At 38.4% G+C, this 208495-nt stretch overlaps 7 protein-coding genes across 9 annotated transcripts; 4 read left to right on the plus strand and 3 right to left on the minus strand.

Annotated features, from left to right (window-relative positions):
• The first annotated feature begins 285 nt into the window (after positions 1-285).
• On the plus strand, positions 286-27606 carry LOC124158633 (peroxisomal acyl-coenzyme A oxidase 3-like). Of its 2 annotated transcripts, XM_046533821.1 has the most exons (15): positions 2547-2822; positions 2926-3063; positions 3193-3351; positions 3879-4025; positions 4215-4362; positions 13359-13545; positions 13625-13740; positions 16196-16371; positions 16642-16767; positions 16861-16981; positions 21595-21834; positions 23147-23301; positions 24438-24576; positions 26441-26595; positions 27151-27606. In XM_046533821.1, exons 2-15 carry the CDS (start codon positions 2947-2949, stop codon positions 27253-27255), a joined length of 2091 nt encoding a protein of 696 aa, XP_046389777.1. In that variant the 5' UTR covers positions 2547-2822; positions 2926-2946; the 3' UTR covers positions 27256-27606. The 2 variants fall into 2 exon arrangements, 1 of the variants encoding a protein (XP_046389777.1); XR_006864848.1 differs by lacking the exons at positions 3193-3351; positions 3879-4025; positions 4215-4362; ... (8 more) ...; positions 26441-26595; positions 27151-27606 and having other exon boundaries at positions 286-2557; positions 2747-2822; positions 2926-2941.
• A 259-nt stretch (positions 27607-27865) lies between these two features.
• On the minus strand, positions 27866-66512 carry LOC124158631 (peroxisomal acyl-coenzyme A oxidase 3-like). The gene is made up of 13 exons (XM_046533820.1): positions 66014-66512; positions 59797-59955; positions 56942-57088; positions 54770-54917; positions 53446-53620; positions 49718-49833; positions 49295-49482; positions 40769-40891; positions 37739-37859; positions 36547-36780; positions 33610-33936; positions 33153-33307; positions 27866-28011 (listed from the first exon to the last, which is right to left on the minus strand). Exons 1-13 carry the CDS (start codon positions 66128-66130, stop codon positions 27913-27915), a joined length of 2109 nt encoding a protein of 702 aa, XP_046389776.1. The 5' UTR covers positions 66131-66512; the 3' UTR covers positions 27866-27912.
• Positions 66513-66630: 118 nt separating this feature from the next.
• LOC124158635 (ubiquitin-like-conjugating enzyme ATG10) lies at positions 66631-68139 on the plus strand. The gene has a single exon (XM_046533823.1). The coding sequence runs from the start codon at positions 66894-66896 to the stop codon at positions 67518-67520; it is 627 nt and encodes a 208-aa protein (XP_046389779.1). The 5' UTR covers positions 66631-66893; the 3' UTR covers positions 67521-68139.
• A 2139-nt stretch (positions 68140-70278) lies between these two features.
• LOC124158634 (mitochondrial DNA helicase) lies at positions 70279-90057 on the minus strand. Its single transcript, XM_046533822.1, has 10 exons — positions 89557-90057; positions 89032-89285; positions 85013-85310; positions 81120-81267; positions 78549-78705; positions 78021-78170; positions 75700-75891; positions 72901-73119; positions 71100-71228; positions 70279-71010 (listed from the first exon to the last, which is right to left on the minus strand). Exons 1-10 carry the CDS (start codon positions 89906-89908, stop codon positions 70843-70845), a joined length of 2067 nt encoding a protein of 688 aa, XP_046389778.1. The 5' UTR covers positions 89909-90057; the 3' UTR covers positions 70279-70842.
• Positions 90058-90131: 74 nt separating this feature from the next.
• On the plus strand, positions 90132-113827 carry LOC124158630. The gene is made up of 13 exons (XM_046533819.1): positions 90132-91871; positions 94312-95692; positions 96564-96786; positions 97421-97601; positions 100375-100541; positions 101284-101393; positions 104377-104651; positions 105775-106174; positions 107300-107529; positions 108557-108832; positions 109587-109761; positions 111947-112132; positions 113529-113827. The coding sequence occupies exons 1-13, from the start codon at positions 90631-90633 to the stop codon at positions 113565-113567; spliced, it is 4884 nt and encodes a 1627-aa protein (XP_046389775.1). The 5' UTR covers positions 90132-90630; the 3' UTR covers positions 113568-113827.
• A 2088-nt stretch (positions 113828-115915) lies between these two features.
• LOC124158636 (INO80 complex subunit B) lies at positions 115916-119099 on the minus strand. 2 transcript variants are annotated; one of them, XM_046533825.1, is made up of 8 exons: positions 119000-119099; positions 118641-118866; positions 118468-118570; positions 118189-118390; positions 117970-118096; positions 117781-117881; positions 117164-117342; positions 115916-116223 (listed from the first exon to the last, which is right to left on the minus strand). In XM_046533825.1, exons 2-8 carry the CDS (start codon positions 118738-118740, stop codon positions 116067-116069), a joined length of 969 nt encoding a protein of 322 aa, XP_046389781.1. In that variant the 5' UTR covers positions 118741-118866; positions 119000-119099; the 3' UTR covers positions 115916-116066. The 2 variants fall into 2 exon arrangements, with proteins under 2 accessions (XP_046389781.1, XP_046389782.1); XM_046533826.1 differs by having other exon boundaries at positions 118641-118863; positions 119000-119071.
• A 1286-nt stretch (positions 119100-120385) lies between these two features.
• On the plus strand, positions 120386-204200 carry LOC124158637 (TLC domain-containing protein 2-like). Its single transcript, XM_046533827.1, has 6 exons — positions 120386-120894; positions 158646-158728; positions 197696-197778; positions 198507-198681; positions 199769-199873; positions 202373-204200. The coding sequence occupies exons 1-6, from the start codon at positions 120692-120694 to the stop codon at positions 202528-202530; spliced, it is 807 nt and encodes a 268-aa protein (XP_046389783.1). The 5' UTR covers positions 120386-120691; the 3' UTR covers positions 202531-204200.
• Positions 204201-208495: the final 4295 nt, after the last annotated feature.

A 208495-nucleotide genomic window follows, 5' to 3' on the forward strand; every position in this document is an offset into this window, starting at 1 on the left:
GGGAGTTAAATACCAAACCATTAAACCATTAAAGTTTACGATGATTTTGGTGTTAAAATAGCATATATTTGCCATTATTTTAAGTTAAATTTTATCTCACAAATAATTTAATCCACTTAATGGAAAAATAAGGCCATGTGTAATTAAATTATTATTTAAATTATCAAAGTAGCCGCGCTCTCTTTGATTACCGCGAACAGCGCCGCTGAGAATGTAAAGCACACTACAAACTTGAGTCATGTGCCATGTGACGTACTATGCTCCTCGATCATGATTATCATTACTCATTTGTCAAAATAGTAACGTTTAGCGAAGTTTATGAATTTTACTGCGAGGTAACGTGAAAATTTATTTTGAGTGCTATCGATGGATATTATTTCCTCAGCAGTTCTAATCAAGAAAACGTAATCATAGTATTCTAGTGAATTTGTGCGAAGACATGCTTCAAAATTTACGTGTGCTTCCCAGCTTAAACGGTTAAAAACCATTGACATCAGTGTTATGTGTTTGTTATCAATTGGTTAGGAAAACATTCTTAACATCAGTTTTACTCCGTTGTTCTGTGATAATTGTTGAAAAGGTATCTAAAATGGAAGTAGAGCCAAATTCTGACAGTTCCTCTCATACTGAAGGTGACTTGAAACATGAGGATGAAGAATCCAGCAAAGCATGGGGTATTAATGGCAGTTCGGCGCCGGTTTCAGAAATGAAGGCTCTAGAGGTTAGCGATAAAATGAAGCAGTTAGTTCAAGTAGTCAAGTGCAACGTTGAATGTGTCGGTCCAACATTTAGGGATTTTTACATGCGTTTGCACAAGATTGAAGATATTAAAACTAAGGAACGTGGGTCTAGTTCGGTAGTAGGTGTCACTAAAACTAATTCTGCCAAGGAAGTAGATTTAAATTACTTGAAAACTTTGGATCCCAAGGAATGGAGAGATCAAGATCACTATGCTGTTTTAGGTTTAGCTCATCTACGGTTCAATGCAACCGAGGATGAAATCAAGAAGGCCTATCGTCAGGTCGTTCTTCTTCACCATCCAGACAAACGGAAAGCAGGTGGAATACAAGCGGACAATGATGACTATTTTTCATGTATAACCAAAGCATGGGAAATTCTAGGTAACCCGCAAAAAAGAAGATCCTACGATTCTGTGGATCCCGAATTTGATGACTCAATTCCAAGTGCAAATGAAATGTCCAAGACTAAGTTTTTCGAGGTTTTTGGTCCTGTGTTTGAAAGAAATGCTCGATGGTCAGAGAAAACCCCTGTCCCACTTCTGGGTGAAATAAACTCTCCCAGAGAAGAAGTAGAACGTTTTTATTCTTTCTGGTATTCCTTTGAGTCATGGAGGGAGTATTCTTATTTGGATGAGGAAGAGAAGGACAAAGGGCAAGAAAGAGATATTCGTAAGTGGATGGATAAACAAAATAAAGCTGCGAGGGCTAAAAGGAAGAAGGAGGAAATGGTGAGACTACGTCTATTAGTTGACACTGCATACAAATGCGATCCTAGGATCCAGAGGTTCGTGCAGGAAGACAAAGAACAGAAAATAGCTCAGAAGAAAGCCAGGCAAGAAGCTTTAAAAGCAAGGCAAGATGAAGAGGAGCGAAAGAGACAAGAAATATTGGAAATGGAACGTAAAAAGAAAGAAGAGCAGGAGGCTGAGGAAAAAGCTAAGCAAGAGGCAGCCAGAAAGGAAAAGGAACTTCTTAACCGCGCATTCAAGAAGCAAAGGAAGAGTTTGCGAAACATATGCAAAGAAAATAACTACTACACTGTTAGTGAAAATGAAATGTTGCATCATATGTCATCAATGGAAAAGATGTGTGAAATCCTCAAATTGGACGAGTTGAAGGAATTAAATGAAAAACTCCAAGGCCAGTCGCTAGAAGATGGACGAGCAGTTTTTCTAAAATGGCTTCAAGAAGTTGATGAAAGAATCGAAAGGGAGAGAGCGGAGGTTATGCAGCAGGCAGAAAGAGCTACTTCGCGTAAAAATCTGCCTCGTGATTCAGCCCAGTGGAGTTTAGATGATCTACAACTACTCATCAAAGCCGTTAATTTTTTTCCTGCCGGAACCAACGAAAGGTGGGAAGTTATTGCAAATTTCATAAATCAACATAAATCCAATAATGAAGTCCTGAAAACTGCTAAAGATGCTCGTACAAAAGCGAAGGATCTTCAAAATTCAGACTATTCCAAAGGAATTTTGAAAGAAATTGCCAACAAGAAAGCTTTCGATGAGTTTGAAAAGGCTAAGAAGGGTAGTGTTTCTGTTGAAGCAGTCGTAACTGAAAGGTTTGAAGGCCCGGGTGACCAGCAGGAAGCTAATGCTGGGAAACCATGGACGGCCGCGGAGCAGCAACTGTTGGAGCAAGCGCTGAAAACGTATCCTGCCAGCTGCGCAACACGTTGGGATGATATTGCGACTTGTATACCATCAAGAACGAAAAAAGAGTGCATGAAGCGTTATAAAGATTTAGTTGAAATGGTGAAAGCGAAGAAGGCTGCTCAGGCTGCTGCTTCTTCGAAAACAAAATCCTAAAGTTAATTTGTATGAAATACTGTTAATTACGAAATTTTAGTTGTGATTTCAGTTTCTTTTTTTTATTTTTTTGCCGGAAAGTCTTATTTAGTTACGTTTAGTTCGTTGAAAAAGTGTGTGTTTGTATTAGTGGGACGCACATAAAGTCTAATCTGCACTCAAGGATATATTTTTATTTCAATGCAAAACATCGAGTAGGTTGTGGAGGTCAAATCATCTGGATATCTTAATCTCTCTAATCAGTCGATAAGATTGCTGTGTCACGGAGGTCTAGGTAAGTGATTCACATGTTAATGTGCATGCATACGTTTAAACTGATTTTTTTGTCATCGGCAGCCGTGTTACGTGAGGTACAATATTCTTGTCTTCTGTTCTAGGATCTTAGTGAAGGAATTTAAATGGCTGTGATAACGGAATTTCCTCCTGGTCCCCTTGATAGATACAGGAAATCTGCTTCTTTTGACTGGCGACATTTAAAATTATTGATAGAAGATGAAAGTATCCTCAATTTCAAGGTATTATTCACGTATTTTGTTCGCTCGTTGCTCAATTACCAGTAGTCGCGACGCATTGACTATGGTCAACGCCATTTGTCTCGAATCTATTATTTCTTTGGTCTCATATCAACATGTTTTCGTTCACAGATGAAGATTTGGAAGACGTTGGAGAAGGATCCATTATTTCACCATCCTCGCACTACTCTTTCCTTGGATGAGTTCCGGAGGTTGACAGTCCATAGGATGTACAAATTAAAAGAATATAACTTGTTACCCCTCGAAGAGATTGTTGAAGATATCCGAAAGGTGTGATTGAAATCCTCCGATGGACAGATTTAAGATATATGTGAATACCACGGTTCTTTCATTTTTTTACAAATCGGGAAAATTTTATTATTTTAGACATTTACGTTGGATTTTACGTGTAGCATTGCGGAAGATTCCCATGTGTGTTGCTCAAAGTGATAAGGTTAAGTTCGCGGATGGCATGCTTTCAAATCTCTGTAATGGAGGTAGCGATGACTTGTAATAATGTGGATTAACTGTTTTCTGATCTAGGTTAATTTCTCTTATTGTGAATATTCACACAAGGCTGTTTTATATGTATATTTTATTACTACTAATGTAAAATTGTTTGCCGCTGTGACAGGTACCAGTAGAATCTCTAGCTATTTTCTGTCTCAAAAATATATTAAATATGAAGTTAAATCTTTCATTTTTATTATTTTTTTGTAAACTTTTTGTAAGATAACATAGATTTTTAACATATACTCTTTTATTTGTTGCATATGGGCTTATGAACTCCAAATTTTGTCCATGAAAATTATAATCAGCTTGCGGCAATGACTGTTGCTCTGACTCACTATGAACCTTCACTAATGGTGAAATACTTCCTTACCTTTGGATATTACGAATCGACAATTCAAGCTATGGGTTCCAAAAGGCATTATCATTTCATTGAAGCATCTCAGAAAGGGGAGGTAAGAAATTTTACAATGATTTATCTTGGTTCCATTTTAAAACACTTTCATTATTAAAACAGTGAAAAGGATATGTTAATTATGTTGTCTTAGAGATTCATTCATAGAAATGCACATTCTGACCTAAGGAAATGTTTAGGAGAACATGATCATTCTCAAAAACTTGAAAAATACTCATATTGGTTTCAGACAGGGGGCTGTTTTGCATTAACTGAAATATCCCACGGGACAAACACCAAAGCTCTGCGGACCACTGCTACTTATGATCCAAGTACTCAGGAATTTATTTTAAATTCGCCAGACTTTGAGGCAGCAAAGTGCTGGGTTGGAAACCTTGGTGAGATAGCCACATTTATGACTTCTATTTCTTATTTGATACTCTATCACTATTGTTGGAAGATCAAAGAGCTGTTGTGCAGTTAAAGTTCTCTAATTTTCCGCATAACTTTTGGGAGCACTTGTTTCAGCACCATATAGCAGCTGGCTGTGGTCAATCAAAAGTTAGAATTTTTACTTTTTTGCGTTGCAATTGTTATTTGATTCTGAGGTTAGGGGTTATCAGGCTTTTAACATTTTGGAACGCAATAAGCCAGCATGGAGTAAGTGCTATTTTCAATAACACAAGCCATGACAATTAACCTGTTTTGCCTACATTGCTGAAAAGTGGTCTGTTGACCATGTTTGTTCCACAATGTTATTCAGGTATTTGTACCATTTCTGCTTTAGTTATTGTTGATTGGCATGGCATATATTTTCCTTGAATCCTATAGACCACTAATTTTTTAATGTCATGAGAGAGAATATGCTGCTTTAGTTCAGCCATTCTGAACTAGCTGCTACAGTAGAATTTGTCAAAATTATTTTTAATATGGTAAATGCAGTAGATGCTGGCCATTCTGGGAACAAGCAAAAGTAAAAAAATAACTTTGGATTTGAGAAAAAAATGCAAAAATTGAGCAAGCAATCAATTGACTGCAGTAGCGGATACAGGAAAAACTCTAGGGGTGGGGAGCACAAAAGATTTCTTGAGTTACCTTTATCCTAATAAAAATAATCGAGTCACATGCAGAGTTTAAGAAAATTTCAGTTAAATTTATTACACACATACAAGACAGTGCCATCTTATGATATGAAAAAGTTACGATTGTGGTTCTGCAATGTTTTGGCAATATGGGCGGGCCCGCAAGGGAGGGGGCACACACCCCCCATGCCCCCCATCACTATCCACCACTGATTGACCGGTTGTGGTTGTATTATTGTATTTAAGTATTTTTTTTAGGTTGTAAGTATTTGGTTTAATGATCAATACCAGCCTTCCTTGTGTTGAAACCTAAAGAAGGAGGAGCTTGTAAACCCAAGAATGAGAATCAGGAAGATAGTGTAGTTATCTGGTGAATTGCCTGTTTGTTAGTATGGAAATAGGCATAGGGTTCAGTTAAGGGTGGTTATTCTGTTATTATTTATATTCCCTCTGATCCTCAAAAATTGTTTGGGCTCTACATAATCTGCACAGCATTGACACTTTCAACCCTATTTAAATCACAATTTTTGGTGCCTTGTTACTTTCATTGTATACTGATAGTAATTTTCCTCAAAGGTTTTCATATGCTGTAGTCCTACTCAATATTTAGTTTGTATCAGACAGGTTTCTCTGTATCCCCAGATTCATGATATGCCACTGGTGTAAGTAGTATAAACGACTGATTGTTAAATTTTGGCTTGGGGTTAAGTCACCAGAAGGTATTTTGGAAGCTTACACTGTTCGTGGTAATAAATTATAGAGCAAAATGTAGGCTTTTTGCTGTCCCTTCTTTCAATCGATTCTCATATATTTGCTTCAAAAAGATTGTAATGTTCCCACTATGAAGTTGCTGGTTAACTTCCTTAAAGATAAGCAGAATTGTCTCAACAGTCATCACCAAGCTTTTTTTGTTAGTAAGCAATACAAGTTATCAATGTGTACACTAAACCCATGGTAAGACATGATGGTTCATCATTTGATAATGGCCTTATAATAATGGCCTTGGTGCAGTGGCAAACATTGATGGTATACAAAAATATCTTGATAAAAACCTATTTTGAAAGTAATCATGTCACTTGCCTCAGTTAAGTGGACTCTTTTAGAAGAGGGTCTAAGGAAAGGCTTGTTAGTTTAAATACAGATCAGTTCTGGAAGTGATGTTTGTTAATGCTGTGTCTTGAGCATTGAACTAGACATACATTTTAAAGTACTGTAAAGCTTATTCAAGGTGGTGAGGTAAGTTGGATACGGATTGATAAGTTGCCAAATGAGATCATTTGGAAAATTGCTGCTAGAAATGGTGCAACTAACAGGTAAGTGTTAATTTGACCTTAAAATGCCTAGAATGATCTTTCAGGCATGGAGAACAAGAGCCACTTGGTGCCTACAAACATATTTGGACCTATCACTTACCTAGTCTTACCCCTGTGCTATGCTACTCTATCATCCCTAACCAGCCCTCTTCTATTCTTTCTTACCTACCCTTCCACGTGTCAAAACAACTTATTTTCCAATTGAATGGATGCAAAAGATTTGGAGGCATGGCGGTATTGAAGCAATGTTAAAGCTTCCAAAGAAAATTATTACGAATTGATTATCCATATCTTCAGATTATTGTTTTGTGCTTCCCCTCCACTAGGATAATAATTATGATTATTATTATAGCTCTACATACCAAAGCATTGCATAGAAGAAGTGTCTTTGTACGCAGTCATACACACAGTACATATGTATACAAAAAGAATGAAATTCATCATGAAAAATTCGTTTGGTATACGTAGTCAGGATTCCAACCCCAGCAATTGGGAGATCCATACAGTCCATCACCACTAACACAGGCAAAAAATACCCATTGTATTTTTTACTAAAAAAACATTTGCATCATGTTTTCACATTGTACTGCACATACAGTGGAACCTCGTTAAAGCGAGTACGGGCTATAGCGACACCTCCGCTATAACGAGACATAGCCGATGCACCGTCAATTGACCCTATAAAAAGCGTGTTAGAAAATTCGTTTTTACGAGACCCTTTAGGTGTTGGCTCTCGCCATAGCGAGGGTTTCACCGCCGGTAGACTTTCATCAAGACTGCTTAACCTCCGTAATTGCTAGCGATCTGTTAGAAATGAAGTTAATGGAGTACTCAGTCTCAAATTTATGTGGTAAACTGTCGTTCGGTAAATAAGTAGTTAATTTTGGTGAAAATATTGTGGCATTAGCATTCGCGAATGCTTCATCTTCATTTATTCCTCGGGCGGCAGAAAGCAGTCGGCAGCATACCCGCACGTCCGTGAGTTGCGTGAGTAGAAAGCATTTGATGGCAGTCACCATGGCCAAAAAACACTAAACACGTCTAAGCGAGAAAATAAAAATAAAGGAGTAATATGAGAGTGTCGAAATTAATTTATCTTCCTATTCGCTCTGCAAAATTAAAAAAAAAAAACAAAAGCGCCCAAGGAATGCAGACGATGAAGAGTTATAAGAAGCTTTGTTCGGGTGGTTTTGCCCACTCAAATACGCGGGAACTTCTGAGAAAGGGGCTACGCCTAAGCCTAAAGCGGAGTATTTCAGGCATAGATTGCGAATCGAGAATTTTAAGAGTGCGGAAGGTTGATTATACTAATGCGAAGCACCAAAGCGTTATCTCCCCTCATAATTGCTGGTGATGCCTGCGGTGTAAACCCGAAGTCGTGGAAGAAAGGACTCCGATCATAAATATCTTTAGAAGTATTCCCCGCGTCATTTAACATAGACCAAACGGAACTTTTTTACATGCAACTCCCCGACAAAACCCTTTCAGTATGAGGTATTTCTTGCAATGATGCCTCTAAAGGTAGGTAGTGCGCCTGAGCAATGATGTAGGATGTACGAAGCAATGATACTCAGCGTGAATTGTCCGGATGGACGTATTTATTCTCCGTTGCGGATTTACAAGGGTGAACTATTCGCGTCAGTGGTCGCAGTGGTACTGGTGCTTTCTTTTGTCACATGGGTAGCCGAGCATCCCCTGGTGGCCGCTGGAAGAACTCACAGAACAACTAACTCTCGTCTGCAGTGCCGTGGTAAACTCGGTGCATTATTTAAAATACGTCACGAGCGTAAGACTCAAAAATAAACTTTTTTTCAACAACGGCAATTTTAATCACATCATTTTTCAAGCTTAGCAAACTTTTTACCGTAGATGATGAAGATATTACGTTATCTGATAGAAAAAGTCTTCCAAGGCGGGAACGTTATACAACCTTCCACCGTTTTCGCCTGTAGAAACAAATGCAATGCGTTATTTCACTTCACTGCCGCGTAACGAACAGAAGCAATAAACATACACCAATAGAAACATTTGAGGCATTAAATAACCACGATACTGTTTTATCAGGAAATTTTTGAATTTTCAGTGGAAAATACCAAAATAATAGAATGATCACGTAAATGAACTAATTAAGTGCATAGAAAAATGGCTTCGTCGGTTGTGCATTGGCATAATGATTGACGAAACAATGCTTTGTATGATTTTTATTCAGTACCGCGCTTATAAATTGTTTGAATAGTTAGTCGTTGTTTGAGTAAAGAAATTTAGTGATGCAAAAAAAACATCGTTTTTCGTCCGGATTTGTGCTTACGTTTATCGGACAGATGTTTATCTGTCGCCGCACCACTCCTGTTCTTGTATATCTGTCCGCAACAGATATATTGGCTATTATTTGCTCCACCTCCGGTAAAGCGACAATTCGCTATAGCGAGTGTTTATTAGTGCACCGTGGGGTGTCGTTATATCGAGGTTGCACTGTAATGGTTATCATAGTGTATTAGAGTCTTTTGGAATAAAATCTCTTGGATAATTGTTGACATCTGTTTACCAAAGCATTTCTTTGATAATAGGCACTTGCATTGACATTCTATTTGATGCTTCACCAAAATCATCATTTAGTTACATTTTCTCTTCGAAGTTGTCAGCTCATTAGTAACCATTAACATTCAGGAATGGTGTTTTCTGTACTTTTTCTCTCGTATTATCCGAATTTATTACTTTCTTTGAAAAATATTGGATACCATTGAACCTCTGGGGGTATTAGCATTATGTTTCCTTGTTTAAAAATTGGGTGATTATGCTCAGTTTCACAGTCCAGTAATCCAGTTTTTGGTAGGGCTTAAAATGTAAGAATGGTGATCTGCTGTGTCTTCCAATGTATCTCTTCTTCTTTCATGAATGAACTTTATGTAATGACCCCCTCCCTCAATGTAATTAGTAATATCATTCACCTGTGGCTCTATCTGAGGTGAGCTCTAACCTCACCTATCCAGTGGTGGATTAAGGGAAGCGGCCACCCCTCACGCTTTAATAATTTCTGGAAATTTTTTTTAAGATGATAATATTTAAGGTGGCTCCCTGATGAAAGTTTTTATTTCACCAGCTTATCAAGCAATCTTTAAAAATGATTAACTGATGAATACCTTAATGCCACTTGTTTACACATATCAGACTTAAGACACAAAATCACTGAGCATTATTGTCTACCACCGATGCACTGTGGAGAGTAATTAAGAGTCTTCCCCCAAAACAACGACCTAAATTCAGCCCTGCCTTCCAAAAGCAACCTCTGCATTGAATCACTGAAGGAGTGAGCTTTTGACCTATCTAACTATGCAGCTATTATTTGGCAGCAAAAGAAAAAATTGCTAGATCTATGCTTATCGTCAAGAATTAAAATATACTATTCTTTCTTATCTTGTCATGGTAATGGACAATCAGCAAAAAATGTAATGATGCAAATGTTAACCCGAGAGTCTGGCTCACCATGTTTTCTTGATAATAGGGTCAATGTATCTAGTAGTATGTTCACAATGAACTCTGAGAAATTTTTTTTTCACAACTGATGTATTTTATTAAGAAATTCATCAGAAATTAAATATGGTTTCATGTTCTCTTTGCTCTGGATGTTAAACAATTACTTTTTAGATAATTCTTGCACAATAGGGTAGTTACCTTCATCAAAGAAAATGAAAGGCATTGATTACGATTCGTTACCCACCATTAGTGTATTCATAATATACAAATTATTTGGTTTTAGAAATAATGGTTTAGATGAATGGCAAGGGTCAATTTTATCCTCATTTGAAAAAGGCCAGAATGGCGCCCATGCGATTCCACTCCACGTGATGTCACACGGACCTATTTTCTATACGAGTAGATGGGAGTTTTACATCGTCTGAGGTTACCAATGCATGCATGAGGCACAGAGCTCAGGGAGATATCTCTTAATAATCACACATTAAAATTACCTAAGCTCGAAAAGTTTCCTTCGTTTGATAAGGGAATAATAATCCTTATTTAAGCCAAGCGCTACCAGCTATCAGGGTACTCAGCTACCTGATAGCAGCCTGCGTCGTATCAGCGCTCAAGCCTCGCCCCACGGCCACCTCATATGCTGACATCTGGAACCAGAAATACGTCACACGTTCTTTTCCCATCATTCCTACTTAGCCGTCGCGTTTTCGCGTGCTTGAAATTTTTCATTTTTCGTTTAATCGCGAAAAATGAATATTGTCATTCGAAAATCTTAGAGCGTGAAATGTGCACTCCAGGAGTAATAATCTTTCGATTTAGGCAATAAAGAAATAATAGGAAACCACCCTATTGACATTATTCTCTAGGAATAAATGGCCATTAATAGAAAAATCAGCTTATCTTTGATCCAAGTAATTGTTGCTTTGTAAATATTCCAGTAAGCATTTTTTGGTGGGTCAATTAAATTTGGAACCTTTTTCTCACGGTGGCTTTAGGCTGCCCAAGGTACGTTATGGAGGAAAGGAAGATAGAAAAGATTTTGAGTATGCTGAACGCAAAATGTGTGCAGGTTTATAAGCTTTCACTAGGTGTTAGTGTTAGTACAAGTTCTTGGTTTACTCGTAGCTTTCCCAATCAATGCCTAATTCAAATACTCCCAAGACATGAAGTTACCCAAGTGGAGAATATCCTTACTACCAACCCAACTGCTGAGGTGAATGCGAATGTAGGTGTGTGTATGAGCTTCTTAAAACATGTACTTGCATCTTTGCCCTCTCTTCCTACCTGCTCTCCGGGCCCCTTCTTTCCTTTATAGTCCAAACCTTTCCTGGAGAGGGACAACTAGCTACCCTCCCTTATTCTTTGGGGGCTGTATTCAGTTGCCATGAGCTACACATCTCCTTTCCTTTCATTGTCTCTGGATTCCAGTTGTTCCACTTGGAGTTGGTGCATCTTTCGATTTCTTCAGAGAGGGGATTTAATAAAGCGTTTTCAAGATATGTCTGACAAAATATTAAAAATCTGTGTGGGTTAAGATGATTTGTGAACGTGAGTTCTGAGCTCAGCAGTGCACTCCAGGAGTGGTCAACCTGCGACTCACTTTTTCCAAATTAGGACAATATATATCAAATTTTCCATATTTTACCTGTACATGTTGTCGCTGATATTTATAAATCCGACACCAATGATGAATATTGTGCTGAATAAATGTAAAATAATACACTTAAAGTTGCTTCTTTAACATTTTCCAGAAGCTTGAACCCAACAGAAACTGTGTTTTTTATCTGGAAATACTATCCAAAATGTAAAATAAAGGATAATTACGATGTTTTTGCATTTCATACACTTAAAAGGCTGTTTTTCAAGCTAATATTCAAGAATGAAGTTAGTGCTGAAGTGGACATTTTTGGCAGTAAACAGTAACAGTAATTTCCACAATAACCATTTTTCCTTCCAAAATTAGACCACCTCATCCAATTATGTATCATTATTCTTATGAAAATATGCTCAGTATGATAATGCCGTACATTTCTAATGCTTTATATTCTTTGAATTCCCTGAAGATATAGAAATTATATATTTATTTATTACTTCAATCTGTATTAATAATCCTTGTGACATTGTATAGCTTGTACTTTTGATGACTTTTGATAATCTCGAATATATTTCATACCCATTTAAATATTTTAATATCATATTCTAAAATATGAAATCTAAATAGTAAAAGTTTTTTAGCCTGGATGATACCACTAATAAATGGCAAAATCTTGTGCAGCTAAAAAAAATTCCTGCTCACACAGCCCTATCCATCTCTGAAAGTATCGTATTTCTCTGAATATAGTTCCCCTCTGAATATAGTCCCCCCTCCCTCCTAATTTTGTGGCTTCAGTTTCGGGAAAAGTTAAAAAAATGTGTTTGAACATAGTCTCCCCCTTTACTTTTGCCACAGGCTTTTTTGGAAAAAAGGGGGACTACATTCAGACATATACGGTATTTGTGGTAGAATGGTCTTGAAGTCAATTTTTGTACTGCCTATGTATTTCTCGGTTTATTAAACCCAAGTGATAAATGCCTAATTATGACTCCACCATGCCTTAAAGATTACTATAAAGTATCTCAATGGTATTAATCCAAAATGGAAGTTCCAATTTAGTTAAGGACTATGCTTGGCAATGAAGGAAAAAAATTGTGTGGTATTTAATGCAAATTAGTCAAAGGAACCCTGTTTTTGTATTCCCAGGTGTTGAATTTCCCTCTTTTTTTGCAATTTTTTTCATCCTGTCAATTATGATTTTTGGAGTTAGATAGCCTTGCGGGTTTAGTGCTGGGTAGCTGATCGAAGGGTCCAGGTTTCAAATCAGTTACCGCATTTCTCCGAGTATAGTCTCCCCCCACTAATTTTGAGGCTTCAGTTTAGGGAAAAATTTTAAAAATGCATTTGAATATAGTCCCCCCTTTACTTTGATCATGGCATTTTTTGGAAAAAAAGGGTGGGCTATATTCAGACGAATACGGTATTAACGATACCTATAAATTTTGGAACAGATCTGGCCTAGTTTTGGCTAGTACCTACTTTGGCAGTACTCACCAGAACCTGATCTAGAATATCATTTCCTCATGGGTAAGCCTTTGGACCCCCACAAATCCTTGAAGTATGAGGTGGCCGAGGGAAAGAAACGCCCCCTACTCTGAAGGTATGATATTCAAATGCCTATGGCTACGTCTGGAGTGAGCTCTACTTTCACTTATCCACACCAGCCTTCTGGCAGAATCACTGAGTGGTTAATAATGATTTACCTTTACTCTAATTACACTTAATTTTTTCCTATAAAAATTCAAAAAGGTGGTTTTATTGTTGGATTGACTTAAAATGTATCACATCACGATTTTTTCCAGCTTTTCCACTGCATGGTTATAATATGAAGGTGCCATAATGTTGTGTCCAATAAAGGAAAACAGCGGGGAACATTTATTTAAAATTTTTGGAAAAGCCTTTAAATTAGTTTTGGTGATTATGATCCACAGGTAAATGCAGCACTCATGCTATAGTGTTTGCTCAGCTGGTAACTGGACAAGGGAATGTGAATCAGGAGAGCCACGGACTACATGCTTTTGTTGTCCCCATCCGCAACCCATCAACTCTTCTGCCATACCCTGGCTTAATTGTTGGTGATATGGGGGAGAAAAATGGCTTGAATGGCGTGGACAATGGGTAATTTAATATGTTGCAAATTGTTGGAGCCAAGTAAAATCAAAACCTACCATTACTCATTACCTCCTTTGAATTTCAGATTTGTGATGTTCCAGAATTACAGAATACCCCGGGAAAACCTTCTGAACAGAACTGGTGATGTTCTTCCTAATGGCAACTATGTCAGTCCCTTTAAGGATGCCAGCAAGCGCTTTGGTAATTCAGTGTTTACAATTGTATGACATCCTTATTGCCTTACTGTGATGGAGTTGTGAAATTCTCTGCAAGGCTGTGGCCAGAAAATCTTCATAGGTTTTTAAATCATGGAGGATAGTTTATCCATCTAGATGCCTGCAAGAAGTTGAAAACCTGGGCATCTCCTAGGCTGTTGGTGCCCAAAGGGAGGGATGGAAACCCTGCACAAAGAGGCCTGCAGTTCAGGCCATATCCTTAGAACCCTCAGAAGCAGTGTGTACCTCAGACCAGGCTCATAGCCAAGAGGGCTGCATTCTCCCCCACTAAGTATTTTCCCTTCAGGTGACTCCTCACCTTGCATACCCTTTGAAGGAATCTAGCCCAGGGGCATTAACCCACCGACTTTCTCTCATCTATTAAAAGTTGTAGACTGAAAATCAAGTCTCAGATCCAAAATTTGCTGAAAATCTGATTTAACATATCAACTATTGCCACTGGAGTGCCCTAAAGTTTAAAATTTTTCGAAAAATCAGGCAGATTTTGGAAATGAATGTCTACGGAGACTAAGCCATAACAGCTACAGTAGTTGTGCTGGGTAATAGTTGTGCTTGATTTAATGATTTAAAATACTTCGAAACTGGTTGCCAAGTTTTGAGCCTGTGTGGAAAGTATAAATGTATGTGTAAATAAGTGCCTTTTATTATTACTATGCATAACTTCCAAAAAGTGAATTCACCTACTATCAACTTCAAAATTTATCAGTATTGGAAGCACACGTTCCACCCAAACCCTCCCCGAAGCAGATTTATGGTCACATGCCTGCCCCAACCCCTTCAGTAGGCACTGCGAGCAAAAGGAGGTGTGGGGATGTGATGAAATTTATGAGCCAATAAGAGACTTAGGTTTTCAATAGGATTGCGAGGGTTTTTTCATCAAAATCCTCTTGAAAACTCATTGAAGGTGATCAAAAACGTATTGGTCAACTTTTTACAACCCTGTTGCAATCTTTATACAGAAAACCTCTGGGATTGCCAAAAAATATTTCATTATTGGCTTTGAAGACCCTCATTGAAATCCTCACTAAATCAAAATCATGGCAAATCCTGTTGAAAACCTTTGTAAAATTTACAAATCGTAATGAACACCTTTTTTTTGGGAGAGACAAAATGAAATGTCCAGCAATTCTTTTAGAAACCTATACAAAACCCCTTTGTTTTGGAAACTACACAATAGTTTTCTTATGAGAATACATATAATAATAATTATTATATATTATTCAAATTGGCTATTTGCCAGGGGGTAATATGTAATGACAATACATCCCCAAAATAAATTTAGATAAGTGAAATTGAAAATTTAAAATTAGCAATGAAATTAGTTTTCCAAGATATATTTTTTTCACCTCTTCTTGTTGCTAGGATATAGGGCTGAAGCAGTTCTGTCTGGGGAGTCTTTTCCAATCATTAGTCATCTTGTTGAGATGTGAGAATTTTTTTACGTTGGTCCAATGTGGCTGGTATTTCATCTTGTATTGGTGATCTTTCCTATCTATATAGTTTGGATTTTCAATCTTATCTCGTAGTTACCCCACGCATTTTCCCCTGCAAGTGTGCAGAAGAGTGAGCAAAGCCTTTTTTTTCTCCATCTTAGTGAGTCTCACACCAGTACTTGCAGCGTTTTAGTGACATTCTCAGTCTTTTTATGTTTCCCCGTTACATGCCTTGCTGCCTTTGAATTGTTGCAACTTCGTTCTTCCCATAACCTCTTCTATTTTAAGTCGGAATAAAAAAAAAATCCCGTGAAATCTACTATGTACTTCTGTCAGGGGAAATAATCTCACTCTCTCTTACACACACCTATGCATCCAACTTTTATATTCAGGTACAGGTCTCCACTGCAAAAGCACAATAGGGGCACAATTTTAAAATTTTTTGTGCAGGTTTTAAGTTAGGTGCTTGGCCACTGAACAATTTTCTCATCAAACTTTTTCAAATAAATATTTATTCTCTCTAATAATCCAAAGTAATATAGTGGATTATTAAAATGTTTCATTTTCTGATCCTCCTGTCAAACTGTTAATATTAATAAAATTAAATTTCTTGCAAATGCGAACCTTAATCTACTGTGACCTTGATTGAAAACCTTCATAAATTTCATTTCAAACCTTTTAAAAATGGATTTTAAATGGCTGAACATAACTTTTAAAAATTAAAGCCAGAATGAAACAAATATTGATGTTAAATAAATACCTTAAAGTCCAAGGTTTAAGAATTTGAGCTCCATTCAGGATGGCCTTGATAATGTATCTCCATTTTTATAATGCTTGAGATAAGTAATTTATTTCTATGGAAACTACTTGAAAATCAGCAGATAATGCCAGGTGAAATGAATTTAATAGGTATTGGGAAAGATATATTTTTTCAACAAAGGTGAGTTTGGTTTGAATTACAAAACTGCATAATATTTTCCTTGATAGGTGCCTCACTTGGCAGCCTTTCATCTGGCCGAGTTGGAATAATCGGAATATGTGTGGCATATTTAGTCAATGCAGTTGTCATAGGTGTTAGATATTCTGCCGTAAGGAAGCAATTCAGCTCCAAGTCTGGTGGTGATTCAAGGGAAGAAAGTCCAGTGATTGAATACCAATTACAGGTAAAGTGTCTTAATTTTACTGAGAAATAAATTGACAGTGTTATTAACAATGCCTCTTGTGATGTATGTACACTAAACTGGGGAGTGAATTTTTTTCAAATATTTGGGTTTTGTACAATTATGCATTATGGACGAACTGATGGACCAACATCAAGAAGCATTGTAAAACAAGCCATGAAACTGATTATACTGTTGGTTTATATATTTCTAAATTTTGTGTCATTAAAACTTCTCTTTCTCCTTGTCCAATTGTTATCTCCACTATTCAAGCGATGGCGATTACTACCATATTTGGCTGCAGCCATTGTTTACAAAGTTTTCACTGATACATTCAGCAAAGATTTGGCAGAATTCACTATGAAAAGGATGATTGGTGACATAGACGCACAAACGATGGTGAGTGTGTAATAAGCTGTTCTGGTAATGCTCATTAAACTTGGAGAGCCACACAATCTGGTTGTGTTTATATTTGTTTTATTCTGTTGACAGGCGGACACAGGTCTGGAGATACATGGCCTCTCATGCGCTGGAAAGCCCATGGCAGGGTGGCAGGCTCGTGATGCAATTCAAGAGTGTAGAGAAGCTTGTGGAGGCCATGGATATTTAAAAGGTATCATTTCTTGAACCATCTGGGATTTCATCGGTGGGTAATAGTCTTCGTAATAGTATTAGTTATGCAAGTATTTATTCTTGCAATGGTACAGGATTTGATCCTCAAATTGTGTTGAAATTTTGAATGTGATACCCAGCCAGCACAAAAGGATACACGTTTTTTGTTACCCTAGGGATCTAGCAGGGATTACTAACAATATTGAGAATACATGTTTAAGTCTTATTCAAATTTTCACATACTGTATTTCTCCGAATGTAATCCCCCCCTTTACTTTTACCATGGGCATTTTTGGAAAAAAAGGGGGGACTATATTCAGACGTATACGGTAATAGCCAAATAGTAATTTTTGGTTTTTACCTTGTTAATATGTACCTATATAGGTTATAAATTTATATGTATTCTATAAGTTTACATTCAAATACCTCAAATATAATGCATGTGATGAAATATAAAGGGTCCTATTCTGCATTATATCATGAATGCAAATTTAACATGAATAAATTTTTGGATAACTAACAGTCTGGACTGGCTGCATGAGAAATGTGGAGTGATGAAAACCACGTTAATTGCTGCACGCGACAATGGATTAACACGTTCCCTGCCACGCGCCGCCATAGGGCGTCTCACATAACTTCAAATTCGAGTTAGTGAGACGCCATATGGCGTCTCGCATAGCTGCTGGACGCTACTAGTGAGACGCCAATGGGCGTCAAAGTAGCGTTTTCGTTGAATCATCAAGCGATGTATAGAACTTGAAATTTAAGCTACATTTCCTTATGCACTGACGAGACAATGTTATCTTCTGTGAAGGGAGGGTATTGGTAACACATTTCAGCTCGAATTTCATTTTTTTATCGCCTTCGGTTTCTCATGTTTTTTTCGAGAGTGCCATTTTTCAATGGCTATATCATTCTATGCTTCAAGTGGAAGCTCGAGGTATTATATCTCCACACAATGTTTCAAATTACATTTGCAGAGCTTTTTTCGTTTTTTTTCCTTCCCTCACTTGTCCCTCGTACCTAACCGAGTTTGGAGCGTATCAGTATACCAAATGTATTCTCTGTGTCTGTGCCTTCGATACGGAAGTGATAACCAGTTTAGTGAATATATCATGTGTACTCCGTCACGCATTATTGGGGGAAAAAGACGTTTTAACGAAGAAGAAATCGAGCATATGTTTCATTCTGACAATTCGGCTTCCACCAACGACCTTGAAGGATTTTCTGAAGGAAACACCGCTAATTCAGGGTGTCTGAGGAGTCGTATGAATCCTCAGAGTCAGGTAATCTTTCTTCTTCTAATACAGGTATGATTCCTTATTCCATTTTTTTATTCACAATCTAATAACTCCTGCTCAGTGGCGCCGACTCCATGGGGCCTGAGGGGGACCGAGCCCCCCCAAAAATTCGTTACAGATGTGAGGAAAAAATGTTCATGCTTGTCAATTTTCCCCGGAGTGTCCAGATATAGCGATTCGAGTGATCAGGGTTCTAATGTCGATCATATGACTATTCTAAAATGCTTAAAAAATATAAAATTCACTACTTATAAAATTTACAGAGACAGGGTCCCCGGTTTGGGCCCCCCCAATATTTTTTGTAAGTCGGCACCCCTACTCCTGCTGTAATGTTTAGATACTTCTAGTGATTTGATTCATCCCACGCTTATGGAAAGAAATGTTGTGAGATAAGTCTCATTTTGTGGGTACCATTAGGAAAAATAGGAAAGGGCTGTTAAGAGAAATAACGACTGCTAACTTAAAGAAAGGCATTTCAGTGCTATGAAAAACTTGTGGAGCAACGGTAAAGAAATGAAAAGATCAGCGTGACGTATTCATGATCTCCACCACCATCAGATAGGAAATAATCCCAACGGGGAAAGAAATCGAAGAGGGCCATGGTTACTAAGCCAAAGATGGTGTTTGAGTACAATAAAATAAAGGGAGGAATTGACATTGCTGAGACCCTTTCGTTGTATCACTGCACCCATCGAAAAAAAGTAAGGTGGTACCACAAGGTGGCCGATGATGCTCTTTTTGGGACTTGCATTGTTAATGCTTTTATACTGTGGAATGAAACACGGAATCCAGGTGCCCACATGATCTCTCTCCAGTAGTTAAGACGATAAATTATAGAAGAATGGCTGCATATTCTTCGGGATTCCGTTGATAGGGTCTAAAAAAATTGACGCATTACCTGGTAAATACAAATAACACTGAAGGAAGCCTTCGAAGTCTGGTAATTTAGAGGATAAAATTATCATAATATAAAATCGAGAATTAGTATTTTTCGCACTATTAGATATTAGCGCTGTTTCTTCATTTTAGAAAAGCCCGTGTTGGCTGTCGTGGATGTTACAAATAATTCTTGCAGACGATGAGTCGCAAAGTTGCCCTCAGTAAAGCCAAACGCGTTTCTACAAAATTTATGATCTCTCCGGATCAGCCGTACCCAAGCCTCCCAAGTATAAATCATTGCACTAATCATCTCCGGATACGATAGCAAATATTATTAAAAGCATAATCAACAATTAAAATTTGTTTTAACAGTATTTTCAACCATAGCTTTTGAGTGTACACTAAAACGTTGGAACGAAGATCCAATGGCCTGAGCCGCCAAATGGCGTCTCATCAAATTTTAGGCATTGTCAAAAGTGGGGAGACGCCCTATGGCGTCGCACGTGACTAAAGTTACAATCGATAGCGCATCACATAATGAGTCCAAATATACCGAGAAATATTAGTAACACCCGGAGATAGGCTCAATATCGTTATTGCCGTTTGGTAATAGGTTCGAAAATATTCGCCTGGCACACGCGGAATGACAGTAGAATTCGGGCCCGGCAGCGAACGTGTTAAGAATCAAACTGCTCAACTTTCAGGGCCTCTGTTTTATCTTGAATCCTTTATTCTCATGTCAATTTGACAAGGTTTATGGTCAGTTTGATGAGCAATTTACAGTGAATTGGAATTAAATTGATTTTATGGCTGTTCAGTGTTCAAGCTATAGTACAATTAAAATATCATTTAAATAATTTTCCAAGTGATTTGCACAAGGCGATGGTATTGTCCCAGATGGAAGAAGAAAGCTATTATAATCATGAAACTTTAAACTAATTGTAAGTAATGGCTGGGAAGCATGAGTATCATCTCACAGGTAGGTGAAGTACTGTCTTCGAAAAACCCAGGGTGTATTGCCAAGCCTTACATTTGTTTCAAAATTATTGCATATTGATGTCAGTTTATGGGTGATGGAACTGCCTGTACCAAAGTGTTGCACAATGAGGAGGAAAAGCTGCCATCAGTGGCGTAGCCAGGAATTTTGTTCAGGAGGGGGGGGGGAAATCAGAGGGGGATATATTTTAAAAACAGGGTACTAAGTAGAGGGTTTTAAACCAATATTAATACTTTTCATAACAGAAAAAAGTTCACTTTGTAAAGAAATCTTCTTTATATTCATTATTTTTTAATATTTTGTCTTCTTTTATGAAGCAAAGCAATTGTTTGCTTTATATTTTGGGGGAGGCGGGGGTCATGACCCCCCTTCTCACTATGCCACTGAATGCAATTCATTAAATTATCTGATGTCCTCCATAAAAACATGCACATGCATTTTAATGTAGAAAACATCAATGGTATCTTAATCTAGAATGCTGATCATTGCATGGGCATACTTATTTAATTGACTCCCTGTGCTTGAATAAAATAATTCAAGTACCGCAGACACCCGGTTATCCGGTGGTGGTATATCCATGTTGCGGATTACCCATGTGTGATTTTCACTCCCGCTCAATATTTTCCACGATCTTTATAAAAAAATTAATCCGATGCAACATCACCGGAATTACTGCATTTGAATGCTAGGATACACAGGGCTTATTATTTCCATTACAATCCCCATCGTAAAATAGAAGCGATCGCATGCTAGCTAAATTCACTCCCTGTCCCTGTTTTCCAAGCCTCGCAGTGCGCGACTGTGCTCCCCAAGCAGTTGCAACCCCGGCAAACTTGTGCAACAACGTGGCGTGGTGCCTGAAAGTTTTTTTTCCGACGTCGCGCAGTGGTTTTGAAGCAATCATGCAAACCACTTTCCAGTATCCGTGATCAGGCAGCCGCGGATGCGTGGTTTTCGTAACCAGTTCTTATATGGAGCCGTAATAATATGAGTAAAACCTTGTTATTGCCGCTAAAAAGATCGCGGTCTGGCAAAGAAAGCTATCAATGAGTCCAGGATGCATTCTAAAATAACATTATGAGTGCGTGAATAATAACACATAGTTTGTTTTACGTAAATTATGAACATTACAAGACATTTAAGCTAAAGTTTGTGTTATCTGTGTTTTCCGATTATTCGTGCCATCTCTCCCCATCGTTACCCCGGATAATCGGGAGTGTGCTGTATTTTGAATGGAAAGAACAACAAAGGAAAGCCTTGAATTAGTCATATACAACATGTTATGCAGTATGTAAAGGAGAAACATGCATGGATATGAAAAGGTTAATTGATAGGAACTACAGTGGGGAGCTGGAACAAATCTAAGTGTATAAAAGAATCAACTGATCTCACAATTTTTGCCTGTGATGATGACTATTTTGAATTCTTTCCTGGCAGTGTCGGGACTTGGATCACTGAGAGACAACAACGATGCCAACTGCACATATGAAGGTGACAACAACGTCCTTCTGCAGCAAACTAGCAACTGGCTCCTAAAGCTCTGGGAGGAGACACAGGGTGGCAGACAGAATATAAAGACACCATTTGGCTCCGCTGATTTCATATCAGAGGCTGCAAACCTTCTCTCCTCTGCCACCTACAACCCTGCTACCCCTGAGGCAGCCACCGAACCAGAAGGTAATATCCTGTATCGCTCTTAGTCTACGGAATACCTATCTGTCTGATAGCCCATAAACCCTTGGGCTGGCTGAATAGATTTTCAAGGCAGCATGAATATGTTTGATGTCTGAAATTTGCTGCTGCTGATGTTTATTGATGGTAGCCTTTCTACATCTACCTTAAACTGATTCTCATGAACTATTAGCTGACTCCAATTTATTTCATATGGTTATTGCCAGTAGCGGATACAGAAAACACTCAAGGGGAGGGCACTAAAGATATCTTGAGTTGCCTTTACTTTTATCGTAATAAAAAATAATCAAGTCACAAGCAGAGTAAAAGAAAATTTTAATCAAAGTGATAATACACATATAAAAGGCGATGCCATCTTATGATGTAAAAAAGTCACAATTGTTTATGCAATGTTTGGCAATATGGGCAGACCCGCAAGGGAGGGGCACGCGCCCCCATCCGTATCCGCCACTGGTTATCGCTGATGATAGGTTGGCATGAGCTGATTCAAGATTTCTGATCTGGATTTGTGAAGACACAAACAACTTCTGGATTTAGCTAATATTAATAAAAACTGTTCATCTTTCTTTACTTTATCCTAGATATGAACTCCTTATATGATCTTTATGATTGTATATGCTTTATTTTGGATTTGTTTGTATTGTGTAATTTTAACACAGCATATGCATAATTAAACTTAACCTATTTTAGGGTAGCCCCTTCATTAAGCCTCTACATAGTCAGTACACTCAGATATAAAGAAAACCAATACATAATAGGAAACTTTTCATGTTTAGTGCATTGTTATAGTAAGAATTTCATGAGAAGTAATACATTTTAATATGTCTAAATGGTATTAATGTTATCATTATTGATTTTTCATTGTGTTATTACCATAGAATTAGATGATTTGTTGCTTGAAAACAAGTTCATGGTGAAGCAAAAACCTAGTACTGTTCCATGAACTTTTTTTTGCTGTAGACTAGTTTTGACAGCTATAGCATCATTCACCATATATCTCATTGTTCAACCAAGTCACGTCAGAATCAATTGATTTCATGGGAAAGAAGTTATTTTTAAACTATAATTTAATAAAATTACTGAAAGCTTGTCTATCAAAATTAAAGCTTCATAATATTTCATTCACAGTAGACTTTTACTACTTAACCTATCCCACTCTCATATGAATTGACCCAAAATTTCAGTTAATGCATTTTACTATTTATAACTCTTTACCGCTAATTTAATGGAGTGCTTCTGATTAGCAGTCTTACTCTACTGAGGAAAAGTTTTAACTACAGCTTTAATGATTTTTTAGAGCTCATCCGGGCGTATAAATGGCTGTGCTGTTGGTTACTCCAGGCAACATCACTACGGCTCAAGCATTTCCAATCAGAGAGGAAAGACCCACTGGAAGCAAAGAATGACTCACAAGCTTACTATGCACGCACTCTTTCAATAGCGTACCTTGAGGTAATATGCACTCCATTTTGTTCCATATCTTCAGTTCACATTTACAGACAAGGATATACATAGAGGAGGCACCAGTCGATCACATTGAAGCTTGAATATTGTTGTCATTTTTGGTGCATTTGAATCGGGTTTCAAAAAGTCCATGGCACTGCAATTAGGATCCATTTATTCTCAAAGTTTACTGTTTTATATTCACATTGTTTGGAATAGCATTGAAAAGTTATTAATTTGATGTGTATGATAGCATCATCACGATTATCAATTTCTTCTTATAGCCCTAATCAGTGGTGTAACTAGGAATATGCTTTGGGGGGGGGGAAGGGAGGAGGATGTGGGGACATGGGGCAACTTACGGAAAACTGACATGCCTGTAAATGCATTTTTCATCATTTTGGCACTGAAAATTTAACTTTATGCAGATGCTGCTATTATATGCCAAAATTAGACAATAGTTTTAATTTTTTAAAATTTTTTTTGGAGGGTTTTGGGGGGGGATCTGTATCCCCTTCCCCCTCATCCCTATCCATAGTTATGCTACTGGCCCTAATTATAGCTTTCTTCTCCATGAAATTCAGATCACTCTGCCTCTCAGCAATGCTTGTGCCGACTTCCATAGACCCAATTCAATGTGAGGTGTGTGACAGCACATAGCTATAGCTATATATTGACAATAGCTATTGTAATACATATTTGTGTTTACAGATATGGTAAATTCTTCCTTTGTCATTTCTTCCTAATGTTAGTTGAGGCTGACAGTTTAGGGGTTGTAAATTCCATACATCAAATTTAACTCTTAAACACTATTTGGTGCAAGAGTTTTAGCTTTGGTAGTTGGGTGGCTATAGTGCTGGGCAATGGTTAGATGGGTCTTGGGTACAAATATGGGTGTGTTATGTTTCTAACCTTTCAAAATTACATGTAGTTCATGTGCTTGAGAGAAACTTTGCCTGTATTTAGTTCAGGTGTCAAAGGAATAGTTGCCAAACTGACTGGCAAACCTTGGAGAATAATCCTCATTGAAACTCCCATTTTACTTCTATTCAATATCTAATTTAAATGGGTAATACTAGTGATAGCATGGTTCTGGTCAATATCAATTACAATCAATATTTATTCAAATTTTTTGGCCTTTGCAGCTCCATGTCTTGCAGAATTTCCTGAATTGGATGCGAGACACAAATGAGCTGGAGGAAAGGGAGAGGAGAGTACTCCGAAAAGTATGCTCGTTGTATGGTGCCTGGAGCCTAGAAAAGCACTTGTCCACTCTCTTCATTGGTAAATCTTTATAGATTTTTCTCAATAATAGGATATTTGAACCAATTTTCAATCTTTGGTGGAGCATTCTTGTTACAGGAAGTCCTCAAGCTACGAAGATCCGACTTATGAACTTTCAGAGGGATGAACATTCATGCCCAATCGAAAAACTCTAGCAAGCCCTAAATTTCTAATTTCGTGCCTTTGGAGAGGCTGATGCGACTGTCAGTGTGGCGTGAAGTATATCACACTTTGGGCCTAACGTACAGTCCGATTCAAAAGTATTGCAACGAATGAAGTAGCACCACTTTCACCACAGTTAGGAAATTTAATTTCGGTATTTTATATGTACCAGTAGGAGGGAAATTTGAACAACATTCCCATTTCCCGCCATATTTTTATTACAACATCATTAAAGGGATATGTATGCGGGATATGTGCAATGCTTAATATCACAAAAATTCTGCAGCTCATGCTAGATAATAAATCCACCACCAGAACGTCAATTTACTTTCTCTCATAAATTGGACGATCCGTCAAAGTATATTTTCTTACAATTCACAATGCGGATGTGACTGAGCTACCAAACCTGGAATCAAACTCCACGAGCAAATGCCCCATTGAAAATAAGGATAACGGAAGGAATGCACTGAGGTAATTCACGTCCCTGCAGACATTGTGGACCGTCGAAGTGTTTTCTTTCGGGCTCTGTAGCGTGGTTATGTTTTATTATTTTTTCAGCTCCAGTCGGGCCACACTGAGAGGGTTGAGATTATGACAAGCGTTAAGTTAACGCAAAATTGTTATGCAGTGCTGCATCCTGCAAGATAAGCACAATTTTCAATGCCTAACCTGTTTCAACGAACTGTTTTTCAACTCATGAACCAGGTCTCGGAGCATATCCTGTTCGTATGTTGAGGACGTACTGTATGTGGTTTTATTAGAGGACCTTGTGACTGCAAAAATAGTAGAGGAGTCGGAAATGAAAATTTTTCATTTAAATTTGTATTATCTCAGGTATCAACAGCTTTCGGGAAAGCTGCGAAAGCCTATGTTTCAATTCGTTGTATTATCACTACATGTTCTCCAAAATGAGCTAGCTGTGCCAGTGTCAAGAGTTTCCTGAAGTTTAGGGAACAACAGTTTTCCCTTCATCTTTGGGATGTCATTTTACGAGAGCACCAGCTAAATTTTCACATCACACTCAAGTTTGAGTAATAATGACTTCCACACTATTGCTGCTAATTTTTTGGTGATAGAGGGTAATGCCTTACAAAATAACTCCTTAATGACACCCAAAGTGAAGCAGAAAATTTGCAAAATTTCCCTGAAAATGTAGTAGTTATTTTGAAGTTGCAAAATATCTCTAGGCAATGGAAATACAGAAAAGCTTATGTTAAGTAATTATGTATTCATTTAAACAGAAAATTCTAAATTTTAATCAAATGAGGCAGTTAGTCCATGTTTTGCCTGAGGTTTCTCAGATTTTAATGTCAAATTTGAGGTGTCTCTACCTAAAAATATGGTCGCTATGGCCACAATACAGTAGTGTTATTTTTGTTGAATTGTCGAGAGAAAAATTCTGATGCAAAGTTTGAAATGTTATGGAAAGTAGTCACATTATAAATATTAATATGCACTGGTTGAATCATACTTGATTTGAGAAAAAAAGTAAAGAAATTGAGAAATTAGTCATCAGATGTAATAAAGCTTAACGATAGGCCCGACTATAACTCTATGTCCATCAGTTTGATATGAGTCCTGATGTGATATAATGAAATTAGAAATAGAAATTCCTAGTTAAAATTTGAATAAAAAGATATGTCTAGATCTGTCACAATGTGAGATATTCTTTTGATATGCTACATTTTGTGTGTCTTTTCAGGAGGCCTGATCAAGAGTCCTGAAGCAGGTTTGAAGCTGAGGGACGGAGTCCTTAAGCTGTGCTCTGATTTGAAAGATGAAGCAGTGAGCTTGGCTGATGTTCTTGCACCTCCAGACTTCGTCCTAAACTCTGCTTTAGGCCACTCCAATGGCAAGGTTAGTGGAGTAAAGATGAAAGGCAAACTTTTTTCATGAAATAATCTGATATTGGGGAGAAGAAATATTCCTTTTGCTAATGACTTTTCATCCCTTGATAAATACACAAAAGCCAGTTTTTATCATTTCTTGAACCTTATTTGATGGTGTGTATTAGAGATTGGTTAATTTTGGTAGTAGGTAAACTCTTCTTGGGATTCCCACAGGGTTAAATTATCCATACTAGCCAACTTTTCTAAATGAAATATTTTCGTTTAGTTTCACTTGCTATCCCTGGTTCTAATATGGAGTTTGGTATAAACTTTGCGGAGTCACCCACAATTTGTGCATGCAGCTCGCAAGAAAACTCCCTTACACAAACCCTCTAATTTACATGTACCAGAAATTTGGGCCCCTTCTACTTCATAAATTAGAGGTTCTGCTGTATTACACCTGTAACCCCCAATCAGCAGTTACCACCTTGAGCCGCCACTTTTCTGCTCAGTGGCTTCTTAAGTCTTAATTAAGACTGGTTCTATGACAGAGTTATTACTTATTATATGATTTTTGTTTCAGGTCTATGAAAATTTACAAGGGGCAATATTTCAAGCACCAAAAGCCCTTGAGAGGCCAGCATGGTGGCAAGATATAAAAGCATCTAATGCTAGAGCCAAGCTTTGAATGAAATTATGAAAATCATGACATTATTTGCCGTTAATTTTCAGAAACTGAGTCAAGTAGCTTAATTATTTTTTTATGGTTGTTGTATTTTAAATACATTAAATATAGATTTGTTAAGCCATTATATTTTGCAAAATGGGATGTTGCTCAATGGATTCCAAATAATTAAGACTTGTTATGAATCACTGTAATGATGTCATATACCGAGGGAAAGGTTGACAAGTTAGGTACATCGTCAATTTATTATTTTGTGTTCACAAAAACCTTGTGTCCATTCTGTCACACAACATAGGACATATATCATATCTATCCACTGGACACCACGTGAAATCAACGGGAAAATATGAAAAATATCAATGAAAAAGAGCCATGATGTACAATTTAAAAATGTGAATTTATTTGATTTATTAGAAGGGTGAATGTGTATATTTTAGAAAATTGTTGTGATGTCAATTTTTTATACCATTGTTAAAATTACAATTATAAAAATATAAATATACATTATGTACACAATTTTTACAAACCACAATTATTTCATAAGGAGAGGTTCCAACGTTAATAATAAATTCCTTTTATCTTTCCCCATCCATTTACCTTTTAAAACGGACAAATATATCAGCTACATTCTTTGAACATCAGCATCACGTGACATTTGAGCTAGAGCTTAGCTTTTGCTGGACGAATGTCTTCCCACCATTGTGGGCGATCCAATCCTCCTGGTGTTTGAAGGAATGCAGACAGAAGATTCTTGTACACCTGAGTAAGGAGAGCACATTTAACATTAGAAAGTTGACCAAAATGATATAAAAATATGATGTTTAGGGATGCACTAATACAGGATTTTTTTCGGACCCGGATTCGGATCGGATCCTTGATTTTCAGAGCCGGATCTGTCAGATCAGATGCTTTTCAATCCAAATGCATTTTCAAATTCCTGCTACTAAAAGAAGTATTTATTCAAGTTTGTTCTGGGTACATACAATCAAAGGAATGCCTTTTAGATTTTCATACACATTTTAATATTTTTATAAACTGAAGACCATTTTTATAGGCTTTCAAGTTGTTTTTTAAAAACATTTTTGCATGCTCAGGACCTAACCTGTTACGCTTGGGTTTGGAAATGAAGATAGGAAAAATCTTTGGATAAACCACTGATTAGTGGCGTAGCAAGAGGGGGAAGTCCGGGGGTCCGGACCTCACGAAATATAGAAACTAGTGATGGGTCGGTTCGATTCCTCGATTCTCGACCAAGAACCGGAATCGAAAACGAGTACTTGCGAAGGTGAAAAATCGATTCCGATTCCAGTAGTACTTCAAACAACAAAATATACGACCGCGTTTCCAACAGTCATTTGAATTTTCGTGCCACGTAATCGTAATAACAAAACACTTATCTTCTAGGGATGTGCGAGTACTCGAAAATTCAAGTCGATCGAGTAGTTGGTACTCGACTCGAGCGTTTCGAGTAGCATTACGAATGTCGAGTCGAGTCGAGTATTTAAGATTGCAGAGCTTTCGAGGCTAGTAGGCCCAGCAATCTGCCGACAGGAAGCGCTATCATGAAACTCATGCAATAATGCTGTTATTAAAGCCGATAAGTCATTCTAATGCCTTGGCCTGGTAGTTGCAGCTTGCTGTATACACTATAGTTGTCGACGTGGGCGCCGAATACCTTTACGCCAGCCGCGGCGGCCGATCGTCTTCCTACCCAGCGCACACTGGTCCTAAATCGGAAAAAGCTGGAATAAAGTCCAAAATGACCTTTTTGGGGATAGAGACTTGAAACTTAGCGTAAATACTCATAAATCATTACCATATATAGATGTATATGACATTTTACATAAAAACGAACCTTTAGTGAGATACAGAGGCCCAAGCATGACCAATTTTTCAATGCCACGCGAGATATCGTTTTTCCTCAAAAAATCTTTGAATTTATCCAAGTGGTTTTGCGTTGGTATGAGTTTTATGGAATAAAAACGCAATATTCCTTTGATCTGGTGCTTTGCCTATACATTCAATGACTTTTGAAGATTTTGGCTCTCAACTGCCTGGTTTTACAACGCAAAATGGCCGACCCGTTTTTCACGTGAAATTTGACAAAGTAGATATTATCTTTCGTTTACGAAAAATATAACTCGGAGAATTTGAACCACAATATAAAGTAAAGATTTATAAAGAGTACTAATTAGGAATCTTGGAAAAAAGTGAGCGACGTAGGAAATAAGAGCGATTTTTCAATCGCGCGTCGAGGCTGAGCTACACGTCGCGGAACTCTAAGGCTCGGTAACTGAGACCGATTTTTCAAGTTTTTTAAAACATTAGTCTTGAAAATCGTCATTTAAAGCATATATAATGGTCTTCATTGACTTAAAACACTAAACTGACGATATTTAAAAGGATTATGTATAGATCGACTTGAACATTTAGTGCATTACTCGAGTGAAAATACTAAGGATTGGATATTTTTCGTAACCATCTCACGCATAAGAAATATGCCTCGGGTATTGAAGTAAAGTGAATAGATTAAGTCAGCATGCTTAAGAGAGAGAAAAATGAACGGTTTCCGTGGAAGTCAACAACCGATACCCTTTTTCCCTTTCCACCTTCGCCGAGGTGAGTCGCGCGGAAGGGGGAGTTTTCACACCACAAGGCTCTTTTAGCCTTTTTCATAACTGCGTCCGTCTGATGTGATATTCATTTGTAGCGTTCAGTTTCTTTCTTCAACTTAAAAAAAGCAAGAGATTTTAAGGTTGATTATATGATGTGAGAAGTATAGAATTTTTTTTGGCTCTACAAAACTAAAGTTTAGTTCTATAGTTCGTTCGCTTCGTCCACATGAATTCCATGAAGATTCAAGATCCAAAAAAATCGTTGATGTAATTTTTAATAAAAATTCCGAAGTCTCCGAAATCTTGTAATTTTGGTAGGAAAGTACTTGCCCAATCACACAAGTGTGTAGCAAAATGCAATTTTCTGCCGGCAGTAATACTGTAGCATGGAGACGTCAAAACCTGCTGGTTGAGCATGTAGAATAATTGGTTTTTCTGCTCGAGAATTTGAAAGGGCCAAATATTACATGATTCATATGCGTAGTATGTAATCTTTATTAAGCTATGAAAATTTCTGTACTCAGGCCTCTCCCTAGTAGTTTGGATACATAGATATGGTCGACATATTATGAGTGCCAATATTCTTAAGTAACTCCTATCATGTAACACCACTATTCAGGTATGTTCTGTTTTGAAATTTAGCTATTATATTTTAATTACATAGTGATGATATGAAAGATGCTTTTGTCAACTGACTCTTTCACAGAGTAATATTTTTTATTGTGGTTTTCTTGTTGCCTGGAATTAAGTGATATTTTTCTTGGAGCCTATGGCATCAGAATCGATGGAATCGGTATCGGTAGATTCGGAATCGAAATGTAAGAATCGGAATCGGGATCGGAATCGATAAAATTTTGGAATCGACCCATCACTAATAGAAACACAATTACTTTCCTTCATAAAAGGAAACAAAACATTGAAAATTCATGATTTTACAATAGATTTCTTTGAAAAATGAAGTTTTTTCTATTATGACAGTGTTAAAATTAGTTTGAAACCCTGTACTTTGTACCCTGTTTTTTTAAAAATTTCCCATCTAGTTTTGGACCCCCCCCTAACAAAATTCCTGGCTACCCCACTGCCATCGACTGAATTCAAATTTTCCACACGCAGGAGCGCACTCCCTCCGCATTTCCAGCAACAAGGATACAAATGAGGGAGTCAAGGACGAACAAGTCAGATCTTGCTTCAGTGATGTCATTGCCTTCAAAGCGAAGCCGGGCGATACATGATATATGCAGTTGGCGTTTCCAATGCGTCTCCACTTGTTTGAGGGATTAATGCTGCACTTGTTTCTTTGAAAATTGTGCTGTTTGGACAATGTTGCATATTAGTATGTATAGTCTAATTGTAAATAGAAAACTTAAAGGCAATCAATTAAAGCTGAAAAATAAACAGAAATATCGTCAGGAATGCGTCACATTTGATCTAATTCTTTTTTAAATCTCGTGCATGTCATCTAATTGTCGAAGCTATTGAGACATCTTTGGGCCCAGAAAGTCACTCACCTAGCATTTGTCATCTTGAAATGGAGAATTGAAGCAGGTAGGCCAAAAAAGGTCAGTTGGTGAGATGGGGTAAGATGAAATACGCTTCAATTGTTCTCGTGTAATTTGATATTCTCCTTAGAGGACAATGATTTATGGTCCGTGTGATTTCAGAAACAAAAAAAAAACAGAGGCATGGGCTGATGGACGGCCTACGGGGGTTTTCTGAAATCTGCGGCAAAGGTACTTTTGACGTGGTTATTATCCTACGACGCTGAGATTCCCCCCGATGATTGTTCAATCTCTTGGGAAGAGTCACTTTATGTGCCAGTTGTATTTTGCTTTTTTTATTTTCCACGGCTGAAATTCTGCTACGTAACCTCTGCGAGAGCTTTCAAACAAAACGGTTCATGAATAGGATAAGAATCGCATGCGGCGGTGCATTCGAAGAGAGAATCTGAACTCTTTCCACCCTTATGGGGCATTGCATTCACTGAAGCTATTAATTAAAATTTCGGATCCAGATCTGACGTCTTCTGCAACTTTGGCTCCGATGTATCTGATGAAGGGCAATATCCACGGATATTTGGATCCAAGCTATCTGATCCGACCACCCCTAATTATGTTACATGCTTTGCTAGGAAATTTAAATCAAATTAAATGCATACAGCTTTGAAAATCATATTGAAGCGAGAGGGCAATCTATCTCATCTTACTTGGGAATTTGGATGGATAGGTGAGATATATATCACACACAAAGGGTACATGTTAGAAGCAGAAAATAAGCTGAGAGGCACCACACACCCAAGACAACTTTAATGATAGGCTACATCATTGGAAGAAGAACTAGAGGGAAATTAAGGAAGTGCCTAAGGATAGGAAGAAATGGAGGACTAGAAAATACTTAGAATTGCTATTTTATAAATTCACCATTTTTCTAGTCCCGTCAAATTTGTTATATGGAGGATTTACTGCACTAGGATACATGGTTTCCACCTTAAATGCATGGCTCAATAATTTACTCTGGACGGAAAAAGGGATCATTAAAAGATGATTTGGGGGATTACATTATTTACCAATTGATGGCATATTAATGAGATAATTTAGATTTATAATTTACTCATTTCTTTCCTGAATTAAAATAATGTTAATCTTTACACCAATATCCTAAAGGGAACAAGTAGGCTAATAGGACAAATGAAGTACCCCTTCTATTTTAAAATGGAATGGGTAAAGAAAGCAGTCAAGAACAATCACACCTAATAGCAGAACAAACTCAGCTCCAGAAGTAACTGTAACTGCTGAGGATTCAACAAACTGTAACCACAGAGATGGTTACAACCTCGAAGCACCTTTACTTCAACCATTTTCATGTTACCACAAGCCATTGCACAATGAAACTTCCTATCAATGAATTCACTGTGACTAGAAAAGTTGCGACCTCCTGACATCAAGGTGGAAAAGAAGTCAGTATTACATGGATTGCTTTGTAGCAGGGGCAGATAAATTTTCATGTAACAGATGAGGAATGGTATAGGGGATATTGCATACAATTTTATATGGAACTAAATACCATAACATCAAAAGACTACAACCCCCTTATATACAGTAAATACGGCTGATGCAGTGTCACTGTAACATCAACAATCATTATAATCAATGTGAAATAACAGAGGTTGAATGCACAATAGAAATTTTGTATTGCGGAGCCATTTTTCCACTCATACAATTACAACTTATAATAAAATCTATAGACACAAGTTTAGTCAAAGACCAAAACAATGAAATACAGGCTTACCTCGCCATTTGAATTTCCAAGTGCAGAGTTAAGGACGAAATCTGGGGGAGAAATGGCATCAGCTAAGGCAACAGCATCTGCCTTGATCTGCGAGGACAAGGTTACAATTCCATGTCTTACGAATTCCACCAAATGAGGCCCAATAGCATAACCCCCTGTGGAATACAGATTTGCATCAGTCTATACAGTAAAATATGTCATGAAATATTTTGGAGTCAAAATTTAACTGAAAAAAGATATTGTACATTATTTCTATTCAGATATATACAGTTAAAGAGGGATGTATTCCATGAAATGAGGCCCAATAGCATAACACCTGGTCAGTACAGATTTACTACAGCCTAGATCTTACAATCCCATGAAGTATTTGGGAGTCCAAATATTACTAAAAATGTTGTGAATTATTTCTTCAGAGAGAGAGAGATTCAATTAAATATGGACGAACAGGATATAATACCTTCATAAAAGGTTGCCAAATGAGATTCCAACTTGCATAGACCAAACAATACGCACAGCTTTAGCAAAACTGAGCGGATTGATGGATCCTGCTGCTCCATGCACTTCTTCCAAAAGGCAGAAATCATGAAGTGCTCCACATAAGCCAGAGACAGAGGGTGAGCAAGATATGCCTGGGTGTTGTTCCTAGCCATAAATGCATTGGCTTTTTCATCCTTCACAAACGATGCCTCACTATCCCCAGAAGGCTTGGACATATATCGGTCATATGCCTTCTTTGTGCATTCCAAAAGATAGCAGATAAGCCATTGGTACATCTCCAAGATTGCTGGAAAAAATTTTTACCCATTAAACATGAAAAATATATTTATAGACAACCTATTACCCACAAAAGTACATACCAGTAATGGTGCAATAAAATCCATTTCAAACTAAATTGTATTTTTTTAACTTGAGTAAGTATACCCAAGGAAAAAATTTGCAGATGTGAACATGGAAAAGATCGTGCAGAGTATTTCACTCCAGAGGGCGCACTTAATTTACTGCTACGTGCTACTAGTGGGCATAGCGCGGCATTTATACTGCATATAGTAATCGCTTATCAAACGTAGAGAAACGTGCAGTTTTGAAGGACAATACCTGGTCAATAATCAACATCTGTCTTGCCGATTAATTTCCATTACCCTAAGGGCCTGATTTTTCAAAAATCATCTTCAGATTCTATTATTGGGTTATTGCAATTGAAAATTATATTGGTGTCAAAACTGCTGATTAAAAAATTCAAATGAGTATGTACATTGTTGGACTAAAGGCGGATAGAAGAAATCGGAAATGCTTATAAGTGAAGAGTGCTAAAGGAGAGGAAGAGGGGAAGGAGCGTGCTCCCTCCGCCTTTCACGCAATGAGACTACGGGCAAAGGAGAAAAGGAAGAACACCTCCGATCTAGCACGTGATGTTGTTGCCTTCAAAGCGAAGGGGCGAAGACGCAGCAATGTGATATACGCAGTTTGAGTTGCCTGAAGATTCCAGTCCATCTTGTCTTGTTTTAATGCGCTCATGCTACGCTTGTTTCTTCCGAAATTGTGCTGTTTGGACTATTTTGAATATTAGCAGCCTTGTTGTAACTATAAATCTTTGTGTCAATAAATTTGAGCTTAAAAAACTAAAATGCTGTCAGATATGCGTCGCATTAGGTCTCATTCTTTTTTGAACATCATGTGTGTCATACAATCATACAATTGCTGAAAGCTATTGAGATATCTTCGAGCTCAGTAGGTGACTCACCTAGCATTTGGGCTTCAGAAACTGGGAGAATTGAAGCAGGGAGACCAAACAAGGTCAGTTGGTGAGACGGGGTTGGGATGAAACAAGTTTCAATTGTTCCCATGTAACTTGATATCTTCCTTTGAGGCAAGTGATTTATGGCCTGTGAGTTCTCGGAAAGGAAAAAAAATCAGAGGCATGGGCTGATGGAGGGCCGGGGGTGATTTTGTGAAATCTACGCCGTGGTTATTATCTTACAGCCGAGAGATTGTTGTTCAATCTCTTGGGAAGATTCATGCTATGTGCCAGTCGTGTTTTGCTTTAAAGTTTTCCATGGCTGTAATTCTATTGCAATACTCCTACGAGAGCTTTTGAAAAAAAATGTTCATGAGTAGGACAAGCATCATAGTGCAACGGTGTATGCGAAGAGAGGATCGGTACTCTTGCTACTCCCTCTTATGGGACGTTGCATTCACGAAAGCATTGATTGAAAATTTCGGATGCATATTCAATTTCTTGGACGAATTTGGATCCGAAGTACTTTAAGGTGAAGGGCATTACTCGTGGATATTTGGATCTGAGATATCCGATCCAATCGTCCCTAGTAAGCATCATAAGGTTAAGACAACAAGTGAATAACTACTCATCTCTGAGCACCATACATATAGTGTAAATTTAGCTGAAAAACGCCGCCGTGAATTAATAGTATTGAAAGTGGAAATTTTGATGACTGTCGAAATTCCAGGCATAAGTCTGCAACACCATGTGATAGGATAAAAAAAATGCCGAAAAGTTGTTTTCTTTAGCTCCGATTCTCAAAGTAGGGGTGCACCTATTACACGCACTTATATGGTACTTTCTTGCCAAAGTTACAATATTTGGGAACCTTGGGAATTTTTATTAATACATAGTTGTATCAACAATTATTATGTGTCTTGAATTCTCATGGAATTTAAATGGACGAAGTGAACGAACAATAGAACTTAGTTTAGAGTTTCATGATAGCACTTCTGTCAGCAGATTGCTGGACCTACTGGCCTCGACAGCTCTGTTACCAAAACTACTCGACTTGACATTCGTAATGCTACTCGAAGCACTCTAGTTGAGTACCAACTACTCAACTCGATTTTTTGAGTACTCGCACATCCCTAGTATTTAGTATTACTTCCACGAAATCATTTACACACTTTGCAATGAAAGTCAAAATTAAGATTCACACTTCCATTCAAAACAAGCTATTTTCTTTCACTGTCAAAAAGGACAAAGATATTCCCTTTCCCGCCAGTTAACACACAATCTCCTCACAATTTCAAAAATAATATGTAACAAAATTTGATTGCATAAGTCATTATTTTCATCATGAACTGTGTAATCTTTGAAGTTCATGTTGGTGAATAGCTAAGTGATGAATATGGACAATGGAACACTTTAGCCCAGCGGTTCCCAAACTTTTTCTTTCCGCGACCCATTTTAGCTCATTCTTTTTAGCCGCGACCCCCTAAAAATGGTCGTCCAAGTTTAAGTACGTTGTTCACCATATTATTAGTATCTCGCGACCCCTTTCCGAACGGCCTACGACCCCCAAGGGGGTCGTGACCCCCACTTTGGGAACCGCTGCTTTAGCCTAATCAATTAGTGTCATAATGTGCATAATTTGAGCACCACAAGTGATACCTTCTGGATTCTCGACTTCCGCAGGTGAATTGAAGTGAAACCTTCTCTTCAGAATGGTTACAAAATTTTTTAGAAAAGAAATTGATCCCAATGGAGAAGATATGGTAGCTTTGGACTTGACTGCAGACCAGAGTTGTAGCAACCAATTACTTGTCTGCTGAAGGAGGACATTGTTGTCGCCTTCATAAGTGCAGTTGGCATCATTATCATTTCGCAGATTCCCAAATCCTGCACCTGCAAGAGGGCATAAAAAATATTTAGTTAAATTAAAAATTTAAGTTTAGGGCATTAAAAATGTTTAGTTAATTCAAAGCCAAGGAAAAGTTACTCCTGACACAAGTAATGTGAGTATGAAACCAATCTGTACTAATTAAAATTCTAAAAACTAAGTTAATGAATATAACATGAACAGCTGATTTTACTTAACCGCCCAGTAGACATATGGGCTGTGAAGCCAATCTCTTGTGTGCACTTTAGCATGCCAGAATGATTTTTTTCCAAGATTCAGTAAGTACAAACAGGCCCTTCCTTTAGGGACAAACCGCATATAAATTGGTGCATTTTTGAAAAACTTTCATCATGGAAACTGGCAATGCCTTGAGCTAAAATGGTAGCCCACATGCCTACGGCAGCACTTAATAGTAATTTAACAATCAAAAATTTATCCAAATGTCAATTATCCAATCTTTGGATTATTTGATTTACTGTTTATGTCTGAATATAGCCCCCTTTTTTTTCCAAAAATGGCCGAGGTAAAAGTAAAGGGGAGGACAATATTCAAACGCATTTTTTTTTACTTTTCCCGAAACTGAAGCCTCAAAATTAGGGGAAGAGACTATATTTAGAGAAATACGGAATTTTACTCTCTTAACACCAATGAAAAATATGTCAGTGTAAGAAACAAATACTTCAAAAGATTAATAATGAAAAAAGTTAATGAGGAATAAATGCCAGCATCAACTATTTGTTGATGTAGTAGAAACATATGATATACGTATTTCCATTCTACAAAGGGATGTCATCCATTACTACCATTACATTAGTATATTTGCCATTTGAGTTTTTTGATCAACCAACCTTAATTGATCAATCATCAGCATAGGCAATTGAGAGTTAGTCACTAAGCATAAAATACCGCATAAAATACCTAAAACCCTTATATTTAATGATCAGCAAACTTAGTGAGTCATACATTTTAAATAGCCATGTCCTCCGCAAGCTTCTCTGCATTCTTGAATTCCTTTCTGAGCAGTCCAACTGCACAGTGGTTTAGCAGATGAAAGCAGCCCATGCAATTCAATTGCAAGGCTTTGCTGTGAGAAAAAAAGTCACAAATGATTATTTTTTATTGTAAGGAGAGAGGAAGATGGAAGTCATTAGATTGCACTTAAGATAAATATTTTAAAATATTTAGTTGTGAGCCATTTTGCCTTTTCCCTAAACATTCAAGGCAAAGAGGCTGTATGCAAGCTGATAAGCATCACATTGAGTAATTGCAATTGAGAGATTGCAATGAGTGAGGTATGAATTAAATCAAAACAATCAAACCTCATAAAAATAACCTAGTAAGAAAACATGAAACAAATGTGGTTGGTCCGCATGGCTCTTAAACATGAGTGTAAGAAGAGTTTATACTACAAGGCACATCTCGTGTAATGGGGGATGCATATGAATAGGATTTCACGGATGTCATTTCATTATAATGAGGATATGTATCCAAGATTAGAACATTATAGTGTATTTTGAGCAACGCACCCAATTCAGTAAACTCATGAACGTCTGAAAATAAAAATGTATATGATAATAAAAAAAATTAATGCTATGTAGCAACATCATTTAATGTGTTTTTACTAGGAATGGACGGTTCTAGGATTTTTTTCCAGATTCGAAAGTTCCTAGATTTTTGGAGCCGGATCTTCGCATATTTTCGGATCCAAATACATCTTTAATTGTCTGCTATAAAACGAAGTAATTATTCAAGTTTCTTCTGGGTATATGCGATCAAAGGAATGCCATTTAGATTTGCATACACATTTTAATATTTTAACTGATTAAAAATAATTTTTATAAGCTTTCAAGTTATTTGACAGTACGTATTCAAATTTTCCTCACGCATTTTTTCCCCGAATTTTGTCATTTTCTCAATCAAAATGTTTCCACACAATGAAATTTTTTACCAATATGTATATCATTGAATTAAATTACAACCTGGAACATAATAGGGTGGTTTCTTACCTTTTTTAAATTGCCTAAATTGAAAGAGTATCACTCCTGGAGTATGTATTTCACGCTTTTACATTTTTGAATGACAATATCTATGTTTCGAAATTAAATGAAAAGTGAAAATTTTCAAGCGTGCGAAAATGTGACGGCTAAGCATGAATGCTGGGAAAAGTCTGTAAGACCTCATTCTGGTTCCGGCTGCCGCCATGTGGGGCCATCTTGGTGCGAGGCTATGAGCGCCAATACGATGCAGGCTGCTAGCAGGGAGCAGAGTATCCTGCTAGCAGGTAGCGCTTGGCTTAAATTAGGATTATTAATACCCTATCAAACGAAAGAAACTTTCGGACCATAGGCAATTTTAACAGGTAATTATTAAAAAATGTTTCCCTGAGCTCTGTGCCACATGCATGCATTAATAATCTCAGACGATGTAAAACTCCTTGACTACTCATATAGAATCTAGGTCCCTGTGACGTCACATGGAGTAGCATCACATGGGTGCCAATCTGACCTTTTTCAAATGAGGTTAAAATTGACCATTAGCATTCGTCTAAACTGGGATTTATAAAACCAAATGATTTGTATATTATGAATACACTAATGTTGGGTAACAAAGCGCAATCAATGCCTTTCATTTTATTTGATGAAGGAAACTACCCTATTGACACTGTCTACAATAACATTGACTTCACGTGCGACAAGGTGCGGGAACATAATGAGACCACAGCTCAGCGATCTCGAGAGGAAGGGGTGGGTAGCAAAGGCGCATAAAGGAGAGATGGAGAGGAAGGAGCACGATCCCTCCACCTAGTCTTTCAAGCAATGAGAGTATCAAGGACAAACATGTCAGATTGTGACGTCGTTGTCTTCAAAGCGAAGCAGGGCGGTCGGGCGAGCTACATGATGTAAGCAGTTGGCGTTTCCAGTACGTCTCTAATTGTTTTGAGGGGGCTATCTATGCTTGTCTCTTTGAAATATAAAATTGAGGATCCAGATCCAATGTCTTCCGCGACTTAGGTTCCGATGAAGGACAATATCTGCAGATATTTGGATCCGAGGTATCTGATCTAACCATCCCTAATTTTAACCTATGTGGTTATTTCAGTCATAATAACATTTTCACGGAATATATGATAGACTTGGAAATATTAAACTCCTTAAACCAATACCAACAGATTCATTGAGGATATGAAGGTGGCTTAAGAGAAACACCACGGATGGATGGAAAATCGGTGTAAATGCACTTTTGAGTTGGCTAATTAGGTTTACTATGCAGTTACTCCAATTATTGTACAAATAAATCACAACATAACACTCCTCAATGAATTGTGGCCACAAAGAAGGTTTGAAGAAGAATAACTGCATTAAAAATGCAAGAATACATAGGTAGGAATCTTTGCTTTGTGCACATCAAAACTAGCACACCCAAAAATTGAAAAAAACTACCAAGAGTTGCCAAAAGAAAGATACAACAAAAGAGATTCACTCATGCCAGAAGTGATGAAGCACACAAGGCTTAATTGGGTGCAGCACTTAACCTTCAAAGCTCTTATAAGATGTTTATTCAATAACGTCAGGTACCTAGTATCAAGATACCCTGTCTAAACACTTGCCATCCCAGAATGAACACCAATAAAAAAATTTCTTTACGACAATTCTCAGAAAGCTTTTTATTTACATTACACCCACAAGTAAATGATCATATTTCCTCTAGAATGGCTCATGTTCCTCTAGAGAAAAAGAAGATCTTCCCAATTAAGTAACGAATGATAACATTCAGGGATGGGTGTGTGCTATGATGATTGCGCACCTTACCAGGGTGATAACATATGGAACCACTAGACACATTTAAGTGATACATAGATTTCTAAGCAATAGCCAAGATAATACCATAAACATTTAAGCAGCAAGGCTGAAAGTAAGAAGCATATTAACTCACTAATGGCAACTAAATTCAAGATACCTGATACACTAACAATAAAATTGAAACATGACATACCAGTTCATGTGAGTCATCCTTCATAGTGCTGGAAATCGCTACCTGAATAAACTTCTCAATGATGATATCGGAAAACACTTTTATCACATAAGATGATGCCAAGTAAGGAATCAATCGCCATTGCTAGAAATGTAAGGGAAACAAGAATTAATTTTTAGAAACTTAACTACAACCACTACTATGAAGCCAAGTAAAATAACATAACGTACGAAAAATCCACAGAGAAAAAATCATTCGCCTTGACCGGGATTCGAACCCGGATCCCTCGATTTCCGGCCGAGTGCTTTAGCCAGTTAAGCTACCGAGGCGTCATTCTTCCCTGTGGAAATTTGTGGACTATACCGGCGCTATTTGTGGACTATACTATGACGCCTCGGTAGCTTAACTGGCTAAAGCACTCGGCCGGAAATCGAGGGATCCGGGTTCGAATCCCGGTCAAGGCGAATGATTTTTTCTCTGTGGATTTTTCGCACAATTGTGCATTGCGGGTGACTCCCGTAAAAGTTATCACCGTGGCTAGTCCCGGTATACTTAAATTCGTCAAGAGAGAACACCTATATGTGTTCAAAGTTCGGACCTTACTCTCCGGCTGTGGCGCCGTGCGCACGATTTGGACTGCTCGTCGCATAATATGCTCAGCAGTCCATACCACCTTGTCCGGTATAGTCCACAAATTTCCACAGGGAAGAATGACGCCTCGGTAGCTTAACTGGCTAAAGCACTCGGCCGGAAATCGAGGGATCCGGGTTCGAATCCCGGTCAAGGCGAATGATTTTTTCTCTGTGGATTTTTCGCACAATTGTGCATTGCGGGTGACTCCCGTAAAAGTTATCACCGTGGCTAGTCCCGGTATACTTAAAAAAACATAACGTAAGTTTTTTTATCAGTGAGATGAAATGGTGTGTAAGTAATCCTATTTTTTTGTTCATTATTTACCATATCAAACAAAAATTCAACAATGTTACTTGACTTACTTTAATCGCTACAACAACTGCACCAATGAGAAATGATATTTCATGAGAATCTATAGCATTACAAAGAGGAAATAATATAATAAAATGGATGTATCCTTCGTCTTTCAGGAATCTATTACAATAACTATGTTCACATATTTATTTTGGGGCTGGTATTTAATTTTCAATCAAGAAAAAATATTGCCTATCTCTTCCTTAGCCAATACTCTCCTCCTCAAATCAGTTTCATTTTGCCACTTGGCATTCTGCTCTGCGAGTGTATTCCTCATCAACACCAGCCATGTAGCCAGGTCAACACATCCATCGTTGTAAGTGTAGGAAGTCTTTGTCATCCTAGAGAATGCTTTAACCTTCAAGGACATTATTGCTTGCAATGTTGGAAAGCGAATCATTGTACTCTTTGAATGAACCTTCTCTCCCTCTCTAAGCTATTTCTAATTGGCTCTTCTCATAATTACTCCTGCATATATTTTAAGAAAGTTTTACCAAGCTAGAGAACCTTCGGAGTTATGTTATAACCGCCCATAACAAAGATTTTTGCGTGATGCCAGAATTCCTTCACCTCACAAACCACCTCTGCTGTACTTTGACCCAGGGTTCTCTTCTGAGTAAGGTGCTTGTATAGCGAGAGCACCTGTTTCCAGGAGGACAGCTTATTCCTTGACGATTGGTGTATCTCAGATCCTAGCAGAAAATATTTTTACTCATGATTTCATTTATTATTATAAGAAAACATATTACCTAGGTTACCCGGAATGAATTATTTCATTCTTGTACCATCTTGTCAGTATGGCAGTGCTACCCTGCACACATGTCACCAATACTCTCACAATCCCTGGTGCTACACCAAAATTTGTCAATTTTGGGGGCCATGAGTGACCTCTAAATACTGTCTGGTTAGGCTGAAATTTTATGTGGGTGATTTTGTAACAGCACAATATGATATTGCAGCACATATTAAAAAAAAAAGGCAGCACCCTAATGCACATTGCTATTAATGCCCTGGAGGGGCTAAGCTTACCTAAAGGCCACTTTACACGGGGTACATATAGCATATGTTAGAATTGCATTGATTTCTCATTATGGTATGCAATTGCACTAATGCACGAACGAAATTAGAACAGGGGCTATTTTGCCATCTTAAGGCCTGGTTACACGGTACATTAATACGTACAAGTTCATGTACTTTTGTGTGAATGATTTTGGTGGACCGGAACGGAACATGTACAAATGCATGAACCAAATTAAGGCCTGTTTACACGATACATTAACACATACGAGTTAATGTACGTTTGCGTGAATGATTTTTGTGGACCGGAACAGAACATGTACGAATGCATGAACCAAATTAGAACAGGTTCTATTTTCTATGCATGCATTCGCACAAGTTGGGTGGTTACACAGTGCATTTTGTCGTTCATTCTCGCGTTCATACATTTAGGCATTAACCCGTACGTGTTAATGTACAGTGTAAACAGGCCTTTAGAAGAGGTGCTATTTTCCGTTCATGTATTCACACAAGTTGGGTGGTTACACGGTGCATTTTCGTGTTCATTCACGCGTTCATACATTTAGACATTAACCCGTACAAGTTAATATATCGTGTAACCAGGCCTTTACGTCCATGCATTCTTGCATGCGTTCTAACAATTCACCACTTTACACAATGCAATTTTGACTGCACGTTGGTACATACATTAGATTGAGCAATTACCTGCCCCCATTCTGCGTAAAATGCCCTGAAGAACCCCAGCAATGCCCATGAACAACAATGACAAAAAATTAATATATATATATTATGGGAATAAAAATTATTACGGTATACCGATGCAAGCCTGACTGGTTCCAAAACTTTTAAGTCATTTTCTGATCACGAAGCATTCTAAAATTGATAGACTGAAAAACAATGATGCTCATTTACACAAGCGTTAAAAAGGAAATGAGGTACTCCCGGATTCCTGAGGAGGATTCATCAACTAGCCCCCATTTTTTAAAATGCCAGTGTACTCTGGGGAATGACACAGTGTCGAAACATGTCAGGTTTGCCATAAATATGCAGTGTGAAATAGAAGATGTTATCATTTTCAATGTACCACCTCACCTAAATTGCAATTTCAAAAGGTATATCACCTGTATCAATTCAAAGAATAAAATTTTTATGACATAGTACATGAATTGATCATGTAACAAAACTGATCAGATTTTCACGGTGGCAGTTATTTAAAATTAACCAACTGTCCCTAATACAAATTCCAACGAGTGTATAGCAAGAGCAGATTAAGTTTGTTGGAAATTTGTAAAAATAAATGGGGTGATCATTAACACCAAAGGATAAATTTACACTTCGGGGTTAAACAACAGGGCAGGAATCTCACCTGACAGGCGGGTATTATGATAGAAGCTGTTCTAAAAAATTGATAAAGAGTTTCTGAAAATCTGACAAGATCAATTTTTAACTTATTCCCGGCTACCTGAGAAATCATCAACCCTAGCTTCCAGCATGCCGCACGTGGGATAGTTGCGACTACTGACGTTGGTACAGATTGAACAACCATTTTGCTTCACTGAGGTCAACCAAACTGAGGTACAGTCGCTTCAAGGGGTGTAATATTCGTGGTCGCTTGCTGAACTTTTACTGCAAAGCTTGTGGCGCCATTTACAAGGGCTTGTAGAATTAAATTACTCAGGTTAGACCCGCTGAGCACTGACTTAATAGAATAGGCCGATAAAGACGATGCCAGAATAGCCTGATAAAGAGGAGGTACTTATCCATTATCTGTTTGAGCAACTTAAAGTGTGTACTCCGGTGTGCTCATTCTCTACATTCTAATCATAGCAATCTAATGAGTATTATGTCCGAATACGTTAAACAATTTTTGTTTTCACTGTATTGCTGAATATGTTCATTCAAGAAATGTTTGTATCGTTCTAATTCGTGCACAACATTTTTGTCAATCGTAAAGGTCGTGAATACGCACGGCACACACACTTTCAAAAGTTTTGATAAAAGCTTGAGGCGCCACTTCCGCTTTTCGTCCGAAAATCATTTTTCCTTCGACGCTTCGACCCACACATGTTGGAAGTGTTCATGCGGTTCATGCCTTCGACATTCTTGGCGATGCTGTGTATGGAAAATATTACGCTTCTGCTTGAGTATATCTTGGGTGTATGGTAGTTGGATACGTCCACTTCAAGGGTGAAATTAGTTCATTATTGTAATTTTTTCAATGTTTCGATTTATGTCGGATGCAATGATAAATTCGTGTGGATTAAGTGCGTACTTGCCCCAGTATCTTGATGTTGGGTTGTGTTTTGTATTATGACTGGCTACCCGGCTAAACAAGCAGATTCGATGGCCTAAATGGAGAACATGTATTGCTGTAAAAGTGATGGTTATTGGACCGGGTGCCCATCGTGGGATACTGTGATACTGTACTCGTTAATGTTTTCAGCTCGTTCACAAGTTTTGTACACGTTTTTGTCTTAAATTCGCAGCAATTACATGATACACTTTATTTATGGCAATGAGTCATATTGCATTCAGAATTTTGGCAGAAGTTGACCTATCATTATAAAAGCCTGCATTTTAAGGGTTTGCATAAGAGGGTATATGGTATAGCCTGGCGGTAAATAGTGGATGACAACACCACGTTGACGCTAACGCATAGTTTAAAGACTTCCTGTTTCCACGGTACATTAACTCGTACAAGTTTAATTTCTAAATGTATGAACGCGAAAATGCACCATGTAACCACCCAAATTGTTCGTATGAATGAACAGATAATATAACTTGATCTAATTTGATTCATGCATTCGTACACGCTCACGCCCACCGAAATTGTTCATGTAATCAGACATTAAATCGTACGTGTTATTCTATCCCGTATAAAGGCCTTTAGAAACTTTTAATTCTATTTTGATTAATGTTGGTTTTAATTATTTGCTTGCATTCATTTACAGCGCACTTGCCTCGGTTTTCTCTGTTGGAACGTAAGCCGTATTTCTGCTTTTGTGCGAAAATTGCCGTATCATTTTATTTACTGGGAGAAAAATTAGAGATGATTATGCATAAGGGTCCTCTATTCTTTGTATTATTTGCGATTTCATTGTGTACAGGACCCTTTCTATGTTCTGTGATAGTAGTCTAGGTGATTAAATAGAGATTTGGTTAGGTGGCTGCCCAAAAGATGCAGACAGAAATAATATACATACATACTGTAATTTGTTGCATACTTTGCCCCTTAGTAGTGGTATTAATGGCACCTTCAGGACATGTTCGTTTCTAACGAGTGTTTATCGGATTATCTTTGATCGTGATTTGGCAAATATCGGTATTTTAACAGTTTGTAAATGTTTCAAGACCAAAGAATGAAGATAGTTTATGTACTAGTCTCCCATTTTCTATTTAGACGGATATAATGAGTGCAAGAAACAGGATGATGGCATCATCACACATATTGAACACTTTCACTCTTGATTTCTTTGTTGCTTACTATGTCTAAGCTTCATTTCCATAGAGAAACATGCTCCATGTGTAGCATTGGCTGAATTGCTTCCTTACTTCTAAGCCTGTATTATCAGATGTAAGAAAATTATTCTTTTTGTAGAAAGCTCTCTTCACAGGTACTATTGTACAACTGTATCTCTTGCTTCATCCAGCATCGGTAATTCTGCTTCCTAGGTAACACAATATTCAATCTCTTCAAGCTTTTGTTTCCCTTGGTTGATGTTTGTCCTAGCCTCCTCTCTTACGCTGCATACTAATATCTTACTCTTCTTTTTGTGGAGTTTCAGCATATATCTGGCCATTGTCCTTTCCATATTTTTCAAAGTCTTTTTTAAATCTTTCTCAGTCTTGGCTATACTCATTCTTTCTCCATGGATATTGACACCCAAAGCCTTGATTTCATTGATGGCTTTCTCGATAAAAACATTAAAAATTACAGGGGACAATGCACACCCTAATCTCACTCCTTTTCCTATTCTTGCTTCTGCACTGTTGGGTCCTCATTTTATCATGGCCATTTGGTTTTTATGCAAACTGTGCCCAATTCTATGATCATTGTAGAGCACTAATTTATTTCATAATTCTATGCATTGAATTCCATTCCATCTCATCAAATGCCTTCCACGAGTCAACAAATGCTATGAATGTTGCATTATTCTTCTCCATTCTCTTCTCTAAGAGCAGCATAAGAGCCGTAATTGCTTCTCTTGTCCCCTTGCTCCGAATTGGTCCTCATCGAAGAATTTTTCCGCTTTTCATTCTATTCTCCTGTAGATGATTTTAGAACTATTAGCCAAATGCACTTCTCTGCTCTCTTCTTTTTGGTTATAGGAATGATGATGTTCTTCTCGAAGTCACTTGGTAAATCTCCTCTTGTTTGCACATTACAGATAATTATACAGTTGAGTTAAAGCCTTCTCCCCAGCATTTACAATAAGCTCTGCTGGAACATTATCTATATCTGGGGTAATCTTTTCATCTCTTGACTTTGCCTTCGTTTTCAATCAAAATATTACCATACTTGTCCCTTATGGCATTACATCTCGTACTGCATTCCTCGAAATGTTTCCTCATTATTCTGTAGGCCGCTTCCACTTCCTCTAGTACGAGTACAAAGTTATTTTGCACATCCTTCCACAGGTAAAATAACATACTGGAGGCATATAGAATAGGTGTGTTATGTGCATGGAACGTCAGCAAATAGTTTAAATTCAACTGATTCAGGCAGAATGTAGTTGAAGTTCAACATATTGAAATAAAAGGTAGTTGCACTTTTCTACACTTATTTTAATACATATGTATTTATTTTTATTTATTTATTTATTTATTTCACACACCACCGAAAACAGCACTATTCGGCCTTTACATCGGGGTTGATAACATTTAACAATCACAAACATCCATGCCTTGGGTAAGGGTAACTTACCCAGGCGGGACTCGAACCCACGACCTTTGGTTTGGCAGGCGAGGACTTTACCCCGCCGCCACCGAGGCCGGCAAAGGGCCATCTCTGGTACAATACACCACAATACATGGTAACATAACATTTAGTATACATTTGAGGAAGAGATGGGGAGGATTTGAAAAGTTTGAGAAACAGAGGGTGGGAATCAGACGTACAGTGAGGAGACAGAGAAAACAGACAACTAAAGAGATACAGTTAAGCTTAAGGTAGAAAGACGGACACTGGGAAAAGAACCACAGCAACAGGAAGCCAGGGTTCCCACTCAATCTAAATTATAAAATTCACGGTTTTTTCCAGGTTCTCACGGTCTAAACTGTGTCAAATTCACGGCCTATTGATGAGCCATCTTAGGAAGAAATATTGATCACATAGCAACACCGGCCGCACGTTAACTAAAAATATATTGCAAACGCAGCAATGAAAGAGCTCTTATGACGTCGCCTATCAATAGCAAAATTTAGGGCTGGCTAAAGGTTGTGAGTGGGAAAATGCAGGGTGGCAGGGAAGTGAAAAGGTGTCTGATTTCTCGCCAGGGTTGATGATCACTTTGGTTAATGGTCCTCCAATCACAGCCTTAAGGTCTGTGTGTCATCATGGCACACGGACCAATAATTGCACTTCAAATACACGTGTGCAAATAAATGCATGGACAGTGTCTGCGAGTGACTGACCTTGAAATATGATCGTCAAATCGATTTTTCTTTTGATCCGTCAATCGTAGATCTACAATCAAGTTTGATAGGTTTTTAAGGTTTTACGAAAAATTTCACGGCTATTTCCCGGTTTTTTCGCGGTAGATGAAATTCACTATTTTAGGGTTTTCACGGTTGAGTGGGAACCCTGGGAAGCCAAAGGGATTGAGAAAAATAGAAAGGGCAGGGTGAAAGAAAGGCCGCATGTCAATAGAAATGGAGAGGTGGGAGTAAGTAGCAAGGCAAAGAAGAGGTGGGAGAGAGAAGTTCTCGAAAGGGTAACTATTAAAGGATTGAGGATAGAAATAGTAGGAGTTCGGGGAAGGGATGAGTACATACACAGTACCATTACTCACCTAACATCAAGCAATAATACTGCCAACTGAAAACAATTTTTTTGCATATTTAATATGAGGCCCTAAGGATGCTTTATTTAAAAAATATGTTGGTCAACCAAGCTTGAGAATCATGTGACCAAACCCTCGAGAACTTAACAAAATATATATGAAAAGAGAAGTGGACAATAAAACTAATATTTTTTTAGCTTGATCAGAAAGAGAATTTTGATTGATTTGTCAGAATGGCTGCTGAGCCAGTCCTGATGAGTATTGGGTAGTCAGTTCATTTCCATTTCTTTAGGAAAAGTAAATATGGTTTCACTATTAGTTTGCTACTATTTCACTATTAGCATGCTAACAATTAATGACAACAAATTTCAAGGATTATGCGCTTTATGTTCCGGATAATGGTATAGAAACTAAAATGATGAGGAATGGGGTAGTTAGAGGAATTGCATATGTAGTAGGATCCTGAAATAGGTCAATATAAGTGAGAGAATTAGATGGGGTCTCCTTGAAATTTCCTCGTAAATATTTAAGAAAAACTTACTTGCAGTTGGTATTCAATCACAGGCAGTTCTGTGGGCAAAGCAGCACTTGAGTTGGATGATACTGGAGGGCCAAACTGTCTGCGCACAGCAGAGTACCGTATGGCTATTACAATAGCTTTTGAGAGATTTGATGAACTCAAAGTTACAATGGCCACTCTTCCAGCAGATAAAGAACCAAGTGAAGCCCCTGGAAGGATGGTTTAATTAAATGTCAACTCTCCTGCACCATGACATCAGCAAAATGTTTCCTTTAGTGAAAATGGTCCTACATAAGGGACCTATACATTGTGCGAACCTCTAAGGATAACCTCCTTACATATTTTATGACAACTATGCATCTTTTAAATAAATATTATTTTCTCACCTGGTGATGGAATAAAATCATTAAATTTAAAGGTGAATAAAATATATCTGACCCTCACCAAATCTTTTCTGGGGATCTCTGTAAGGAGTTCTATAGATCCCCAAATCATCCACTCCACCTGTTTTATCCAAGAGGCAATCTTTTGGAATCCGATAATGGTTAAACATCAGGAATCTGAAACAAATTAAAGACTAATAATAATATCCCAACAAAAATTCTGGATAATTCTTACATTCAGAAATTACTTAGGCACCAGATATTCAACCATTAAGAAAATATTAACTCAGATCAAGACTTATGCCATGTAAATATTAAATCTATGATAATTTATTGACCATAACCCAATGAATGTGCATTATGCAAAAGTCAAAAATATATTGTGTGATAGATTTAATGTTTCGGTTCACAATGAATTTAGTCCTGGAGCTATGAAGTTTATTGAATAAAAATACTGAAATACCTTCTTAATGATAATTTAAGGAATTATATTATTCAATATATGTAATACATAATAACTATTTAGCACATGAAATTATATCCCATTAAGGTGAGCCTATACATGTTTAAAAAAGATGGGGATGATTTTTTCCACATCTAACCAGCAATAGAAGTAATGCAGGGAACCTTTTAGCAGGGTTATAAATATTTACATTTATAATAAGGGGCAGGGGGTAATGACCCATAACCCCATTGCACAGGCTAACTATAACCTCCATGCATTTAGCCCTTTCAAGACAGCCGAGTTTTCGTCTTAGCATGACTGCTGTACTGAGCCCCAAAAGACTTCTGTCTCATGGTATGGAGCATTTTTGGAGGACATTCGTAAAGAAGGGTCTCCCGGATAATCACACGCTTTCAGCTCCAACCTTTTTTGACTCCCCATTATCACCGACTCCGAGGGTAGTTGTGCTCCCTCCTTTCCGGATTTACGGCCATACCTGTGATATTGGTTCGCGGTCAACTTATGGATTCCTTATTTGTATTTGGCATATGGATAATTGTTGTTTGCACGTAAACTGCAGACTATGAATTGAATTCCTCATTTTTTTCTGAGGATTGTCAAATTTTAAACGAAGTTCTAAGGTCAATATTAACGCATTTAATGCAGCAACAATTTCCATATTGGTGTTTATACAGAATTGGAGATATAAGTTAATATTTATCGTAGAATTTCGTTTAAAACTTGTAAATGCTGCTCAAAAGACAAAGAATTCAATTCTTAGTTTATATTTCTTGAGAAATGAACAAATATTTATTTCGAAAACTGACTGGATAAACAATTGTATGACTGCTATCCCTTACCGCTAAGAGGGGTAATAAAACACAAGGGCTCAGGGTACCTGCTCCCGGATTCCGAGGGTAAAACCTAAACCCCGCAGCATTGGGTCCCGAGACAAAGACAACATAAACCCGCAACCGTCATACACGGTGGGGAGCTAGAAAATGTATTTAAATGGCTTTTGTTTTCTTGGTTAGGAAAATCTCGGATGGAAATATACGGATTTCGTCTCCCGAGTCAAGAAATGTCCACACGTATATTTATGTCTTTAGTAGGGAAAAGGTTAAAGAATTGAAGGTAGAAGGTTCTACAGATGTTGCAATTTAGTCAAGAAGCAATTTATCCCATTATGCTCAGGTATAGAGAATACAAACTACATCTCTTTCGAAAGCACCCACACAAAATGGCTCTACCTACAATAAACGTAAATCAAAGGGTTGTTTTCTTTGGAGGAAGGAATCAGACAAATAAAAACAAAATAAGGTAGCCCTTTCCAGCCTAACCTCCAGGCTGTAGTGAGAGGATAGGGGGGTCAAAAGATTCAAAACCCTCTGAAATTTTGGGGAGATCACAGTCTTAGGTGAACCTCCTCTGAGAGAACACACTACATATATGTATACATAGTTTTGTAGAAAAATGAGATGCACGTTGCACATAATTTCATGTATCAAGTCACTAATGTAATAACATAGACACAAAAAAAGAAGAAACACTAACAGGAAAAATAAAACTTGGAGCTTTCGAGGTTGTAACCTCTTCCTCAACTAAAGGGAAAATGGGCAGCAGGAAAGGAGTGCGTTGGAAAAGGGAGAGGGGGGAGGTTTGTGGGAGGAGGGGCTTAGCAGGAAATGTTCAACCCTGGGTGGCTATTGGCTTGCAGATGCCAAATGCAAGCCAATTCGAGGGTGTGGAGATTGATCGTGGAGTCAGTGGGGGGGGGGGGGAGGACGGACAGCAGGAGGCGCGGTGTTTATTTATTCTTAGGTGGTACATTGGCCTGCGTAGAAAGTAGGGCAGAAGTTACAATGAAGGAGGTATGTAAATGATATTGGTGGAGTGGAAAATCAGGAGGCCTTTAAGTTTGGGAAGGAAAGAGGCAGGGGTGGAGAGAATATCTTGCAGGTTTTGCATCTGGACGGTTGCAAGGTGAGGGTGTGGTGGTGATGACTGACTGCGATTTTTGAAGAGGGCGTGTGGCTTTAAAAATGGTACATATTTAGATTAGGTGGTCTCAATATATTCTGTAGAACGTGAGCGCCAGGGAAGTAGGAGGTGAGCAGAGAAGGGGAGCAATATTTGTCCGTGTGGGGTTTATTGGAAATGTGCAGTTTTTTCGGGGTAGCCACGGTGAAGAAGAGAGGTGTGAAGTTTGGAGAGGAACTTCTCAAAGTCTTCAGGGTTGTTACAAATCCTATGTCCGCAGACGGAGAGGGAATAAGGGATAGAATGCTTGGTGTGAGGTGGATGGCAGCTATTATAGTGGAGGTATTGTTGCTTGTTACTGGCTTTGATGTGACCCAATGTCTTGAATTTGTTATTGCTAGAAAGGTGTATGTCCACATCCAAGAAAATTATATTAGTGTTGGAGATAGAAGAAGTGAACGAGACAGAGGCAGCAAAAGAGTTGAGTGAAGAAACAAAGGTGTTGAGAGAGTTGATGTCATGAAGCCAGAGAAGAAAAATGTCATCTAAATATCTAAGCCAAAGAAGAGGTTTAAGAGGGTGATTTGTTAGGAAGTTTTCTTCGAACAGGCTGAGGAAAAGATTGGCAAAAGAAGGGAAGGACCTGCTTCCCTTTGTGCAGCCAGACACTTGCAGATAGTAGTTATTATTAAAAGAGGAGGCATTGTGGGTGAGAAAATGGGAGAGATCAAGAAGAAAGTCAGTGCTAGGGATTTGTGGTGTGGGTCCTAGTGAGAGATAGTGGTGGAGAGCTGCGAGTCCATCAGTATGGGGGATAGAGGTATAAAGTGAGGTTACAACAATGGTAGCCATGATTAAGGACTGATTGGGAGGGAGGGATTTGGAATTGAGTTTAGAGAGGAAGTCATAGGAGTCTTTGAGAAAGGAGACAGTTGATGAAAGTTTCAACTGGGTGTTGTGGTGGAAGGGGTTTTGGCTGGAGGGAGGAAGGGGAGCAGAATTTGAGAAGAGCTTTGTGTATACCCAAGGGTGCCTGGTGTTTTAGTGGGAATTCCAAAAAACCTTCCTAGGAAAGGTTGAACATTTCCTGCAAAGCCCCTCCTCCCATAAACCTCCCCCCTCTCCCTTTTACAATGCACTCCTTTCCCGCTGCCCATTTTCCCTTTAGTTGAGGAAGAGGTTACAACCTCAAAAGCTCCAAGTTTTATTTTTCCTGTGAGTGTTTCTTCTTTTTTTGTGCCCTCTTTGCCCAAGCCTACCCTTCCTTCATTGGTGTAATTAACCTTGGAGTCAATCCCCTCCTTCAAATAACAATTAACCAACCACCCAAAGCCTATATTATTAGCAGAGGAATAGAAACTCACCCATTATCCATGGCATTCAGCCCAAGTTTTTCTCCCATGTCACCTACTAAGACCCCAGGATAGGCAAGCATAGTTTGTGGGCACCTTATAGGCGCTACAAATGCATGCAGCCCATGTCTAACCCCATCAGGGGTGATAAGTTGAGCAAACACTGTAGCATGAGTGGACGAATGACCTTAAAAAAAAGAACTACTATAATACAGAAGGGGTTTTCATCATAAGGAACATTCAGCTAACTAAAAGTCAAAATGAATAAAATAATAATATATAATAGCACCATAAAATTTTATGTAGGAAAGCTGTGTTTTATACTTCTATGAAATCGAAAATATGAAAAGGGAAATGCAGAATATCTAGACTGAGCCACATTTAAACTAAATATAATCATCATGGAAAGTCAAGCAACTGAGATATGCCATGTGAATGAAATCACAATTCTTCATGGAGTCAGTGACCACAAGATGAAAGATTGAGGGAAAGCGGAAATGCTTGAAAAGAGGCAGCCAAGATTATTCCTAACCTTTGGCTGGAAACAAGTGAAGGACTACAACTACGTAAGTGGAAAGTAATTTCCCATTGAATCAAGGGTCAAACAAGTGTGGTGGAGTCTGTCCTGGAATTTCATCCTTCCTTAGATAGAACAAACAAGACTAGTGGGTATACAAGAGAATGACTCTAGTGCACGCACAGACAATAAACCACCTATCATCCAGCTGTAACACTCTCAAGAAATATGTATATGTATGTTATTTGATAACTTGAATGTCACTCTGAATAAAAGTTTTGCTATTTTTCGTCGTATGTCCCTCATTTACTGTGTTCAACATTGCATTCCAAAGTTTCTGAGATCGCATTTGAAATTTTCCACTGAATAATCACTTAAAAATGCCTTCAAGGAATAATTAATTATCCACGAGGAAGTATTTTCTTCATTGGTACATTTAATAGTGCTCGCTACTCCAAAAACCACCTTTTTAATCAAAGATCGTATTGAAAAAGGTTCATTTAAGGATATTAAGCCGTAATTCCTTCATAAAGAGTGCAAAATTATTTCTGTGTAACAAGTGTGAACTTTTTTTTCGTGCAGCTCTGTACCATTCCCACTTGTGCATTAATCCCTCGCAAATTCCTCACTAGATTTTATTTCTGGCTGGGATTGATTCCCTACAACGATTCTCCATAAAGAGCCATTCCCTTTGGGGAAATGGCAAAGAATGATTTCCTGCAGGGAAATTCCCACTCGCCAAATCCCCGCAAGGAATTTCCCCATGAAAAATATCAAACGAGTCTTAGGATGGTGACCTATGGCGATAATTATACTTACCCAAACTTCCAGCCCAACATTTGGCAGCTTCAAAGTCTGGAGAGTGGAGCACAAACTCCCTGGTAGCTGGGTCATAAACAGCTTCCGTTCTTATCCCTTTGGTGTTTGTTCCATGAGCTATCTCGGTAAGAGCGAAGCAACCAGAAATCTGAAGGAATAAAATAAATATGAATGGAACACCTCTAAATAATAACATAATGCATATACTAACTCAATGCATCAACAATACAATATTTTTTGAGACCTTGAAATGAAGTTAGTCCCATGATAATATGAGAATATTTGAAAATTTATTTCCAATGCAAAACATATTTTGTTGGTGAATTTAAGAGCAAAAATAAAATTCTGCTATTCAATCATTTGCTCGATGTTTTGGTGGAATACATACACAGATACCAAAAATTCAAAGATTGGAAAGCCAGAGATTAGGTGTTTTCAGTCAGCTCTGCAGAACTTCAAGGAATTTGCCCTTGAAATTGGGGAGGAAGCATAGGCTTTGATAATGTATGTACATAATGGTAAGAGACACTGATTCAGGACGACGACTGAACAACGTGGAAAAGGTAGACAACAAATAAATAAGCTCTTGGGATTTCAATGGTCATACATCATCCTCTGAACCTCATGCTGAGACCTCAAAAGTTTTTGTGATCAGAAAAAAGGTCCACATTGTGTGTGCAGCATCCAACCATCTGCCACTTGGATTTCATCCGAGAACCTCTGGTGAGAAGCAAAATTTTCTTCCCACTACACCACCTAAGTGAAAGCAATTTCTTGCAGTTTCAATGCCAAATATGTTTGCATAATAACGTGTGAAAGTTCCCAGTTGAAAGAGAACAACAAGCAGACAAGGGTTTGGAAGACAAACATCTTCAAATTGTTCCCAAGCTGGCCACATTCAGATGCCAATGACCTTCATGCTAATTTTTCTCACTAGTGTACAAGTGTAAGTGTAAAATGTTCAAGTAATTGCATACCTATGTAATTCACGATCTTTCAAGTACATATTAACTCTGAACTCCTCTCTGATAGGTCTGATTTGCCTCTCAAGATGTAATGCAGACATAGTGATCACCCAGTAGCACATTTTAGGAACTATAAGCCATAGACAAACTGATTATTCATTTGGACATGGCTTGCTTTATTGAACTTAACATTTCAATTCCTCAAAAACAAACTGTGAGATGTAGAAGGGATATAAAGGAGGAGAAGGGGTTTTACCGTATGTGTATTGAAGTCTTACTCACAACATACTGAAATAAAGTGTATCAAAAGAGCAAGTTGATACATACATAATTTCTTGATCAAATAAAGCCTTTAAAAAGGTGACCCACAAAACCAAACATTAAAATTCAAAATACTGCAGTTTACATAAATGAACATATATTTAACTAAACTAATGAATTCATTTTATCATGAGTAAAATGTAGTTATTAGCTTGGATGCAGGGAGGGGATAAGGAAGCACAATTGGCCTCCTTTCATTTGTTATGTAGGTATGCACGAACGGTAGTCTTGGTTAGTTTTTCATTAAAGCAGAGATCAGATCAATATTACATTGATTGTTTCCTTTGAAAATATTCCTAACTAGGTGGTCCTCCTCGTAAGACAATGTGTTTGATATTTGCGAGTGCACAGCATCTAAAAATTTTCAAACAGCTTTCAGATTTGATTTGCCTTTCATGATGACAATATACATCAGTGAAATGTGCCGAGAGTGTTATGCACACTGGCTGGATAACTGATTTTGAGTAGGCCCCAAGTAATCCAGAATAAATATGTAACCTGGAGAACAAAAGGAGTAAAACTAACTCCATAAAAGGGAAAAAAAAGGACTGGTTGCAAGCAGGTCAACTCTGCATCATCAAAAAACTCATTGGCCATTCAGTAACTTTGAATGTAGGTTGTTAGTATCATAATAATGGACCTCAACTGAAGCCATCCATATAAGAAAAAAAATATATATATACCCAGTACATACTTAACATTATATCTCTGAATAAAAAAATAAAATATGAATTGATGATGTATTATCTTTGGAGACATTTCATTAATGCCAAATACATATTATGCACCTCCTTTTCGTGTGCTACTGAGATAGACTCAATGATCCTATTGACATTGATCAAATGAGGAAACTTTGAACTTACGACTTCATTTTAAATAACCTTACCTCCCTTTTATCAGTAGAGGTCAGATAGTGCTTATGTTTTGGTGTTCCAAGACCCATGATGCTGCTTACAAAAAACTGGAAAGGCACTACATACTTGATCATAGTCCCCGGATCATACTGATTCACAGCATAAAGAAATGTGAAGTACTGAAAAAAGAATATTTGAGCGGATAGAAAACAAGTCGCAGCATAAATCTCTACTCTTGATCCCTAAAAATGTCAAAATAGTTCAGAGAGAGACCCAAAATCATAACTAAAATTTGAAGATTAAAAATTTCTATGGCACTAGAGATCTTAAGAAAGGATGACAGGAGTAAAATTAGATTCTCTTAGGGAATTCAAAATTAGAAAAGCATCAAGAGACGACAAAGTGAGCCTCTTAAATGAATTTTTAATGCCATTGCACTCAAAAATGTTGTCAATAACCTTCCCTCCACTTGATAATCCTGCCCATGAACGTACATATTAATTTCTCCGGCTGCTGGCATTTCCTCAACCTGCCTTTCTTTCACATCTTACCACCAAATATTATCCCTTCAACTTATTGCATAATGGAGCTAGTTGTACCTGAAAAATCCTAACACAGCAGGCAAAACCCAGGTTTGTCTCATGAAAATAATATGGAGATTTATAATGTACACATATCGATGGCCAAGTTCTAGCAGCATGTATCTGAAATTTGACTGGTCTGAGTTAATACTGCTACTAATGTTAATAAATAATAAAATTCAATCAAAAAACAACTATTAGCTTGCAAATCTATGCTTCTTTTTCAGATTTTTGTATTTTTGGTTTTTAATTTCAATTACAATTATATAAAATAAAAAATAAATCAATTGTTGGCTCTCCTAAAATGGTTCCATTTTTGAGATACATGCTGTTAGAACTTAGCCATCAACATGGACAATGAACATTCATCCTTTTTTTCAATTGTCAACTTTGATAAAGTCTGAAAAACAAAGAGACCTGTATCTTCCCATTTTCAGAATCTCCACCTATTTCTCACGCTCTTTGGGGCAAAAATAAATTAAATAATCATGGCCTTCTTTATTATGAAAGGAGGACATTTCAAGCACAACACTCCGACCGTCCAATGGGACGTTAAGGCATGGTCCCCTTGGCATCTTTCATTAAGAGCAGGCTAATGCCGACACCAGGTTTCTCTCCACCCTTCCCTTATGGTGTATATGACCTAATATAATCAACTGATTTGGGCGCTACTTGGTGGAACAATAAAATATTCCTGGTGAAACAAAACACAGTACTATTCCACAAACTTTTATTTTAACAGTCTAGTAGTTTCGACGTTTACACCGTCATTATCAAGACAATGATAATGACGGTGTAAACGTCGGTGTAAGTCTTGATAATGACGGTGTAAACGTCGAAACTAGTAGACTGTTAAAATAAAAGTTTGTGGAATAGTACTGTATTTTGTTTCACCATGAACAAATGACCTAAGTTGTTGGTTGCCTCCTCCAAATACCATATTGACAGTATCTTGTACATGTGCATGCAAAAATACAGCACCATAAGGTTTATTTCCCAGAGCAGTTCTGTTCAAGAAGTACCATGAGGGTAACTTGGTCTTCCAAAAATTTACAATGGATGAACCTTATGTCATAGAAACATCACAATCGCAGGGAAAAATTTAGATACGTTAGTTAAAAGAGAAATATTCATATGTACATTATATATCCTCAAAATATGATGACTCTGTGTTGAACAGTTTAACCCTGATACGGGCAAGGTGAGACTCTTGGACTCACACGTCAATTTTTTTCAATATATTTTGTAATTGAAATGTCAGCATGGGATCAGTGGCGGCTCATGAGTCAAATGCTCGGGGGGGCACACTTCACCGGGGGGTCAAATTTTTTAAATATTTTGAGTATTTTAGTTAGTTTTTAAGGCTATCTAGGTACTCAATTTGTTTAATTTAAAATAATATAATTTAAATATTTATAATAATAAATTTTGAACCAAAACAAGGCATTCTATGACACTGCAGCACCAAGTAGACGCCAGATTATAATGCCGCCAGCCGTAGCGGCGATGTCATCTCACATCGCTCTGCGCATGCTCGGACGGTGTCCCAAGACTTTCATAAGGAACAAGCTTCGACGCGTCATAGCACTAGCAGCCCCCACCTCTACCACTCTTCATATAACTGCATGGCGATGGATTGGGACGTTCTAGCCAGCGCCCCGCGGTCACAAATGCAAACTTCTTGCGCTATTTTTGCGTGTTTTCCAACATTTTTGATGTATGCGATTGAAAAAACACTTTTGTTGATTAGATGTATAATTATAATTGAATGAATATTTAATTTTTTTTTTCTTTTTCAAATCTTTGGGAGGGGCGACGTCCGAGAGTCCTTATGGGCAAGCTGCCACTGCGAGGCGTAAATTTGTGACTTCTCCTTGTTATGCATTTCCAATAAAATACATCCATTCAAACTACTAATAGTACTAAATTAACTTAGAAATAATTTTTTTCTGAATTGTGTCAACTCTGGGCAAGATGAGTCAGTGAGACTCATGATGCTAGTTACTTTCTTCTGCGCTTATATTTCCTTCACCTCTTCTGAGAGGAACCATTTTTTTTACAGCAATGTCGCCAAATCGTGGCAATTATTTTACTATACTTGATTGTTATGTTTACAACACCATAATAAACAATAACTTGTTTAGATGACTAATTTAGATAAATAGTTTAAGTGAAAATAATAACTTATATGAGTCTAATATATACTCACCTTGCCCGATTAACTCAGAAAAATATGTTGCCCGTATTAGGGTTAGTTGTGACCATAATAACCAAACATACTTAAAAGAAATCACTTTTCAACAAACCTTTCTGGGGTCATCAAGGATTTCTTCATTGGATAAAAAGTTGAAGTCCTTCAATCTGTTCATTCGCAGGGTAGCAAGTCGTCTCTGTTCATCCAATGATGGCGTTTCTGGTAGATGGGAGAAAATAGGGTCATTCTCCATTGCTTTCCATATCTGCATCTATAAGTAAGATTGAAAATTATAAAATCTCTTGAGCGTTTGCGAAACTAATTTAGAGACTGTACATTAAAATAATTCAAGCTTCCTTATAGTCGCATTTAGATACATACTATGTATGTACAGTAAAATGGAGAACGGTTCGGTAAACTGTCTTTCATTCAAATATGTATCAAATCTTGGATTTGATAAACGTGACTGTGAACCAGAGTTACTTCATGAAGAAAACAAAGGACAAAAACTGGATGGATTGAAACAGTTGGAAATGGTCAGTTGCTGCGAAAATGTTGTTAGCAAATTTTTGTACACCTCCCACTCCCGACTCCTAGAACTTTCACTCTTACATAAAAAGATATCTCAAAGTAGGATTACCCCCCACTGGGTAACCTTTTCCTTGTTCAGCAAATTCACCACACCAGTCAGTCACTCACTCTATGACCTTGCTTACCCCTCCACATACGACCCACTGATACCTGACCTCCCTTCCCAACCCTTTCCCACAATCATCAGTTTCCTCACTCTTTGTGCCTATTAGTTCCATAAGTAATGTGACCAAATTTTTCCTGACACAACAGTACGCTGCACCGTGTTGTAACTTGCTGGGCTAGGAAGAGAAGGTTGTTAGATTCATAATGCACCCGGTCTCATTTGACTACTGGCTGCTGGAGAGTCAGAATATGCATTCCCGTGAACCCCGTTTTGAATATACCATATTTATATGAATATAGTCCCCCCTTTTTTTCCAAAAATTTCCGTGGTAAAAGTAAAGGGGGGACTATATTCAAGCATATTTTTTAAAAATATTTTCCCGAATCTGAGGCCTCAAAATTAGGGGGTGACTATATTCAGAGGGGGACTACATTCGGAGAAATACAGTAAGTAACATGCTACAATTAATCGTTCTGGGGAGCAACGGTACAGTATTGAATTTTGCATTACACTTGGAAAGTCTGCTACCGAAATGTTTCCCTTAATTCAGCATGCCTTTGGAAGTGATTGCTTGCCAAAACTCAAGTTTTCCAAGGGGGCAAGTCATTTATGGAGGGCCGAGAGGAGCTCAGCAATGAACCTTGCAATGGATGGCCATTAACCTCAAATCTATGGATCCAACCAGGAATACAGCCATGTTCATTGTCTTCTTTAACATCAAAGGCATTGTCCACTATGAATTTGTATCTACCGGGACCACAGTGAGCTCAGCTTTCTACTTGGAAGTGCTCAAAGACTGAAAAGGAGGGTTGCAAGCTGCCCAAATGACATCAAGGCCATGTTGAAATGTCATTAGGACAACGTGCCAAGTTACAGTGCCTTCATTGTCAACAACTTCCCAGCCAGGACCCACACTCCATTGGTTCCCCAGCCTCCCTACAGTCCTGACTTGGCTCCCCCTGGCATTTTTTGTTTCCTCGGTTAAAAGGAGCAATGTAACGAGAACATGGAGACACAATTGAAAGCATCTAGGCACATGTTTTCTCGGCTCTAAAGAACATTCCAGTAAAGGCCTTCCAGGCATGGAAAAAACACCTCCAGAAGTGTGTCAATGAGAGAGGGTGCTATTTAGAAGAATTTTTATTATTTGAACAAATGTACTCAATAACTGATTTTTTATGAGTTTGGTCGAATTACCTATAAGGCCATAATGAGCAGAAGGAATCTTGGCGTACAAACCTCCAAAATAGTCAGGAGATACTTTTAAGCATACTCTCTTCAACTAAATCCCTACGAAATTTACCACCTCCAAGGAAAAAAGGATGGCTGCCCACTCTGGAATCTACCAACAAAGGAACCATAAGCAGCAACATCAGGGGGATTCTAACCTCCTATTGTTATTTGGTGACAGATTCCTCGTTTTGAATTTATGATATCATCTTAAAGTTTTAGGGCACATGTATTTTGACCTTACAATTATTTTTCTAACATATTTTTTTTTTTGGAGGGTATATTAATAAAATGTAGCATCTAAGAAAAATAAACATTATATAGTTAATTTTTTAGATATCTTTAAGCGGTTTTTTTTAATTAATGAGATTTAATTGGACAATAATCACAACATTTTTATACGTTTACTGATATTTAAGTTTTTTTTTCAATGTCCTCAAATTTAACAACAACTACGTAAAAGCCGATATATCGGCGCGCCGCACTAAAAGGGTTAAAGACTAGGAATACAGACAGGGCCTACCCTTTGTTAAGCGGCCTCTGCCCCTAACTTCCTGGTAACCACAGGGTACCAGCACCATGGGATGCACTTCACTTACAGCAGTGACGATCTGTTCCATGCTATGAAGCGGAAACACCACAGAAAAATTGAATAACCAACAGAGTCCAAGAGCCCACTTTTTTCACCTTTGAATCTGCAGAAATATCCCTGAACCGTATCTTACTCATAGGATGGTTCTCTATTTCTCTATGAACAGTAACCTCAATGTTTTGCTAATAGTAACTCAGGCTACTCCAATGATAGCATAAGTCTCTCTTGCAAACCTATTGTAGCTCTAGGGAATACATCGTACTAATTACGCTACAACCTCTATATGCCTAATTACCCCTGAACTCCAGTCACTTCAAAAAGTTGAGAGTGAAAATTCTAGAGTTACATTCTTGCCACTGAAGCATAACGTTGCAGGGTCATCAGACCAAGGGCGTACCCAGGATCAAAACTAGAGGGGGGCAAGCCATGATCCTTCAAATTATTGCACAAAAAAAGTTATGAAACCAAAATTTCAAGAAAATTATAACAGCGATTTATTAGTTTTTTAAATTATTTGCATGGAAAAATATTTTTATTTTAATTGTATGTTTTATGCTAATACCACTTTCCTTGAATTTAAAGAAAACTTGTTCAAAAATTTCGTTTTTAACAACATTTACTTTGCTTCTGGGGGGGTGGCAGCAGTTGCTCCTCCAGCACCCTGCTGGGTACGCCCATTTATCAGACTCTCCTATTCACTTTCCCTTCCCTTTTCCAGGCGAACTCTCCTCACTAACCATCACCTCCTCCCTTGATTTGCCACATGTACTATCCCCTTGCAACCCAGTAATTTCCATAAGCATACTCAAGATATAATTAGGGGCCTGACGATCATGCACTGTAAATGAAATCAGGGTTCGAATAGATGAGTTTAAAATTCTCCTTTTCAACACATTCAGAGAGCTTACAGTGCACTTGTAATGTTACAAATTAATTCTAAACACTTAATTCTCAGCATTTATCCAATTACTGATCGCTAGGCAAATGAAATAAAGGCGCATGCAGTCACCAAATTCCAGCACTAATTTTGAAACGGAAAATACTTAAATGTAGCAATGAAGGAAAAAATCATTGGGCCCAGTCCATATCGATTCAGGCAGGGGGGTTACCTTCATAGTCTCCGATTTCGTTGAATTTAGCATATGTCAAACTTCAGGACAAAGTAAGTAATACGTCATTTTTATTTTTGTCCAAAAAAATTTTTGGCCCGAGATACATCCCTCCGAACATGGACCCGCGGGTGCTATTTTTCACTTGTGATTTTGGACAAAATACTAAAATGCTCATATCTCAGGAATGGTTCAAGATATTTTGCTAATTTCTGTTTTATTTGAAAGATAATAATTTTGTGATTAAATTCATATCTTTGATTTGAAAATTTGTGCCCACATTTTTTTGCTGCAATTTTTTATTTTTTTAAATAAAAAAAATTTTTTTCTCGAAAATGCCAATACTAAAAATTTTTATTTTTTTTTCTGTTCATCAATACCATTGAGCACTACAATCCCTGAAAAGGAGAACTTCCAATTTTCAGTTTAACAGGTTTTATAAACAATTCAAAAAATTTCCATGCATTACGCAAGTTTCCATTTTTACGTATTACTTACTTTGTCCGGAAGTTTGACATATGCTAAATTCAACAAAATCGGAGACTATGAAGGTAAGATTTTTTCTTTGGCTGCCTGAATGGATATGGACTAGGCCATTGCCCAAGTAACATTTTTGGTTGGCCCTCTGTTGGCAGATGGTGGGACACAGCGGTTGGCCCATGGTATGATTTGGCCACCTCGCCAACCGTATCCCAACCAACGATTCCCCAACGATGGGCCAACAGAGCATTACAGTCGGGCCTTCGTATTCCCAACCCAAGGCCAACAAATCTCCAACCGTTGGCCCTTTTAAATTCTGCCATCCGTTTCCCAACAAAAGCTATATTTTACTGGCATTTCTCATTTTTATAGAATGAGAGTTAAATTAATTTACCTTCTCACTTGATACAATACCGGTAGATAGAATCTTTACCTTTAACTCCCTATAAATCAAAATGAAATTAAATACATTAACAATCAATGCTATAGGACAAAGTAAGGTTACAGTGGTTAAAAGTGGAAAACAAAAAATCATTATCAGTTCAGAAGGTCCCCAACTTTTATTTTCGCAAATTAGGACAATTTTTATTAGGACAAAATTAGGAAAATTTCAACAGCACCTTTCCATATTACAATATGGCACACACAAAAACTGTCCATCTTCTTTGTAGGGCAACAAAACACACTTAGATAAAATCTGGGTGGACTGCAATTTGCATCCAGGTACTAATTTTTTCACTACAAATATACCAATGGTACCACTTCGAAGAGGTAAATAAAAGAAATCCTCCTTAATTTCAAACATGTCACACTGCAAGATGTACACCCCTGAGTTATTTATTCCTATTCTCTGGTCTTCGGTAACGAAATCTTTAAGTTTAGTCCATTTTACTCAATTGGATTAATAAGTGCGAGATTTAGGGATATTAATAGGAATCACAGAAACACTGATTGAGTATAATAGTTGATGCATTTTCCATAAAATAATAGTAGTGCAGATGTTATTTAGGTTTACTCATACAAATTCAATCTCATTCTCTTCAAAGGGGACTAAATCACTCACTTTGTCCATTGAAACACTGTTTTCATTAAAACTTCCACGTATACTAGATATGCCACAATCTGAAAAAAATATACATATCGATCTATCTAAATTAATGATGAAAAGTTTAAAATTCCACGAAACTATCTGTTTAAGGTAACATGATTTTAGGAATGCCAGTTTTGTAAGACTTACCAAATGAGGTCAATGACTTATTTTTGTTAGAAGCACTCGACTTATTTTATTTAACTGCTATCACAAAGACATAGTGAATGATTAACATATAAAAGCAATCCCTAACAACCAAAACTTGTTTGGTTGTTAGGTTGCTAGGGAACCATGTGAACCGTATCCTGCAACGTATGCAATCGTAGTATACATCGTGCTTATTTTCGGCCCATATCGAACTTCCATCGGTTAAGTTAGACTCGAAACAGACAGATCTTATAAGTCTACACTTTTTCATGTGTCCTCCGGGATATATATACTAACAAGTTGCATTAAAGAAGCCTCCACTTCTTGGAACCATTTATGTCAAATACGTTGAAGATCTTGTCGGAATTTTGTTTGCAGCGCTCATGGCGGAAATTGAGGAAATGGTATGATGTCCCAACGGTGGCCCAACGATAATCCATTTCGTAGGGCCATTGTTGGGGATTTCCGTTGGGCCAACAGCATAAACCGTTTTGTTGGGCCAACGAACAATATCTGCGTTGGGCCAACAGCGGAATTTGGTTGGCATATCCACCCACAATGAGCCAACCGTGACTACGGTTCCCCAACAGAGGCCCAACGGTCAATGTTACTTGGGTGACAGATTGACTGTTCTTAGATTAATTTACTCCAAGGGTTGAGGGTCGTCAGAGATTACAAATTCAAGATAATTTATAACGATTCACCACAATTTTATGTAAACATTCGATGAAAAACTTCAACAATCTACAAAAAAATGCATTAAAAATCATACTAACTAATTATTATATTGAATGACTCCACGAGAAATTATAGCACGAATTCTATAAATATTTCAAAAATTGGATAATTATTTGAAGTAGAAGACCTGGAAACTCATTACCTCTCTTCAAATTAAGACCCATTTCATCATAGAAGAGTAGATAAACATGAAGTTAGAGAATCAACTTTTAGCCGCGCCATAAACTATGGACATTAGGAACTGACCTTGTACTTTAATAACTTCTCTTCGTCCATTATAAGCTTCATTTTCTTCCAGTCAAACGAGGCTTGTTTCCTGTAAGCATCTAAGGGCCCCGCAACGAAGTCCGGAGGACCTTCCATTTCGGCAACTTATAATTGCTTTATGGGAATGTTTTCTATAGCAGGAACCAGAAACTATTACTCAATTAAGTTACTGCTGAACTTTGTACCGCCTTTGTCACCTAGAACAAATTTCCTCAACGCTACTTATCCGCGACTGCGATTACTTTATCTCCATCTCTATTTTTTTTTTCAAATCACCACAATTCCTAGAGCAATCATGACATAACTGCATGCAACGTCTAAAACACTAGGACAAACAAAAGAGGACACTTCACGCTACCCATGAGCTACTTTACATTATTTTAGCCATAAAAGTAAAAAGCCTATGCCATATTTGACTGAACATGTTTACCAACAAGGGTTGAACGAGTGATCAAGCAGAAGTTGCGAATTGCAAAGTGCGCATTCCGATATGCATTTCCTCCCCATTTCCCCTCCTAGCCTAGGCAATCAGCGGTGCAACGGGCCCCCCACCCACTTGAATGCTCCTTTCAAAGGTTAAAGGCTTCGGTGTATTTTTCGCGTATAAACAGAAGCGCTTTAGAATATCTGATTCGATATTAAGATTTCCGAAAGTCATTGCAATTCATAATTACCGCGTCAGATCCCTTAGTTCTCCATTCACGCAATAGAGTGCATGAAATCTCCATTACTATCAGCTGACCGAGATCCCGAACGTAGTCGAAGGGAAAAGAACTTGTTCTCGGTTGTTGTGTTTTTGGGCGAAGTATCAACCAATCAAACTTTTGATTTGCAATGAGAAAAATCTCCGTTGTTAACGATGCAGGATGGAGAGATGGAATGGAACGAATTTATTGCATTAATGGAAGATTTCCTTGATCTCTCAGAAAGAACTGGTGACATTTGGTCTTTACATGGACGTAAGGAGGAAGTAGGAGGAGCATATTTAGTTCGTAAAGTGAGACAATGCGGTGAACCGTTCTCACCAAATGTCCATTTGGATGCTTATGATTTGGAGGAGTCGTGTATGGAGGATGAAGAGGATAGTAGCTCTAGGGCATCGAAAGATGTCCACTGTAATGAAGCGTCAGATCAATTCTGGGAACATCATGTAGTCTACAGTGCCAGCTACAGGGTGCCTGTCATTTATTTCAACGCATGGAGGAGTTCGGGCGAGTTGCTATCCCTGGAAGAAATTTGGCATGAAGTTCACCGGTCATTCGCCGAAGTGGGGGACTCAATAGGGCCAGACATGTGGGAGTTGGTTAGCCAACAGGAGCACCCCGTCTTAGGGAAGCCATTTTTCGTGCTCCACCCCTGTCGGACAGCCAAGTTTTTGGCCTCCTTGGGTTCATTGTCCTGTGGAAATTTGCTTGTGCCTTGGCTGAGCTCTCTCGGCCCTCTGGTGAAACTAAATCTTTGTCCTTCGTATGCCCGAGAGAAGTGACCTTTTTATACCCAATAAGGATACAAACTACCATGCGTTCGAGTTTCCAACCAAGGGGTTTCGCCTTATACCCGTACCAATTGGCCTTTCCAGAGAGATTGAGAATTTTGATTAAATATAAGTTTTGTGTGATGTAACTTGACTTGAAACACATGATTAAACTTAAATCCATGTCCAATTGACGAATTATTTTGTGGGAGGAGATTCTGTGGGGCACTCTTCACATTATTGCGTTTGTTCATAGTGTAAGTTTCGAAATATTATCTATCTACCTAAAGAAGAAAGGTTGTCGATATAGATTCTAAGTCATACACTCCCTGGTTGTTTGTGAGAATTATTGCTAAATCTAGGACAATCACACGCTTCTTACTAATTACTTGGCATTGATGGAGATACCGCAGTATAACTACTGAATAAAAAGTCCTTTCTCGTGAATGTTCACATTAATTAATAATGTAAAGGAGCCCTGAACTAATTTTAAGCATGTACACATAAGCAGATTTCTAAGTGTGATTCTGAACAACAAACCTATGATCAGTAAGATTTTGCTCAAGTCTTTGGAGAGGAAATCGATATTATTGATTTAAGGCATGAATTTAATAAATAAATTAGACTACTATTTCCTCTGTTGAGTCTCTCTCCTGAACACATGAATATCCAGCAGCTTTCTTAAATAGGGAGGACCCCAAGAGCATTCCCAGGAACAAAACATGATCTTTTAACTTGCAATATTTTAGCCTGGAAAAGGTGAATGAAACCAAAATTTAAAGGAAATTATAACATTGCTTTATTAGTTTTTAACCCTTAACCGGTGACGTGTCCGGTGTCTCTCCGGTGACCGGTGTCTCTCAGACCGCACCCTTGACCGGGTGCGGTCTGAGAGACCGCTAAACATCTATAATTCTCGTTAGCTTCATATTTTAGCATAACAAGGACATCCCACTCTTAAAATTTAACGTTCCTTTTATTAATTTCTGTAAATTTGCAATTGATTTCGATTAGTGGTCTGTGAGGCCGCACATCACTTACTAAGAATGCATCAAGAAAAGGAATAAGCGAGATAAATTTCATGGCTACTTACTACTTAGCCTTCCAACTTTAACATTTAAGGCCTTTTTTGAATCTAGCAAAATTTTGATACATAAATATAATAATTATAACTCAAGTGTTTTTGGCATCAGTTTTTTTATCCTGCTTCAAATCACAATTTTTTAATGACAAATTGGTTCCTATTGGGAGTGTAAACATTTGAATATAAGTTTTAAAATAGTTAAGCATTCAAAGAAAAATTAAAAAAACAATAAAAATGGCGTAGCAGTATTTTATGAATTTTTGATTTATCGCTGTCTCCCAGACCGCACATCACTGGTAGTGTAACAAGAATTGCACGTCACTGGTTAAGGGTTAAAATTACCGTATTTCTCCGAATATAGCCCCCCCCCCTAATTTTGAGGCTTCAGTTTCAAGGAAAAATTTTAAAAATGCGTTTGAATATAGTCCCCCCCCCTTTACTTTTGCCACAGGCATTTTTGGAAAAAAAGGGTGACTAAATTCAGACATGTACCGTATATGCTTGAAAAAAAATATTTGAGTTACACGTCTTATACTAATGCTATTTTTCATGGGTTAAAAGAAGAATTGTTGAAAATTTTCATTTACATCCAGCCCTAATTTTCCTTTTGCTATTTTTAAATTTCCTAAAAGGCTAGCAATTTTTGCTTCTAGGAGGGGGGGGGAGTAGCTACCCCCGGTAGGAACACCCGTGGAGGACCCTCTAATTTTACCTGTCTTGCCTACCTCCAGCCTTCAACAGCAGCATGTGAAGCTGGTCGACATAGCCCTGGTGGCATGGCCAGGACTTTGAAATGGGGGTGGGGGGCTTACCAGAGATTTCAAGGCCCTTCGGGGATTGTTCTCTCATGGCTGTTGGTCTTAATCTCATTGGATTTCAAAAGTGTGCCTGGATGAGGAAGGATGAGTACCTGGACATGAAACAAGAGTTGGAAGGGAAAGAAACTATTCCATCATGAGTGGCAAAGCTGACTTTGGTGTCCCAATATAAATGTAGGCACCATACAATCCACTAATGAACCACCAAATTTTCTCTATTTATCTTCATTCATACTGCATACATTCAACCTTTTTCCGATCAAAGGGTGCATTCCAAACCTTGCAGGGTTCACTTTATAAGCACTCAAACCCATTTCAAATTGACCTTAAAACTGCTTTACAGGGGCCCAAAAGCAGGCAGTTTAGGTACACTCAACCCACAACAATACACAATATATTTCTGATTTCAAATTTTTTTCTTTGACATGCACATTAATCATCACGATCTAGTTCACCGTCATGAACATCCTAAAATTCTGAGGGATGATCTCCAATTTGAGTAAATGCTTCTCGACCTCTCCTTTATAATTATTACAGGATTAAAATGCATGTTATTTTTAGAACTTGCTATTAGTTATGGTTGATTGGTTCAAATGTATCACAAACCAACTAATTGAAAGTCTTTGTGATTGGAGTTTCTGAATGCGGTTCATTTGAGACTTGAGGGTTGCCAGCAACCAGGGTAACTCTGCTATCTGTTCATGGCTGCCATATACACCTGGTCCTGAACCCCAGATTTAGGCAAATAGCATTTCTAGAAGTAGTATTTTTATGAATACCTAGAGCAAGAATAGCAACCTGACCCAATAATCAAAAAGGTGAGTTATTTTCTAGGTTAAGTCATGAAATCAATAACAATATTTTGGAATATATGAAATGATTTCATTAAAAAGCTGCTACAAAAGCGAATTGAAAAAATAAATTCACATTCCTTTCATTCAATAATTTACCAATGGATTCTAGCTTTTGAAAATTTGCCATAAACAACTGTGACATGGTAACTAGAGGATGTAATGATTAAGGTATCTGAAAAAAATGACACCTGCAGTACAAAAAAATGATCAAACATCTCACTGAATTAGAATAATCACTCTCTTATCATACACTCAGGTTGTTACAATAGTAACACACAATTAAAATTTAAATACAGGATATTTGTTGCCTTTATCACACACAATTAAAAAATATGATTCACTTCTTCAGGGAGGCACACAGTCAGAGCCGTCCTTCGATTACTACAAGGCACAAAGTGTTCATGGTATACTGATGCAGCATATGTACACAGGAACTACTTATTAGTGTTATTCCCACAGATCTGTCAAAGTTTGTGCAAAGGTAGCACCTAGTCTCTTACCATAAGCACCACTCACCTCCCAGTCATAAAATTCAACTCAAACCACTCCATGATGCTCATGCAGATGACAACACTTCATCAGTCTATAATAGTCGTCCTAGGGGAGTCATCATCTTCCAGGCCTATGGCAGCATGCCTGACTTCTCCCTCACCTCCTCCTCTCCTCTGTTTCCCATAGCTAAGGGCTTCTTTGTCAAATTCCAAAGTCATCACCCCAAGATCTCCACTATATCTATTCTTTGCCACCTGAATCAACCAAATAGCTTTTTAATCAAGTGTCACTGCAAAAATTAGGTTGTAAAGGTACACAACGATGCTGCATGAATTACTCATACCTGCAAGTACTTCTTCCCTCTAACCGATGACAGCCGCTTGTCCTGAATGATAAGAATGTTGTCTGCCTCTTGTGATGCTTTTACGCCTCCAAATATGGAGCTGGACGTCAGATCGTCACTCTCTCTTTCCTGGAATAGCAGATTCTCTGAGTAAAATTGACAATGTCGCCCAGAAAGTGTTGTTTTTAACCACAGATTTTTAAAATAAAATCTAAATTTGAAAGAAATTAATAAAATATTCATTCACATATTAATAAAATTCCAAGGAAAAAATAGGAAATTTGAAAGAAAATATATATAATAAAATATAATAGAAAAAAATGTATACCAGTCTGTAATAACTATGTATACTGCAGTAGAACCATTACATATTTTAAAAAATGAAAGCATAGCAACAAATTCTTATTCTGTAGAATGTTAAAACTTAGTTCTCTGTTTCCTTCCATACCAAAAAAGAAATCAAAGATAACAAGTACAAATTAGAGGATGCTGCCACATTAAACTAGAGCCCTGTAAAGCGGCTCCAATACTCACTTTTTTTCAGCTGCCAGTAAAATTAATAATTGTTTACTCTAAAGGCCCATATTCAAGCGAGTCTGGCAATACTTAACCTCACACTTACCCTGAGTCAAAGGTCAACCACTGAGCATGAGTACACACAGAACTTACTAGGTTGTCCACCTCGACTAGCCAGAGTCCAGAGACTCAGCTTCACACATTGTCTCTCTATAAAAATACGCAGCCATTATCCTTTTAGTGCCTTTTATTGATACTGCCCAATACACCAAATCTTTGCCATAAATAGATAATGCTTGAAACTACTCCATACTTTTACGCATCTCTTCGGTTTACCATGGTAACATTTTAAACTCTGCATACATACTGATGTGCCAACATCCATGAATATCATAGCACTAGGCTCGAGTATGAGAGGGATCTTTGAAGTTGCAAAAGTGAGGGGAGATTTCTATTTCTCTTGCAGCCTGGAGATAATGAATACCCTCAGCCATACGTCAATGATTACAGCCATTATTCGTCCCCTGTTTTCAAATTACTCCGACAATATGTGGGCCTTCTAGTCGTTTCTCCATCAAAAGGGTAGCATAAGCAATGCCCCATAATCAGCCAATTTCAGTAGAGTACAGAAGAATTTTGCAGGGCTGTATCTTCAAAACATAGCCCAAAATGAAAATGTTATGAAGCCTTTTCCAAAGTTGCTGTATCTCCCTTGACATTGGGTATATTCAGCTACACTAAGCATCCACATTTGCTCACCGAGCAAGTGCGTGCTCTGACGTCATGGGACTGAGCAGAGAGACATCATAGTACTAAGCAGTCACTATTTCAGTGAGTTTAGAACCACTTCCAATCACCAGAGGACAGAAGTGAGGAAAATAAGTGAGAGTCATACTGCATACTGTTGCATTTGGTACACACTCTTTGAGAGAACATAATGTCCTGATCACTGAGCAGTTGATCATGACATTATGAATGGCAGAATGCACCCATTCTTTCAGGATGCTATCCTGAATTGTGTTGTTGTTGAGAGGTGACAATAGTTTCACTACTATTGCAGCTTTCAATTCAGGGAGAAGAGAATACACCAGCTGCAACACTGGTGAAACTGTTTCCGCCATTAAACAAAAATATGACAGCATCACAAAAGAATTTCGAGAGAGGCCAACATGAAGTCAATGTCAGCATAATTAGAGACAGTTACATCTGTAAAAACATTTTTCATAACAATACATAATGCTATGTCCTCAAATTCAAGGAAAAGAAGGAAATCATAAAAAATCACCTTTCGTGGATGAATGACAAGTGTGACGTGGCAGTCAGCAGTTGTAGCAAATTTTCGGAAAGCTGCAATGACAAGATCCTGCCTCCAGAAGCGGTCGGACACTCCACTTCCTCCGTTAGCAGACCAATGACTCTCAGCCTCACCCATTCCCAGCATGAATTGGACGTTGTCAATCACCACATGAGATATGTCATGAACATATGCAGCATGGGAAACAGTCTATATGGGACAGAAAGGACAAGCCGTAAAATTGAAAAACTTACGCATGCAAAATCTTTCGAAAAACCCTCTCCACCCTCATCACATTGCCACATACGAAGGCAAATAAGAAGTACACCTTGTAATACTTAGCTCATACTGTGACAGGGATTTCTACTAGCTGTATCCAATTTTTTTACAGGTTTACCGCAGGCCTTTTATAATAATAATAATAATAATCTTTATTGGTCAATAGTATTCATTAGATACACAGACCTCGTCACAGATGAAATTCAATTGCACATACATATAGAATGTACAAGAAAAGATAGTCGCAGTTCATAGGCAGTGTACAATTAATAAAAATAATAAAAATAAATGAAATATAATAGAAAGTATATGAATATATTAGAATACAATATCACATGTGTTAAGAGTAAAATATTCACTGACAGAATACAATGGCTGTGAGGCTAGCCATGAGTGAATCACACTCTTGAATTTGGTCAAGCTAGCCATTCTGGCTGAGATAGGGAGATGGTTAAATAGCTTGATACCTAAATTATGTATGGAGAATTGGGTTTTGGTTAATCTGCACTGATTTAGTGATAAGGAATTCTTATTTCTTAGGCTATGGTTATGAGTTGTACTTCTTATAGGGAAAAGATCAAGGTTTTCTTTCATATATAGTAAAACTCTGTACACGTACATACTGTAAATAGTTAAAATGTTCAATCTAATAAATAGTGGGCGACAGTGTTCACGAGATGGAGAATTAGTTAGTATTCTAACTGCCTTTTTTTGCAAAAGAAACACTGATTTTATATCAGGGGCACTACCCCATATTTCTAGGCCGTAATCTATGTGGCTGTTAAAAAAAGCATAATATATAGATTGCATATAATCATAAGGGACTATCGGACTTAGCTTTCTTAAAATAAATAGAGCTTTGGAAAGCTTTTTATTAACCTCAGTGGTGTGATAGCTCCAACTGAGTTTAGAGTCCAGATACGGATTTTGACGGTGCACTGCCAATACCTCATTACAATGCCATTCTAGCTATATGCCATTGTCACTAAAACAAGCTTTCACTTCATAATTTTAGATTCCTAACAGTTGAGTAGCCACCATGTTAGTGTGAATAGCAACAACAGAGAAAGGTAGATACCATACTAGGTGGACTTGAAAACAACTTTATTAAATTTCTAAGCTCTACATGCCACACAATCTAGCCTCTCTCACCCAAACAACAGAGGAATATTTTTCTCTCTATTATGTGACCTCAGTATCCCTGAAGTCACCTTAATGGTCAGTAAACCACCTGCACTAGACCATAGGGGGAGATTCTCGACTTCCCCACCAAATTCAAGCCATCCAGAGACAATAGAGATGCAATTGAGAGCATAAAAATACCAGACAAAAATAAGTAAACACATGCCACAGAAAAGCTACTCACGGAAGCATATTCTGGAGCTTCTAACCTCAATAAGCTTTTAAAAACAATCCTCCCATCATCTAATTCTATCAGTGATGCAACATAGATGATTATAGATTAAATCACATGCAAAAACATAAGGGTTATCGAATTTAAACCTTGCGTGCAGTGGAATATAGCCCAAGGGAACCACAGATTTTATTCGCACTCAGGCATGAATGGTCCCCAGATCTCATTTGCAGCTTTCCAGTCAAGGTCAAACGATAGAGGAAGGGAATAGTGCAAATGAAGGCAGTAGGGGAAGTAGAAGCAGGGACAAAGGGAGTAGCAGTAGCATGAGTTATAGCCAGACATTTGCCCTGGTAGACAGCTGGAGTACATGGAGCAGGGGAGATGCAAGTACATTAACATTATCGCCGCTAGAAAGATCTACTGTCAGGTGAAGAAAGATCTCAATGCGTCCTTCATGCAATCTAAAATAACAGACTACATGCAGAAATAATAATACATATAAATTTTGACTGACGTAATTTATGAAGATTATAAGAAATAGAAGCCAAAGTTTGGATTATCCATGTTTTCAAACTGTTCTGCTGCCTCTCCCTTTCATTAGCCTGGATAATCGGAACTTTACTGAATGAAATAAAGTCAAATAGCACCAAGTCAGCACTACCCAATGCTGTTCAACCACGACTATGAAGATTGCAAGAAATAAAAGCCAAAGTTTGGATTATCCATGTTTTCAAACTGTTCGTGCCGCCTCTCCCCTTCATTAGCCTGGATAACCGGAAATTTAATGAATGAAATAAAGTCAAGTATGTAGTATAAATAAAGTCAAATAGCACCAAATGAGCACCATACCATGCCGCCCAACCACTACCGCAACAAAACACCCGCCTCTCCACCCTAATTCAGCAATGCTCTGTGGGTTCAACCACAATTTTAATTTTTTTGCTGCCCCTTGGGAATTTACCCTGGCTATTACTTAATTTCCCTGACATACAGTTCCAATTTTAATTCCTCCAGCATTTTCCTGACCAGTAAATGAGTAGGTATTCTAAGATTGTCTTCTCCTTAATGTTCACATGATTTTTCTCATATTTTTACCAAGACACATAGTTGGTCTAACAGCACAATATACCACTTGAACAACCCATTTCTCTCACCTCCATAACCACTTTGAGGGATTGCTGACCATGGAAAGTCATGAAGTAGAGGGGAAGCTGTGAAAGCTGGGTGGCCCAAGTCTCGAATGACTCCTCTGACATGCCATCCAGGGGGTGTCCACACAGCTGTTGCAGCATTGTACGGGCTAGTCGCGTGTTCCTAATCTCAAAGCTTCCCCACAGTGTACTCACCTGCAAGAGATGAGGCAAATAGAAGGAAGTATTAAAAAGAATACTAGCAGGTCTATAAATACTTGAGACAGAGTAGCTTCCTCACTATGAATCTCTTAAAAAATTAAAAAAAAACTAATAATAGTACTGTGAACACAGAACTTTCCTTAACGATTGGTAGATTAGGAGATATACAAACACACACATATTTGAGAAAATTTAACAACATATGTATTGGGATTCAAATAGTTAAATATTTACATTGATGAGATATTTGCGTAGTAACATAATTAGGTATGTATCAAAAATATAAAACCTTTGATATTTCAGAGCTCCACTTCGAAATTCCTCACATTATTACCACAATTTTCAAATTTCTTTTAACAAATTTTTGCTTTTTATTTATACGTTAATATTTTTTGTTCCATCAGCAGTTTGTAAGGACAAGAAAGGTGATTTTAGCAATTGTGGCTGACAGTTCACATTTTGCACTGCCTTATTCCTTTACTTCTGAAAATACATATAGTAAAACACAAATAATATAATAGCTTACAGTGAATTGCAGAAACATGTTGTTTGTAACCTGACATAAGGTTCTGAAACATCTCACACGTTTTATGCCATTATTCATTCATTAACTTTTCTCAAATAATTACTCAGATCAAGACTTCTTTTGGAAAATGTACAGAGATAAGAAAATAGGCATAATATACCTGCCTTGGTCATGAATGTTGCATTCTCTAACATGGTAATATCATCAAGATTGATACCGCAGATTTAAAATTTTGCATTCATAGCTAAACACGGATACAGAAATAGCAATACATACATCACCAAGGATGTAGGCTTATTGACGGTCATCACTTGCCTTATTTTACCATTCTTGGTGAACAAAAAGGGTATTATAAAGAGAGCTCTGATGTTCTCTGCTGAGATCTGATGCTAAGTTCTGATGTTGAAATGAGAATTAAATACTCTGGCTGGAATAAAGCAGAATGGATCTATATAAGTCAAAGGGGTTATTAGACTGCTTCTCTAAAGCACAATTCATCTCTAAGGGAGGACAATGCAAACCATTCCAAGGAAAAGGTACCACAAAATCCAACATAGATAAAACATTAGATATTGATTCATTGCAATCCCTTTTATTGCCAGCGATAGGGTGTGTGATAATACTGCAGTAGGAATTATCAGCCAAACTTTTTATAGCAATTATAATTAAAACCTCAATTACATTTATATAATATTTTAACCTTTTTCCTTCTCCTTCCTTCACTTCTCGGAATCGCCAAAATAATGCTTACAGTTGTGGCTTATGAGCAGATAGTTTTGATGATGACAATTAAAATGCAATTCATAGTTTATTTAATTATTGCACATGAATACCCAAGCAGAAAGACGAACTCATCTCTCTATTGAAATGCCTGTCCTGAAAATATCTCCGATGCACATTCTTTAAGTACGATGAAAATTTCCCAACAAACACAGGCAAATTTCATTATTGCACGAGTACAAGATGACAAAATTACCCCTTCCGTATTTGCTATCTTCACTGTTGATTGATTGTTGAATTGGTATGTTCATTTGAGCATCTATGAGTAATTCTTTAGAAGTTGATAGCGGGAATGCAGGCTCTGAAACGGAGAAAGTCGGCAGTTTTCTAGGTCGATTTGGATGGGAGCAAATCTTTTTCTATTGGCTTTCAGACTTATTTTTCTTTTCTTTTTTTTTTTGAGGCTACAAAAGTAATTGATTAAATATAATTGCAGTAAGCTTGGTTCGAAGTTAAATTCAAAGTTCACAAGTGTACCCCCACATTTAATGAAGTTCGGTTATAACATATTGAACTTCCATCCCCTCAACTTCCCTGTATACAGGCTCCATAACATGTATGTACTTTAAAAAATTGAAAACTTTAAATCTTACAAACTACCTTTAAACAAACACATCCCACCCAAAATGAATAGGCAGTAAAAGGGTTTAGAGTTAGAAAAATCTGATGCCAATATCACTACCAAATACATTGTGGAATAACTTAATGTGGTGCATGGTAAATTAGGGAAAACAGGTTTGAGGGCTTAAATACCAACATTTGAGTGCCCCAAAAGACCTCCTAACTACTCTAATCAAATGAGGATAATCGTACTCACACCTTGCAGGCAGAGATCCAATGAATACTCGCTCATGAAGGTAGTCTTTCCAGAGCCAGTGGGGCCTGTTAAAATGGTCAGCTCCCCTCGTCGGTGGCCATGCAAGATACGATTCAATGCAGGAAAGCGTTTCCACTTCACTCCCTTGACCTGAAGAAAGTGGTGCTCACATTACACAAATTTGCATACAATAGGAAAAAATGAGTATGGCTAGAAGTGGGGATAAAAAGGCTGATCGATAGACTACTGAGAGACACACTTGGTGCAATAGAATATTAATTGCAAGTACATATCTCCCATAATCATGATTCAATCATTGCTCATGCTTGCATCGTGATTGGGGAGATGCAGAGCACATGTTCATTCTTTCATTCAGTAGAATGATTTCAATTTCGTAAATAGTAATCTCAAATTTGGATGATTATGGTTGTGATGCATACTAACTATGTATAAGGAATGAAATTATGTATTTCTCTTTCAAAATTCATCAAGCAATGCATACATCCATTTAAAGTATGGGCCACCAACCTTCTCCACGTTCTGTATCTCCGCCAGGACATCCTCCTTCAGGGACTCAAAGGTGGTGATGCTGGGGTGAGCGATCAAGCGAGCCTCACTCATGAGCTTGGTAAGACCCACTCCACCCATCATGCCCTCCCACGCAGCAGGCTGGCCCTCTGTTGGCCTAACAAGGGAGAGAGATGACTCAGTTGGTATGGATTGAAAGAGCCTTTAGAAGTCGCTATAAAATCAGTATTTGTCACACAAAGGTGGGTACAGGGGCGGATCCAGGATTTTTTTCTGGGAGGGGCACAAGCAAGGCCGTATCCAGGATTTTGTTCTGGGTGGGGCACAAGGATACCTCGTAATGCAAAACGAACGCAATGATAATGGGACCGTATTAAAAATCTTGCATATTTTTGAGGGTCTGGGGGGGGGGGGCACGTGCCCCCGTGCCCCTCCCCTGGATCCGCCTATGGGTGGGTACATTGACGTGATGGAGTGGCTGAATGTAATTGTTTACAATTATAAATTCAGTCAGGAAAACTAGATATTTGGGAAAGGATAACAAAAGGTTATGTGCCTTTTTCTTTTGCCAAAAGTAATGTTTGTACTGAACCATTAATTGTTGATATGGGCATGAAGGGATTCGGGTTGGTGTGGTGGCTATAGTGTTGGTTTCCCACCCAGTGGGCTCGGGTTCAAATCCTGGTGGTGGCAGAGAATTTTCAGAACCCGATCCCTGCTTGAATGTTGTATGGAGGACATTTCATGCATAACACTCCGTCTTTCGGATGGGGCATTGAGCCGTGGTCCTCTTGGTACCTTTTATTAAGAGTAGATGGATATCGATGCCGGGTTTCTCACCACCCTTCCTTCCATACCCTTCCCTTAAGGTGCAAATGACCTCAGCTGTCGGTTGCATCATACAATACCATACCGTACTGCTTAAAACAAATAGTTCATGACTATGGTTTGCTCATAGAGAAAAATCTACTCGTGAACGGCACAGTCTACGACCGACTCCTCTCCTCCATCTGGATCTACAGGTCTTGTATTGTGCTTTTACCCCATCCCTCTCCATCCTCTCCACCGCACCTCATGGTGCAAATGACCTCAGCTGTTGGTCGCCTCCTCCAAATACCATACGGGCAAGAATATAGTAAAATGAACTATGTTTGAACTCTGTAACATAGCGAAGCCTGATCATGACAAATTAATGCAGAGCACAACAGCACTATATTAGTCCTCACAAAAATTGATACAAATAACTAGGATAAAAGAATCCCCAGCACAAATATTTCAAATCAGAGGACAAATATTTATAACAACAAGTTTGTTTTTTTTTCATGATTTTTTGAAATGGCCATCTTTTAGCAATCATCCACCTCCTTCCCTTTCCCCTTAGTTTTGAAAATAAACAGAATTTTAAACTCTTGTTTAAAAAAAGTTATTCAACCTATTAAAAACAATAAAATGCCAAAAGTGATAAAATAATGGATATAGGCTCAAACTACATAGTACAGCAGACTCCCTATTATCCGGCTGTGGTATATCCATGTTGCGGATTATCCACATATAATTTTCACTCTCACTCAATATTTTCAGCAATCTTTATAAAAAAATAAAATCAGACAAAATTATTGGAATTACTGCATTAATGCTAGGATCGCGCTCTGTGATCACGAATACATGTCCCACAGCAGTTGCAACCCGGGCAACTTGTGCGAGACAGGACTACATGGCGTGGTGCCTGACAGTGTAGTTTCCGACGTCGAGCAGTAGTTTTGAAGCATTCGTGCAAACAAACCACTTTTCTGTATCCGTGATCACACAGCCACGGAAGTGTGGTTTTCAAAACCAGTCCTAAGGTGGAGCATTATTAATGCAAGTACAACCATGTTATCGCTTCTAAAAAGATCACGAACTGGCGAAGAAAGCTCTCAATGAGTCCGGGAAGCACTATAAAATAACAGAATAATTGTAAAAATAGTAATATATATTATTTGTTTTACCTAAACTATGAACATTACAAGACATTTAAGTAAAAGTTTGGGTTATCCCTGTTTTCCGATTATTCGTGCCATCTCTCCCCATCATTAGCCATTAGGATAATCGGGAGTGAACTGTATGTTGTACATATATTGCAGTATGGCACCAAAACTGAGAAATGAAATATTTCAGGTAAAAGCTCCATCCAAGTATTTGATGATTCCAGCTGCCCATCTTTAGCAGTCAGGGATGTACAAGAAGAGACATTAAGGATGAATGATGAGAAGAGAGTTACGTGGTGATTGTGATAGGAAGTTCCACAAAAGAAGTCAGGGATATATCGACTGAAAATTGATAAATACTAATCAGACCTTCATTGAAAACTATCATCTGCCATTTAATCTCTTATTAATGCACACAGAATGGATATGGAGAGGATTTCTTCCATTCATTCTAAGGAGCAGGGCATCAGGTGAGGAGAAAGTTAGTAGTTCAGGAGAAATAAAGAAGCATCGTTTGACCCTTAGGTAGCAATGCCGAGACTGATTTTGAGTCATTTAAACGCTCCACATCACCAAAAAAGTAGAAACAAAACACTTCTCTTACCTAACAAAATAGCATCGCTCTTCCCCCAGTTTTCTTGCATGCAATCTTGGGTCATCCCAAAGGCCATTAGCATTCCGTCCAAACCAAAGAGTTATTTTGGAGAAGGGCTCCAGAGATGGTAACAAGCCCTGCGGTAAATATGAACTACCTATCAAATAAAGATAAAGGTCACACAGAGAAACATGAACATTTCACTAAATATGGCTATAGACTAGAGTAATTACTTAAAAATAGACTAATCATTTGATATCTATCAGCTTAGGAAGAAAAATACTGAACAAGTCACGACTTGGATAGTTGATCATTACTTTTCCCTTACGGTCAAATCGAAAGAAAAAAAATTTCACACGAAAAATTTGGCATTTAATTTCACATGGGTAGACTTTCTCAATCATTGATTCCACAATACAGTCCATACAAAAAATCAACCGCCCTCCTACCATTGTCAATCAGGGCACATGGGATGGAAGGGCAAAGGATGAGCAAGCATATCATAGCTTCTTGTCAACAACAATCAATCAATCAATCGGACTTAAACAACGTTCATTTGTGGAGTCAAGAGTGGGGACTCGAACTTAATCTGAGCAAATGCATGGCGGTACATTTCTTGCGGAATTCGTCAAACACTAACCATGTTTATGCAGTGGATGGTATTAACATAAAGGCAACAGACGAAGTGAAGTACCTGGGAGTTACGATAACCTCGAACCTCACGTGGGGAACACATATAAAGAATATTTGCGGCATAGCCCTGAAGAAATTAGGATTCGTCAAGCGTATTGTGGGAAGATTTTCGGATGAGAAAGTAAAAGAAAGGTGCTATTTCGCTCTCGTCCGACCGCACCTTGAATATGCAGCGAGCGTATGGGATCCAGTGCAGAAAGACTTAATCCGCGAACTGAATAAGATACAAAGGAAGGCTGCGCGCTTCGTCAAAAACCGCTACGGGCGTACAGACAGTGTTACCCAGATGTTAAGCGAATTAGGCTGGGAGCCGTTGGAGACTCGGAGGCTGCGCGCTAGGCTTAGATTGCTTGAACAATTAAGAATGGATATCTTTAAGAGCGACACAGAGAACATAATCTTAGAGCCACACTATATTTCCAGGTCCGACAGAAACGATAAATTAAGAGAGATTTTTTGCCGAACGGATAGATATGGGAATTCGTTTTTCCCCCGAACAATAAAGGACTTTAATAAACGCTTGTCCCAACCTCGTTAGAGCTCTTCTTTCTTTTTTTTTTATAGCTGTAAACGGCTGGTGTCCTAACACCCCCTGCCACACGCCTTTTAGGCGGCTTGCGGGGTATTATGTAGATGTAGATAGATGAATTATTCCAAATAAGTGCCACCTAAATTCAATAGATTGTAAGGAATATGTCATACAACATGTTATGAGACATATTCATTTGCACAAGCATGAAAACAAGATTGTAAGCATGTGCGCAACAGTAAGCACTCCTGTCTGCACCAGTACTGGTTTCAAGCAGGTAATGCAAGTAGCCAGGAGAGGAGTCGAATTTAGAAACAACTCTCCTCTGACACCACAGCACCCTAACTGCAAAACTCAGGGAGTCGGTGGTATGGCCTATGGCTATCTAGTAATTGTTAAATGTATTAAATTAAATCATAAAAACCAAACTTCCTCCTACCTTATTCCCTTGTTGTGTTTTCCCCAAACCCATTCTCATTTACGCATAACACTTACAAGATCAAGCTTCCAGAAAACAGAAAATTGAATGAAGAAAAAAGCAAAGAGGCTAGGTAACTCTAAGAGAGCAAAATTAGATTGTAGGCATGTTTCAAGGCTCCATACTTCTGGGTGTTCTAGAGCATCTTGTATCTTGAGTCAACAGAATCACCATTAGTTATAGAACTTTGGCAACATAACATGCTTGAAAACACAGAAGAATGGAGCATTCATCTTCCCAGCATCATTGAAATAAAGAGAGGACTTCACTTTCTCCTTCGTCTTTTTCCTTGCCATCCTTGATGGACCGCGAGGGCCTAACATCTAGTACTATGGGCCTAGGTACAATTGCCTTGGGAATTCAGGAACCTGGATAGCATAGTGGTCTGCACAGTGGCCCCAAAAGACAATACCATGTCTGGGGAATTTTTTCTGATGGCAATTTATGCAAACTTGTTGAAGATCTTTTACTGGGAGTGCAAATCAGTTAATATTTGATGATGTGAAAGTGCACGACGTGGTGGTGAGTGTGTGTGCATTGTGAAAGAGTTAGGATATCCATTACATAGCCGAAAGTATGATTGGCACAAGGACACAAAGATAACTGGTGAGGGCTGATTCTTCCCGGAAATATTAACTTAGAAATTCAAGAAAATGAACAGCAATTACCTAATAGTATATTATTTGCCATTTCCTGGGGCTCTGTATTCTTTAATTTGAGAGAAAAGTGCTGAAATTGACTTTTTTTTACCACATTGGATTATAAAACTTGGAGGAAAAGCTAGCAGCTAACACCAATGGAATAATTTTCCACCAAAATGCTGTCACCTTCGTAATCCTCAGCCTGGCAAAACATAATTGCTCTCGATTTACATAATATAAAACTTAAATATTTCACCAGCCCCTATGGTGGCAGAGTGAAGTCCTTGCTTCCTTAACCTGGAGTTGGGGGTTTGAGTCCCACCTTGAAGGTTTTTTTCTCCACCTTATGAATGGATATATGTTAAATTCTATTGATTCAGTCCCTGGAAAACCTGATATCATATTGTGATAACATATTGGCCAAAAGTATCATCCAGAAAAATACAACAACCGTAAAAAAAAATATAAGACATAAAAATGTAAACAATGTGAGTAAAATTGCACCTCAGGCACTTTTTATAGACTTATGATAAAAAAGTGTGTTCCTAAATTTTTATTTTATACAATTATTCAAGACCTCAAAAGAAATTAAATTTTATTATTACTGCTCAAAGAAGGTTATTTTTAAAGAAATATTTAAATTTTCGAGATTGACACACTAAATATTTATAAGCATAAATTAATGTGAAAGTCAATAGAATTTATGATCCGAAGTTAACGATTCACACATCAGCCAGTTAAATAAAAAATCATGTCTCTTGAAGAAATGATAATTTTGCCTAAACCCATTAATGCTTAGTGTTCCATTTTTGGAACGGTTTCAATGAATGCAATTGATTTTTTCTGAGGAATTATTTAACACATAATAGTGCATCTTTGTTTCTTTTCTTTATTTCCTGCCAAAAGACATATAAATATGTAGTACGTTTCCCCAGAATGGCTCTGTAAATACCCAATTGTTTTCGTGCACTAGTAATAAAGTTGAAACTTTTAGCCAGAGAGCAAAAGAATAATAAAATTTGGAATGCATGGGGTTTTGGATAATGAAAGGGGTTCCAGTGGTCTCAGTGTCACTCATTGAAAATACCTTAAAATATCCTCTGCAAAAGGATTGGATCCATCATATACCAATGCTACCAACGAGTAGTCATTTTCAAATAGCTCAGGTAATCATAGTAACTTTGTTCAGCCTTATAATTTCTTCAGCCTTATTATAACCTTCCCTTCTCCTAAACCTTTATCCTCAAGCTCCTCTCCATCCCTTTCCACATCCCGCATGACAACTGTGACCTTTGTCTCCACAACCATCGCCTTACTAGCCCAAATATGGATACAACTTGACTGGAGATCCAGAAAACAAAAAACACACCCAAATACCACGAGTCACCACTCCTTACACTTCCCCTATCCTAATTCTCTGTTTCACTTTTGCCATCAGAATTGGGCATGAACCTTGCCCTATTGATTGACTCTCCTAGTTCAATAACTTATAGGTAGGCTTATTTAGAAGGTACTCTATGGTGATAGGGAGCGTAACTGCCATAAATGACAGCAGTATTACCATAGGGCAAGCACAAAGGTTGGACTCCTGGAATAGACGAAGCAACAGCCAGCGTGTCCTTAACAGATGCCACGAGCACAGCCTCCTCCTTGCCTCCTCCACCTTTCGGCCAGCCAAACATTCCCTGGCAACCAGTGGCTGGGATTGTCACCTCCTCTTCACTTCCATCAGGACCACAGGATAGCACCTTTAGGCCACGCAAGACACCGGTACGGTAGGCTCGCAGAGGAAAGAGAAGGGAGGACCCATCACCAGACACCATAACTCCAAGCTGCTTCATCACAGATAATTTCACCTTCTGGAGAGGAATTAATTTACATGAAACAGTTATTTCCTTTCCTCAGACAGCAAAAAGCGTGAAATACAGTAATAGAGGAAGAAAATATATGAAGTGAAAAGTGTAACACAAAAAGTAAACCAATACTAAGAAATCTCCATTTTTAACTGTTGTGGGGACAACCTAAAGACATCAAAACGTCAAGGAAAGTGTAAAATTGAGCAGCCTTGATAATATGAGATATTTGAAAAGACCTAATTCAATGTGGGATAAATGTACAACAGAAGAGACTTAAACAGTTATAGCTGAAACTCATCTCTTGTATATACATTGGAAATATGAAAAATAATTGTGGATAAAGAGGAGGGTAAGACAATATGATATGCTTAGAAATTTGATGACAAGTTATGATCAGAATTATTGCTGAACACAACGAAACTAGGGAATGATCAAAACGTCAGCGTAAATGCAGAAATTATGAAAAAAAATTTGATGGAGCTTAATGGGAGGAACTAATATACGAGGGTTGTACCAAAAGTTCCCATATTTTTACAAAAACTTTTTTAATTGCTAATAATTTTCACATAGTTGAAAAGCTTACACTTCGGCCTATTTTTCAACATAGTCTCCATTTTCTTACACACTTTTAAAGATGGTGCTCCAGCTTTTCTATCCCTAAGTTGAAGAAGTCTTCTGCCAACTCGTTGAGGAAGCGATGACCTCTGCTTGGACTTCATCGTTGCTCTTGAAGCATTTGTCACCTAAGAGTTTCGTTTCCGGGATGTAAATACATAAATACCCACGCTTCATCCTTGACGATAGAGTCCAGCAACTTCTCCTTGTTGCCTCCCCCTAACATTGTTGAAGAACTTTGCAAGCACAGTCAAGGTGTGTCCGTCAGTCAGCATCCGGGGGACCCAGCAAGCACACATCTTGCGATAACCCAACATTTCTGGTAAAGTTCTTTCAATAGTGCTGTGGGAAGCTTCAGGAATGCATTCAACAAGTTCACGGACAGTGACCCACCGATCTTTGAGCAGCCCACTGTTGATCTTATGGACAATCCAAAACCGGCAGTCTTCCACTCCGTTCTTCATCATGAACTTCTGTGCGACCCTCAGCAAAGGCCCTGCACCATTTGCGGACGTGCTGAATGGACATGCACTCTTCATCATAAACTTCAGTCAGCTGCCAATGAATCTCCATGGGCAGTAACTTCCTTGCCTAGAGAAATCAGATTACTGCTTGAGCCTCACACTTGGCGGGAACAGGGATCCACACTTCCATTGTCGATGGTAGCGAAGTGAATATTGAGCGACATAGTGAATCGCGGTAGGACGGACTTGAGAGTAGGGGAGCCACTGCACATGGCACTGTTTTGGGATTTAGCCTTACTTCCCTCAACCTTGTAGCTCATTGGGAACCTTACTTTTGGTATAACCCTTGTACATACCAAAGAAAACAGGATGACAGAGAATAAGAGTGGGCAGTCACAGGTTGTAGGATAAGGGAATGAATGAGCAAAAAAAAGTTCACTGGTTTACCATAAGCAGGCCATGGAAATGATATGGGAGGAATGTGAAGGGCAAAAAGCGAGAGCTACAATTGATGAATGGATAATAAGTTTAGAAATTCACAGGCTAGTGATGGACACTGTAACATAGATGAGGAATAGGAAAAGAAAATTCATTTTGAAAATTCCTTATCGATTATATCACACAAGTCAATGGTGTTGATACCAGTGTAATTATCAAGGACACAAGTGTCAAAACTATGTTCATTATTAAATTTCCAGTGTGGAATGTACAAAGTGAATTTTTTATTCCTATGTAGCATTCCCACAAAGTTAACCCAAAAATCTTAAACTGCAATGGAATCGCCACATTTGATGGCAATTTCTCCACATGGAGCAATAGCTCAGCAGCGGATACAGAAAAAACTCGAGGGGAAGAGGCGCAAAAGACATCTTGAGTGACCTTTCCTTTATCCTAATAAAAAATAATCAAGTCACATGCAGTGGCGGCGCGTGCATGTTAGCAAGTGCACACCCAAAGATGAATAAATTATAAAAGAAAACTATTCCTTTGCAACGCGAAGGATAAAAGTACTGTCTGCATATGCAAGAAACATGAGCCTCCGAACGCTACAGCTATCTCCTTTTCGAATTCACCACTCTACAAGTGTGCGATCCCGTGGCATCATGCCGGGCGCATTTTCGGTCTGTGCGATCGCTTGAGGGAGCTCTGGCGGGACGAGATAAGCGGGGGGGTATGTGCTGTTCAAAGGGGCGATGGGAGCAGACTCAAAACCATGCGAATGCGCACGCGCATGTTTTTGGTGACTGACTAGCAGGTAGTGTAGTGGTGTAGCCGCCACCTACACTACCTGCGCCCAGGATCCTAGTCCGCATACAGAGCCATCTGTATAGCCGTTTTCTACACTACTTCCTCATAGGGTGTAAGGAAAAGAGAATGAATTTCAACTACCGTCACCTGCAAAGGTGTGTGGAGAATAATTATTTTCATACATTCTAATATTATTTCTGTTCATGCAATTTTAAGGGTAGAGTGTACCAGTGATATGTTTTGCTTGCTATGTATTCTATTACGACGAAATATGACGCTCATGGATTAGGATTAACATAATATAATTAAATCATCCTATATCTGCTCTAATGCACACCCTAGATAAATTACCACTAGCCGCCACTGGTCACATGCAGAGTTTAAGAAAATTTTAGTAAAATTTATTTCACGCATATACAAGACAATGCCATCTTATGATATAAAAAAAGTTATAATTGTGGTTCTGCAATGTTTGGCAATACGGGCAGGCCCGCAAGGGAGGGGGGCGTGCCCCCTTCGCCCTCCATCTGTATCCGCCACTGCAACAGCTAAGACGCAAAAATCAACATAAACCATTTTGGATATTTCTTCTTCACCTAGCATTCCCCCATCGGAGGGGGGGGGGAACAATACTACTGGTACTGGAATGAGACTTCATGGGTAGCAGCTGAAATAGCAACACTTACATTTTAAAGGTACCTAGAATCAACTAAAGAATAAACGTCAGAACTCCATTCATAACATCAGAACTCCATTCAGTCAAACATGAAAAATATGAACAGATGCAATAGTTGCTATTAACCAGGGACAGCTGCTCAAGAGGCAATTCTACTAGGCAGCCTAACCAGGAAGATAAACAGATTCCATTGATGGCAAGGGTCATCTTTATATTTATGCATTGATTAATATTTTCCAACTGTCTAAGATATACTGGACCAAAGGCAAAACTTTGACCAATGAAGAAAAACTTTAAAAAGGAAGTATAAAGTATTCCTTATAAAATATTTTATATCCACACTCACTTCCTTACGCCCACCAGTCAAGTGGCTCAATGTGATTACAATATTTTCATACTTAAATAAGTGGACTTTGTCCTAACAGGAATATTAAAATATGTTTTTTACTACTGTGACCATGGATTTACACATAAATCAAGTTCCTATACTTACTATGATTAAAAAATAAACTCTGAATCCATTCAGTCAAAATTATGAACATATTTTTGGGAAATCTGTGTGAACTACTTGTGATAATGAAGCCCCCATGACCCCACCCTGGCAATATGTCAGATCAAGGCATGTAGCTGATATCATACGAAAAAAATATCATTAAAAATACTTGAATTATTAATCTGTAGTCATTGTCCTTAATATAGAAAGAAGAGCTGAAAATTTTACCTCAAGCTCAAGCTTGGCTAAAAGCTGCTGAACGCCAGGGGCCAGAGAGGATGAGTCACTCGTTAGAACTGAAAAAATACTGATTGATCCTTCAAGTTTTTCCTTGACCTTGCTAGGTGTCGCAGAATTGTTTGCAATTCCAAGGTTCTTCAAATCACGCATAGTCAGCTTAGAACTATCTTTCTTTAGATGCAGTAACTGCTCCAATGCGTTCCAAGGTCCAGATGATTCACAGTATGAGCATTCAAAATACCCTGAAAGTTGAGAATGAGGATAGTATCCCATTACCCGTCCCTCAGTATGGGTTCACAAGTGATGGAAAAAGTAATAGGAATTAAAATACTAAAGATTCAGGAAGATGAAGGGGAAACAGAAAGGAGAAGAGGAATATTAAATCACACTAAATTATACAATTTGTTTTCAAGAATACAGTCACGTTTTGAAGAAGCTATAAGGAGGAAAGGTAAATTCAACGAAGGAATTCACGAGGGAGATGAATGTGGTGGAATACACATGGCCACTCACCAGTAACCTTATTCACGAACACGCTGCAATTAGAGGGGTTCTTGCTTCGATGCTGATCCAAACATAATTTTAATCCAGAAGTCTTAAAGCAGGCTTGGCCTTCCTGAATTTGTACACCATGAGATCGCAGAAGTCTCTTCATCTCAGAAATATTTACATGTCGGTTTTCTGTCGCTAAGTCTTTCACTTTAGCTTCGTTCGTCGCAAAGTTTCGAGCTCCCGGGGAAACGCATATTCTACTTCCTGTGGTGAGCTTAACGGAATTCGTCGGCATCCTTGGTAACAATAAAAGTTTATCCGCACCGAGCCTCGAAAACACGGTGCTACCACACATATTTATCGTTGATCTCATTGAATCTTCGCTTTACAGCAATAAAAGTACAGAAATGTAAATAAAATTTGTCAATAAATAGATATTGCCGATTATACACGAAAAACACAGCTTGAATAATAACATGAATGCACGATGCAAAAACCAAATTCCCCCCAAATGCATTTATCTCCCGGTAGGTTGATTTCGTTTCGCTGCTGTTAATTTTCCAATTTTTCAGAAGCGGATATTATTGTGTTTATCGTCTTCGCTTTCGTCTCCGCAAAGTGATCAATGCACTCGGTATTTATATGATTCATCTGTACCTTTCTCTGTGCTCCAACCCATTCTGCAGTGTTAATATTAAGGTTTTATGCTTGAGGAGCTGTAATCTGTCAGTGTATTAGTGTTTTCATGTCACCCGGTAGGTAATGGTTATCTCGACAAGTGGTTCCTATACGTTCGCGTTCTCTCCTTTCGGAAGGTCTTGTGACGAGTGCTTACAATATGATGTATTACTTTCTGACGGTTTTTACGAAGGAATTGGCGCGGTAGCATTGGTTCAGCTTATGATAGCCAGCTCATTTTGAGTTTTAATGAAGCCTCCCTGACTCAGGCTAAGCAAGTGCTCATCTTCATTTTTCCGACTTTGAGGTTGTCGTATAAAGGTATTATGGCCGCATGTCGTTTTCTTAATTTATTGTTATTCAAACTGTTGTAGAAATGCTGAGATTCTATGTAATCAGTTGTCATTGTTTGTCTTTATGCCAGTCATTTTTGTAGTTATGTTGCATTTAAAAATCTGGCTTGCTCGTAAAGAACTCAAGGCTAATATCGAGACTGGCTTTGTGGAAATTTTGAAGTTCTCTTGCTCAAGTGATAACAATCACCTGTTTTTGCTCTCAACTTCCCATGATTTACTTCATGCCAAACTAAACGAAGACAGTGACGAAGTTACCTTTTCCATGTTGTACCATAATGTTTTAGATTTTGACTGCTCTTTCTTAAATTTGTATCTAATATCAACCAATGGTCGTTTATTTAAAAGTGAATACGATGACGTGAAATGTTACTCAGAATTGGAATGTATAGGTGGTGATGACGTTACGTTAAGAGCTATATCTTCTTATAGGTCTTCTGATAAAGATTCACTGTGCTTACTCGATTCTTCGGGTAACCTTTGGTTGAGAGAAAATGGGAAATTGAGTTTGATAGAATTCATCAAAGATGGTGATGTTTCAAATGTATGCCAAATTAAGAATAATAATGAGAGTGATATGATTATAACCAGTGGTAGTGACTTTTGTGCGATGCTTCTAGGGATGTCTAGAGTTCCTTTTGAGCCCGATAACTCGGCTTGTCTTTTTAGAATATCTTCTCCTCGTAAAGGAACTCTATGCTTGCACTCAGAGTCTTGTCCTTGTGATAAACCCATGAACGCTCTATGTGATGAACACACTGGTGATTGTAAAAGTGACCATTCAAGTAATACGATAGATAGAGAGATAATGGAAGACAAGGTATCAGCTAAGGATTTTGGGCAACAAGAAGTTTCAGAGAAGTTGGGATTCCACTCTACTGTGACAGGCAAATCAGCTGTTCATGTTGGGCAAATGCTACTTGATACAGAAGTATGGACATATGGCCACAATCGTCGTGGACAGCTCGGTGTCGGCGACCAGGTTCCCCGAAAAAATGGCGCAGTTTGTATTAGGCAGCTCAGACACAGAGGTGTGAAGCGCTTGGTCTCCGGAAATGGTCATGCCATGGCTTTGGCCATCGACGGTCGAGCGTGGGCCTGGGGTGATGACTCCTCGGGGCAGCTTGGCAGTAAACTCCTTGGAGGTCGTGTTGATGGTGGTGCCTGTGAATGCCGCTCATCACCCAAGGCTGTTGGTTGGCCACCTCCTGCTTGGAAAGCGACTCTACGTGATGTAGCCACTGGAGACCACCACAGCATCCTGCTCAGTGACTGTGGAGCAATGATTGCCCTTGGGAAGTGCGTGTAAGTTGGTCTGTGAGTGATGCAGGGCCACCCAGAGGGGCTGGATGGATGGAAGGGAAGTGTTACTCTTGGTCCCAGACCCCAATTTTAAAGTGCTCTGGAGACGTACCCATAACATTTCTTAGTTATTGTGTTTATTGAACTACAAAACTTGGAATGGAATTTTTTTGTATGGAACATTCAGGGATATTACCTAAACACCTGAAAATTTTTACTTTATCAAGAGACCCAGAAATTAATTATACTGCCTGCCTTACATACTGTAGGGTACCCTAAAACAATAATGTTCATCTTTATTTTTGAAAATATTTTTATTGTTTTCTTATTAGTATTACATCAATTCATTTTGAATTTTATTATGGTAACCATGGAGGTACCCACAATCAAAACTAGGGAGGGGAGGGGGAAACTAGCTGTGGTCGTTCAAGTTGTAACTTTTTTGCACAGAAAACAGGTTAATGAAACCAAAATTTTAACGAAATTATGGCAGCAATTTACTAGTTTTTATAATTATTTGCTTGAAAAAATATTGATTTTTTTTTTGAGTTCCATGTCTTATACTAATATCATTTTTCTTCAAAAGGAAAATTTGTTCATAACTTTTGTTTTGAATTAAATTTATTTTTGCTTCTAGGGGGGCAGCAGGCCTTCCCCCCTGCCCCCTGCTGGGTACATCCATGATGGTAACTAAGAGCTTTATTTAAGCTGACAATGAATATAAATTTTGGGTTTAAAGTCAATGTTTCTTCCCCTCTGCCCTGGAGAGAAGCATTGACCAGAGAGGAAGAAACATTGACTTTTAAGCCACAAGACATGGATTAAACCATAAGTTTTATTCATTGACAACATATGGATCGCAAAAGTTTAACTACTTCATTATTTAAGCTCTAGATTTTTTGTCAATCATGATGAATATCATGGTGAATATGCACTTAAGACTTTGAGTAAAAACCATTTAGAAGCAAATTTACACCTGAACAACTTGTCTAAATGTCATGGAATTCAAAGTAGTATCAAGAGTGGGATACACTGTGTGAACGATCTTAGAAGTGGCAGTGTGGTGAGGAAAAGAGAGCATTACCCCAACCCCTATGTATATCTAAAAAGCCCTATAATATTGCATGAGAATATGGTTTGAGGAAAAGTATTGAATTGCATGAAGAGCTCTCGGGATTGCCATCGGGTCTGGAACTGCTTTATAACAGTGAAGTGGTCCCAACCAGGTGGCGATCCCGAGAACTCTTCATGCAGTCTATTTGCCAACAAAGCACCAAATCTCTCTTCAAGTATTGAATCAAGCATATATTTGCTATGTAAAAATTCTGAATTATAGAATTGTGGGAGTGCTACTTTGGGAGGTTATGGGAGAAATCATTTTTTTCCAAAGATTTTGGAAGAATTCAAATATCAGGGTTCCCACTCAACCGTGAAAAGCTTAAAAACCATGAATAAGCCGTGAATTTCGTCTACCGTGAAAAAACCTGGAAACAGCTGTGAATTTCGTCATTCAACCTTAAAAATCTCTCAAACTTGATTTTAGAACTACGATTGAAAGAGCAATAGAAAAATTGAAATTTCGATCATGTTTCAAGGCTGAGTCACGTGCAGATACTGTCCACGCATTTACCTGCACACCTGTATTCGAAAGCGCAACTATTAATTGGTCCGTGTGCCATGACAGCACATTGACCTTAAGCCTGCGATTGGAAGATGTTAACCCTGGCAAAAAATCAGGCACTTCTTCACTTCCCTGCCACCCTGCTCTTTCCATTTTCCCACTTACACCCTTTAGCTGGGCATGAATTTTGCTAACGATAGGTGACGTCATAAAAGATAGCACTGTCATTGCTGCGTTTCCATTCAAGGCATCTGTTGCGTTTGTTACATTTGTAGTTAACCTGCGGCCGATGATTGTTACGTGATCAATATTTCGGCCCAAAATGCCTAATCTACAAACCGTGAATTTGATGACTTTAGACCGTGAAAACCTGGAAAAAACCGTGAATTTTATAATGTAGTTAGAGTGGGAACCCTGAATATGGAAATTCAGTGTTTGGAAGAATATACTAAGCACTAGCATTTGTGGAATTGATTAAGACTTAAAGGTATCATTGGCCTCAAAAATTTAGGTGGTCTGGTTTGTTTGCATTCAATACTGACTTTCCTTTGACAATATTCATTTTATATGTTTGTGAAGCTGCTATTATTATACATTACTGCTGCTGTGTATCAGTCACTAGTTGCATCAAAGCCTTTTTATTGTAAAATCCATATTTAACCCAATTTGTGCAAAAGGTTTCAGCGTATAATTTGTAAATCTAAGTACATAATTACTAAACCAGGATGGGAGACCAATTTGGTGATTTATATTATGTTAAGCAATGGAAAAATATGATTTTACTACTCTACCATCCAAGTTTGAATTCGATTTATTTTTTAGGAGTAATTCTACTTTGATGACTGCTCCACCTTTGGATGTCTCCAGCAAGATTGATGATAATGAGGAGCCCATCCAGGTTTTTGCATCTGGAAGTTTTAGTGCTTGTGTTTACTCTTCCATTAGTCTGAGAAGATCTTTCCCCAAGCTTCATGCATCAACTAAGACATGGAAGGAGCTGCTATCACGGTGTCTTCTGTTACATACTGAACTCTTCCCTCTTGTTCCAAGCTCTCCTCTGAACAAGGGTGGTGGTACTTCAGGAAGCAGTCATTCCTTTTCTCAAGATGAGTTTGACTTGGCTATGCAGGCAGTCATGGAGGGGAATCGAAGAATCCTTGCTTTGATCACCCTGACGGTAGAGTCACTAAACCAATATGTGCAGTGTATTCAACTTGGAGGAGAATCTATAGTCGATCCAGAGCATATTCCTCCCATCAGCCATTGCAAAGAATTTGTCAAGGTTTACAGGTCATACTTAGAGGCAGTGTGCAATCTCATGGCTGTCGAGGGATTCAGTGACCTGGGTCACTACTCAGTGGCTGGTATCCAGCGAGTCAAGTCCCTCTTCCCTGGCGAGAGTGACCAGAGGATCGTTGCTGCTGCCCTCTTTGCCCCCGTCAGCCACTGGCGGATGTACGTTGATCTTGTTGAGATGCTTTCTCACCTCCCTCTTGAGCAGCAAGCTAGTCCATCATCTCCTTCCTCACAACTGCCAAAGGTTTCGCTCAGTGTCCCTGAGTTAACTACCATATCATCACCCAGTGGGGTTACCCCTCTGCACGTATCCCAGTCAGAGACTGTTTCCTTGTGCTCTGCTGCAGATGCCAGAGGGGTTGTGGGGGGTACTTCAACGTCATCTTCCTCTCAGAGAAGCATCACTTGTGGGGAGGAGGATGAGATTGCATCGGCATTAAAGGCTTGGCGCTCAGTTTCCAAAGGGAGGGAGTGGGAGCAGGCACGGTTGCGGGCGGAGTCGACACGAGGATTTTGGGAAGACTCGGGAAGAGGAGGATTGGTGCTGAGCAAGTGGAAACCTCTGTCCGGGGCGGGACGTAGTGGTGGTGCAGAGCTGTGTTGGAGACCTTGCCAGCCTACCCAGCGCGTCATCCGGGAGTCCTGGGTGTGGGGTGGGCGCTCTCGTGGTGGTGGTAGTTCCCCCATGTTGCACCCTCCGTCCCTGTGGGTGGGACGCCCGGGGACTCTGTTCACAAGTGCAGCCTCTGCATCATCCTCCCCATCCCCGTCAACGCCTTCACTGGTCCTCATGAATGATGCGTTCTTGCAGGTGGCACCGAATGGGGTGACCACATCCCATGCCCTGTCCACCCTCTGGGTCCAACCATTGAGGGATGACTCTTGGGAGCAGGACCAAATCCCACAGGTGCGTCCTTTTTGGAAGCCTTCTTGTCATATCCCTGACAAAAATCCTGTGTCAATGAAAGACTTTGGCTAGGTTTACAAGATGATTGCAGGAGGGGCATTTATTGCAATACTCTTGAAAACTTCATGAAGGTGCCTGTTTAAGTTTTTGTAGGACCGTTGAAAATCATGTCACAAGCTTTCCTGGAAAACCTCTGGGATCTTGAAGTCTTTTATAAATTGACTGTTGAAAATCTCTTCATAGCATTTACAATTTCTAACCAACAGCTTTTGATAGGACACAAAAAAAATCCTCTGGAAAGTCTCTTTAAAATCAGTACCTCATCACTGAGGTATTCAAGACCCTACTTAAAATTCTGTCAAAATGGACTCTTACAAAACTTCTTCTTAGCATTTGAGAATGCATGCACTTTTAGGTTACCCAAAGTACTTGAATGAAATTCTTTAAGGTTTCTCACTGGCTCCCAAAATTTCTTCAAAAATCAAATAATTGTTTCGGCAAAGCAATTATGTAATACCTATTATGTACATACCACCGAAATTTGAAAGCCTTATGATTAAGCCATCATTATAATATATTCCTTTATCATTGAATATCACAAGTACCATATTCCTCCGAATATAGTCCCCCTCTGAATACAGTCCCCCCCTTAATTTTTAGGCTTGAGTTTCGGGAAAAATTTAAAAAATGGGTTTGAATATAGTACCCCCATTAACTTTTATCATGGGCATTTTTGGAAAAAAAGGGGGATTATATTCAGACATACATATACGGTACTTGATTATTGTGCTAGTTGATTATTCCAGTTGCCCATCCTTGTTAGTACATAGTTGTCAATTTTTTGGCTAATCCCTTGATAAACTTTCTACAGAATGCCTTGAAGATGACAATGCCTGAGGATTCGTTGACGGTGGTGGCATCGACGGCTGAGGAGAGAGTGGCCTGGCTCAAAGCTTTTAACCTGGCCATCTCAAACTGTCTCAGGAAGGAGTGTCCAGCCATTGTGAGTGCACCCCTTGAATCCCCTCCAGCCTCAAGAAATGCATCGCACCACTTCCAGAAACATCCTCTGTACAAAAATGCCATTTATACAGGTGAGTGAAGAAATATCAATTTGTATTTGTTGAAATTGAGGTGAATTAGAGCACTTCATGTCTGGTATCAAAATGAAATATTTTCTTCGGATTGCATATGAATTCTGTCTTGTTTCTGAAGTGTCATACGTTTCACAGGCTTGTTATTCTATCACTTTATCATTAGCTTCCCTGTAATCGTCATCACTTACAGAATTCCTTTCTTTTCTGCTTCCATTTTATTCAATATCAAAAATGATTGTCCGCTAGACAGATGAGACATTCTGTTGTACATATTATAATACAATTAGATGCTTAATTTACTGCATTATTGGCAGCATCTAATTCCTGACATCATGATCTGACACCACTTCTCATCTCGGCAGTTCCCCACCTACTGAGAATGGAAATTTTCAACCCAGTTTTGAGATTTGCTTTAAGGCTCTCGATTTAGACCCACTTATCAGTGTCCAAGATGTTTGAAATCTGCTGTAGCTCTAACTTCTTCTTTTCAGTTTCTTTCTTGTAGTTCATACATCTTTTATTCTTACCAATAAGTTCAAAGTATATTCTATCTTTGATGGATGGCATCATTTTCCTTACGCATATTGCAAGGAATGGAAAATATAGATTAATGGCATTAATTTGCTCACAGGTGGCTGGCTCTTGGGAGCTCCTCACGGGAAGGGCTCGCTGGAATGGCCTGATGGTCATAGCATTGAGGGTGTCTTCAAGGATGGAATGGTCAGTGGTCATGCAAAGCATGTGAAACCATCGGTTGGGATGTATGAAGGACAGTGGAAAGGTGGACAGTATCATGGCTATGGGGTCATGAGGTGAGACATCTTCATATTCTCATCCAATTTTAATAATTTTTTTGCCCTTCAATTTTCCTTCTCATCTCATTTTTTATCAGGGGAAAGTTTTTTCCATGGATTCTTCAATAGTTTGGTATCAGTGATATCAATCTCTGCAGTAATTTATCGACATTATCAAACCCCAATTTAGTCATGAATTAATTCTCAGCCTTTGTCAATTGGAGAAGGTAAACGATTGGGTATTGTCATTGTTCCTCAGCCGCAGGTGTTGATGCATTTGATGTCTGAAGTTGGATGGATCGTACGGTTGATTGTACGAGGGTTGTTTTTAAAGTAAGGGCCGTTTTTTTTTTAAAAAGATACAATTTTTTTTGTAAAAAAACTTTTATTTTCTGATTCTATACACTTTTACCTATTTTTCTACATAGTTGCCTTGTTTATTTAAACGCTTGTCATACTGTACAGCTAAGTTTTTAAAACCCTCTTCAAAGAATTCGACCGCCTGCTCTGACAGCCAAGAGTTCACGGCCGCTTTCACTTCATTGTCATCATTGAAGCGCTGCCCGCCAAGATGGTGTTTAAGGTACCGGAAAAGATGGAAATCGCTAGGAGCGAGGTTGGGGCTGTATGGTGCATGGTCCAAAACTTCCCAGCCAAAGGAATCAATCAAGTCCCGAGTCTTTCCAGAGGTGTGAGGCCTAGCGTTATCGTGGAGGAGAAAAACTCCTTTTGTCAGCATGCCGCGCCTTTTGTTTTGAATTGCTCTTAGGAGCTTCTTTAGAGTTGCACAGTAGGCATCTGAATTAATGGTCGTTCCTCGTGGCATAAAGTCCACTAGCAAAACACCGCGCCAGTCCCAGAACACAGTTGCCATAATCTTGCGCTTTGACAGCATCTATTTGGCTTTGACCTTGATGGGTGAGGTTGTGTGTCGCCATTCCATCGATTCTTGCTTGCTTTCGGGAGTGATATGGGATACCCATGTTTCATCTCCGGTAACGATTTAACTCAACATGTCATCCCCTTCTTCATGGTAACGAGTCAAAAAGTCCAATGAAGTGGCAAATCTCTTCCCTTTGTGGTCCTCTGTTAGGAGTCTGGGTACCCTCCGAGAACACAATTTCTTAAAGTTTAGGTTTTCAGACACAATTTTGTACAAAACCGATCTTGAAACTTGGGGAAATTCCAAAGAAAGAGTGGATATTGTGAACCTTCTGTCCTCACGAATCTTTGTTTCGACTGCAGCCACCAAATCATCAGTGATCACAGAGGGCCGGCCTTAGCGTTCTTCGTCATGGACGTTTTCACGGCCATTTTTGAAACTCTCTAACCCATTTGCGCACTTTACCTTCACTCATTGCATTTAAGCCATAAACTTCTGTTAACTGACGATGAATGTCTGCAGCTGATAGGTTTCTCGCAGTTAAAAAAAACGTATCACTGACCGTATCTCACACGCGGCAGGCGATTCGATAATCTTAAACATTTTAAAGGAGTACAGCGATGCATACACGTCAGCTACTGAGCTGCAACGGGCACCAGTGTGTCCGCAAAGGATGCTGGTAAGTGGCGCAGCAGCTTGTTGCGGCATCCACGCGGACTACAGGACTATATGCGCCAACGGCCCTTACTTAAAAAACAACCCTCTTATATTTCTGCCCTTCCCAAGCATCCTCATATATTGTTTAGATGGAAGTATCCCAATGTTTTTCTTGCAGTAGACTCTCGTTATTACGTAGTTCACGGGACCGAAAAACCAGAGGTTCGTAATAACGAAGTTCGTATGAACGAAGTTCGTATGAATGTTTCTTTTAGGAATCAGCAAAAGAAAAAAAAACATGCTTTCATTTTCCTTCAGCTTGCAACGTTACCGGAGCTGAAAAAAATTGCTGTCTGTGGGTAGGAAGAATGGGCGAAACGCTGTACAGTTCCTGACTTCACACCGGATTAAATGATACTTTGATCAGATTATGCCCAAAGTGTGAAGGTCCTCTAAGCCACGTCATGTCGCATCGGCAAACTCCAAAGGACACTTACTGTTGGATCATTTGCCAATGTCATTAGTAGCAAAAATATGTATTTCTAATTTAAATGCTTTCCAATAATTTATCAATTCATGAGAAGCTCCAGGGCCACCATGTGTACATGCATGGCTTTCGTTGTCTTACTATCACCATAACAATTATGTATAACAAGGTCTCTTTATTCCCAGTTTAAGTATATCTTGTCCTAGGTTCATCTTATCCTGGGATAATTTTATCTCATGAGTGTGACCCCAACGGCAAATATGTTGGTATTTCGTGATAAGAGCTTGCACTATGTGGTAGAAATTGTATTTAATGATTCTTCTAGTTGTGCTGCTCTGTAAAATCTGCAGGTGCAGCAATAAATTCAATAAAATATTTAATTCTTTAGATTGTTCTTTTAGCTACAGATATTGATAATAAAAATTTATGGTACAAATAAAAGAATTACACATCATAATTAGTGAAGCCTGAAGTTATTAGTACGTACGTTATATGTAAAATAATTATTTTGAGGGATTTAAAGAACATAAAATATAAATATGCAATTCTCCTCTTCTTTAAGAACGGGTCTTTCCATTTTTCCTTGGGTAGTGGTTCACTCCTTTATGTAGTTAAGGTATTATTTTGGGTGGACTAGAGATCTCAGTGCAAGGATTTTGTGGCAACTTAAATATTTTTTCTTTCATGTGCGCTTACATTTATTGTTACTCTTACATGTTGACCTTAATGTTTAATTTTGACTCTGTTATCTTTTTATATATCAGGTATGCAAATGGTGCAGTGTATGAAGGGGAGTGGAGGAATGGTGTTCCTGAGGGTCATGGGGTCCGTAAGGAGGGGCATTTCCTATCTTCAGTGGCATCTGTGTATGTTGGTGACTGGGTAGCTGGATGTAAACATGGCTATGGAGTGATGGATGATATCCTTGCGGGTAGGTGTAATGCTGAATAGTGGTAAAGGGAACTTTCCTCATAATGGCAATGGTACTTTATGCTTATTGGACTGTAAATAAACAAGGTATAATTGGCTCGTCTTGATAAAAGACTTCCTTGATCAAAATTGCTGTTTGAAAATAATTTAGTTAATGGCAGTCATTGAATGAGAAATATGCACAGAATAGCTTTACTTATTTTTTGTTTGACTTACCATTCATTGGATTTTTATATTCTGCCCCTTCTGTCTTATCGGAAGAGGTGTCTTGAGTGGTTTGTGTGTGCTTTGCTTCTGTGGTGGTTGCTTGATACGTTTTTCTTAGTGTGTGCTCTCAACTATGGAGGCCTATTTTGGGAGGATCAATGAGGATAAGCATCAATCATGTATGAATCCAAAGGTGAGGAAGATTTAAGGAACCTCATGGGTGATGCTTTCAATTTGGTTCGGTAGCACTCTTTATTGGTATTTCTACTTTATGAAATATGGTTGAGGTTTCTTCTATGTTTTTTTTCCTTGAAGCTTACCATTTGGTTTTGGCTCCCAATTGATATTCATGTGTATCATTCAAATGCTATATTCTTGTTGTTGCATCTTGTGTGCATTGCCTTCATCATCAGATTCAATAATTGTATATTTCTGAAGTTTAGGAAAAATCACTATTCATTCGGTTTTTTTTTTGTGGTGGGATTAGATCTTCCCTCTAAAAGCTAACCCTCCAAGTCCTCCTTTTCCATTTGCAGGGCAAAAGTACCTCGGGATGTGGGAGAAGGATGAGAGGAGTGGAAATGGATTGATAGTCTCTCTAGATGGCATTTACCATGAGGGAACTTTTGCCAAAGGATCCATCACAGTGAGTGTTTGGCCTCTTCTTTCAAAGTTCTGATCTTTGTGTGGGTTATATGTGGAAATGGATGTTAATTCATCCCTTTTCGTGTGCATAACATGCTGAAATCTTAGACCTCTCTTTGCATCTACCCTTTTTTTTACTCAATTTGAGTAACGCTGAATGATGAAAATGAATGACGACGAGCAAGAGCAAGCCACCTACGAAAATATCTGTGGTTTTAGGTGCTTGCATCCAAAAGTCTCGCATCCGTGGCATGTTGAGTAATGGGATGATAGTGCATTACTTGTCTTCACAAGAGCTTATGTTTGTTGTTTGCAAGTTTCATGTGTGCTATGAATGTTCTGTATGCTCATGGCTTTGTTTCCTGCTACGGTGGCCACTCGCTCAACCTTGTGTGAAGTGACTTTTGGTTCTTTGTCTGGAAAATAGTTTCTGCTATTGTGCAGTGATTTGCTGCACCTTACCAATCCTGGACAGTCCTAGATCTGGTATCACATCACGTAGCCAGCCATGTGATCACAGATTTGGGATCACGACTCTTAGCTACGGATGCCTAGTTTTTGGAAATGTGCGCAAATAATTGCTTTGCTATATTTCATTTGCCAAATTAAGAATAAATATGCAATTTAAGGCAAACTCAATATTTTTCCTCTGTGAAATACATAGCCCTGATGCAAAAGAAAAGCTTTTGGTAAAAGTGAATATGGGAATTGATGGGCTGCATCCTTAACCTTCGGTTATAATGAGTGCCTGATATAGCAAGCAATTTTCTGGGGATTATGTGCTCCATTGTTTGTTCTTGGCAAATATGTTTTCTTCCTAGTTGTACCCAATCCACCTGGCTCCTATCCATTTCATTGCAAATCGTGTTCGTCCTTTTTCTTGCAATGTATTCTACCCTGTTTAATAGCTACAATCATTTTTGTTTACCAGTTTAATTGATCCAGGATTCATTTCCTAATAAACATATTGATAAAATTTGAACAGCTTGGGTAAATTCATTAAATTTAAAATATAAGCTTCTTAAACATTTTATAAACTGAAGTTGAATATTTTCTAATGTAATGACTAACATTTACATGCCTTGAGTAGTTAGACATTTGTAATAAAATCATTAATGTAAATTGAGGTGATTCTTAAGTTCACTCTTAAAAAACATTTTTTTATTAATGCATTTGACATAAGCTATAGTAATATGAATTTGCTATTGAGTGCTTTTGCTCATACATATTTCATTACACATTTGCTCATCATATTTGAATGATTTTCTGATAAGTTAGGGACAATATTGGATAACTGGCATATGGCCTCATTTTATGGGGCAGTTCCTGCCACAGTGGAAAAATTTTTAAATTGCAAAAGCAGGCCATAAGGACTCTCTTCAACCTATCTTATAGAGAGTCCTGTAGACCTTATTTTAGTAAGGCCAGTATAATGCCCCTACCCTCCTTGTATATTTTTGAACTCATTCTGTTTGTTAAAAATAACATGAATTTATATGAGTTAAACTGCAACATTCACCAGCATCATACCAGGTCAAACCTAGATATTCACATCAAAACTAGATCTACCACACTAAATACTGAGGGTCCATACCACAAAGGAGCAAAACTCCACAATTCACTCCCACAAAATATAAAAAAAATCAACAATTTTTTTAAATTCAAAACTGAGCTAAAAAAATTTTTAATACAAAAACCTTTATATTCTACTGATGAATTTTATGCTGTATGTAAAGAAAAACTTAAATGAGTTATGTTGTATGTAAGGAAAAACTTAAATGTAAATTAATGTATTAAATATTGTCCTGATGTATCTTTAATTGTCATGTGCATACACACTGTGTTCTATTGCCATTGTTTGTTTGTGTTTTATCCTTTATGTAATGTAACTTGACGAAGCTATGCAATTGTATTGCCTTCAGCGAATAAATTATTATTATTATTATTATTATTGTAGGGTGTAACAGTTGGACAACATAATGTTGAACTGGGCAGTGTAGAATGATGACACCCTGTAGTGGTTACATATCTAAAGGAAAATCTGTGGACCATCTGTGGATATTGGGTGGTCTTCTCTATCTTTAGTAACATTAACTTTGATTTTGCTAGTGGTAGCTGGCATTACCTTAGTGATGTCACAAGAGTTCTTCCATCCTCTTCTTTCATCTTATATCTCTACCCTGGAGACATTGCCAGTCTCATCATTGCAGGGATTCTTCTATCAATTTTATCGCCTCGACTCAGACTCCAATTGAGTTAGAATATAGAAAAGTCTCATACTTGTAGACCCGGCTCAAAGGGTGTAACAGCACAAAGTTTTAATGCTTTATTCATCTGTTGAGGTTGTATATTAAAGAAGTTTGGCCACATTTTATGCCACATTGGATGGGCCTGAAAGGGGAATGGTTAATCGTACTTGTTGGAATGAGCAAATATTGTCCTTTTTTGTTGTGTCATTCATTACATTTCTGTCATGTCTTTTGTTTGGTTCTTTGATTTGAGTGTTGGCTGGTGGTGGTTTCTGTTTTTCATTTGTTTTGTTTTTGTGTCCAACCAAGTGTTTATAGGAGCACATCGATGCCTCCACTGCACAAACGCTCAACAATCGCCCACCAAATCAAATCCACTCATCTAGTAGCCCAACAATACGAATCCTCTCAGCTGGCAGTAGCTTGAGCATAAACACTCACCTCCAATTCTCCAAGCTTCGGAGGTGAGCGTATGTGCTTCGGCTACTGCCAGCTGATCAGATTTATACTGTTGGGCTACTGGATGCGCGGATTTGATTCGGTGGGCGATTGCTGAGCATTTGTGCAGTAGAGGAATGGACATTTTTCTTGGCCGATCATTGACAAAATACCTATCGCTATGAGTTGAGTGGGAGCAATAAAAGTTTTTTTTGCAACTAGAGTTCCCATTTTTTATAGCACTCTTCTCTCTCTCTGTCCCCAAATTTTTGTCAATTGTGCTTTCCCTCCTCGCAGGGCCATGGTGTGATGGTCCTTGAGGAGGGTACTCACTATGAGGGCGAGCTTCGTGGCATTGGTGTGTTTGGTGGGCGTGGGTGCTTGACGATTGCACCGGGGGGGCACCGCCTCGAGGGCGTGCTCTCGGGCTCTTGGGATAGCGGAGTGAGGGTGAGTGGCGGCACATTCCACTTCCAGAGGGCACCAACCTCACCGTCTGGGGAGCGACCCCAGCCCATTTCCCAAACCTCCAGCTGGACCTCATCCCGCTCATCATTCTCATCAATCCCTAGGTGAGATGTCTATTGCAGCGTTTCGATCTAACATTCTGTTGCGTAATTTCAAATTTTCTTCTTCTCTGTGTCCAGCTATAGGCACTATTGCTTGTTTTGGTCGCCTCAAGGTAGTTTAATTCTTCAGAAACTTCTCATCATGGAGATGGCCTTTTCACTTTTCTCTGTTTTGGTTGCAACACTCTAAACAGGGAATCTTATGACGACATCCAGGTGTACCATATGAAGGGGCTTGTATTCCATTGCCAGCCTCGGTATTTTGACTGGAAGACATGAGTAGGCAGTGAAACCTCTATTTTGCCCACCCCTATTTTAATTATTGTCTTCAATTTTGCACCAATATTGTTATGTGGACACAATACATCATATGAACAATTTTCCTCTATTTTCCCCTTAATTCTGCACTTTTTATAGGCATCTCTTTGAGGGTTTAAAATGGAGGTTTTACTGGAACATATTATTTTCACTTTTCTTTGTTGTGTGTTGCCATCTCAATTCTCTGAATGCACATTTAGTCTTTTCGTATATATATTTTATTGTATTGTGCGAAGTAATTACTCTATAACAGCTTAGAAGAGGTAGTGAATATAAATTATATGTTGCTTAAGGACCAACTTTGTTATAAGCAGGGCTTCTTTCAGTATACCTTCATTAAAAGTAGGATTTTTCTATGGTGTGAGGGCCACTTTTAACAAGGAACGGCTTTCACTTTGTTAATAGTGGGTCTTTGTTGTGAGTGGGTTTATTATCAGTTGGCTCCACTGTGTTAAGGAAGTAATGCTTCACACATCATTATTCTTAGATTCTATTGATGTTATTACTTCACTATTATTTTAAATAATTGACACGTGTTGTAGCAGTGTTGAATTAATCATGGCCATTTGGTTACATATGTACCTATATTTATTCATCAATGTCTGTGATTTTGTTTACTAGGTTTACCATTGTATTTTGGGAATAATTGTTAAACTGGTTATTATTTTGAATGGTATAAGAATAAATCTTGATTTCTATTTTCAGATGAATTGAAAGTGTAAGAGAGGGAGGCTATATTTTTGATGAATAATTGTATGTATTTAGCTTAATACAAATTTAGACTGTACATTTCTTCTTTCCCCTGTAGTTCCTTTGGAAAACTGTGTGTTCCCCCATCGAAGAAGTGGAAGTCCTTGTTCCAACTCTGTCGGGAGGAGCTGGGGCTCACAGCAGAGGAAGACGAGGAGGACTATGTGGTGATAGGGGATGTGAAGGCAGGAGGGGGGGCATTGGGCGAGGAGGCGTGGCGCAGAGTGTGGGAGAATGTTGCTGTGGCAATAACGCGATCTCAACTGCGACTCAAGCAGAAGCTGCAGCAACGAGGGAAGGAGGACGTTCAGGATGAGGAGGCTGCGTGCGAGACTGGGAATAGCTCTGTGCGAACTGGCCGCAGTGACACTGATGATGACCTCGTCACTATTCCCCGTTTTGGTCGCAATTATCTGGACAGGAAATCTTATGAAGATATTCAAGTGTACCTTATGAAGGTGAGTAACTGATGGTACAAATGTATGACTGTGGAATTATTGGAGTTAACTGTCAGCCTACTTCCATATGCTTTGGAGGGGTTGGTAGATAACCATAATTGCACATTGTAAGTTACACTAAACTTTGATTAGCTTTGATATTTTGTGTTGCAAATGAAAATAAGTAAAAACATATAGTAAATGCCAATGAAAAATGAGTAAATTCTATCATAAATAAATTTGTATGTCCCATCGTTGTAGATTAGTGTAAATATCACCATGAATATTGAAAACTTTCGCAATGCGATGCTGTATGTGTGTGAGTATCAAGAATTAACTTTACATATTTGAATGTATTCATATACTAAAGGAGACATCAATGCAGAGGGGTTAATATTTGTGAGTTACGAGATTATTGATTTTTTAAGCCATCAATTTTATTACTCCATTTCAAAATACATATTCTGTTTTTTTCCAACGTACTTTTCATTCTAACTTAATGTGTTGTAAATTATAATGCATCTATGTATTCTAACCCTCACTACCCATAACTGATGTCATTTTTAATGATGTTCAATTGAGGAACCTGAATCACTGGAATTGAGGTGCAGTGGAATCTTATCTTATAACTGTGACGTTTTTACAATTTTTGTTGAAGCCGGAACAGTAGAAAACCGTCTGTAGCAAAACCGTTAGGATCAAATGATCCAAGGCACCGGGAGTGAACTACTCCCACACCGGGCGTGGGACACGGCCGTAACTCGTCCGGTCTCCTGAACAGCGTATGCCACCAGCAGCACTCCGGTTCCACTTATGATGGCAATCATGCACATCAGCACTTCCCCTAATCTCGCTCCCTTGGTTGTCGTGTCAATCATGCCTTGCGAAGCACACCTTTTTTGGGTTAATATACTCCTCGGGAGGGGAAATATCACTTGTGGAAAGGGGTTTGCGGGGAGAGAGGATGATTTCACTCAGGCTGGGGATAAGTGGGTCCCTAAGCCCTTGTTGACTGGGGCCATCACACCAGCCACCACACGCTTGACTCACACATACGCAAGCATACACACAACATCGCATGACACCATACTCTATTACGTGACCATTCCCTGCTCGAGACATCACAATATTTATACTTTTTTACAGGCAACAGAGAGTAAGCACCATCCATTAGGTTGCCTAGTGTCCTCGCTGGCATCAGCATTCAATGCCACTTATGGAGGAGTGCGAGTTCACCCCTTGTTGCTTCCTCATGCTGTCTCTGAGTTAACCTCCATCACAGCACGCCTGTATGCGGTCTGTCGATTGCTGTTCCCTGCCTTGCCTCCTCTCAACCAAGGGGTCATCCTCGATCTACCATCGCCCAATCTCTTAAGGTGAGTGAGGTTGGTCCCTAATTGCAAGAGAGTGCCTCTCTTCAAAATGGAGACGGAGATAATTATCCTGAAATCAACATGAATATGTTTAATTGAACCTAGAAAATCCTTATGTCATGGTAGATACCTTATAATTGGCTTGTAAATTAGGGAAATGGAACATGAAAATTGGTATGAACCCTGTAAAAGATTGCTGAAGTGTTGAAGAACTTTTGGCCTTGACCAGGGTTTAATGGATTACCATTCATAGCTCAGTCATGAGCTCTTAGTCTTACCTGCAAATGGCATACAGATTTGTCTCTGTGAATGAAGAAAGCTCTTAGCATCAGGGCATGGTGACCCCACCGTCATTAAATATACCATTGAACAAGGGTTAAATTGTAGTGCTTGAGTTGGTGAATTCATGGACTGATAATTATTATTTTGTGAAGCTGCATTATAGTTGATAGGCTTGTGATGTGAAGGTCTAATTGGAGGAGTAGGAAGGCTCAAAATTGTTTCATCCCATCTTACAATGAAGATCTTGGTGAATGTTGTTTCTTCTAAATCACAAAGTTCTTTGGTTAAAAAGGGTTACCTTTTTTATTTATTTTACTCATGAAGCTATCAAATCATGTGGAGTGAAACTTTTGGCAGTGGTGTTTCCAGAGAGGGGCTGGGGTATCCAATTTGCACCAGATGAAATGGTAATTTTATTTTGGACCCCCGCTACTGCTAGAAGGTTACCCCCAGACCTCCACCTAGGTTCACAGATCCCCCTATGCTGGATTCGACACTGATTTCTTGTAAGGTACCTGTGCAGTATTCTCTTGTTGGAAGATATAGTATCCTTAAAATTATTAAAATTTGAAAATTTATATAATGATCTGCCTCAGGAAATCTTCAAAAATATTTTTTTAAACATTTTTTTAACATTTTCATTCACTGCAAGTGGTTCATTTTATTTCTGGGGACATGTACTCAGTCAATTGTAGATGTGTTAATTGAGCTTTTTAAATGCATTGCTTGTGATGTTTTTCTTCTCCAGGGGAGAGAAAGTAGAGAGAGAGGAGTTGGCAGCTGCAGCAGAGGAGGACAATGTTGGATCGATAGAAGCCAGTGATGAAGAGGAGGGCAATGAAGAGGAAATGGTGGTGACCTCTTCGGGTCTTCTCCATCCCATCCTGATGCCTCGAGTGCACTCCTCGCTGTTTGTTCTCTACGCTCTACACAACAAGGCGGAGGACGATGCGTATTGGCAGCGACTGCTCAAGTGGAACAAGCATGACGACCTCTCCCTCCTGGCCTTCCTCGAGGTCCACCGGTGAGTGCCCTTAGGTCTCTCTATCTCTCTCATTGTCCTATACTGACGTAAATATTGTATTCTTCATCAAAGAAGCTTCTCTCTCTTCCTTGAGACATTTTCAGGAAGAGAAATTGCACAACCCCAATACAGAAAAAGAGCCTGTTCAGCATGGGTTGTAAATCACTACTTAAACTTAGTTTACAATTGGCAAGAACTTCTATGATTAGACATGTTTTGAGTTCCAGTTCCACGAGGCAGTTTACAATGGCCATCAATGGAAATAATTCTTGGCAGTTACTGGTCACCTTCTCTAGGCCTTTAGCCAGAAGTTAATCTGGAAGCTGGGGCAGGGTTCATGCACAGCTTAAAAACCTGGAAATGTTAGTAAATTGTTATGTTTCCTGCATATGTGCTTTAAAACTACCTAGCTTCTATACTTTTTTGCAATTAATAAAAGTATGAAACATTTTGAAAACTCTTTTTTCATGAAAATATTTTGATTTGTATGACATAATAGAATCTATATGACAGCAGTGTAAAGCAAAGTTGACAGCTTTACATGTCAAAATTTGTAGATTTTTTCATTATTAGTGTTATCCTCTATATTTGTGCCTTTATTTTTGAGTGCATATTATTTTATACATGTCATCAAGTGTATGGATTATTTAAAGTGGCCAATGGAATTAAGTGCCCACGATTCCTTAAGCTTTGCCATTGATTAGGATTAGTGGATGTGACCCATCTGATTTGACACCATCTTCTATTGCTGCAGGAAATTCTGGGCGTGTGGATCGGAGCTCTCTTCAGTTCCCCCTGTGCACGAACAGTCTCCGCAGCATGGGCACTCCTTTGTAGAGGCTGTGGAAACACTGCAGCAGTTGAAGACAACATTTTGTCCGATTGAAAAACTTCAAGTCATCCGCAAAACCTTTGAGAAAATGGCATGGGTGAGTTTTCCCTATGTATATACATCCAAAGTAGAGGATTGTGCTCTGACAGGATAAGACTATGGTAAGATGGGGTATAAAATTGCTCTTCATTTCACAATTTGCTGGGCTCTTCTAACTGTAATGCGGTTTACATAGCCATGAATCAAAAGGTTTCTAAAATCTGAAGTGCTTCTGGCACATATATGCTACGAGAGACTGATGTATTTTTTCAAATAATACTTGGAAAGCTTGAAAGGAAACTCCTATAAATTTAAAGCTTTCTAATTAGTAACTGATAGAAAGCCCAGTACATTATATTTATTAAGCATTTCAGTGGACTCTCTTTAATACTTACAAAGATATTATGAATTTTTCAATGTTTGAAATTGCAAACCTGACAAGGGAAGTCTCTCAAGTGTCACTCCCCAGATCTCCTTTAAATTTTTCTAACTGGCAGGAAATTTATACCCATAAGGTGTAATTTTTGTTTCAGCTGCCAATGCTCAATACTTTTGGAGATATTAGTGAGGGGAAGTAACAGGAAAACGCCCAAAGTTCTCATAGCACGAAAATACACCATCAGGGCTCTTTGCCCTATGTAGCAAGTGAGTGTAAGGGTCTATTGTTACTCTGCGGGTTGCATACATTTAGGTGTTTTTTTTTTCCTGTTACTTTCTGTCGCTAATGTCTCCAAAAGTATTGAGCATTGGCAATTGAAACAAAAACTACACCTCATGGGTGTACATTATCATATTAAACATGTATATATGTATATTAAATATTTATTATCATTTCCTATCAGCTAGCAAAATTTGAATGAGAAATTACGAAGCATTGCACCATAGAATTACTGTATTTTTCGGGCAAACAATGAATTTTTTGCTAAAGCAGTTAGGCTTGATTGAGGACAGTCTAAGGAATTAGTGGACATTGAAGGGCACTGAAAGTGTCAGACAGCGAATCATTCAACAGAGATAAAATGGATGCTTACTTTTTTCATGAGTTAGAGAAAGGATGAGTGTATTTTTGTTCCCAGAATGACTCATGCTGATGAGCCTCTTTCTGTGAAGGAAATATCAATTTAAGCAGCTAATTCTTGTGGGCGAGGGGTCTTCCACTAAAACCAATTTAGGTTGTAAATTCTTTTAAGTCTAATGGTGCATTGCAGCGTAGTGCATTTGTCATCGTTGTTTTGGTGTGGACTTCTCAGCTAGCAGAATATTCTTTAGGTACCACTAAAATAAGGAGGCATTACTACTGTCTGTGGAATGGAGCAACTATCCTTTAGATACAAATGTGCTAATAATGAGCATTTGGACTGAAAATAATGTAGTGGTTGATTTTCCCTTCGCAAATTGGAATGCTTTTTATGGTCTATGAGTACTAATTGCCAAGCATATCAATGAGTTTTAAATTATTCAGAATTTGTGATTGTAATCCAATTGATGGTACAATATGTGACATTGAAATCATTTAAAAGTATGAAGTGTTTGATGAATTTTATATAAAAAGTACAATATTTTTTCAATTTTTCAGAAAAGAAATGTTAATATGAAATTACAAGCTTCTGAGTTATAGGCATAGTCAACTTTGTAATGAGTCTACTGTACTTTTGTCGTTGTGATTAATTGAAGCAGCTTACAGAATCTAATTGTGGTGATGCCATGTGCATCTTTTCTTTTAATGTCTACATAATTGGTGTGTCTTTTCCAAGAGGTACATGCCATTCCTAGGAATTGGGAATTCTCTGTTAGAGAGGCACACAAATCAATGAGGATTTTGGAGTATGAATATTTAGGTTTTACTGTGTACTATTTAGCATTTGGTGTGCTAATAATTTGATAAGTTTTCCAACAAAACCTGGTTTTTAAAATCCAGTGCGAAAAATCTACAGAGGAAAAATCATTCGCCTTGACCGGGATCCCGGTTAAGGCGAATGATTTTTCCTCTTTGGATTTTTCGCACTATTTGTGCATTGCTGGTGACTCTGTAAAAGTTATCATCGTGGCTAGTCCCGGTATACCTAAATTTTAAAATCCAATATCTTTTTAAATCATGAACTCATGCTGAATGGTTAGTAAACAGTATTTATAGGTGATAATGTGTTTTTGAAAGGCTCTGCAATACACGTATGCTTTCTCTTGAGCCTTTTATTTAAATAGCCTTGGAAAATGTAACCTTTTCATCTTATGCCTTCTAACAGTCTATCCAGGTAAAGCTTGGAGCTGATTTCCAGCAGCTGGGTATGGATGACCTTTTTCCACTCTTCAACTTTATTGTGGTCAAGGCTCAAATCCTCCAGCTTGGCTCTGAGATACATTTTGTCGAGGACTTTATGGATTCACACTTGAAGCATGGGGAGCTGGGTATGATGTTCACCACACTCAAGGTTTGTTATTTTTTTAACTACGCTAGTTATCCAAAAATTTGTTTCTATAGCCCGTTTCAAAATGTAAGCGACTCCAGTTTGGAACCTTGTATCTTAGTAAAAAAAACTGCTCAAAGAATAAAATGTGTTAATGGAAAGCTTATTTTGCTCTATACTTGACAGTTGAAATAAAATAATGCTTTAAATTTATTGGTTGCTTTCATGATATATCTTTTATATCATGATATTATTAACTGCACCAAAGCAATTTTTTTCTATTTTAATGGGGCAGGGAGAAACTTTTCCTTTTCACCTTCAAGTTTACCCCACATTTATGCACTTGTAATTTTAACATTTTGTTATCATTAAGATAAATAATTGTGTCAAGGGGTATTTAAAACATTCACTACGGAACCTATTAATTGTAGTTTGGTGAGCAGTGAAGTTCTGTTTTTGTTAATTATATTTATGCCAATTGGTGTCAGCCAAAGTGAATGTGGTATGTTTATAAAACAATAATATGAAATTCAAAGTAAAGTTTCTCTATCAGGAAAGTAAATCCAGTATTTTTCATGATATGTAGTTTGTCATCATGCACAAGTGAGACTGTTAGAGGTACTTTCTGCCTGTCTTTTTTATTTACAATTGCAGCTTGATTAAGGGAAATATATCATGTCACATAGGATATGAGTCCTAAGACAAGGTTTGGGCTTTTGGAAGGGAATGTGTATCAATAATTGATTATGCATGACAGGTTAATAGCAGGTGATATGTGTGTCTGTTGATGAGGAGGAAGAGGCATGTTATGTATACAGATGGACTGTCTCTATTAAAAGTTTTTTGTTTACAATCAGGGTTTTGCTTAATGCTTCCATATATGAAGAATATCCAGAAATTGAAATTCATGGAAAAAATTCTGGAATTGTTGTGAGCAGATAAAGACTGATATAGATGGTGTGATTGAATATCATAAATGTAGATTTAGTTGAATAGTATTTTAGTCGACTTTTCTTTTATTTAAATTGTGACTTTTAGTCCTGTTTGCGGAATCACAAAAAATACTGATTTACCCTTTATTGCCTTACAATGGTCAACTCATCTCTTTTTTACTTATTTTGGTGACTGTTTGTGGTGAGTGCCACTCTGTTTCATTAATACAGGTATTTTTATTAAATCTTCACTTTTATTTTTATGATTCTAGGAAAATACAGTTTTTTTTTCGAATAGACACCCGCTCCCCAAATTTTAATAATGCAATTTTCACAATTAAATCCTCTTACTACCCTCTGCATCCCTTATCACTTTTAGGTGTGTTTTTACTTCACCTGGCATTTTAAAAATTCATAGCACTTAAATCTGTTGTATTAAAAATTACTGGAAATATGTATGTTATTGTTAGACCAATTTCTTTTTACAGGCATGCTACTATCAAATCCTGCAAGAGAAAGTGGGGTAAATCTGCAATGATCGTCCATTCCAGTGTTTTATTGATGTATACGTATTTTAATGCAATTCAGGTACAAGGTCATGAAAAACTTAAGACTGTGATTGATACAAAGAATATCATGTGAATTAAAATTTATTTTTATCTACCACGTATTGTTTCCCGTAAGTTATATTACCTCAAGAGTATTTTTCTGTGATAATGTCATTATTAGAAAATGTAAATACTGTGTAAATAATAAATACTATCTCTGTTATGTTCTTCTGCACTCATTTTTGTGTGATTTTCAATTTAGAGTTACATCAATCTTCCAAATATAGACCTCAAGTTTTATCTCTCATTACTCTGGATGGTTGAAGTAGGGAATGAAGTCAAGTTCAATATTGTTATTGCACAGTCATGATATGTACCATAAAGTATTGATATGAAATGAAAAATATATCGAACATGGCAAAAAGTAAATTACTGCCGCTGAAACATCAAAGCAATTATGTATGATGCTTGAATCTGCTAGTTTTCGTGCATACATGTAATATTTTCTTTTTTTTGTCTCGCAGTTCATGAGTAGTGTTAGAGTACACAGCTGATTTAAATGGCTAGATTTCACGTTTGAAATTCGTGACTTGGCAGTGAGAACTTAGTCATTGTTACTCAAAATATCGTTTTGACTCAGTGGTTGGTCTCCTCCCCAGATAGCACAAAGTAAGAGATTTATCCGTTTCTCATGGTTTTATTCTGGAAAAAATTGATAAACATCTTCTCGTAAGCTAAGGGACTTATGTAAGGCAAGGGTAAGATTTTAGGGAAGAATAGCTAAGGAATACCCTCAAATATCCTCAGGCAACGTAAATCGCTTCTGTTAGAGCATCAGAGGCGGCTGAACAGTGTACTACACATGCTACTCTGCTCATCCAGATATGAATTTAAAGCCTACCGGTGTAATTCAGTGAGTCTTTATAAAAGATTAACAACTGATAACAGTGCGAAAGATCCACAGAGAAAAAAATCATCCGCCTTGACCGGGATTCGAACCCGGATCCCCCAATTTCCGGTCGAGTGCTTAAGCCAGTTAAGCTACCGAGGCATCATTCTTCCCTGTGGATATTTGTGGACACTACCGGACAAGGTGTTGCTGGACTACTGAGCATATGATGCCACAAGCAGTCCAAATCGTGCACACAGCGACTCAGCCGGAGAGCAGGCCCAGACATAGAACACAAAGAGGTGTTCGCTCTTGACTAGTTTAAAGTATACCGGGACTAGCCACGGTGATAACTTGGCGTTTCTTTCGCACGATTGTGCATTGCGGGTGACTCCTGTAAAAGTTGGGCAAGGCGTTTAATGTCTTCGATTGGCATGTTCCCATGTTTTAATTCCAAATACCACTCTTCCAGTTCAGTTCTTTAAAAGGCGTGTTCTTTATAAGGCGTGTTCTTTACAAGCTGTACACACACAAAAGATTAACCGTGTCCGACTAAATTTTACAGAGCAGTGAACAAATTTTCAACGCTGCACAGTGTTCTCGAATATCAGCCATATCAAAAATCGAAGAGACCATAAAACTCTTCGAATGTAAACTACCTATCACAGGGGCATGCTACAACTGCCTGAAACCATGCCTTTTCGCATGCTGACTCAAAAATGATGAAATAACACCCAGTTAGAGGGAGAAGCCCAAAAGAGCATAAGAGTTACGAGCACAGTGATTTCCGTCCTGTTATTTTTGGGCCCCCCTCGTATGTTTACAGAGGATATATGATGGAAACGAGAGGGAAGAATTAATTGGTAAACACAAAAATTGTACTACATATTTGTATGCATGTTGATATTAATCCTTTCACTTTTATGTCCAACAACCTGAATGAAGATATGTACTTGATATTTCCATGATTAGATTCTTGTTAACGGTGGAGTCGTACATTCCTTCCAACACCTCCGTACCTGCAGATGGAGGTAGGTGGAAGAAGCAAGAGGGCTTCCAAACCAATTTGGAACAACTAACTTTCATCAAGACCGTACATAGCTAACATATCGACAAAAAAAGCAAGGTAATACTACAAGAGAAGTCTTTTTAGAAGTAAATGTACACAGGCCATTATAAAAAAGTAGGCAAGTAGAAAGAAAAAAGAGGCAAATAAGTTCTTTCACTCTTCAGTAATAAATGATGAGCTGAACACCTGCTTCAGACATAATCCAATCATTCCTTTCAGTGAATGCATGGATATAGTGAGGGGTAAGGAAGCATGCAAGCTGGAAATCATGAGGAATAAATACAAAACTCTCTCCCAATTTCCTGTGCCTATCATGATGGTAGGAACTCCTATGACAGAACTTATCAATTGGGAACAGAAAAGTTGGTGTACAATGGTTAACTCAATTATTTTATATGTGGACATACAAATACATAATGCACATTTTCAGAGAATGTACATGGAAAGTTTTTCTTAAATAAATAACGAAAAATCACGCACTATATGTTTTCCTTAACAACTGTCAATATGATTCTGACATCTACTCCTGAAGCACCACATTACTGGCTTTTTCCAAATTCAACAAATTCTTCTTGTAGCATTCAATACTGCACAGAGGCAGTCCAGTTTTTGAGCAATTGTATTTTTTCAAGTTAAAACATCCATCCACAGCACAGGCAACAGGTTTTGGTGGATCCCTGGAAAAATAGAACAGTTAATCCTAAGAAAATAATTTTCTAGCAATAGATACCAGTGAAAATTTGACAAAAAAATGCTAGCTAAATATGTACACAAACACCAAAATTTTCAATCAAACCATACTTTTGAATTTCTAACATAAATTCATGGTAATTATTTAAATCACAGATTGAAAATGAAGAGCAGCAGCCATCAGAAATTCTCAAGAGGTTTTTGTATTCAATGGGCATAGTAGACCACTGCAGCGACTCTGTCATACAAAAGCAGACCAAGAATAAGTAGGTACTGATACAAATATCTCCCTATACATCACAAAGGTTCTTGCTTTCGTTGCTTGTATGTGTAAGCAGTGGCGCAGCAAGGGGGGGGGGGTTTGGGGGATAAAACCCCCCCAGAGCTCACAGAAATTTTTAAGTTAAATCTATTTTACTTAATTGGATTAATATTACTCATAAAATAGTGTAAGAATTGATAAAATATCCCTCAGAAGGCCGTAAAAATCACCATTTTGAATCATTTATCTTAATTTTTTTCCAGCGGAAGGCCTCTGCACCTCCCGCTTACCCTGGCGGGTATGCAATACTCCAAGCCCCTCAGTATTAGTTGCGCCTGAAACCCCCCCTAGCCTTAATACCTGGCTGCGCCCCTGTGTGTAAGAGTGTGTGTACAAGTGTTTATATGTGAATTGGCTATTTGAGTTGAGAGGCTGGGGTTTGGTCCCTGTACTGAAACTCTCCCCTTTCCCACACACCAACATTATTTAATTTTGGCAAGGTGGACAAAGAGTGGAAGATATTATATATATTGAGTTTTCATTCCAAAATGTATCTTTGAGCCTGAAGAGCTCAATTATCCCATTTTCTATTCTTTATCCTTTTGTATAAGACTAAATGAGCTTGGATAGGAGTACCTATATTACAGAGCCCAGCAAATACTCACTCCACTGTCAGAGCTTTGAGAGGAAAATCCATTCCTTGCGGCATTGAAAGTGAGTAACCACTCACTGTCATCAGATAGCGAAGCCTAGGAATGTGCTTCCGAACACTGAAGACTTTTGGCCTTCCTACTTTGGACGTCTTGGAATCTTGCTTTCTAAGTAGCCTGTCCATCGTTTTTTTCTGAAAATATCATTGAAGAGTCAATAAATAAGTGAATATGAAAGGATACAATAATAAATCTCGGTTCTTATCAATAGAAAAAAATTTTAAATACAAGTGAAACTCTGCAAGGTAAGGGAATGAGAGGAAGTTGTGCGACAATCATGCACAGAAATGATACAATAGTGCTCACCATCAAAGGGCTACACAGTGAAAATGAAAAGTCCGGGAAAAGTTTGAAAAATCAGTATGAAAAATTTCTAAGACTGAGAAGGAGGCAGCTCCCATTCTAGCAGTAGAGCATTAGAAAAGGAGGCTGTTGAACAGCCTCCTTTTCTAATGCTCTACAGCTAGAATGTGTAAAAAGTGTAACAAAAGAAAGGGGACAGAACATTACAGTTTGCTAAAAAAATTTCCATTCACCGAATTTGCAAGCGACCCACGAAATTTCTAACTAACCTTGTCCTTCTCACGTTTTTCTTCCATCAATTGCTTCCTTTTTTGTAGCTTAACAGCTCTCTGCCTAAGCATTTCTTCTGTCACCACCACCTCCTTATAACCTAACATGAATATGAAAGATTACACTAGCACATGGAATTTCGCAGGTAAACCATTACCATTCTCTTCACAACATCTCGAGTTTGTTACCTGTGGGTAATGCGAGCAGCTGCTCGCCACCGGGGCTGGGCTCTTTGTCTGTCTTCTTTTCAAACATAGCTCTCTGTCGAGCTGTCATTAACTTGGGATTTTTTATTTTCTTCAGTTCATCATCTACCTTCAGAACAAAACATGTTGACAAGTACATTTTACACAACCTGATGCCACAATAACGATTTGTCAAATTTATTTAAATAGTATTCGCCTAACCTCCTCAAGTTTCCCAGACTCAATAGCGTCAAGCCACCTTTCTTCCTCACTCGAAGTACCACTATCCTTACCCTTCCCTTTTTTCTTCTTAGCCGTATTTTTCGGAGACGGGGTACTCTGCGACTGACTATGGGTTTTATCGACCATTTCCGACGCAGGGCCTCGACTTTTGAACTTTTCATTTGATTCAAACATTTTCCCACTGTTTCAGAAATAATTCATCGTCTAAATAAGCTATTAAATTCAAAAACTAATATTAAATCCATTTCACAAACATACATTGTTTCTGATGGTCCAGCCTCTTCATCTAATGCCTTTCTCTTTTTATGTTTCTTGTGCTTGTGCCTTTTGTGCTTTTTTAATGGAGATATTTCCCCAGCATCTGTAAAATATATTCATCAAAAGAGTCAACAAGACAAGAAGAAACTCAATGAAAAATTAGGTATACTTACCAATATTCAATTCATCGTCTTCACTTGTCTCTTTCTGCTTCAACAAGGGCTTGGATATTATCGTTCTAGGTTTCCTTATCAAGTTATTTGCATTACTCATCCTCAATTATGTCTTGAAAGTCTAGTAGGATTTTCTTCAATCCGCAAGGACGGACCAAAACCGCCGTATTATCATCAAATGAATTTCAAAACATGCAAATCGCAACTGTAACTCTCCACTCATCTGCTACACAAAATTTTTAAAAAACTTTTCACCACCGTGACAACGTATGACCGCTATTAAACTGTCCCACAATTGCCAATATCATTCATTTCACGATTGATATTTCCACGAAAAAACAAAACTCATGGATAATTACCATGGACAGCCCACAATAGACCCAAGACCGGCTAAACCGGATGTTGTTACTCTTGTGTTTACACAGGAAGTACATACAGTCAAATTACAAACTAAGTTTATCAGAGTAAAGCCGTGTCCCAATTGGCCATTTGGCTATGCCAATTCCAGGATTTAGCCATGACGCCATCTTGGAAGGATGTCCCAACTCGTTAGCCAGCATAAGGGAGGGAATTTAGGCAGCTAACGCGGCCGCCAGATTTAGGCATCGAGGAGTGCATCCTTCGCCCCACTTTTCCCATGATTCAAAGCGTGCAAAGCGTCTTCAGGAGAAAGGGCATCATGGCTGTCAACAAGGGATAGTACTTGTTTGCAAGTAGTGTTGATATTTTAAGACTTGTTCGAATAATTATTAATTTTTATTTTGTTTATAATAATGAAATTGCGTTAATGGAAGTGTAAGAATTACGGAGAAATTAGTTAAAGAGAAGGCGGCGTTAATTTTAATGCTAAATAATGTTTATATGCTTCTTGTGTATGATTATGTTATTTTATAACTTTTTATACCGATCACATGTTATCTTTTGCTACCGTTTACTTTTCTAACGTGTTAAATAATGCTTATTGATGTTTATATGCTTCTAATATATTCTTAATTATGTAACACTATGTCTAAATTATTATTTAACACTTTTTGTACATTAGGTTAACACCCGTAAGAATAAACAATTATTATTATATGTTATTGGACTAAGTCCCGAAATTGTAATAATACTCGGAATAAGTAACAAAAATTAAAATGTATGGTGATTAAAAGATGATACCGAAACCTGATTTATGTACGTAAACCATACTTTAAATAAATTTTGAAAATAAATCCCAAATCAGACGGTAACCGTATGAATAGACTAAATAGACATGTTCTAATAATACAAAACTAAAAATTAAATTGCTAAAATATAAGGAATTCAAAAAAGTACTTGGTTGAGAGACGATTTAAATATTACAAACCAATTAAAAGGGATATACGTTAACATTTCGCCACCAACTTAGCTAAAACCTCTTTAACAAAACCATACGGAACTAAAAATACGAATTTGAAAGTATACCCCTACTTTACTATTACAAAAAGGTTGTCTAAGATACTAAAATTATGATTAAATACTCTTCTCCGACATCTAATACTCAAAATCACTTTTTAACAATTTAGGGTGGGTTTTGTTCATCATTTGTTCAAATCATTCCGATTATCTCTTGTTTTGCATTGGCCTAGTGCCCAGTAGATGGCAGCACCTCCGTAAGGATGTCCCAATTCATGCTCCCTTGCGGTTGGCTGCCCAGAATCTGGCTGGCTAAATACATGATGCCTAATGGCTAACGAGTTGGGACACGGCTTAAATTTTTCGGACTTAAATGACTTTAGAATTGCACATTTATCCACATAATTGTTTCGTGAAATGGGAAAATCATCGAATTATTTTTCTTTGGGAAGTTAATAAGCAAATGTGAGATGGAGGCGAGGCTGAATCGCTGGGATTATGTCACGCTTCCAGTACCCCTTTCAAGTGTGCTCAAGTGGCAGAGACGGGCAGAGAGGCAGAGAAGAGAGAGGTTGAGGGGGCTGTGGACGTGAAGCGACACAGCTAGCTGAAAGTATTCATCGTCTGTGTGTTTACCTTTCAACATCAACGAGTGATAGACAATAGTTGGCGTCATGGATGTTGACAAAGTTGTCGGTACCAATTACGGATTTCTCTGGGCTGCAATAAGTACAACCTCTTTTTTTGCTAGCAATCTGTTGCTTCGACGTGTGGTTCCCTCATGTGCCAAGAAAACTAAAAGCCAGGAGTGGAAATGGAGGAACACAGCTAACTCCCTGTTACATTCCTTCATTGCGGGATCCTGGTCATGTTTTTGGTGAGTTGCATTGACTGCTGGTATTCTCGCTTGTTGAATCAGGAGGTTTATCTGTGAATGGAGTTGAAAACAAATAATGGGCCATCTCATTGGTTGTGGGTGGATGATGTCTATTTCAGCGCGAAGTTGTCATATTTTCGAAACTTCCTATGTACTAAGGTTTTGTTGAGTAGGGTGTGTCACTTTCAGGCTTAAACAGTGAAAGCGTACGTCTCATAATATATATTATTGCTATTAATTATGAACACCGTCAATTCTCCGGCTTCAAAGTAGGTAATACAACGAAAGATTATCGTTCTTTACTTCTTCCCTAATTTTTTTTAATTCACGTTTTTTAATGGTATTTTAGGGGGAGTCTGTTGGTCCAAGTGGGGCGATGGGACGTGTTATATAACATTCTCTCTATATATACGATGCGTTTGATACGCTCTAATTGACATTGCACTGCGTGCCATCCAGTTTTCAGGCTACCATAACAAATATTTCGTTAAAATATTGTTTGAATTGGGCTTTACGTGGTTAAAAATAGCTGGAGTAACGTGTAATTTATATGAAATATAAGAATGTCCCAAATTATTCTTATTTGTTCCGTGGAAGGATGGCTGTAGGACTGGCCGAAATAATTGATTCATGTTTGGTTCGAATTTAGAGGGGTAAAAGATGCATGGTGTGGTGTTAATGTATAATCGGTGGCATAAAGTGGTCTTCGATATAATTTTTTGGGGTATTTTTGGGACGGTTGTTATTCTACTAGGGGTGTACGAGTAGTGTTTTAAGATGGTTTTGGGGCAACAGAGAAGGCCAGTCGTGATTTATCGAATGTTTGCTGTGAAGATAATGAGCACGCACGTGAGGTGGCCCAGTTGCATGATATTTTTTAAGCAATAGGTTGTATTTTTGTGCCCCGTAGACTTGGGGAAGTGTTTTGTTTTCCTGTATTTATCATGTTTAAAACTAAAAGGAGAACTTTTTATGTCTGAAAAAATTATATAATCTTTCATTTAAAAGATCCAGCGTCGTTATTATTCTGCCAGGGGTCATTATTGCTCAGTATTGGGGAGAATTCCGATGCAAAGAAGTAGGATATCGTGACGATAATCATGAAGGATAACAGATGTATCCATCATGATTAAATTGCATGCAAATAAATTTTTGTTAAAGAAATCAAGTCCTATAGTTGGTGCAATTTGGTGTCTTTGAACATTAAAGTTGTCTTATAAAATTCCCGTTGATCCGTGGAGGGCGAAGGCTTAAGCCGAAGCGAGTACTGAGGAAAACGTCAATAAAAATGTTTTCGTCATGATTGGGATGTGCGTGAACTATAGCGACAATAAATGTTCGTTTTCATTTCCCAGGAAAAGGATTGATTGGTGAATTTCTTTCTTTTATGTTATATATAGGTTTTGGTGGATAATAAAGAATTTTTGTGCCTTGAGTTTTTTTGGATTAAAGTTATGAGCGGCGATTCCTCTCGTCCTATTGTTTCTTTCCTCGCTCGTGCTCCCGGGAAGCAAAAGTGATCTTGGCAACTCTTAACCCTTGTCACTAGCAGAAATCATCTCGAGGTGGTAAACAAACTTCGATCTGTTGATGTTGTGGGTGTTCCTCATATGACCGTGGCTCCACTGTTTGCATCTGAGGGTTGAAGGGGGAACCAGGCCACTCTCTTTTTCCCTTACGCGCTTATTTCTTTTGATTTCTCTGCCTAGCGAGGGGGCGTGGTTCGACCGCAACGTTGCCAGGTCGTCGTTACGCGAAAAAACTCCGCCTCGCAATTGCTAGGATTTCATCAGACGGTACTTTTACATTCAAATTACGCACGCCTTGTTTGCGTGGGAATGACTTGAATATTTTCCTCCTTGATTAGATTTTAGATTGATGCGAAGTAGGGAGTATGGACTGCAGTTGCTTTTCCTGTGATAATTTTCCATTCATTAGTCAGAATGAAATAAAAAAGTGGTCCTAGATCTTTCAAATAACGCTTCGGAGGATATTTTTATTTGTCATTTTTAACTTGTCTTCGCCAAACTCATTATAAATCAAGGAATGTTAGCACTTACGTTGATCGTCCACAGAGCATGGAGAAATTCGATGTTTGGATGGCTAAATTCATCGGATCATGGCATTGCCTTGGGTAATGAGGTGGATTGACCGTACAACTGTGGCCGTATAATTTTGGTCAATGATGTCATCGGGTTGTCATTTTTGTAATGGCCCCGAATCTTGCCGTGCTGGGGTGACATCGTTGACTTATAGCCTTATTTATCGTTTCCTTTACGTGCTCAGATCCGGGCAGTTCAAAGTCCTATGTGTTGGGCTATTGTTTCTTCTGTTTTTATTTTATTTTGTGTATTGCGAGATTACAATTGGCTTCCGGCTCATTCCATGACCCCGCTCAAACTTAGGTTTTGCTATCGTATTCCGGGTTGGACTGTCCAGGCGGTCGGGCGAAAATCAGGGATGGCAGTCGAAACTAAACGAAAGTCAAAACCAGTAAAATTTCAATAGTTTCGTTCCTGGGAGCGAAATGTAGAAACGAAACGAAGAAGAATTTAACCCGGAGAGCTAAATTCAGGGTCGAAACGAAATCGGAGTCAAAACTACTTTGGGTCGAAACTAAACCAAACCTCTGAAACGAAACACAGATTATGTTTTCGCACTAGAGGGACCACGTACTTCACCACCAAATAGTATAGTTTCGACCCACACACAGTGTACGAAATATGGTATAATGGAGTTGAGGTTCGGCTTACAGCCATTAGATGAATATGGCACTCATATTTTGACCGTAATCCGGAGAACGGTGAACGCAAACTGGCTATTCGATTTTTAAGCTCTCAATACTTTAACATCTCCACATTCTTTCATGAAATGGGTCGAAACTATTCCCTCCACTCAACTTCTGGGATCGAAACTTAACTATGAGCAGGGGAGTTTCTAATTTAGTTTCTCTCCTGGGAGTAGAGTTTCGTTCCGGGTCGAAACTAAAATCCTTGGTGACTTTAATTTCGTGCGGGAACGATACTTATCCCAGGCCTGCCGGGGCTCCGGACGGTCTTGAAGACCTATTTCAACCTCAAAGACATGTCGACTGTAAAAATTGCGCCATAGTTCTATCATACAGACTTTAAACGATCCAAAAATACCCATTCTTTCGATCTACTTTACCGTTACCGTTTGTGCCCCGTTCACCCAAGTATTTTCTAGGCGGCTGTTAACATAATTAATGTCTAGATTGTGAGTTAAAAATAATTAACTACTGAATAACGAACTACAGCTTTAAATTTGAAACTCCAATGTTTTGTGGAAAGCTAAAAAACTTGCTCACTAGTTCCTTTTTGGAGTCTTTGGTCCCGTAGCCGCCTGGGCCCTTGCGTAACCAGTCCCCCTCCTCCCCCCGGGCCCTATAGATGCTGTGGCAATGCTCCTCCTACTCAATGTCCGCCGTCGTCTTCGTTTCCTAAAGGATTCGGAGGGCACGCCTGGTTAGTAGCCTATTAGATCGTCCATTGCCGTCCGTGGCCAAGTTTAAAAGAGAATTTAATGACTATCATGGCATAATGATTGATATATAGAAGTTATAGGCTGTAGTTGCTTTTCCTATGATAATTTTCCCCCATTAGCAGGATGAAATCAAAAATTGTTCTTATGTCTCACAAATAATGCTTCGGAGGATATTTTTATTTGTCATTTCTAGTTTTTCCTTGCCAAAAGCATAATAAATCAAGGAATGTAAGAAATACTTTATGTTGATAGTGCACAGAGCACGGATACATACCATGTAATACCATAAGTATGTCTTCCTATTTAATTTACTTTGCCATTTAAATAGAAATATTTTATGAGTTTCGCATTTGCGTTTAATGTCTATCACTTTTTCGTATGAGGTTCTCGGAAACCCCCGCACTTCTCCGTATTCATCACTCCCGACCAGCATATATTTTGTATTGATCTTTTCATTTTACTTACTGATTTACTTATTTCTTTCTTAATACTTGCGCTAACATCTTGAAAATTTCAGGTATGTAGTAGATCCTTATGAAGAATAAGCTGTTTTCAAATTACGGTAATATTACATGTTATGTAAAACTGTGATAAAATGTTTGTCCTATCCCATGCCAATTTATTTACTTCCATCGATTTGATCTTCCACGTAGCCTCCTTGACCCGCCGAAGGTGCTTATGTCTTAATTGTGCTCCACCGTGCCTTTTCTACTCATTATCTTCTCTGCACCTCCTCGATTTTCATCCAACGGTCATCAGTATCTATTCTTCTACAACGTCACAGCTTTTTTTTCTGATCATTCCATTACTTCCGGCGTAATTATATTACGCATTAGGTGGCTAGCAAGGTATTCCGTTGATGTGTTTACCATTTGGCATATTCCCTGCGTGCCGATGATAATTTTCGGAGTAGGGGAGCTGTTGCTTCCAGTTACGAAGGCTGACTCAGTCATTGCCACCAAGTTTCAATGAGTTTTTTTTCCATCTCATGGCATGGTTACAAAACTATATAATATTATTGTTCGGAAAAATATCTGATTACTTTTTCCAGAATTGTGGTCAATGCACAATTGAAAATAACGTAAAAATGTACATCATTAACAAAATGGAATGTGAAAATATAGTAGTGAGTTCAGTCTTCGTAAAAATAATGCTGCTTCCTGCTGCGTATTTGGCCATGTAATGATATATTTTACATTATTATTATATAATACTTTTTAAAAAACATTTACGATTTGAGGTGTTACCAAGTTTCTAGTATGATGACAATTTAGTCATTTACGAAAATAACGTTAGCAACGATATAATTCCAAAAGAGCTATACTGCTTACATAATTATATCTTCAACATTAATAAATGCAATATACTAATATATCGTGCGAGGAGTTTACATCTTTCAATTCAACCAAATATGTTGTCAATAACTTTTGCATCGCTCGCGTTTCGGGCAATTGGAAAACATTATTGACTACGATCCCTTCATCCGTTTTCAGAGTGGAATGCTTTTAGATTCCCCTTATCTCCTCCTCTGCTCACAACTCCCTTTGAGAGCGCGTTTAATTTGCGCACTCAGCCGAAAGACTGACCGTCACGTCGCGATAATATCATTTCGACATCGACTACAAAAACGCCAACGCCTCAATATAGTGCGTGATCCCACCAAGAGAATTCAACTCATCCAGATGCTTCTTTTCCGCTCCGAAACCTCTCCTGGGACGGGAGGTATTCTCTTGATTTTTCTTCGTTTCTTGGTTGCTTTCACTAAGGAACTTGATGCAGTTAAGTCGCCCACGTCGGATTCGTGATCCTTTTGTCCGTCCTTGGTGATGTTTACAGAAGTCGACTTCTCGGATCCAGTTCCATCGTTAAAATGGCTTAGCTCACACATCTCTGATCTGATAAATTCGCTGCCAACTACTCTGTGTGGTAACGGTGACAGAAATGGCTATATTTGAATTCCATGGAGGTATGGTTAGATTCAACGACGCCGAAATTAGTATTATCCCTATATTCATCCTCTTCGCTTGTTAATTTGCCCTTCAGGCGCGGCCGGCAGATCGCAAATTTTCCTTTTTTTCGTAAAATGTTCGAAGGAGTCAAGAGTCTGAGAGGCAGAGCTATAGAAGACTCTCAAGCTCCAGGGGTGGAGTTCGTTGGGTGAAGGGGGAGTTGTTACTAGTGATGGAAAAATCTATTTCGATTGAAATCGGAAATCGAATGGTAACTGTCAAAGATCTAGGAAATCCAGATCGAGCCATGACTATCGATGTTTCAACTTCGTTTTTGATCTCATTGTCAGCAGCGTCACTATCGGTCTATCATAGCGTCCTCCGTCCCATTTGTTAGACTTCTCTCTAAGCCCAGTAAACTTGGAAGGGCACGCCCTCGATTACCAAGAAAGAACCTTAATTTGTTGATCTGCCTTAAAAATTTTAGTGAAGCGGAATGGTTCCAAGCGGTGATCCCAAAGCTTGGATATGCATGCTTATGTAAATTTTTTACCACTAATATTTCAAGCATTTCTTTTAGTTAATTATTTTCTACCTATACTACCCAAATCTCCAATCAGTCTTTGCAGTGTTTTTCGAACGAATGATAAACATGTTTTTGTGCAAACTGTTTTTTTAAAGAACCGTCGCTTTTTATGGATTAATCGATCTTCCAATTTCGATTTTTTTTAAAGTCGAGCTTTTCATTGATGATCATCATCGATTTCGACCGAAATTTTTCCTTTACTTTTCGTCATTTTCTACGGCGCCCTGGTTGTGTGCTATACATCACATCAAAAATGTTCCCTAGGTCTGGTATACGTTGATGAGTGGCTTTATTCATCGATAATTTTTTCAAACATCGTTAGTTAAGCTAGCGGAATAGAAACTCTCTCAGTAAAGGCACGTTAAAGGTTGAAAATTTTTCAATTTCCCCAGTTACATATTACGTGGGGAATCCTGCCTCTTATGAACCACTGCCCCTCACCAGCGTTTGGTCGAGGTTCGCGAAGAGGGCTGTGTCCATTCTGTGATTGATTTGTGAATCTTCAAATCAATAAATCAGGATTTTTAAGTAGCCATACATCTGTAAAAAGAATTTTTGTATGAAGTTTTTTTCCTTAACTTTGTTTGGTTTAATTTCAAAATCCAAGGAAGTCAGTTAATTACCATCCACTTCAAGTGAGACTGACAGAAATCAAGATATTAATACGAATGGATTATGGAAGAATGTTTGGTGGCTATTGGCGATAGTTTGCCGTCCCCGTAAAGCTGCGGAGGGTCTTGTTTGGGTAAGAAGAGAGGGTAGCCAAATGTTCCTCTAAAGGAAGACGGAGTTTATGGCCGTAAAGATAAGAAGGGCTGATAAGACGGGAGGGTCGGACTTTCAAGTAATTTTTTCTTCGCAGATGCCCGCACACACGTATTTCCAAGGGCGGTCTGGGGTGATTGGGGGCCCCTTTACTAAGGAGTCTTCCTCCGGGAAAAATGTTTACGAAATTGAATTCCCGGAAATGAATTTTGACGCTATTCTGGCACTAAATATCCAGGTAAAAGTTAATAAAAAATATCAATTTCTTTAGAAATAAATGTTATGAAAAGTGAGAATTTTACAGCTTATAAGTTATTTATTTAGTTATGTGTTATGGTTCTATTGTTTAGTGTATATTTTATTTGAAACCGTGCTGAAATCTAAAAAAAACTCTAAAATAGCCTTTTCGAATAACCTTATCAAAAAAGCATAAAGTTCATCTTCTGGCACCTTTATTTTATTTCTTTATTAATCGATAAGAATCACATGCGAAGAAGATACACATGGAAAATGCCATGAGACAAACGAAGATTTCAACTAGACTATATTTTAGTGAAGCAGAGGTTTAGAAACCAGATAAAGGACTGTAAAAGCTACCCGGGGGCAGATATCGACAGTGATCATAATCTAGTGATGATGAAATGCCATCTGAAATTCAAGAAATTGAAGAAATCAGCAAAGAACACCTGGCAATTAGAGAAACTTAAGGAGCCAGAAAATCAACTGGCCTTTCAAGAAGTAGTGGAGCGCAAGATAGGACTAGATCAGTCTGAAAACTCAGTTGAGAATAACTGGACTACCTTAAGAAGTGGATTTCAGGAGGCCGCTAGAGAAGTTCTAGGGATAAGAAAACGTGTTAAGAAAAAGCCATGGATCACGGATGAAATCCTAGACCTCATTGAAGAAAGGAGAAAGTATAAGAATACGAATACTGAGGAAGGACAGGCTTGCTACAAGAGAATAAGGAACGAGATTTGCCGCCAAGCGAGGAAAGCCAGAGAAGCGTGGATGAGGAACATATGGAGGATGTACAAAATAACCTCGTAAAAGGGAAAGTGGAAGCGGCATATAGAATAGTGAGGAACCATTTCAAGGAACGAAACACAAAATGTAATAGCATAAGGGACAGGAATGGAAACATTCTAATTGAAAACGAAGACAAAGCCGAGAGTTGGAAGGAATACCTGGAGAAATTATACAACGGGAGCAAACTTAGCTCAAAAGTTCTCGAAGAGGAAAGTGAAGTTGAAAAGGATGACATTGGAGCAAGCATCTTAAGATCGGAATTTGACGCTGCAGTAAGAGACCTGCGAAAGAATAAGGCCCCAGGAATAGATGACATTCCAGCAGAGTTAATAAAAAATGCAGGAGAAAAGGTCTTAACTCAACTGTATAAAACTATCTGCGATATGTACTCAACAGGAGATTTACCTAGTGACTTCGAGAAGAACGTCATCATTCCCATACCCAAAAAGAAGATAGCTGAGAAGTGCGAAGAATTTAGGACCATAAGCCTGACGACGCATGCGTCGAAGATTCTGACAAGAATCATTTACAGGAGAATTGAACGAAGAGCAGAAGAATTCCTGGGTGAGGACCAATTCGGATTTAGGAAAAGTAGGGGCACAAGGGAAGCAATTTTGGCTCTTAGGTTGATCATAGAGAAGAGAATGGAGAAAAACAAACCAACCTTCATAGCATTTGTCGATTTAGAGAAGGCCTTTGATAACGTGGAATGGAATTCAATGCTTAGAATTTTGAAAGAAATCGGCGTACTCTACAATGATCGTAGAATTATTCATAGTTTGCATAAAAACCAAGTAGCTGTGATCAAATGTGGACCAAAGGGTGCAGAAGCGAGAATAAGAAAAGGGGGGAGACAAGGTTGTGCGCTTTCCCCCTTAATTTTTAATGTTTACATAGAGAAAGCCATCAACGAAATCAAGCAGAAAGCTTCGGGTGTCAATATCCACGGAGAAAAAATTAGTATGCTGCGATTTGCTGACGACATAGCAGTCATAGCCGAGACAGAGAAGGATTTGAAGAAGACGTTGACAAACATGGAAAGGACAATGGCCAGATATCAGCTGAAAATCAACAAAAAGAAGACTAAGATATAAGTTTGCAGTAAAAGAGAGGAGGCTAAAACAAACATCAACCTAGGAAAGCATAAGCTTGAAGAGGTGAACGAGTTCCCTTACCTGGGAAGCCGAATTACCAGCGATGGACGGAGCAAGAAAGAAATACACAGTAGAATAGCGCAGGCGAAGAGGGCTTTCTACAAAAAGAAGAATCTTCCTACAGCTGTAAATACCAGCATAGAAGTAAGGAAACAATTCATCAGATGCTACATATGGAGTATGTTTCTCTATGGAAGCGAGGCTTGGACGTTGACAGCAGCAGAGAAGTCAGAGTGGAAGCATTCGAAATGTGGTGCTACCGAAGAATGATGAAGATAAAATGGATTGACCGTGTGTGTAACCATGAAGTGCTAAGGAGAGTAGGAGAAAAGAGAAGCCTCCTAAAAACATTAAGCAGAAAAGGGACAACTTAGTTGGCCACATTTTGAGGCACGATGGTCTGATGAAGACAATCGTTGAAGGACAAGTGGAAGGGAAAAAGGGCAAGGGACGGCCCCGAATGAGTTATATCGGACAGGTTATAAAGGATGTAAAAGAGAATAAATATGTAGCTATGAAGAGATTAGCGGATAGGAGAGAGAAATGGAGAGCTGCGTCAAACCATTCTTAGGATTGTTGACTAATGATGATGATGATAATCGTATTACACTGAGTATGTCGTAAGTAGTGCATCCAATGAAAACATAGGATTTAATAACGGCGGCAAAAAAAAACTTTGGTTCAAGTACACTTGGGTCTTTTTATTACACTTATCATACAGTGGATTCGGGGGTCCCAGGGCGGGCCCCGCAAAGGATACGCTCTCGAGGACCGGGAACCAAGTCTGAAGGCCGTTTTACACGGTACACGGAATTGCGCAGGTTAGAGGTGCATTAATTTCTAAAATGGCGTGGAATTGCGCGAATGCATGCACGAAATTAGAACAGGGGCTATTTTGCCGTCTCGCATCCACGCATTCTCGCACGTGTTCTAGCAATTCACCGTTTTACACGACGCAATTTTGATTGCGCCTTCACACGTACGTCAGACTGCACAATTCCGTGTAGCGTGTAAAACGGCCTTGAGACATACGCCCGTGCCACTCGAGAGGGGGAGGACAGAGGAAGGAAAAAGGATGGGAGGCATCGCCGCGATGAGGGCCCAACGACACCTCCTGGGTAAGGATAGGGAAGGAAGGGAAGGGACGAGGAATCCCGCACCGTCACAGAGGCGGGCGGGTCCTACTACTAACGAAACCAAGCGAAACGCTATTAATGTTCTAACAATCGTGGAGGATCATTCTATGAGGAAGAATGATCCAACGATCAAATCATTAGATTACACTTATCATACACACTTCACGATAGACGCGGGCGTTGTGGGGGGCCCCTAAGCTCGGGGCCCTCGGCGATCGCCGACTGGCCGACCTGGCCAGACCGCCCCTGGGTATTTCCCCTGCAACCGAAGGGGTATAAACAAAGTTAGCCACCGCTTCGTAAAGTTTGTTACGTCTTCAAGGAATCATTGCCGCTCCACATTTTATCGTTCCAAACCGGGGGAAGGGAATGCTGCATAGGGCCCATCTTGATCGTAAAACATCGGAGAGTGCTTGTATCACAAGATCATTTGTTTCCATCCCTTCCTAGGGATAGCTCCAATGATGGCGGAAACAATGACCAATTCACGCGATCATTTTCCGCGATTACTCGAGGGATTAAAATCCCAGCCCATTTCTCTATCTCTCTGCACGTCGCTTTTTCCGTCGCTGGCGCCGTTCTTCAGCCATCATTCACGCACAGCTGCTAACAACGATTGTAACGCCACGCTTGGCTCTTAATTGAATGGTAGTTGTAAATACGGTAGGTGACAGAGTAAGGGATGGTAATAAGGATGGTGGGAATGACCGTGGTATCCAGAAAATGATGGGTCGAGCGATAACAGTCTTGGTCCCTGAAAACTTATCGCTGGAGCTATCATTCATTGGGACGGAAAAAGTGATAGCGCTATTCAGGGTTTACGTCAGCAACTTTCTGTCTCTTTCTGTGGAGATTTAGAACCTTATTTTGGCGGCGAAGCGTCGCGACGGTGAGGGAAGTAGATAGCATATAAACCTACGGTTAATTACAGGTTTTTTTTTTTAATTTTTCGATCTATCATAACCGACTTACGATGCAGTGGAAAGTTTGCGTACGATCCCATAGAGTGTATTGCTTTCTTTCTTTCCTAATCAACTTGATTTCATTCTTGTGAATACAGTTAAAATTGGCGGTTTCCACGCCATGGTGGTATGTCCGACCGTTTTCAACCCGTGCTTGCAATCATGGATGGGCGGAAGATTTTTTAATGGAAATTTTGTAATCTGCGACCTCATAGAAGGAAATTTGTTATTTTCCCTTGGGAATTGCGCGCAAATGCTGAAAATGGTTGGAAATTTTATTTTACCACACAAACTTCGTGTCCGCTGTTTTCCTTAGCACATTTACTTTCGTTTACTCTCTATGTCATGACCTGCGAAAAAGAGAATTATTTTTCTTTCTAAAAATTCATTAATCAATTTTCACGTTATATCTTGCTGATACGAGCATTACCGGTTTCTACGTGTTTACGCGATTATCAAGAGAACTGTTTGTTGCCAAAACTGGTTGGGCCTGTGTCTACGATAAATTCTATGATAGCCACTAAGGGAACATTCGTCACCAAAGCGTGAACATACCATATTGTCATAAACGCCATCCGTTGAAGTTAGTTGAATTCGGCGTGGAAAATTTGACCTGGAGCCTTCGACGCATTTTGTTACTTACGATTCTCTTAGTTCCTGTGTTTTGTCTTGTCTGGTACCTGCATAACTCTTACTTGGAGAATAAATCGAGAACTTTTTTATTATTTAAACTATACATTTATTTACTTATATTGTACTAGTAATAGTGTATTAATTATGCTTGTCAAAAGTAATTTTAACTCAATTAAGGCAATGAAATTTTCAAAAGTCGTGATTCATTTTGACGTATCTACTTAAAAAAAAAAACTTTTCTGGACTTCCTAATAAAAATTGATTCGTCGATGGAATAGTGGATAACTGTTAGCTTATGTTAAGCGTTTATTTTTTGAGTGTTTTACAATGTTCAAGGATAGTTGTTATTAAATTGAGCTCGTCGGTAAATTAAAAACTATCCTAATCTTTGAATTTGTACAGAAGCTTGTTAATAGAACAATTTTTTATGTTAGAGCTGCCAAGACCTCATGTACTGCTAGTTCTGCTTTTTACACCTTTGGAATCACGTTTCTTTTAAGAAATAATTGACCACAGTTGGTATTTGAATTCGTATTGGTTTGCGGCGTAACTGATCGGACCAAAGTCGTTTTTGTGGGTCTCGCCACTTCTTATTGAGCCTGGAGGTTATGCAAACCCTCAGAATCCATTGAGCATCGGGAGTAACTATTGCAATATATGAGCATCGCGTGTTACCCTGCTGGAATAAAAACTTCCTTGAGAGAATAACGTAAATGGTTATCAGTTTTCTATTTCCCACGGAATTTCTGTCTTTTATTCTCCGTAGGATCTGTTACCGGAGTTAAATGATGGTATTATTTATTTGATGATGTTATCCCTGGGTTTAATTATCAGTACTCATCCCATCCGCTATTGAACCCAAAACCGTGGCCTGACCACGTGGGTAGGAGAGTTGTGTGTACCTCCCTACCCTTTGAACCCCAAAAAAAATATATCGTATCACAGAAATCCTTCTTGTTTGAAATACAGTAATTTAATGCCATCGAAATGTCAAGCCATTAATATGACAACGCAGGCGGAACCCGGAAATGTACCCTACTGCGGAACTCGAACAACTCTAAATAAACCTGTGGAAAAGGGCCATCTCGATTTTCTTTTAATACTTACAGGATGTCATTTCACTATACAGGGTGTCCCATTTATCTTGACCACCCGAAATAACTTTTTGTCCAGATGTAAATTCAAAAATGTGTCAAGAAAATGTCCATTAGCCGTCAGGGGGACATTAATTAGCATGATTGCCTTCCTTGTAGCTTTGTTATTTACAAAGATACGAACAGCGGTATTTCTTTTACAGATGGCACCTAAGTATATTTTTTATTCGGCTATTCATTTCCTCCAATTAAAAAAGACATACCGCTGTTCATATCTTTGTAAATAACAAAGCTACAAGGAAGGCAGTCATGCTGATCAATGTTCCCCTGACGGCTAATGAACAATTGCTTGACACATATTTTTGAATTTGCATCTGGACATAAAGTTCTTTCGGGTGGTCAAGATAAATGAGACACCTTGTATAGCGGAATGACATCCTGTAAGTATTTAAAGAAAATCGAGATGGCCCTTTTCCGCTTGCTTCTGTTACTTATATTGAGTTCTATTATGCCGCAACGACACCCGTCGCGTGGCGAGCCTCGTCTCCGTACGACTGGAACGACGCAAATCGACGCTGTAATGGGTTGGGGTGACTTGCGCGCTCACATCTGCCGTTCTGTGGCGATTATAAGGAATTCGGACCAATTGATTCCTCTTATCACCACTCTCGATGAATGACTGGCAAGCCGACAATGGCTCGGCCGAGTGGTACTCTATGTGATAACGTATTTTCGGAAATGTTGCCGCACCATTGATAACTTGTGTTCGCTGACCTCACTCTTGATTTTTCGTATCGGATTCAATGGAATTGTGAACGGTGGGAGTGTCCAAATCCTGGCGTATGTTTTTTCCGACGAATAGTTATATTCTCTTTTTTTTTTAAATGCGTCGTTCGTGCGTTGAAGTGCGTGCGGTGAAAATAAAACTTACATTATTGATTTGATCGTTTACACTATCTACACCTGATTCTTGTTTGCCTATAAGTGCGCGTTATTTTTTTCTGACGAATATTTTTTTCCTATTGCTTCGTAATATCAGGCTTAAAGATAATGCCAATTATTACAAAGTCTAAAAACAATGTCCATTTGATTGGAAGAATGGTTTGAATCCCTTGATATTTTTTTATTAAGTCACCTTCGGCGGGCCACCTGTTATACTGAGTCATCTGCAATTCAGCTGAAGTACGATAATTCGAGATGGGGAAATCACATTCGCAATGACCTGAATGCCATCTGATGGGAATATATTTTTTGCAAAAAACGTTTTAATGAGTTTGCAACTACCTGTAGTGATCGCTGAGGTGAGAATTGAGAATCGTCTACAGTTGTGCCCATCCCCCCTAAGTGATGATGGCATCTTAACGCCTCAAAACAGCAAACCCAAACCCGACGGTTTATGAAATGAATTTCAAAAATCCAAACCAATTTTTAATCCCCCCTTAAAAGTGTTCTGTAATGTTACTTCAGGGGCGGATTAACCAGGACAGGCGGGAATCCCCTCAGGGCTCCACGGGCGAAGTCCCCGAACGTTAGGGATGGCAATGATTAATAGTTTGGGGGAAATAATCGATTTTTTCTTTCAATTAATCGATTAATGATATGATAATAAGTAACCAATCAATTCAATGATTAATAGAATTTGATGCAATTAGTCGAAATAATCAAGAATCGGGATAAATGAACACACAATGGTCTCGTTCACAAAAAGAAGTAGTTGGACAGCAATGCAAGTACTCATCTTACAGACGAGGGTACGTTCTATCTTAATTCCTCAGTTATAGGACTGAAGCAAAATAAAGGTGAAGCATGGGAAGTATGAATTTCATTTATCACTGGCTTCATGAACTTACTGCCACCTTATATGTACTTCCGCACCAGCTGAACGATTGTTCTCGAAGGCTAGAGTGACGGCCTATGAAAAAAGAAAAAGACTGACCACAAAAATGCAGTCAAAAATATTTTTTCTGAAATCTTGGGTTGGGGGAGGAGTTTTTAATGTGGAGATTTCAAATGACGAAGAATAAAGAATGTTTTGTATTTTTCAATCCTAGTCGTAATATAAATAATTTCATGCAATTTATTTTGTTATTGTTTTTAAAAATATTAAAGTTTTTTATTGTTTTTAAATAAAAAATCGTGCTGATTGAATTATATTATCTACAACCGATTATCAAATAATCGATTAACTGTCCACCAATTAATCGAATAACGTGGAGCACTTTTACGATTAATCAGATGATTGAATAATCGATTAATATAATTTTTTGCCATCCCTACCGATTGTCCTGGTGGGGCCCAGTGCTCTTTCAGCACCATCCATTTTCCTTGGATCCTGCCGGTTCGCGAACTGTAAAGTGAACGAACATGCGAGACCCAGGGCCGGATTTAGGACCGCGAAGCAAGATAGGCAAAGTGGTCCCCAAGCAAACCTTTAGCCCCTCCATCCCGCCTAACTTCACCCCCCACCCCATCATCATGTGTTCCCAGATTACTTTTAGAGAAAATTTGTAATTTTTCCTGACTCATCACCAATCCAAGTTGTGTTTTACGAAATTTGAACGTTCACATTAACAATACATTTTCTTGTTATTTTTAATTGAATTTCGTTTTTCTTTTCTGGAGCCTGCGAGGCCCCAAAGCTGCCGCTTTCCTCGCCTGGTGCGGAACTGGCGAGGCCCCTGTAGTGGTTATCCTTCTTCTCAAGAAAATTTTGGTCTCACAGCTTTAATGGGTGTTGAAAAACACTTAGCTTTTAAGGGAGACAAAAATAAAATTATTGACATATTTTCCCTGACGTCAAAAGAACGAAAAAGACTTGATTTGAGTTTTTTTTGTTAACCTTGTTTGTTTGTTACTTAAATATGATCAGTTAAATGTGGTCTCTCACGTTTTTTGTGGGGGATTTTCCCTTTGGGGCCATTGGGTAGCCAGTCTTCCCCTGCGTAAATTGAGCCATTCATGAGTGCGCCAGTGGGCGGATCTGTGCGTTTCATTTCGTTGAGATTGGTTTGCCGCAAGTACATAATTTCCGTACAAATTTGCATTTTGTTATACCTGTCTTACCACCTAAAATGTTCATATCGCGGCTACAGTCCTATCTGCACGAACCTGTTTCGTTCTTCGCCGTCACGCAGTCACGACTGTATATTCCTCGGAAGAACATTAAATCCGGGCAGTTCCACTGCTTTACTAGTGACCGCGCGCCACGGTGAGCTGGTCATAATCCAAGATATTCCGCCCATGCACTCTTAACGGAATGTTAACTCGAGGTCTCTCTCTCTCACACAGAAATTGTGATTGATTGCGAATAGCATTCAAAAAGTTGTTTCACTTTGCCTTTGCCTTTACACGCAGGTACGCAGTAAATTTACACCAAAGGAAGAGTTCCTTATGGTTGAAAATCTTTGAGACATTAGCATTGAAGTCATTATTTATAGCCACTGACAAGGACCAGTGCGTGAACCTCTGAAAAATGTTGCGCATAGGATTTTTGCGCAGTAACCAATCTCTAGGAGGCCAAGTGTCAATACCGCATCTCTGTATAATATTTGGAGATGGAACCAGTTATGAAATGAAATACTTACAAGAAGATTTTATTATTTTTAATCCTGATGCATCACCTTCGTGATTTTCGGTCCTCTTTAGGAAAATGTTAGGAAATTTCATTCCCGGAAATGGGTTTTGACGCTATTCTGAGTCTTTAAACTGTATAAAAATTAAAACAGAAAAAAAATTTAGTAAGAAAAAATACAATGAAAATTGAAAATTTCACGTAACATAAATTTTAATAATGTTTTATGGTTCTATTTTCTATTTAGTGAATTATTTCCTTGAAACTGATCTGAAATATTTAAAAAAAAACTAAAATAACCTGAATTTGTATACAGTTTAAAGACTCAGAATAGCGTCAAAATCCATTTACGGGTTTGCAATTTCCCAACATTTTCCGAAAGAGCACCGAATCCTTCAGAAAGAAGGGCTCCAATATGAGGCTTCGCCGAGGGCCCCCAATCTCTCCAGACCGCCCCTGGGCAACCTATTTGTGCATTACTACTACCTCAGGCTACTCGAGCAATTCAGAATGGAAGGGCGTGCCAATAAGGTGTGCCAATAAATAGGTAGTGTCGTGGTCGGACTTCATTTTCACGTTGGACTGGTAGGAAACCACTAGGGGGACACAAGGCAAAAAAGATAAATGCATAATTTGTTCCCCCGCGCAATGTAAATAACCATATAATAAAATTGATGAAGTCATTGGTTCGCGAGTTCACTTTGTGGAACGGAGACATGATAGGTTAAAAGGTAAACTTTGCTGTATTCCTTATAGTATTACTGTTGTATTAATCTATAATAAAATTGCGCTCCAAAAAAGCATCAGGTTCTTTTTTTATCTTCTGATAACTTCATTTTATATATTTTTCATTTGATCTTTTTACGCTTACAGCACAGTAATCATTCTTTTTTTATCACACCTTTCATGTACGCTTCACATTAGACGCGAGCGTTGTAGGGGGCGCTTCTAGGGGGGGCGGGCACGGGGGCACCTGCCTCCCCACAGACCCTTAAAAAATATGCAAGGTTTTTGAGACGGTCCCATTATAGTTGCGTTTTGTATTACGAGGTATCCTTGTGCCCCCCATAGCCACCTAGAGAAAGTGGTGGCTGTGGCAAATCTCGGGGCCCTGGGCGATCGCCGACCAGCCGACCTTGACAGAGCGCCCCTGGGGTTGCCAGTCACGGTAGTAGGCCGCTGCATGATGTTGCTGCAACTGTGGCTGATAGTTTGCAATCGCATAGGGCTAATATACGTATTTCCCGTCCGACAACCGCTGCGCCACCGCGCCCAATTAACGCCTCAACGTAACCTCGTGGAAAGCGAAATAGGAAACACAACTCCAGCGGAGAACTCCACATCCATCGGTGTTGCGTAGACAGGATTTATATTGCTCGGAGTTTGTTTGACATTTTGATCCATGATGCCTGTATATAGTAAAACTCCTTTATGAAGTATGATCTGGAAATAGAGAACTAATTGTCTCTCTATTTTGGGGGAAAAGAAAAGATGTAATGGTCTACAAATTCCAATTTTGACTTAATCGTGTCGTAAATAAAATAATAGCAAGTGGTCAAACCTTTTTGTCTCGTTAACAACGTTAAACTTTCAACTCTAAACTTAAGCGATATTTGTAGCAGTGAAGTTTGAAAGCGAAAGTCATTCGAAGTTACTGTCTTTACGATATTGCTCCCCTAAATGTGTATTGCATAATAAATTTTATTGTATTCATACAAAGCGTACCATAGCTGAGGAAAAAGACGAATACACCAAAGCTTACTAACACGCACAATGCTTTGTGTCGACGTTGAAAAAGTTTCGCGATATCGTTATCATAGAAAATAAAAGTAGAAGAGAACTAGGTTAGAGATGTTGAAACACGTGGCTATTTACTCTCAAAAAATATTTTCTTTTTTAATGGTCGAGAATCTACCTTGGATCAATAGGTATGAATTGACTTACATAAGAGCCGATCGCAATTTGGTTGATTGTCAACGATTTCGCTTTGTGGAAATTCACCGCTAGTAATGATACAAACAGCAGTAGTAATTTTCCACACTTTTTGATTTGCTCAACCGGTTTCAATGTTTTCACGTCTTTATCAAGAGCTGTCTCCGACATAATGCTTCGTAGAAGACAGTTCTTGATAATGATGTGAAAACATCAAAACCGGTTGTGCAAATAAAAAAAGTGTGGAAAATGACTACTGCTGATTGTGTCATTAAAATCGCAATTTTCAGATTTGCGAATGCATTTTCCGAATATTCAAACTTTTCTCTTTGATCTTGACCTTTTGCTGTAATCCTAAGTTCGCTTTCCTTCCCGCAGTAGAAGTGACCCCGCTCCTCTTTTACACCCACGAGTGAACAAAGGCTTCTCGATATTACCCTCTTGAAAATGACGTGATAATCATTCGTTGTCTTTCGAGATGAAGAAAGTCAAGTGTGAAAAATCACGAAAAGTTCCTAATCCTTTCGTTTTAAGGTTTTATTTTAGTTTCGTTCATGGTTGTGTGGTTATGGCTCAAGATAAAAATAAATCTTTGGCGCCTCGTCATACTGGTTTTGAGGTATTAGCAAATCATTTATATATTTGATTTTTATCACGTTAGTTACTCGTAAATAATCCTACGAATGGTTCAGAAATTTCTTTAATTTGCTTGGTGTAAAAGAGTATTTCTTGTACGCCAGCATTAATGTGCACCAATAATGTTTACTCTTATTTTTGCTTTTTAACATCGGTGGTTGTTATTTATGTATTTTTTCATACTAACCACGCGTTAAATGTTTGTTTTTGAGCTATTCTTTGGCGACGCGAAGTCCGTGACTCTTGTTAAGTAATACCCCGCTGACAACCGCGGACAATGCGTTCCGCTTAATTCCGCCTACCAGTCATCACTGATCCAGTAATAATTGCTCCCTTCATTATCCACAGCCTGTCTTCTTCCTCTATTATGTTGACAAAAATCACCCCGTCATCTTCCCCTGCGTTTCAGTGCAGGACAGTAGTTCAGAGGTAAAATTGTTTATGATAAAATTTTTAAAAAAAGTCAAAAACTTTGTAAAATCAATAAGACAATTTTCGGTTGGTATGAGCAGTTTCATCTGTAATACAATCTTCAGTAGGAAGAAAATAATTACCATAAGACGAACTAACGAATGAAATCGATCGAATCAATAAAAAATTGTGCCTTGCCTTGTACTAAGGTTTTGACTTGTTTTTATTTTATCGTGACGACAAACTTCCTTAACGTCTGAGATGGTTAATTTTGTAAAATTCTTCACTGATCTCTAAACAGCCAAATTTCCGAGTAAATAATAATGATGCTGATACATGCGATACCCATGACATCTCCCTCACGAAATAATCGCTTCCTTCGAGACGTTCGTTTTATCCTCTCATTTATTCCCCCAATTACAGCAGTTCTTCCCTCCATCGAAATCGTTCTTCAATATCCAATTCCACCTGGCCTCCCTCTTGATAATTGAGGAAAAATGTCATGCCTTCTGGTTCCCTCCCCTTTATTTTTTCTGTCTCAACGCTGCTAGTATTGATCTTGCGTTTCATCCCTCAATAACGGTACAGTTTCCGCTGAAAATCGAAAAACCTAAATCTCCTCTCCAAATAATGCCCTCCACATTTCCTTTTCCTTGTCAACTCCTCGATCGAAAAAAGAAAAATAATTTCCCTACCGTGTAAATCGGCTTCCTGGCCTGTACATCCGTGATAGAAATTTCTGTGGAAAACATTTAAAAAACGTCAGCAATTCTACGGCAAACGTCGTCGGTACGGTGGAACGCGTTTCTATTTTAAGGAACCATAAGGCAATTTGGATCACGTTCCGTTTAGATCTGTTGAATTTATATCTGTAGAATAAAAATGGACGCCCTCGTTGACTGTTTCCGTACTATCTGTTCCGAAGAAAATTGTATTCGGAGTTCCTCTTCTTAGGTTTCTTACAGAGTACGGGTTCATGTGCGTAGAAATAAAATTCTGTAAAGGCCTTGCTGACTGATACTGTACCATGAATGTTAAAATCTTGTACTTTTTTACTTTTTGGCTCTTAATTAGATACATTTTCCTTGCAAGGTTCTCGAGCGAAGAGGAGGCTCCTCGTAAACCAGTAGATTCCGGTTAATTGGGACATATCGGGACTTGTGCACTCTGCCCCAATGAAGCGGCTGCCCCAATTAGGCGAACTATCCTGTATATGGGCATAAACAAACGTTCAAATGATAGAAAGAAGACTAAATAATTTTCATAATGCAACATAAGTTTATTAAACTATTAATTTGATTAATAAATCAGTGAGTTTAGTTAATTTATTATGATTTTTAAGAATTATAACAACATAGTTAAAAAATATTTTTCACAGCCTGGGGCGACGCTGAATGAATGTCTTTTACTAAGTCCTATTAAGGAAAAGTCCTATCCTCTTGCGGATAATATATCAACAAGAGCTTTCAAAATAGGGCAAGAATAGGAACATTTGTGAAAAATAAGAGTAAAGCAAAGGAGGAAAATAAAAAAATAGTATTCAGAAAACAAAAAAAAATAATTTTGTCGCGAGTATAGAGTCTATGTCGCCAACTCATGGCCCAATAAAGCGGCATGCTGTCCCAATTAAGCGGAGAATACTGTGGTATATTCCTCTATTGGGTTCTGTTCTTCAAGATCTGCCCCAATCAAGCGGCTGCCCCAAGTAACCGGTGGACCCATTAAACGGGTTCAACTGTAATTCACGACTCGTCTAATACTTTCCTCACCAAATGCGATTTCTGCGAGACTATAAACTTCTGTAGTTATTAATGCCTTGCTCTAAATTAAGTGAGGTCAAGAGAGACGACTCAGAAGTTCGGCGAAGGCACGCTATGCTAACGCTAATGGTAGTTGTCTCCATTATAGTTCCATCTGTTGCATATGGTCATGTGATGGTGTAGTGGGATGAGCAGATAGTGCTGAATCCATAGGGCATGCGTTTGATTCTCATCGATGTCTTTTTTCCTTCGTTTACTTAAAAAAATATTTATCCTTATACAGCGCTTAATTTCAAACGACATTGTTTACATATCTGTTGAAATCTGTTTTTCAAAACCGTGCAGCTTGAAAATTATGACAAGGAATTTCAACAGAACGAAATTAATTTTGGAGAACACCACAGAAACTGCTGAGAAATTCTGTAGAACTCTACTGAAACTGCTATGGAATTCCGTATAACTACTACAGAACCTGAAAGGAATTCTGTCGAAATTCCTTGAAAAAGTGTTTCAAACTCGTCTTTCAAGGAATTGTGTTCCAAAGTTGAAGTAATTATCGAGAAAAAGTTTTAAGGAATTTCTATTGAATTTTCCGGCAGGGTTTTCGATTGATGTCCAATTAACATGTACCAGGGGAAGTACAATCCAAATTATATAAATAACGCACCCTTACTCTTGACTTTTGTCGAAGGAAAAATAGCCCTTAATGCCTTCAAAAGAAGAAAAATATTTTTTTTTAATGTTTAAAGGCGGCACTTTAAAAATATTATTCTTTGCTTTTTATTTTTATTTCATTCTTACTCGATCTGAACTTACGAGCTTTTATTAACTTGGATGTGCGAAACTCTAGAGTCGCTGCCTTTGTGGAATCGTGTTTCTTCTCCTTGTAATATACTGTGGTACTTTTATTCTTTGTATTATTCTCCAACCAACCAGCCCATCATGTCATCAACAGGATACTTGATCGATGTCAGGGTTCTTCATTTTTCATGTACTTTGAGCATTATTTTTTTCTCCCTAAATTTCTCCTCCAAGGAAATTGCAGCTCACCTCAAACGTTAATTTTAGCCCAAGTCTTGGGGGCAACTGTCTTTTGCCCTCAGTCCCAAACCCTCTGTCGCCACGTCACCATTTCAGCTTTGCCTACACTGTCTCATCCGCCCATCAAGTCGACCGTCTCACCTAATTTATCACTTCATGCTGCACCTAAAAAAGTCTCCACCGCACTATTTTTGGGTATCGGCCAAGTATTCGTCTAGGTTCGCCGAGACGGCATCATCGTCGTAACCTCTTCATGGCAGCGTCTCCCGAAAAAACTTTATATTATTTCTTGACAGTCGCTTCTTTTGTTTCAAGGCTTCATCACTAGCTTCTCTTCGTGCTTTCCTCTTTGTGGACGTTTTCTGTCCTGAGTCCCCTTCTTTTGAATGTATTTATTGAGGACATCCACTCCTCGTGAAAAAATTCCATCCTTATGCCAGCGGCTCAGAAATAGTTACTCTGGGCCGATCGAAATGTCTCCTGAGACCACGTTGATCTAATGTTTCTCATCAACTTTTTTATCCTTCCCTGTTTAGAAATTGAGTAGGAAAGGAAACAAATACGTTCGTTTTTCTACCATTCGCCTACTTTTCGAGCTATTCGCGGCGAATAATGGACGGTCTTAACCCTTAACCGGATAAGTCGATGACGTCACGCGCTCCTTTCTAGCTGGTCATGGCTTCTCAGGCACTCTCAAGCTATTTAGCATCGTTTTCGCGCCTTTCATAGGAGTTAACATTCTTGTGAGCCATGCCATGCCTTCAATTAGCTTGTATCTTTAAAAGTGTTTATGTAACGAAACTAATAACGTCACCAAGTCATGAAATATTGTCGGAAACTTTCGAGTTTCTATTGTTTTAAACTTGCGAGATAATCGTTGATTGAGGAAGATTTATTTCCATCACTAGGCGAAGCATTCTATAAAAGTATGTATTGCGGAACATCGTCCATCTGAAATACGCCCTTGGCACTGAAAGAATAAATGTAATACCTGATATTAGTTTAAAAAAATAGTATATTAGTATGAATATATTCTGTCAAGGCTGAAAATTCTTAGGTGGAGTCTTTGCCAGAGTCCTCCGCCTATTCGTGTTCACACGTGCATTGTTAAATGTTAAAAAAATTGACATTTTGGAATCATTATTTCCACTAACTTAAAATGGTACCAGCGTGTATTGGAAATGTGAAATAAGGGAAATAAAATTCTCTATTTATTGATGCTTCAAAAAATTACCTGTCGATACAAAAATTTCACTTGTAGCCTCATCGATTTTTTTCCAATTTTGGATTATTTTATACTAGTGTATAACGATTTAACAAATGTTCTAGAAATACGTGTCAGCGATTAATTAACGCTGCATTAGATTTATATTCGATCTTCGCAGAGTTGATCATGTTTCTGAGTACTTTGTTGCCTTGAAGTGGCTGCCTCTTGGCTCCCGAAGAAACAATTTCCTGAGGTCTTTTCTGTTTTCCCTCTTTCATAGTCATGCCTCAATATCTCTACAACCTATTCACCTTCAGAACTACTGTTTCAATAAGAGGAACCCGGGCAGACCTTTTCCACATTCCCGAAGCCCGTATTGACCAGTACCTAAATTCCTTCCTGATGTTTAGCATCCAAGTTTTGGAATGCATAATCCCCCTCAATTGTATTTTGAGCGTAATGTTATCCGTACATATGATTTTTGCCCTTATAAGTTTCTCAGAGTATCAATAAATCATTCATTCAGTCGTTCAACTTTGTTCGGTATGAATCTGAAGTTGTTTTTATTCATCCTTAAGAAGTTCTTAATATTTATCAACCACAAGCTGTTCACTTAAATGACTTACAGCGATAGGCCTGTCATGAGAAATCTTTCTTTTCCTATAGATTCTTTTTATTGGTCTTTCGTTGTATGAACTTACTAATTTCTGTATGGCAGCTATTGCCCTGGTTTTAGGTGAAGTTTTGGTCAGAAGTGACTTCTACCTCATTGTTTTACATTACCTTGGTGTGAAACCCCCTTCACTCGTCTTGACCGTCCATTTGACAAAATGTGTCTATTGATGACCAAATCTCGAAAATTTATCTCGAGATTAATCTCAGAACTGTGTCAATAGAAGACTAGTATCAGCCTACGAGAGGTCTCCGCGAATCGAGTCTCTGAGATTGATCTCAACAATGTGTCCACTGAAGGAAAATAACAGAAAATATCACTACTCTGAGATCTTATGGCCTGTTTACACGATACTTTAACACGTGCGAGTTAATGTCTATTTTCATGAACGATATTTGTGGGGTTCGGAACGGAAAATTTACGAATGCATGAACCAAATTATAACATGTTCTATTTTCTGTACAGGCATTCGCACAAGTTGTGTGGTTTCACGGTGCGTTTTCGTGTTCATTCACGTGTTCATACATTTAGACATTAATTCTTTCGAGTTATTGTACCGTGTAAACTAGCGTTTAGAGCAGCGTAGGAAGAAAAAAATTGTTTCGACTTATGTTACTTTGTCTCGAGAGATGGGAAGTATGCATTTTCACCAGTTACAATCGTAGTCTCCGAGACTTATCGCACGTTTTATCCGAAATGGTCTCTCTCCCATTTCCACTCTCAAGTCTCACTCACGAGACTTTTAGTTTCCAATGGACAATTAGCTTAATTCTTTTAATGAATTGCGGTTTCGGGTCCGAGCGGAAGACCCCATTCTGGACAAATGGCGACTCCAAATCAATCTCTCTAATTTCGTGAAATCTTTCCCTTCCGTCATAAAAATCGGCGAGTCCTCACTTATCCTCTTCCTCAGCTCTGTGGCGGAACTTTCCTCGGCTTAACGGCGACCGACTTTCATCTGACCGTCGCCTCGATCTCTTCCTAAGCGAACTTTCTCCTTCTCAGTATTTTCTCCACTAGCATAGTGCAGCAAAAATAACCCTTCTCCGCTAAAGTTCAAACTTTCTCTGTTGTTTTGCATCTTCCTCGTTGAAATTTTGTGTCAAGGTTCTGAGAAGTAATCGAGGGAGAAAAGCTCGTTAGTGGACGAAATCAACTGCAGAGTTCTAGATGTTTTAAGCGCTTCAAGGAGTTAGATTCGAGAATGCCAGTTTGCGACGTTTTCGCTCGTATTATTAGAGAAAATTGTCACCATAGATGATATTCATTTAGACTAAAAAGCAAATAAAGATACGGAGATTATGAATTTTTCAAGGTTTGAATAGGTTAACATTTTTTTCAAATATTTGAGCACACCGTAACGTCCACCGCGTTGACCTATGGATACATCCGGGGTGAGCACTATCTAATACCAAACGAAATAGGTCAATGAAACCTAAGTGGTACCTGTTGTTGTTATAACTTCACTAGTTATATCGTGTGCGTAAAAACTGGAGAAAAATGCGCATGAATGATTGTTTGAAAGCACATAGATCTACAACCTGTTCTCGTTCCTCCTCCCTTTTTGGAATGAGCTGTTTTTTTCTAAATGTTTTTAATCGCCATGTATTTTCGATTCTTTTAATGCGGAATATCGCTATTATTTCCACACGTGGTGGTCTACATTGTGCGCCAATTATTCTTCATTTCCTTGTTCAATCACAATGGGCGCCACTCCACCCTAATTCTCACGGTTGCGAGCTATTGCGTTGCTGGTTCTATCTTTGCGTAAGAAAAAAATTCTCGCAATATTATGCTAATTTGAAAATTTTATTTGACACGACTGCCTAAGTATGGAAATTATCGATGTAACAAAAGCCTTTTCTTCTAACCGTTGGACTGCATATTCATCGGAACAGCAGATTCGGTTTCGCTTGGAAATCCCGACTTCCCATGACAACTGGTGTTTATTCCACTCCCGACTTTTGTTCCACGTATACCCTAAATATAGTGTATCCTCCTCTTCTTTTTATGACAAGGTGGTTAAGTTTCTGATCGAGTTTTAATTGTAAAATTACACCGCGAACTGTGGACTTCGGATAAATGCCTGATTGTTGAGACTGTAATTATTTTACCGAACATCTATTTAAAGATGCAGATGGTTTGAAGATGGAGCTTCATAACCCGAAACTTGGATTCCAATGAAACTCGCTGCGAAAGGCAACGTTTCAAGTTATCCGGCCTCTACGGGAAGGAAATTCGTCTTTGTTTACTTCGTGCAATGAATTTTGGAATTTGTTGTTTTACTTAAAATGTTTACCTAAATGTTACCATTTTTATTAAAAACGGAGTATCATAATGTAATCAAAGATAATATTTAATTTATTCGTGAAATATTTTTATTCGTAAAAATCTCATTCTTGTTCATGAGTCGGGCTACCAAGTCGAAGTGATCATTGAATGCGAATTCGCCAGGGCAATTAGGGTGTCTTGCAGTGACGACACCGCCTTGATCTGTTTTTCCAAATCCCATTTTCCTCCCATTCCAATCCTGTAACCTTTCCGCTCCCTTTTTGTAGATCTCTTGGCGATCAGCCAGCGAGCGTCAGATCGAGGACCTTTTTGGAGAAATTCATCGCTTCCTGTCCGTGTATTGCGTAGCTTGTTGAAGAATCTCTTGTTGCCAAACAAATGTTTTCGTTTTCGTGAGATACACGGTAGTGGGCTCGTACACCGAGGGGTTGCTTTTGGGTCTTCAGCCCCCCGAAATTTTTTCTCATGTGGCGACTACTCGCGATGCATCTACTGAAGAGACCACCAAATGGTATTCTACGACACTCCATTTTTCTGTATTGCTGCATTTTGTAATCTATGCCAGGAACCAACCATGAATTCTAGTTTCCCATTATTTAATCGAAATGTATCGCCTATTTATTAATATTTATGCCTTTCCGATGCGTTCGAATTGACAAAAAATCAGTTAAGACAACCCGCGTCCTAACAATGCTCCCCCCGAAGCAAATTTCTTGCCACGTGTCTGTCCGGTATATATTGAAATTCATTTGCATTAAGACTTTCGGGTTCTAAGATGTTCTGGGAAACAGAATATTCTCAGCACCCAGGTTGGGAGAGAGCTTACTTATCGAGAGAAAGACGCGAGAAAACTTTAATTACGAATGATTATTGTCTCATCCTCGCAGGTATGAATGCAAAATCGAATTGTAATCATGGAGCTAATATACCAGTTGAGTACTCATGAAAAATATTGCTGAAATAAATGTGCAGATTCGATCTGAATATCCTTCCTCACTCATATTTCTGTTTTCCTTCCTAGGTTAGTATGTAATTGAAAAGTATGTGTCACAATGTAATGCGTGTTGGCGAAGAATATCCAAAACTGAGCATATGACTTCACTAAGCGACGGAATGCATGATGGCATTATAATTGCGGTGTATTTTTATTATTGGTTTGAATTAAGATGGTGAAGTGGAGAGACTAAAGCCTAATTATAGTATGGTTTAATGGTATACCCGGGAAGAGAGTGTTTAGATATCAATGACATTTGTAAGTAGGGAGAGAGGAGAAAACTTGCTTTTCATACTTTTTTATACGACCTCGTTTTCACGCGTCATGCCGTCTTCTTCTTCAGATGATCCGAAGCAAGAAATTCGAAATAGCGTGATCAGTAATGATTTCAATGTACTACCTTTTTCAATATTTCTGGCGTACATTTTGGCTGTCGTTGCTCTTTCACTTTACTTTTAATTCCAGGTTTATTAGCCATGATATATATGAATATGGCATCCGGGAATAAATATTATAATCGTGGCAAATTTCAAGTATTTATTTCAATGTGGAAAAATCCCACTTCATCGCACTTGAATCTTCGGATTTTATTTTCTATTTGGTATATTTTGCAAAAGTTGTTATTAATTACTCATAGAATAAAGAAATTCTAGAAAATATTTACGTATTTTACAAAATGCGCGTATTCGCAGGCATCATTAGGTATTATCATTAAAATATTCTACCGATAAAAGTAGGTATCCCTGTAGTACTGAAGACGCATTCTGGCATTCTCTCCTTCCGTCAAGTAATTGCCTCTTTAGAATTTCCTCTTTGCCTCTTCAAGTAATTGCGCGCATCAGCGTCGAACATTAGTTCTGCGCGCAGAACTGATGTTCGACGAATAGTAGACAAAAATTTTAGGTGGCATAAGCAATTTTTGACCAGCCTTAATATTTGCGAAAAAATTGATATAAAATTCCTTAATGAGTGAGATATAAGTTTCGGAAAAGAGAGAAATGCATTTGACAATTTATTTTTTGCGATTCAGTCCCTCATATCCTTTTTGTAAACGGGACATGCTCATGGTAGCTCGATTAATCCGTGTATCTTCTCTTTCAAGTACAAACTAATCCTAAACACACTTCTGTCAATGATAAGAACCGACAGAGAGAAAGTGGCAAATCGACTCAAAGATTAAGACATTCAATCTTCTCCTTCATGAGTCCGTTATTTTTTACCTTTCCAGTAGTATTCCAACTGTTTGATGTATCGATTTACTCGACCTTATGATGGCCTTATTGTTTTCGAGCAAATAGATTATTTTTGATTGCACTACAGTTGTGTCTGATCTAAAAATACTCCTACTTAGCGCGAAAAATCCACAGAGGAAAAATCATTCGCCTTGACCGGGATTCGAACCCGGATCCCTCGATTTCCTCTGTGTATGATTTTTTTCCTCTGTGGATTTTCGCACTATTTTTGCATTGCGGGTGACTCCGTAAAAAGTTATCACCGTGTCTAGTCCCGGTATACTTAAATAACTCATACTTAGCATTCATATTTCATGAATCATGTCACCGCCACCACTGGAGAAATGTTTTGGCTTGGCAAGGTATACCATTTCTAGCCTACATGAGCGAATTGATGAATTGATCTGTAAAATTGCGCAGTAAGGTATTATGATCACTTAAAATTTTGCTTGGATCGTGTTATCTTCCATATTTATCGCAAGTTTTTACGAAATATCTTAATTTGTTCAAAAATCTGGGTCCTTGAGTGGAAACCATTTCTTTGTTGCGCGCTATTTTTTGTAAGTTTTATTCATGTGATGTTGCTGCTGATAAGTACTATTGCTCTTTTCAGACTTGATATTTTCAACTTACGTAAACCAGAATCCAATTCCTCTATATCGCTGTTATCTATCATCAATATTATCACTGGTGAGAAATCATAGGTTTGGTAGAGCCTATATCACAAGGCCATTTTTTCCGCCCTGCTGAGCGATAGCTTCAGCGATAGGTTTTACGAGATCAAAAAAGTAATCTCTCGACCAATCATTTTTCGAATCACACGGTCATTCCGCCTTCCCTTTTTCCATCACCTTTTCCGTCGTTTAAATAAATTTCATTCCATTAAAAGCTTAACGGAGTTACAAGCGGTATTTGCGATCGTGCGTCCTCATTGGCCGAAATAAAGGTCCCTGCTTCGGTTTGAGGAAAAAATGGACGTGCCGAGTGATGTAAAAAGTGATCGGACTTTCCACTACTGTAGCCATCGGAGAAAATGACCCCATAAAACGGTCATTTAATGCCACGTGAAGTGGACATAGATTATCAACCGAAATTAACTACATGTAAACAAATTATATCACCGGAAAATTTTCGAGTTTACATGGTGAAAAAAAATTAAACATAAATTAATAAAATTTTCGCTATTAATTCAATCTCGAATTTATGCGTTGTGGTAATTCACTGCTTTAAACGGCGAGATTTTGACAGCGCCTTTGTAAAAATTCGCTATTTTTAATAAATAAAATTTTTGGGCCATTCAATTGTCTTTGTTATTTTATTCCATTTAATTCTTAAATTTTAATCACAGCAGTGCCATCAGTATTTCACATGTTAGTATGAATGAGACTCGTTGGGAATCGGATTTGGGACTCGATTTGAAAGGATCGGAATCGAAAAAAGTGGAATCGACTCATCCCTATAGTTTGGGCGTATTTCCCCTCCCCCCCTCTCCCTCACATGTCAACTCTTCCCCCTTACTCTGTGTGCGTGCGTGTGTGCTTGTTACCTCTCGATTTTGATCGATCCATGTCCGAATGGGACTCGAGCGCAGCTATTAATGCTAACGACCGCGGCGTCACCCCGATTGGCGCCACGACCGTGACTCATTTATAACAGCTTCATCCGAAGTGCATGTAGACATGCCGATGCGCGCTCGAATGATTCCTCCGCTACGAACCGCTATTCTCCTTATGCGTGTTTCGCATTCTTTTCCGAAACATTCGTCAGGAGCTGCTTCCAAAAAATTCTGTAGTAGTTCAGTCCATGTTTAGGAATTCGTTTCCCCCCCCCCCGAGCAGTACAGGCATTTATTAAATGCTTGAATAGGTCAAACTAATGCTGATTGAACTCGATTTTTTTCGTCCATTCAACCGTATCAATTAAGTTTTGACACTTTCCCGGCGAACAACATGTGTAAACTCTTCTCGGGATACCGCGCGGGTAAAATTATGTTTAAGAGCGCTCTTACTTAGTCTTACCGTCGCGGTATCCCGAGAAGAGTTTATACACGTATCAATTAAATTATACATAAATACACCAAAGGATGAAGTTCCCCATGAGAAAATATTTGACTTAGCCGGGATTCGAACCGGATCTCCCGATTGCCGGTCAGGTTCCTGCAGTGTTTTTAAATTATACATGCAATGGTTTGAGGCGTTACTTGATGGAGATCCCTCATTATCCTTATGACTATCAGAAAAAATAAAACTAGGTTAGTGGTAGTTTAGTGGGGCTAAGATCCAGCCAGGTATATTGGACCCAAGCAATGTTCGAGCGCAGACTCTTTTCCAACCCTTCCTCGGGCTCCCAGAGATAATCCGGGTCCTCAGAAGACGGCCGTCACAGCAGGAGCCCACCCCAACCGATATGACCTGTAGTAGTGTATTTTTTACTTTACTAATTCCAATACTTAGAGGTAAATAAATACTTTAATCATATTCCTCACGGTTGAGCGATTAATTGCGTATTTTGATCGAGGTTCTACGATGAGAAATAAGGATTTTACGAAAAGTGATCAACTTTACGCCGATTGCCTTCAGAGAATTGGCAACGCCGTAATTTTAAATACCGCTAACATAATAATTTGCTAGTTGGGATACAGTGTATCAGAATACCTACCAGAAGATGATGATACACTGTGTAGAAACCAGTCGCAAGTGCATAAATTATAGTGGAACTAGCTAAGTTTTATTCTTTCCCGATAGTCAATAATATATAGGTACGACCTTTCGCAACGTGCCCATATTTTTTTATTATCCCGCACAGTCTAGAGACTGGTATCCTTTTATACCTTAAGCCACACTCTTATGAGGCGGCTTGCGGAGCAGTATGCAGATGTTCGTATTCCTAGTCACATAGAAGCACTTTTATGTTTTTATTTATAGGATATGTTGGTATTCTTTAAATACTCCTACTCCTAAATCGGTAATTATTGAATTATTTATGATAAAATTTGATAATCAGTTCAGAATACAGAAGTATATGTTATAGAAAAATCGCCTTTTACTTACTGACAATGAGTTATTCTTTAAAAAGTGTGAGAAAAGGGATTTCGTCAAAATGTCTGATGGTAGGGTTTTCTTCAAAAAGTTTTTGATGTTTTGAGAAACTGTAACAGAACTAGAAAAAAAATTCGAAAAAAGTGTTGACATAAATATGGTATTGTAAAAGAAATTTTGTTGGGTTTTTCTAGCCCTGAATTTCGTGGTTGCTATGTAAGGTCCGCATAATATACTATGTGGTTCATTCTAAAGACTTAGGACATGTGATGGCTTTGAATCATCCAGTCTTAGTTGGCGAGTCTATCTGAGAGGCAGAGAGTGCAGCGGCCATAATGTACGAATCACTCCTACTATCCAATTCCCTCATTTCTTAATACCTCCTTCCCTCGGCACTTCGGAAGAAGTACGTAAAATATTGAAACATTATTATTGAGTAGGTCCGTAGAAATTCTATTATGGTGCCCTTTATGTTTCCAATTTGGCACTTCGTTTTATAAGACTGCTAAGAACGAAGTTTTTCCGAAGTTCCGCAGGGTTCTAAGGGATTACATACGTTCTACAGTAAACCCCGAGCGGAGTTATATTCCCGGGTTTTGGAGCGATTCTGTATTTCAACGAATGTCCACCAGCTTTTGTATTTATTTCGGGCCAAAGGTAGTTTCCTCTACAAGGTACAATATTTGCTTATGATGATTTATGAGAATATAAAAATGGAAAAGATGAAAAATTATCTTCTGTATTTTTATTTACCCTAAACACCTATCGGTAATTACTATAATTCCATAGATTTTATCCCTAAACTTACGACGTACTGGTTTTTTAACTCATCAAAATGCGATCCATGCGACCCTCACTGAAGGGAAAAAATTTCGGGTCCTAGATCAGACGATATCGTACTTGTGCACAATTTATACAGTTGTCTCTTATTTTAACGGCACAAGAAAAATCCATAATGTGTACTCATCAATTTTTATTTTTCGCTTCACCTTTGTAACCACCACTGTATTTACCGTCGATAACAGGCGTAGGTTCATCTCAGAAAGTGAGCCCATAAAGGAAACGATTAAATATTACCTTGAGTAGCGTATTTATTGGTTAGGATAATCAAATCCTCTTTAAAAACCATAGGGGATTTAAAAAATGACAAAATTGAAAATAAATACATGAAAGCCAAAGTAGAGCCAAAAATTAGTTTTCTCATTAATTTTTTTCCAGCCAGCAACAATGCTTTCAGCAAAAAATATCGGTTTCTATTTGAATCGTAAAATATCGATTACAGTTCGACTTGCACATGTTATTCTTTAAAATAATCAAATCCTTTTATTAATTTGTTCATTTAACTCGTAACAATGTTTAATTTAAAATGTGTTAGCATGTTAAATCTATAATTATTTGCAATTTCTGAAAGAGGACAACTTATACATTATTTTCTTGTTATTCTAGCTAGACGTCGGAAAACATTTGGAACCGTAGTGCATATTCGGGATCTTCCGGACGCTAGGTAATCCCTCGAAGTGCTAGTCACGTTGTGCAATGCTGGCAGATATTTTACGCTACGGCTCAGCCTGCTCACCCGCTCTAAGTATTCTAAAGGCCTGGTTACACGGTACATTAGAATGTACAAGAATCTGTACATTTTTCTGAATGGTTTTCTGAACAGATTCTTGTACATTCTCATGGACAAGATCCACGAGTAGGTGGTTACACGGTACATTTTTTCGGACATTTTTTCGTACATTTTCTAATGCGCAACAAATTATTTCAACTTCAAATATAAACCAATGGGGAACATGGAAACTTTTTTAAAAGTACTAGAATAATAAGATAATTACCTCAAATGTACTTGCCGAAAATTTCGCGGATGAATAATGTTTTATAGCTGAGATATGAGTCTTTAAAAATAACCTTCATCGACTGTTTGAAAACACGTGACGGAGCGTGCGCGAGTTACATCACGGCCTGGAATCCACTGATGACAGACTGAGGAAGTGGATAGAAAAACTGTCTATTTAGGGACTCAAACGCAAATTTGGCGAATATAATTGCTGCTTTAACGTCAAACTTCGGATTGTGAATATATTGGGTTGTCAAGGCGTTGTTGAAATAAATAAAGGCGATTGTTTGGAGGGCTTTGGAAAGATTAAATTAAAATAAGTTGATTGCAGATTGTGATCTACGTTACACACCTACATCATTTGCTTAATGCAGTAAGTATATTGTAGCATGGACCTTCAATAGAAAAACGTGTGAAAACCATATAAATCGTGTATCCCATAAAACCATATAAAGCGCTCCGTCCTCTAGTACCTCTATTTACTCGCCGGAGAAGTTTTTTGCTTGTGTTCGAAAGGACAAAAATAAGAGGAATAAGTGGTTTATGATTCACAGAATGGAGTCAAATACATTATCTATATTGTCAACGGGATATCCTCAACGTAAGTACACTCTTAAATCATGGTTACCGCAGGATTTTATCAAGTTACTTATTTCACTTTGTAAACAACTCTATAAATGTACCTATCATTCTACCCATTGTAGGATCAAATTATAAGGAAAGTGGCTGTTTACTAGAATAAATACTGATTACGTTTAAACCACGGAGAAAAATAAGGAATGTAATGGGCGGCCGGCCTCTCGTCGAAAGGAGCCCCTAACAAGGAATATTCACGAAGTGTCTTTCGCCGATATCGTTAAAATTTTGTTGGATAGTAGTGTTCCATAATAAAAGCACATTTTCAAAATTTCTCGTGCCCTTAAGCCTTGTGATATAAAAAACAGGACATAATAAATGCAGTTGAATTTTAGTCTTGAAAGCGAGTGTGTCGTGATTTCCCTCCATCCTTCTCCTGTGAATCGGCGCACGCTACAGGAATGTACGAGAAATATGAGGCTTTTGGCAAGGTAAATTCAATATTTATTACTGCGATGCCCATAGCATTCAAGCAAGATCATATCAAGTCCAAATAACTATCGGGGCCGTACGTAAACAAAGAAGTCGCCTATACAAGGCAGATGAAATGAATGTGTCGTTTTCGTAGTCTGCCACCAGGTGACTCTGAGTTCAAATTGTATGATTGTCTGAACGAAATTAGAGCAGGCGTTCAGAAATTCATACATTCTTACATTTTGCGTGGTTACACGGTGCATTTTCGCGTTCATTCTGAGATTCAGACATTCTCACATTTTCTTGTACATTCTCATGTACCGTGTAACCAGGCCTTAACGCAGTGCAGTGAGAAGCCGTTTCGGTGAAAGCGGTGCGCTTCTGAGAAGCCAAAAAGTTCTAAAGCGGAGAAAAAGATCACTCAAAGAGCACCACAGGTGGTCCACTCCACGGCTTCAATTTGGATAGTTACACTGAGCTGCTTAAGCTATGAAAACCCGCTTACCTGACGTATAGCTTCGTGGCCTTCGAAATTCGAGGCTGAACCGTAGATAAAATTAGAGCTTAATGCAATCTTTCTATGCGTCATACCAAAATGTAACTCGTGCCCACAATTTAAACACTCGTGAAAAGTTGGCAATTCATTCATTATTTTAATAATAGCATAAGGGTGATCACAAAATTGTATCAAAGTTTTAGTCACATCTGAGCGTGAATTTGCCTTCATTTTTATGTATGATAGTGGGTGATCTGTGGCTTAAACCCGTCATGTGATCCCTCTTTTGTTTTTGGGCTAAAATTTGAATTACTCCCGATCTTGTCTTGCAGTATTTTCTAGTTTAACGAACTTTCGGATGCTGAATTGGAGCACAAGATAAATTGAAACCTTGATCACCTCGAGCAAATGAAATGATTAGGATAGAGCAATTTATAAAGATAAGACTGTGTTAAAATGAGGGCAGATCAGACAGACACTACAAATAGAGCGAAGAAGTGAACTGAACTGGCGAAAAAGCTTTAAGAGAGGTCTGTCTATTGGTGGAATGTTTTGGAATTACTTTCGAAGAAAGTGGTCATTTTCAAGAAACACGTTACGTAACAGTGCGACTGCGGAAATCAATACCATGGTCAATATAAGGGACGGGTTCGTGCCTTACTTGGTGGTCTATAGAAAGTTAGGTGGAGGATAAACGCTCGTTTAAGGAGAAACTTTTCGTGAAACGAATTGAGTGTTTGTTTGAATTAAATATTCGCAAGGAATCTTCTCTATAAATTCAGTCATTAGGTAGTTACCTTTGCAGAAAGTTATCTTGTAAGGAGCAACACACCAATATAGTATTTTATTTAAAAAATATAAATTTTAATAGCTGATACAAGTATTGGTGAAAGCGGCTACCGCCCTGCAAAGGTTATTGCCGTAAGTACCTTAGTAAGAGAAATGAGGATGAACGTAAAATACGGAATTGCTATCTTTGTGGCGGGAGCCGCGATTTCATTTTATCTACCGCAACTTGTATTTCCTCTTCCATTGCGAGAAAAACTACCGTTCAAGAGTTAGCGTTATCTTGTGTATTTTCGTTTCGTAAGACTGAATTTATACTCAATATTGTTCTGATGTTTGTGAAATACGATGGTCTCTTCCTGTGTTTTTCTGTTAACATATTTTGTAGCTTCGACCTATATTTTTCCATCCAATCCAAGAGTTCAAAATTTTTTATGCATTTATCCATGAATTCCCCTGAAATTGTTCTCTCGATGTCGATGTTAAATTTTCGCGATTCTAAATGCTCTCCTCGTAGCCTCCCATTTATTTCTGATGTCACATTTTTCTCGTGCGCCGTCGATATCGTCATGTTCTGAAATAAGGCCGTCGCGTGTTAAGTAAAATCATTATACTTTCAATCCACCTTCGCGGAAAATAGATTTCATTTTTCCTTAGCTCAATTGATGACTTTTCCGAAGATTTCTTTTACAAATTTTCCTCAAGAAAGTTCCTTCGTGAAGTTCATTCTTAACAGCTAGATATTTCTTCAGTGCATGTGAGCTGTAGTGATCATTTCTGTACAAAACTGCGTCGTTAAGGAAGGGAGACATAAAACTTGCTTTTGGCTTGGTATGTTATTTTTATTCAGAATGAACGATAAGATCTAATCATATTTCCGTGGGGTACACTCAGAGTCACCTGAATTATATCGTAGCTGACTAACTGCAAGATAAAGCTGTCCTTAACTGATTTATAATTCTTAAATGCGACCCACACGTGATTTTGTAATATGCCTCCAAACTTGTTCTTCTGGGGTCTTGAACGCGCATTCTGATAGTTTTATCTAATGAGGGGCATCTCTATGCTGCATTTTATTGTTTTAGAAGATCTAAATTTTTATTTCATGGCCTGCGAATCAATGGCTATTCTGTTTTTCTCGGCTGTTATTTCCACTGTTGCTCCCTGCTGCCTTTGGTTTTTGCTGTTAAAAATTATTTACTGTTTGTTGGTTGGTGATTCTTAATTTGAAGATAGCCTACATGAATTGAATCCGGGGTCGTGAATAAACTATTTCAATCGGAATCCATGATAATTCCTCACTATCTTCTAGTTCGTTAGATTAAAGATGAACAGAAGTAATAGTATTAGTTATAATCATTGAGAAACTGGCAATAACTGTCGTTTTTGTCAAAAGTTCAGTGTCATTCTTGATCCATGCGAGCATATTTTCCTTCATTTATCGAGATAGATGATGCGAAGAGTTCGCATAAATGCTTGTGTCACAAAATGAAGTCTGTGTGTAGTAGCATTGAATGAGTTCCATTTCCTCTCTATGTTATTGAGCGCGTATAAGCCTTGTTAAGGTCCAAGTTAATTTTTTTACTGGAGAATGATCGAAACGATAATGGAACTTGAGTCCTGTAAATGTAACCATTAAAGTTGCCTTGAGTCCTGTAAATGTAACCATTAAAGTTGCTGGTTGGAAAGTTTTCCTCTATTGGATTTTTTTTAAGACAATGCAAATGCGCACCTATCGAAGTAAAAATGCTTAACAATATATTCAATGCTCTACAAGTATTTTAAATTCCGAAAGGCGAATGGTATTTTAGCACCATGACTTCTTTGTAAAAATAATATTGATCGTAATGGATCTATTGCAATTTGATGTTACGCTCATTTTTATGCTAAAGGACAATAGGTCTGGTGTAATATGTTTATAGTCAAGTAGAGTTCTGTGTGTCTGCTGGTTCCATTATTTCATTGTCTCCCTCCTCCTCTCTGCAGTTTCTGGCAGACGCCTGTGATGCGGGAAGATCTCATCTCCAAGTATTCCACCTCTTCGCACGTACTCTGCTCCGTCACCACAGGTGAGTTTCTACCTTCTTCTGTTTTTCTTTCTGTGGTTTTTGATGCCTTGTTTCCTCTTAAATTGGTTAGTCCTACCACGGGACAAATGCTTGTTGGAATCGACAGTTAGGAACTACATGACCGAAGCGCTGGGATGCTGACCAAAGGTTCCGAGATTCAAATCCCAGGTTAAATCTTCAGACCCTTCCAAAATAATATTCTTCGAAGTGCGGGGTGGTCTTGGGGAGGAACTCGCTGCTCCTCCCTGAATGTGTGAAGTTCATTACTGTACAGCTTAGTCCGGTGTGATCTCTACCCTCGTCAATCAAAACTAACCTTAGGGTTGAATCACTGGGAACGGTACTCGTAGAATAAAAATAAGTAATTATGTAAATTTGTAAATTATTTCATCGCTATAAGGTAAATTCTTACACTTCATGATAATTCATTTTGATCCTTAAAGGTGCCGGACTCCCTGGTTAAAGCTCGCACTTATTCAACCCTAAGATTAGTTTGAATTGGTAAGGATAGAGCTCAAACCACGCGTAGCCACAGATTTGAATAGAGAGGCCAGGTGGCCTTACCCAAGGCCACCTCGCACTTCGGAGATTTTTGTTTTGGGAAGCTCGAAAGGCCTCACCCGGGATTTGATCAATGAACCCTCTCATCAGCACCCAAGCACCTATTTGGCTACTGGACTTCTCTGGGTGAGACAAGGGTGTGCACTTCCCTCATAATTTTTACTGTGATATTTCGAGAAAGCCATCAATGAATTCAAGGAGAAAGCTTGGGGTGTCAATATCCACGGAGAGAAAAATGGTATGCTGCGATTTGCTGACGATTACTAGCTGTCATAGCCGAGACAGAGAAGGATTTTAAGGAGACTTCAACAAATATGGAAAGGACAATGGCCAGATATTAGTTGAAAATCAACAAAAAGAAGACGAAGATATTAGTATACATCAAAGGAGAGGAGGTTAAGACAAATATTAACCTAGGGAAGCATAAGCTTGAAGAGATGAAAGAGTTTTCTTACCTGGAAAGCCGAATTACCAACGATGGACGAAGCAAGAAAGAAATAGTCGGTAGAAAAGCGCAAGCGGAGAGGGCTTCAAAAAGATGAATTTTCTTCCAGCCGTGAATACAAGCATAGAGGTAAGGAAGCAGTTCATCAGGTGCTACATATGGAACATGTTTCTCTGTGGAAGCGAGGCTTGGACGTTGACAGCAGCATAGAAGTCCGGAGTGGAAACAATCGAAATGTGGTGCTACCGAAGAATGATGAAGATAAAAGGGATCGAGGAAGTGCTAAGAAGAGTGGGAGTATAGAGAAGTCTTATATATATATATATCTTAAGCAGAAGACGGGACAACTTAGTTGGTCACATAATGAGACGTGATGGCCTGATGAAAACAATCGTAGATGGACAGGTAGTAGGGTAAGGGATGGCCCCGAATGAGTCACATAGGACGGGTAATCAAGGATGTGAAAGAGAAGAAGTACGTAGCTATGAAAAGGCTAGGAGGGATGAATGGAAAGCTGCGTCAAACCAATCTTAGGATTGTTGACTAATGATGATAATGAGGCTTCGCTGCTGGAGATAGAGAGACCTTGACTCAGAATGTGAAAGTCGTCTTCTGCCTACCTTTCAACGTAAACTACTCCATTGTCGCTGGCTCCGAGTACAATTGGGGAATTTTCCATGCTTTTAATAACTTTTCGTTGAAGGCACCCACGAGTCTCAATCAGTAATAAATCTGATTGAAATTTATTTATAAAATTAGTCAAAAAATAAGTCAATCTTTAATTACTTTGAGAATCACCGATGGACCAAGCGAGAAAGAAATGGTGAGTAGTAGAGTTCAGGCGAAGAGGGTAGGGTTCCTAGAAAATAATCCGGTCACTGCTGACTATACAAACTCAAAAATAAGGAAGCAATTCAATAGATGCTATGTATGGAGCATATATTTTTTATGGGAAGAGGTATGGACGTCGACGGTAGCAGTGAAGTCAAGTGTGGACGCATTCTAAATGTGATGCTACCTAAGAATGATGTAGATAAAATGGATCGAACGAATAATTAATATGGAAGTACTAAGAATATTTTGTAGATGAGAGAAGTCTTCTAAAAACCATAAGACAAAGACGGGAATGCTTTATCGGCCACATAATGTGGCAGACGCTCTGATTAAAACAAGCATCGACGGACAAGTGATCGGGAAGAAAGGCAAAGGAGGGCATTGAATGTGTCCTTGCTTGGACAGATTATTAAGGATTTGAAAGAGAATAAAAACGTCGATATGAATAGGCTTGCAGATGGGAGAGCTGCGTTAAACCAATCTTCGGATGACTTAAGATGATGAATTCTTGTAGAGTCTACCGGCCGTATTCATAGTTTCCTTAGTAAGCTACTAACGCCTAAGTAGCGTTCTAAGTAGTAGCATACTAGCAAACTGGTATTCATAGATCTTTAGTAAGGGCTACTAAGCCTAGTATGCTACTATCTTAGTAGCTGGTTCTTAGTCGCCCTCCGGCCTTGTTTAAGGGAGCTACTAAATATGGCGGACCGTTGTGGATGATCGAACTCCGGTTTTATTTGTATACTGTTATAGAGTTTTTATGCATTTGTGCCAAAATGGAATACGAGAATCCATTCTTCAAGTAAGGCAGGCAACGTATGTAGTGTAATTGTTGACAGGAATTGAAAGTTTTTCGTAGCTGCGAGAAAGCTACGACTTGCAGTGAACTTGTGCCTCTAGTGTAAGTGAACACAATTTGTACATTCAATGCGCCCCTAAGTGAATTGATTGCATATAGACGATGAAGTAAAGAGTGAAGCGACAAGTGAAGTGATTTGTGAGTGTATGAGCTTCGACAAAATGATTTATTTCTTTCATACTGGTTTAACCATTTCGATCAAAGGTATCTACTAGCTGTTGCGAAGGGGATATGTTTTATATTTGAAGCAGTTGTTCTTTAGGGAATCAGGAAACGCTTATAAATTGTCATTCGTTTGTACGCTTATAATTTGTGTTTGATTATATTACTTATTCTAGTCACTTTATCGTGAGCTTTCGGCAGTATTTACATTTCGCGTATTTCGTTGCGCTGTTGTTTTTGTTTTGGTTACGGTACGAGTGATAGTGGAGAGTGAGATTGGAAGTATGTTGATGTTACAATTTCTGGTTTAAAAATTTGTTTCAGCATATTTATTTCATTGTCCACGTAATGGTAATGTGAAATAACATCAACTGATTCTAAATCATTAGTGATGAGTGGGAAGTGAGATGTGAAGAATTCTTTCGAAAGTCAACGAGTGCAAATTCTTTTGGTGTGTGCAGAGTGATTGGAAAACTGATTATCATTGTTTACTAGAGTCACGTTAAAGTGTTTTAAATTAAGTGTGAGTCAAGATTTTCATTGAACCAGTTGATTCAGAATGTACGGATTATAAGTGTCATAAAGACAGCTCGTGAAATGTGAAGTGAAATGTTGTGTGCGTTGTAGTCCTATTTGTGATATGATCAGCAATAAATAAGTAAAACAAGTTACGTTAATTATGCTTTGTTTTTTACATTAACCACCTCTAGTAAACTATATGCCGTATATTTCCACACGCTGTCAATATTTGAAATATTTAAATGTAGCGAAGCAGATTGTTGTTTCCTTGACTAACACTTTAGGAGTTGCAAACATATGTTACTAATTGCTCGCACGTAGGTGTTTGTAACGTAATAAATGTGTGTCATTCACACATTTATCTCAACGTTATTTTCTTAACGTTTCATTTCTGCATTGCAAAAGTTTTCGTTTCTACTCCGACATTGAGGTGTATTTCTGCTTTCCGAATACAGATATGTATAACACTGACGTTGCTAGTTATGTTTTTCCATACTAATCACGCATAAACTAATGGAAACAAATATCGGAAGTGCAAGCAATACGCAATTTATATGATCAATAAATATACGGCCGTTTGTAAAGCAATAACTGCATCTCAAACATACAAATGCTTCGGTATTACTCATAAATCTACCCTTTCCCAAAGGTATTGCATAATTTTTGTGTACAGCATTAAAAAAATATGTCTGAGATGCGATATCATATCGAATTATCTATTATGAAGTAAAAATTTCAATGCACTTTGCTGAATCAATTTCTTTTGTTTGATAGTGTTACCTTAGACCATATAAGAACTAGACCCGCAATTCCCCACCCCTACCCATGTCTCGCCGTGTGGCCAACATCTCCCCTCCGCTCCCTTCCTTCCCCTCCCACTTTTAAAGCGGCGTGACGTCACGGTTGGGACGCTCATCGTCGTAGCGCATGGCTACGAATGGGGATTCACTGTATCACTGCGGTATTTTGACCATTTTCTTCGCGATTTTTCAATTAAAAGTACTAATATTTATTGCGTTATGTACGAGAAGTATTCTCTCAGACATGGTTGGATTGGTGAACTTACAATTAATGAACAGTGGCATTTTTCGGCATTGGCAGCGACGAAAAAATATTGTGGCAGTAAAATGAAGACAAAGCCCTTTGTAAACTTCCGCAGATTTTTTTTTTATCTCGTTAGCGATCTAGCATCATTCGGAACATCGTTATAAAAACATGAAATCTTGTACAAAAGTTGCAAACGGGGGGAATTTTAGAGAGGAAAAGGGTCATGGTGTAAAGCCGGTCGTCCACGAAGTAACGCGACAACGCCTTCGCATATAGTAATTTTTAAACGGTCAATTACGCGATGCAAATTGAGCTGCGCGCTAGCGCCACTAAAAAGGGATGTCAACAAATCAGCATTCATATTATTTAGGTAAGTAATTTAGTTATTTCATAAATGCATAATTTTTTACTTAGCAGACAGCTCTCGTGTTATATTTTGCGATGGTGGAAAAAGATCTAGCGCCGGCTTTGCAAGTGACACCTACGATTTACGTACGCTACGGAAAATTCTGGGAATAAATAATACCTATTAACATATTTATAATTAGAAAGAAAGAGAGGATTGGATTAAAATAATTTTAAAAATAAATGTGCTTTATAACAATCAATTATATTTAATATATTGAATAACTTATTAAATATTTTTATGTAATTTTGTACGTATGTACTTACAGAGTTTTCAATTAATTTTTTTTAAACAATTTACGACATAATTTAATTTTTTATATTCTTGTCACAATACGTAAGAAAAGAGGATGTGGAATCAAAGATCATCTAAGAAGTGAATCTCATTTTATTAAAAAAAATCCAGACGCGATTACTCTGTGAAATTTGTTAAGAATGTGTGAAATGTAACGGATAAATTTCTATTTTTCACGGCAGTATGATATTTCGAAGCACTTGGAGACGCAAGACCATAAAAGATATTTAAATACTGCTCTATCTTCCTCCAAAATACAGAAATTTTAAGTAAAAACAATTTATGAAAACGAAGAAAAGAAACTAGCATTAGCAGAAGGATGTATTTCCATTCTATCTTTTATAGTCATTCCTTCAGATCTAAGGTCTGTACATCACAAGTTATCAAATCGGTTTTGCAGCGCACATGATACATAAGGCCGTTCAAACAGCTGCTGTTTTGTTGCCCGCAGATGTGGAAAATATTGTCATTAAAATATATTTCTATTTCTACATTACACTGTGCGTCTTCAAATGCTGAACGAATTTTGTGAAAATGCGGAAGTCGCATGTATAAGAAAATACTTGGTTACTGTAAAACGCGCTAGTTACCTCTTTCGTCAGCTGTAGATAGAATTTTTAAATTATACCACACCATGAATTCCTACTTTCTATATCAGGCTTAATGGCCTAGAATTGTAGAAGAGAGTTTTGAAAAAGAATCCTCAAATTTAGCTAGAGTTTAAAAATAAACAATCACCTTTTTTAAAGTGCTATTGAAGTTAATGAGGGAGATAAAATTTTGGTATTCGAAGTAGCGAATGAAGTTTAAAATATCTGAATCAAAAGCGGTCAGAAAGTCAAAGCGGTCGGCTAAAATCTCTATGACCTTTGACCCCCATTATGACTTTCGGAGGTCAAAATAAATTGTTGTACGGATGAATGAACTGCGTAACCGACTTTGGGACCCTTCAAAACCTATGGTTTGACACGTTGGTTGTCATGATGGCCAGACATTTAACTCTATGGCCTTTGACCCCCATTGAGACCTCGGTGGTCAACAAATCAACAATACGGATCTATTAACTGAAAAATCGACTTTGGCACCCTTGAAAACACATGGTTCGAAACCTGGGTGTCACGATGGCCGGACGTTTACCTCTACGGCCTTTGACCTCCGTATTAACCTTGGAGGTCAATTAGTGAATAATACGGGTATTTGGACAATATCAATGACTTGGGTGCCCTATAAAATCCATGGATCGACACCTTTGTTGGTATGCTATTCTTTTTGCCACCCTTATGACCTTGACGGTAACCTTACTTGGTCAACGGTTGAATTTTCGTAAATTTAAGTGTTTTTTTTCGGGTTTCTTGTGTCCGAAAACCCAAGAATTGACATTTTTGGTCAATGAAATTTAGACATTTTTCAATCTCGATTTTTTTGGGTTTCCGAGACAATTCGACTCGAAGAGGAGACGGAACGGAAAGACGGAAGGGAAACCTCAGTTATGACGAAGGGGAAACCTCAGTTATGACAAAAATGTCACATTCCTCATAACGTGATTTTCTCATTAGTTATCAATTAAAAAAACACGAAGTATTCCGCCTACTTTTCATGAGTTGGTGACGTCATTAGTGTTCCATCTCATTCATACGTTCAGAGATAACCGCTAATTGAAGGAAGGAGTCGCTCACTGGAATGTAAATAACTTTGATCCACGTGGAACCGATGCGCAAAACGGAGGAGTTGCGGAGAAGCAGTGGCACGCTCGGCAGGAGTTTGTGACGTCATCAACTTATTCGCGAAAGGGTTAGACTGCCGCTTTTACGTCGCGAGAAGAACGTGAATTAGGCGACTCGACGGATCGAAAAACGAAATATCACTGGTCTCTCTATTTTTCAAGCCATATCACAATCGACATTTAAAAAAATTGATGAATGACTCCATTCATTGAAAGTACGGAACTAATTCCAAATTTTCCAACGAACATCGTTAACAAAAGCCCACCAACACCATCCATACATCCACGGCAGCCCGTTTTTCCGATCTCAAAATCGTCCACAATGCAAGGCCTATTAAACAATAATTTGTATTAACGGGAACGTTGGAAAATTGTTGAAATAAAAAAATAAAGCTTGTAGCCTGTAGCAGACATCTTCAAATAAAAATCATTAGCAAACGGCTGCTATTGCTAAAAGAAAAACACAGAAAGAGAAGCAAAAGAAAATGCGCAGGAAACTTTGCATCTGACTCAGACACTGCTATTGATGAGAGAAAGGTTTGTGAAGACGAATTAGAAAGTGAGTTATTTTTAACGGAAATGGGTAAAGAAACCACTTTCTATTAACGAAGACACCGGATAAGAGGGAGAAATGTGGTATCGGTGCAATACTTGTGAATTAAGGGCACATCAAGAATGTTCTAGATGGAACACTCCTGAGGGGTATTTATGTAACATGTGCTTCGGAATTCAAATTTAACTTAAGGTTCTAAAAGCTCATAAACTTATGTAAGCCTATTGGCAGTGCCCTTAAAATTTTCAGCCTTTTTTTACCATGGAAAGATATTTTTTTAACCATTGACTTCATATTAAGTCCATATTTCCGTTTACTTTTTTGTGATTTCTTAAATGCGGAATTATTTAATATAATAAACATAAATATTTCAGTTTAACGTGCCTAAGTCATCTAAAATCCTCATAATTCTTATTTTACAACCATTTAGTAGGACATGACATTAGCGACTGCTGTTACCCCAGGATATGGGTAATACAGGTATTTCTGTAACTGAACTGGTTAAAGCACTCGATCGGAAATCGGTGGATCCGGGTTCGAATCCTTGTCAAAGCTAATGATTTTCTCTGTGGACTTTTCGCACAATGTGTGATCTGCGGGTGATATCGTAAAGTTAGCACCGTGGCTATTACCCGTATATTCCCATTTGCTTTAGGTATTTGAATGTATGTGATAATGAAAATGCTGAATAGACTGATTGTCTAAAAATATGGTGACTTCTCTTCGGATAACTTCGATTACTATAAATTCGAATTAATGGTTGAACTATTACCTGATTTTGGTAGGTGATAAGATTATTAAGATGAAAAAAGGTATCCTACCTGTATGGACGCAATCTCCAGGGTTGGAGCGAGGAGGTGGCCTGGTGTTCTGGCCTGGGAAATGAATTTTAAGTATAAGATTAAATGCAACAGAAGATACAGCAATTTACCGAAGCACCATCACGTATGGCCAAATTGATACTGCTTCATTGATTATTCTCAACCAATATGGGGGCATCCATTAATTACGCGAGGCGTTTAGGGCGATCTAACCGATTCTCAACTAATCTCACGTGCCGGAGAGTGGGGGTGCGGGCAAGTATTACGTAATTTTTTTCCGCAAGAAACAGTGTACAATTGCGATCTCAGTTATCTTAGAAACTACTTTTAACTGATCTCAAATTGTTATTCTAGTAAACACAACTCAATTAAGCACATATTACCGTATTTACACCGAAAATACGCCTTTAGAACAATCTCTCGTGACATTAGAGGAAAGGGGTGGGGGTCGAGCCAAATACTTATCACGATATCTCACCAAGGGGGGATGGTAGGGAGTGTAAAAATCGCCTCACGTAATTAATGGATGGACGCTATGGTGATTTTCCGTTCCTAAAAAAATTAAATCAATGCGTAAATTATATTAGAATATATATACGTGATAGTGATTATATAACCATGTATATATTTGGTGTAAGAATCAATCGCTTCCGCCTCATCATTGTTTTGTCGCAGTTTTTAATTATTTATCACTGTTATTAATATCAAAATCGATGAAAGAATTAAATGTGTAAACCTTACTTGTCTCTAAAAATTATAAAAAGCCTTTTATGAGCAAAATTTCCAAAGGAAGTCGTTAAACCATCTCAAGAATCGAATTTGTCTCTCACAATTCCTGTCATGTAATCTGGCAGTTACGCCTCTAAGCCAATAGTCATAAATTTTATTTGCCAAAAGTTTTACCGTCCATTTTGCTACTACCATCGTTTGTCTTCCCTCCCCTTTCCCCCCCTAGAAGCAAAAATCGGAAAATCAGTACCTACTGAATTGAAACGAAAGCATTCAAGACATTTTCATTAAACCCACGAAAAATGATATGTATTTGTATAAGATATGTATCTAAAATAAAACTATTTTTTCAAGGAAATAATCTCATAAAGTAATGTCACAACTTGGTTTGCCCCCCGCCCTCTAGACTATGGCTTGCCCCCCCCCCTCCCCTAGACTATGGCTTGCCCCCCTAGTTATGGTCCTGGGTACGCCTTTGGTACAAAACTATTCGAATCCCGGCTAAGTAAAATATTTTTTTAATGGCGAACTTCATCCTTTGGTGTATTTAACTTTGCACCCGTGCGCGTGACTGCATACAAAGTCACTTGTTTCTGCAGTGCTTTGACATTCGTCGTCGCCGACCAGCGACAAAATAGGGGGTTTTCACTCCTGACAGTGACTAAGTAAGCACGACCCTCGCCACATGTGCCACAAAGTGGACTTGTGACTTCAACATCTTGTTCGAAAAACCCAATGAGGTAATGAGCACACAAACATGACAATAGCGATTCTTTAGTACTTCACGAAATCCACTTTGACGACATTCCAGTGCAATCAGTACATTAAACGGCTTAGTATTTAGTGTACTATGCAAAGCCCTTAGAGGTGGAGCCGAAAATACGAGATGAAGTCCGACATTTGTTGTCAGGATATTAAAAAGGAAATAGTATCAGGTGTATGGCAGGAGTTTCCTAAATAAAAAAAATCCGTAACGTTTTGACGATTGTTATCGATAACAACACGGCTTCAAAGCGGGGAAAATACCATTATCCTGCCTAGTTTAACCCAGTATGCTTGCAATGTTGCTTCTATGTAATATCAATAACGCATTCATTTTAAGCTCTATTAAGGATATGTTTAAACTACGTGGTATTTTATGCTGTATGGTAAATGGTAAAATGTATAGCAGCCAAAATAATTATACAGGTGATTGAACAATCTACGGCCGTTTAACAGTCGAAAGAAAATAAATTCCCCAAGACCGCACTCTTTGCTGAGCAAAAAGGTGGGGGGCTGGGAAGTTAGAAGGATGACAGAGAGGTCCAACAATTTAAATACACAAAAATAAAGCTGAAACACTATGAAACAATCAATCGCATAAGCTCACTCACGCACCTAGAGGATTTGCTCCAAGGAACAAAGGTCGCAATCACACATACACTCAGGTTTGCACCTCCTCTCATCCTTTCAATTTCCCACCTTTTTGCCCAGCAAATAGTACGGCCTAGGGGAATTTATTTTTTTCAACAACAATTATAATGATTAAGTAGAAAATTCTCATTTTAAATAAGTGCAAGGGTTAAGAAACAAAAAGTTTATAGGGACAATAAAAAGAGCATATTTCACATACCTTTGGCTGTTCTTGGCGCCATGTTTGGGGCGGGGAGGACCGAGATGTCATGGTCCTAAAATTAAGGAAATATAAAGGTTAAATTATAGTTTTGAATAGCGTTTACTAGCGTAGTATTTTACTTGATAGGTAGCACATATTATCATTAAGTACTTAAAATTTAGAAACACAATATTACCAACCGACAAATTGTAGATTATATAATAATTACAATAGCCATCCAAAATTTGTTATTATTATAAATAAGAAATATATCCTTTTAATAATTTGATGAATAATTCGGGGTTCGAATCATATTTCTTTTTAATAATTCTTAACTTAGTCCAATAATTTAAAGCCAATAAATAGTCATCCATGAAATTATTTTATCTCTCTTTTCATATTATTAGATCAAAGTTTTCCGCTGCCATAAAATTATCCTTAAAATATTTTTGCACGCCCACTCCCAAAACAGAAAACCGCTGAAGACAATCTAATTCGAAGAATACAGCCGATGCAGATGGACACCGACGAGTTTTGAGAAGCTCGAAATTGACATACGTGGAAAAAATTCCTAGAAAATGCCTGAGAACCAAAAGGTCATAAAGATTATTTTATTTGGAAAAAAAAACGCAGCTAGCACTGAGCAGGAATGCAATCCTCGCGTGAACCCTATGCGGATATTATCTTGTCATTAGTGTGTGAATCCATATTCCTTTGCTTGGCTGTGTTTCGCGATCTATCCAGTTTTCACACTCGCCATACTATCGCTGTTCATATCGACGAAATATCTTGTGTCTCAAGTATGGCATATTTGATTCACATCATGTCATGAAAGGATAACCTAGGCATTTACGTGGCCCCTCCGCCCCGTGGATCATACGCTGCCCAAGGGGTCCGGGAAAACTTTTGAAAAATGACATGCCTGGAAATACATTTTGCATCGTTTTTGCATTTTAAATTTAACTTTGAGCTGATGCAGTTATTGAATACCAAAAATAGGCAATAGTTTAAATTTTTTTAATTTCTCTGAGGGCTTGGGGGTTGTCTACCCCCCCCCCCCCCCCCATAGTTACACCACTGCGGTAGAATATAATTCACTAAAACTTTGATCGAAGGTTGGTAGATTTTCTTAAAAGAGGCGTTAATGTAGGCTTATGTCCACAAAAAATCATCATGTTCCGGGTTCAAAGTAGTGAGGCATTCACCGAGTTCATATATTGGCGATGGTAGAGATTTTTCAGAGACTGCCTGACCTCTCCTCATCGGAGTGCTCATCGGAGGCCACTTAAAGCTCACAAGGAGACATCGCCAAAGTGATGTTTGGGATCTGGATGTGGATGTTATTTTCTGAAACTATATAGGTAAGGCAGAAAAAGTGTCACGGCTTTCTTCCACATATGCCCGGGTTCGAGAGATGCTCGCTTGTAAAGATTTCGCGCAGCATCACATCCATTGAGTAATCTCCATCTCTCAAATATGGCCATGGCGGTGTGGTCTAGGGCGCTAGTTATTAAACCTGTATAAAGTGTCTAGGGACCGAGTCCCAGTGTCGGAAATAGTTTTTCTCTCTTCTAATTTTTTAAATCACCCATTCGTTTTATTTAGTTACTTCACGATTTTTTAAATTTAATATCAATTTTTGACACTTTGACCGTGACACTTTTTCTACCTTACCTATATAGTTTCAGAAAATAACATCCGAATGTAGATCCCGAAAATCACTTTGGCGATGTCTCCTTGTCAGTACTGTCGGATGGAAATTCAAACCGTGGTCTCCTCGGCGCCTTTTGTCAAGATCAGGCTAATGGCAAAGCCGAGTTTCTCTCAGCCTTTCTTTCCCCACCCTTCCCTCATAGCGCAAATGATTCAGCTACAAATGAGGTGGGTGAGACGCCAAGGGGTACAAGTGATTTTTTTTCAGAACAGAGTTTGGTGGAGAAATTTGGTAAAGAAAACAAACGTGATCGACTTGATATTTAGAGGAGCATTTCAATTTCCCCTCGATGTCAGCACAAACGGAGACTCACTTTAAAGTACCCCTTGGCCATCAAGTTTTTGCTTACTTTTTCTATCACTTCAAGGGCATACCCAGGATCAAAACTAGAGGGGGACATGCCATGGTCGTACAAGTTGTAACAAAGAAAAAGTTAAGGAAACAAAAATAACAGCGCTTTATTAATTTTTAAAATAATTTGATCGAAACAATATTTCTATTTTAATTATATATGTTATATATCAATTTTCTTGAATTAAAAGAAAATTTGTTCAAAATTTTCGATTTGAACTAAATTTACTTTTGCTTCTGGGGGGGGGGGCAGCTGCCCCCTGCTCCCCCTCGCTTGGTACGCCCATGTATCGATTGCTGTACCTAATTCTGTTTAGCACTCGAAGACAGCGGCGCAGCCTGGAATTAAAGTTAGGGGGGGTTTATGCGCAACTAATTCAGGGGGTCTGGGGGTTATAGAATACCCGCCACGAAAGTGGGAGGTGCGGGGGCCCTCCCCCAGAAAAAAAATATGATTAATGGTTCAAAACAGTGAGTTTAAAGGGTTTCTGGGGGATATTTCATGTATCCTTACATTATTCTACGAGTAATATTAATCCAATTAAGTAAAATGGATTTAACTTTAAAATTTCATTTGAGCTCTCGGGTGGGGGGGGGAGGGGTTTCCCCAAAACCCCCCCGCCACTTCTACGCCACTGCTCGAGGAACCTGATTTGTCATATTGACGGGCAACCTGGCTATTTTGATGATTTAATTAGCACGTTTATGCATTCGAAATTCCTTGAAAATTACATTTTGAATTAAAATAAGCATCGTATCTGCCATAATGATTGACGTGTGGTAAGCTAAGGCAGGCGAGGCAGGAGAGACGTAACCGCTGTACATTTTTAATTTTTAATTTTAAAATTATTTGTAACAAATTACTCAGTTGTATTGAAAACTAAGGAAAAGGTTATGTGTAATGAATTTATCTAATAATTTTAACAGAAACGAAGAAATATTTTAAATGATTACCACACGCTAAAATGACGGATATGGGTCCATCTATGCAGCGACCCCGGTCCTTCTCGAGTTAGAACAAAATCCCACCCCCTACTCTCTCCTTCTCATTCCCTTGACATACAAATCCAATAAACTCGAGGCATGTCAGTGAGAAAAAAGGACAAGAAGTATTCGTCCATCATTGAATTTTGAAGCTGTAGGCCATACTATACTCGCACTGGGGATTGGTCCCACGTCGTAACATTTTGAAGCCCGTGGATTTTACATGTATAGGTTGTGAAAAGCCAAGGGCTTTTGATTTGTTTTAATAAAACATTTCCTAATCCGAAAAAGAAATTCAGGAACAGCTAAATGACATCACGTTTTAAGCAGGCATGGTAAGTGAAACGAAACGAAAATATTTCGTTTCGACCCGGAGGGAAACGAAAATACTAGGCTTAGGTTTATTTTCGTTTCCGCGCGAAATTAAAATCACCTAGGGGTTCAGTTTCAACCCGGGACGAAACTTTACTCCCGGGAACGAAACTAAATTAATCAAAACTCCGCTCCTCATAGTTAAGTTTCGATCCCAGAAGTTGAGTGGAGGGGGATAAGAGATAATAGTTTCGACCCATGAAGTTTGACATGCATGTAGAGAGGTTAAACATATAAACTGCCAGTTTGCGTTCACCGTTCCCCTGTTAGTAGTAAAAATTCGAGTGCACCATGCATTTAATGGCGGTAGCCGAACCTCTACTTCATTCAACCACACTTCGTACTCGGTGTGTGGGTCGAAACTTAACTGTTCGAAGGTGAAGCACGTGTTTCCTCCGGTGCCAAACATTATCTGTGTTTCGTTTCGTCCCAGAGTTTAAGTAAAGTTTCGACCCGAAGTAGTTTCGACTCCGATTTCGTTTCGACCCTGAGCAGGGATGCCGACTTACAAAAAATATTGGGGGGGGGGGAGGGGGCGGGGGGCATACCGGGGATCTTGCCCCGACAAATTTTATAAGTAGTGAGTTTTAAGTTTTTTAAGCATTTTAGAAGAGTAATATGATCAACATTAGAACCCTGATAACTCGGATCTCGATATTTGGATATTACGGGGAAAATCGACAAGCCCGACACATTTTTTTCCTCACAACGAATTTTTGAGGGGGCTCAGGCCCCATGGAGTCGGCGCCACTGACCCTAACTTTAGCTCCCCGGGATTAAATTCATTTCGTTTCGTTTCTACATTTCGCTCCAGGGAACGAAACTATTGAAAGTTCACTGGTCTTGCCATTCGTTTCGTTTCACTTACCATTCCTGCTTTTAAGCAAGACTAGATAAAGAGCTTAATAAAAAGGCTGAATAGTTGGGGCTCGAGAAAAACGTACGGAATTCTTTTCCACGGAATCAAATACGACAGCCCTAGTTCTAATCGGGCCCGAGTCCCTGGAGGGAAATATTTCCCGAGGAATACTCGGGCTTGCGCAAAAATATGTCAAAATTGTCCAAAAAATTGTTATTGATCGATCGATTGATTGTTTGCATGCGTTTATTTATCATTGTTCATTTTTTCTTATTGATCTCGTTCTAATAATTTCATTTTTCTCTTCACGCAAACAATATTCTCAGCTTCCAGCATTACACATGCGCTATTTTAAAATTTCATTAGTAAATTGGCTGGTTGGGGCGAGTTTAACTCACAGATACAGAAACGATCACGCAAGAGAGATATTTTGCTGTGCGGATGTTTAGGCATTTGTTGTTTCCAAGAATATTCGAGATAATTCCGGTCGTTTTAATAAATTCTGGTTGGGATTATGCAGTTAAATATCTCTAATAAGCACCTTATTTACTTTTAACATTTTTTTGCCCGCGGCTGGTGATTCAACAACCTCTGCCACACGCCTATAGTGGCGGTTTGCTGTGTAGTTAGTAAATGCAGACTACTTAGCGAACCAACATCAAGAGCTATGAGTTGATAACTGATGGTACCAATGAATGTGTAAGTATTCACGAATTTTATATCTCGATGTGATGGTAATGCATGGTATCCCGTGAGATTGGATAGGGCTGGGGCTTCAAAGTGTTCAAAATACTCATTATTGCCACGCAAAAGATGATTCACTCACCTCTTGATGGAGGCCGGCTGCGGGCCTCAAGCGGGACCGTCTCCATGGGGCCCGGCCGGCGGAAATCGCACCTCCACGGCGAAGGCTGGGTGGCCCGGGTAGACCACCAAGACGTCGAGGGGGGCGACTACCTCTACCCTGCGGATCACCCACTGCCCTTCGACTTCCTCCGCAGTAATTCGCAAGTGGAAGTTGAGGTAGCCGATCCCCTCGACGCCTTGAAAGGCCCTCGGGATGTGCCGTGGAGGGTCCTGGCCCACAACTGGGCCAGCATCACCCGCCCCAATATGGTGTCGCTCAAAAAGCCAACCCGGGACGATTTCTTCATCTCCTTCGCCCTCCATCGGCGGATTGGGGGGTGGTGGAATTTCCCTCGCCTCGTCTACGGTGCTGAGTCGCTCCGCAACCTCTGCCGATGGAGGGACATCATCCCGGGAGGCCTCCTCGCTCCTTCCGGGCGGATACGCGTCTTGACAGTCGCCCTGCCGTTTTCGCTTGCCTGGAGGGAAATGAAGGATATGAAAGTCCTATAATCTCTATATGAAAACGATCGTCCAAGGGTAGGTGGATGCGAAGAAGGGTAAGGGATGGCCCGTAGGGAGTTACATAGGTCAGGTCAGTGGCGTAACGATGGGGGTGGTATGAGCGGGATAAATTCCTCCACGAAGGGGGATAGATTCCCCCAGCCTCAGAGAAATAAAAAGAATATTTAAAACCATTGACTAGTTTTTCCGTATAATAACTGCATCTGCCGTGAGTTAAATTTTAAGCATAAAATGATGTAAAATGTACTTCCAGGCATGCCATTTTTCACAATGGCATGCCTGGGGGGGAGGTCGCCCCCTCAGGCCTAACCCTTCCCCCACTCCCAATGCATATTCCTAGTTACGTCACTGGGCCAGGCTCTTAAGGATGCGAAAGGGATAAATACGCTACTATGAAGTAAAAAATTTATATCCAGGGGCGTAGTCGGGGTGGGGGTGGGAGAAGCCTCAGGGGGCACGTGCCAACCTACCAAAAGCATTTCATATAAGGAGGATAATATTAACCTATAAAAAATATATTCTGCTCCACCAATATGTTTTAGCAAAAAAAAGTTTCCCGACGACCCATGAATTGCTTAATTGTAACGTCCAAAATAGCATAAAATGTTATTTTTAGAGATAAAAATGTTCAAATATTACCCCCCCGGGTCGTGCCCCCCTAACATATCGTCCTGAATACGCCCCTGCCTATTACAATATACATATTACCATTATTACACAGGACTGCTGGTAGTTCATCAACTAAAATTGAGGAAAGGACACTTTAGCGAGTAATTGATTTTTTTAAATGATTAGTTCAACCTTTCCCACATTCATTTCCAATCAAAAACGAATTTATGAACCTCATATCAATTAAATTGCATGCAAACATACATAATCAGCTAAGAGTTGCAGATTAAATTCCTATTTTATGCATTTCTCGTTGTATGTGACAATCAATTCAATTCAATCAGGTCTCGGGCATAGGTTATCTGCGATTTAAGAACACATTAGGCCTTACTTCTTCTTTGATTAGGATTCTTATTTAATAAGACACTATGGATACGCTTCGTCGCAGTAATTGGCCCTCGCAGAAATTAAGCGAAAGCGATTTCGCTTAACGAAGAGAACGAGAGCATGAACTCTGCGCTTCAATTCAGGAAGCACGCCATCGAACCGAACTCATCAGGTTTAAGATCCCGAATATTGTTAAGTTAGTTCCGTTCGGAGGGATATTACTCCCAAAATTAAGACTATACGCAACTTTTTGTGCATTGGCCCTCGAAAACTGTCGAATCCTTCGAGGACCGACCAGCCAAGGGATGCATGATGATTATATCCAAGTGGTTGCTAGGCAATATCCTTTCCGCCACGTATTTCAATTAAAATCAGCCAATATTTAGTGGATTTAGGTCTAAAAATGCTATCCTACAATGGTTATGACACTTACGACACATGCACTGGCCCATGCTGAATTGCAAGTTTGAACAATTAACTGCCGAAAAACTATTTTCACAATTGCGTCTGTTCGCTCTTGATGTCTGTCTGATTGCTTGATGCATTCGTAAGTAACAATAGTCCCGTAGTAACGGTTGGCGTATGGTTTCGAAAGCATTGTTGCTCCGGAACCGTCGCAGGTGAAGCATTGCAATAATGAATTACTACGTGATATGCAACTGAATTTTATTTTCTATTTATGATTACATGATAAATTAAAATTACAACTAAGTGGCCAATTCATACGTTTTTTAGTGCTTCTAAACATATGAACGGCATTGAAATGTGTTGATGATTTATTTATTTTTTCATTTTACAACGGTCTATTATCGAAAACTGTGGATAGTGGAAATTGTAGAAAAGACTGCCGTTATATCGTTAGTTTCTCAAGCGGTAAGTGTGAGTATTCTTTACATGTTCCGTCTTGTACTGAAATTTTCAAGACAAGGTTGAGATCCCTTTCCAATTTAAGAGCGCAACGTAATGAATTGGGCATATCCCAGACAGCACACTGGTAACGGTATACATATACCGTAAGTATACCAGGTGTATACTGTTTCCTTGAGAAACTGTATACATGTTTTAGATTCTAAGTATACAGAAACAGTATCCTGAAGCGTATACGTATACAGTATACGAAAGGTATCTGTATACCTTTCATATACTGTATACGTATGTGCTACATATGGAAACAGTATCTGAGAGGTATATGTATACCTTTCATATACTGTTTCCATATGTAATCTCAGTGGCGGATGCATATGGGAGGCGCGCCCCCCAACCCTTTCCTGGCCGCCCGCATAACCAAACATTGCAGGACTACAATTTTAACTTTTTTATGTCATAAGATGGCTTTGTATTTCATGTGCGTATAATCAGTTCAAATAACACTTTCTTAAACTTTGCATGTGACTTGATTATTTTTTTAGGATAAAAGCAAAGGTTGGTCAAGATATCTTTTGCGCCCCCCTCTAGAGTTTTTTTCTGTATCCGCTACTGTGTAGCCATTAGTAAACAATTAGTGCCCTTTAAAGGTTACTCTGTCCGTATACTATTTCCATATGTAGCCTTCAGTATACACAGCGTCCTTTCCAATGGGCTAAAACCTTTCCGTTACTTGCGTGCTCCTATGACCCCAAGAGCTACACTGACAGGAATAAATCTAAATTACCTCAGGAAGGGCCACTCACGCCAAATATGTGGAAGGGTAGGAGCCAGACGAATGGTAATCCACGTGATGGTGTCACGTGAAAAACACTGTTGGAATTTAATTGGAAAACCTTACCAGCTAACTCTTCCCTGAAAACATGGAGTGGGACCTGTTCGCAAAGGGCAGGTGTCATTCACGGCAGCGAGGTTGGCAAAGCAAATAATTACGTTTGTACATGTATATTCATTCTTTGTAAAGGTATCGGCTCGAGCCGCTACTCTCTTCTTATTCTCCTTCTGGTTTCATTGGATAAAGACGTCGTCTCATTTAATATCTTTAAACTGATTCATCAGTGAATTTATTTTCCCCGGTTGGCTTCAGGCAGCCCTGGCAAAAATGAAGGAGGCTGATAACGGTGCTGGAGAGTTTTTTATCATTTCTATTCGGAACACCCAAGAACGCCGTCCGCCTGGGTTATTAAGAAATGCAGATTAATTTAAAAAATCAATTAACTGCCTTAAGATGTAAAAAATCCTGCCATGAAAAGTCCCTATTTTCATAAAGAAAAATGCTCTTCGAAATGTGATTTCAATCGTGCTTTTTTATCTACTGAGGCGATGAAACAAAAAATATATTTTTCAGCGGAATTTATTCCTCAAGTCATAACGCGAAACTTAATTTTTTTGAATGCCAAGATTTAGACTACCGCCCGTGATTTCGATAGTGGATTCCGTCGATAGTCGATTCCACCAGTAGTCGATTTCCACAGATACAGACTTAGACCATATAAGAACTAGACCCGCCATTCCCCACCCCTACCCATGTCTCGCCGTGTGGCCAACATCTCTCCTCCGCTCCCTTCCTTCCCCTCCCACTTTTAAAGCGGCGTGACGTCACTGTTGGGACGCTCATCGTCGTAGCGCATGGCTACGAATGGGGATTCACTGCGGTATTTTGACCATTTTCTTCTCGATTTTTCAATTAAAAGTACTAATATTTATTGCGTTATGTACGAGAAGTATTCTCTCAGACATGGTTGGATTGGTGAACTTACAATTAATGAACAGTGGCATTTTTCGGCATTGGCAGCGACGAAAAAATATTGTGGCAGTAAAATGAAGACAAAGCCCTTTGTAAACTTCCGCAGATTTTTTTCTTATCTCGTTAGCGATCTAGCATCATTCGGAACATCGTTATAAAAACATGAAATCTTGTACAAAAGTTGTAAACGGGGGGAATTTTAGAGAGGAAAAGGGTCATGGTGTAAAGCCGGTCGTCCACGAAGTAACGCGGCAACGCCTTCGCATATAGTAATTTTTAAACGGTCAATTATGCGATGCAAATTGAGCTGCGCGCTAGCGCTACTAAAAAGGGATGTCAACAAATCAGCATTCATATTATTTAGGTAAGTAATTTAGTTATTTCATAAATGCATAATTTTTTACTTAGCAGACAGCTCTCGTGTTATATATATTTTGCGATGGTGGAAAAAGGTCTAGCGCCGGCTTTGCAAGTGACACCTACGATTTACGTACGCTACGGAAAATTCTGGGAATAAATAATACCTATTAACATATTTATAATTAGAAAGAAAGAGAGGATTGGATTAAAATAATTTTAAAAATAAATGTGCTATATAACAATCAATTATATTTAATATATTGAATAACTTATTAAATATTTTTATGTAATTTTGTACGTATGTACTTACAGAGTTTTCAATTAAATTTTTTTAAACAATTTACGACATAATTTAATTTTTTATATTCTTGTCACAATACGTAAGAAAAGAGGATGTGGATTCAAAGATCATCTAAGAAGTGAATCTCATTTTATTAAAAAAATCCAGACGCGATTACTCTGTAAAATTTGTCAAGAATGTGTGAAATGTAACGGATAAATTTCTATTTTATACGGCAGTATGATATTTCGAAGCACTTGGAGACGCAAGACCATAAAAGATATTTAAATACTGCTCTATCTTCCTCCAAAATACAGAAATTTTAAGTAAAAACAATTCATGAAAACGAAGAAAAGAAACTAGCATTAGCAGAAGGATGTATTTCCATTCTATTTTTTATAGTCATTCCTTCAGATCTAAGGTCTGTACATCTCAAGTTATCAAATCGGTTTTGCAGCGCACATGATACATAAGGCCGTTCAAACAGCTGCTGTTTTGTTGCCCGCAGATGTGGAAAATATTGTCATTAAAATATATTTCTAATTCTACATTACACTGTGCGTCTTCAAATGCTGAACGAATTTTGTGAAAATGCGGAAGTCGCATGTATAAGAAAATACTTGGTTACTTTAAAACGCGCTAGTTACCTCTTTCGTCAGCTTTAGATAGAATTTTCATTTTATACCACACCATAAATTCCTACTTTCTATATCAGGCTTAATGGCCTTGAATTGCAGAAGAGAGTTTTGAAAAAGAATCCTCAAATTTAGCTAGAGTTTAAAAACAAACAATCACCTTTTTTAAAATGCTATTGAAGTTATTGAGGGAGATAAAATTTTGGTAATCAAAGTAGCGAATGAAGTTTAAAATATCTGAATCAAAAGCGGCCAGAAAGTCAAAGCGGTCGACTAAAATCTCTATGACCTTTGACCCCCATTATGACTTTCGGAGGTCAAAATAAATTGTTGTACGGATGAATGAACTGCGTAACCGACTTTGGGACCCTTCAAAACCTATGGTTTGACACGTTGGTTGTCATGATGGCCAGACATTTAACTCTATGACCTTTGACCCCCATTGAGACCTCGGTGGTCAACAAATCAACAATACGGATCTATTAATTGAAAAATCGTCTTTGGCACCCTTGAAAACATATGGTTCGAAACCTGGGTGTCACGATGGCCGGACGTTTACCTCTATGGCCTTTGACCTCCGTATTAACCTTGAGGTCAATTAGTGAATAATACGGGTATTTGGACAAAACCAATGACTTGGGTGCCCTATAAAATCCATGGATCGACACCTTTGTTGGTATGCTATTCTTTTTGCCACCCTTATGACCTTGACGGTGACCTTACTGGGTCAAAGGTTGAATTTTCGTAAATTAAAGTGTTTTTTTCGGGTTTCTTAAGTCCGAAAACCCAAGAATTGACATTTTGGTCAATGAAATTTAGACATTTTTCAATCTCAATTTTTTACATTAAAACCACATAAGGCAAATTAAAATTTTTGGTTTGGGCCCACATTGTGAGGTCAAAAGGTCAAAATTGTAAAAATGTTGCTTAAACTCAACAAAACTTAGGACCTTTCCCCATAAGTGTGCCAAATTTCATGAATATTGCTCGATGCAAAGTTACTAAAATTACGGGTCAAAAATGACACACGACCGTTGGGACTGTCTTAATATTCATTTTCTAGGAATGTCACCGTTAGGTTAATCTACTATTAATAAGTAATATTTCTAAAATAATTTTGCCTTTTTATGGACCCCTCCCTTCATCCATTGTGAGATATCGTGGGATTTTGCTCCACGCCTTCTTTTTAATCTCACGTAGGATTTTTCAAAATGCGTATTTTCAGTGTAAATACGTTAATCTAGGCTTCATTGTGCTGGGCTTATAAATAAAACGATTTGTTTAATTATTTTTATTGAAGATAACCGAGATCGCAATAAACTGGTTTTTGCGGAAAACATTACGTGAAACTTGCCAGGACCCCTTCTTTTTACCTAGAGGGGGTGAAGCCATGGTCTAGGGGGAGGAAAGCCATGGTCTAGGGGGGGAAGCCATGTTCTAGGAGGGGGGGGCAAGCCAAGTTGAGACATTTTACCATGGAAAAGATGAATGAAACCAACATTATAAGAACATTATTACAGCGCTTTATTAGTTTATGAGATCATTTCCTTGAAAAAATAGTTTTAATTCAGTTACTTAACTTATACTAATACATATCATTTTTCGTTGGTTTGAAGAAAAATTTGTTGAATACTTTCGTTTCAATTCAGTAGGTACTGATTTTGCTTAAAGACTTTGCGATTTTTGCTTCTAGGGAGACAGCTGATCCCCCTGGCCTTCGCTGGGTACGCCCATGTTTACATATGACATTCTTAATCAATTTATTTAATACGATCGCTTCTCGCTTTATCTTGATTTATTTAGCTTTTTGCGCACAGTCAAGGCTATAAAATGCCTTAGTTCATCGTAAAAATATATTTATTAAGTGTATAATCATTTTTCGTGCCCAATATCGTCACTTTTCAGCGACTTTGCAGCGAATGAGCGTTAAAATATCTCAAGCGCGCATACGGAATATCGTCTGCAGTCCCAACCGTGACGTCACGCTCCCTCATCCCACTCACTTCCCCGCCGTGCGATGTTGGCCACAGCGTTCCGCCCGAATGGCAGGTCTACTTACTTAAATGGTCTAAGAGTGTTACGAATTTTCCGCGCCGCGGAGGAGTCAGATGCAGTGTTGTCAAGCGTAGCCTAGCGGGTTGAACCCAAATCGCTACCGAGTATCGGCTGCCGAGCTGGCTAGTAGCATACTAAGTTAGTAGCTCTTAGTAGCTCACGTAATACAATCCATGAATACCATATCTTAGTAGGCGACTAAAAGGACTTAGTAGCCGACTAAGTTAGTCGCCCTACTAGCGTGTTTTAGCGGAAATCTATGAATACGGCCGTACGACTTTTGATAGACTTGTCCTATTTTTTTACAATGTTAAGTCCAATGACGTATGAGATAATGTATATAACGCATAAAAACGGTGCTCAAGACGTAAAGAAAGAGAGGCGAATCCTTTTTCTCTCTCTTCGGCAACCCCCTGTCCCAGACTGTGTCCAAGTGACCTAGAAAGCTGGCCAGTAGTCCAAGGTGAAATAATACCAGATGTATAGAATTTTCCTGCATCACCTTGCCAGTAGCCGGCTTGCGCGGAGCGAGATGTGGATACCGCTGATGTTCTCATATCTCGAGTGACCCGGCTCATTGGACCGTATCGGCTGAGGTATCCTCTTCTTCTCTTGCGTTTTATGCAGTGCCAAGGTCGCACTGTCAGTCGTGTAGTGCCCAGTTCTCTGTAAAAGGCACGGAGTGCATTTTTTAATCGCAGTCATGAATATCATCATCAGCAGTCGTATATCCGAAGATTGGTTTGGTGAAACTCTCCTTTCAACTATCTTTTCAGCTAATATTTTGACACCTGCATAATTTTCCTGCTGTACTTCCTTCACAACATGCCTCGTCCTTTTAGCTGCAGACATAGTTGTGGAAAAAGGAGAAGGTTTTTTTAAGTATTCTGAAACGAGTTAAACCAGAGGCTTTTCCATTCCAAGGGATTTCACCATCACGATCATGTATAGGGACATTTCGGATGGAGAGATTGTTTCGGAAAATGTTTTAAACAAATGTGATCACCACACTAAATACTTAGTAACGCTTGACGAGTGAGTACTACGTTACAGTAAAATTCATTTTCATCGGAAAAAGTCCCAGTACTCCGAGAAAGGAAGAAAGAGTCCCAAAAAGTCTCTTGAAAAAGTTGAAAAAAAATGTTTTCATTATTGACTTGGTGGAGGTTCATATTTAGAAGCGCATGAGTGGCACTTTTACAAAAACTTTTAACACTTTTTTCGCGCTCATGCATTGATATATCGAGGTATAAGATAATAATTTTATGTCTTTAAGCTGGGTTCAAATAAGAAAATTCGAGTTGATGCTAAGAAACGTCGCGGCAAAATCGTCGCCACAAAATTAGTTGGAGAGAAGTAGGCTAAAAAACGTCACCGCAAAATCGCAGTCTGTTTGCAAGTGACACTGCCTTCTGCATTAACCCGTTATGGTCCAAATGAGCTGTACAATATCCAAAATCGAATACGGAATGACCATCCTAATGTACCTACCGTACCGTTTTGTTAGTTTTGAGCAGTCTACGAAAGTGGTCTTATCGTGTATATAATTTTTGGTGTAGATAATAAGTCTTGCATTAATGACCAGTAATTGATTAATGCTGATTACCATATGTCGAAGAAATGAATAAATTAAACTATTTGCCGTAACGACTACACGAATATTAATACGATTTGGAAATCAACTGACCATATTTTTAGTAGTGTGGTCAGTGTACAATAAATAAACATACTATGATGAAAAGAAAGAAAACAAGTTTATAATACAAATAATAACAAATAAAAGTCGAAGATAACCGGGTCCAGACTTTACAGAGACTTAAGCCGCTGCATGCTGCGTATGGGATCATAATCTTTAAATTTTCTTTATTTTCTCGAGTGTTATTCAGAAATACCTTTTGCCAAAATTTTTTATCGAATACAATTCCGTTGCTTACATTTCTATTACTTAAATGGAATTGAAAGTGTTTTGTTTATCAATTTCAATTCTATGTCATAAATAAATTCTACTGGATCGGGAATCGATCCACCGACCTAGGGTTTCTCGGGCCCCTGCGTAGTGTAACAAGCTCTCCAAATACCGTAATTCTTATGGATATTATACGGCAGTCATGCGTGCTAGTTGATGTGCCCTTGTGATCCATTGAGGATGGAATTGCGAAGGAGGTAGGGCTTCAAGAAATCCGCAGGCAGTCCTGAAACTCACACTAGCGGTTGAGCCGCGTGTGGATGTAAATGGGATTATTTTAATCCTACTCTACGAACGGAAGGGGTGAAATTCTGCTTACTGCAGTAGCTCCAAGTACCGTTTGGCTATTAAATAGTCAACCAAATGCCATTCGGTGAGCCAATTTGCTTATCACTGCTTTTGCTGGGTGTCTTATTAATTAGCGTTACGTAATGTAGTTCCGCTTTTAATGAGAAAGAGAAATAAGGATGAATTATCATTTATCCGTTGCATCACGGCTTACAAGGGCTTCTTAGAAGGTTCTGTTGAAACCACAGAAAGCAAGCATTAAATGAAGAGTGAATATCAATATCGAACGGCTTACGTAAGACTGAGACGAAAAAGGAGGGGTGTTTGATGAAATCTTACGCTTTGTTACATTAGAGGGTAAGAAAAAAGATAATTGTCTTACGTAATACCAGATAGGAATAATTCTCTTAAGAATAGAGGAGTAGTCCTCGGTAATAGTTCTTTTTACGATCTCAAATCACGAAGCGGTTTATTCACTCGCGGCGTCACACACGCGAACCGCTGGCACCCACGGTGTTTAGATCGCGAGCGAAGCGACACCCAACTGACGACGCGGCGTCTGTTCTTGTTCGTTTGTTTGGCTTTGATTTCCATCCCTCCCACCCCTTCCTATTAAGTGGGGCAGTGCAACTAGAGTGACCTCGCGTGCACACTTCCGTGGAAGAAGCGTGGCGTCGAATGGAATGATCGATTTACGGCTTTCTTTTCGTGACCAAGTGCCTCGGTGGCGCTCGTAGGCCACACACTTAGGATTCAAACTTCAATCCATTTCATTGTTTTGGCCACGGTTATTACCATTGGTGATTCTTCGGTTGGCCTCTAGGTGTTTTGTCCCACACCGAACATTTACATCTGTTTACTAAAGTCACCACTCGCTTCGCTGTCGGGCTGGCCGATCCGAATTTCGTGGAAAAAAAAGATATAATTAGGAATGTTGACCGATATTTATGTTCGTGATGATGCGATGTATCTATTTCATAAATTTGCAATGCTATTCCTCGCAATTGTAAACCGTGGCGGCGGGGATAAGTCCTCGCCTACCACACCGAAGGTCGCGGGTTCGAGTCCCTCCTGGATAGGTTTCCCCTTCCAGGACATGGGTGTGTGTGATCGTCTGTTGTTGACTGTTTAAACTCCCGATGTAAAGGCCACATTGTGCTGTTTTTGGGGGTAATTGAGACATATAGATAAATTATTTTGTAAATATTGAGAATGAATGCAACCGGCTCTCTTCTCAGTGCGCTAATTTTGAAAATTAATTAGATTTCGCCGAAGTGGCAGCATAAATGTAGTTTGTGCTGGATGGAATGGGACCTCCTCTTTGTAGTACCGTTGATATAGTCTCTACACACCCTGATAGGTTGTGAGAACGGAGATTTCCGAGTTGTGCGATGAAGTTCTTCATTTCCGGTTACTACCGCATCGGTTGCTGTGGCAATGACAACAGTTTCTTCTTCATCAGTTCATTTTCGATCTAAAGACGCTGGCAATTAATGTCAGCGAAATTGTTGTCGTCGCCACGGCAACCGACGCGCTAGTGCCCGGACATGGAGAGCTACACCCCTCTAGGTTGTATCGTGGCGCATGCACACTAGGCTGTTTCATTCTCCTTTGCCGCGGCCCCAGAATAAGAAGAGAGTGACTAGGATTTTACCGTATAGCTGGCCTAAAAATGCCGTTACCTCTCATGCCCATTATCCAAGGGAGTTAGAGTTTTCCTCCCTATCCAAAGGTCGAAACACACAACCAGGAATATTACAATAGACGATTCTCCTTTTGGCCTCTAGTTGTGCTGTCCCCCACCGAGTATTCAATTGCCTTATCAAAAGTCGCCTTTCGCGTCGCTGTCAGGCAGCGCGATCCGAATTTCACGGTGAAATAAGATATTATTAGGGTTGTTAAATGAAGTTTCTATTCTTGATTATGCGATTAACAATTTCATTGGCATTCCTCACAGTTGTAAATATGATGTGGTGAATATTGCAAAAAGGATCGGTCTCACCTCACTGCCGTGCTGCGGACATTTTTGTAAATCAATTAAAATTCACAGTGGCTACCTAAATCAGACTCCTATAGTTGGAATGCGACCTCTTTTATATAGTCTCCTTGGTTGTGCTGGACACTTGGAGAAATTGATCATTCAATCCTAGCTGCCATAAAATGGCGCCACCTTGGAAGAAATATATATGCACTGGCGCTCGGGACGGCTGCGCTGTTACCTAAAGCCGAGGCCAAAATTGTAACCCAATTTTCTTATTATTTTAGAAATTGAAACCGCAAATTAAATAATTAGACATGGACTTTAGTAATATCCTTTATAACTATTGAAACTTTCAACTAAATAAAAGTGATAGCTTGAGGCTTGACTTGGTGAAATTGCCTCATGTTGATTCAAAAACCTTGTAAATTTCACATAAATGGTTTTAATATCGACCATTTTCGTCGCTGTGCGACATTAAATTTCATGGTTATGAATTTTCCGTCCTAAACTAACAACTTTTTTACTATCTTAAATGAAAGAGTTCTCGCATGTTCCGTTGAAAAAATATATTCAAAGCATGACGCGTTTTTCATTTTGGATTGGGAACATTAGGATTGGTGGTGAAGAGTAGGGGGAGGGAGCTGTAAATCAAGGGTACACCGGGAGGAAAACACCAGGACCTCATCCGCAGACCCAAGGAATATACCACAGTGAATGAGCCGTCGCCACCCCCTTTCTCCCTACCGTAAAGTGTCCCCCACCAAATACCATTGGTATGAATGGAAGGAAGAAAAGAGCTTAGAACCCACACTTGAAAATTGAAAGCATTGAAACGCGTCGTCTGGTGAATAAGATTTTTTAATGAAACTTGCGAGATCTCTTTCACGTATTTTCATTCAATTACATTACATTAATTTAAGACATTGCAATATTTCCAGTGAATTTATTTTCGCGCGACGCGTTTTATTATTCCAACAACGTGTGTTTTAAAATGTGGTTGTAATAGCGAAACACGTCGTGCGAATATAAATTAGGTGTAAATATTGCAGTGTCTTATTTGACTAATATTAGTAACTTCCACCACATCGTGCCACATAGCATACAAGATCTTTCAAATTCATTTCACCTCGTCTCACCTGAAACTACAATTTTAACGCTATCTTCGTAGTCATTCTATCAGAACCATCATATCCATGTCGTGATCCCGTATTTTGCCCTCTTGGTCCCATGCGCGGAAGCCGATGAGCACTCCGATGTATATATTCATCTGAGGGCGTAGTTATGTAATAATCGAGAGAAAAATCTTGGGAATGTGCATGGAGAAGGCCTAATTCGATATCATAAAAGGGTGATTTCTGTTGCCGCTTCGGTCGCATTTTAATCGGTTTTCAACAATGTCCGCGGCGCGGTGATGTGAGCAATACGATCCACTTTTTTCCAATGTTTTGCCGTATGGTCTTTGCAAATGCAAGGAATTGCATTGAAGAGTTACGAATTTCGTAAATTACATCATTATGTAAATAAATTTCGGTTAAAACCCCTAATTATACCACACATATTTCCCCGTGAAACTTGGATCAATTTGTCCGTCAGCGACGCGAGTGGCGATTTCTGCAAACCCATTTAAATGCGCGGTGGTTGACAACACATTTATAGGCCTAATTGAGCGTCCTCTTTTGTAGTATTCGTGGAAAAATCGATGATCATTTCTCACGAAAAGGTAACATGCAGGTTTCTGTTGGGGTAGATCGTGCCGATCCGATGGCGGCACGTGATTCACCCTTTCTTAACCTTCCGAACCTGTCCTAACCCTTGGAGATCTTTCATGTCTATCACGGTGATTCTCCCATTCCCTAATTTCTTCCCAGAATCCCATACCCTTCAGGAGACGCCGGTTAAAAAAATAACATGGGATTCGGTTTCTGAAGCGCAACCCCGAATTACATAACTATATGTATCACGGACGAATAAAAGTCGTTCTTTTGGAACTATTTTCATTGTCGTTTGGAAAAATAACGCTGAAAAACACATTTATGGTGACATTTTTTATGAGTAATATGGCGATCGTTTCTCCACGCCCCTTCCGCTTTTAATCCGACATGATCAATAAACTAAACCGACAAATAAATGAGCTCGTTCATCAGTTTATATTTTGTTACCGTATCTGACGGTTTGGAAAATAGTGAGGCCCTTATTTTTTATGTCAGCTGGTTGCCTTTTGAAGACGATCGTCAAGAGACAAGTAGATGGCAAGAACGGAAAAGGAAGACCTCGAATGAAATATATGGAACAAGTAAAGAAGAATGTGAAAGAGAATAAATACGTAGGTGTGAGCAGATTAGCTGATAGGAGAATTGAGTGGAGAGCTGTGTCATACCAATATTAAGATTGTTGACCGTTGATGATGATGATAATATCAGTCGCTTATCTTTAGGTTTGTCCACAGCGGTGTTTTATACATGAGGGATGAATTAAATAAATATTACTTTGGCAAGTTCCAATTTCCTCACAATTTCTAAAATATTTTAGGCATACAGTGCTGCTGACGGGTGAGATTCGTTAGTTTAACTGCCGTTGAGATAAATGGGCACTAGAGCCATAGGAAGTTATCTGCTTTCCTCGCCATCTGTTGGTGAGGAGTGTCATTTCGAGTGAGAGTGGATTTAGCCAAGGCACGGCGAGTCGACGGAGGGTGAGGGGCCACCGACAGCGCGGGGAGAGGGGTTAGTAACTTCAGCCGGCAACGATTGTCACTACCGTCGATGTGACGTCATTCAACGCGGGTTAATCAAATCCTGTGCATTTATTAGGCTCCCTTTCGGGTTGCCATTATTGTACTCATATTCAGCTGAACTGCATAATTACGAAGTTAAAATTGCATTTCACGAAAGGTGATAAATTTCCACTAAGGTGGAGAAGGATTGCTTGCAAATAAAAAACAGGCAGTTAAGTTTAGCATGTTTATTTGAAATATTTTCTCCATAAAACATACAAAAATTGTAAGAAACACAGTTAACATATTAATATTCAAATAAAAGGGAATTAACCACTGTATCGCTGGAAATTTTCAATATAGGAATCAAAAGAACATGACGCGCATATTGTGTTATAAACACAGTAAATGAATTAATTTTTAAGTAAACATGCATTTCCCACTGCATTGTAAGCAAAAGAACAAATTTTAAGGCACCCCTATGAAAAAATTGTATAAACCTGTTTCAAAATTTTATACAATCTTATACATTGCCATGGCAATTACATAAATTGTATAAAATTTTGAAACAGGTTTAAACAATTTTTTCATAGCGGGCATGTTTACACAATACATTAACACATACAAGTTAATGACTGTTTGCATGAATGATTTTTGTGGACCAGAGCAGAACATGTACAAATGCATGAACCAAATTAGAACAGGATCTATTTTCTACACATGCATACACACAAGTTAGGTGGTTACATGGTGCATTTTGGCATCCATTCTCACGTTCATACATTTAGATATTAACCCGTACGTGTTCATATACCATAAAAATAGGCCTTTATATGGTGTGATAGACAGTAAATAAAGCAATCTGCAAGTAAATATGCAATGCATACAGCATCATGGGAACAGGTTAATAAACAAAGCAAATGCACAAATAAAAAACAGAACCTCACTGCAAAAAAAAGGAGCAAGTTAAATACCACGTACAACAATTATGGTAGATTTTTTATTAGGTCTTTTCACTAAATTCATCATTCCTCAAGCTACATGAAAAAAATGCAATTATGATGCTTATGAGTAATGGCAAATGGCCACACAGAAATGTTATTGCCTTTTTCTTCACAAAATGACTATAATGCCCAGTCAACACAGAAATTGTGGCCTTACTCTGGCCAGAGTGGTCAGTGTACAGTGGTTATGTCTAAGGCAAAATAAACAAGAACTGTACCAATGAAATAATTAATGCGATGGGGATAATTCAAAGCAATAGAATAATTATTTAATTATACTACATCAGGAAAGCATTCAAAGAAGGCCAATTCACCAATAGCTCCAATGATGGAATACAATTCTGATGTCAAAATATTGGGAGAATGGAGAGAAAAACCTGCCTGAAAGCCTGAATAACCTTTTCCTACACTCACCAGGAAAGATTCATATTGTAATTCAAATGCATTTTTTAAGGTAGCGAATATTTATAATCTATCGACATACTGGAACACTGAAAACTTAACTATTTGATATTAAGTAGATTAACATAGTATAAGTGAGAAAATTTTCTGAATTGCCCTATTCATGGTATTACAAAAATACAAGAAGTTTCCTAATGTGGCTTGCATATACCAAAATAGCTTCACTTTGCCATTATTCATTAGCACGAGAGTTGCTCTTTTTCACTTAGGTTGATGAGTGGTGAATTCATGAACCTCTATAACAAGACATTAATGGCTAAGAAAAAGTCGAAACCTTCACCAGTTGGTGAAGGCATCAGCAAAATAATTATCCCACTCCCCCTACTACAAAATTTAATCACATAAAAAATATACTTACAAATAATCAGGCAGTTGACACTCTCCTTTTGCAAAATTTTCTAATGCTGTACTCAATTACAGCATTAGAAATATCTACCGAGAGGTCATGTGTTGGGCATTTCACCCACAACAATTCTTTTCTCACATCAATTTCGTCGGTAATTGCTTTTTTAATATTCCTTTTAGTGGCTACAGATGGTACCACATCATCCAATCTAGAAATTAAGTCAGTAATACAGGTTTGAATCTTTTCAGTAGGGAAAATCTTCCCTCCATCACGGTCGAAAGCATCTGTGCAAAAACTCTCACCGATGATGCTAGTTCCCGCACAGAGGATTTTCAAACAATCACTGCAGGTGATGCCCTTAATAACATTCTTTAAAACAGCATAGCTGAGTTTTATAGATTGTACTTGATGGGTAATGGGTTCAAGTGACACCTCTCCTTCATCATGAAGGATATCAGCGGCATCACATAAATTGCTTTCGTCTATGCCCTCGGACAAACTTTGGACATTCTGCAGCAGCTCCTCCAAGTCAGACAAAAAATTATCTGCATCTATCTCACAGTTTCCAGATGCAGCTGCAGCACCTACCTTAGGTGTCCCATGTAACATGGACGTCTTCACCGAAGATGCAAACTGTTGAACAGTTGGATGCCTGTTGCACCCACTGTGAAAACGTATGGACCCAAACAAATTCTCCAAGGCATCCTGATTTAATCGCCTTGTATCCAGGCATTTAAAGCCATAACTCTTTAAAATGTTCCACATTTGAATTGCCCCCCTAATTGTGGTCATCCACCCATCCTGGGACTTTGGTCGGATTACTTGTCTGACAAGAGGTATGCCAGAAGGTGGCAATATAATTTCTCCTGCGGCATCACGGGGCAGGCTCAGGAAAGCAAATGTTTTTAATGTTTTTAGTGCATTTACCCAAAAGGGGATGTGCGGACTAGCAGGGCCTAATGGACCTCGCAAATCAGAAGTTTTATGCCTTGCCTCACCTCCATTGAAGCTTCTAAATAAATCTTTGATGAAGACTAGGAACTCAGCAGTAATAGCTGCACCTCGGTCCATGAGTCCTATTGATGGAAGGAAAAGTATCAAATAGAAAAAGGAAGAAATTAATTCATTTTTAGCATGGCCATGAATCAATATTGTTTGTGAAACATACCTAGCCCAACAAAAACATCCATTTGTGAAGCCAAAGCATGGCTAAACACATGAGCTGCCATAGAGACACTCATTTTCTCTCTCCATTGGGGATTAAGGCATGCATCAGTAATTTTTGGGAAGGCAACAATATTTCCACTGTACTGCCTGGCAAGGTTGACAGCCTCCTCAATATGTTGCCATTTCCCTATGGCTGGACTATCTACCCCACCAATTGCAATCTAATAACAAATAGAGATATATTAAGAGGTTTGCATCAGGGAATTGACAGCAATCGCTGTAACTCAGTAACTACAATGCATAACACCCATTAGATACATACCTTGCCCTCAATACAATATTTTTTAAACATATTCCTTGTACATTTGAGCAGATGAGGTGGGTCATACAGGGTAATGATTTTATCCCCACCAACACTGAAAAATAATTTCAAGCCATTTTTAAGAATAAGAGAAAAACAATGAAGAGATGACATTCATCATTCCCATAGGCAAAATAGAAGGTAGACAACATTTCTTATTATTAAATTATCATATCCACTTAAAAATACAAAAATAAGGGTTGGTGCTATACTACCTTTTCCTTGGGATATACTTCCCCTGCCACTTTATTGATCCTAATGATGGGCATGCATAGAAGGTCAAATAAAGGAGCAGGTAAATAACTTTAAAGTCTTACCAGATAAAAGGTTGAGCTTTTGAAGACCCAAGACATTTCAGGGCTGAGGTGTTGTTACTGCCCATGTCGCAAATTGTTGCAACTACTTTTAACCCTGTATCTTTGAGAGCAGTAATTACTTCTACAATGAGGGTAGACAAACTTTTCCATCGTGTACATCCAGAACTGTAGAAGTAAGCTATGGGCTGTTTCCACTGCTTGGAAATACCACGGACCATGAAAACAAGTGCCTCCGTAGCAAGCCCATTTCTTCTTCTGCCAGAACCATGATCATGGAAACCCTCTATTACATCCAAACGAGAGTTATATAACAGCGAAGGCATTATCGACATCTCATCAAAAATGAGAGTACAATATTTGTCTTTTTCGTCCATCCTGCTAACTTGCTTTTTCAGATATTTCAGGATAAAGGGATTCAACCCAGGATGAAACGGTATGAGAAGAAGGAGAGCCTTTAAGGTTGACACTGAGGGAATGTTTATCAGTGATGCAAGATACCTGTATGCCCGAGGACTTCTTTTGTAAAATGACAGAAACAGTAACTTTTCCTGTACATTCCACCTCCTGTTATTCTTTTTAACATTGCAGTTCCGCAAGAGACCCGTCAATATAACATTAGACCCTCCGAAAGAGTCAGAATTTATTAATTTTACAATATTATTTGATTCCCTTTTTAAAATCAAAGAGAGTTTTTTTTGTTTCTCCTGTCTTTGTTTCAAATATGATATTTGTTTAGAACATTGGCGTAACTTGTGATAGAGACACTTTTTCCTCGGAGTCGCCTGTGAATCAATTAGGCCTCGGCAGCTGAAATGTTTTGGGAAGGAAATATTTATGGATTTGTTAGGGGTGGAGGGGTATGTTAAAGGACTGGGCTGGTTTCCAGACTTTTTAGGAGTGGAGGTCTGTGTCAAAGGAGTAGTCGATGTATTGCTTTCAATAAAAGAGGTAGACATTGTGAGAGAGTTGTCAGAAAGGCACTCCCTGTGAGATGGAATGAGGGTGGTCATTAATGAAGAGCTAGGGGTTTCATCCGTACAATCAGTGAACATTTTACTACCACTTGGGCTGGAAGTGCAAGGTTCAGGCACGGAAAGCTGCTGAGTACAGAGAACAATACTTGAGCTGGTTGGTGCTGAAACAGTTACTGAAGTCGATGAACTACCAGAGTGAGGGCTGATGGCGTGCATCTGTGCTGCTGTAGTTGATAGAGATGAGGTCAAGGTAGAAGTCATGGGTAGAAGAGGTACTGGGGTCATTGGGGAAGGAGGAGGGTTTCGTTTACTCAATGAGGAAGCATGGATGCCTGAACTCGAAGCAGGTGTACAGTCTGAAGGTGATAATTCACTGGTATCCATTGGGAAGATGGATGGCAGAGCTCCCACACGTAGCTTTTTAGTATCAGGACAAGCATAGTCGCCTACTGTGAAATGATGTTCACAGAGATATGCACTCTTTGACACTTTTTCCGGTGCTCTGCTCTGTAAATTGGGATTTTTGGATCTTTTCACCCATTCCATGCACCTGAAAACAGTACAATTAAAATGTTAAAGAAATGGTGCTCTAATCCAAAATTTTCTTAACTTCCACACTCAAGGATGTAAATCAGGAAATCTCTTTACACAAAGTAAAGATCACACTAGTGTTACATTAAATAATTTCGCTTCCATTACTTGATGAACACAGGTGATGGTCAAGATATTACTTTGGCTGAGGTGAAACCTAAAATTACTAAGATATCAAAGCTGAAGAATAATTCAATTAACTAGGAAAAAATAGGAAAGTGAAGGAAAATATGAAATGTTTATACATACAATAGGCATAATATTATATCCATTTCATGCTTACAAGTTATACAACCCTGAAAAAGATTCAAAAATGTCATTATTTCCCCCACACCTTCAGAGCCTTGGAATTCATGGCATTCAGTTGAAAGGCGGTTAACGATGAATACCTGAAAGTAACTGAACAGCTTAGTAACATTATCAAATCTAAATCACTTTCACAAGTACATACTTACGTGATGTTTGTATTACGATTAAAATCAGCGATGACAAATCAAAAAAGTCTTTTGGAAAACTATTGGCAGATAAACAATTTTCCTCCGTAAAATGTCAATGGTAAACAAATAGCATTTGCCCACGAACACCCTCACCGGTGTTTCTTAAACGAATGACAGCTATACATAATTGATATTTATGTCCATACTTTATCGCCCTGTTTTTTCATTATAATCTTCGCATGTACTTACGCGGAGCTTGCATTATATTCACCATCCAGGATGGAAAAGCAAAAGGAAGTCTTTAGGAAAACAATTATAGAGAAATAGTTTTCCTCCGTTAAATTCCAATGATATAAAAGTATCGTTCGCCAACGAACACCCACACAGATGTTCGTAAGCGAACGTTATTCTTGTATAATTGAAATGTATGCCATTACGTCCATCCCCACTCGGAAACGTTTACAAGTCACGGACACTTAGTCAACCTGCAAGATACAGCCGAGTCAACTACAACATGGATTTTTTTGCATGGCATTCGCCGTACATTTAAGAATGAAATTTAGCTAATTAATACCAAAGAAATAGTGACTTGTCGTAACTCGACAAGCTACTTCAGGCAATAGTTGAATCTGATTGTTCACGAAACATACCAAAAACATACGAACTGCATTAAATCCAATGTTAGAGATAAAATTCAAAGGCAGTAACATGTAGAGTGAACCAGAGAGGAAAGATAATTTGATTAAGTAATAAAGAAGACAAGAATAAGAGGTCAGCGAAAGAGCAATTTGTACTTACAAGGATTCCTCACGAGGAAAAGAATGCAGTTTCACTGGATTATCCGGTGTTCGCCGAACTCCACAATTCAGTGCACTGCACTTTCTAATGGATGTCATCGTTGAAATTTTCGCAATTTCAAGATTTTACCACACTCGTATGTTCGTTTACCTTTCAATGCAAACGTCCGTTTGGTCTATTTACATCGTTTTGGCTTCCTATTGGCTGTTTACTCGACGGCAGCCGATAGTAGTGACAATCGTTGCCGGCTGAAGTTACTAACCCCTCTCCCCGCGCTGTCGGCGGCCCCTCACCCTCCGTCGACTCGCCGTGGCCAAGGGGAGCGGGGAGACAGGTTTGACAGGCTTCCGAACCCGTCCCTCTCCCCGTGCATCCCATTTCCCGTAGTCATCATAGAGCTGGATATTCAAAATTCGCCTTCCCGTAGACCTGTCATTTAACCCTCTCAGTGCCACGGGCCGATATATCGGCTCGAGCGTTGACCGGATTTTCAAACTAATATTGTTTTAATAATTAAATTTATCCTTTATCCAATGTATTTGAATATTATAATCAACAAATTATTCGTTTCAAGTATAATTAAAAAAAACATTACATTGATTTATAAAAAAGTAACTTCATATTGTTTTTTCATAAAGTGCTACAAAACTCTTAAATGTAGGTTGGCACTTCTCGCTGGTACCACCAAATTTCGGTGGCACTAAGAGGGTTAAAATAGCGACGGGCATTCTTCATCGACAACGTAGCGACCTCCCTTCAAGCGAATCCTAGATCCGCCCCTGATTGTGATCGGTCTCATATCGCATCGATGGCCAACTGGTTGCATAGCGTCAGGATACTCCTGGTTGGTCTTCTCCATTCATATGTAGTACCTTCTGCAGGAGAAATTTGTCTTCGATAACTCTTAATGTCTAATGGTATTTTGGTGGGGGTGAAATGACAACTGAAGTAATTTTTGTCATGATAGATGGGTTGAAATGGATGGGTGGACAGAAAGCCAGCATAGCCATTAGCCTGCTGTTAATGAAATGCATGCTAGTGGACTAATGGCTTAGCATCCGGCGGGCAGAGTGCCCAATTGTCCTCCTCACAGTACACAATTTGGGATCTGGCTTCCTCTGAATAATCTCCACCAATGGAGAGATTTGAACCAGGGCCCTACGGGTACAAAACCTTAATGCAAGCCATCACAATCTCCTCTAGTTTTAGATATGTATGCTTCTGTTGTAAAACCTAATTTTGTAACCGATGAAATATTCTTACCTGCTCCGAGGGATAGGGGATTGGAACGGTCTTCCTAAGGTAGTTTTGGAACCCTTCCAGCGAAACATTAAGTTCTTTATGAGAAAGTTAAAAAATGTTGAATTTTAAGGGTCTTTTCATTTTGTAGGTTCCACCATGTTGGGATTAACGTTTATATAATGTATTTAAACTTGTTTTTGTGTTTTTTTATTTTAATTGTATCTATGTTACCACCCGACAGAATGGTCGACTTATAACCGTACTTTAATAATAATAATTATAATAACTGTTTTGTCGCAGTATGCAGTGGCTTTCTGGGAAATCTGGTTGTCATGTGTTCTGGCATTCTTTAATGTGAGCAATATTATCTCCTACAATTTCTTCAAATCTCATGCATTTGCTAGTAAGATGACATATTTAAGGAAGAAAGGAATTGATATTTAACTGTCTACTCCGATAAATATAGGCAATTATTGCCCGCTGCTGCTGACTGGAGAGTTTTAGAGTTTCTGAACTGTTGATCCTTTGCCCGAGTCTTTTCACTGAAGTGTCAGGAATGGAAAGGAAGCTTAAGCATTTTTGTGATAACTCAAAGAGCGGTCCTCCCTATTTTCACCTCAATCTCTGAGTTTCCTCATTATATGGCCATAATATTAAACAGTATGAGGGGCGTTACTTGGCATTTTAGGTAAGCAAATGTGGGAATAAGACTCAGACATTCTTAAACAAGCAATGTTTCAGGCTGCATATAATCGGTATACCAGCTTATAAGTTTTTTTTTTGCATGCTCAACATTGTATGTATTAATATTATCATATTTGAATGGCAGTAATTTTTAATGATACTTGAATTTTCACTAACTCTGGGTCAAATTCGGACTTTTTCTGTGGAATGCAATTCATGTCGTAATAAATAAGTATAGTACAGTTGTTCCTCGGTTATTCTTTAGGTGGACAAATATTTATGATCACCATCAATAGGATATATTGCCCCGAAACCCACATTATGTCTTAATAATTCCAATTAAATTGCCAAACTTTGGTTTGGAATTCCTAAGGAATTCAAATTTGACTCTTTATCTTGTTGTCAGTGATTTCTCATGGATATTTTTCTTTCTTAATCCAGGTTACTTCATCTACGACTTCTTTGATATGGCCCTCAATCACAGGAAAAGGAGCAGCTATGAGTTAATGTTTCATCATATAATTGTAAGAATCTGAAACTTATTGTAAATTATGAATTAGAAAATTAATAGAGATTGTAACCCAAAATTTGTAGAATGGTATTCCTTTTGTCATCCTGGGGCTGTAGAGATACTAGTTCTTTGTACTGTGGGAAAAATTATTCCAAGGAAATTCCAAGATTTTAAATGGATAAATACTTTATGCCTGGCTGGTTTTGATGCATGCTATTCTCAGGGAACACTGCAAAGAAAGAGTGAATTATTGCAAATTATTTATTTATTTCATGTAATAACTGCTTCATCTGCGTAAAAGTCCAATTACATTGTTTAATTCCAATTAGATTGCTGTATATGAGTTTATCTGTTAAATTTCCATTGTGTTTATACAGCATCCTAGTTTACTTATTGCTGAGGTAGCTAATAAACTGGTTTGCTGGTGTATACTTGAGCTTTTCAAATGATGGCTGTGGCAGTGTTTGTGTTTGATGGCTATGTTTTACTTGGAAGTTTTGATGTGTAAGCTACATACACAATCATTTTGTCCTGTAGCGTTTCAATATTCCCTTCGGCCTCTCAACGTATTGAATGAACATCACTGTTGATAATTTGAAGGTAAGTAATTTTTGTGCAATGGTGCCAATACTTTTTTTCCAGTATAATTTTTTTGCTAAGGGAATTTGAAAGGTAATAGAAGTCTCTTGTATGATAGGAAGTTTTTCATGATTTTTTTATTGATTTTTTTTTAATTGGCAGGCCATAGTCTGTTTTGGTTTGTGCATTAATACTCGCTACTACTTGGGCTACGGGCTTGTTGCCTTGCTAGTGGAGGTGAACAGTGTTTTCCTTCACATCCGGCAGCTGATGCTGGTTCAGGGAGTGCCTCCAAAAGACCACATTCTCTACCGTGTAAACACATCACTTAATCTTGGTAAGTATGTATTGAGCTTGTTCTAAAATGAATCGTAGTGAAAGTAAACTTAAACAAAAAAGGCCAAAAAAGATTGAGAGTTAGATTGGTGGTTATTAAGTTATTTTTCTCTGGCCCTTTCCTATGTTGGTCTATTTTGGTGTCACTCTCTCAGCAATCATAAGAGTCTAACTTTATTATTGATCATCTTCCCAACTCTTACTTGGGAAATGTCAAGAGTATTGAAGGTAATTATTTTAGCTCTGCCTTTGCAGATTTTTTTCTGATCTTTTTCTATTTGCTCAATTCATTCATGGCCAGCCTTGTGTCACGTAAGTGTGGGACACTATGGGGGACAATCAGTTGTTTTTGTTTGCAATTGAAATTTTGTCGGCAAACTCCAACCAGGATGAGCTCTTCTCTCTTGTTTTCAATCCAAACTTCAGCTTTAAGTGCTGCATCTGTGGGTGTTATTATTTTACATAATAATTTTATTTACTTCCAAATGCAGCTTTAGCATACAAGTCAGAAGACTACGGAATGCGTTATTCAAGATTTTCCGTGTGAAAGAGTAGTGACGTGAGGGGAAATTCAGGGAATTTATTTAGGATGAGGGAAGATTTTAAAATGGCAAATTTTTTGATGATATACTACTGTCATTCAATTCCTAACCACATGTAGAGTATTTCTTGAGTTGGATCAAGTTTAAGGATACCATTTTAGTATGTATGTGATTCATAATTGTGCTCTTTCTATTGTTCTCATTTCCTTAATGTCATCGTGACCAAGCTTTTCAGCATAACTTAGGAATATGCCGAAGAAGTATTTGTTTCCTAATAAGTATGCAATATCAAAACTTATATCCCACTTTATTCATTTGTTAATGTATATGGTGATAATCAGCTCCTCATTTATATGGAAAGAATTTATGGCCTGTATCTAATATTTGATTTTTAAAAGCAATATCCTACCCTATGTGAACTTGATGATTTAGAACATGGACAGGACTGGTTCACGCCATTAGGATATTGTTGTCCTTTTGTTACTCTCTTAAGTGCTCTTTTATCTGATTTAGAGTTAATTCTTTTTTTATTTATCTCTATTTCAGCTACCTTTGTTATATTTCGAATAGCAACTCTTGGCTGGATGACAAGGTGGCTGATTCTTCACAAGGATGAGCTCTCAGCTGGAACTTTCAACTTGGGAATTATATGTAAGAATAATTCTTCCTTACCTTTCCTGAGCTGTGATAATGGTTATGTTTTTTATTTGTCAATTAGTTAGTTATCCATTACAGTGGAACTTGGTTAGTACGGTCCTCCTTAGCTCGTTTTCCTCCTTAGCTGGGGCAATTTCTCACTGTACTGGTACCTTCTGAACAAAATACAGGTAAATGTATTTGTTTGGTACCTTTTAAAAAGTGGCACTTTCCTGGGTAGTACGCTCAATTATTTGCCCTGAAGCAACCCGCAAGTCATTTACTAGTACATATATTCTGAAGGTGTGTATACCTTTGAATTGGCCGTGGACCATCTTACATTCATTCCACATCTCTCCTTCTATGACCGTTGCATCCAAATGCATTTCTCAATTGGAGGAGTATGTGCGTAATTACTTTACAAGTGTTGCGGCAGCAGATGATGCTTTGGATCTCCACTCAAAGCTTATGGCAAAAATACTTGATCTCGGCATAATAAATAGAAAGCAGACTGCGGGGGACAAATTTTTTTTCAATGAATTTAAGCCTTAAGGCCTGTTTACACGGTACATTATCACGCACGGGTTAATGTCTAAATGTATGAATGCGAGAATGAACGCCAAAATGCACCGTGTAACCACCCAACTTGTGCGAATGCATGCACAGAAAATAGAACCTGTTATAATTTGGTTCATGCATTCGTACATGTTCCGTTCCGGTCCACAAAAATCATTCACGCAAACGTACATTAACTTGTACGTGTTAATGTATCGTGTAAACAGGCCTTTAGAGTATAAAAATCTGCTTGTGATATTTAATATTAACAAATCTTATGTGTGTTATTAATCGTCGCATCAATATCAATGCAATAATCAATATGCATAAAAAGCGATATGGTGTCATTCTAAGAACAAATGTGTACAGCTGCTGTCAGCATTTAAGGTAAATAAAATGTTGCCCAATTTTTATGATGTTTTAAAACAACCACATGACATGCTCAGGGTTTTTGTCATATTCTCCTAGTAAGCTGTTAGAAAGAACAAATGGCTTAGCGTAACTTTTCCTTTTATATGAGAGAGATGGTGCCATTTTTATGCGATTGTCTCAAGGAAATGTTTGAAACATTGTATTTTTGAATCCCATGATATTGTTTTGGCAATGCAGTGCTCATTTTCTTGATTTTAAACGTGAAAAGAGTTCAGGAAGGCGATCTCATGAGAACTTCCGAAAGTATTTGCATTAATTATCACCATGGGTTGCAATTATTTTCTTCCCTGGTCAGCTTATTTTCCTGGGTCGCACGTTCAGTTTTTGTGGTCCCTTCAGAAACGTACTAAACAAGTTCTACTGTAAATGTTCAGCCTTCAAGGATAAATCATAGTTGTAGCTATATTTATTTATGTTTAAACCAAAATTTGTGGAATTATAGTTACCTCATACAAGTTGAATATTATAACTTAAATTATTATATAAAAGGCAAGGCCAGAATGAGTTTTTCATGAAAATCACTGTTGCAACTTGCATCCTCCTATTAAATGTAAATTCATGTAGGTTTTGGCATATCATTGGAGGTCAAGCCCAATATTCCTTAGATTTTCTCGTTATAAACGTTTGTAATCTAGATTTACCTCCTGGATGGTGGCACATACTGATCTACTGTCAACCTCCAAATGTGGTAGCATTCTGAATTAGACACCATGTCATTCATTCTGTGCTTTCAGTAGCTGGAAGTATACTGAATCTCTGTTTCCCCATGTGCATGCAGTGGTTTGGAAATCATATCTCTGAATGAAAATAAATAATCTTAATTCAAATTTAAAAAAATATTGCACAGAAAGGAGCCTCATAGAACTACAGTGGTTCAAATAATGTTGAAAACCTGCTTGCTGATTGTCACCATTGCATGTAGATCCAGAGTAAAGAAATGCCCAAAGTACGAAAGATTTTGGAGATCAGGTTGATATGGTGGCTAGAGTATCAGCTTCCCACCCTGGGTTCAAATCCCAGTTGTGGCAGAGATTTATTGTAGCCTTCCTGATCCCTGTTGGAGTGCTGTATGGAGGGCACTTCATGTACAGGTCTCTGTCTGTCGAGTTGAAAGTTAAGATGTGGTCCCTTTGTCGCCTCACATTAAGAGCAGGCAAATGATAATTCTGGATAAGATTTATTCTTTGCATTCCCAGCTTTAGGTTCTCCAGTCTTCCTCAGGTTTGAAGCGATAAAACTGTCATTATTGCTACCTAATAAAGTTTCTCACATTATACCGATGTCATTTCTGTGGTTTAGCATCATTTTGATCAAACTCTTATTAGAAAAGTCAATGAATTCAAAGTTTCAAATTGTGTTAAAGCTAGGCTCCAATGGGCCATGGGATACATAACTATGTTGGAACCTCCTCATTTCTTTAATGTGAAATTCAAAAAATGTTTGGCATATGCTCTAGTTTTATGGATAAACCATTATATGTATATTTAAGAAATCCTTTGCTTACGTGTTTGTGTCTTTCCGTTACAGCTGTTGCAGTTATAATATCGATGAGTGTTGTGCTGCTTCTTCGGGTCATAATGAAGGATTATGTGTCAAGGCCCCATGTACAGTGTGGAAATATAAATCAATTACTCTCTGAAGAGAGCACAGAGTATAGTACTACTCTCACTGACAAAACCAATTGATGTTGTGTTCAAATAGTGCTGCCATGTGCCTCTACGGTCATTAAAATTGAACTCATCCTTGATGGAGTGGATTTAATTTTTCTGTCTGCAAAGTTTGTCAGTGTGCACCCTGGTTGAAGAGTGTGAAGTGAATGACTGCCTTTGTGCCTGGATGTTGGGAGTCCGTGTGATACGAAGCATTGGAGGGAGCAATTTTTTATACTGCAGTTTAAATTTCTATCGATCATTGATTACATGGCATTTTACAGAATTTACCCAAGAGTTTACTGGAAAGAAAATATTTTTTATCTGTGTATATACTGTCATTCCTTGAACTATTGAAAGCTAAATGTATAGTATATACTGTGTTTCAGATGTAAGGATGCAATGAAGTCTTAAGTGTTGAAAAGCATGATCTCTACTTTTACTGATGAATGGGTATTACAGAATTCTGGGATTTTGCCTGAAGCCGCAAACCTCAAATATATTTTATGAAATCGTTGAAACTATATTCCATTTTCACACTGGACTGCATTGCTTCATCAGTCAACTTTCCCTCTCTCTCTTAATTTTAATATGGTGGTGCTGGTACCACCATAGATATTTTTCTGGTTTTGGGAATTTTTCCGAGGAGGGCTTTGTATTTTTAACATAGGAGAGCTCGGAAATGATGTTTGTGAAGAGCAATAACTGTGTCTAAGTTTCGCTGCTGTTACTGAAATTGGAACCTTCCTCTGTTCTTCTTAAGATTAGAATTGTTCAATGACCAATCTGTAATATACATTGATATCCAAAGAAGTTTACATTTTTGTGCCAATGTTTGCAAGACAATTCCTGTGGATCTGAGATGATTGTGCTGATTTGTCTCAGTGCACTATTTTGTCGATATATGTGTTGCTGCACCTCACAACCTCATGCTGAATGGGCATATATTTATTTGTTAATGTTTGATTCAAGTTAATAATTTGTTATACATTTTCATACATGTGATGAAAATATTATTTTATAAATGTTTTTCTGTGGTGTCCATCTATTGAGCTCAACTGCATCCTGCAACCATCAGGCATTTCTAATTGTTATTCAAATGTATTATTTGTTACAATTATTTTGTTATTGTGACATTATTCAGTGTACTAGACATTTGTCACTTCAGTTCTATTTGGAAGTTTTTCTCTCCGAAATAACCTCAAAACATCAATATTTTGGTATATAATCAGAATAACTGGAATATTTTGTGATACAATATTAATTACTGTTGTACTGGCTGTATAATTAAAATCTACAGACTTCGTTTTTCACTACCAATGGACTGCAGTCTCTTATTATTTAAGCACAGTGCACTGCTTACTCAAAGACATTCTTGTTTTAGATGTGAAATATTTCTAATAATTCTCAAAGATACATTTTCTTATCGCCAGTGAGACTTGTTAATTACTTTTTTAAGTATACATGGTTATTTTTTTTACAAGAATGAGATAATGTATATTACGCTTTGATACTCTGTAATTTTTGTGTCATTTGTATCTAAAATTACATGTGAAGAGTGGATTTGATGTTCTGAATGGGTAAATATAAAACAAAATTAAACCAGGGAAATTCAATAAGTAGATATTTAGTTTTTTAGTGAGAATTTTCATTTTGTTTTAAAGCCAATAAAAGTCAGCATCTTCTTGATGCTTTTGCCATAGTTATTCATTCGTCTTTTTTTTTAGCAGCTGGTGTCTACGGTTGATCCTTCTATCTTCTATGGTTTTTACTTTGTCCTGTGGACTTCCTCTGATCCAAGACTACTTGTCACTTATACAGGCATGCAGGCAGTGTATAAAGTTTTTCTTACCTTATTCTTTTGCTTCCCTTCCCTAATGCATCCACTGAGGGTTTTCTTGCATACATACCTATTTATCTTGCAGCCTGTAGTGGGCAGCTTCATCTCTTATTTGGTTTGTGAATATTTCTACGATTTCTTTGATTAGTCTGGGAAACATGTATTTGTTCTTTGATGAGGTAATTGAAAGTAAAAATTGGATGTTATGCTTTGGCCCAGAAAAGTGGAACAGCCTATCTGGTTTATTTAACCTCTTGAGATAGCAAGACTTGTATATGTCATGTAGAGGGAGGCCTACATCCTGCACCAAGTGAAATACGTACTACCTTCTCTAAGATGTCAGTGAAGGTAGGTATTTATGTTTTGCATATTTTACAGCTGTGGTTGAAAGTTTGTTCACAAAACCTGCCCAGCACTAAAGTACCAGATACAGGAACATCAAGGAGTGAGTGACCAGAATGAGGCAATGGATGCTTTCTGCAATTATGAAGTGTCTCTTAAGAGTCCGTCGCATGGTAAACAATTCTTGGAGGCCATTATTCTTATTGAAAAAAAAGATATCCTCCACCTCAATTGAGAAGCCCAGGATACAATGGTATTCCGTAACAACTTCTCGTAAGACTAAAGCAACCAGCTACGTATCTCTTTTTTTGTCAATTTTTTTTTAGAAAACCTCTAGTGAACTAATCACAGAAGTGGAGCCAAAATAATGGTGCAATAAACAACTCATTCCATGGAGTATGTTAGACCTGACTTATGTTACACTCAAGATCGTGTATCATAGAAAATAAAGTTTTAGGGAGGATTTGAACCCGTAATAGCTTCCTGACTGCGATCTTGGTAAGGGTTGAAGGGGAGAGAGGGTATAGAGAGTGGATGAGAGGTTGATAGGGCCTCTATTTTGGGCAATTCCTCACAGAGATGGTTCCTAAGGGAGAGAAATTTCCTTTAACCTGTCAGCGCCCAAAGTTTTTTTTAAATTCGCACATATTCCACCTTTAAAAAATATGATACATATGAACTTAACACAATTCAAACTGACTGAATAATGGAGGAAACCTTCTACTATGTGCACCGACGTGTTTGGTAAAATTCACATATTAAATACGTTGCCGGAGTATTGGCTCAGCACTGCACTGGGTGCCATATGGCACCCGTGGTCGTTGACGGTTTAATACATTCCGTGCTGACCGTTTTTTGAAGAAAATGCCCTGTGGCTGACATTTTGGCAAAAATTTGTATTTTTTTATTATTATTTTAACGACGTGATCTTATGATTTGTGATGCCTAGTACATGTTTTCACACTTTTTTTCCAAAAATAACCCTTCATTTGTTAAAATTTTGAAATTAAAATTTTCTAAGTATGCTGTCAAACTTGTGATACCTTCCCGCAACATACCTACATGTTTCCCATATTTCTTTGCTCTTTGTCAGTACTGTAGCGAAAACCCGTTCAGACATTATCACTTTCTGGAAAAAACTAATGGAAATAGTAAAGCAGCTAACATTATTTTTTTATCTGGAAATGATACATTTAAATACGATTTTAAATAATTTGCACTAAAGAAAATATTGCGAGTATTACCAATATTTCCAGCAAAAGTGTTGCTCCCTATGATGGAAAAATTATACTGAACGATATGATATCCTCTGGATAAGATTTTATAATGATATACATTGGTTTTTAAATGAAAAGGAAAATTTGTATAAACGAAGAATTCTTGCAATGAAACATATTGTTTTACAAATCAGAATTTGACCAGCATAATTAGAATAATTTTTCAGTTACTAAATACTATGCATAAAATAATATCATGTTTTTAAATAAACATTGAAATAGAAAATATAAAAGGTATGCATTAAAAAATAATTTTTTCCCGCTGAATAAATAATTTTCTGCATCACAAATTCTCTTGTGATACTACTGGAAACAGTCAAGACACAATCGAGGATCAGCCAGGCAGGTGGGGCTATAAAATGATGTGTCCTGGTGGACATTCTTCTTGAAGCACTGCCTACATCTCTTCTGTTTTCGCCTTTTCTGTCTTTCGTGTTTTTCATATAATCAGGGAAATGTCCTAATAAGCCCTTGGTTTTGGTTGAGGTGGGCTTTGATGACTATCTCCTCAAAGGGATCGAAGGTACAGATATTGTCATAAGTGATTCTGTAATTGGAATTAGAAAGTCGATGAGAGGAATTTTCCAAAAATTTTCTTTGAATAAAAAATAACAGCTCAACAACAGTAATTTCAGTAGGTGGATTCCCAATTTTTAGTACCATTTGATGGATTTCCTTTCAATGGGAAAGTCAGACATCATTTGATCCCAATGATCGATGCCACAATTGTAATTGCCATATTCAACCACCGCCTGTGGCTTTCTTGGTGTGCACCTTCGTCTTTTCGTAGATTCGTTCATTTTTTTGCACTGAATTCAGCGCTGATCATCCGCACATCCCTCTTATCCTTCCACCGTAGGATACAGATTTTATCCTCATGTAAGGCCTCCACCACCTCACCTTTCTTTAATTCGTAGCAGAGCACCACAAGAGGAATCACTTTCTTGCCTCTCCTCAGTGTCCCCGTTAACTTAGGTTTCCCATTTGGATGGAATCTAGAACTGGCTACACTGTTATATAAGTTATCCATATAAAAGGATTGGCCTCAGTCAAAATGATCCTCCGTCATATGTTTACCATCTTCTCCGAATGTCCTTTTCCAGGCACTGCCGAGTTGGAGGACCTGCAGCGTCAAACCCTTTGCTTCCGTCAACATGTACAACTTTATTGCGTACCTGTAGCGCTTTCCTCTCATATATTCACTATATCCCAGCTTAGCTCTCCATGGAACCATGGACTCTTCCACACTTAGGTCACGTGAGAGGGTCACCAGTTTGTCCATTGTTTCCTTGAATGCGTCTATATGGGGCTAATTTTGAATAATCAGTCGGTCAGAGGAGTGTTAGTGTCAGAGAACGTAGCTAGGTTCTCGTTGATTTGAAGGGCTTGGAGAATTGACATGAATTGATCAAGCGACTTCTCTCTCCTGAAGCAATGCAAGTCATATAAAGATTGAGGTTTTTAATTATTGGAGATACGGGAAATTTTGGTAATTATTGTATGAAAAATAAGGCCAAAAAGAGGGGAAATTCTTCTATGGTTAAATATTTCCATCTAGTAAATTTCCTTCAGGACACGCATTACCCATTTTATATCCTCGGATGTATACATCCTCAGGCCAGATCAGTTTCTCCGAGTTTGGCGGCATGTGTCTGGGTTAGTGGAAATTGTTCTCTTAGGCATTTTTTTGCAGGGGAGGATGCCAAATAAAATGCTTGTAAGTATTTCAAATATTATGGAAAAAATCAAGTAATGAGTCTCTAATTCAAATGCTAGTGAACATAAGGATGGGGAAGTCTGGCTATTGTGCATGAAATGTAAATAGCAAAAATAAATTGCAATGTGGAACCAGGACTTCACTGAAGTCATTGTAAAATTTATGCAAATATGGTTATTATTTCAAGCGTAACAGCAAATAAACATAGGGATAACAACAAATTTTGCCATGATGAAATCATAGCAAATAAAATTCATTCGGAAACTTTAAAGGTATAAGAACGGAAGCATTTATTATTAATCGTAAGGATTAAAATACACATACCTGGAGTATGTCCAAAATTAGGCAACCAGCTAAGCAATTTACCACGATAGCGTTAATTGACGCTATAAATAAAAATAACAACAAGGGAAAAATATTTGTATTCCTTCTTGTAAAAACCAATTACATAAACACAACTTAATCATTGCGTGAAAAGTCATAAAGAAAGATAAATACCTTGTAATAAAGTATTTTACCTATCCTCGTCAACTGCAAAAGGATCTTTTTTTTAATTCGCTTTGAATATTTGTAAAAGTTTTTTTTAAGGTATCAGAACAATTGTGAGAATATATTACTGTTTTATGCATTATAAAATGAAAGCAGTAATGAAATAGATTGTAAAAACCCACCCCCAAAGACGTCCTTGCAGAGCAAAACCGGGTAAAATAGAAAAATACAGAAAAAATCGAAAAAAAATTTTTTCGGAGCTTTCCGCGCAGCAAACTGGCGAAGAGTGGTGACTGACCCTCTCCCATACCCTAACACCAGTGGTTGGCGCTCAGG

The sequence above is a fragment of the Ischnura elegans genome, chromosome 5 (assembly GCF_921293095.1).
Source record: "Ischnura elegans chromosome 5, ioIscEleg1.1, whole genome shotgun sequence".
In the NCBI taxonomy this organism is placed as follows: Eukaryota; Metazoa; Arthropoda; class Insecta; order Odonata; family Coenagrionidae; genus Ischnura; species Ischnura elegans.

Coding starts and splice junctions, on each gene's coding strand:
- LOC124158630 (XM_046533819.1), top strand. CDS start 90,631: ATGCCAGTCATTTTTGTAGTTATGTTGCATTTAAAAATCTGGCTTGCT. Junction 96,787..97,420: donor CAAAAATGCCATTTATACAG/GTGAGTGAAGAA, acceptor ATTTGCTCACAG/GTGGCTGGCTCTTGGGAGCT. Junction 109,762..111,946: donor CCTTTGAGAAAATGGCATGG/GTGAGTTTTCCC, acceptor GCCTTCTAACAG/TCTATCCAGGTAAAGCTTGG.
- LOC124158634 (XM_046533822.1), bottom strand. CDS start 89,908: ATGAGATCAACGATAAATATGTGTGGTAGCACCGTGTTTTCGAGGCTC. Junction 85,311..89,031: donor TAGCCAAGCTTGAGCTTGAG/GTAAAATTTTCA, acceptor ATTCCTCTCCAG/AAGGTGAAATTATCTGTGAT. Junction 81,268..85,012: donor ACCTTTGTGCTTGCCCTATG/GTAATACTGCTG, acceptor TTTATTTGATAG/GTAGTTCATATTTACCGCAG.
- LOC124158635 (XM_046533823.1), top strand. CDS start 66,894: ATGCAGGATGGAGAGATGGAATGGAACGAATTTATTGCATTAATGGAA.
- LOC124158633 (XM_046533821.1), top strand. CDS start 2,947: ATGGCTGTGATAACGGAATTTCCTCCTGGTCCCCTTGATAGATACAGG. Junction 16,768..16,860: donor ACATAGACGCACAAACGATG/GTGAGTGTGTAA, acceptor TTCTGTTGACAG/GCGGACACAGGTCTGGAGAT. Junction 24,577..26,440: donor CTTGTCCACTCTCTTCATTG/GTAAATCTTTAT, acceptor GTGTCTTTTCAG/GAGGCCTGATCAAGAGTCCT.
- LOC124158631 (XM_046533820.1), bottom strand. CDS start 66,130: ATGGAAGGTCCTCCGGACTTCGTTGCGGGGCCCTTAGATGCTTACAGG. Junction 40,892..49,294: donor TGATTGAATACCAACTGCAA/GTAAGTTTTTCT, acceptor TTACATTTCTAG/CAATGGCGATTGATTCCTTA. Junction 36,781..37,738: donor AGGACATGGCTATTTAAAAT/GTATGACTCACT, acceptor GCCCTCTTGCAG/GTGCAGGATTTGGGAATCTG.
- LOC124158636 (XM_046533825.1), bottom strand. CDS start 118,740: ATGAGTAATGCAAATAACTTGATAAGGAAACCTAGAACGATAATATCC. Junction 117,882..117,969: donor GCTGCTCGCATTACCCACAG/GTAACAAACTCG, acceptor TATTCATGTTAG/GTTATAAGGAGGTGGTGGTG. Junction 117,343..117,780: donor AAAAACGTGAGAAGGACAAG/GTTAGTTAGAAA, acceptor TGATATTTTCAG/AAAAAAACGATGGACAGGCT.
- LOC124158637 (XM_046533827.1), top strand. CDS start 120,692: ATGGATGTTGACAAAGTTGTCGGTACCAATTACGGATTTCTCTGGGCT. Junction 120,895..158,645: donor GGATCCTGGTCATGTTTTTG/GTGAGTTGCATT, acceptor TCCTCTCTGCAG/TTTCTGGCAGACGCCTGTGA. Junction 199,874..202,372: donor TTTCAACTTGGGAATTATAT/GTAAGAATAATT, acceptor TTTCCGTTACAG/CTGTTGCAGTTATAATATCG.